The 212,152-nt window shown below is 43.8% G+C and overlaps 5 protein-coding genes across 20 annotated transcripts; 4 read left to right on the plus strand and 1 right to left on the minus strand.

The window, feature by feature from the left end:
* Window positions 1-564: 564 nt before the first annotated feature.
* On the minus strand, window positions 565-26,635 carry rnf207a (ring finger protein 207a). 3 transcript variants are annotated; one of them, XM_030420720.1, is made up of 20 exons: window positions 26,228-26,321; window positions 25,235-25,340; window positions 25,064-25,092; window positions 24,673-24,863; window positions 17,949-18,081; window positions 17,468-17,612; window positions 17,113-17,194; window positions 16,945-17,020; window positions 16,351-16,476; window positions 14,066-14,112; window positions 12,237-12,309; window positions 11,167-11,235; window positions 10,748-10,816; window positions 9,145-9,248; window positions 6,038-6,215; window positions 4,531-4,716; window positions 3,942-3,993; window positions 3,739-3,856; window positions 2,868-2,960; window positions 565-1,855 (listed from the first exon to the last, which is right to left on the minus strand). In XM_030420720.1, exons 4-20 carry the CDS (start codon window positions 24,861-24,863, stop codon window positions 1,702-1,704), a joined length of 1,896 nt encoding a protein of 631 aa, XP_030276580.1. In that variant the 5' UTR covers window positions 25,064-25,092; window positions 25,235-25,340; window positions 26,228-26,321; the 3' UTR covers window positions 565-1,701. The 3 variants fall into 3 exon arrangements, with proteins under 3 accessions (XP_030276580.1, XP_030276582.1, XP_030276581.1); XM_030420722.1 differs by lacking the exon at window positions 2,868-2,960 and having other exon boundaries at window positions 26,228-26,635; XM_030420721.1 differs by lacking the exons at window positions 25,235-25,340; window positions 26,228-26,321 and having other exon boundaries at window positions 25,064-25,214.
* On the plus strand, window positions 18,751-20,895 carry zpr1 (ZPR1 zinc finger). The gene has a single exon (XM_030420723.1). It carries the CDS (start codon window positions 18,937-18,939, stop codon window positions 20,272-20,274), a length of 1,338 nt encoding a protein of 445 aa, XP_030276583.1. The 5' UTR covers window positions 18,751-18,936; the 3' UTR covers window positions 20,275-20,895.
* rpl22 (ribosomal protein L22) lies at window positions 26,332-29,686 on the plus strand. 2 transcript variants are annotated; one of them, XM_030420725.1, is made up of 4 exons: window positions 26,332-26,433; window positions 26,875-26,985; window positions 27,292-27,416; window positions 29,507-29,686. In XM_030420725.1, exons 1-4 carry the CDS (start codon window positions 26,422-26,424, stop codon window positions 29,646-29,648), a joined length of 390 nt encoding a protein of 129 aa, XP_030276585.1. In that variant the 5' UTR covers window positions 26,332-26,421; the 3' UTR covers window positions 29,649-29,686. The 2 variants fall into 2 exon arrangements, with proteins under 2 accessions (XP_030276585.1, XP_030276586.1); XM_030420726.1 differs by having other exon boundaries at window positions 26,402-26,433; window positions 26,878-26,985.
* Window positions 29,687-30,645: 959 nt separating this feature from the next.
* Window positions 30,646-79,579, plus strand: chd5 (chromodomain helicase DNA binding protein 5). 10 transcript variants are annotated; one of them, XM_030419656.1, is made up of 41 exons: window positions 30,646-31,323; window positions 41,772-41,920; window positions 49,053-49,271; window positions 49,913-50,031; window positions 50,569-50,810; window positions 50,902-51,014; window positions 51,200-51,326; window positions 51,665-51,831; window positions 53,864-54,082; window positions 54,245-54,451; window positions 54,959-55,170; window positions 56,442-56,573; window positions 56,774-56,882; window positions 57,017-57,208; window positions 57,309-57,509; window positions 57,708-57,845; window positions 58,084-58,205; window positions 58,349-58,522; window positions 59,438-59,579; window positions 59,783-59,914; window positions 60,167-60,284; window positions 60,402-60,526; window positions 60,617-60,863; window positions 61,209-61,435; window positions 62,764-62,938; window positions 65,068-65,154; window positions 65,729-65,817; window positions 66,611-66,744; window positions 67,948-68,092; window positions 68,884-69,043; window positions 69,148-69,227; window positions 69,447-69,642; window positions 69,734-69,823; window positions 69,921-70,064; window positions 71,348-71,456; window positions 71,688-71,820; window positions 71,981-72,176; window positions 73,744-73,934; window positions 75,559-75,685; window positions 75,860-75,958; window positions 76,638-79,579. In XM_030419656.1, exons 1-41 carry the CDS (start codon window positions 31,257-31,259, stop codon window positions 76,763-76,765), a joined length of 6,183 nt encoding a protein of 2,060 aa, XP_030275516.1. In that variant the 5' UTR covers window positions 30,646-31,256; the 3' UTR covers window positions 76,766-79,579. The 10 variants fall into 10 exon arrangements, with proteins under 10 accessions (XP_030275516.1, XP_030275517.1, XP_030275520.1 ...); XM_030419657.1 differs by having other exon boundaries at window positions 75,863-75,958; XM_030419660.1 differs by having other exon boundaries at window positions 30,647-31,323; window positions 73,744-73,907.
* A 4,290-nt stretch (window positions 79,580-83,869) lies between these two features.
* On the plus strand, window positions 83,870-209,716 carry arhgef10la (Rho guanine nucleotide exchange factor (GEF) 10-like a). Of its 4 annotated transcripts, none has more exons than XM_030420240.1 (27): window positions 83,870-84,334; window positions 94,270-94,545; window positions 96,270-96,297; window positions 106,618-106,790; window positions 108,974-109,069; window positions 109,162-109,301; window positions 110,606-110,701; window positions 111,449-111,557; window positions 112,693-112,793; window positions 114,782-114,859; window positions 116,258-116,437; window positions 117,617-117,733; window positions 124,899-124,991; window positions 125,906-126,076; window positions 128,176-128,321; window positions 129,276-129,448; window positions 132,555-132,670; window positions 133,880-134,007; window positions 150,745-150,845; window positions 163,567-163,688; window positions 184,943-185,029; window positions 189,941-190,155; window positions 191,074-191,231; window positions 193,522-193,664; window positions 203,658-203,829; window positions 207,785-207,907; window positions 208,366-209,716. In XM_030420240.1, exons 2-27 carry the CDS (start codon window positions 94,275-94,277, stop codon window positions 208,914-208,916), a joined length of 3,888 nt encoding a protein of 1,295 aa, XP_030276100.1. In that variant the 5' UTR covers window positions 83,870-84,334; window positions 94,270-94,274; the 3' UTR covers window positions 208,917-209,716. The 4 variants fall into 4 exon arrangements, with proteins under 4 accessions (XP_030276100.1, XP_030276101.1, XP_030276102.1 ...); XM_030420241.1 differs by having other exon boundaries at window positions 109,162-109,289; XM_030420242.1 differs by lacking the exon at window positions 110,606-110,701.
* Window positions 209,717-212,152: the final 2,436 nt, after the last annotated feature.

A 212,152-nucleotide genomic window follows, 5' to 3' on the forward strand; every position in this document is an offset into this window, starting at 1 on the left:
ATATGGTCAGAATATGAAGGTATCTACAAAAAACAGCTGCTCTCTGCTCGCCACCCTTGGCTGTAGCTAGCTACTGTTAGCTAATTGGCCAATTCTTACATATGGCACCTTTTTATATGTGTTTATTTACTCATCTCTTGTTGTATTTTGCAGGATAAAACATAAATAAATATATAAATACAAGAATTATTCATTAATAAAACGGTGACATACAGAAGCAAGCTGAAACAGAAATATTAGTTCATGTTACATTTAAAAGAAAATAATATCTACATTTATTATTAATATCGCTTCTGGTTCATTTAATGATAATTATTTTTGATTTTGGCAGTTTTAATCCTCCATACCAAACCAGAAGTGAGTATGGAAAGGCAAAACAAGAAGATGATGGGTTGAGTTTTTCGTTTAAGTTGAGTTTGAGTGAAGTTTGTTTTACGACGAGTCAACAAGGCAGTCAAGTTCGTCTTAGTTCGGTTGGGGGACAAAAAGGGGCCTTGGCTAGCTGGTTAGCATGCTAACTTCTGTAGACGTCTCCGTAAGACAGCACAAAGATATCTTTGACAAAACACTTTTTCACACTTTATTGATACTTGTAGTTTTTTTTTTTATGTTTTAATTCTGGCCATATCTTACAAAATGCCCCTTCAACATGACACCTGCATATATACATGAGTAAATAAAAAGAATATATATATGACGCAGTAAAGGAGACAGTGGAAGTAAGTGAGAGGGAAAGTTACCTGTGGATTTCCTGCAGGGCAAATGCCTTAAAGCATGCTGCTGACACTGACATGCCACGAAGTCAAGATGGCAAAACCGAGAGGAATATATTTCCGACCGCACCTCGGTCGGCTGAGATATCGAGGATGAGTGTGGAGTCGGGAAAAAAAAAAAAACTAGCGGGAGATGGAGGTTAAGCCGAGGCCAGTTACAGTCACACACCTCTGTAATTCACTTTTTGCACGGAGATGTGGAAACTGCAGGGAGGGAGAAGAAGAAAACTAAAATCCCCACCGCAGACAGGAAAAGTCTGCCTCATTTTAGAGGAGACTGATGCATGAGACGCTGCACATGACACACACATCGACATGTGACCTCGATGACACCCAGAATGACACACACATCATTGCATTTGCTGTGCTCCATCTGTGCTGTCATACCGGTTCAACAATCTTCTGTTGGGTGGGGAGGGGATCGGACCCGGGCAGTCATCCATTATCAGCTCCCAGAAAAAAAGAAAATGTTTTATGCAGAGAATGGATACTAAAAAAAAAAAGCAATTCCACAAAAAAAAAAAAAGACACTCTCAGCATACTTATCGCTTTAACAGCCAAAGAACAGACAACAACGGACGGTACAAATCCTGAAAAGTAACATACCATTCGCTCTGTTTTCTCACTGAAGCCGTCCGTGACACTTAAACGAAACAAATTCATTACGATGATGTTGTTGTTGCATGTCCTTTCCCCGGCCCTGACTGATAGCAGTGAGTCCTCCATGTCTGTGCAGCCGCTGTCTATCAGAGGGGGCTCACCTTGAAGCAGCTGACAGCTCCTCGCCGCTGAGAAAAACGTTATGTACAGTTTCTAGACAGATGAAGCCACACACCATCCTGGGGGCTTGTTATGGTTGATTTAAGGCGAAGAGAGTGGACAGGAGGGAGAGGGGGGACAGGGGGGTGGGAATCAAACGACATGGTGTTCATGAAGGCATCTCATTGTGGCTGGACGTCGTGTCTGTGGGAACCCTCTGCCTGCCCGGGCGGCCGGTCCTGACAGAGCTCTCCCCCGAGTCGAGGATCAGCGGGCGGTTGTTCTTGTCTCTGTCCTGGTCTGTCACACAGGGCTGGTTGTTACTGCCGAGACAAAATAAATGAGGTGCTTCACTCAAGAATTCGACACGGGAAAGCATGTTTAATAAATGTTTTCTATTTGAATGGCAGCTACAACAGGACCTCGGCCTGTTATGTTGGAAACATCCAGGCTTTTCATCATCATACATTTTAGATGACTGGGCGACGTTTTTGACTGATTCTTTTTTTTGTGTATTTCACATAAAAATATCCATCACATGAAACATAAATTCTGGCCTCCGTGCATTGACTTTCCATTGATTATCACATTGATTTTTTAAAATTTTTTTTACATCTTATTAATCACCTTCAAGGCTTTCCGTGACCAGGCACTTAATTATATCAGGAAACAGCTAACGACTTATGATCCTTGACTCCCTCTAAGATCCGCTGATGTTGGTTTTCTCATCTTTCCCAGAGACCGACTGGTGACTGAGGGTATCAATACTGATATCAGGAAGTAAAACAACATTTCAATATTGATAGATTGGTTGATATTCACATATTTTTGGCAACGATTTGTGACAAAGATGTGTACCAGGGGAAAGATATTTTACAGTTAAACATAAACTTGTTTCAGTAAGATGAAGATGAAGTTTTGATGTCGGCCCACATTGGACAACATTTAAGCCAATCAACTTCGATATGTCAGTCGCTAAATCTACCACTGCTTTTAAATCTTCGTCTTCATTATCATCATCATCATATCGCCTGGTCCTGAGCTCTTCTTGTGTCTACCTGTGGCTTCCCGAGCTCCTAATGTCTCCTTAGTTTATTTACTTTTTCACTCACTGCTTTAAGTTTTTATTGCCTCAGTTTTGGCCGACTTGCCTCTCTGGATTTCTGGATTTAGTATTTAGTATTTTCAGTTCTCACAAAAGCTCTCCCGCCTCCGTATCTGAATTCGTGTCCTCACCGTTTTGCAACTGTGACATCCGTGACTGAACAGTTAACGTAAGACTTTTTATATATACGTATAAAAACGACAGCTGTATGTGACAGTATGTGTCAATACCTGTCTTGAGTGTCTTTAGCGATTGTGCTGTCTTCATAGATTTTCAGCATTGTCTCTGTGCGGTCGTCTTTGTGCTCTTTGGGCTCCTGAAACCTAGAAAATGCAGTTTTGGATGTTATTCTGTATTTTTTTTCTTTCTAGAAAACAAATCTCACACAGAGAACAAAGCCAACAACGTGTTAGTCGATCTCTCAGTAATTATCTTCTCCACAATCTTTTGCACTCAGCTCCAAACCAACTGGTTCCTACTGAAGATGTCAGCTTTTGAAATTGGGTCATGAATATTTAGTTTTATTTGTAGAAAAAATCTTAAAACAGCCTCTCACTGTAGATGTTGTTGGGGACTACTTTCAGCTGCGGATTAATACAAATTTGCTGCTCCAGTGAGTATTTACTGCAGCAGAACGGCGTTTGTGGAGCTGAGTTAAGATAAATCACAGTGCCCGTGTTCATGTTAATGAAGGAACGCATCCTCCAGTGCAACAATGAGGCTCACGGATGTGTTTTATCGTAATAGTTTTTTGACACAAGGGAATAAACACAGAGAATACTAAATAAATAACTGTTGGTCTTCGTCTCTTTATGGCGTTTGTTGACTGAAGGCTTTGAAAATAATCCGATGGATCCTTTCTCTCTAGTTTGGTCAGGTTAAGAAAACAAAGCCGAACTAACTTTGTTTCGTGAAGCTGCACATCTGCAAAAATTCACTAAATGATTAAAATAACAGTTTTGTTGTCTCTCTCAGGACCATACATACACTCCCACGCTTCATTAAGTGGTACTTCATGTCAAAGCTACTTCAGACAACAAGAGCTCCATTTCAACCAATATGGCAGCATATGGACAACATGTGCAGAGCTGATTACAACACCTGGGCTCAAGCCTCTCTTTGACTTTGGCTATGGACAGGATGTAGGGGCTGATCTGTCGGGCGATCGTGGTGAGGTAAGAGTTCTCCTGCTTCAGCTGCATCAGATCATGGAGCTGAGCTGGAATCCGGAATCAGAGAAAATGAGACCAGAATAAGAACGAGACAAATGTTTGAGAAAGAAAATTATGGATTACTGTCGTTACCTTCGTAGATCTCCTGCTCATTAGTGACCCTCTGAAACGTCTCGTCCCAGACCTGCGAGGAAAAGATGATCTCATTAAATAATAACGCTACAAGAACCAGAACAATCGCCACGATAAAATATTGGTTTCTGCTAACTACTGATGCGCTCACATTTGTGCATGTCATAAATACCATGTTGACATTTCTACAAAGCCTGTTAACCACGTTCACTCTTTCATGTTGGGTGCTGGAGGGGATGCTAATGGAGTTACGGGCAAGAAGGCTGACAAAAACCAATGACCACAGTTCAAAACTGTGTTTCAACATTTGTAAATATTAAACTGCTAGATTTTTTAAGGAGAACTCAGAACATTTTCCTGCCATGTTTCTGGCGACCACAAAAGGTATTTTAAACCAAAAAATATATATGATACCATGTGATCTGCTTGGATTCCTCGCAGTCTAAATGGCTGAAATCCAGCTTGTTAAGTCTGCAGCTAGAGTTGCTGACTGAGGCCAAATGTGAAAACTTTTTTTTATCAGAACCTTCCTGTCAGAGGCAGGTACACACTAAATGTCAAACCATCAAGGTAGTATCATTTGACACACCTCTTCAAACATGACTCTCATAGTTTCCACGGTGGAGTATTGAGCGGCTATCTGGCTGTCGATGTGCAGCGACCTGTCCAGGATCTCTCCCATTTTATCTGTGTTGATGATGGAGTGGTGCTTGGTCAGATCTCGGTGCAGCTCCTGGACCTGGTCCTTCAGATTCTGAATCTCTGTCTGGAAAGACTACAAACACACACACACACACGCATATACAGATACAACACGAGGAGCTGTTGGATGTCTTTAAAACAGCGGCAATTTGACGGGTTTGCAGATGCCAGGTGAAGCGCATCTGAGCGTGAAAACCTTGCTGCCTACCAGACAGGTCGAGGAGGAATTCTCAGAGGAAATCACGCAGCTGAGCTGTCTTTACATTGTTTGAGGATCAGAGGTGGTGTCAGCTCCACAGAGTTCGACATGAACTGAGCTCAGCGCCTCTTTATCACACATACTGAAACTGCTTCTCTGTGTGCTCGTGTGGCATCATTCCAATGCAAAATAGCCATAAAGTGGCAAAAAGCTGAAGAGTGCTGGAGGTAATTGTTTGAAGGAAATACAAAGATACAACTATGGCTCAGAAATTTCTCCTCAATGTGTGTGAATTAAGTTTGGAAGTTCACACAAAGTATGTATGAAACAGAGACTGTAAATCAAAATGGTGACGAAATCTGTTTAGGCATGTTTTGATTAAAAAAACATCCAGTAAGAATTCTAATTTGTCCAGTAGGTTGTTTAGTCAGACATCACGACTGCCTGTTAGCATCGTCACTGTGAGAATGCTAGCACGCGGATGTTAGCTCAGGTTGTGGTTTGTCCGAGACTGTCCCGGTTTCAAGCTTGTTTATTTTATGTTAAACCCTAAAATGTGGACATTCACGTCCAAATTGTTCCTGTTTTTACCTCGATTAAAATAAAAAAGACTATTTTACGTATTTTCTGTGTTTATATGGACTTATGTGATGTTCTGTCTCAGTCATTATGACCTAACCCATTTCAGAAATATAAACAATGCACCACCTGTCTGAAAACAACGCTGATTTGTCTGTGAATCAGTCAGTGTGTTATTGTCAAAGCTGTCACTGGCCTATGAGTCCTGGGGAAACTGATATGCTATGTGGCTCTTTCTTATATGTATATATATATATTTTTTTCAAATGTTTGCCTTTGCATGGCTTTATTTGATAGTATAACTGAAGAGAGATGGGACATGGGGTAGTAGAGAGTGTTTGGGTAATAGACAGAACTACAGAACCTTTCAGTATGCTAACAGTTAGCTGCTAACGGTGTTGAGAGGCATGTTCCGTAGGTGTGCCAGCTCAAAATAATTGTAATAATAATTGTTGGGTTAATAATTGTAACCCTAACCCCTAACCCTAACCCTCCACTTATTTATGTGGTGCAACTGTGTGTGTGCAACAGACCTGCTAACATCACCGGAGACTCTGCTAAGTCTTGTTTAAAAGTTGTTCTGTTGAACTATAAATCTACATCATTAGTCACTCACCCTGTAGGTGTTCTCATAGTTGCGGCAGTGCTCGGTGAACGGTGTTTCCGCCCCCTCAGCCAGGAGGACCTTGGTGCAGATGTTGCGGTGACAGGTGGGCCTTCGCCCGAACACTGAGCCCTGAGGCATCTCGCTGAGAGACGGGGAGCGGCAGCACACGGAGAGGGGCGACTGGTGCCTGTGGCGACGAGAGAAAAGAAGTCACTGCCTTTTGTCTCTCGTTAATAACTGAGCCTAATGAAATCATTCTCCAACAAAACTGAATGTCCAGATAACACCTGCCGCCTGAACCACGGGGGGATTGAAGCCTCATATGAGATAAACTGAGAATAATGCTGATCCATAACAGCCAGCTCTGCACTGTCTGTGTAGATATTATAATGTAGTACGTGTGCAGCATGTTCAAAACTCCCAGAACCCGATGCAATATTCTCAGAATTTTAAATCTGTTTTTTTTCCCACCAGCTTCTCGCTGACAGAGCGCTCTGTCATTGTAATCAGCTGGGAATCGTGGGCTTAGTTTATGCATAACATCCCCATTATTAGAACCTCGTCACTACTTTTACGTTGTAATCCATTAAGGTATTAACTGCTTTGCATACTTTCACTATTCTTTATTCAATCTAGAAGTCCATATTCCTGCTTTCACAGTCATTTTATTGTGTTTTGTGTTGTTTTGTGAGCTCCTAAACCAGTGAACTGGTTCTCCACACATGAGCGTCTGGTTCAGTCTCAGCACAGCCACTTGTGCTGCTCCAGTGGAGGTAAGTGCTCCACTCAAGCGCACCTCGATGGTAGTTTCCATCTCTCTGTTAGAGTGTGAGTAAGGAGGTCAAATGTTGGCACAAATCTTTCTTTCAAATAAAATGGACACTTAGAGGCTTTCACCCGCCCGACGTTTATCTCCCTCAGTTTCTTTTTGAACACAACTTTTCTGGAAAATGTTGGACAAAGCTGCAGCTCCTGGCAGTCTGACTTCATCTCCACCGTAAATTTTTAAAGGTTGACCGTAAGAAGTCAGAAAAAAGTAGACTAGACTATTGACTTTAAGTTGTGCGAGCTAAATCGTTTTAGCAACTTAAAATTATGAGTCGACTTGGTAATTTTAAGGTAAAAACACTTTTTGAAGTAAAACAATTTTAAAGATTTAAAGTTTTTGTTTCATTTTTATATGTAACCACATGAGGCTTTTTGAGAGAAACTAATTATTACGAACAAACACATGTGAGTTTATTCGGCTGCTCTTAAATTTGTTTTTTTCCTGCGTATGTTTCTTTTCTTTCCTCCGCTCTCTCTTGACATCTTGATCTCAACGAGATGTGCCTGACGTGATTCAGCACACTTGCTGTCACTCCAAACACTCACATCTCCTCACCAACACCTTCAGCCAGCGTGTGACGGTATGTATGTACAGCACATAGCCACATGACAAGATAAACATACATTTATCTGGGCTCTGGGGGGAACCGCAGTCTTGGCTTCATGCCTCGCACAGCATAACTGCCCTGAAGCCGTTCTCCACTTGCCTGTGTGCGACTACATCGACCTCACGTTTTCATACGAACGTGGTCCTGTGGGGATCCACGCTGCATCCCAACACAGCCAATTAACAGAAAACAACCAGCGCTAAAGTACTTCTAAACAACATGGCTGCACAACTTCACTTCTGTTCTGTGAAATTATGGTTAACGAACTTCCGGCCAGCTGGCCGTCCACCAATTCTTGCTCGATTTGTGGCTAACAAGTGGGGGAAGGAGCTTTCAGACAGCAATTGAGGATTTATCAGACACAACAACAGATCCAGTCGCTCCGAGTAGCAGACTGCACCATGTGGGCTGCATTCTGAACTACCATACGGTGAGTCAAAGCCCATTTCCTCCCCCGTCTGTGAACTGAAGGATCCAGTGGACTTTTACAAATTGTGGAGTCGAGCACCTTGTGTAACGACGGTGTCCGAGGCATCAGCAGAAAGTCAGTAAAGGGAGCAGAAAGCCAGCGTATAACTGATCCCTGACAATTCAGCCTGAAGAACACACTCAACTAAAAGTAAATCAACTGTAGGTTCACACTGCACTTATGTTGTCATGACATTCTATGCAAGACAGTAAACTGCAATGAGTTGAAATAAAATACAGATAAATTTACCTGGAGTCTGGTCGGCTCTTACTCCTGCCTTCTGGCCCAGAGTTGATGCAACAGAGGACGTGTCTACAACATGAACCCCTCTCTCTCTCTGCCACACACATGTCATCCTCGGCACACCCGGCTTTCTGTCCTCCCGTCACCAAACGCCAATTAAAGACCGTGCCCGTGCTAAAGCTGTGACATCAGCGGCCTGGAACAAAGCGGCCCGACCTACCGCTCCCGCATGCCAACTTCCAGATGAATCCTGGAGAGTTCTGTGAAATTACGATAAAAATAGTGCCAGCCGGCCGACCACCAATCCCTGCCCACTTTGCATCTTGCACTGGCAGGAGCGCTGAGCAAGTTTGGAAAAGAGAGTTGTCAGTATGTTGGCATTAGTGGGTGGGCTTAAGGACCTGTGAACAGTTGGGAGACTCTGATGTGGAAACAAATCGGTCAGGACGAAACTCTTTGTACCGAGCAGCAACGGGTGCTTAGATAAAGGTTGTGTTTACGGCTGGTCGATGTAGTTCTCAAAGACTATACGGCAAACACATTAAATGTTGCACTCGTTACTCATCATGTTATCTGCTGTGTTCCTGGCCCGGGCCACAACAAAAGCAGAGCTTTCTAAAAACAGGATCGACAGCCTCCTTCCCAGCCCCTCATGCGACAAGGTGAGTTACGTAAACATATCAGTGCTCGGAGCTCACAGTGCGGACAGAATAACTGCCATAGTGCGACTCAGCTCGGCGCCTCCTTTCCTCGTACTGCAGTCATCGCTGTCTGCCATCTGTACTCGCAAACCATTTGGGGATTTTGAGTTTGGATCCTTTGCAAGTGTGAAATTTTCTGCCCAGACTTTTTTTTCTTTTTCCTTTTTTGATTCGTTGGGAAGAATCCGAATAATGGCATGGCGATGTTCGGGCGGTGAACGGCGATGTAAAAATAAAACTTTTAAACATTCAGAGAGATGATCTCACCTCGTTGCGACGCTCGAACCGGAAACAGACGGCGGGCAGCGCGGGCCGAGCAGCAGTAAGGGCTCCAGACAGCGAGCGAACTCACTCCTGTAGTCGGTGTTGATCTGATGGAGGAAAGTCACTTACTGTCAGTCGTGTCATCGTATGAAAAACAGGTTCAATAATGTGCTTGTGTCTGCTGTCTTATTCTTATTGTTTCAATGACAAACAGAAAAAAAAGGCACTTTAAACGAGAAAAGATAGAGAGAGAGAAAAAAAGTGAGTTTCATTTTTTGAAACAGTCATTTTTGTAAATACATTCAGGCAAAATGAGGCATCAAGAAAAATGGGAAAACGACTGTTTTGACTAGTTTTTAAGTGTCTGGTTGGAGCACGAGTGCTATTGAAATATAAATATGATGTGAAAATGGAACATTTGCAGAAGGTCGTACTTTTCTCTTTGAAGGGCTCAGAAATCACTTGATGTGATATTCTAATTGAATTTAATATTTGTGTTTTTCTGTCGGGTTTTTCGCTTTGCACTGTAGAATCTGAGCGTCTATGTTGGAGACTATTACAGGTGGAGGGAGAGTCTGTAACCACAGGTGTAACGACAAGCGCACAAAAAGAACAACTGCACTCAATGACACGTGAAAAGGCAACGAGATGGACGCAACTTCTGCTGGATTACTCACAGCACATTATCACGTGTGTGTTATGAACCTTGTATTGAATATTTCATTTTTTAATATCATGGTTAGTGTGAATATCATGATACCACAAAACCCCTGATGGGAACATAAAAATATAATAACAAACAGCCTTTAATATTGTCATCATTTAAAACAAAAAGAACACCACTATTCCACGGTTACATTTATAATATTCTATGAGTTAATGGATAGTGAAAAAGGGATGAGAATACAGAAGTGTTTAAGATTTTATGCTCCTTTTTCAATATCTAATAACTAATTTGTGAAAATGTAAATTCACTGAGTTTGTTTGTTTTACGTTCATTTCATTTTATTTCATTTTATTCTTGTTTTGTTTGAGAATGAGAGTTTTCTCTTATTTTACATGCTCAACATTTTTTTTTTATATTAATCAAGTTTCAGCTTTTTATGAGCATATTCTAACTAGATCTGCCACATTTTTGTCGTTTGCTGCAAAACTGAAAATAAAGCCAAACTAAATGAGCAGAGAAACATCAACAAAACTTAAAAAAGATTTGCTGTACATTATTTGTTTGGCCTTCAGGTCACAATGTTCTATAATATGTTTTGTGTCCTTAAATTTAAGCTACATCCTCCTGTATATGCTCTAGATGTTGTTTCGTCTCCTTTCTGCATATATTGTGTCCTGTAATGTCAAACACCACCCTGCAGGAACACGTTTACATCATATTACCGTTAACTAATATGTGACCTCTCTTAATAAAGCTCTTTATTAGACGGCACTGAACTCCACTTTCTCACAAGAGAAATTAGTTCTGGGCTTCAGGGGCCACCGGAGAGAAACCGGCGGAACAGCACTGGGAACAAGTGAGACCACTCGTCGGTACTGCGGTGGATTACATTCTCACTGTAACCTTTTCCAGCTCTGCATGAAGGCTGCTTCTACTCACTTTGCTGCTCTGCACCGGCCTCAGTCGATGAGGGAGCTTCACAATCCTCTTCAGCCTCTCCATGAGTTGCTGTGTAAGCAAGAACATCCGGGCTGTGATTCAGTGACCTGCTTTCACCTCGCTGAGACATTATGGACAGGCTCCGTCGAAAAGGCCAACGCAGTTCAGCTAACACTGTTAACTTAGTTCTTGCCAAGAAAACTTCTGCAGAGCAAACTTTGTTCTTAGCGAGAGGGCAGGGTGCCGTTACAATCACTGATTAAGTGTCAGTCGGTACATCACACACATGAATCATCCGTTTATCTCCGTTTTGTCTGTTAATGTCTTCTCTGATCCCTCGCTCTTTCTTACACACACATGTCGTATTATCCCAAAAATACAGGACTCAAACACTTCAGAGTTTACGAGGCTGTACTCACGTAGCCCATGTCCAAAAACTCAAACTTGTTGGCTGAGCTGAGGAAGGCCGAACAGGTGACGAGGTGTACCTAAAAGCATCAGAGATTAAAAGGTCAGATTTCAAACAAAGCGGCGCGGAACATGAGACACCGACAGACGGAAATTGAGATTAAATGGTATTAGAAACATCCCACAACTAACAGCCAAGTCCTTTGTAGTGTATTCACAAACGTGCAGAATTACAGGCTGAGGTAGAAAGTGGTTTTACTCTAGCGTTTTTATTTTGTGCTAAATTATACCTCATTTTATAGACAGTAATGTACTTTTTACTCCACTACGTCTGTCAGATTAGGTACTTCAGATAAAGAATCTGTATAAAAAAACACACATTAACCTCAGATAACACAATTCAAGGGTTCAGATTAAAGCAGCTGTTCCCAACATTACTGGCTAATTGTTTTGTTTTTAGATGTCTGGAGAGTTGGTCACAGTTTTTTTCACCTTTATTTATTATTATTTATCATTTATTTTATTATTTCACCTTTAAACTAAAACGTGTCTTAAAACTACCAGATCATTGTTTTATATTTTTGCTGAATTGGTTACTTTCGCAAATGTTTCCAACCGGAGAAATCTGAATTTTTTATTCAAGGTAACGGTGTGTTTGGCCAAAGACTAAATTCCTAACTGCACATAAAGTAGTTAAAATTAACTTACATAGACATTGTTTGTATATTTATTTATCTCAGTTACATTTGACTAATACTTTACAGGATACTGTAAAGAGGCGCTAGTTAACAATTTGTAGCTATTTATATCTACTAATCACTTTTTTATTGGCCACATGTAACGTGACGTGATAAATTAGACCTTACTCATCTGTCCTTGGTTCCACAGAGCCTCTTTAAGTACATTTTATGTTGATAATACTTTTGTACTTTTACTAAAGAGTCGTCCTGAATGAAGGTGTTTTGCTTCAATAAAGGATCTGTGTATTTCCTGAAGGTATTATGAGCAGAGTATGTCAGCAGAGGTGTTTTTTTTCTCGCTGGTTATTGTGATTTATTATCAGGTCTTTACTTCACTCTACCTGGAGGGTTGGCAGGAGGGCGGTAAGGTGTGAGAGCTGCTCCTTCAGCGCTTTCTCCTTCTCCTCGTGTTGACTGCAAACACACACACACACACGGGCAAACACACAAACATGTAACGCTACGCTTTTCGCATCCCCGCATGCCGAAATACTCAGAGGATTCAGCTCGGGGAGGTGCAACCACAAACAACATACTCCATATTTCCAGAAGCTAATCTATCTGTCTTCTGTGTTTGTAACAAACACACAGACGCAGGTCCGGACACACAAAGCCCCGACATAAATAGCCTTTAACACCCTTCCGGGAACCCAGCCGCTGGACGGCTTCCAGGCAGAGAGAGAGGGAGAGAGATGGAGGGAGAGAGAGAGATGGAGGGAGAGAGATGGAGGACAGTGGGCACCAAAAAATCTCATTAAAGATCCCCACAGAGTGCAACTCGATACACTCAGTCACATGCACAGAATTGTTCTCATTCAATCACGAAAACGCACACATGGAGAGCACACTTACAACACCAACGGTCATACAGAGCGCTCGCTGTTTTGGAAATGGTAGTTTCGCAGGTTCACAGAAAAAGCAGAGGCCGAGCTAAAACACATTTTATTTCTGTTTATGTTCAAGTGCCATATATTAGTCATTAATCTTCAGTAAAAATGTAATTGATGTGCAATAATTTGATTATGGAGACTAATTAGCTGCAGACCTTGGATGGCATTAAATCAAACTTTAATGATTGCTGAGGGGATGTAATATTTTTAATCATTCAGGATTCTTGTGAGTTAATGCTGAATTAATGGTTATCCTGGTTTTTGCAAAGTAACCTCTTACATTTTTTTTTTTTTAATCACTTTACTGTCTTGTTTCTGCACAACCGAGCAGCCACTAAAGTATCCGGGCAGGCCGCCACTAGAGCTGCACAGAATAATCGATAAGTTGTCGACTATTCAATTAATTGCCATCAATTGTGGTGGTCAAGTGATCAATTTCAGTCATTTTGAAAGCAGGTCAAAAATTCTCAGAATCCAGCTTCTTAAATGTGAATAGTTCCTGGTTTCTTTACTCCTCTGTGACAGTAAACTGAAAGTCTTTGGGACATTTGAGGACGTCGTCTTAGGCTTTGGGATTCACTGATCGATATTTCTCAGCATCTTCGGACATCTTATAGACCGACGGCTAATCTATAAATAAAAATGTAATCCTGTGATTAGTCGACAAGGAAAATTATCCGAGCCTTGACGTCCCAAATAGAAAAAAATAAAAGTTTGCTGTGTTCAAAATGGCTCAAAACCACACAAGTTGCTCCTTTTTCAATAGTTCTCATAGCAGGTTCTAAGGGTGCTATCGGTGCTCTGGTTTTATTTAAATTGGAGGACATCTACCGACTGCACCATGTTTCCCTGCGTCTGTTAATGTCGTCGATACTAAGGACTTGAGAACTGTCTGTCATTTGCATCCTGTATATTCGTCTTATTAATATTTCCTCTTGGCTTCCTTTCCATTGATCGGCTCCAGGCACAAGCTGCAACCACTGGCTTGAAATCTTAATCCTACTGAAGCGGTTTTAATTCAGCGCCATGCTTTGTTGAAAAAGAAAACCACCCAAGAAAATGTGTTTAGCGAGAAGTGAGATTATTCCAGAGCAAAACAGGGTGCTGCTATTCATCACCCCGAGCACAATGCAGCATGATAACACGGGAAAACCATCAAGTGACCTGGTGACAGCAGGATAATAGCGTTCAATGTGGTAAATATTGTGACACAAGCTTTTGTGGCAACAAAAGAGCATTTTCACATAATCACTGTTAATCTTTTATATATTCAATTTTACCTCTGAGCTGCTTTCAGCAGAATCTTCTTCCTCTCTGCTAGTTTTTCCTGTCAGAGGAGAACAGAGAAAACATCAGCCTTTTATTCCTCACACTGCTGTGAAAATGGCCTTGAGCTCTCTAATGTCTAATGAATTTTCAAGATTGTGGGGAGAGAAAAAAAAAAGCTGGTGTGAGTTCCACAGTGTGGTGTCTGCTCGGTTCGATTGTTCATTATGCAAACAAAGTCCGCTCTCGTCTCACATTTAGGTTCACAGAGACATCCAGTGGACAAACAGTGCAAATGGTTCTGAAACTGTGATTTAAGAATGAGAGGTCAGGACTAGATGTACTTCAGAGAGATGTTTCACAGACATTTTAACTTACCCCTCATAAACAAACCTGGTGTAGTAAATCTAATCATTTGGTCGGTACAGTCAGATAAAAGTCCAGAATGTATTTGGAGATGTTTCTTTGCTTGCTGTTTGAAAGGATGATGGTAATTCTGACTCCACAAACCACAAATGTATTAAAATGGACAATATTTCAATCCCTTTCATATCTTCCTCAAAAGAAAAATCCCCTTCAACCATGTTTGAGCCCCGAGATGAGAAAAAAACATGAATTTTTGGTATCATTATTAAACCTTTATTGGACCAGAAGGAGAGTTTTTACGTGTTTACACTTCAAAGTCCAGCGACAAGACGTCTGAATTACATGAGACAGAGATATATTTGGGGAACAGCTTGCAGTCGGTAGCTGTGTGAAGTCACAGTACATGTGTGTTACTGGATGTTACCACAAGAATATGATGCATATTTTAAGGTGGAATGCGTTTTTTTTATGCTTTTCTTTCTTTTTTTTAAAAATTAAATATTTATGATACACTTGTATATTTGATGTGCCGTCTCTTTTCTCCAGGTCTTCGGGTTGATTTACATTTAACTTTGGTTTTCATTATGCCGACTGCTACTTATATTTTCGGGTGGCTTGAGATATTCACCACCCTCGGCTGTTTGGGAATTACCTGTTCAACTGATTTTTCTCTTCTTCGCCTCATAAATGGTCGTTTGAACATGTGGAAGTCAAACGCCAGATGTATAATTTATAGTTGAAACAGTTTTGGCCCCTAGAAGAAGAATATTAAATCAATCCAGATTTTAATGAAGTTGACGTCCTCACAGTGTCGCATGACAGAGGATTATGCGTTTTTAATAACCTCTGATTTTGAATTCTTCCAGTCCAGAAGTACGTAGAGGACCTGCTCTCATTATTGAACCACAACGATTCAACTGGGCTCTAAATATTTTAGGAACCTGCTTGTCTTTGGTCCCTCTGCAGATTGGATATTGGTTTGAAGTGTGATTTCTCAGTTCATACACTCAGTTTAAACTCTGTAATTCCAACAGTTCTAACCCGAGACAAACTTCTGTCTCCGTTGTGTGTCAGTGTTTTAAATGTGAATCATGAATCGTGTATTGTTGAGCCTTGTCAAAGGATAATTGCAGATTTGAAGATTTAAGATGCCAACTTGCCTCCTACTGAGCGAAACCCATCAAAAAGATGTCAATTTGACATCTTTGTTAAATGTTCAACATCAAAAGACGTCCACTTTGGAGCCAGAGATTTAGCGCAGTCTTTTTAAAAACACATTTCTAGCATCCTCTACTGACTCGTGACATCCTCACGGGATTGAAAACAAACGTTTTAAAGACGGCATTGCAGACATCTTTCCCGTATGTTACAGTTGTCCAAGGGACAGACTCTTGTGGTCTCACTTCAGGTGTGGACCTGTTGCACCCAGATTTTAAGATATGCAACAAAAGCCACAAGGGTGGAATTGAGGTTTTAATCTGAATACCTGGGGTGCACAACCTACCAGGTGAGCTAAGAGGGCACCCTGTAATGATGTCGGTGGTGAACGTGAAAAAGACTTTTGCACGATGCAAAAAGTTTTACTCTGGCTCTTCAGTGGACGCCATTTGAACGTTTGTCAAAGACGTTAAATTGACGTGTTTTGGATGTGTTCTGCTCAGTGGGCAGTTAATTCCAGCTTGTTATCAACATTTTCTTTACACTTGACACTGAACTGGAGCCTCTTCTTATCTAAATCTGTGTGTCCAAATGATTTTAACGATGACTGAACATTTCTCATATTCTTCTTTAAGTGTTACAGTACTCAAGGGTATTCGTCTCCTTCTATTTAGATAAATGTGTGGTTTCAAGTCGGCATCCGAGAGTTATTCTTTTAATTAAGTGAAAAACAACAGTTGTGAAAAAATACATGATATCAGGATTGTTATATAACCTGCAAGCTGTTGAACAGAGTACAGATTGCACTCTCTTCTTCCTCCACATTCAGGCACACTTCTCCTATCATCGCTCTCAGCAGAACGATTGCCTCTCGAGCTGAAGTCTGCAGCTCCTTCACCACCTACAGATGGAGGAGGAGGAGGAGGAGGAGGAGGTTCACTGTCAATTAAAAGCCACGTAGTCGACGGCACTGCTGCACATTTGTCATCAGAACAATAATCAGAACTTCAAGCCAAAACAGGCAAGCAGAGTTAAAGCTATTCTGCTGGTCAGATCTACAAATTAAAGATCAACTTAAGCTTCAGGAAGAGAACCCGAAGCCGAACTATAACACATGCATATGTAGTAAAACAAAAACGAGCAGTGAAATTAAACTAACTATTTGTATTTGACTTCAGTTGATTGAGCAGCGATCAAAACACTGTTAAAAACACTCCTCATTTATGTGTTTGTTTACACAGATCGCGGGTGAGGAGCTGCGCAAATTCAAAGCGCACCTGCACCACATCTCACAATATCATCACCACCGCTGAGTGCCTGAATTATTCATGGAGCCAAATGTGTAGATGAACAGACATGACTCTCTCACCAGCACAGCCTGATCCAGCATCTCGCAGCCCTGCATGTAAGCTGTTTCAATATCAATGCAGTGAGTCCGACTCTCCCTGTGGTAAAAGAAACGGCTTATTTAACACGTAGAGGAGGAGAGAGGAGAACCTCCGACAGTCGTAGAATTCTGTGTTGAGTGTTCACTCACACTTGCATGTCTCTGAAGCACTTGATGCAAAGCATAGACTGATTCTCTGTCGAGAACAGGATGTAGGGCTCCTCGTGGAGAGCTGCGGAGACAGAGGCGCCTTTTAACTTCAATCCACACGAGTGTGAGATTTAAAGAACTCTGTGTTTTCAATGAGTGGGTTGCAAAAAAAAAGTTAATACAAGAGGTTTCAGAATACAAACAGAGGATGACTGATATTCGTTCACCGCCAAATGTTGACGCTGCGCCTTTTATACCACTACACACATACCTTAAAAAAAAAAGCTAAAGACGGACTACACCTGCCATGCGCAACATGCTTTTACACCTGGAGTGAATCACAGGCGGCACTCACAGCAATTCCTGTGTTTAGCTTTGGTGCGTTTGGCCAGGGATACAATCTCGTGGTGGGAAAACATTCTGGCCTTGTGAGTCAGCTCCCTGCAGGCGGCGCACAGTGGCTGGCTACAAGTGTTACAGAAGTACATCACCCCTGTGTCCTGTGTGAGAGAAAGAAAAGCATAAACAACGCAACTGGAAGACAGCGTGTGAAGACAGTTCTGTTGTTTCATGTTGTTTAAAGCTACACGTGGTAATATTTGATTAATTTGATCAATGCACCAATGTCCACCAGGACTGTCTCACTTATTTAAGATACCATCACAACTAACAAGTTACAAAATCTAGTTGCAGAAGTGAGTGTGAGCTACATACACTACTGGGAGCATATCAATGTTCCCTTGTCCTATTTTTTCTGGATCCTACGTTCCCAGGACTATAAGTTCCTGCCTTCTGAATGTGAATTGATGTGGGACTGTCTGTCTGTCAGTTTGTACCTTGTTATTACTTTCTTGGTCACAGTTGGCACACTGCACCGTCTCCTCAGCTTCTCCATTGTTGTCCACCAGGAACTTCAGCAGACGGTCCTCTGGAGGGAGGGTGCTATTCCCTTTCACTACGGATGGGACCCTGTGGCAAAGACACACATTCAGAGAGCCTGAGTGCTTGTTCAGTAACACTAACACAGTAACAGTATTAGTTATACTGGCGCTATTCTTCTTGTTCACCCACTGACGGAATACTGTTTCCCTATGCTCACCTTAAATGTGAGTTTAAGGTGTGTACATGCAAGCAGAAATGGTTGGCATCACTTTCCGTGGGGTTGCTATCTATCATATTAGTGTCGTTAAAAATATATACAGTATATTTCATTTTCATGTCATAATATCTTATGAAATTACATTACAAATAAATTATTTTACTGACTAAAAAACTCAAATTTTTCACTTCTTGCAGGGTCACTTTGACTAATAATAATCATCATCATAATAAGTAAGACCATTTACTATGATATCTTGATGCTGTGATATTTTCTGACATCATCGTCGCACAGTGGAAGTCTCATACTGTTTCAACCCTAAGCACAAAATGTAAATGAAATGCAAAGGCGATATATAAATAGAAGAAGCAAAAAATCAACAAATAAATAAAGTTGAGGTTTATCTCCAGTGGAGTGGGATTATCGAGTAAAAAACTTCCAAATTAGGTTAAATTAGACTGACTGCCCTGTCTGCTGAAGTGACTAAACTGCAGTACCGCGGAGAACCTGAGGGGGGCAGCAGAGACGCCCATGACACGCCCACCGTAGAAGAAGAAGAAGCGGAAGGCGGAAGTGGCTGTGAAGCACGACAGGACAAACGTGTGTGAAGTGGCTGAACGAGCTGTCATCTGGAAAGTTCCGGCAGAACAAACCTCTGAGCGAGAAGCGAGAGCTCATTACAGAGTTTGTCCACCGAGGGGAAGAAAACACTTTGGACGTCCAACATGTCTGTTATCTCCGAGGACAGCGTCCGCGGCGGGAGCCTGTTCAGGGACCTGAGCGCCGATAACGACGACTGGGAGCCCACTGAGATCGAGAGCCTGTGTATGAACTGCTACAAGAACGGTACGACACGTTTACTTCTCACCAAAATCCCCTTCTTTAAAGAGATCATCGTCAGCTCGTTCAGCTGCCCTCACTGCTGCTGGTCCAACACGGAGATCCAGTCCGCAGGCCGGATCCAGGACCAGGGCATCTGTTACACCCTGAAAGTCAAAACAAAAAAGGACCTGAACCGGGAGGTCGTGAAGGCAGACAGCGCGACCACCAGGATCCCTGAATTGGAGTTTGAAATCCCTCCCTTCACTCAGAAAGGTGCGCTGTCCACCATTGAGGGTCTCTTGGACCGGGCGGTTGCAGGGTTGGAGCAGGAGCAGCCGGTCCGGCGAGCCACTCACCCCGAGGTGGCTGACAAGATAGATGAATTCGTCCAGAAGCTCAAGAAGTTAAAAGAGGTCGAAAGCGAGTTCACGCTTGTGATTGAGGATCCGTCCGGCAACAGTTTCGTGGAAAATCCAGTGGCCCCTCAAAAAGACGAGGCTCTCACCGTGTCCAGGTTCAAGCGGACGGTGGAGCAGGACATCCAGCTGGGACTGAGGGCGGAGGATGACCCGGGCGAGGACGAGGAGCCCGCCAGCGATGAGCTGGATGCCATGAGAAATGAGGTTTTGGTCTTCGACACCAACTGCCCGAATTGCAACGCGCCAGCCTCCACCAACATGAAGCTCGTCCAGATCCCTCACTTCAAGGAGGTCATCATCATGGCCACAAACTGCGACAGCTGCGGCCACAGGACCAATGAGGTGAAATCAGGTGGGGCCACAGAGGAGCAGGGGACCAAGATCACCCTGCACGTCACCGACCCCTCAGACATGACCCGGGACGTGCTCAAGTCCGAGACGTGCTCCGTCTTGATCCCGGAGCTGGAGTTCGAGCTGGGGATGGCAGCCGTGGGCGGGAAGTTCACCACCCTGGAGGGGCTGCTGAAGGACATCAAAGATCTGATCGTCTCCAAAAACCCTTTCATCTGCGGTGACAGCGGCGCTTCAGATCAGATGCAGAAGCTGCAAGAGTTTGGGGAGAAGATAGACAAAATCATAGCCGGAGAAATGGATGTGCACGTCGTCCTGGACGACCCGGCGGGGAACAGCTACCTACAGAATGTGTACGCCCCGGAGGAAGATCCCGAGATAACCACGGAGAAGTACACCCGCACGTTTGAGCAGAACGAAGACCTCGGCCTGAATGACATGAAGACTGAGGGATATGGGGAGGAAAAGTGAGCCGCTCACACCGGCTGAAAGGACTGAATGCGTCGATATGTCGACGATGTCTTGTCAGAAACCCAGTCTAATTATATTGCTCCATATTTTGTCATATTTTCCGACATTTTAAGTTAAAAACTGGGTGTTTCCATCAGTATATTATTGGTGAGGGGGACTGTTTAAGTTGTTTAAATGTAGACTGAAAATAAACTACATATGAGTATCTTTGATTTGTACACATTGACGCTGAATCCATATTGTTGCATTCTTGCAACTTCCCAGAAGATGGCGCCCTGTTATCTCTGATTAAAAGGATTCTTGTCTCTCAGAGGACCACATGCTGTGTGACAAATTAATCTTTTTATACACCTGTTAGCACAACATCATCTCAGTGAAGTGTTATCTTTGGTAGTTTAGCTCTGCTCTTTTGAACCGGCAGATGTTGAAAGAGTGAACGTTAATGTTTAATGTTGTGTTTTAGATTCATTTCAGATGGCAATTTTCTGCTGTGTCTTTGTAATTAACTTGAGGAAATACCAGAATTTATTGAACAAAGACTTATTAGGATTCTTCAAAAGTGCAGGATCATCTTTATATAATTATATATTTGGGATGAAATAAACTAATTATTTCCTTTTATCAGTTGATCATTTTGTTGTCAGAAAGTAGTGGAAAAAACTCCTCAGATGTCTTGTTTTGTCCACAATCTGAGGATATTTGTTTTAATGTCATGTAGAAACCAGAAAATATTCACATTTACGAAGCTGGAATCAGAGAATTTTTACTTTTATTCCTCAGAAAATACCTCAGACTGATTAATTGATTATCAGAATCGCTGGCAACTAATTAAATTGTTGAAACTTATAAATCAGTCGTTCCAGCTTTAGTGTGAAGCACCAGAGCTCAAGGTGACATATTCAAATTCAGAATCAGAATTATTATATCGATCCTTGTGGGTCAGTTGCTCCTTCCGTTATAGAAATATTACACTGTAGATATGAACACCATTTAAATAGAGAAAGATGATGTGAAAATTTTTTTTTAGTAAACTAAAAATATGTATGCAAAACTATAATATTGTCAACTTTGTATATATTATATATGCACATGCTGAAGGAGAAGTAGTAATGGAAATACAGACAGGTATCATCATTTGAGGAGCTAAACCAGAGAACAGAAGCTGTATGCTTCACTGAAAAATAAATAAGTTAAAGTAGTTGCTTATTAACTTTCTCTCAATCCATTAATCAACTAATTGTTTGTGAGACAAAAGTTTAACCAGGTCTAGATGTTGATAAGCCAGTTCTTAATAACCCAAAGAGGTGAAACTCTCTCACGATGTCCATTAAACCTCAGCTAGAAACGAACGCCGGCAGCTGCCAGGTCCAGTTTCTGTCACGTTGCCCTCGTTGACACAGGCCTGTTTGGTTTAAACATAAAGCTGTTTGCCTCATTCTGATTCAGCCGCAGTGACACAAACGTTCCGCTCTCCCGTCTGCTGTGAGTGTTTCTATCTGGTTTTCATAGCAACGAGGATCTATTGTGTTCTACTAATAGCAGAGTAGTGGATTCCTAGATTACATGGTTCTTGAGCGAGCAGCTGCTAGCTGCTGCCGCTGCTGCTGCAGATGGAAATAGTAGCAGCGGGCCCCTGTAGCCTGAGCCCAGACAGCCGAGCACCGTGGCTCCGTGCCCACAGGGTTGTTTCAGTAGAAAACCTGTGATTTCCTGGGTTTCCCCGCCTCATTTCTCAGCACCTTGTATCACGAATAAAAGCACTGCCGTTGGTTTTACTTTGATTTACGCAGCTATCCGTGATCTACCTCTGCATAGGTTAATATCAAATAGCTATAAGGCAGATGAATGTGGAAGTCGCCTGAGGTTCAGCCAGTTTGTCTCCAATTTGATTATATTTAATGCACAATAATTAGCTCACAGTGTATTTAATCTGAGTTAAATATGAATTCACACATACACGGCTCAGCAGAAACACTGTTTTAAGAAGACGCCGAATCAGAACCCAGGAGCTGCTCTTCAGGAGTGACTGAGAGTTTACTTTCAGCACACAGACCTTCATCAGGTTGTTTATCACCTCAGATATCATCCAGTTCTGTTCTGACGTCTGAATATTCTTGAGGGTTACAAGTTAACTGCACTTGCGACAGGCTGTGCGAGCATTATTAAACTAAACACGAGCAGAAACGCTGACCCTATTTGAGCCTGTGCGCTGACACAGATCCTCATGTGGGGCCCTTCAGGTCGTTTCAGAGTCGAGCCGATAATCTAAAGGTGACTGTGTTTTGCCTTCAGTACATCTTCAGCTTTGGAACAACCAACCTGCAGAGATAAGGCACTGAGAATCAATAATTTCTTTTAAATCCGCTTGTAAAACTTTTACAGGCTTGCTTTTATGTGTGAAGTCGTATTTTTTAATTTCTTTTAAAACTTTCTATCCTTTTATTCTCCTCGCTGTTCCCGTTCTTCTTGTCTCTGGTGCCTCTTAAGTGCTGTTTTCTTTTTATCGTCCATTTACTGGTTTGCATTTTTTTTGTTTTGCATCCTTTTTTCAACTTCTCTTTAACCAGGTCTTCTTTCTTTTTAACTGTTCAGCGTTTATTCCGAAATATTGTCTTCTAGAGTTTCCTGGTTTTGCTTTACTTGGTAAACTCTATTATGGGACAATATATCATCCAACAGAAGTAATTATCATGACAGGCTTATCAATCAATCACTGAAACTACGCTGTTTACATCTGCGTTTAGGGCATTTAGCAGACGCTTTTGTCCAACACGACTTACAAGAAGTAAATATTATAACGCAGTGATGCTGAAACTCAGCATGACTGTTTGACTTTCTTTATCCACACACAAGAGGAATCTGGGTCAAGTTGTTTCTGACCCAGAAGAAAAGTTCCCCGGTGAAATCAACTTGCATTAGACATCCTGTTCTTCACTGTACATCCCTGTGTGCTTTGATGGGGGGGAAAGTTAACACTGCAGACTTGAAGGTGACTGACACCACGTGTCATTCCTTAATAGGGGATGAAATGGATTGGTATCATGTGACTGCTTTTGATTGCCCTAAGCTGCTGGCACCGCTGCCAAATACCAGTATGCTTTGTTTGCTGTGTGACTGGTCTTAGAGGAACTTTGCCGGCCCCGCTGAGCGCCGGGGCCAAGGACTAAATCAGAGACCGGGATGACCCTGCAGCTGCTGCAGCCACTCAGGCCTGCCCTGCCCACACCAGGCCAGCAACGGGTCACTCACTGAGCAGCACCCTCAAACCAAAACAGACAAGACTTGATGCTCTCTGAAACCAATGGGATTCCCCCTCAAATCTCCTGCATGAACCAAACCAATCTACTAATCAACTTATGTGGAACGAATCCCTTTGAGCAATGCTGCCCAAAACTGAGGCCTGTGGGAAAAATGTGGCTTTTCACATAAAACGTCTGACCCTCCACAGAGGCTCAGGGAGCAATATTATATTTTGCTCTTGGAAATGAAACAGCTTAATCATGCTTGAGACACCGGGGATCACCTGATCATTACATCAATACATTATATCGTAACACAAGCCATGTGAGGTTGTAATCCAAACTAGGTAGGACACCAAAACAGGCAGTCCTTCACCTTTGGCCTCGATACTTCACTAGCCGCGTTTACATGAACCCTCATATCCCACCAATAATCAAAATAAATGTCCAATCAGAATAAAAATGCCTCATGTAAGCACCTCAATCAGAAGAGATCCGTCCCGATCTGAATGTATTTTCAGTCATATCGAAGCTGGTGGTCGAAACCTTTGATAACCCGTTCAAAGGTCTATACCACTCTGTGCATGTCACAAAAGTTATATTCTGATGAAATGCTGTGGGGTTAAGCGACCACAACCACTGTGTTCAACGTCCATTTCTAGCATGGCTGAACAATAAAACCAAGAAATCCTCTCGTGATCATTTTGACAGATTTTATTTCTAATTTTTGCATTTCATTTTCACTGAAGAAAATATTAAAGTGATGATAATTACATGATTTTTGCCGGGTTCTGGACCCCACAAGATCGTTCCATTGTGTCTGGAGAAACATGAAATGTAGGCCGGGGCATCTCTGTCGCATCACAGTGCTGCATTAATGATCGTATGCTGTTGCAGCTCCTGCGATTTGGATGTTGTACTTGGCCATATTGATTAATTATTCAGTCCTGATTTTCTTGCCCAGGAACTTTATTGAAACCTTTCCATTCCATTATTGTTAATATAGAGTTAAAGGTAAAGTTAAAGTAAATTAAAAAAGTAAGCCTCTGTTTAAATGCAATCTTAGTGTGGAGAATAAGAACACACAGACTTTTCATTGTTTTCACGATTGATCATCTACATTGACTCTGCTCAACGTCACAGTGCTCACGTCTCTTACCCACAGAGGGGGCAGCTGAGACGGCTGTCATTGGTCCGGCCGCTTAGACAGCGAGCACAGAAGATGTGGTAGCAGTCCAACAAACAGGGCGTCTGGTACTGCTCGTGGCACAGGTGACACACCAGGGGGTGGACGTTACTGCAATCCAAATTAAAAAGGTTGTCCAAGTTTGTGAAGATTCCTCCTGCCATCTGCAAACAGAGCGCATGAGCAATGAAAAACTGTGAGAGTGTCACTTGACTCATAAAAAGTCACATCACCACATCACTAAAAAGTAACATTTCAGTTTGTGTTATTGTCAAAATATCACAGTTATTGTGAGAGAGGCTAAGCTGACTATGATATGAAAGACTTGATATGAAAGACAGAGTTTTTTCTTCCTCTCTCTTACCTTCTCAGATGTGGGATGACGGTCCCTGGCTTCAGTGGCAACAGGCAATCAAAACATGGCAAATGAATATCATCAAAGACATTGTCAACACCAACGTTATATCCAGCTTACAAATCCTACTGTAAATGCCGTGGGCTGGTCTGCAGACAGCACAGAGAGCCACTGTCTTACCTCTCAGTGCTGCTATCAGCTACCCACGGCAGGAATGACAGCAATGCAGAAACTCTTCAATAGTAGGCCGATGGGGTCCCTCCGCCAGGCAGCTGACAGCACACACCTCATGCCAGCCCCCAAGTGTTGCCAAAGTGCAAAAGGGACATTTAATATTGCCGTTCCATGCAGATTAAAAATACAGTTGTCCTATTTCTAATGTCACACTGCTGGACTCTAAGGCAGGGTGAACAGCAGGCGAGGAGTGAATATTACAGCATTGCGAGTAACTCAATCTGGTGCAGCACTTAAAGAGGAGTACTTGTCACATAAAGCACTATTTTTATGCCTTCTAGGCACTTTGTAAACTTTGTTTTAGAAGGGTGCCACATACATGAAGCTTGACACTGTCATGTTCCAGTAACATCACTTTCTAAATACAAATTAGAGGCATCATCCACCTTAATTCAGGAGCAAAAAAGTGAACAGTGAATGCAATGAATCTGTAGTTGTGAATAAATATTGTTAATGTATTATTATTGTCTTCTTTATGTATTGCTTGTCTTTATCTGGTTTGTAAAATGCCCATGGATGACTAAATAAAATCAATTATTATTATTATTGTTAAATAATTTATTGAAATTTCCAACTTATTTCCTTGAAAGCTCACTTTATAAAATATTAAAGTTTGTATTAAATATAAATAGATGAAAGAAGAAATGCCTGCTGTGCTGGGTTATGAAAAATTAAATGATGGGATCACACAAAAACACTTCTACCCCCCCCCCCCCCAAAAACCCAGCAGACTTTAGATTAATTAATCTTTATTCTGTTTACAGATCAGCTAACTAAGCTAGGCTAATTTTGGGGGGAAATAGCTCAATGTTACACGAAAAACTAAATGGTCAGTAGTTGGCAAGTAAATAAATCTTGTCTGAGCTTTTTCAACAGTTGGTACCTTATTTATATTTTGTGTAAGACATATTAACAATATTTATTATTCAAAATACATACCTGGCTCTTCATATTTGGCATGAATGTAGCTGTGGCATTAAGCTAGCTTGGCTCACAATCATATTTACAGCACAAATGTGGAACCTAAACTTTTCTTAATCAATCCCAGATAAATCGATGCGATCGATTGTGCGGCCGGGTGTTTATACTTCCTGCGCAGCCTTTGCTCCTTCCTTTTGCTGAATGTGTCAGCCATGGCCCCGATAGTGAGTAGTAAAATGATCAAATAAACTGCACACAGACGATGTATTTTAGTTCGTCTTTTGCAGTCGCGGACTTGTATGTAATCCGTGCGTCGCAATATGGCTGCCACGGATGTTTTAGCCTGTTTTTTCTCAGCTTTGTTTACTGTTCAGGCTAAAACCACGTTGGGCTAACTGATAACGGCAATGCTAACGAGAGCTAGCACTAGCTTACGGGACGCATCAGAAGCTACTGGTAGTAGGAAATATGAGGGTTTTTACTTAAGTGGTTTAACATGCAGCCTTGGAATGACTACAGCTAATCACTTGTGATATTTCGACACTATCTGTATTATAAGTTGTATAGTTTAGAGACTTGTTTTTGCTGTTTTAAAGTAACATATGCTATGATGGTTGTGTGTGTGTGAGTTTGAGTAACCCTGTGTAACTTTATGTCTGTGCTAGAAGAAGCAGGTGGTCAGGAAGCAGGGTGGGAAGAGGAAGAAGCAGATCCTGAAGTTCACTCTGGACTGCACTCACCCTGTAGAGGATGGCATCATGGATGCTGCCAACTTTGTGAGTGGACAAGTTCAGACATTTTGTGTGCAGCGTCTGTCAGAAACGACCCCCGAGTGTCAAACACTGCTGATCAAATCCCCAATATAATGTTCAGAGTCACTTCAGAATATTGACACAGAATCCAGTGAGGTTTTAATGGAAACTAACCAAGATGTCGACCACAACATGTCACCTGTCAGTGCTCATAGTGAGCTCTTTACCTGTACATATGCTCCACTGTTTGTTATGCAATCTTGAGATCTTTACGTTCTGTTCAGGGTGACACTTGCTGTGTGTGACTTGCTGTGTCCTCTGCACCTACAGGAGCAGTTTCTGCAGGAGCGCATTAAGGTGAACGGTAAAGCCGGCAACCTGGGCGGAGGTGTGGTGTCCATTGAGAGGAGCAAGAGTAAGATTGCAGTCAACTCTGAGGTTCCCTTCTCAAAGAGGTGAGAAACACAGTGCATCTCCTAGCTGTCAGGAAATATCAGGTGATAGAAAGGTGTGTTTTTTTTCTCAGCTATTTTCTTGATCGGCATGCACAACTATGGGAGAAGTCGAGAACTGAGCTTGAAATGTATGATTTAACATCCCTATATTCCAGATTTACCTTCACCACAGATGTGATAAAGATCATAGAACCTGATTAGACGTTGTGGCTTCATGTGGAGTTCAGCTTGGGTTAAGACTGACCAGTAAGGTTGCAGCCACAACCAGTAGTAAAGGTGTGTGTGTGTGTGTGTGCGCACCAGCAGATGAAGTCCCTCACCTGCATTCACACGTGTGACCGTACCTTAAAGGGTTTTCCATTTATACATTTAGCAACTACTTTGAACAATATTGTGTCTGTAGTAATTGAATCAATGAGGTTTTGACTGAAGCTTTGTGGGAGTAAAAATGCTAAGTCAATATTGAGGTAATGAAAGTACTGAGGAGAGCGTTTGTGAATGGATTGATGGACTGACACGAATTATTAATGGCCCGGTGTGGTCAACTGTATGGATCTCCTTTACCAGGGTTTTATTTTTATTTAAAGAGTTTTTAATCAATTTTTATAGACGTAAATAACACCGACTATTTTTGAGCTTCCCTTCGCAGCGGTGTCCAGCCATACAGTTGATTTTGTTTTTATTTGAAGATGTTTTCCGAGATCTTTGCTGCGTAAGATACAGTGGAAGTGGAATTTTGTTTTTGTTGCCCAAGCTTCGAAGGATGTTCATCAAAAACAACTTGATATTGAAGGAATAGTCAAAGGTGGTGAATATACACAGGCCTTTTCTCACATTGACATTTCGACTTGTCATAGTGGGAAAAGCACAGGTGTCGTTAATAAATCGCTGATGGCTCTTTTTTTAATTCAGATGTACCAGTAAGCTATGACCGTGTACAAGTATATCAGCATGCACAAAATCAGGACCGTGGCGCCAAAGCAGCAAAATGAAATTCACAACTTGTATTTTTTTACACTTGTATTTTCCTGCAGTTGCATGTTAAATATGTCTTCTTTGAAAAAGGATTGTTCCAAACACAGTCTGTGGATTATCTGGAGTTTCTGGGGCTTTTTTTTTTTTTTTTTTCTCGAGTTAAGTTGGAAAACAGGACAAAAATAAACGTCATACTTTGTTTAACACACCACAGACAATTATATGCCAGCTTTCCAATGAACAATGAACTGGGTACATTAAAAAAATATATTTGATTATTCAACATTTCCCCAAACTAATTTAAAGTAAACACATGAACATTAACACTGCATGATGTCATAAAAACATATTTCAGTCTGAGCTTGGGACAACATGACCAGCAGAGGGGGACGCCACCACTTTAAATCTTTAACTCAGCACCTGATGTTAAGACTGATAAAGTCACTGGGAGATGTTGCCTTTAGTATGTAATATATGTGTGTGCATAACCTCTGTGTTACATAGATCTGTCATGCCATTCTCAGATTGATTTAAATTAGAGCAGGACAATATATCTATTATATCACTTTCATGTTATGAGCCTGTAAATTGTCTTAGATTTTGAATAATATATTGTGATATGGCAGTGTTGCCTTGTCCTTGTTTTAGATGTTGTATTACAGTACTGTGATGTAACTTTCTGAACTTACCACACTGTTTTATTTGTTCTTATACATGTCTTTATCCAGGTAGTCATTATATCCACATTACTGATGATTATTGAAAACACATTGGGTTAATATTTTGTGAAAGCACAAATATTCATCCCGACCACAGTGTCACAATGTCAATATCAAGTTATTTGGTAAAAAATATTGCAATGGGCTGTTTGCACGTAATGATCCAAAATATTAATTCAAAGCACTTGGCTTCTCTTGAGTTTTGTAGTTATAATGTCTTGTATTCAGCCTATTAGAAGCTTATCAGACTTAACTGTCACAAAGTTTCGTCCAAGGACATCAAAGGAGTTTGGACCTGCAAACTCTCTGCTCCAGGTCCAAAGTCAATACGAATAAGCTATAATAGATACAAGCTAAGCACTGATGTTTTTCCCCGTCATCCTCCATCTCATTCAGGTATCTGAAATATCTTACCAAGAAGTATCTGAAGAAGAACAACCTCAGGGACTGGTTGCGGGTGGTGGCTAACACCAAGGAGAGCTACGAGCTGCGCTACTTCCAGATCAACCAGGACGAAGAGGAGGAGGAGGAAGATTAAATCTGACACCACTTTTTAATAAAAGTTCAAAGAGAGAAGAACGTCTGTGTTGTGTTTTTGGTGTTTAAACCAGAACAATGAATATAGGACAGTGTGCTTTGTTTTGATGTAAACGTGTTTAAATCATAATGTTTTAGATGCATAATTTAAATAATCTAAATGTAGAGTTCATCCAGTGGTGCATTTTAAGGTCCTACTCGTTAAGGTTGATTGATTTTTGAGTTCCGGCTCCTCAAATACTGACGCTTTGGGATAACAGCCGGTCCGACCTACGATCCCAGTGGGTCGGTATTTGACAGGTTAGGAATGAAACAAAACAAAAAAAATCTTAAAAAATAGCACCTTTTAAACCAGCCATTTGAAGGATATTTTAATTTGGGGGTATTTTTATTTTGAATGCCTGCTTTGGTGCTCTGTGTGCAGAAATCAGTGCCAGCAAAGCTAATTACATGAACATAACATTTAAAAAGATAATTGAATAATATTTAAAAGAGAGAAAGAGGGAGGGAGAGAAAAGGGGGGGGGGGGCTACAATAAATAAGCAGCTTCTAATTATTTTTATTAGATCAAATGTGAAGAATTGGGGGGAGAAAAAAAAAAAAAAAAAAGATCCCCTGCGGCATTCATGTGCAGTCGGGACACTTGAGCTCTTGATATGTGTATTTTGATAACACTGAGTGAACTCGTGTTCTCTCTGTTGGGGCCATCCTGTGTTACAGCTGCGGTAACCTTGACAACAGTGAGACCACTGGCAAGTCAGCGTGCAGTCGTCAGGGTGCACACTTGCGTATTTTTTTAAAAAAATGTTGCGCTTGGGGAAGAAAAGTGGAAGTTTGGGAAAATAAGATAAATATTGTGCGTTTCTTACATCAAGCTCTGAACGTTAAAAAAAACCAAACCTAGAGATATTTTTTTCCCCCATCAGAAGGAATATTGTCTTCCCTTCAAGCCCGGCTCCATATTTAGAGTAAAGGTTGTGGGTGAACAGTGGGAGCAGCTGTGCCTGAAAGCAGCAGAAGTTTCGGTCTCCATTCTCCGGACTCGCAGGAGGAAATGTTCAGGCGACGGCGCGCGGGAGAGTATCCGCCTGTTTTAGCGGCACATGGCGTTGCCCGCGCGGTGTGTTGCGTGTGTGTGCGTGAGTGTGTGTGCGTTTCTCCTTTTTTTGTCTCTCTCTCTCTCTCTCCTCACTACTAGTTAAAGTGGTAACTAGGAGAGCATGACTAACTAGTTGTGGGTGAAATTATGGGATGCATCGTCATGGCAACAGACCAGACGTCACAATCTGGGCATGTGTGTTCCATTTTTGTCTTTCTTATTTTTCAGACTGGAAGACCTGGATAGAGATCAGTGGAAATAATAATAATAATAATAATAATAAAAGATAAATGTTTTTATTATATTTTTGGTGTAAACTCCTGGAGAGGAAAAGCCAGAGTCGCTGCTTACAATTTTTTTTTAATTTTTTTTTTTTTTTTTTTTTAATTTCACCACAGCGACGAATACATTTCTTTTTGGGTGAAGAAAGAGACTGGGCTGCGGCGTCTGGAGGGTTAACTTTCAGTATTCTCAGCCTAAAAGGGGTGTTTGGGGGGCTATGAGATAAAGATGCCGGGGTCGCTGAGTAATGAAGACGAGGGACAAGACGACATGGATTTTGAAGACGATATGCCAGGTGAGGGAAAAGGGGGGGAGGCGGGGTGTCCTTCAGATTATTTTTGCGCCGCTACGCCTTGAATGCGGGGAAAAGGGCTTGTCCTGCGTTCCTGAGACCAGAGAGGAGGCGGAGGAGGAGGGGTGGGGTGCAATAAGCAGAGTCATGCTATTATTTTTTGCACGACCTAGTGTCTTAAAGGTGGGAACGGGCTTTTTTTTATTTATTTTTTTGGATGTGCCTCCGGCTCTCCTCACATCCAGCCTGGTGTGTTTTTTTTAGGTGTGGGGGGTGCATGATGAAAACCCTGCTGCATGATTCTCCAGGCTGGTGGTGTGTGTGTATGTATGTGTGTTTTTTTTTTTGTCTTTCACAGGCTTGCATGCGTGTACAAGTGAACGGCTGAAGTGTTACACAAAAAACCCAACTTCGGTGTTTTTAATAAGGTGACAGTGTGGTCGGTGGTGCGTTTGCGTGCGCTGCGATAACCGTGTGCATATGCTTTTAAGTAGAAATGGGCTACAGTGACAACATCCGTGTTGTGTTTTTTCTCGAGGATGATGCTGCTGCTGCTGGTGGTGCTGGTGGTGCTGGTTCCACTTGCGATCAGGAGGCTGCTGCTCCAACTTGAAATGTTTTTGTGTCTCTGCATGGCCGCAGAGGTGTGAAAGCCACGTGTAGGCTACAGTAAACAGTGATTATCAAGTGTGTCCTGGTGCCTTCTGCTTTTTTTGGGAGGGAGGGAGTGAGGGGGGGTCTCTGCTGGTGAGGACCTCTGTCAGGTCACCAACAACCCCCCCTTCAGCTGTGGGTCGTGCACTAACTCAAATTAACAGTAACCCACATTTCCCTGACATGCAGCCTATGCTTCTCATGGAGGCTCCACACAAGCCAAAATCTGTGTAATATTTCTTTCCCTGGCTGTGAAAAAAATGAATCTGTCAGCCAGTCTGGCAGCGAACCAGAGGTACTATAAATTACATTTTCTGCTTCTTAAAACTTGTTAAGGGCTAATCAAGGCACACAGGGGGGTGTAAAGATCCTGCTAATTAATGACCTGCAAATGATGGTCATTTTGTTTTCTCGTGGCGGTCGGGTCTGTCCCTGCACCCTGTGATTTGCTGGACTTAAAAGCTGTGATGGTGAAGCAGATAAGGCACCTGATTAGTTTGGGAAATCCCGAGTAGCGGTGTCACAACGTGCTGGTATCGATGATAACCGAGATATTATAAAAATGTATATTGATTTGATGGTGATGATGCAAACATGACAGTATAGTGTGTTCTTCCTTGTGGTTCCTTTGTTCGTCAGTTTCATCACTATTTATTGAGTGTAATTGCTAACTTTGTGCTCAGGCTGGTACCAGATATTATCGAATATTGTGATATTTGCCGCCCTGTGCAATATTGTTCACAATAACCAATATGGAATAATCTGATTCTTCACCTCAGAGGGACTGCTCAGACTGTGTTTTAATTTTTAATTTGAATTTATTACAGTTTTGTTCCTCATCTGGCTCTTGAATTTAGAGGGAAAGGAACCAGCGACAGTAGCAGAGTAGCTGCATAGAACATTACAGGCTATTCTGATGTGTTTGCAGTTCATTCTTTGCACTATTTAACATTTTGTTATATAAAAGTGTTGTAGGGGAAAAGTAAAGAAGTGAATAGCATCTCAGTTCTCCCCCAGTCCTTGATTTGATCATACTTTACTGCTATTTAACATAAAAAGCAAAGTACTTTTATTATATATTGTAAAAAAAACAAAAACAAACCTGAAGCATTGAAATAATCTCACCCGCCCTTGACATTGATATCATCTATGGCGATATTTATGTGGAACAATAATGTAAAATAACATTTATGATATGGCCCAAGCCGACGCTGTACTCTCGCTCTACACCTCCCCACACTCTTATTTATTTGCCATAAAGCGGACAGTGAAAACACGCAGTAAACGATAAAGCTAAAGGTAGCAAAGGCTGAATTTCTGTTATCGTTACAGCCCTCATCACAACCCTGGTGATAAGTTTCCTTAAAATCATCTTTTGCTAGTGTAAGATAAATTTTTTTCTAGACTGGTGCATTGTGACTCCTGTTGCTCCGGTGTTGATCCGATAGATCAGCGGTGGTATTGGCTGTAGGGTATAGCTGCCATGCTCATAGTCGGAGGGGCCGACCTCGTCGAAATCTACATCTGTCTGAGTCAAGCCAGCTCTGAAAAAAGCACCCGGGATCTGTTTCCTGGTCCTGTGTCAGAGGCTGAGTTGATGAAAGGTCAGAGAGTAGCCAGACATCTGTATGCCGCCGTGTCTGTTTTGGCCAGCGCGGCCAAAAAAAAAGATTCATTTTTCTTTTCTTCTTCTGGCTTTGAGCATCAGATGATTTGACGGTTTGATGTCTGGGGCAGGACTTTAAAGATGCTGATTTGCCCTCGTCTTCCCTCTCACGTCACACTGAGGGGAAGTTTGAAGGTTCCAGCAGAAGATTGAGTGTGAAGGGAAAGTTGAGAGTGTAAAAATCCATTGTGTTGTTGTCTGTAGACATCGGCCTGCTCCTCATTAACTGCTAACGAGTGATGTAAGTGTTTTGGTCCAAATGAAGATACTTTCTGGTTTGAGAGAAGGTAAAAGCTGCAGTGATTAATCGATTAGTTGACAAATATTACATCAATCGGCAGGTATTTTAATAACTGATGGGTTTGAGCGCATTTGTAGGAAAAGAAAGAAAAAATTCTGTGATTCCAGCTTCTTAAAGGGGAATATTTTCTATTTCAACATGCACTGAGACCACTCCAAGTGTGTTTTTTAAGGGGGTAGAGGTTAAATTTACTGATGACCCCAATAATGTACTTCTCCCTTATTTTCACCAAATTTTCTGTGCATTGGTATCAGCCTGTATCTAAGCTAGAGCTGCAGTGATTAATCACCTAGTTGTTGATTAATCGGTTTGAGTGATTTTCTTAAGAAAAGACAGTTAAAATTCTCTGATTCCAGCTTTTTAAATATGAATATTTTCTGTTTCATTTACTCCTCTGTGACAGTAAAATGCATATCTTTGCGTCGTAGACAAAACAAGACACTGTGAGGACGTCGTCTTTGGGCTTTTGGGAAATGCTGATCACCATTTTCTGGCATTTCATAAACCAAACAACTAATCAGTTCATCAGGAAAGTAATCAACAAAGAACGTAATCAGCAGTTGCAGCCCTGAGCTGTCCTCTGAAAAGGTACAAGACATTTAGTGAGAAAACGATCAAAGTTAATGAATCATTTTCACACAACACCGTTGCCATGGTGCGGTTCTTTGTCATCTTTCATGCTTAAGGTCTTGGACCTCAGAAGCTGGTATATTTTTTATTTTTTTTGTCTGTTTTTATTTTTATTTTTTTTATTTCTTCTGTCACAACAAAGAATAGGTTGATTCCAGTATAGTTCACGTCATCGGCACATCATTATGTACCATTTCTAAGAAAATATGATTCCCCATCAAAGACAGGTTTCGTGTTGCCTTTTTTCTTCACAAATACGTGCCGAGCGCTGTGGAATGAGCAGCATTAATGACGACGCCGTGCATATAAACCAACGTTTCATCGTGTATATGCACTGTGTTTTTTCGATAAGCCAGACTTCTGCGAGCAGGCTTGCATTGGAAGGTTTGAACAGCAGGGAGAGAGAAAGGCAGACAGACAGAGGAGTGTGTCGAGCGGCTGAGGCATCATCTATGACTGCCAGCCATCGCCTGAGGGAGAACACGACCACTGATGTGTGTCCCCAATAACCCAGTCGTTGGTTAAACATGTAGGAGAAAGGGTGAGGTGCAATTGATTATGGCAGGTGAGTGAAGATGCTTGAGCCGTAATCCAGTCTGAAAAATCAAAACGTTTTTTTATGTGTCAGTCAAAATTACGCCACGTCTGACTACGATGTAATTGAGTGTTTTCATGTTGTTGTCTGTAAACAAATCAAAGGGACTGCACATTTGTGACTTATGGAGTCCCTTTGATACGACACACTGTGCCGAGAGGTGTTATCGTAGTGAAGGGTACATGTGTTGAAAATCAATTGATCTACCAACATAAAACACCATAATTTATAAGATAATCACGTCTTTGCTGTCTTTTCAAAATGTATCTCATATCACCGACGTTATAATCTTCTTTTATTGTCATGTAAACAACAAATACAAAGGAGCAGTCGCTGGAATTCTTAGATGTCAGGCTGCCTCCATCTGTGCTCTTACAGATATGTGATAATGGCACTCAGTAGAGCGTATACCTCCACCAAGGCCCAACAGTCCCCTTTGATTCAATCAAGCTTGATCCAATAGCAATTAAAATATATATATTGGATCTTTATTTTGATCAAATTGTACTCACTCATAGATAGCAGCCACCCAAATATAGGAGATTTTCATTATTCCTAGAGAAAATGTAATAAATATAGACATATGATGCTCATTTTTATGTTCATAATTGTATTTTGTGTTGCTACAAGATTATATTAACATGCTTCAATGCTAAAAAACACATCAGTTGTCTCATACTAGCCAGTGCTGCAGCATTGTATTCCCCCTCTGTCTAAAAGGCTCCTGTCTCTTTAAAAAAAATACCCAGTCTCCTCTGATTGGTCGGCTCACACATGCCTGAGCCAGCAACGCTAACAACAACAGAGCAGCTGTGCTAAATCAATTCTTACATGCCAAACTAGCCACTAGGCATAAATTTTACAATTGTACGACTCTGTGACGTAGTGTGATGTCACAAAGTCACGGAATTAAAGGCGGGACTACTGACGAGGCGTTTCAGAAGCAGTGTTTTCTGTGGGAGAGAGGAGCTTCTGTTGGTGCAGACTTGACCTTTTTACATTTTAAGATTGTTTTACATGCGTAAGAATCGATATAAAACATTGAGGGAAAGGAAATAACAAAAAGCATGATAGATCTCCTTTAAAGAAAGTGAGAAAAATATCCTAAATCTGTTCCTTTATCTAGAGCAGCACCTGAAGGTAATAGGATCTATTCTGTACCACGACCCATCCTCTGTCTAAATTTCGTGGAAATCCATCTAATGGTCTTTGCGTAACCCTGCTGACAAACCAACCAGCCAGGAACAAAACAGGAACAAAGAAAAATCGTACAAGTAAAACAAAATCTTGTTATAATCAAGACATTAAATAGTGCAGCAGCTAAAATACAGGAATATAATACAATAGAACACTAAAACAATAGAGTCAAATGGTAAAATGTATAACCAGGAGGTGCAGTGATGCAGTAAAATAATAAAAACAGGTTGTCTGCATGTAAACACGTGATCTGTTTGGATATTCTGAGACGTAGCCGTGATAGAGTCAAATCCTTTGTTTCGCCGCTGAAACAGGAAGCAGTTCTCAGACGGTTTACGACCTCCGTCAACGTGCGTCAAAGTGACAGACAAGGTCACAGGAATCAGATTTTTTTTTTTTTTCTTCCCCGGCATCAAGATGCTTCCATCTAATTAAAACGCAACAGTGTAGAAGCGTGTCCTGGGGGGACTTGGGACCCTGAAATGCTATCCTATCACAGCCTTTATTTGTTGTGGCACATAAAGTGTCCTAATTCCCTTTGTCTCACTGCGGGTGCTTACACTGTCACAGATTGTTCCATTGTGTTTTCTGTTTTAATTGTTTTTGTTCTTCCCTAAAATTGAAAGATTATCATGGGCTTTTGTGTGCCTACAAATGTTATCCCCAATTGGAAAGGGGTCTATTTTTGGATCTTTCACTGTGAAAGTTGACACCATTTTTTCCTGCTGCGCGTGCACGAAGCCTGCGCATGAAAGATGCTTTTTTTTTTTCTTTTTTATAAATGTGTGTTTGCAGATGAGCGCTGCAGTGTTCCGGTCGTTTTTTTCATATCTGCTTTATAGACTGCACACATTACAATCTGCTGCATATATCGTCTACAATAGATATGATTTTAATGATGCTATTTGGGCTTCATCCCTCTTCATCACTTTGATGATAACATTTCCTAATAATAGTCCGTGGATGTCTTTGTCTGAAGGCGTTTTGAGGCCTCAGTTATAAGCACTTAATCAATGGGGAGAGGAAACCTATGGCTCTGTTTCTCCTCCTCCGTGGCGAGCGATGCTGGGCAACATTAAGTGGGCATTTCCACACGGGGGCCAACAGAGAACGGGCTAATGTGCTTTCCAGTAAACTCGAGCCTCCTCACTGGGGAGTCGCTCGTGAATCTCCCTTCTAATGGGTCAGTCCGGCGGCCAAGCCCTTGCAGGAAGGTCAGGACTGTGTCTGTGCCATCCGTGCACACTTTACAGAGGGCTCGTTTGCCAAGAGGAGCTTTGGTCCTCTTTTCTGACAGAATCTGTTGCCAGACTTCCCTGTGCCACATGACTGAGCGACCTTCCCCCCCTTCCAACACCTGGCACAACCCGGTCCACTCAGCGAGCAGAAAGATTATCATTCCCCTGATGGGTTTCCCTCCGGGGACTTCACAGGCCATTTACTGTCGGCACTTCTCAGCTAAAACACTGACATCTTTCTTTTGGTCAATATATTCCATTGCAGGCACCAGTCTTCCTATAAAAGAGACACAAGACTGAGAGACTATTTGTGTATTATATACCCAATATTTGTGTCTGATTTTAAATAAGTCTATCGCACCTGTGAGGCTAGACTTAGAGCTCAGCAGTGCTTTGAGCTAAAGGCTAAAATCAGCATGCTAACACACAATGACACGCTCATGTTTAGCATCTGTTCCCCGTCTAGGTTTAGTGTGTTAGCATGAGGGATGGCGGAGTACTCCGTTACATGTATCTGTTCCACTGTATTCGCAGCTGTACTCAGAATGGGTGTGGCTTAAACGGACAGACACTCCCGCACACTGTTCACCTCACTTGCGATTAAGAATGAATTTTAAGAACGACATTTTGGTTTTGGCTTGATAGCGTACGCACGTTTTTGTCCTGATCTTGTCGGACGTTGGTCTTCACGCCTGTCGATCCACAGGTGTGCAAAAGTTTTACTCTGTGGAATGCCTGGATGAAATTGAGATGGATTGATCAGAATTTGCTTTTTTTGAACATTCATTTGAAAACTGTTTACAGAACAGCCTCACAGTTGACCTTCAGATCTTCTGATCAGAGTAATCAAGAGCCTATTGACGCGCTTCCACCAAAATTAGCAGGTTTAGACAGGTTGTTTTAACTCCATTCCCACTTCCAGCAGGCAAGACAAGCCTGTCTGTGATTTTTAGCTGAAGTGTTACTAATTATGGTGCTGAAGAAAAAAGTCAGAGTATCACCAAAGTAATTACAGCTTATCTTACAGGGGGCATGAATGTGTGTACCACATTTTTCAGGACAATCCGTTCAATATTTATTGTGATAATTTCACTCAGAGCTAATGTCAACTTCATGGCGGCCGTAGAGGAAAAGATACACGATCACCAACGTCAATCAGGATTCATCATCTGGGAAGTACGAATGTTTGTCTGACCTCACATGGTTTATTACACAGAACCATCTGTGTTGAATAGCAGCAGCTATGCTAACCTCACGAGGAACCGCTATTGTTGTATTCAAATGAACAGTCCCTTCATCTTCTGGTCGTCACAACTAAACCCCGGCCGTAGCTGCCAGTAGTTCCTCATAGGGCGCTCAAGGTTATGTTGTCCCAATCCATCCGATAGATGTTGACATATTTCACAGGATAAGTGAAAAATGTGACCAGCCGGTGATGCGGGACAGTCGAGAGAGTCATCAAAACCTGTACATGTCCTCTGGGGACCATGACAGCCTCATGGCAGTCCATCCGGCAGCTGCCCATCCTCATTCACTAGCATGACTCATGCGTATTATCAAGCCTACATCAGTAACACCACACCGCCACTGCCAGGATTCTGTGATTTATTGTACAGAAAGCAGATCAACGGGGACACACAGTCCGGCATCCTCTGCTGTATCTCATCAGTGATGTGTGGTCAGCCTGTCAGTCACAGTTCACTCGGAGAAAAGAAAAAGGGTAACCGAGTGACGGACCGCACGCCTTTCTGTGTAATCCAAGACGGTTTCAATCTGCGTCTGAGCCGTGTCATCATCTGCGAGTCTAAGAGAGAGAGATGCAAGGCTTTTGCTGTGTTGCCATCGCGATGACTTGCCTGGCAGGCGGCTAACGTACATCTGAGACACAAACCAGCTCCCCTGTTTGAGATCCTGGAGACACAAACTCAAGGCTTTATTTAGAAAGAGAAGAATAAAGCAGAGGGAGAACGTGAGTCTGTGTGTTTGCGTGAGGCGGAGAGGAAGAATGAGAAGACAAAGCAGAAAACAAAGAACACTCAGATAGATAGATAGATAGATAGATAGATAGATAGATAGATAGATAGATAGATAGATAGATAGATAGGCATTAGATTTTAATATAATCACAAACAGAGAAAATTGCCGTCAGCCTCTCTGTAAAAATATCGGGCACATAAATCACAAGTTACCCCCGATTAGCGCTTAAAAAAAGGGGGTGACACATTTCATTTGGTGGTCAAAGGAAACACAAAGAGCCTGACACTGACACTGATTAAATCTTTTTCAAAAAATCACTGGTGTGTATGTGCTGTGTGTGTGTGTGTGTGTGTGTGTGTGCCTGGGTTACCTCCTGCTAGCTTTGCTAAATAGAGGATAAGTGGTTGGTGAGGTTTGTGCGTCTACTACACAGGAATCCCTCCTCCCCAATCTCTCACTCCAGCTACCCAGGGGAGTGGTAGACTGCAGGGCTAGTGTCGGCTGATTGACTCTGATACATGTGCTGCATATTTCATGCCCTCCAGTCTGTCTGCATGAGAGCGAGGGGGGGGGGGGACACGCCGATAGATAGACTGTAAGAGACGGAGAGACGGCCGCAGACGCCGAGGGAGGGAACAGAACGAGATCAGATCGACCTTTTACAGGAGGGGTTGCGTCCCGTGTGTGTGTCGTCGTCCCCCCCTCCGTGTGTCTCTTTATTGTGATGTATTGTGTGGGACTGCCTCTCTTCCTTTACTTACTCCTCTGTGACCCACTGTGGCATCAGCGGAGTCTGCTGCGCTCAGCAGTCAGCACGTTTGTACACAGCAGCTCTGAGACAGTACAGCTGACAACCAGCAGCAGGTCGCTTTGGTCCCAGCACGCATTAAAGGCAGGAAGATATGCTCAGTATACCTCAGTGGTCCTCCGGGGAGTTCCCATTTGCCGGCAGGGCAGGCACTCCATCTATTTGCGCTTTGACGGGTAGAGTTGATCCACACTCAATGATGTGTGATTATGAGCTTTATTTTTGCCAAGTGCTCCTGTTGGTCTGGCACTGAATCATCGTTTTTATTTTCTCAAAACAGGCAGACGGACTTTTCAGCTTGCTGTCTTTTCTCATCTTAACAAGAGCTGCAACTGACGATTATGTTCACTGTCGGTTAATTGGTTGATTATTCTTCTCAATTAATCAGTTGTTTCAATAGTCAATAGTTGTTAGGCACATAACATGTCAGAAAATGGTGAAGCATGTCAATCAGTGTTTCCTAAAGACAGTGATGGAATGTAATCAAGTACATTTACTCATGTACAGTGCTGGTACTTTTCCCATTGTCTGCTGCTTTATACTTCCTCTCCACCACATTTGATGTCAAATATTGTAATCTTTACTCCACTACATTTACTTCATAATCTTAGTTACTGGTTACTTTGCAGGTAACACGCTGTATCAGAGCAAAAGTAGATTGTTGATTAGTGATTTTTTTTTTATTAATCTTTTTTTATTGATGATTGGACAAAGTAAACATGACAAAACTGATTCCAATAATCAGAAAAATGCTGAAAAATCATTTTTCATTCATTAATCATGAAGGTTATACATATATGTAAATATATGTATAATTTACTTTTACTTTTGATATTTTTTAAACATTTATTGCCAGGAATTGCTAAATTGCACGTCAGTCACAGTGTATTTGCCAATTAGCGCTGCAACTAATTATTATTTTCAGTTAATTATCAACTAATCTGAAGAGTATTTTCACGATCAATCAATTTAATGTTTCTTCAATGAAATGTTGAACAAATGTACACATAGCACAGTATGATAGGCCTGCAAGTAGCAATGATATACATTATCATTAACTCTACTGTTGATTTTCAGGATCGATTGATTGTTGAGTCTATAAAATAAGAAAAATAATTTCTTTTTTCAAAAATCCCCAAACTCTTCGTCTATTATCAGAAATAATGAAAACACAGACAACTCTGGAACCAGCAAATATTTGACATGTTTGCTTGAGATGGTGACTAAAGTGATTCATTGATAATCAAAATAGCTGTTTTTTATTGGACTAATTGACTCAGCGTTGCAGCTCTGTTGTCCATTGAACTGGAGCCGACACACTGATAAAAGTACAGTGCACAACTTTATGTTTCTGATCTGATGATGTTTCTGTTTTCTGCGTCTAGACGAGGACGATGAAGGTGAGCGCAACGCCGTTCCCCTCGCGCCCCTCGACAGCTTCTTCTCCGACGACTCCCTCAAACAACAAAAGAAGAAGAAGCCCAAAAAGATGAAAGAGGGGAAAATGCCCAAAGTTAAGAAGAGGAAAAAGGAGGTAAGCTGCATTTCACACTGAACGCCATCTGTCATGACCTCGGACACAACAGCTTGGCGGGCGTTTTGGCTCGAGCTGTGCCCCTGCATTCTCTGTTTTTTCGCAAACCATCGCTCTTTTGATGTCTCTGCGATTGGATCAAAGGTGTGTTTTGGCTGCCGGACGGCCCCTGTGATCTAAATGAGAGGCAGTGGACTGTCTCAGGCTTAGGGAGGTTTGGCAGCAGCGTCTCCGTCACTGCCAGTGTAAGCTGCGGGCAAGAAGGGCCAGTTTAGAGTGTAGATTTGTGCCTGTGGCGCCGGTGCTGATGGCCGAGACTGCAGGTCAGAAGTACAGTGATTGTGCCAGGCAGGCGGTGGGAGTCAGAGATGTGACGGAGCGACTCTGACAGTCGAGTTTCTCGAGCTTTTAGTCACCAACATTTAGACAACAGGTTTGAGCTGCTCTCAGCACTCGCTTCATTTAACCAGATCACTTACGCTGAGATCAGTCAGTACGTTTACATGCACAGCTTAGTCAGATTACAGCCATAGTTCGACTATGCTACTCAATCAGACAACTTCAATTATCCGAGTATACATGCCAGTGAGATAATCGGATTATTTGGGCGAAGCATATCATACCCCGGTACGATAGGTGGCGCTGTGCCCATTTCAACTAGTGTTAACGGGGCCACCTCCGGCTGACCTCTTTACGTCACCAGCTGCCTCGGCATTCAAGAAAGATGGCGTACGAAGAGCGAGACGAAGCTACATCTTTGTACACTTCGTATATGGTGTACATGATAATTACACAAACTAGGGGCACAATGGCGCTCTTTCTTGCGGTGGTTTAGGAGGAAAGACGCCGCCGCCACCGCCGCCGTCCGTCTACTTCCGGCTCACGGCCCCGGGGAAAAAATCTTGCGCCTGCGCAGGATGCAAAATCCAATCCGATCTGATGGAACGTATACATGCAGGAGTAATGTGACTATCAATCGAATAATCTGGGTGCTTTAATTCGACTATGAGAAATCCGATCCGGTCCGATTTTAGTCGGACTAAGGTGTATACATGCATCTTAAAGATCCGATCATAGTCAGACTAACCCAGTAATTCGGTTTTCTTGAGTGTCATGTAAACGCACTGACTGATAACTCAAATTAGCGACATTATCAACAGTGGACACTGAATAAAAGTGATTATTATGGATACATAGTCCCGCTTTAAAGCTACAAGTCTGACCTGTCATATCATCAGACTGTGGCGAACGTGTTAGCAAATGATTTTCACTTTGCAAGCAAACTCCTGCACACTGTCTGACGTGCACAAATACTTTATTGATATGTTTCTGTGCTCCATCGTAATCAGGCAGATGGTTTGGTACAACGAGAAGCCATCTTGAATAAGGAGTGGCTGCACATTCCCTACATCTGTTGCACACTTGCAGCCACTCCCTATTTAACATGACGCCTGATGAAGGTCAGGTACTGTGAACGTCACAACTATATCTGTTTTTGCAAGTTAGACAGTGTGCAGGAGTTTGCTTGCAACTTTTGGGTCCACTTGTCTGTCTCCCGTGCATCTGGTGCATGAAATACATGTGCAAGTTCTGTTTTAAATTCAGAAGACGGAAAGCTTCATTAGTAGTTTGAGTCAGAGTTGTGTGTTTTTTGGCCACCTAGCAAAACCAATGCTCACTTTGCTGTGGTCTTTTGGACTGCCCACGGTTCCAAAGGTCATTTGTTTTGAAACCGCACCGCTCGGAACACGTCCCATTAAACTAAGAGCCCATTATGTCGGGTGACCTTCATCGTCATGGTAACAGTAATAAACATGTGGCTGCAGGGTTCAACGTTAAAGGGATAGTTCGGGTGTTTTGAGGTGGGGCTGTATGAGGTCCTTCTCTCTAGTCTGTGTCTTACCTGCAGTAGGTGACCGTCAGCTCTCCACTGTCATGAAAATATTTCTCTGTTTTAAACATTTTTGTCCCTTTCATGTTGCCGTCAAGCTGTCTTTTCCTTTGGCACTACATTCCCTCGACCGCACAACGTTTGTATTCCTGCACACAAGCATGTCAATTCCAAAACAAGGACATGGCGTGTCATAGAGGACAGCTGACATCCTCGCGTATTGAACATTTTAACTCCTGTTCTCAGGATACTTGGAACTGTTCCGTTGCACTTCACTTCATCAGCATCTTTCCTCGCCCCCCATTTCCTCACGAGAACTGCGCACTGTGCAACTCTACAGGAGGAACCAAAATGGCTTCCTTTACTAATTTACCAGCTCAACGTTGCATTTTTACTTGCCCCAGGCAGTCGGGCAATCCCTGTTCTTGAGCCCTGGGTTAAGGTTGTGAAACGGTTGCAGTTTGGTTAGGTTAAGACACCAAAGCTGCCGGTTAGCTTCAGCAAAGATCATGGTTTGGGTTATATCAGTGAAGTTTGGGGCGTTTCCTGTTTGTTTTCAGGATAACAGGCTGACACGTGTTCTTTTGGTCCAGTGAAACTATAGAGAGCCGAAGTCACGCCCCTTCTAGTCGACGCTATTGGACCTTATTTCTGAAAAACTTTGCTCTACAGTATTAACTACCATACAAAGCTTTTCTGAAATAAGGTCCCATGGAGCAAAGTGTTTACAACTTTGTCTCCGTACCGTTTGGTGATGTTGAAGTAGCGTACAGCGGGCTGAACACAGCAACATCTCTAATGCGAGCAGGATTTGTAGACCGGCGTTACACCAAATTATGTGACAAATTTCCCCCAACCATCCCTCCAACTCATCTGAACTGAAGCGCCAACCCCGGGGCGGATCTGACTTTGTCACAAGACATCCCGTCAAGACAAAACTTCCTAATCAGGTCACAGAATTTGAGGAGTTGCAGAACTCGGTGTAACACCAGAAAAACCACCAGACAGTAAGCTGGGTGACGACTGTAAGTGGTGTTTACTGTTATGAACAACACCTTTTACCTTACACATGCCAATTTGACCCACTGTTTCCAGCTCTGAGGGTAATTTGCCGAACAAAGACGAAGGGAGGTCTCGTCCACCTCGACGTTTCCCTGACAATCAAAACCGTAAGAATATTTTTATCCAGTGATTACAGGAATTCACTGTATTCCCAGTGCGTTCCCGCCCGGGTTTGGCGATGGCTTTAACAGTGTCAGTGACATAGCCAGGATGTTTCCCTCTGCTGGCTGGAGATGCCAGCAGTGCTGTGAGGAGCTTGGCTGGCCAGGCTGCCACCCGGCCCTTTGGCTGCTTGTGGTAAACACTGAGCTCTGGGTCTCACTGAGCTAATGAGGGGGGGACTCCCTCTGACACACACACACACACACACACACACACACACACACACACACACACACACACACACTGCTCTGTATTCTCCTCTTTCTTCCCTCTCCTCTCGTCTCTCACACGCATCACCTCACTTTGCCTTGATTGTGATGCCACTGCTTTTGTTGCCGCCTTTGCATCACAGGAGCTGCAAATCTTTCTTTCTTTTTTTCTTTCTTTCTTTCTTTCTCTCTCTCTCTCTTCCTCTCTTTCTTTCCGTCTTCCCACCCAGCCTACTATTTATTTCTCCCTTGCCCTCCCACTGAGGAGTCGCCGCTGCTGTAATTCACTTCCAATCACTCCCCAAAGGCTGGTGTCAGACAGGGGCCAGAAGTCAATTGGGGTCAGAGACTGTCAGTGGCACATCCCGGGCTCAGGTCAGAGCCACTGGCGGGACAAATGGTCGCTCGAGAGAGACATACTTCCTTTCTCCCTCTCGTCTGCAGTGGAACAAATGAAGTATGTACACATGAAGAGAGGTTTTGTGTCCCTTTTACTGTAGAAAATCTGCTAAATCAATGGAATCTGAGTTTATAGACGGCAGTTAATTTTATTGGGAAAAGAAAAAAGGCTGCAGCTCGGCCACAATAAAAACCTCTGAGAAGCTGCGAGCGAGCTCTTACATCTCGCTGAAATACAGTCGGTTTCGAGATGAGCCTCCGTCTTGTTTTTATAAGTTCAGTATCCTCTCAGGGACTGTGAGTCAACAGAGAGCTGTTGCTGATTTCTCAGAAAGAAAAGGGCTGTTGTTTGGGAGCCGTAAAGTGTTTTTACAGCGGTATTTTTTATTGTAGAACTGGATTTTTATTGAATATCCGCGTCTCCGCCGCTCGTTTGATATTTTCCGTGGCATCCTCTGCGATCTCCCCGAGGCTCAGCCATTATGGGGAGGCATCTAATTTGATTACGTTATCAGCGCTTATCAGATTTTCTTCCCTCTGAAAGTAGAGACTCCCTCTTTAGCTGCTGCCAGTGTCCTCTTAGGTCCTGTGGTGTGTGTGTAACACTGAACTCTGGGCCACGGAGAGGTTGTTGCACAATTCCACCTTGTCTTTGCAGTTGCTCCGAACAGTGGTTCTGCTTCTTTGCTTTTTTTCCCTCCTCCATCTCCACCCCCACTCCCATCCCCCATCCACAATCTACAATTTACTCTCTCTCTCTCTCTCTCTCTCTCTCTCTTTCTCTCTCTCTCCCTCTCTCTCCTTCTTCTTATGCATAAATGAGATTTGTCTAGACGGGTGCTGGAGCACCAGCTCTGCAACCACAGGCCTCTGCATAACAAGCTCGTTATGCAAACGTGTCTGATTGGATGGCGGCGTTCCATTGGCTGCCACTGTGATAGAGTGTGTGTGTGTGTGTGTGCGTTGGGTGAGGGTGGTGGTGGTGGTGGTGGTGGTGGGGCGAGTGAGTGGCAGGATAGAAAGAAAGAGTGAGAGAGAAAAAGAAAGGGGGGAGCTGTTAAGAGAGAGAGAGAGAGAGAGGGAGAGTGAGAGAAAAATAATGAGGGAGGGGGGGCTGCGAGATGTGAAAGAGAGAAAGTGAGAGAAAGAGGAAGGCGTGCGGGGGGGGGGGTGAGCTATGAGGAAGAGAGCGAGAGGGAGAGAGGGAAAGAGCTAGAGCCAGACACTGCTCAAATGTGGTCGCCATGGCAACACAGCCAGGCTGCTGGTAGGGTTGGCGGGCTCTGCGGCAACGTGAGCCTTTCCACTGCGCTACAGAGCAAAACGCCTGTAAGTCTCTCCATGGAGCCACACAGGCCTGCTGAGCAACAGGCAGCGAGCAGAGCACAAAGCTGTTGTGCACTCGTTCACTCCGTAACACACACACACACACACACACACACCTTCGTACCGAGGATATACGTACAAACAAGCGTGACGGCACACGAACACAAAAAAAAGACAAACACATCCAGTCACGTGCACAGACATGGACGACAAAAAACGATTCTTTAGATCAGAGGAAGAGAAATATACGTGCTGCACACACACACACACACACATACACACACCCAAGTAATTAGGTAAGAGGTGCATACAGAGAGAAGCAGCAGATACTCTCCTCTCTCCTCTTACGAACACACACACACACGCACACATTCACTTTCACAAGCGCACCAGTGAGTTTGCTCATATGCAACACTCCTGATCACACAAACAACACCTGTTAACTGTTAAATCCATACAGCCCTCCAGATGTCTCATATTAAACAGGCAGGATCTCGGCTCTGGGTTTTTCGATTGGCTCTTCGGTTTTCCTTGTTCTCGTTCCTTGTTGTCGAAGCATCTGGAAAAAGGTGAACGTGCTCCTGACGTCGACTCCTCTCCGTAATGTCGTCGTTTGTGAATTTCATCACGGACGGAGAGAATCACAATTATTAGCACAGCAGTGACACTTTGGAATGATGTAATTTAATTTATGTAAATACCATCAAAAAGGAGCTTTTATCCAGAGTGCTTCGTCGTACACTGACAGCTCATTTTTGCAAGCGTGGGTGGCCTCTGTGGGAGCTCTAATCCCTCACCCCGGCTAAATTAATGCTGTGCTTGTTTGCCCCATCGCCGAGTTTCATATTTTAATTACGCTCCCTTTCCTATCACTAGATTTGAAATTCCATCTCGACCGGAGATTGATTTCCTTTGTCGTGCCAGTGGTGAAAATTCAGACCTTGAATTCAGCTGTGACTCAGGAATCTGGCGTTTGATGCCAGTTTCAGTCAGTCACGTCTTGAGGCTGAGAGCTGAAGCAAGATTCAAAGTCAGATTGAACCTGTTTACATTGATAAAAATAGCTGCGTGTGTGGCAGGAGGCTGTTTCAGAGAAACATGAAGGTGGCTTGGGTGATATTTCTCTCATGAACAGGGATGCTGGAAGTCGGTTACAGTTTAGGGTGCTGTGAGGTCGGTCTATATGAAGTCATAGTGAATGATGCATTCATCTGAATGATCAGGTGAACTTATATCTAATATTAATTAACATCTGTTTAAAATGATGACTGAAAACTTGAGCACCAACATGCTATACACATCAACAACAGCAAGGGGAAGAAAGGGGGAGACAAATTCCCCAGACTCCCTTATGAAATCGCTCAATTTTGTGAATTTTTGATTCAGGGGCGACTTTATCAACGTTGTAGAAGACTGTCTATGAAAAATTCTGAAGTATTCGGGCCTTGTTGTTAATTCGGCTTATGTCTTAAGTTCTTTCTTAAAAATAAGCTCTGGCCACAAATGGTTGGACCTGGAGCTGTCTACTTGGGAAGACGCATGCTAATAAACAGCTTCATAGTTTAGAGTAATGCAGCATGGTGAATATACAGACTAACATATATAACACCTGTTTGTCACTGTTAAAACAGGCTCCAATCTGCAGTGTAGTTCTTATACTTGACTGATAAACCACAGAATTGTAGGGTTACATTAGGCTTCATGAGTTTATCATATTGTTGTGGACTAATGTTGCGGATTAATATTCTCATGCTGCCTCTTTCTTTCTTTTTCTTCCACATTAGCACTCTCTGCATCTCTCTCTCTCTTTTTTTTTTTTTTTTTATCAATTAGTGGTTTTTAAAGCACTTTGTTTTAGTGCTGCAGCCCCCTCAGCACCCCTACAGTACCAGTACAGTACTTCCCATGTCCATGCTCAAGAATAAAAGTCCTCTGAAGTGGTAATGAGACACGTCTGTATCTGCTGGAGGATGAGAGGGATCAGTGAAGGCCACCTGAACCTGACTTTTCCCTCACGTTCTGCTATCGACCACCGCGTAACCTATATTTAACAACGTCCATGTGTCCGTGTCAAATGCCTCAGGGTGGAATCCAGCCGAGAGTGGAGAGCGACCTGGAGGAGACCTCCGAGGTGGAGGAGGAACGCGAGCGTCCGGAAATAGGCTCGGAGAGCGAGAGCAGCACGTATGGCCCGACCAAAAAGAAGAAGAAGAAGCCGAAGGAGAAGAAAGAGAAGAAGCCCAGGAAGAAGAAGAGAGACGAGGAAGACGATGACGACGACGATGACGATGGGAACTTGAAGGTGAGTCTGAGGCTGAGGTCCACGTGGTACTCTGCTGGATTCTGTGTTTTCCGCGAGGCTAATTGTCGACAGAAGGTTCTAAAGGCTCACTTTCAATTTATCATCTCTTGATATGATAATCTAATAATAATAATAATAATGACAAATTGGATTTGAAGTGCTTTTGCACATTCTCCAGGGATATCTGACAGAAGAACAGCTAGCAGAAAAATGAATAATGAGCCTGGCTCAAGGGAGACGTCTGAATCTAAAAACACAGATGGAATCACAAATCGAGGCAGGATGTGTGTTTTGTGGAGCCTCAAATGATCGTTTACTGAAGATCAAATTCTCGATTCCCGATCAAATGATTTAACCTTTCACAACACACGCCGTTTATCTGTGGTAGTCAGCAGTCATCCCCTTGTATAAAGTATCTACATTAAGGTCTACATCCAGTCTACGTTGTCTGGAGGGGGTCTACTTTCACCCCCCCTCCAAACTCATGTGTTTGTCTTGTCGGTGAAGGATCTCAGTCATTCTGGTCATGGTGATTTTAAATGCTGTATCGTAGGCAACTGGATGCTTCACCTCTTCTGAAGAAGCCTCTTAGAATAACTTGTTCGTCCAAAATGTATTCACTCTGATGTGTTCTTCCCCAGGAGCCCAAGTCGTCCAGCCAGCTGATGCAGGAGTGGGGTCTGGAAGACGTTCAGTATGGCTTTACTGAGGACGACTATAAAACCATCACCAACTACAAGGCTTTCAGCCAGTTCCTCAGGCAAGCATCTCATTTTGTTAACTGTTCTATTTCAGCGGGCCGTCGGAGACCCTCGCCGACACTTCCAACGAGAGCTCCGCGGTGAGACCGGAGCGAGACGTTACGAGCAAACACAGCTCTTTTTTTGTTTGAGCTAGAAAGCGCGGCTGTTGGTATAAAGAGTCTGTCTCACCTGGGGCTGTCTGGCTCGGCTAAGCCTCTGCTCCGACAAAGTGGAGCATGAGCTCCTGCGGTGCCCCCAGTGAGTAGTCAGCTGCTTGCTGGATGCCTGTGACAGCCGGGAGGCTCTGGGACTCGGCGCTCTGACCCACTATCGTTCACAGGCCAGCGTGCCAAACCTCAAGCTGTTGCCTGACAAATCATAAACATGACATACACACGGCAAAGCAGGGAGAGCAAAACTTAAGGGGCACCGGGGCCGTCAGCAAATCCAGACCCAGCTCCCTCCAGTGTCGAGGGAAGTAGGGATTACATCAACGGGAATGAAGAGTGACATAATAAAGCTGCCCGTTGTTGTCTTCTCTCTCTCCCCCTCAGGCCTCTCATTGCCAAGAAGAACCCGAAGATTCCCATGTCAAAGATGATGACAGTGTTAGGGGCCAAGTGGCGAGAGTTCAGTGCCAACAACCCGTTCAAAGGCGCATCTGCCACCGCTGTGGCCGCCGCTGTGGCCGCCGCAGTGGAAACGGTTACCGTGGCACAACCGACGTCTGTCAGCAGCAGCCAGCCGAGCTCTCAGCTGGGGCCAATCAAAAAAGCCAAAACCAAAGAGGGAAAGGGTAAGGGCCCCGGTGAACCATGGCAGAAAGCATATTTTTAGCAATGATAGCGAGAATAGCGCGTCTGATGTCTCGGCCCTGTGTGTCTCAGGACCCGGAGTCAGAAAGAGAAGCAAGGCTGTGAAGGAGGTGAAAAAGAAACCCAAGCCGAAGAAGACCAAATCAAAGTCGGGCCAAAGTGGGAAGAAGAAGAAAGCATCCTCGGTACGTCTGGTTCTGCTTATTCATCCTCTGAGCTTCTCCTCCACTCGATATTTTCAATGGCATCAAAGTGACCAGACTGTTTACTGTGCAGACTTTGAAAGCTGGTTTAGTTTAATTCTTTGCTCTGAGCTCTTTAGTTTGTGTGTTTGTGTGTGTGTGTGTGTGTGTGTGTGTGCTGTTTCCAGAGCGAGGAGGACTTCCTGGAGGAGTCGGACTTTGATGACATCAGCATCCACAGTGCCTCTGTGCTTTCTGATACCTCGGGGGCCGCCACCAAGAAAAAGGCGCGACGTGGGCGGAAAAAAAGGAAAAGTATGTTTGCCGTCTACACTCGCCATGCTCTGCGGTGTGTTTTCTTCTCCCTTCCAAAATCCCAGCGAAATCCCACAGAACCAGACTGTTTGATTATGGGTTACGAGGAAATTAAAATGTATTTTTCTTTAAGCTTTATTTGTTTTGGGAGTGTTTTTTCGGATGGCAGATGCTCTTTTCCTCGGCAGCTATTTCCCCTCACACTCGCGCAGTCTCGTGCAAACGAAGAGCCTGTTTACTGTGTTGTTGTTTTAAGTCTTATACGTTCGATAAATCTGAGTTCAGGTTTATTTGTGACCGTTGGACCCATGTTTTGCGTCCTCCTTCGCCTCCTCCAGAGGAAGATGGCGACGGTTACGAGACGGACCACCAGGACTACTGTGAGGTTTGCCAGCAGGGCGGAGAGATCATCCTGTGTGACACCTGTCCCAGAGCGTACCACCTGGTGTGTCTGGACCCTGAGCTGGAGAAGGCCCCCGAGGGCAAATGGAGCTGTCCACACTGTGTGAGTACATTCATTTGATATATAAATATACATATATATTTCTGGTAGTGATGGAATGTAACTGAGTAAATGTACCTAGGTATTGTAAAATTTTTAGGTGCTTCTACTCAACTATGTTTTGGAAGCAAATGTTGCACTTTTACTCCCTTACATTTATTTTAACTTTAGTCACTTTTTAGATTAGATGCTGCATTATCATCATTATTGAATCAGTAATCTGAGTAAAAACTACAGCAATTATCAGAATATTATTCTCAGAGAAATGCTCAATATCTGTAAATATCACATAATATTACTTTTACTTTTAATACCTAAAGTATGTAATATGTAGTTGTGGCAGAGTCAGAGGGAAGATGGGTCTGTATTCTACAGTAAAGTAAATAAAACTGTGCTCGAAGGAAAATTGGGTCAATTCAGATCGGGCCTGCAGTGTTGTTTACAACTACAGGCCTGTATTTCATTCAGTGCCTGAGAATACTTAATCTTGATTCATAATGACATGAAATATGAGACATAAGAAAATTAAAAGAATTGCATGTTAGTTGAAAGTTCTGCCGATGTTAATAAATCCTCCAATATGTACCTGTATAGTGCCCAAAAAATGAAAGTTGAAAATACAACAAATGAACACAGAACCTGAAGAGAAAATGACTTATAACTTGTGAAATGATTTGTTCATGCAACAAAAATTACTTGACACGAAAAATCAGTTTCCGCTGAGAAATGAATAGTCTCCGACAATCGTTTGAATGTGTGAATTAAGCAGCTCGTGCTGGTTTTCCAATCAAATTACTTGCGATCTAGTTTGCTTCAGCAACACTTATCGGTGAAATACACTGAATAATAACAAATAAGTCATCATTTATTCTACTTTTTGCTTTCTTCATTTTACCACGGAAAGCCAAGAACAAGAAAGAAAATCTCTAATTTAGGTCAAACACTCACTTGTAGTCTGATTATTCTGTTACATTTTTTTACAGAAAGAGAACAGTACATGTCTCTAATTGACCTTGTTGTACCAGTAAATCACTCAGTTTTAACTCTCCCTGACATGAAACACATTTTCAAGATCAATTTCAGAAAATACTTTAGATTCAGTGATAGAAATTTGAAAATTAATCTAATATTTTATTGAAATCTTGTCAGTCACAGTGCAGGTGTCATGTAAAGTAGACATAACCTTATTTTGAGATATTATGTTCAAATTGGGTTCAATACTTTATTTTTTTTTTTTTGCTTCTGACACCTTTGAATGAAGCAACACAACAGGTTTTCATACCTTTGCCTCTTTTGGATAAATTCAGCCAAGGAGCGCTTCTGCATGTCTCACGTTCTGTCACTGCAGCAATTAAAAGTATCAAAGGCCACATGGACGACTTCGCTCTTGAAACACAAGAGGAGCACTCACCCGTCATGTTTCATTTCTTTCAGTGTAAATTGAAATAAATAAAAAACGACGTCTTTATTTTTTTAAGAACAAAAAAACAAAACCGACGAAATTTGTAAATTTACAAATTTAGATGTAAATTTCTTTGATATACAGTAAAACACAAAACACAGTCTGAAATTTAATGATGCAATCTTTGCCAATGTAACTTCAATCTGATCACATAATCCAGAATACTTGTAATCCATTACCACCCCGGATTTGACAGACTGCCAACATTAACTTTCTCCTCGTCTCGTGACATCTTGGATTTATCTTGTTTGGCGGCTCGCTGTTCCCAGATTTCGCTGGACTAAGTGTCCTGTTCGTTTTTCAGTCTGGACTATCTGGTTATCAACAGTGCATATGTGGTCAGCGTTTGAAAGGTTCATGCTTTTCACAAACGCACTGTGCAGAGTTGATAACTAACTAACACGCAACAAAGCTGTGATCACGCATCCTTTTGTCTCCCAATATGTAAGTGTGGCTGTCTCTGTAAAAAGACACACACACACAAAAAAGCGTGCATTCTGTTTTCCGAACAACATGATGGGTGAAGTTAAATCAGCGGTATTCAACCCTTGTGTGACTCCGTGTGGCTCTCAGGAGAAAGAGGGCATCCAGTGGGAGGCCAAAGACGAGGAGGAGGAGGAGGAAGAGGCGCCGGGCGAGGAAGAGGACGACCACATGGAGTTCTGCAGAGTGTGTAAAGACGGAGGCGAGCTGCTGTGTTGTGACACCTGTCCGTCGTCCTACCACATCCACTGCCTCAACCCGCCTCTCCCCGAGATACCCAATGGGGAGTGGTTGTGTCCCCGCTGCATGGTGAGCTCACAGTTCTCATGGTGTCTCTGTTTCGCATGGCGTTGGATGATTTGTTGATATTTATTCAACTCATTTCAGCTGATTCGATACATACACCCTTAACAGTAATCGCTAGCTGCAGTCCTAATCACAGCACCTCTCTTTTCCTTTTTTTGTTCCCAGTGTCCTCCCCTCAAAGGTAAGGTCCAAAAGATTCTGCACTGGACATGGGGAGAGCCTCCGTTGCCGGCCGAACTGCCTGCAGGCCCCGACGGCAAGCCAAGTGATCCGCTGACCAAGCCTCCGCTCAAGGGGCACCCGGAGAGGGAGTTCTTTGTAAAGTGGGCTGGCCTTTCGTACTGGCACTGCTCCTGGGTCAGCGAGCTGCAGGTGAGATACCAGAAGTAGGTCCGGTGGTTTCTCTAATTAACATTCCTGCCCTCTCTTGCCCGCAGGAAGCGCTCACAGAACACACATGACGAGCCAGGAGAGTTTCCACTGTTGCAGTCCAATCTTAAATTGATGATGTCTGTTCCTCCGGCGTTAAAAGAAGAATGCGTATATGAGGACACATTGTTTCACGAGTCAGATCATCAAAACACAATGACTGAACAATCCGGAGCTCTCAAACCTGGCTGACGTTTGATTTAGTGTTTAATTGAACGTCGTAACGATTGCTTGGTTAGAAGCAAACACGACAGCGTTCTTAATTTATTTTGTATCAGTCTTCTCTCCATTAACTTGAAGTGGTTAATCACATTAGTCCCAATACCTCTGATGGATTATATGTTCCCAGTCTTGTCGAAGTGAAAGTCGTCGAAAGAGGTGGTGCCGAATGAAACTTTGCAGCGCTGATTGTTTTTTTTGTTTTTTTTTACTGTTCTGTTGCTCGCGCAGTTGGAGCTGTATCACACCGTCATGTATCGGAACTACCAGCGCAAGAACGACATGGACGAGCCGCCGCCGTACGACTACGGCTCCGGGGAGGAGGAGCTCAACAGCGAGAAGAGGAAGAGCAAAGACCCCCAGTACGCCGTGATGGAGGAGCGCTTCTACCGCTACGGCATTAAACCGGAGTGGATGGTTATCCACCGGATACTCAACCACAGGTGGCTGCTCACACTTACACCAAGTCTGACAGACTCAAGATTCTTGATATTAAGCCGGCACTTGTTTTGCTGCGTGGGTCCTGACATCTTCTTCTGTAATGTCGCTTTATCAACGGAGATTATTGTTCACAGCACTGCATGTTGCACAATATGGGATGGATGCTGGGTGTTTAAAGGGGCAACAAATACACACACACACATATATTTATCTCACCCTTTTTGGTTGTTTTTGGTGTGATGTTAGAGATATTGGCCATGAAGATGACTATCTTCTCTCCAGTGTAAAGGCCCTGAAACACCAAACTGGCGTCAAAGGCCGACTGTCGCCTCATGTCGCACGTGTCTCAGCCAATAAGCTGCACTTGATCGGACCAAAAAGACAACAGCTGATAAACCAACAAGCTTGTATGTTTTTGCCCCTGGCTTGAAAAGAAATACCTCTCTGCTGATATACAAACTGCTTTTATGATTAAGTATGGCTGCTCCTCCACATTATGTCTGATTAAATGTCGGGCGAAGGGGTGAAATATGGGTGAAATCATGGATACTACAGTGACAGGCTCAAAGGGCTTTCCATTTCTTTTTTCCGTTTCCCTGCACTGATTGGTTTACCCGGAAAGCCAATCAGATTGATTTCTCCCACCGATGAGCTGCGGCTGATTCTACGTGCCGAACTGGCCAAAAAGCCTCCAATAAGGCCCGTCTAGTGCCAGTGGTGTGGGACAAACCAAAACGACCACGACAATGCCCAACAGCCTGGTGCATCAGAGCTTTAAAACATACTGTATACTGTTCAAAAGGCTCTCTTTAAGTTACTCTCCATAAAGTAATGGAGGACACCATTAATGTTTACACCCCACGCCGGCGTCAGCGTCGGCCTCTTGTCTACGAGTGGATGCAGGTTTCTTTCAGTGCGGTGGTTCGGTTGAGGGGTGTAGTTCGGTAAAAAAGAAAATAGTTCCTACATGAAAGCGCTCACAACAAGGTCTGTGGATTATCTTGAGTTCATGATGTCTGAACTTTAAGCTGAGTGCCATCTAGTTCCATAATGTACATGAGAGGGCAGTCATCTCTACTGCTAATATCAGCGACTCACACCAAAACAGTCTTGATGAATGAATGAACGCGCTGCATATGTATTTTTTGATTTTGGGGTGAACTGCCACTTTAAAGTCATCGAAAATGACCCACCATCTTTATGCAGAAAGAACAATACGTGACTCTATATGTCATATGTGTCTATATGATTTATATATGTTTATTCTCTACAGTTTTGATAAGGATGGCGATGTGCATTACCTGATCAAGTGGAGGGACATCCCCTACGACCAGTGCACCTGGGAGGTGGATGACTTTGACGTCCCAGAATATGACGGTCACAAAGCCAACTACTGGGACCACAGGTTGGTGACCGGCGAGCTGCTCTGAGCCGCGGCTGTTGTTAATGTTACTGGAAAAATGATGTTGAGGATGACTAGAATGAATCTAGAGCGCTGATAGATAAACAAGGCCAATGCTGCCGTCTCCCCTCTGCCCTGCCCTCTATCTGTGATGCCCCTGTTGGAGCTGTTTGGCTCATCATACTGCTGCAATCACTTGCCAGGGAACAAATACTCGGGGAGGACCAGCGCCCTCTGGTGGTGAGGAAAGGGAAGAAGCTCAAAGACGACCATCCGAAGAGGGAGGTCCCTCCTGACGCTCCCATCATCGACGTAAGTTTGGAAATGTAGAAGTCCAAACAATTATCTGAGTCATGAAGCACAACAGTGTGTTATAATTTTGGTTTAAAGCCACTAACTTTCGTGATTTGGCATAATAAGCACATGCAATTTACTCCCATCGCCAGCCAACCATCAAGTTCGAGCACCAGCCGTGGTACATCAACGCCACCGGGGGAACCCTGCACCCGTACCAGCTGGAGGGCCTGAACTGGCTGAGGTTCTCCTGGGCTCAGGGCACTGACACCATCCTGGCCGACGAGATGGGCCTCGGGAAGACGGTGCAGACGATAGTGTTCCTCTACTCGCTCTACAAGGAGGTGAGGGTGGAGGAATGTCCGTCGTCTCCGAGACGCTTGGATGATAAAACCTGCAAGTGTGTCTTGTGACATGCTGATGAGTCTTTTCCTCCTCTCTCAGGGTCACTCTAAGGGTCCCTTCTTGGTGAGTGCGCCCCTCTCCACCATCATCAACTGGGAGAGGGAGTTTGAGATGTGGGCGCCAGACTTCTACGTGGTGACATACACTGGAGACAAGGACAGCCGGGCGATCATCAGGGAGAACGAGTTCACCTTCGAGGACAGCGCAGTGAAATCAGGACGCAAGGTGTTTCGCATGAAGGTACGCAAGCTGTCGGGACGGGAGTTGATAGCGTTGCCGTTATTGATTCATCTGATCAGTCAGATTTCTTTTCAGCAAGAACAGCAACATCTGGGGTTAGGGTTTTTCTGGTCCCTCAGTACATGTCCCTAGTAAGGTGAAGAGGCAAAGGTGAAAAACACACATTTTGTTGACATTCCTCCCTCCGTCCACTCGCAGAAAGACACCCCCATCAAGTTCCACGTGCTGCTGACGTCCTACGAGCTGATCACTATAGACCAAGCCATCCTGGGCTCCATCACGTGGGCCTGCCTGGTGGTCGACGAGGCTCACAGACTGAAGAACAACCAATCAAAGGTAAGACAGCATTTCTGGCGCAGACAGCAGATTGTTTTTAGAAGCAGGGACACAAAAAACAGGAAAGGAGCAGGAACACGGAGCGATATGAGGAGGAAATGTTTGTGCACGAACGTATCCGTGAAATAAAGTGAGTGAATTCGAAGGTGTGATCGCTGCGCCACATTCAGGAAGGTAAACAAGCGTCACTGCATTGTTTTCGGAGGCACGTGTGTCATATATCTTGTTCGATGTGCAGTTTTTCAGGATTCTCAACGGGTATAAGATCTACTACAAGCTGCTGCTCACTGGGACTCCTCTTCAGAACAACCTGGAGGAGCTGTTCCACCTGCTTAACTTCCTCACCCCAGAGCGCTTCAAGTAAGTCCTCCCTTTCTATGTTCCTCTGTTTTACCACTATCTGCCAGCCGGTGCATCAAACATCCTCCTCAGATTGATAAATGGACAGAGATTGTGCTGTTTGGATGCATCGTTTGAGTCAAAATATTTTGTGACCTGTGCAGCAACCTGGAAGGCTTCCTGGAGGAGTTTGCCGACATTTCCAAGGAGGACCAGATCAAGAAGCTCCACGACCTGCTCGGCCCTCACATGCTCAGGCGGCTGAAAGCTGACGTGTTCAAGAACATGCCTGCAAAGACAGAGTTGATTGTCAGAGTGGAGCTCAGCCCCATGCAGAAGTAAGCACCCGGGTTCAGAACAAAAGGGAAAGAAGTAGGAGTTCACACACCAGACTGACATCACACCAGTACAAAGTAAATGACATCAAACCAGCTGTGACAGAGAGACATGTCTCCTTTATCTCAGCCAGAAAGCTGCACTTGAACACACCACAAAGACTACAGCCGGCGGCCAACACGTTTGTACTTTCTGCTCCTGCGTGAAGCCTCTCTAAAAAGTTGCAAATGTTGCTGTCGAAGAGGAGAAAAATAAGGATAAACTCCCCGAAATGGGTGAAATCATGGGTGCTAAATCCACAGACTCAAGGGAGTTTTCCTTTCTTTTTCCATTTCTCTCTTCTGCTCTGTTCCGCTTACCTGAACAGCCAATCAGAGTTGATTTCTATCACCTACGAGCCAAAACCAATTCTACATACTGAGTCAGCCAAAAAGCCTCTGACAAGAGCCCCGGACACTAACTGTCTGCCCTGACAGCACCTGACAGCCGGCCCGGTGTTCAAAACATTCTGTATACTGTTCAAAAATGGAGGCTCTTCTTAATTTACTCTACATAAAGTAGATTTTCAAAATGTTGCAGCGATAAAACAGCATAAAGATGTCCAAATGATCTCGTAACTTAAAGAATAAACAAAGTCAACTATCTTTCTCCAGCAAGCAACACTTTGTTGCTTTAAAGTCTCAATGCAACGTCATTTTGGTTGAAACCTGCCTCACAGTCTCCACCTCGCAGTCGGAATATCGCCTGCACTGATGTGATAAATTATGGTGCGAATTAATTATTCAAGGCTTTTAATCACAGGATCAAGTTTCAAAGAGTGTGTTTGCCAAACGTGGCTTTTGAAGAGTGGCGGTAACTGATTGTGGTTTTCCGCTTTCATCTCCTCTCCTCTTCCTGTTTTTTTTTTTGTCCCGCAGGAAATATTACAAGTTCATTCTGACGCGAAACTTTGAGGCTCTGAACTCCAAAGGTGGAGGGAACCAAGTGTCCCTGCTCAACATTATGATGGACCTGAAGAAGTGCTGCAACCATCCCTACCTGTTCCCCGTGGCTGCTGTGGTGAGCCCGGCAATTTGAGCTGAAATGATAAAATCGAGTGATGATGGCGGCATGGAAAGAGTGCAGTGTGGGGAGATGGAACCACACCTGCATGCCACAAATTGTAGCTTTTGTAGTCCTGTGGCTTCAAACCACTAATCATACCCACCAAGTGTCCACGTAATTCTCCAGCTGACGTCTGGGTTTGATTCTTGCCTCTGCAGGAAGCTCCCGTGTTACCCAACGGCTCGTACGACGGCAACCTACTGGTGAAGTCCTCAGGAAAACTGACGCTGCTTCAGAAAATGCTGAAGAAACTCAAAGATGAAGGACACAGAGTTCTCATTTTCTCCCAGGTAACACTCGAGTGGATATTGCGTCTCGGCTCGTAGCCATCGTTTTTACTGATCGGTGGCCGTGAAGTGCTGAAAAAATCAGCCATCCATGTTTTTTTTGCCACTCCGGTTTGCAAGCTGTCGGTGGAAGTCAGCTCATATGTCACACACTCAATCAAAGACCGTTACTAAGTGAAAATTAAGACTCTTCTCAGTTTGAGCGAGTCCATTTGGTTTGATCTTAGCTGCGTCAATTTTTTTTTTCTGTCACAGATGACTAAGATGCTGGATCTGTTGGAGGATTTTCTGGAGTTCGAGGGTTATAAATATGAACGTATCGACGGAGGGATTACTGGAGGCCTGAGGCAGGAGGCCATCGACCGCTTCAATGGTGAGTTTGTCGATCCAGAATCTGTCCCGTCTGAGTTTCTATCGATGCACGTTTCCTGCTTCATGGTTTTTACTCATGCTCACACACAAACTTACCGACTCTACGCTTTCGTCGCAGCACCGGGCGCTCAGCAGTTCTGCTTCCTGCTTTCCACCCGAGCCGGAGGTCTCGGCATCAACCTGGCGAGCGCAGACACTGTCATCATCTACGACTCGGACTGGAATCCTCACAATGACATCCAGGTACAGATGCTTCTGAGACTTCGAATGCTGTCTTTGTAGCTTTTAAACCAGCGGATCTTTGGTGCAACGTTTCTGTTTCCATCTCCCCAGGCGTTCAGCAGAGCCCACCGTATAGGCCAGAACAGGAAGGTGATGATCTATCGCTTCGTGACGCGCGGCTCAGTGGAGGAGCGGATCACTCAGGTGGCGAAGAGGAAGATGATGCTGACCCACCTGGTGGTGCGGCCCGGCCTGGGCTCCAAAACCGGCTCCATGTCCAAACAAGAACTGGACGACATCCTCAAGTTCGGCACCGAGGAGCTTTTCAAGGATGAAATGGAGGCGGCGCGAACCATGGGTACGTGTCTGCAGCAGACTCCACTCTCGCTTTTTGTACTTAAGAACGAGAGCTATGACACAGTCGGAGGTTTTGTTATTTCTCCGCGCAAAGTTTCCGATTTATCCGGTTGACTTTCAAATGCAGAGATGGTGTTTCCTCTTGCTCTGTTTGTGCAGGAATAGGTGGGAGTATTGGTAGCATTTTCATGTCGGGGCCTTAAAATACTCCTGCAGATCCATATTTCCACAAAAGTCAGCCGCTCACAAAGTAAAACTCAGCGTGGAGACGAGTAGGGGTTTAAAAAGCGAGAGACGAAACGTCGAGAATCCGGTCTTGTCACTCAAAAGCTCTTTTTTTTTTAAGGTCAAATCCACGGCTGCTCAAGGAAGACGTTAACTCGGAGCTTCCCGTCGATGGGCGACAACAAAGACGGCGAAGAGGGCAACGTGATTCACTACGACGACGACGCCATCTCCAAGCTGCTGGACCGCAGCCAGGACGCCACCGAGGACACGGAGATCCAGAACATGAACGAGTACCTGAGCTCCTTCAAGGTGGCTCAGTATGTGGTGAAGGAAGAGGACGGAGAGGTGAGGAGGACGCAATAAAAAATGTTGTGCAGCGCGGCGCCCGCGGACGAGTCGGGTCAGCACAAACGGAGACCTCAGAGGAGAGATCTCATTAGACGGTTATTGGACTTCACACTTTAGATTCCGCTGCATAACTTCAGCTTAAAAGAGCAAAGATGACGGCCGTGTTTTAAAATGACTGTCTGGTGGTTTTGCCTGATAGTGGCGCTCGAAATGAATGTTTATCTTCGAGGTTCCTTGCATTGTTTGCACGTATTGCACACACACGACGAGCGCCTCTCTGTGTGGCTCTGATCTGCGCCGACCTCAGAGGGCCGGGACGGTTTTAAAAAGCATCGTTAGACGAATAAAAAAAACGACGAGCGTCGGGCAAACTTTCAAAAAACAGAGATCGCTGAATGTTTAATGATGTAGAAAAATGCTTTAAACATTTCTGTTGGGCCTCGGGGAAAGACGTGCGGTGTGCAAAGACAAGCGTTCACGGGGTACTTTTAAAAATTCACAGCGCGCTCCACCGGCCGACCAGAGCCTTGTAACCGAGTTTTGGTGCCTTGCAACATAATTACACAATAAAATATTGACACAAAAGGTGCAAAATAACGAGAGACACGGAGGCAGCGCGGAGAAATGCGACAAGCTTGATGTGCACTGAAAGACGAGCAGTTGTTTCACAGCTTCAGATGCACTGATTGGGAAATTCAGGGCCGACGCTGATACAGATGAGTTTTAGTTGTGGTTTATAATTCATCTGTTATTATCATTTTTCCACCCATTTATGCCCGATAAACAAAGAAATCCTCGTTGTGAGAAGTTTTGAAGTCATTCGGCCCTTCATTACACTATCCTTGAAAAAAAAAACTCAGATTTTTACAAATTCATGACTCGGCCTTCGATACAACCTTGTTTCACACGAAACAGATTATTCTTTTTGAGAAACATCAACTCCGGAGCCTTTCACAGGCCTCTACAGGACTGCATGCTCAACTGGAGGTCACCAGCCGGCAGCTCATGAATGTGCCAGCGCCACAAAATTGACGCGACGCAGCAGATAAACATCGGCCACTGCCATTGAACGCCATCTTACCTCATGAATCGTTGCATCCGCGTAGCCACCGATATGTAAAAAGCCACGAGTTTGATGCTTTTACGGAAAAACTAATCGCTGTGTGTTTGTGTAAAATAATAACGACCACAGCATGCAGGAAGTGGAAGGAATTCAGCTTTAGGTTTAATTGTTAACCCGTGAGTCTAGGATGTAAAGGCGGCGAGAAAAACCCCTACATGAAAGCACCGATCGCGATATTTGTATCAACTCTTCCCGCGTGCAGGAGGAGGTGGAGCGGGAGATCATCAAGCAGGAGGAGAACGTGGACCCGGACTACTGGGAGAAACTCCTCCGCCACCACTACGAGCAGCAGCAGGAGGATCTGGCCCGCAACCTCGGCAAAGGCAAACGCATCCGGAAGCAGGTCAACTACAACGACACGACCCAGGAGGACCAAGGTAGGCTCTTCCAACCTCCAGCGTCATCGTGATAAATTATTTCTCGGCTGCATCTCGGAAGCAACGGCCACGTTCTGTTATTACCACTCTTACTTTTTGCATGTTGGTGCCAGCAGAATGAGAGGTGAGCTTTTTTGCTCGTGGTCAGATGGCAGGCGAGTCCAGGGGCATATTTCTAAGAAAGAAGAGACGTTATTTTCCAGGATAAAAGCGCTCAGCGGGGCTCATGTTTGGGCTCCACTGGATAGATCTGTTTCTTGTCTCCTCCAAATGATTTTCCAGCAGTTTTGCGAGACAGTCGATACCTGAATGTCCTGAGTGGCATTCTGGGAGCCGTTGCCCCCGTTATGAAAACGGCGCGCATTATCTCGGCGATCACTGCTCGCGCTGAAGATTAGCACCGCGTTCGTTCTGCTTACTCTCACTCTGCTGCCATAATGAAGGCGCCTTGCGAGGGGTTTGAAGGTTTGTAGATGGACCCAAAAGTGGACGATCGGACAGGTGAAGGTTACGAGGTGATTTATTTGACAATCAGAGGGATGATAGTGCAGGAGTAGAACAGGGTAAACTCAGGTAGAGAGTACAAAGAAGCGCTAAGAAATTTCACTCAGAATTGGGCTAGAAAGTAACAAAGATATGGTGGACACAATCTGGCAACGAGTGCAGACTTGACTAAGGGAATTTAACCAAAGGGGGGATGAGGAGAATCGCTGCAGATGTTCAGTTGCAGCCCTCCAGGGAAACCACGTCTCCACCCTAAGACACACCTCTGAACAGCAGGTCGCCCCCCCTCGTGGCCCAGTTGTTGACAAGCGTGCGCTAAAGTGCCCTCCTTGGAGCCAAAACACGCACTAAAGTGCCCTCCTTGGAGCCAAAATGTGCGCTAAAGTGCCCTCTTGGGAGCCAAAAAAGTGTGCCAAAGTGCCCTCTTGGTTGGCAAAACACACTAAACTGCCCCCTTGGCTGGTTAAAACATGATAAACTGCCCTCCTTGGAGCCAAAATGTGCGCTAAAGTGCCATCTTGGGAGCCAAAAAAGTGTGCCAAAGTGCCCTCTTGGTTGGCAAAACACACTAAACTGCCCCCCCTTGGCTGGTTAAAACATGATAAACTGCCCTCTTGGGAGCCAAAACACGCGCTAAAGTGCAATCTTGGGAGCCAAAACATGCGCTAATGTGCCCTCTTGGGAGCCAAAACGCGTGCTAAAGTGCCCTACTTTTCACCCCTGCCCTTCAAGAAGTCTGTGCACGCTACTGCCTCTGAAACTCAAAAGCAGACTTTCCACCTGGAAAACAAATGACCCAACTCATCACACACCTTTGCCGAATCAAAATCATTAATAGCCAGTTTGCTGATGTGAGTGGCATCATGATGAAACAGCTGACATGTTTCTGTATTTAGCTCGTGATAATACGCTGCGTAGACCAGCGTCGCACCCTCTCCGCTGGCTTCGGTGCAGGTCAGCAGCTCTTGTTGCGACACACAAACACGGTGATGGACTAACAACCCCCCAACAAACAAGGCACGCTGCTCAAGCCACCGCCGGAGCTTCGCGTGCTCGGCTTCATTAGTGAGCTAACAAGGTGACATTATCTCAGCACAAGGATAATTTGGGTGTATCGGATCAGGCGAGAACGGCGCAGAAATTAATCACCGTGTTTATTAAAATCCTCTTAGGTCGCGCGTCTCGACAAGAGCCGCTGACCTCCATTAAATCTGCCTCAGAGTGTGTTACGCCGGCCTGAAGCTCTCACGTATCTCGTGCATGTACACGGTCGTCTCAGTGGGTTTTTGAAGCACTTCTTCTTAATAGTCCAACAGAGATATATATCCTGTGGATGTACTTTCACAAGAGTGGCCCCGAGGTCCCGACCGCCACGGTTCAACAGCAGTTGACTGCGGCAAGTGTAAAGATTTGGCGGCCCATCACAGCTTAGAGTACACTCTAAGTTTAAAGTGATTGTCTGGCAGAGTAGTCAACCCTCACCTCTCCTCTAGAGGACAGAAGTGCTACAATCTGTGCATGCCCTGCTGTAGTGGTCTGTAGTAATCTGCAGTGCCATGGCGCCCCCAGGTGGCCACCAACAGAAGCGAATGCAATGTACTGTTTCTCTTTGATGTGTGGCTCAGAATGGCAGGATGATCTTTCAGACAATCAGTCGGAGTACTCGGTGGGGTCCGAGGACGAGGACGAAGATTTCGAGGAGAGGCCAGAAGGTAAAAACATACAACTACTGAGCTCTTTAAGTCGTCCGCTGATAACATGTATGTTGAATGAGTATTTTCTTATGTGTATTTGAGAAATGTAATGTCATTTTATTCTCAAATAAGCCACAGTTCTATTCCCATATTCAAACTTGAAAAGAAAACTGTGCAGCAATTAGTCCAGTCACAGTCTTTGGCTTTCTCTTCTTCTATTTTGTGCTGTATCGCACTTTGCTGCACTGGTTTTTTTGTAACGTTGGACATCTTAGAAACATTTCCTTTCTCCACTGCACTTGTACATTATCGCTCTTGAAAAGGGCGTCTGATAAAGGCAAAGTCTTATTGTTATCTAAAAGAATCAGTGCTTCACAGAGTCTAACTGTTCACGTGCCCCAGCTGCACATCACATGACTGTTTCCTCACTTTGACTGACAGAAACTAGCCCTCAAGATCAGAAAATATTAGAATAGAATATAGATAATGATCTAAAAAAAAGAATTGTTGTGTTTTCTCTGGTAACTGCATCTATGCTCACACATTGTGAGGATCGCCCTCCTGACGTTGCATTTGTTTTTATGTCTCGTAGGTGGACGCCGACACTCTCGCCGGCAGCTGAAGAGTGAGAAAGACAAACCTCTGCCGCCCTTACTGGCACGAGTTGGGGGCAGTATTGAGGTATGAATTACAGTTTGTACTGTAAGTTGCTTCCTTAAAGGAACATTACGTGTCTTATTACACCATGAACAGCTTTAATGGTCCGTGCCAAGTCAGTGGAACACAATTATTCCAGAGGATATGCCCTTAGGAATACAGTATATACGGCCTTTATTAAATCAGGTTACTTCATTGGACTTGAGATCTGAAAGAGTGACCTGAGGAAAGCAGAGATCAAGGAAAACAAACACAGACAGACAGAGAAAAGGATTTATAGCATCAAAGACAATCGTTCGGTCGTACAGAGATGGTGTTTCCACATGTAAGACCAAAATCCTCTGCTGGTTTCCAACTGGGTTAAGATCTGCCGAGAATAAATTCACATCATTTTCATGCTCTTTCATAATCAGGGAGCTCTGGTGCACAGAAGCATTTGCATTTAATATGTTTCCCCACTCTTTTATTCAGGTTTTGACTTTAATTTGAATATATACACTGTTTGGAGCGACTGGTTACATTTTTGCAGCATAACTTCGATATCGAGGGGATCATTCTACTCTGTGAATTTTTACTCATTAAAAGAAAGTTTGGGGATGAGAGTGGGACCATAATGAACTCGAAAGAGTTTCTCTTTAATACCGACACGTCAGCAAGCATCTGATCCTGCAGCTGATCCGGCTGCCTTTGCTCACCGCTCTGTGGACCGGAGCCAGCGAGGACAGAATTAGAATCAAATCATGGTCAGGGTCACGATATAAGACGGACAGTGAGCTGCTTCACGTCCTGTATTTGTGTCTTGTCTTCTCATCACAAGGTCCTGGGATTCAACGCTCGCCAGAGGAAAGCCTTCCTCAATGCCATCATGCGCTGGGGCATGCCTCCTCAGGACGCCTTCAACTCCCATTGGCTGGTTCGAGACCTGAGAGGGAAGAGCGAGCGCGAGTTCAGGTAATTCTCCTAATACTGTTTTTACATTTAAACTGGGATAAGTGGTGCTTTTTTTCTTTTTTTTCACCAAACTAAGTGCTATTTGTCAAGGGCTGCTAGCTCTGGGCTATTTATTCACGGCTCACATTTTTCAGGGTTACTTCTCCTCCGAATGCACCGGACTCGTTTATTACATGTATGAATATTCAGAATGTGGCCAGCTCAGACTTGTGTTTTTAATCCTGGAGTAAAGCAACTGCAATCAGTAAATGCTGACAGTACCACCACCACCATTAACAGCTGCTATTGCTCTTATTATTACCATTAGTTCTAATATTACAAATACAAGTACTGGTGCTGCCTCTGCTGCAGCTGCCAGTACTACTAAAGCTGGGTTTATACTTCTTAAGTATTTTTCTATTGTCTTCTATTGCTATCAATTCTATTAACACTGTGTTCCTGCTATTATCTTGTTATTAATATGGCAACTAGTACTGTGACTACTCCATTAATGTATTAGTTAAAGGAGAACTTCGGTCGATTTAAACATGCAGCTTCATTGCTCAAGCTACCCTTGACTTGCCAGTACCGAAGACGCGAACACATTTGGTCCAACCATTACAGAGCTCCGTGAACGGAGACTTAGCATTGACAGCTAACAGCATGGGGTCAGAACTTTACACTGTGTTTTAAGCGTCTTAACATGCTCCACATCTCACACTGAATGTTATGCAACAACAGCAGACACCTTAGCACACAGCACTGTAGCGTGTATGACTCAAAATGAATAAAAAAAGTAGTTAAAATAGTGTGTTTGTGCAAGCAGCTACTTACCTGTTTGTTGACATCCGTGTGTTCCGGTAGCTAGACCAAACTAGTCAATCCGTCGAGTGTCGTGCCACCTCTACTACAGTTACTTCTCTTACTACAGTACAACAATCAGTTATCCCTCTTTCTACAACTACTTTGCCTCAACGACTAGTTTTTATTCCTCTGATTGAGATTACAAGATATATTTATCATGCACCGATAACTACTGTAACAAGACTTCTTCCTTTTGCGCGTAAAACAAAAGGAATAGCATCAATATTTACATTTATATACTGTCAAAGTCCTGTGCTAGTAGTACAAGTACTTCGAGTGCTAGTTAAGATATGGTGCTGGCAACCTCTGAGGAATATCTCTCGTCACATGTGCTGTAAAGTGTTTTATGTTTTCCATCAGGGCATACGTGTCTCTGTTCATGAGACATCTATGTGAGCCGGGGGCCGACGGAGCAGAGACCTTCGCCGACGGCGTCCCGCGAGAGGGGCTGTCTCGTCAGCATGTCCTCACCAGGATCGGAGTCATGTCCCTTGTCAGGAAAAAGGTACTGGTTTATTCAACCGGAGATCCCTTTTTTTTTCTTTTTTAAAGAAGAATACCAAGTGTTCAGCCGGAGCACTGCGAGATTAGAGAAAAGTAGGTCAAACCGTCCAGGCAGAGGCAAACGCAGACAAGATGAAGAGGGGGGCTCTGCGGGTACACGCATCACCCGACACCACAAATGTGTATGTTTTGTTAGCTTTGTTTGTCATGTATTCACCTGGGTGAAGACAGAAAAGTGAGAGGTGGTTTTTTGGAGTCCTTTTAAGTTCTTAGTGACAAATAGTTTCAAATAAATGATGTACTAAATTTGATTGCGCTGTTGAAATGTCAAAAATGTGTGAATCGGCTGCTGAGAGAACTCAGTGGCGCAGTCCAGTTAAAAACAGGAAGTCACAAGCAACGTTAGCAAAATTGCCAAGTAAAATACAAACCCAAAACATTTCAGGCGGCTCAGCGACTGTGAAACCTTACAATCGTAAATGTCGGCACGTAGGAAAGTTAGGAAACCTTGACTAATGGCTCACCTTCCTCACTGTATATCCTGTAAATTGGCCCCCTGACAAATACATTTAGAAAATTGAAAAATTCACATCGTAACTAGGCTAAATTTGAACTGAAGCCGGTGCAACCTGATACGGGAACACTTTACCTAAACTGCTGGTTCAGTACGCCGCATGCATTTTTACACTGGAGCTCTACCTAATCCCTTATTTGAGGAAAGTAAGCCGTCGTGACAGAGTCGGATTTTCATTTTATTGCAGTTGAACAACTCTCTGATTTTTTTTTCCGTAGGTGCAAGAGTTTGAGCATGTGAATGGAAAGCTGAGCTCTCCGGATCTGATTCCTATCGGCATGGAGCTGAAGAAGCTGACTGAGAGTTTATCTTCTGATCCCAACACGCCGGTGCCAGCCAGCCCCGTTGCCACGCAGCCCGGCACTCCCGTTCCTCCAGGTCTGCTCAAGTTTTGTTTTTGTCCCCCGACTGAAAGGTGAAGTTCGTGCTTAGAAGCAAAAAAAAAAGTTTTTGAGTTGTTGTTGTTGTTTTCTGACTTGTAGAGAAGACTGAGTCTCTCTTGGGCACCGCTGAGGACAAGGAGACCACAGAGCAAGATAACAAGAAACTGACAGAGCAGGAAGTGAGTCCTTTTATTCTGCCACCATCCATCACTTCCATTCGGCTCCCCTTTATTTTCTTGTCCATCTCCTCGCGGTTCATCACACTTTAACCGCACTCATCGCGCCATCCTCAGAAGACGCTTCTGTCAAACTTGGACACCTTTTAACTCGTCTCTCTGCCCTCTATCAACTTTCTTCTTTCTCCTCCGGCTGCCCTGTCTGTTATTCCCCCCCGGCAGACCTCCAGTGCGGAGCCGGCATCTGTACCTGAGAAGGCAGCTGACAGTGAGGAGAGCAAGGCCGGCTCAGAGGAGAAAACGGGAGATGAGAGGGACGGAACCGAGTCACCTTCCGCAAAAGCAGAACCATCTGCCAACCCGAAAGAGCCGGCTTTGAAACAGACAGAGCTGCCGTCTAGTCAAACCTCACCGCAAAGTGAGTGGAGTTTGAACCTCGGGCTGCAGATTTTAATTTCCCCGCGAGGTTTGTACTGCATTAAATTGGAGTCCCTGTTTGTAATCAACAGCGGAGCCCTGCAAAGAAACAGAGAAGTCCTCTGAAAAAGGAGATACTGAATCCCCTCAGGCGAAAACTGAAGACAAGGAAAACAAGCCAGGTACACAGCACATGCAATGACAAAGCCACATACGGTGCGACAACTGGAGTCCAATATACAGATGTTCATTTTACACAATTTATGTTTGCTGTTGCAGACGAGGTGAAGGGCGAGGAGGCACTGGAGGGTCGACTGAATGGAGACAAAGACACTTTGGATGAGCTGGATGAGAGCAGGAAGGAGGACAAAAACGGATACAAAGCCAAGTTCATGTTTAACATCGCCGATGGAGGTTTCACAGGTAAGAACAAGAGTGACTTTATTCACCTAAATCAGCCCGAATTAACCAAAGTGCAGTAGTAAGTCGCTGCAAACTGTTTTACATGTGTTAGAGGAAGGAAATATGGCTGTTGGAAAGTATATATATTGTCAAAATGTAAAGTGTATGAATGTATCTCTTAGGAGAGCGGGGGAGTTTTCAATTTTTTATTTATTTGCAACCCAAATCTGAATGCACATTATGTTCTGAGTCCATTAAAGACACACTTACATGGCTGCAGTGTGCGCATTTAGTCCCGCTGCGTTATACTCGTCAGCGGGACGCATTCGTCAGAAGACTTTAAACACTCGCATTACGAAGAAATCTGCAATTAAATGCCGCCGACTCATTTCCATAATATTGCTTTGTAATATTGTGAAAGCTCAGTCTTAATTTGTAAATTGGACCGAAGAAAAGAGAGAAGCAGCAGAGAAAGAAGGCTGTTGTTGGTGTTTTTTTTTTTATCTGGAGACGAATGAATACGCTGTGAATAATGAAACACAACTTGCCAGGACAGCATGAAATGGTTATATTTTCTGTGTCTGTGCTCGGAAGCTCTACATTTAAAAATGAAACAGTTTTGAAGTCGTCAGCTTACAGACGACTGGAAAAAACACTGAATAACATCTTGTAAAAAAGGGATGCTTGTTATATTCCGGATTAATCGATTAGCCGGTCTCTAAAATAGTGGAAAATGCTGATCAGTGTTTCCTGACGCCGAAGGTGACGTCCTGAAAAGTCTTATTTTTCCAAAGATGGTCAGTTTCCTGTCACAGACGAGCCAAGAAACCAGAAAATAGTGACATTTAAGAAGCTGGAATAAAATGTTTTTTGTATTTTTCTTCTTGAAGAGTCCCTCCGACCTGACTCGCCCCTGCAGCTCAGTTGATAGATCGTGTGCTCCGCGTTCAGAGGCCGTGTCCTCGTCATAACGTTGTTCAAGTCTAACCTTCGTTGCGTGTCATCCCCTCTCCTAACTCTTCAGCTATTCTGTCCAATAAAACCATAACAAAGGCGAAAAAACCCACTCTATTAATTGATTATTAACAGCTTATTAAACTAACTGTTGCAGCTCTGGTGCTTGTAGACTTTCCCGTCTTTCAACTTGTGTCTTGTTAAAGGTTGTTTATTTCTGGTGCCACTCGTGAAGTCCATTTGTTTTTTGCCGTGAAACTTGTTTGTGTGTTTTATGCGCTCTCACATCTTGAATATTAGTTTGTATTTTTTGTAAAGAACTGTTCTGAATGCGTGCTTCTCCCCATCAGAGCTGCACACCCTGTGGCAAACCGAGGAGCGAGCGGCGCTGTCTTCTGGAAAGATGCACGACATCTGGCACCGTCGCCATGACTACTGGCTGTTGGCTGGCATCGTAACGTATCCTTTCTTTTTTTTTTAAAACCCAGATGGAGCGAGAAGCTCTGGAAAAGTCATTTAACTACTTAAGACCGGCGGGAGCTGCAGTCGCAGGACTGATATTTACAAACTGTGGGGAGCGATATAAAACCACGCTCTCCGCGCAAACCTGTCTTCGGTTTTTTATTTGAAGTACTTTATGAGGTTCTGTGCTCACATTTGTTTTTATCCTTGACTGGGAATCCATCTCAGACATGGCTATGCGCGCTGGCAAGACATTCAGAACGACCCGCGCTACGCTATTCTGAACGAGCCCTTCAAGACGGAGATGCATAAGGGCAACTACCTGGAGATGAAGAACAAGTTCCTGGCTCGCCGCTTCAAGGCAATCTGAGTCATTTTGTTTTTTTAACTGAATCTACTAAAGGATTAAAGGATTTGTTATGTCTGGATGCAAACAGAAACAAACTGCCTCTCAGTTTTGTCTCTCTGTGCCTGTCACTCACTGTTTCCCTCCCTCCCTCCGTCTGTCTGTCCCTCTGTAGCTGTTGGAGCAGGCGCTGGTGATCGAGGAGCAGCTGAGGAGGGCAGCTTACCTGAACATGACCCAGGACCCCAGTCACCCGGCCATGGCTCTGAACACTCGCTTCACTGAGGTGGAATGCCTGGCAGAGTCCCACCAGCACCTGTCCAAAGAATCTCTGGCCGGGAACAAGCCTGCTAATGCCGTGCTGCACAAAGGTCTGCGGCCCAGTTTCCCGAAAATAACCACAGCCGCTATTGTCAGAATTTTTGTTTTGTTTTTTTTTTTTTGCGTCACCTTCCAAAAGGCCGGTGAAGTCGGAGAGACAATCCTGCACAAATGACTTTTACAGGGCAGGATTATTGACATGCATTTTTCATGAGACACTTGTCAGCCCACAGGCCATCTGTGCTGTGTGTGTGTGTGTGTGGGTGTGTGTGTGTGTGTGTGCAAAATCCGGTCGTTCATGAAACATTCATGAGAGATGGTGGTGCAAAAAACATTAAGTTTCACTTCTCTAAAACCGGCTCAGAATCAACCAAACGTTACTTTGACTGTGTTCAGAAAACACATTTTACCGGTGCCGGTTCGTACGCTGCACCATTAGAACGAGATAGACGAATGTTATCGTTTTCATCACAGCTGACCTGCCTCCCTCTTTATTTCGGATGGGATCAGGTCAATGCAGTTGTTCAGACAGTAAATGAAGTGTCATGGTTGTGTTATTCTCTGTTTTATTTTGTAGCTTTCTGTTGTGTTGTTCCCCTACACCTTTCTCACATTAGCTTCGTTAGCCCTGTCCTGTTCCCAGCGTCTCTCCACCTGAACCCCGTCCCCTCATTAGCTTAGCCTGCGTTGTTCCCTCACTATTTATTGGTTCGTCTGTTTCCTGTGTTCCTGATTTGTTCCCTGTGGTTTTGCGGATCGTCCTCAGTTTCTGTATTGCTATGGTGTTTTTTCTTTGCCTGCCTTTTTACGGTTCGCACCTTAGGATTTTGTGACATTCAGCTCATGCGAACAATAACGAACAATAACACAACAAGCAACAAAAAAGGCAGATAAAAGTAAAATCCAAGGTGATACAGAAACGGGGGAACAAAATAGGAACACAAGGAGCAAAGAGTGAGGGAACAACACGGCTTCAATGCGAAACTAAACTAGTGACGCTGGGAACAAGGCGGGGCTAATCAGGCTAATGTGAGACAGCTGTTGGGGTGAGAAGCACAGGAACACAGGAGGGAGGCAGAACACTGGGAACACGGGTGAGCAGGAAATAGAAACTAGACACAAGAGGACGTAACTACAAAATAAAACAGGAAACAACCAACCAAAACCCACAACCGTGACATGAACATGTAAAGCACCCAACTGCTGGATCCAGTTTGACACAGTGGCTTCGTTTCCTGTCTCAACATGCTCACACTAACGAGTAGGATGAAAGTTTGGGGAAAAGCCAGGCCCCCGAGACTGCATGACATTGATTTGATAAAATGTTATTGCTCCGAATGTTGTTCTCTGTGACCCTCATTGATTCGTCTGTCAATGAAATAATGTTATTTACTTCAGGGCAGCTGTTGATTTCAGGCCCGGGATCACGCAATTAATTTGCTTCATTGAACGATCCAAGGTCACACCCACGCTCTTTTTGAAGCCATTTTTGCCTCATTGATCTTTTTCCGCGCTAAATGATGCTACGCAAGCAGGCGTTATATTAGCGTTAATAAAAACCAAGCCCCTCTGTCTGCTAACGTGTGTTGTTGGCGCGTGTGTGTCGTGCTCTTACAGTGCTGAACCAGCTCGAGGAGCTTCTGAGTGACATGAAAGCCGATGTGACACGACTGCCCAACATGCTGTCCAGGATCCCGCCGGTGTCGGCCCGCCTGCAGATGTCCGAGAGGAGCATCCTGAGTCGCCTCACCAGCCGAGGGAGCGAGCCTCCACCACAGCAGGTGAGATGGGCTGCTGTGGTCGAGAAGGTCAGAGTGAATTCAGAAAAACTCTTTCTAACAAGTCATTCATTCATTCGTGCAAATGCAGTCAAATATAAGCCACGTCTGTTCGATTTCCCCGGGTCCTTGGAGTCCTTGAAGTTTGTGAAAAGTGTGCATCAATTTATATTTTTCTGCAAAAATAGACATTTTGATTTTTTTTCTTCTTAGCTTTACTTGATAGGCCACATCCCAATATGTCTGTCCTCTGCATTTATCTGCCATCACTGTGTTTTGACAGTAATCGACCTCGATCTTTGTCTCAAGCTTTGCCTTGTTGGGTCCTTGAATTTGAAAGAACAAGGCCTGAAAAGTCCTTGAATTTGATGTTTAACGAGGCGTGAGCTGCCGAGGACTCATTTGTTTTGAGATAGCGTTATAGGATGGAATTGTACTAATATAACACCTCACAAAACAAAGTCACAAAGTCTTTTAAAAGACAAAAAAAAACAGTAGATAGACAATGATACAAACAACTTAAAAACAGTTACACAAGTGAAATAAAACAATATAAAATGAGCAATTAAAGGTACTATAAAGAAGAGTAATTATGCCTAAAACGTTGACTTTAAGTATTTTAATTCCATGTACATTTCCCATTAAATTTCATTGCACAGGTCTTTCTATGAGTCAGTGTGGATAAATTAGATGAATCCAAAGTATACATGAACTTTTATTACATATACATTTAAGGAGAAATTCTACATTAACAAAATAAGAGTGATGTATTTTAAATTGTTTACGTCGCACCTCTAGTTATTTAACTCACACTGACTCAACATTATAGGAAAACTTTGCATTTAATGTGATATTTTCTAATAATAATGTAATAATATCATTGAGTTAGATGGAACATTTCAAGTTGTTTTCCATCAACTCGGATGAAAAACCCAGTGGAAGCACGCTGCGCCCGTCTTCTCGGCGAGGTCACAGCAGGAGTTAGTAGTTCAGACTTGGCTGGAATTATGCATCGGAAGGGAGAGGAAATAAGGCTCTCGCTAAAATGTGCAGTCGGGCTGAAAGAAATGAAAGAAATAAATTCCCGTGGCCCGAAAAAACTTTGAAGTACTCCGTAGTCACGACTCGGCGGCCACATTATTCCTTCAAAAACCTGTAGAGACTCAGACTTCCTATCCCCCACGGAAGAGTTTCCCCTGGTGTAATGTGGGAAAAAAAGACCCTCCCTTAAGTTGTTTACTTTCACCACTGAGCTCCACGTCTCCGTCCCGGAGGACTTAACAAAGGCTGTATTCTGTCTCATTACTTTCATCTGTCGTGCACCTGTTTACCACAGTCGACTGTGTGTGTGTGTGTGTGTGTGTGTTTTATTCTGTTATACAACAGACCATTTCAGCCAGGCAGCAGATTGGTCATGCGCTCTGAATGTTTTTTGGTCTTCTTGTCGTAACCAAGGAAACAGCCCACAATCTGACTTCCCCCTTTGTTTTTTTTTATGTCTATTTTTTTGTTTTATCTGCTCACTTCAGTTCCCTGCAGAGCTACTAAAACCTGCCAAATGTCGTGCAGAAGACATCATAAACAGCGTCGCTCTCCTGTTATTATTCGTTCATGTTAGGTCTTTATAACTCCTCTCTTGTGTTTTGTGTCTCAGCCTTTTAGTCAGGGGGGGTTTGGCTGCTCTCAGATGTACAGCAGCAGCTTTGGCGGAGGGTTTAGAGGACCCGGTGGACAGCCTATGGTCAACTACAGCCAGATGCCCCTGGGACCCTACGTCAGCGGTAAGGACCAACACCTACAGCAGGATGTTGTATCATAGGTGACATCTGGGACTGGAGGATTGTTCATGCAACTTATATCACACTTATTGAACTAACTGAAATGGTGGGTCCTATATGTACATGTTGTGGTGTCTAAATGATTCGTACTCATCTAAAGTTTTGGAATTGGTCCAGTAGATCACCTCAGCTGGCAGCCACGACATGGCTACAATGACTCCAACATAATCCTTTCCGAAGGAAAGGCGATCTACTGTACCAACTCCAACAGTTATGGTAAGTATGAACCATTTACATGCAAATATATGTAAGCAAAGGGCCAGGTTTAAGAAAAAAGATGATGAGAAGGAAACCATTGTGTTTTTTTTGAAGATGTTTCAATATTAACCAGATAACAGACTTAAAATTTGATGTTTTTTTTATAATATTTGGAAGACATTTCTATAAATTGCACCCAGTAACTATTTTTGAACTTAAACTTTCAGTGCACAGCTAATTTGTGTAATGGATGAGGCCCATTTGTTAGCTTTTTTTTAATCGTTGCTGCACTGATGCAATAAAATGAAATCATAATTCTGTTTTATTACATTTCTGTCATTCCTTTTTGTAACAGTGAGACTGTATTCACCAGGTTAGCTGCTGAGATCTGGAACATGTGCACCACTGTCTGTCAGTTTTCATATCTGTGTCACACCTTCAAATAGGTCAGATGGGGTTCATTCAGACAGTCATATATTTGGAAGAGAAAAGAAAAAAATTGAAGTTATTACACTTCGTTGTAAATCACATTGTGCATCACTTCCAGTTTTGATGAAGCTGCTGTGCTTGTTCTGTTTGATACCTACCGCTTCATTTCATGTTATAGCCCATAATTCTCACCCTAACAGCAAAAAACTGAAACATCACATTTCCAGTGAAAGTGAAGCATTAAAATCTGACCTCTCTTCCTCCTCAGTGTCCACGAACGGCCCTCCACCCCCTACAAGCCATCTGGACAAGAAGTCACTCGACTCCTTGAGAGACGTGGCTACGCCTGACCTCAAGTCGGGCAAACCTAGTGATGTCATCTGCATTGAGGACTAGACCGGCTCTGTAACGCTGACCTGAGGTCAGAAACCCCCAGGGATGGATTCTGTATGGATGACAGCTGCCCATCTCCTCCGCCACATCCTCCTCTTTTCTCCTGACTTCAACTCTACAAAAAGCGAGCTCTCTGTCTGCGGATAAGGCGATTAACTTTTTGATTAATGCAGATGTATCTATCTTAACGATTGCACTTTTAATCTTTCATGGACTCTATAGAAGTATTTCAATAGGTATTTGCTTTTGTTAACCTGTGCCGGAGAGCTGAGGACGAGGAGGGAAACGGGAAGCAGCTTTTTTTTCTGACAGAGGATCTTTTAGTTTTTGTCGCCCTGCACTACGAGGAGGAACTCAAGCAAGTTGGCATGACTGAGTCTCCGACGCTCTTGATTGGGGCTCGTTCTACTCTTGGAATGTGTGTTTTTTTTCTTCGTGCCAGCCTCGACTTTTTCATTCTGCGTGCCCGCCCCCCCCCCCTTGTTGCTTTTACCCATCTTGCCTATTCTCTGTACACTGTGACTGTGCCCCCCGCTGGAGCTTGTTTCCTGTGAACGAAGGAGTCGAGTCTTCAGTCTTTAGTTTGATAAGGAGGCTGTTTTACCCCGAGGGCCTATATTGTTACTTTAAATGAATATGTGTTTTTTGTCATTCACGTAGTAACCAGTGGATAAATTATTGATTTGAACGCATCAAAAAAACTATTCTCATGTATGCAGTAGCTGGACACAGTCTGTCTGAATCCTCTAAAGACTGCCACCCGCTGGTAATTTGGAGAAAGTAATCTCTGCCGAGCCTGCAGATACAGTTTACTGCAGCACCAGTATCCTGTGAGGGGTTGGCTTCTTGTACTGTACATACTCAGAGACTGCTGTTTATTTTACCTCACATAGGTCTAATCATAGTGAAAAATATGTATACAAACATGGATGAAATCAGAGGCCTGGCTTTGGCGTCGAGACACGAAGATCACGCAGAGAAGAAAAAAAAGCTGGCAAAAGTGGTTTTTAACACATTTCAGCAAAGACTGAGTATTTCTGTGTATGGTACGATATTTGTGATTCTTATTATATTTGAATGTTAGTAGTGGCTGTAGAGCTTAACCCTGGGGCCACGACCAGTGGGACTGCACTATAAACAGAAACTCATCTGGTCCACATCCACCGATGGGGGCTTTAATGTTGCCCCCGAGTGGAGAGTGGCTGCATTTTTTTTTCTCTCCTCTCTTCGGGACTTTCCCCAGTTCCCTGTCATTGTTAGAAACTGAATAAGAACATGTGTGCTTTTCGGCGCAGCGTCACCTCAAGTCTAGTATTTGTCGCAGGAAAAAATGCGCTTTTTGTTGGCTTCTCTTTACGTTAAGATTAAAAATAAGACGTATTTTGGTCACTCGGTGCCATTAAAGACGACGATCCCCGGTATGATTTGTTCTTTGATGCCGTGCGTTTCCTCCACCGAGGCGACGACCAAACCTAAACCTACATTTGAGGGGATTCTGTCTGTATATCGGCTTCTAAGGACCAATGTTGCACAGCGTTACATTACAGTAGATAATGTCTTCACTTCCAAGTTTTGTTTCGGTTCTTTTGGGAGTGTATCTTGCTGCCTATTGCTTTACCTGGTGTGAGGACACGTTAGCATGGTATAGCTACATATCTTGTCCATTCCCTCTCCTACTATGATGTGCTGAAGTGACCAGTGTCCACTGAGTGAAACAATCTTTTATAAATTCAAGCGTGCTACATTTCCTTTTTCTATGAAGGCATTGCTCGAATGTTTCGATTCAAAGTGCAAATTGTTACTGACATGTTTCCTTTGTTTTATTTTCTTTTTCCAAAGACCAGTGGCATTACTTGTGTGTATTATTATTATTATTATTATTATTAACTGACATTGCCACAGCACTTATTCGACATTGTCGGGATGCCGACCGTGATTGGACTAATCTAAACGAGAGAGGAGGCGGTGTACAGAGTTGGTGAGTGTATTTTCTTACTGCGGCCTCCTCGCCCATCATTCCTCAGACGACTCGCTTTGACTTCCGACCGAAAATTTAAAAAAAAAAACATCCGTGCGAAAAACCTCGACGGTGCATCAGTTTTTTCCCGCGCTCTTCTTCGTCAGTGTTTTATCAGTGCCGTTTCGTTCGCCGTGTTTCCGTTTTTTCAGGCCATCGGTTACTTGACCATGACATGTATTAGGTTGCTCGACAGATAGAACCTCAGAAACATGTAAATATACTTGAAGGATTTTTCAGAGATAAATCCATCTCACACAGATTTATGTATCAAACTGGAAAAAAAAAAAAGATGAATGTCTGCTGGATGGTGTTGCCATAGAACTGCAGTGTGCAAAATCATGTCCCCCCCCCCCCCCTTTTTTCCCCCTTTCTGGAGTGACGACCACGAGACGACGTCAAAAACACAAAGTACTCCAGTGAAATGCAATCAAACTGAAGTCAGTATGAATGTAATGTCTGTTAGAAAAAAAAGGCTTCAGTCTAATATTATAAATATGTTAACAATGTATGTACATGCTTATTAACATGGCTTCAAAAGCTACCAAAAGACCCTGATAAAAGGCACCTTTGTTGCAGTGAATGCACAGCATGTGAAGCGTTTGATATGACGGTTCACTTTGGGGAGGAAGGCGGTAGTGTATCTAGCATTTACAGACAATGAGCTCCAAGCAGTGTTATGGTACTGATTATTTGTGCTGTATAGCAATTGAATGAAAAAAAAAGTGAATTGTCATCTTTTTATTTGTATTCTGTGTATTTGTTCAATGTGTTTTAATAAATCTTCTGGACAACAGTAACGTCCGTGTGAGTGTTTTTTTTCCTTCTTCCTGTTGTAATTAGCCCCGCAGACGAGCGAGGAGGGCGCGCATGTGAATAATTGAGCTTGGCTGAGCAGGACTTCAGATTTAATTAACTTAAATTGACTTTCTTGACCTCACACGTCGCCCTGTTGTTCGGGCGGTGTCTTCCGGCGCTGCGCGTCACAATCTGCATGAGCCTGCGGTACTCTAAATGTGATTAGAGGCAGGAATAGACACAGTGTTGTAGTCAGGAGGGGACGAAAATAAGCAGACTAAAGCCAATCACAAAGTAGTCCCAGTGCGATGCTGACATATTAAAACTAAAAACATGCTTACACTATGACTGAAACTCTCATTCTGCCCTGTCTGACCGGGTACGTATGAATAAATGTGAATGTGAGTTTATATTTTTCTATCATTCTTTCTTTTTTAAGTTAGTTTCCAGATTAAAAATGTATTTAGGTCAGTTACAGCGCTAGGTAGAGACGTTGTAAACTTAGAATTTCATTGCATTGACACTACTTATATCTCTGCATTCGACAATAAACCCTTTGAATCCCTGAATCCTCAGATCTGATGAAGCCACCGTGCTGTCATCATCATTTGTTTCAGTAACTGTTAATGTAAGCCTCTATACAGCCACTTATGTTGCGCTCTTCTTATCTTACTGACCACTAAAAGCACTTAACAACTCAGGTCAGCATTCTCCCTTTCACACACACACACACACTCATACACTCGTGGCAGAGGCTATCCTGCAAGATGCCACCTGCTCATCAGGAGCAATAACCATTCATACCCACGCTTAACCCACACGCATCGATGAAAGAACCACCAGCATGAATTTGGGATTGACTGCGGGAGTCGGCAATTGAACCACTAACATGTACATTTAGCCTATCGGTACTTATTTGTAATATATTTTATTATGTTTTATTGTCAAGTCGCTGTTTTGTGTTTTACCTGGATATGAGATGGTGAAGTTAAAGAAAACTGAAGTTCATAGGCAGCTGTTTGTGTCATCAAGGATAAAGATATTATACATTATATATTGTTTCTGACTAAAGCTGCTGTAAGTGATTTTTAAAAAATTAAAATAAGTGTTAAATAGCTCTGTATTCAAACAGTAACCCATGCTATAGATTGTTTGATCAGTCATCAATGTCTCTCCTCGTCCTGCTCATGTGGTAAAAGAGAAGATACATTTCCTGGTATCCCTCCCCACTTTATCCAATCAGGACAGAGAACTCCACAAAGAGGCGGTGCTGGATCCTCCTGTTTGCCGTCTTGCGGTTATGATGACGACAACGGTGAGGGCAGCTTTAAGGTAACTGCTGCTTTGAAGCAGGAGTCACAATAAAGGAACACATGTAAACATGAGCCTGAGATAAACCAACAGAGCAAAGTAGTCATGAAGCCATTCACACTGTTAGAACAAAGATTTGAAGGCATTCTTCCCAGAATCTGCACATTTTGATAGATGTTTAAAGGGAAACAAAAACTTTTATACGATAAAGTGTGTTCACAGTTTTAAGGTGCACTACTGCATATGTGAAAAAATTGTGTAAATAATTTGTGGCTCCAGAGAAAGCTGCACGTAATCTGATAAAAAACCTCCATTGATGTCACTCATGAGTTGCATTGTGGGTAATGTAGGCAACAGGTTTTAAAAAACGGAAGAATGTGTGGAAGAAAAAAAAGATTTCTATGTTTCTGCTGTATTTCCTGACCAACTGGCCACTTTCCAAAAACAACTGGTGCCTACATTACCCACAATGCAGCTCAGCCACTGAGTGACATTGTAATTACATGCAGCTTCCTCTGGAGCCACGAAAGCCTTGATACTGCTTCCTGCGCGTCCTCTATGCAGCAGCACTCCCCCTGTAAAGACAATTTAATTAAAACATTATTAATTAATGTGCAAAATTGGTGGAGTTGCCCTTTAAGTGATGGATGGAGTCTGTAGCTTGCTGTTCTGTCCTCGCAGATGTCTCCCATTAATAAGTTTGTCTGACAGAGGGAGCGAAGGAACCAAATAAGCGACTCGGTGAGGAAAACTCACAGGCGAGCAGCGGCTGATGAAATAATACCATGAAAATAATTAATACATTTGCAAATGTGCGGCCCGAAGCAATAAAACAAGCCTGAAGTGGAGGCAGAGTTAAACCGACAAACAGAACGTTCCTCCTGCCTCAGCATCTTTCAGCCAGCGAGGGATTCTTTCTCTGCTTTTATTGCTATTTTTGCATCGGTGAAACCTGCAATTTAAGATAATGTAATCCTGTCATTATATTTCTTTTCAAGCCGGATATACCAGAGTGCTTATTTAATGTTTTTCGGCACAATGTCGGCTCATTTACAGATAAAACTAAAGACACACAGTCACCAAGAAGAGGAACGCATAAAGTTTGAGCTGTTTTTCTCCGTTCAGCATAATTATTCCGTACTCTTCGGTTTCTTTCATTACACTCAGGCTTGGATTGCATTTTCTCAGAGTTCTCAACAGTCGTATTATTTCCTGAGCAATATGAAACATTATGCAGCATGTGTGTGTTGAACAAACTAATCAATGTTGTTGTCTTCTAAAGCCCCCTGTGCAATGATCCTGTCATTTCTGTCTCCTTCTATTGGTGTTTATGTGTTTCCTGTTGTCGTTTGCTCCCTCTCCTTCCTGTGTTGTTGACTTCCTGAGCTCCTCCCCGGCCCACTCTGCCTCCACACCTGTCTTGCATCAGCTGTTGTTGGCCCTGCCCTTCTGAGTGATCCTCCCAGCCCGTTAGCTAGCTCCCCGCTCTTTTGTCTGGCCCTAGTCATCAGTTCAGCCTTTGTTGAGTCATCTGTTAAGTTAACCTCTCCCCTCTGCTTGCAGGTCCACCTTCGAATCGTCTCAGTCATTTTTTTTTCAGGCAGTAAAACCAAACATTTGCTCACTCCAGATTCCTAAATTTGACGGATCACTGCTTTTCTTTGCGCGTCTTTGGGTTTTGGGCTGTTGATTGGACAAAATAATTAATTTGAAGACGTCTCTTTGGGCTTTTTTGGGAAACTGTGATTAGGATTTTTCACATTCTTTTGACATTCTGTAGACTAAACAGTCACTCAATTAGTCATGAAAGTAATCGGATGATCTCAATTGAAAATAATCGTTACTTGCAGCAGTATCACGTCTGTATCGCTGTCATCTTCAGAGATTTAAATAAAGATTGAATTAAAACTAAAAGCTTCAAAAACTCTAACCTCCTGACTACCAGTAGTTCAAATTTGTCCTCTATGGAGGACATCTCTAAACCTGAATATCTCCCACCCACTGCATACTACTAAATGAACTCCTTTTGCTATCTACAGAGGACATTTAGGGCTCTTCAATGATACCAAATGTGAAGGGGTGGGGCTTTGGTACCTTTCTCTTCCTCATTTAGGAAAATGGCAAGCACATTTTATGGGAAGAGGAAAAGTAAGCACATAATACTTTTTATTGAGCAAATTTTGTCTTGAAATGTTGTTGGCATATTTTATATAAGTCTCTTAACAACACATTAAAACATTGTCTGAATTTTTAACTGTATTTTAGCATAGTATTTAAGTGTTTTAAAATGTCCTCTGTAGTGGACATTTGTTGTTATTTCCTCCATTTTGTTCTGTTTTTTCAAATGAAAAGAAAGGGAGTAATTCTCAGAGGCACCTAAGTTGCCATCAAGGTTCAGTTTCAGATGTATGGCATTCCGATGTCCACTGTAGTGGACTGTTACTAGAGGGTCGTGACATGGACATACGATATCTTAAAAATAAAAGCTTTTTTTCCCCAAAAAATGTTTTCAGTATTCTAATTACCTTATAAAAGATTGGGGAATTAAAAAAAAATTGTGACTGGACAATATCTTTTTTCCTGGTAGTCAGGAGGCTCATGCTGCCAAGGTGTTTCTCACACACTGACAAACATTTTCATTAAAGCTGAATCGCTTTTTCTTTTTTTGTCTTTTGTCATACAAAATACTTAACGTCTTATCAGATGTATCACGTGTATTGCTCAGTTTGGTTTGGCTCCTTTCTGTAAAATAACCACAAATCTCAGCCTACGATGAGAAATCCACACATCTGACAGTTTGAACAGACTTCAGCCTCACACGGAAGTACTCCGACAGCACTGCCCCTAATTCCTTCTGTCCAGCCCACTTGTGCTGAAAAACCTCCCCTGATTGGTGCAAGCGCAAACCCCCGAGCTTCTCATTGGCCGCTTGCTTGACTCTGTCGCTCTGCTATTGGCCAGCTGCGTGTGAGAGCCTTCAGCCTGCTTTGTGCTGCTTGTCTGGGCAGCAGCAGGGGTCTTGATAGTGGGAGGAGGGAGGAAAGCAAAGAAAGGACAAAATGAGACCGGAGGGGCTGAGGGGGTGAAAGGACCCATCCAAAAAAAGAGAGGGACAGAGAGGGGAGATAGCGGGAGGAACACGACCAGAGAGCCGAGAGAGAGAGAGAGAAAGAGAGGAAAGGGGAGGGAGCAAGGGAGGGTTACCTCATCTAGAGCTGCTAGTGAACACGGTGCAGGGGGAGAAGTTGTGGGAAAGTAAACAGCAGAGGAGAATTCCAATCTGCTCGCAGCCACTTGCAGCCCTCGCAGGAGACCACAGAGATGAGTGTGCCGGACCCGGCAGTGTGGTAAAGAAACTGTGAGTGTATGGGAGGTTACCAGGATTAAAGGTTCACCAGGGAGTGCCTGAAGCTTCTCGGAGGACACATCACTGAGAGGACAAGGAGGTGAGAGGCATACATATTACTGGAAACACTCTTTTCTTCCTTCATTCTGTCTCTCCTCTTTCCTCCCTCCTCGCTCTCGGCATGGTTAGCATGTTGCAAAGACAGCAGCTTTGTCCAGAGAGGGGTGGGGGGACCACTGATGGAGTGGAGATGGGGGTGGGTGTGCTGGTTTGTGCCTCTCCGTCTCAGTCTATAGGGCAGCCGAAAGGACAAGCGAAAGGTGGTGGAGGAGGAGGAGGAGGAGGAGGAGAGGATGGGAACGGCAGATACCCGTGTGGCTCTTTGGCAGAGTACACACCATCACGGACGATTAAACCTGCTTCAGAGAGCCGGCCGGGGCTACAGCGCATGAGGCCTTGTTATGATAGCAGCGGTTCCTGAGACAGACACCAGGAAGGATGAGTGAGAGATTGGCGGCCCACACCTCTGGCTGGCTGTTATTCAGCAGCACTGCCCTGCTCTTCCACAGCCTCGGGCTACAAGAAGAGATTCCCTGGCCCGGGCCCGGCCTCAACCATTCCAGTTTGACGGTTGCTTCCCGGAGTACAATAGCCCCTCCCTGGATGGATTTCACGCTGCCTCTGTACCCTGAACAGAACAGAGAGGGGAGACAGGGAGGAAAGGGGTGAGGAGGGGGGGTGGGGGTGCAAAGGGGACCTCTGACCAAGTAATTTGCATTTTGGGCTAGGGCACTGTTTCAGCCCCACTTGCCGGATGTCCAAGTGCCTTTTTTTTTTCTCAAAGGAACTCCATGGACTCACTGTATCAGATTCTTTTCTCCTCAGTCACAGTCCAGCACTTCCAGCAGACATTAACAACCCATGCATGCAGGCCTGAAGCCACCACAAAGACCTCGCTGTCAATGGGAACTTTCTCCTTCTGCCACACACTCACCCATGAAAACTTCTCGGCACTCACGCAATCATGTGTACATGTACGCCTGCACAATCAGTCACTTGATAGCGGCGACACGCCTGTCAGATGTTTCCTGGTACTGTATTACTCACTGACTTCATCCCTGTGGGATAATCAGATAATTGATAGGATGGATGACCTCAGAGACATCTGCAAGTTGAGACTTACCTGTTGTACGTTGTTGTGACGCTCGTAACTCGTCGCCAACACATGACTTGTCGTATTTCTTTGAAACCCTTTCAGCCCGTGACAACACAACACGCAACTGGTTAGAGGGGTGACTCAGAAGGCACCACCTAACATCTTGAGCTCACATTTGAAAGTTTAATAGGCCAATATTGAAAGCGGTGTATGTGCTTCATGTGCCCAAACACATCTACTTATGGGGAGGTCACCAGTGCAGAACGTTTGACAAGGTGGTCAACAACGTGCTCAACATTTCTTCATCAAAACTCCACGACCTCTGAACTTTGCTGTATTCAGCCGATGCTGTGTCAGAGGTTTGGAATTTCCAAGTTTATTTTAATCTCCAACGTGTGACCTCAAAGTCACAAAAGTTAACCAAAAAGTTGACGGCGACAAAATTACGTCTCTTTGGCAAGTGAGCCCTCAGCAGTGCAGCCTCCTTACATATATTAACCAAACAGAGGAGGGAAAACAACACACGAGGCGACAGACATCTTTATACGTTTTCTGTCACGGCACTTTAACACTTGAAATGTATCTAAATATTCCATAAACTAGCTTCATAGAAATATCTCCTAGCATCTCCCCATGGGCGCTGCCATAGTTGTGTGACGTCAGACAACTTCTCCCTTGCGAGTTTACAGTCACGGGTTCTGGTGTTCCATTGTTCTCATCCTAGTAGGAGGTTATACATATTTAAGTTCTGAGTTGTCTGAAATGCAGCATTTGAGTCCTGCTTCACTCACACGCCCAGTGGACTGAACTTACCAACTAATGCTACGAACATTTATACACTGCTGCTGTTTTTAAGCTGCTCCTTGAAATCTGCTACACGACACAGATGCAGCTGCACAGCGAGAAAGTTATTGTCAGTTCAATAAAAGTCACCTGGTCAGCTGACTGATTGCAAACACCACGTCAAACATTAAACTCTCTTTCCCCCTCTGTCATCTGTACCCTTCTGCTGACGGTGAAATACAGTAAACCGAGCTTTACAGCCTGTTTCTACAGGTCTGTCTTGGCTAACTGCCTGTTTTCTAGCAATCTTCTTACTTTATAACTCTCAATAACAAATGACATCACCTACAAGACACAGCAGAATGCTATTAAAACAGCTGTAAGTGTGATTTTCTTATTAAAATAAGTGTTAAATAGCTCTATATGCGAACAGTAGTCCCTGTTATAGAGTGTTTCGTCAGTAACTCAGGCCTCTCCCTCTCCCCGCTCAGGCAGTAAAAGAGAAAAGAATCTCTCTGGTATCCCTGCCCACTTTGTCCAATCAGGACAGAGGACTCTGAATGTGCAGAGAGCAGGATCCTCCTCCACACCGGCAATGTTGGAACAGGGGAGGTTACCTGATTCCGGCGCCCCCGGTGAAGGCTTACACTACCAAACAGGCGAGGTGATGAAAAATGCTTGAAGAAAAGAAAGAGGCAAAGAGAGCTGCTTTGAAAAACAGAAAGGAATCGTGCAAGTGTGTTGATGTAGAGAGGAGGGACGGGATTGGTTTAACTGCGCAACAAACAGGAAGTTTCACTCGAAGCAGTTTTAACAGAACTGAAGAAGCAGCACTGAGGCCAGTTTACGATAACTAAACATTTCAGGGACGTAACTAAATCAAAACAGCCACTAGTGCTAAGTGTTCACACTCATTGCACTGGGAATCACCTAAGCTAATCGGTAATGCTAACTGCTAGCGTGATTCAGTTGTAGTTCCGGCACGTACACACTTTCCCGTCCCCTCGTGTACATTCCCGTTGCGTCCAACCCAAAACCAGTGTCATTAAGACAGTTCGTACCTCTGGACTTTACCTGGCCACCGTGAAAGCGATGCATGTTGACAGCTAACCTCAGAGCGCCCCTCTTTTTTTATGTATTAGGCTGCTGTCCTAGCACTACCAACTGACCATTATATTAATTAATTCATTGTTACCTTGATTAATCAATTAGCTCTTTGGTCTATACAATTCCAGTAAATGATGAAAAATGTCTGTAAGTTTGTCTTCAGTTGTCTTGTTTTGACTACAAAGCGAAGATGTTCAGTTTATCTTCAAATAAGAATAAATAAACCAGAACATATTCACATTTAGAGAGCTGGAATAAGAAAGTTTTGACTTTTTTCCAGAAATTACTCAAACTGATTAATAGATTATCAGAATAGCTGGATGTTAATTCACTAGTTGACAGCTAATAGATTCATCATTGCAGCTCTGTCTGTGTCTACAAACACATACAATAGTCTTTATTTGCAGTGTCTGTTCTGAAACGCTTTAATGTTTTTGCTCAGTATCCTGTTGAAACCCCTCGTGGACCACACGGCCCTTCCTGAAAGAATAACTGAACACTTTGATTCAGGAGTGTATTTTCATTTGTGAGATCTGATTTGACTGACACATCAAAAGTTAACCCCACGAAATGATGCCAAAGGCAACAACCGAATGCGGGAATTCCAAAGTGTTTGGTTTCCGAAAAACTGAGTTGTAAGAATGTTTACAAGAGACATTTTAGATCTAGTTCAAATAACTATCGGTGTTGTGCACTCTGTGGTCTCAGGTGTAGTTCGTGTTGTGATATTGTTGTAAATATAGTACAGAACAAGCTGGATTTTGTAGAGGAGGAAGCTGAAGTCTTCTCAGCGCTCAAAACAGCCTCCATCCTGGAGCTCTTCAGTTGGAAAGGGACAAAGATTCACCCCAACGCAAACTTTCATCCTAATCTTTACTATTTCTACCCTGCACAAGCAACAACTCTATAGTACAGAATCACCACAAAAACTACAGTCAATACTCCTGAAGTGAATGTCGGCAAAATATTCTGTCTTACTGGTGAAATCTTCCATTTACTGAGCCATGAGGACACACTGGAGTCTGTGAAAGTGAGGCCGTCTATTAAAAGATTCTTGATGGAAATGATAAAATGTATGTAAACAAACAATTGGCAGAAAAAAACCCAAACATCATCTGTATCCGGAATGTTGCTGATTTTTACACGTAAAGCTGACCTCATGTATTATGAGGACAGCTCAGCCTGTGGAAAGAGCTGCGTCGAGCCCCGTGTAGCTCTGGAGAAGCTGTGTCATGTCTGAGAAAATAACCACAATGACAATCTTGGAAATGTGGGGTTTGAAAAGGCACAGGCAGGAAGTGTCTCACTACAGGCCTGAGGTTTTTAAAGTCTGACATCCCCCAGATAAAATCAAGATCCCCCAGCATCCCTCGGGATCTGCGACATACTGCGGGCTACGACTTTTTTTTTTTTTAGCCCACATTTTTGTTGACATTTTAGTAAATTGGCACCATTGGGACCGTGTTAAACACTCCTGATGAAGGTCCAGAGGGGACGCTGTGAAGCTGAGCAGAAGCAGTGTGGGGCCTTCTTTTCTTAACATTGCTGCGATTGAAAGTCTGACAAATGAGCCAACAGCAGTTCTTGCTATGAGAAATATCAACCCAAACACGATAATGAATGTTGGGAAAAAAAAATACAGTTGTGCAAAACCATGCATATGTTGAAACTTTGAGTTTGTTTATGTTGCAGTATAACTTTCTTTATGGTTATGTGCTTAAAGTGGTTACGTTTCGGCACAAAGAAAACTTGGTTATGGTTAGAAAAGATCAAGTTTTGGTTTAAAATACCATAACTGGAAATTGTCCCGATGTCTCCTTAATAGTATCCACGGTCCCTTCTCTAACGTATCCCTTGGTTTCACACAAATGTTGAAATGCAGTCTTGAACTCCAGTCACTTGCTGGGTGACCTTTTCCCCTGTAACTCCGCCGCCTTCCCCTCCGTCTCCTGATGAAAACGTCAGATCACAAACATAAAATGTATATTGTAACCGTGAATTGACATGTTTTCTATAAATGTGAACATATCAGCCTGTTCCTATCCAGCACCTAGGCTGCAGCGATCACTCGATTACTTCGATGGTGAAGAAAACTTGAAAGAGTGATGAGATCAAGATGGCGCCCGGCAGCTGGCAGCTTGTTGCAGCGTCAACTGAATTGCCTCCGCAGGGCATCAATCACGGTTTATCTTATTCCATTCTCGAGGCGAGTTGGGCGGCAAATCCAGAAACTCTGAGACACTGACAACAAAGAAGTAATTATCGAGAAGTCGGCATTGATCAGCTTCCCAGTCAAGCCTCTGCAAATGCGGCAGTCACTTTGTGTTACAGGATTATTTAGTTATCTTGAGTTCGTCATAGGCTGTAACGTGTCAAACGTACTCAAAAAAAAAAGACTTTGTACCGACTAATCTGGGCATATATTTATTTCATCGGTTTCCAAATCTGTTCCTTAATCAAATACAGCATTGTCCTGTCAGGACATTCAGGACATTCTTATCTCTGTTCGGTATTTGTACACGGGCAGAAAAACACACACAGAAGTCCAGTGCGCTATTGTGCTGGGAGGACAAATGCCAGATGGGAGGTGGTGGTTACTCTCACTGTGTCCTTGAATTATGTGACACCACCAGCACATCACTGCGGTCGTGAAACCACATTACTGGCGCTGATCTCTGCAGCAGAGGGCATGTGAAGGCCAGACGGGCTCCCGAACGAATATCATCCCTGAACGTCTCAGCAGTGGCGACGTGACGGCAAAACCCGGGAGGGGGGAAAGGCAGGAAGAGACTACCTCAAACACGCATAGATAACCCTCTTATCGCGTTGTGTTTACAGTGTGATGTGATATTCCACGTGGCCTTTGGCGCACAGTCGTCAGAAAATTCCTTTTAAGTGAAATTTAAAATATTCATAATGCTCAGGATATATAATGCAGCAGGCTCGGATTCCTCTGCGCTGTGAAATCACTGGTAGGGCAACGTAACGTTTCAGCGAATCCATGAAATCCGCAAATGTCTGTGAACAGCCTCCCACTCAGATTGTTATGTCTTTTGACAGCCAGAGAAAGACATATCCCGTCTGTTCTCAAGGAGCTGTTTGCAGTTCCTAAATTGGCAGAGTCACATTCGTATCTCTTGATAGGAAGTCCTCAGGGAAGCTGGGAGACGGAAGGAGCGCCAGAGGCAGAATCGTCTCCGCCTGGCACTGTTTGTTGTTGTCAATGGACCGCTGGTCTCTCATTGTCTGCTGAGTGTTTGTGTGCCATTTTTCTGCTCAAGGAAAAGCTTTAAGTAGCGGCGCCCTCGGTGACTTTCTGTTGCGTTTGCTGTTGATTCAGCCGTCACCAGCTGCTGTTTACTGCAATTGTCTATTGATATACCCGACTGCAACTGACCAATGGCTGTCCACAGCCGGTCAAACACGGCGCTCTGTGAGAACTTAATATGCAGCGGCTGAATCTTTGAATAGACTTACTGATTAGAAAACTCCTGCCTTCTGTATTTCACTCCTCAAAGCAGATTCCACATCACTACCGCTTTAGGGAAATGACGTGCATAACTGTACAATAAGGGAGCGTGGAGGCCGAATCATCCGCTCTATTTAAAACAACACGTGATATAACTTTGAAGCTTCTGAGTCCGAACAAAACACCGCAAATGAGTGACCCGGTGCGACGACCGCGGATCACCCATGAAAGTGTACACGTACCTCGCTTTTCCTCACAGAACATCCGTCTGCTCATTACCACATTTGGTACACAGCGGGAGAGTTTGCAGAGCTCTATGTAGGTCAGGGACAGGGTGTGTAGGAGTCGGTTTCATCTCTATTCTGTGATGTATCTTATTTTCCCCTCAAGAATAGCTTTCACACAGTAACACTCCCGAGGCTCTTTATTTTTCTAAGCTGGAGTTTGTTTGATGGCTTGTCCAAATGCCTCCCCTCAAAGAAAGTTGCTCAGCATACCTGTCATTCTGATTCTGAGGAGAGCCTTTCAAGAGACAATCTTTGGGGGTTTTTTGTCTCAGCGCTCGCAAGCTAAACTTTTTATTCGAGGCGCCAGCCGTTAATTGCAAGAATGTGAAAATATCGATTGTATCGCAGAGATCTCAGGGCGCTTTTATGCTCGCACTCCAGCGAATGGTCATGAATAGCAGTTCAGTCGGCGTGGCTTTCATCCGTGGCGGTATTGCGGCGATAACTTTCAATTCAGTCGTACACTTTCTATAACTTATATTCAAAGGATGCTGCTTTCTTTAGACAAAATCCTCCATTTATTCGCAAGTTGCACAAGCCATACCATAGACTGCACAGCCATGGCCTAATGACCTGTGAGCTAATCAGTACTGCAGTGACGAGTGAAGAAACAATGCTCTCTCAGACTCAACAGAAGTTTTTCCCCTCCACAAAGGAGTCTTTGTTGATTTCACCAACGAGTGGGCCGACTGGAAAAACTGTGTTTGTGGCACAAAGGCTGCTGTGGCATATCGTACTTGTAAACATGCAGGGAGATGATCTCAGAAAGCCGCTTTTCCCTTCACATAACTTTTAAACTCGCTGTCATTTAAAGTCTGCTTTAGCTCGCACGGCGGTGACTTCCAATTCAAGGCTAACACGGTTCCTGAGCCACAGCGCTAACAAGCCTCACGTCAGCTGTCAGTGGGCTGTAGTAAAAGATAACGAGGACCATAACTGACATCGTGACAGCACTTGTGTCCAGGTTGAACAATAGGTGATGACAAAGCATTTTACAATCCGCAAGCAGCGTGTTTCAGGGCTGTATACCCCCCGCGGCTGGCCCACGTTCAGCCGCCTCCGCCCCATGCTGTCATTTTCTCAGAGGAGCCCGACAAACTGCCCCATCAGGCTCAAGAATGTTGGAAGCAGTTCTCTGCTCATCAAAATGCAAAGCAGATGCTGGGTTCAGGAACAGTGCACCAACATGTACAGAAACAGTGTGTACGTCATAGAAAATCCCCCGCTCGGTGAAATAATGAAACACTTACTGCATGCGGCAATTTAGTACCTTCAGGGCATGTTTGTCATGGAAAATGTACATCTTATTTTGACAATATGCTAACGACAAATCCAATTTCCATGATTACAGCTGACGAAGTACTGCGGGTCCAATATCACTGTAAAACACAATGTGTGTTTGCAAATGCTTTGTATATCGATAAACCTTCGTTAAAGTGTAACTTCAAATGTTAAGGTTGGTGTTTGCAGGTCTTGGGGAGTAGTACTGCCTGTGTGAAAGAAAAGAAGTGAAAGGCCTTTTATGGCTCCAGAGGAAGCTGCATGTAATCAGATAAATTGCCACCAATGATTTGACTCAGTTGCCTTGTGGGTAACTCAGTCGTAAACCTTAAGCTGCCCTGATAATATCAATCATGCTTGATATTTATGATTTAAATCTGGATGATTTCCGAGCCGGACCACAACAACCAGTGAGAGAGGAATCCCGGAGAAGCTGACAGTGCTGTCAAAAAACTCGATACTCTAGCCTATTAGCCCTTGAAGCTAACCTTAGCTAGCATGTTACTATTCACAAAAAACTTCGAACAAAAAGCCTTGTTGGCGGCATCTCCCTACTCATCTAGACCGGTTTAACTGGTGGCACCACGCTGATCTCATTTTTGTTTATGTCTGCTTACCCGTGAGATGAGCCCAGCCTCAGTCTGTAGATAAATGAAAGCCAGAGTGCTGAGGCTCCGGTTCACACTGGATGGTTTGCGTGTCGAAGTTGCACCAAATTTGTCACTGCGCTTCCGTAGGCCCATCGACAACAAGCCTGAAAAGTGTGAAGAACATCTGATGAACAGTTCTCGAGACATCTGAAGGACAGACAGACATTTGTTGCTTTATAGTCAGATGTAGGCGCCAGCTTTTGAAAATCATTCAGCTGCCCTCCATAACACCTTTTGACTCTTTATGGACAGACAAACAAATCATCAAAACCCATACATTAGAACCAGAGCCAGAACCAGAACCACAATGCAACTCTGCCGCCGTATGACATCACTGGAGGCAACTGTAGCCACAAAAGACTTGACACAATTTTTTTTTTTTTCCACATATGCAGTGGTACCTCCTAAGACTTGTAAACACACTTTAACTTTGTAAAATTGTCGGAGTCACTCCATTTAATTTCTAATTAATTCCTAAAATGTGTTGTCTGCCGTCGTAACTGTTTTCATTGATAAGACGAGATGAAATTAGCCTCTCAGATAATTGAGGTCTGTAATGTTGGGGAACATGTTTTTCATCAGTGGGTGTGTGGATATCTTAATTAATCTGCCACTAAGCCTCCCCAGACTCTTTGATTTAACTAACAGCCTTTCCAACGGCCATATGTCATGTTTACAGTGGAAGGATTACACTCTGTCTGTGCTCCACATATATGGAGCGTTTTGTGAGTGCACATTGCTCCGGTTGTATATCATGTATAGCATGCTTGAAAAAGTTGCCAAATTTAGGGTGTTTTTATACACAAAAAAACACATAATATACTGAGGTAGATGTGAACACGCTGCAGGGTTAAAAGTTCATCTCGGTCCGGCTCGCTGTTATTCAGTGCAGCACTGATTTTGATCGAGGTATTTTTCACGCGACTGTTTTTGCGAAGCGGCTTTAGCAATGTTTATAAAGACCGGAGAACATTCCAATCCAGAGTCCATTTACCTTTGTCCGCCCTCATCCAAATAATACCTATCATATAAACGGCCGTCTGGAAATAGCACATTAAGGTTCAAGCTGTAACTCACGAGTTCATATCAAGTGCGGCTTCTTATCAGATGCAGTAGTAAAGACTTCGATGTGGATTAGAGCAATATGTTCGAGGGCTGCGAATCCCTGGAGGAAGAATAAACATGATCTTAACTTCATTGTTTTTAAATGCATCATTAGAGGATAATTGTGAAACCGTATATTTTTCAAAGAACTAAAATCTGGGACAAAGTGTCTACAACTGAACTGTGTCTCTTTTTCAGGGATTATGTCGACTGTGATGTCTCAGCCACCGCCGAAGGAGGACGAAGAGGAGGAGGACGAAGAGCAAGGGGAAGAGTTTACATTCGAGGACACGGATGAGGAGAAACTTCAGGAGGACGGTAAAGGGATCGACTCTGGCGCTGTTGGATCCGTCCAGGTGTCGAAACAGGACGGCGGCGAGACGTTAAAAACAGACGCGGGCAGCGCACAGACATCGCCTCCTGCTGGACAGGAGGGAGCTGCCAATACGGATGTGGCTTCAGTTTCGACTGCAGGTAAACACATTTCCAGGTTGATTTTTTTGGGCGCTGAATCAATTGTTCTTGTTCACTTGCTGAGATTTCAGAGCTCTGGGTCAGCTGGGGCAGGGCAATCTAAAAGTAAAAAAGTTTGCACTGGTCTGCAGGCAGTGTTAAATAAACCAATCCCATATGGTTTAATTGTGAACTACTGGAGGTAAAACTACATGATTAACATCAGGATGTATTTTTAAAGAGCACTTACTCATAATATTTCACAAATTACTCATTACTTAGCCTGCTGATTGAAAAAAACAACAATAAGCCCAGTCGTCTCAACTGAACAGCAAATAACCTGTAGTAACTTTAGCAGGCGTCGACCAGAAGTAACATTAGCCATCCATTATGTAAGTCTTATATTATTACACGCATCATATTTGTTGTAATATTAGATCATGATTATCGATGATAAGTAACTAAAGTAAGATAAATGTTTCTCAAATTCTCTGGAGTAGAAGTGAGTTATGAAGTAGCATGGAACGGAAAAACTGGCAAAAGTACAAGAGAATATCCTCAAACTTTATTGTGGGTAATGATGAAAAATGTCAATACACATGCAATAAAATGTCTTAGGCTCATCTGGCAGCTTGGGAAATACTGTGCACCGGGAAACCAAATAAAAGTACAGTGAATGAGTAAAAAGTTATTCTCTAACGTTGCTGATGGGCGTGGACAGTTTGAGACTATCTGGCTTTAATTAATGTAACTTAAACCGTTTTGTTTATTGCTGAGTCACCGCACAGTGATGAAAGTTTCTGTACTTTGACCAAAACCCACTGACATCAAACTGTTCGCTGGGAGTATAACAACACATTGACTGTACAATAATCCATCCCTGATGACAACAGTTTGGCTCTAATTTGTACATTTTTATGTTTATCCTTTCGTAAAATGTAATCTGATCGGTTTTCTTAAAGCCTGGCGCCGCGTGAGTGACTTCAGTCAGTTGTGTTTGGTTTTTAATCTCTACTTAACAGGAGTTGGAATTCTGCCTCGGGCAGACAGGCATAAGAGAGCACAGTTAACTTTCCCCTTAATTGGATGAAGTTATGTAGATATAAGTATGATATATTTACTACCTGGCTAACGTCGCCAAACAGCCCTGGTAATTACACGCCCAGATAAAGAGGGAGATTTAGGTCTCGGAGAAGTTCTGTTGGACAAAGTGAGGCGATTAGTGTTTAATTAAAAAGCTTTCTCACCAAGTCTGTGTGTGGTAATCCGTTAAGTGGGCTGTGGGGATGCATAAGGGAATTCTGGGCGTTGATAATAGTGTGTGGTGGGGGTCTGTTACATAATCGAGGGTTGAGTGCTGCTGAGACTCGGATGCCTCCCTCGCCAGATGACAGGAGTTTACATGGCGGGATCCAAAGGAAAGTCAATCACGGCATTTGTTCACCAGCACCTTTGTTTGTTTTCACCTCTGCCGTGAAAACAAAAGCGCAACAGCGCACGTCAGTTTTAAGCTGTTTCACCATCTACCCAATTATCTCAGACTTGATGTGAGCAGGTATGATTCAGATCCAGAAGGTGACTTGTTAGTTTGTTTTGAGGAGAGAATAAGTTACCGCAGCACAAAGTCACACACTCCCTCAAAACTTGTCTTTTTCGAAAGTTGTCTTTGTCATTTCTCCAAGTAAGTTCTCTGTTTGCTTTGGAATAGTTTGTTTCATGGTTGCTGTTTTTCCTTCTTTTGACAGATGTTCCAGTTAATGAGTCACCCAGCTGGTAAGTTTCCTCCGATTCCTATCACTGTACGGGGGGGAAAATCACGAAAGGGCGGTGGAGGAAAATTTCGACATCGCAACGCATCAGTGTGTCGTTACGTCTGAGATAATGTCATGCTCACACTCCATCCAAGCACTACACCACAGTGGGTTTCAGATAGATGTGATGTCACGCCGCATCTATTTGTACAACTCGTAGGTGCCAGATGGCGTGTCACACACTTCGCACTGACAAGAGATAATGTCAAGTATAAAGTGATGTCGCTGATTCAACTCTAGAGGGAAATCAGAGGATTGACTAATTCATGACGATGCCTACGGTATGGTATCATTAGCTTTGTTTAGAGTTTGCTATGCAGCGTTAAGATGAATCTATTTCCCTTCAGCTTCCATTAGTTTAACTCACATTTTTCCATTAACCCTGGTGTGATGTAGCCGCGCAAACAATGTTGTATTTTTTGCTTAAAGTGACACCCCAAGATAAAATAAAAACATATTTCTCCTCCTCGTGCAGCGCTGTTTATCCGTCCAGACTGTTTTGGTGTGAGTCGCCGAGGAAGAGAGATGTGAGAGATCTGCCTTCTCTCTAATGTAATGGCGCTAGATGGCAGTCGGCCTGTGGTGCTCAAACCGCCCCGAAAAATACATTTCCAAAGCTCAACAGCAATGTCTCTGCCTTCTGTGTGGTGATGCGGTTTGCCAGGTAGAAAGAAAATAGTTTCAACAAGAAACCGCTCACAACAAGGTCTGTGGATTGTCTTGAGTAACTGGCTCATGAGTGCAATCTAGTTCCATTATATTCAAAGAAGGCAGACGTCTCTATTACTGGTATCTCCAAAACTCAGCAACTAACAACAAAACATCAAGATGGATGAATAATACAAAAAATATCTTTTGCTGCTAAACCAATACAGTGGAGGGGAACAGAAATCTTTCATCCTTACACAATTGTATCTAATAATATTGATGGCTTCAAGTGTCTGTGTATATGAGCCATTCCAGGATGCCAGCATGAAGTAGTGTTACTGTGACATGTGAAGATGTTCGTCTTCAAAAAGGCATGGAACTAATATCGGTCGCTGGGTCGAATCCCAGCTCCCCCTGAGCTGTCGAAGTGTCCTTGAGCAAGATACTGAACCCCAAATTGCTGCTGATGTGCAGATGGCCCCTTGCATGGCAGCCTCTGCCAGTGTATGCATGTGTGTGTGGATGGGTGAATGTGGCAAGTGTTGTAAAGCGCTTCGAGTGGTCAGTAGACTGAAAAATATAAATGTAAGTCCATTCACCAGGTCCAAATAGTCCAAATGTAAAATAATAACACTGATTTTAGAATGGATGACCATCTGGGACACTGTTTTTGAAAGGACATATCTTGAGAATTTCAAATGTCATCTGTCAGTGCTTTGGGTGGTAAAAATTTAATTTAGATTTATCTTATTAAATTTAAATTTGATAAGATTATATAAAACATAAATAAATATGATAATCGTACATGTAAAATATTCTTTTTATTGCCCCCGTCTCAACTTCTTTAAATGTGTTGCTGGCATCAAATTCAGGATAAGCACATATTTACAAAAATCAGTGAAGTTGATGTGGTAAAACATCATATGTGTATATAGAATATATATGTATATATATATATATAACTTTAATATATTCTATATATATATACATACATATATACATATATATATATTATATACATATATACATATATACATATATATACATGTTATATACATATATACATATATATACATATATATAAATATACATAAATTTATGTTTTACCACATCAACTTCACAGATTTTTGTAAAAACAAATCATAAAATCATCAGATTTTTGTAAATACATGCTTATACTGAATTTGCCAGCAACACGTTTAAAGAAGTTGAGATGGGGGCAATAAAAAGAAAGTTGTGGAAGCTCAACAAACACCTGTTTGGAAGCATTTCGCAGGTAAACAGGTTAATTGGGAACAGGTGATAAAGTCATGATTGGGGCATCCTCGAAAGGCTCAGTCGTTCTCAAGCAAGGATGAGACGAGGTGATGACTACATGATTGTATAAAGGGTATTACTACATGGACTCAGGGACACTTTGTAAAACTGCTGTCCGTGAACAAATTTTGTTTGCAAATGAGTGGTTGCATTCTGCTTTTATTTATGTAGCCGTTCTCTAGCGACTGTGTCGGCGTGTGTGACTGACAGCTCTCTCCCTCTCCTGTTGGCTTCGCTGCGCTTGTCAGGGTGGGACAAATTGCACCTTTATCATTGTGTATAGTGCATAAATGGAGTCTGGTGACCTCACGTAATTCTCAGTGCGGGTCCGCCTACCTGAGTCTAATCAGCAAGGATAAGTGAAAGTACCTGTGTGGGTGTTCAGAGCTTTAAGAGGCAGATATCTCAAAGACCTTGGCACATCAAACTGAAAACAGACTAAAGTGTATTTTATTGTCTTGTTGCCTCAGAGGGAAATAGCTTTTGAAACTTGTGGGACTTCTGAATGAGCGTTCCTATATTCCAGCTAATCATAATAGGCTTTATTATTCATAATGTGTGTTGAACTGCAGTCTCGGAATACTTTTGTCGGTGAGTAGGAGTACTGTATGAATGAAATGACCCCCAACCCTGCTGCAGTCGGGCTGCATCTCTCATACAATCAAAAGAAGGCAGTTTGCTTTAAGGCCTCAGCACAGTACATGATAATGTGAGTTTATTGATTCCTCTAAGGCAGCCGTCTTTTTGCCTGCCCGCCTCCGTTGGGAGGTTGGCAGTCAAAGTGACCTACAGAGCGGCGGCCCTGTAGCTGACAGGCAGAGTCAGACAGAGTTTTTCTGAAGGATACTTTAGCTCGCCATCAGTGAGTTTGAAAGACAGCCATCCTATTTAATGCCCGAAGCAATTTAAAGTCCCATCAGTCGATATAAATCAAGGTGAAATAAATACCGTAAAAAGCTTATACCACTTTTATACAGGGGTTCTATACTGTGTAAAAAAAAAAAAAAGAGCCAATTGGAGTAATTTATCAAAACCGTTTAACGCCTTGCAGCTGACGAGTATGTGTTTTTCAGGTTGAAAAAAAAAATGAAGATTGCTTTATTCTAATTATAACAACACCTCCATGCGCCTGATTTACTGAAGTGCTGATTTAATCACTATTTACAAACCAGTCAAAGCTTGTTTTAATTCAGCTGCAGAACTAGGAATGAAAACAGAGTCAGCCTCCTATTCTCTGCTCGGAAACAAGTTTAAAAAAAAAATGTTGGAACTGTGCTCCGCCTGTCTGTAGGCCTTTTTCTCCCTTAGTGCGATTAATGTACACCTCAGTATATGTTATAAACCCGTTGTCATGAACGCTTCTCCAAAGAAAGTGAATAAAGCCGCATCATTTCTCCAAAGAATCAGGTAGATATTTCTGAGCTTTTTGCATGAAGGTGTCAACCAGTCCCGCTCTGTGCCACGTCACAACTCAGGACAACGACGGGCGAGTTGCTTGTGATGTTTGTGTCATTATCCTTCATTATATGGAAGGAAAGGATGCAGAATTATAAACAAAATGTGACAAAGGTGAATTGAGATGAGTATCCTCGATCGTTCCCTGCACAGACACATATATGTGGGATTTACCTGCGCTCTCTTCAAATGCACCAGACTACTTTGATCAAAACAGTCATTTAAACGTGCAGAATATGTGAGTTGCCGGTCCACCGCTGCCTCGATGGCTTTGTTTGTTTCATAACCTTGGTGTTGCGATGGCGTGATTGGTTGATGCCATCATTCGTTTCGTGGTTCTGCAAGAAACTGTTGTTTTTTCACCGTTTTCAAGTGTTGTTGACAAAAATGAAATAAGCGGCCTTACATAAAATGCAAATGGTTATATTGTCATGAATCCCTTTTTTCACCATGTCTCGCCCTTCACATGTGAATAAATACAAAATATTAGAAATTAGTATTTAGTATCTCACATAAGTATAAACAAAGTCATGTAGAAAGTATGAATTAGTATCAAGAAAAAGGTTTCGTACCTTTTATAAGAGTTGACTCTCCAGCGATGATGTCATCGACCACTGTGATGTTTCACTGTTGACATAAACCAGCTCATTACATCGCCCAACCCTCACATACGCTCCGCTGTTTTTTGTTTCTTTTTACATTATCTGATTTCCTGTATTGTTCTCAGCTCAAAGCAAACATAAAACATCTTTTCAAACACTCTTTGGTCTGGATCTTGTCAGAACCATCCCTCTCCAGCCTCTCATGCAGCCCCCCCACCTGTGCCTCGATAGGAAGTGTGCTGAGAAACCTCTACTGAGGGTTTGGATTCCTGTGGGCTTTCCTGTGTTGAAAAGAGGTGCCTGTACTTTGTGTACAGGTATGAGATTGTGTATATGTGTGTTTGTCTGCTGTGCAAATGTGTCTGTGCATGAAAGACCCGCATATGTGTGTGTGTGTGTGTGTGTGTGTGTGTGTGCTTGGGTGCATTTGTGTGTGTGTGTGTGTGTGTGTGCTGCAGAGTCGCAGTGAGGTCTTGGCAATTTCTCATGCAGGGAGATTTCTGCTGAGTGCACATTTCCACTTGGGTTTAGTCAATAGTCGGCCCTTTTAAAAGAAGAGCTATCAATAGCATTTTCCGCCATCAAGGTGTTAAGACTGTCAGCACACATCCAGCACATCTGTCAGCACTTTTAGAATAATATTGCCAAAATGACTTTGCGATTGTTATTGCAAGAAATATGTGTTTTTTTTTCTTTGTAACAGCGCAATGACAGCACATCAGCGCGTTACAGCTATTAGGCTCAAGGCAGCATTTCTCTCCTGTGAGTGTGATGTGTGCTCCAGTGTGTTTGATGCCACCGCTTACTTCTGAGTTTCGCTTTACCACTTGACAGATAGTTTTCATTAAGTGCGTCGCCTGGAACCCCAGCAACGAAAAGATTGCCACAAAAGATACCATGACAACGTGGCTTGTGTGTGTCTTTGTGTTTTTTTTTTTTTTTATGTACACAGAACTCTAACCTCAGAGAATAAAACTTTACTTCAGCTGTTTGGATTGACTTCACCTTCTTTTTCGCCTCTTTGCAGCCTTGCAGAACTTCACACTTTTGACCTTGCGAGGAAAACTTACTTAATGTAGCCTCCAGAACACATTTATTTTTCACAGCCACTTTCTGACCCTCTCGCCCTGTTGTACTCGCCTCAGTTGGATGTGCTGTGAAAGCGCTAAGAAGGTGATATTGTAAAAAAAAGAAAACCCCATTAAAAACAAATTTGTGTGCGCAATTAAAACAAGAAGCCACGAGCCAAAAGCTTTGAGAGCTACCTAGCTGGAGTCGGTCACGTACGGAGCAACTTCGGCGGCTGTAACAACTGGTGCATCGTGGGAATGGTTCAACGTGAGGAGTGGGCAGTTGTTTGTGTGAGGAGATTTATGACCTGAGGACAAACAGAGCTCCATCAGTATGGTCGGCACAATGCTTGTGCAGTTATAAAGAACAGCTATGCTCGAGAGGGACCAGGGGGCAAAAACAGGGAGAGCTATCGCAGGTAGTGCTGCCCTGGCACAGTCGCTGAAGGGAATGAAAACAGATGGAAGTGCGAGATTTGCATTCAGGCTGCTTCCGCTTTAGGCTGTGCTCTGCCTCGGGGCTGTGTCATTTGCATTGAAAAATGATTCCTGCTTCTCTCCTTGAGCTGTATGACTCACTGGGGCTTATGGGCGCAGATAAGTTGCAAAGGGGTTATGCAAAGATACGCCTGGATCGATAGCTGCGCTGCTCCAATCACTCACAGCTGACACCGACGCATACGAGTCAGCAGGCAGAGGAGCCGCGTGCCGCCGTCGTTCTGCCGCCATTCCTTTTTCCCGCACAAACAATTCTAATGACTAGGGATCAGTTTATCGTAAGCAATGCGTTGACAAGCGGGGCTTTATTTTGTTTTCCACGTGGGCCGGGATCGTTTTTGTTTCTTTAGATTGAGACGAATGATTCAGCATCACGGAGAACGCGGCAGAGTGATATGTTGTAGACTTTTTGCAGCTTGACAACGCTGCGAAGCCAAATGGCGACTATCAGCAGCTCTGCGATATGAGGTGCTGGCAGAGCACTACTGTACATCTATTTCCAGATATGTGGTGGGCATTTACAGCACAACAAGGGAGAGCATGACACACACACACACACAAACACACACACAACCAGAAATAAGACAATGTTTATATAATGCGTTATATAATTTATTTACAATGCTGTACCTGCAATTGGATACAGTTGGTCTAGACTACACTCTTTATTTAATTTATTTACAGAGACCCAATATTTCCCCCATGAACTCACCGTCTATGGCGAGAAAATAAAACATATTTATAAGCGTTTAATCAACTAGTCGATTAAACTCTTCCCTTGCTAGTCGACAACAGACATACTAGTTGGTTAAACCTGTTATTATTGTGTTATTGAAGTACACATTTCAATTGCATATTGATGTAATATGCACTGAATGATCTTTCTAGTCAAAAGTTGCTTCATCTTCATTTTATGATACTGGTTAACTGTGGCATGGAAGATGTTACGCAGCCACCTGTCATTTTTCTAGGATAACGTGACGCTATGTTCAGAATGCACGGTGCAAAGTGACACACAAGTTAAGCAGCATTCGAAATTGGTTATTTCTTTATAGAAGAATATGATCAACAGTTTCAAATGGCTGACTATATTTATTCAATGTTATTTGGACTTTGTTTAATGTTGTTCGCTATTAAAAATGTTTTCTGGCAAGTCAACGATTGTGATTATAAACTTCTGTTTAAACATCAGGCGAATTAAGGGTTAGGAATTTTGGTACTTTGTGTCGAATTAGATAAAAACTACATTTGTGGTCTTTATTAGACAATAAGCAAATCCAGTGTTACCCTAATTATAAACCATGTATCTAAATCATAACCCAATTAATTATCCCCTTGTGAGACCAAAGATATGTCCCACTTAGACACTGTTACAACGAGTAAAACTTTAATTAGAAACCAAACAGGAGATCATAATACAGTATTATGCACTATTCTCTATGCAAGATCATGCAAAATCATTCGAAATCAAATACAATGCCATATCCGATCAGAGATAAATTGATTAGATGCTATTTAATGCTTACTACCAAATATGTTAATTCTTGCACGTTTTAGACCAGATTGTTAAGGTTTACTGAAATAGTTTGTAGAGTTGCTTTTATGATTGACGCTTTCTACATTATTCTCATGAATCTTGCGGATCACTACTCTGCGTACAGTTACACAGATGCCACAAACTGTCTGCTATCATCATGCTGTATCCATGTCTGCTCTGGACATGCGCTCCTCTGTTTCTGACTTGTAACCTAGAGTCCACCTGGCGCTGTGGCCTACAAGGGAAGATGATGGTTTCGGAGACTGTCAAATGCAGACGATTTTCTTTTCTTTGCCACTGTGGTTTCTGGGCTTCTCCTCTTTAAGGTGTCGGCGTGTAGTTTGATCATAAAAGGAGTCTGCGGAGTCAAGGCTGGATGGAGTGAAGAAGCAATCTTTATTAAAACAGAATCTAGCGCCTCGAGTCCGGTCAGAAGCGGCCGCGTTCTGATATTATCAAATCTGTGAACAAAACAATGCCAAAATGCTCTGCCCTATGCTCCCTCAAAACCTCAGCCTTTGCTCTTAGGAGGTTTTCCAAGTGCCACCCCCTCTTCCTTTCCTGCACCGGCCTTTAGAGCCCCTTTTCCAGTAACCACCCACTTCTTCTAATTGGTCATTTTGGCATATTATCCAATAGACTAAAAGAGGAGTTGACCTGTTTCCCTACTCTTCTCCCCTAACTCATCTGACCTGGCTGCGGTCAACTGTAGGTCTTGTCCCCAAAATGACCCAAATGGGTTCCCCATCCCTCTATGGGAACATAAAAGTTTGGGCATCTCCCACCATTTGGCGGGGGCCAACCTCAGGTTTTAGTACTTTATGATGGCCTGCCTTCTGCTAACCTTAAAAAACTACTTTAGGACCCCTAGAGCTGTGAGCCTCACTCTGCCTGCACTCCTTAACTCACATGAGGAGACACAATTAGTCATCATTCAATCTTCACTAAAAATCAGAATGTGTTGCCATCCAGATACCTCACCACTTTGTTGTAAAGTAAGAGTCCTGAAAGCCGGCTGCCTCCCGAGCAGCTCCAAATTACAGTATTTTGTGTGCATTATTTCCCTGCCTTGTCTTGTTTACCTACAACTTGGCCGTCACTCTGAGTGGCTGCTGTTGTTGCTGCTGCTGCTGCTGCTGCTGCTGTTGCTTGCTGGCTTTGTGAGTGTTGCTGAGGTGTTTAGCAGAGGGACAGATTTAATTAGTGTAGACGGGATTCTCCTACACGCTGTGTCCTGTCATATTATCAGTCATGTGGGGGAGGACAATCCCTAACTGGCAGCGTCAACACAGGCCATGTGATAACTGTGTCAACAAGATTTTCCCCTGTGATGTTAGAGTGAGTTTTTAATAGCTAGTTCAGCGCATGTTTTCACTCAAAAAGCCAGCGGTGATTTTGGTAAGCCTGCAGGCATGACAGATAATGATTTGACAGTGCTCAGGGGCAAGTTAAGTAACTCAAGTGACAAGTAGTGGGCGTATTTTTATATATATATATATATATTTTGAAACATGTGCAGCATTACAATAGGTGTTCTGAATACGGTGATCAACACAACTTCCTCATCAACACATCTTCACCTCACAAACAGCCAAACTGTCAATAGTTAGTCGTTGATAAATGTCAGGAATAATCACAGAAAATAATCCACTGTGTAATCCTGAATACTTTACTCCTTTCAGTGTTACTGAAGGTCCTGTGTGGGTGGAAAAGTGAAGTGTGCATACAAGAAAGTAAAGAGGAAAATAAAGAAAGCCCTCAAAAGAGCCTCTAATTCCACCAAGGCACCGATGTCTTTCATTTGGTGATGAAAATGTGTATTTATTTATAAAAGGTTCTGTCTGTATCTGTGCTCAGAACTTGTACCAAAGTAGATCTAGCAATACCACAGTGTGAAAATACTCTGTCAGACTTCAAACTCTTCAAAAGTACAAAATCATGTCATCGAATTATACTTATACTACCAAAAGTAATAGTATTCATTATCCAGAATGATGTGTTTCTGAATAATGTATGTTATATTGCTAATCATTGTATTGCTGGAGCAGGTGAAGGTGGTTTAACTGCTTTAGTTAGTAGTGTTTGAATTTCCCTCATGGGACTCGAATAAAGTTTTATCTTGATCTGTGCTGTTGAACACATCCCCACACAGAAGGACTGAACATGTTGATGACGGGTGACTGCCAAAAAGAAAAAAACCTCACCACTCCCAAAACAACATGAGCGTTGTTACCTGTAAAACACCTCTTACCTCTGGAACTTCTGTTACAAACACGACTTCTTTTTTCACACTAGACACCAACAGCATGTCCAATCATACCTCCTCCTTGTGTTTACTTTGTCGCTCTTTGTGCTACACGGTAATAGTTACCATGGCCACAGAGGTCGCCACCTAACATGAGGTGTGATATTGCCGGAAAAAAGCTGCTTTCGATTGCTTTTTAATTGTTTTCAATTATATATTATTATATAACATTTGTCCCTGAATTCTAGGGCAAAGTATAAAGTAGCAAAACAATGGAAATACTCATGTAAAGTTCCTTAAATGTACAAAGAAAGAGACCACTGACAGTATGTCAAATGAAAATGCTGAAAAAAGCCTTGGATCCATACTGTCATACTGTGAAAGGTGTTATTATGGCTTTACAATGACGTGAATGAGAGGCGGCACAAAGAAAACATGCTCGAAAAGACACGTTATTCAATACACAAAGACATCCATCTCAAATGACTTTCACTTCCGTGACGGGCCGAGGTTGTCATGGAAAAATCCCTTCCCTCCAAATGTCTTTGAAATCCGTTGTTGTGTTTATCTCTGCAGTCAAATGAACAGACGCACAAAGGAAGAGGAACCACAAGTGGTGGAAGTAAAAAAAAAAAAAAAAGGCACAGCTGCCCACAGGAAAAAAAAAAAAATAGAAAAATAGTGGTCATACTTCCTCAATAAATATCACCATCCTTTGACAGCAGCAGTGTGTGTTCTGTCAGCCTTAAGGGAGGATGCTTTTGAATGCTTGGATAGCACAGAACTATTTCCAACCCCCACCCACCTCCATCCACCCTGCCTCCCCTTCCTCTCACTGAAATTAACTTGTAATGAGGCACCAGGCACTCAGTGTTGGTTTTAACTGTGCTAACACTTTTGTACCTTGCAGGGCCACAGCAGCAGCAGCAGCAGCAGCAGAGCCCGGTAACTCAGCTCCTTGTGTGGGAAAGGAGCTCCGGGGGCTTCCTGCGGGCCCGTCAGCTGTGGAGACGCCGGCTAATTTGGGAGACCGCGGCACAGAAATCGTCAAGGAAAGCTCCGGCTCCAGGGAGATCTCTGAAGGTACAGAACTAAATTATATTGACAGGGAAGTGATGCACCTTATATTGTAGATCAAGGGGTTCAATTTCAGACCAAAAAGATTAAACCTGAGCTTGCCTTGGGATTCAGCCTCGTTCCACCTCCTGTATTATAGTGTTCACATCGCGGGCAGATCTGTTAGAAAACCAATTGGGCCTCCAGAGTTGCGTAAACACCCCGTGGACACACACCATAATGACACAGGCAATATAAATTGTGTACAAGTATTTTGTTAGTACTGCACATTGCATCTCTTGACCTTGATCAGGGGTGGCAAGAACGCCGTATTACAGGCCGACGGTCATCTTATGGTTCATTGATCTGTACGGTGAAAGAGGCCCAGACACACACACACACACATGTGTGCATGGACACGCGCACGAACGCATGCCGACACAATATGCACTGTCTCTCGCACACACATACACTCTGCCGTGATTTGATTTCCGCGCAGACATGACATGAATCCAATTAATTCAGGATGAGGATCAATAGAGAACCATTTCCATGAGGGAAAATTGCTTTTGGATTTCGACTCAGTCAGCAGCGCTGGCGTTATTTGAAGGTGGCTCAGAAATGAGAGATGCAAAGGAGCCCTGCTATGCTGCGCGCCATTTTTTTTTTATTTATTATTATTTTTTTTACATCCCGCCCTCTTGATGTGTTTTCTCACGCAGGCCTCTTCTATCATTTCAAACGTGTACAGTCAGTTTTGAACGGATTGAATAGTAAATTATACCAAATCTCTCTCCCAGTTATCTAAATCATAAAGCTAATTAAATGAATTCTACTGTTCGACCGGTTCTAATGAGAAGTCTTTTAAAATGCCGCATTTGTGTTTGTGCACTTGGTACTTTTTTTTTTCACTCTCCGTTCTCCAAACACCAGGACTCCAGGAAGTGATTTGCATATGCATGAACATGCTGTGAAGTGCATAAATGTTTATTTTGTAAACATGCTGTGTTTTCATTTGACCATGGGATAATTAGGAATAACTGCTTCCTGTTTGTCGAATGGAACATGTCCCGTCACTCCACGGTCGCGGTCTCGACACGCTGTGATTGGATCACCTGACACCGATTTGAAAAAATACCTTGCCACGATTCTTTTCTTTCACATTTTTAGCAACTAGGACATATTCATAACAACGGTGTGTTTTTTTTCTTCTTTTTTTGACTGCCTGCAGTGTCATTGTGTTGCTGTAGAGAAAAGTTAAATAAAAGTAAGAAAACACAGTGAGGAACTTCTGGTTTACCGCGTTTGAAATAACAAGGCATGCTCCCAAGAGGCCCAGCCACTTTGCAGATATGCTGATAGTCAGACTGATAGCCCAAATCCAGTTGTTTTCCTCTCTATCCTGAATCCTCTCTGAATGCACAAGCGCAGGAAACGCCAGCGAGACATAAAGAACATTTGTGTAGCTAATCCTCTTTTGTAGAGAAACAGTTGCTCTTTGTTCATCTCCTGGATCCTGTCCAAGGTTATTTCGAATTTTTTGAGACTGAACTCCGCTGAATAATCCATGCCAGAATACACATCTCCAATCAGATTAATTGAAAACAGTGATTGTTGCTGTTCGGGGGCTTAGAAGAAAATGTTGCAGACAAATCACAGTTTAAAACCAAATCAATAAAGCTCACTGAGCTAAATTAGGCTGAAACACTTTGAAAGCAGTTAATGACAAATCCTGCCAAGCGTGGAGATAGAGCGGGTCAATAGCTCAAACGAGCTGGATGCAATCGCGTTGCATCACGTGGACAAAGTAATGGCATCATGTACGAGTGACGTGCCAGATCCCCCCGAGGATGAAGACCTTTAAATGCAAATGATACAATAAGTATGTAAATATTCAAAGGCAGTGTACATTCTAGAAGGCTTTGAGATCCGGCGTCTTTTATCTATTCTGCATTGCCAACAAGGATCCGGGCGATGTAGTGTGGAGTCATGTGTGTGTGTGTGTGTGTGTGTGTGTGTGTCTTTGAGTGTATTATTTCTGGGGGGGGGGAGGAATGTAAATGAATGATTAAACAACAGGAGGTGCAACTATCACACAGAGAGGGAGAAAAAAGAGAAAAAGATAGAAGACAGGAAGCACTCTTTTCCCCTCTTTTTTTTTTTTTTTTTAAATCTAAATTTACTTTCATGTTTTTTTGTTTCTTTGCCAGCCGTGTGTGTGACTGAAGCCGAGCCTCAGGCGGCGGACGCCACAGAGGTGATCTACGATGACGTTCCAAGCGAGGACCCCCTCTCTCCCGATGACGGTCAGTAGCTGCGACGGGATCAGTCTGATCTCGGCGTCCGTCCGCTCTGCCGGAGTTCCTGATGTGTGATATTTCTCTTGTGTGTAAAGCAGATATGATATACGAGGACGTTCAGAGAGACAGCGGTCCGGTGGCAGCCGACAACGGATGGAGCTCCAGTGAGTTTGAAAGCTATGACGAGCATTCCGATAACGAGACCAAAGTACCAACGCGGAGTAAGGTACTTTTTGGGGTGTGTGTGTGTGTGTGTTTGTGTCAATGCATGCCTAACGTGTGTCTTTAGCTCACACAGAACATCCCCTCCATTCATGTTAAACGTCAGGCCCAGATTGTTTTGGTTGCCTTTCAAACACTTTAAAAAAAAAAATAATCAAGAAGAATATTTCATCCCTCCTGCTCTTCCGGCGCGGTCGTCTTTATTAATGTATAGAACTGGAAGGAAACTATAAAGAACATGAAAAGTGTGTAACAGGCTGTCGAGGCTTTATACTTTCATTGTGGGCTGAAAGTAAACACAGGGCTTTTTTTTTCTTCTTTTTTTTTTCTGTGTGAGAAGCCTCAGATCTCTTTGCCTCTTCTCTGCCAAGGATGCTGTTCATCAGCGTTGTGCTGCTTGGCTACACAGTGTCGGCCTTCCACATGATGGCACTGTGTGCACATTCACACCGTGCCGCTGCATTTCCTTAATGCTTCAGCAGCCTTTAGCGTGCATGCACCGTTATGCAGGTGTAAAGCAAACTTTGCCGCCGTACTAATAAATTAATAAAGTGTTCTGCCGAGTTGAATCATTATTAATGTATAGATTTATACCTACCTTTACATATATATATTTTGTACATATTGGAGGTGTTGTATGTTTGGATATAATTCCATTGTAATCATAGAAAATCTTGAGGTGAATCAAAGCTCTGAGAGAAAAAAAAAAAAAAAAAAAGGTTTGTATCGTCGGGAGTGAAAATTTGCCGCTCAGGTAATTACAGGAAGGTGCGGTGTGAAAAAATCCGCCACTCTTCCCGGGCCAGTGAATCCAGCCTCCACTGGTTGAGCGGTTAATGAAGAAACCTTGACTATTAGGGCTCGGTTACACTTTTCCGTTAGCGCAAGCCTTCATCACAAACACATTGTTTTTAATTAGTCTCGCCCGATTAATTTTTCGTACCTGAGGTTCACCCCTCCTCAGTTCACTGCTCGATTCAACAGCCTGGGGGAGCTGTGACAGACTTTGCTTCTTTAATATTTCGCCCGAACACTGCCTGCACCCCTTTCCCCCTCCATCTCCCTCTACGAATCAGCGTCCATTCATCTAATACAGCAATAACCCCTTTGACCAAAAGCAGTGCTTCACTCTCTATGCTTGTGATTAATTCCCGATGTTTCGTAACCTTGTTTTTGCCTTGATCACTTTGCCTCCGTTTCCCTTTGTTTCTATTTCCTCCCCCACCCCCCCCCACCCCCTACATTTACCTCCTCTTGTGTCTTAACGTGATGTGCCCGCCACCCTCCCCCCGCCGTGCCTTGCCTGTCCAACACCTGTAGCTCTCCCCTGAAGTGCGTCGGCTGAGGGATCGCTGCGCCAAGACCAAACGCGAGCTGGCCATGAGGCTTTCTGGCAAACACAACTATGACATCAAGGTACACCTCCAGCAGCGAGCGAACAACACAGCCACATCACACTGTTTCTCCGCAGAGCCTCAAATGACTCCGCTGGATGTTTCGCTATTAGAATTGATGATCACCCAGAGCTGAAATGTGCTGCGTTATAGTCTCAGCTGACTCACGGGCTTTACTGACTCCCTGCACCATCCTTCCCAGCTTTTTCCCTCTCAGACTCTGACTTTGCTTTGAGGCCGTCTGTCGGCCTTCTCTTTCCCCTCTCCCCTGCCTGGTTTAATATCAAGACGCATTTATGGGACGCATGAATTATTGAATAATATTCTGCGTATTTACTTCCATCCACACCAGTGCAACTCGCCCCCAATTAATGACCTACTTTCCTGAAGTAGCATCATTTAAAAATACTACCACCCTGGGTGTATTCTCGGTCTGTGGAGTCTGGTTGCAGCCCCCTCTGTGATGCTCAGGGTGGAGTTTGTGGTCAGCCGAATTCTCCCACACTGAGCTCTGCAAGCCCTTTTTGCTCTGATGTGGAGCTCACTCTGTTACCATAATCTCTCCATGATACGCTCATAGACTCTCTGATTAGAGGCTGCACAGCGGCCCACAGGGAGTCGCAGATGGTGAGATCCATGATGAGCACGCCGAGCGCCACTTTCCTTGCCTCTCCCGAGGAGCAACCGTAGGTTGTCGAATCTCCGCAGCATGGCACTTTCCTCGCGCTCTAACGCTCCTCCGTTGTGTCTGTGTGCTTCCTCCGACCAGGTGCAGCAGCTCATGAAGGCGGCGAGGAGCGGAACAAAGGATGGGCTCGAAAAGACCAAGATAGCCGTGATGCGAAAAGTTTCCTTCCTGCAGAGGAAAGATCAATTGGGTAAAAAGCAGAGGAGACCGAGAAGTTTGTAAATGTTGGTCAGCTTGCTTTTTTTTTTTGTTGAAAGATGAAAGTTACTCTGTTTTTAGATGCTGGTACTCTTTATGAAGTTTTGGTAACCCTTTGAATGATGGGCAGGTTCCTAAGCTAGCCAAGCCGAAGTAGTGTTTCAGGCAGATAGAGTCCGCAGTCTTACTTTTCCTTCATACAAATCCCTTCGGGGAGGAATGAAAGCACTGTGAAAAAAGAAAGATCTCGCTGATTGTAACTATGATGAATAAAACAGACGGGCTTTCTCAGATTTAAGACGGACGACGTGGTCGAGTAAAGTTTCCCGTGTGTGAAGAAAGAGAAGGATGAGGCGGCTCGCGTGGCGCCATGTGTAGGTTGAGTTGTAGGAACCCCCCCTTTGCCCGAACAATAGCGAGAGATTAGCATCCATTAATGGAGGATCGAGCGGCTCCATAAAGCGTGGATACCAGACCCGCGCCTCAAACAAATCTGCGAGCCATCACAAAGAGGTAAAGAGGACAGTGCTGCTATTTTTAGGTGTTGATCGAGGGAAATCTGCACCGGTATTATATTTCTTTTCCACCAATCCTCTGTTATCATTCCAAAGTCTTTAATTGGAACGGTGGAAGCTTCTGGTATCTTGTGTCTTTATGATTACAGCTGAAGTGGGGATTTCTTTTCTTTTTTTTTCTTTTTTTTGAGACTGTCGAATGTCTTTTGTGCCAATTCAGAGATGAGAATGTGTTGGATCGTGTTTTTCTGCCGACACACTTCCGTGTACCTCCTTTGCTCCTGCGGAGATACAGTATTGTTTTGAAAAAAAAAAATGTTGTTTTCTTCACCAAGGCCTCGCTGCTTCTCCCTCTTTCCGTCACTCCTTCCTCCATTGCGCTGCCTCTCTCTGTCTCTTTTTCGGGGTATAGAAGTCTTTTTCACATTTTGAGGTAATGTGCTTAGTGTGTCGCAGCGTGTCTCCAGCTGCAGTGAGATCTGAAGGCTGCCTTTCTGTTGTTCCCTTTCTATCTCTGTCATACACACACACACACACAAACACAGTCAGACACACACTCTCTATCGTTTTAACCTTTCTGTATCTTTCCCTCCCGTTTCTGTATGTCTGCAGAAGAGGAGGACGACGCGGGATACCTGGATGTGGCTGTGTCGGAAGACAAGCATCCTCCTCCACAGCTGAGCCCCATGCCAGAGGGGCTGACCAGCCACCAGGTGCCCCCCCTCCCCCGACAGTTTTTCTGTCAAACATTAGTTCTTCTTCCTGTTGTTCGCAAATGTAGAAACATGTACCGTAATTTCCGGACTATCCACCTTATTCCTGACTTCGTGAGTTTACCCATGGTTCAACGCGATATTCGGTTATGCTCTTCCGGTTGAGCTGGTTGACCTCGGTGTTTACACTAACGTAGCTGTCATGCTCGCTCTAAAAACCGGCTTTTTAACACAAAGAAAGCGACAGAATGGATAAAAATCAGCGGTGGATACACAGAACAGATCTTTTAATAAGTCGTGAGGACAGTTCTTACAGTGCCTCACCCGTCAGTTCTCACAGAGTGGGCAGATGACACGAACCATTAGCCCGGCATTAGCCCGACGTTAGCTACATCGACATAGCTAACGTCGGGCTAATGCTTATCTTATATTTTCTGAAGGTGTTGACGGTGGAGAATTACGCAGTTACAAAAGCACAGAAGCATACAACTACCTGCACAGTAACAACATAGGGAAAGTACTGTTGAAGAAACACAGCGAGTTATTTCCGAAGGCAGCAGTAGCACCTAGCCACAGCGTCAATCAAGCTAAATATACAGCGTGGATAATGCTAAAGGAAAGTGAAGTCGTGGAGACAGGCGGCTGCTCGGACATTGCCGGGTTAGGGAAGTCATGCAGTCATGCAGCAGTTATACTGTGGAAGACATTCAGAAACCCAAATATTTATTTTAGTGTGAAAGCCGCGAGCCGTGTTAGTCTCCGTTCCTCCTTCCTCAGCATGGCGTGTAGGGCGCAGGGCACGGACAAGTTTGACTAAGTTGTTGATGTACTACACGAGACGTTTCTGAAAAAAAATTCAATTTTCATTAATTGTTGTGGCAACCAACAACGGCACATGTTGTACCTGAGCTCATTTTAAAAACAATATAGCACTTATGACCTAACGCTTGTTGTTTAGGGCTAGCTTAGCGGCAGCGGCCATCATGCTGTTGCAAGGCAACCGGAAACAGAAAACCACCGGCGGAAGTAGTTATCTGTCATGGCAGCCCCCATAGGCTTCCGAGGAAACAGGTGGATAAGCTGCTACTTTTTTCCCACGCTTTGAACCATGCGGCCTATACAATGATGCGGCCATTCTATAGATTTCTACAGGCCAACGGCCTCCAGGGGGCGCTCTAGCAGGAAGCGCAAGAGCGAGACTGACAGGTGGAAGAGATACTGCGCCGAGGAAGACACTAGTTTGATTGTGTTTTGAGGGTTAGGGTTAGGGTTAGGGTGGGCAATCGATCTGGCTGTCGAAGAAGCAAATAGAGCTGCTGCACGTAAGCTTGGCATCGATGAACTGAGGGTGAGAGACGTTGGAGACGGCAGCGTGAAGAACTGACTCAATGCAAAAAGACGACAAAAGCTTTCAGAGGTAATAAAAGCAGATGGCCCGAACTTAAAAACGTTCTTGAAGACTGGGTGAACACACAGAGAGCAGACGTGGACACCTGCGGCTTAAGGACAAGTCCGGCCTATATATGTACACATTTTTTTCTTTTTTTTAAAATTAGTTGGTGCGGCTTATATTTAGGTGCGCTCAGTAGTCCGGAATTTACGGTACTGTACTTAAAGTCTTGCATTTAAGTGAACACATTCTGTACCAAATAGCCTTGAGATACGGCTCTAGGCTGTCATGTTAAGACTTCTTTTGTTATTTCAGCCGGTTTGTACGTCTCTCTGCTCCGAGAAGCAGTGTGTTTTATCACAGCTTGAACAGCGGCTTTCATGTCATAGGAAGCCCAATGACTCAGCACTCAGTTAGTGGCCTTGTTCAAACACACACACTCCTCTTTGAGTCTTTTTTTTTTACCTCCTGTGACAAACACATGATTATAGTGCAATCCATCAGCCCGCACCGTACTTAACTGAAGGCATACCGCACACTGCAGCCCCATCATGTCCTCTTAGTGCGAGATTTCCTGACTGGTCTGTTGTCTGCGCAGGTTGTCAGACGCCATATCCTCGGCTCCATCATTCAGAGCGAGCGGAGCTACCTGGAGTCTCTCAGGAGGATCCTGCAGGTGAGCTGGTTCGGTCCCCGCTGTCTCCCTTCTGCCACATGCAATATCTTCACCGTTTAGCTGCTATGAATCACGCTGGAAAGAGAAGCGGCGATATCCATCAAATTACCGCGGGGTGTCTGGGCATAAATAATCCCGATGAAACAGCCGTCCTCGTTTTTTTTTTTCCCCGCCGCATTGTGCCGGCGCTAAGAGGGAGGGACGTTCAGGCCGGTTGCAGGATGGGGGTGCGGCCTCTCCGCTTGAATGTCTCTTTAGTGGGGAAAAGGAGACTTGTTATCTCCTCATCACGGCAAAAATAAGAGGTGCGCCCACTGAAACGGAATCAGCAGCGATCAATGGCGGCGTTGCGACGCTGCGAGATCCCTCGCTGTCGAGATACAATGCGCCACCTTTGTTGGCGGGGCGAAATGATTGCGGGCGATACGTTGGGAGGTTTAGCCCTTTTGAAATCGCCTGTGGTATTCAGATAGTCCAGCCAAGTGGTAAATACAGTGTCTCCAGACAGATAACATTAAAAAAAAAAAAAAAAAAAAAAGATGAAAGGCCAAAATCACAATTAGGGTTTGAAGCTTTCATGATTGCTGTAAAGCAGATTTCACAGTTGTTCGTGTTTTGCTGCCCGGCTCGTGTTCCCTCTGTCGATGACTCATTTGCTGCAAGGGAAAAACGAACAAATAGATAAAATTACCTCCACTGTTGCACAGATTGATTATGTTAAAGATACTTTGTAGGCTTTTTTAATTAATTTTTTTGTCTTTATCCAAAAGAGTGAGGTGAAAAGGAAGACAGCGTCCTCCTCGTAAATATTTGGCTTATACACAACAACGTGTTCTTGGGGTTAGGGTTAGGTGAGCATTCAGACTCAAAGATGTCTTGTTTACTGGCTCCCTCAAAGAATATTGCCCACAAAGAATCCGTCAACTCATTTCTGTAGGATATGCTAATATCCCCATGAGTGCTGACTGAGGAATCAATCAACGCCTCTTTCACCTCGTTGTTCCTGCATCTCCAACTCTGCTGGGAGCTGGTTTTTTTTTGTGTGTTTTTTTTTCCTTTTTTTGTTGCTGTTATTATTCCGGCTTTCATGATCACAAGTCACCTTGCGTTTCTGAACATGTTTGCTCATGGCAGAACGCTGTTTTATGGGTGAATCCGTTGGCTTGGTGCGCTCCCAGGCATAATGACTACATTTTTTGTTTTTACTCGACTCGCAGGATATCCGTCTGCTTCCCCTCGGTTGTCTTTTTTTTTTTATGCCGCTGTGAAGAACAGAAGCTTAAGGAGGGTGGACCGCTGATTCATCTTAAGCACCCGCCCACGCACACATACATAAGCACGTATCAACAGCAATAAAAATAAATAAAACAACCCAATTTTCTCTCCCAATCTCACCAGGAATACCACAGACCACTGATGGAAGCTGATCCACGCATCCTGAGCCCAAGGAAGATCCGGCCTATATTCTACCGAATCAGGGAGATCACGCAGTGCCACTCCATGTTCCAGATTGCGCTGGCGTCGCGCGTGGCTGAATGGGACAGCAGCGAGAAAATCGGAGACTTGTTTGTCGCCTCGGTTAGTGTGCGTGCATGTGCATGATTTCGGGCCGGTTCTTCGTATTTTTGAAACAGAAATGTAAACTGGAGGATGATTTGATGCCTGATGCACGTGTGAGTGTTTGTGAGTGTGTGTGTGTGTGTGTGTGTGTGTGCATAGTTTGTTTGTTTCTGTCGCAACGAATTATAATACAATCAAAGGGTTGCATTCTGGGTAAACGCACTCGTACTTTTCCTTGGCATTTCTCTCTAAAAATTGCTTCATATGCCGTCGCTGCTACCCAGAATCTTAATGAGCTACAGGTTTTTTTGTTTTTTTTTAGCGCAAATGGGGATAGTTTACCCCAAACATGAAATCAATTACCTTTGTGATGAATATCTCCGCTGCATCCGCGGATCTGTAGGAGGCGTGTTTACACATTTTGGCCCCGAGAATAATAGTGTTCGCAGAGAGCGTTCTTTATGCCAGCCTCTGCCGTGTGCTCATCCATAAGGCCTGCTCATTATTTGCCTATTAGAGGGGCTTATTCGACCCTCTCCTCCTCTGCCGGCCATTAGAGTGTTGTTCTATTCATACCCTCAGACCTACCAGCAAATAAGGCCACGTTGGAAAAGGGAAAAAAAAAAAAGGGTTGGGACTGTGTACTCTCCGCCTGAGAGTGTATGTCTACCTGCGGGGCTTGTAGTAATATCTGAGAGGTGGCGTCCTGAAGGAGGCTGCGAGCAAGGAGGGTTAATACCTTCATGCCATGTGCTAATTCCCCACCGCTTCTCAGACCGCCACTGTCTGCTGCCCGGTGTGTGGATTTAATTGAGGAGAGAGAATAAATGTCTACCGCACAACAGACACACCCCCTCACGCGGACACACACACACACCGCCACCTCATCCCTATTTCCCAACCTCGTAAATGGCTCGTGAAGGGTGTTGCGGTAGCCGTGATAGTAAACAAACCAATTTTTTTAAGCACTATACTTAAATGGCCATTTTCTAGCCTCTCTTTACATTGAAATTACCCACGGGTCGCCCTGCAAAGTGGATGGTTAGGCCAGACGTTCGAGATGTCAAAAGAAATTACACAACAGTGTTTGCGGATGCCGTCGTGAAATGCGGAATAACAACCCGACGGAACGCTACACCTACACTTTTATCGTAGATCTGTTCAGATAATTCATATTCCCGTGTCTGTTTTCCACAGTTTTCCAAGTCCATGGTTCTGGATGTGTACAGTGATTACGTGAACAACTTCACCAACGCAATGGCTCTCATTAAAAAGGCATGCATGTCCAAGCCAGCTTTCCTGGAATTCTTAAAGGTGAGTTTCAGCCTATGAGTCCAATCAAGCCAATATTTCAGAATAAAGATACGCTAAAACATTTCTTTAGGTTTAATTTTGAATTTTTAATGTTCTGATGGTAAAATACCCAGTTTTGTCACCACAGACATGGCTGGAAATAGGAACCAATGTCTTATTTAAGATGTCGAATGGTTTCATGCTTCCAAATGTCGTTGAAGTGTCATCTTGAACAGTTGGAAACTCCTCTACATCCTGATGTAAGAGTCAGCTCACAGATATGTAACGTGAAAGTGATACGACGCATGTTGCACAAATGTTGGCATGATAGGTATGTGACTTGAACATATGTTATCATCCGTGGTTTGCAGAAACCAGAGATTTCTTTGATTCTGACGTCTGGACACAAAATATTTGTTTTCATAAGTGTTTTATTAATTCTCAAATAAAAGTTACTCATTTGTTTTAGCGCCTCTGTTTTGTTTGCGTCTGTCGTGTTCAGCAGATGGTGAATCTAGCAAAGCCCCGTAGCTTAAGGTTGTTTTTTTTCAATAACGCAGACTTCTCAGGTTTCAAAAGAGACAAAACATTTTTGTCAGGTGGTCATTTAGACAAAAAACAAAGTCATTTACATTGGGTTAATGGACGTTATGAAAGAGAGTCCTGATTTTGTGAAATTGCGTTGTCCACCATAAGTGTTATACACTTAAGACGGCAATTAGATTGAAGTGCCGAATAACCCACTGTGCTATTTTTAGTTCTGGAAATGTACCAGGTTGTCCAGATAATGACCATGTCCTATGTTCCTGTTGTTTTCACTCAGTTATTCTCAGAAGTTGTTTTTCTATTTTCTCTATGCACTTGCGCAGCTCTTTTACGTGTGTCTTAATAAAAAAGCTCCTCTGAGACTTGAAATGAAACAAGGAGAAATCTGCAAATTAATGAAAACCTCAACGAGAATAACAACTGTTTTGCAGCAAAAAGGGAAACGGAAATAACGAAACATCTGTGAGAAAAAAGCTGGAAAATGGACAAGTTACTGCAACCTGACAATCAAGATGTGTTCCTCTTCTCACTTAATCTTTCTGATATTAATTTGGGATCATGGACGAGGAAAAATAGTGCCAGTGTGCATGGAGGGTGCCAAGCAATTATTTAAATGTGCTGAGTTTAACAATTCCCCGCGCGCCCGGCAGTCATGCATGAGCATGACCTGGATCATTGAGCTGTAATGCTGATTTACAGAACCAGATCACACAGCTGACAGCCCTGCATGTTACTCCAGATAACATGTGTCTCTTTCTCTTTGTTTAAAGGCTCCCCTCTCCGTTGAAGCTCTCACTGGCAATGTGAAGACAAACCAAATAATAAATTGGCTAGACACAGGCTGGAAAATACACTGAATCAATGACAGACTTCATTACGTTGCTTTTGAAATATTGGTCGGGTGCACTGACTGCATGCACATTTGCACGCCACAGAATTTTACAGGTAGGGACTTTGTAATTCAGAGAGGGGGGGGGGGACACAGTTTGCAGATGTTAAGATGTAAAATGAGGTTCAGCATTTGTAGAGGAGCATCTGAGTGAGTTCAGTGTAAATCAGCTGTTTTTACTGATGTATTGGAATTTTTAAAGGTTAGAAGATTGATTCTCGTTTTCTGGATAAATGCCTACAAGTGTACAAGCAGCATTTGTTAATTACATACAGAAAATGTTAAAGACGTGGGATTTCAGAATGATTGTCTACAGTTATGTTATTATAATTGAGACCAATAGTAGTGTTATAGGTATATACGTCCAGTCTAGTGCAGTGGAGCATTATCCAGCTCGCCTCACGCAGAAGCAGCTTGGATGACAGGACTTACTGTTGGACTTGCTGGAGGCGTCATCGGGCCTTTTCTATGGTAATTCACTTCGGCCGTGAGGGGAAATGTCCACTTGACAGGTCCAATGACATATAAAGTCTGGTCCCTTTTCCCCCTTTTTCTTGACATCAAACCTACGTGTCAAGTATTTTAACCCAAAATTAGCATAAGGGCTCCATCAGCTCCAGAATGCCGGTAAAAGGCTGAGGCCTCTTGCTATGCAGTTAACGTTGCCTGGCAACAAATGCAGGTCCTCTCGGTTGGGTCGGTGACACTGCTGGAAATGTATTATAAGGAGCGAAGTGAAGTGTTCCTGATTCGGTATATGACACCTCGGTGTATGACTTCTGCATCGTACAGTGAGAATTGATCACAAGCCCTGTACGTATAGGAGAACAGTGACTGACAAAGCCACTGTGTGCTGTGTTCAGAAAAGAAAAGAAAAAAAAGTAAGAAAGAAAGAAAGAGAGAAAGAATAACTCACAGCCCGCTCCGTTACACACAGGCTTCGACCACTAATGGGATCCTAAAGCTCAACCACTTTCCTCCGCAGAGCAGCAGACTGAAATTTGCAGTGACCTGCTCAGCCAGTCAGGTCTGATCTTTTCCAACGGTACTAGAATCCACTTTCATTAAGTAACTAAAAGGAAAACATGACATTGAGACAACTTTCTTGGTGGTGAAGGAGAACCACCTCTCCAACTTGTGCATTTTCGGGTGCTGCCCCACCTGCTGAGGTGTTGCTGATCCTCATTCATGGAAGACTGCAGCCTGCCCACCCCTACGCTCAGAGGACAGCTGTTCGGACGAGAGGTTTACCAATGATTCATCTTTAAAAACTGTAATAATACAGATTGGAGTTTAAAAAGGGGAGCAACCAATGAATTTGCAGATATCTGCAATCTTTGAGTAATGAGCTGAACATCTAAGTCATGGTGATGAATGTCTAAATGAAGATCAGGGTTTACCTCGGTCTTCATCAGTGCATTTACAGGAGGAAGGTAGTAACAGAGAACGGAAGGGGAAGAAGGAGGGCAGATCGGTCAGTGGATGGCGCCGTTCTCTCAGATGGATTTAAAGAATAAGAGTCTAAATTTACTTGGGTTTATTAACAGCTGCCCAAGTAAAAAACATATGTGTTGGAAGCGATTGTGATGTTTCCAGTCACAATGCTTTTGATTGCTTCTCTGTCAAAGCTGATGAGAACTTTACACTGGAGTTGAACCTTCTTAAAGGAGAACTTCGTTCGATTTAAACATGCAGCTTCATTGATCAAGCTACCCTTGACTTGCCAGTACCGAAGACGCGAACACATTTGGTCCAACCATTACAGAGCTCCGTGAACGGAGACTTAGCATTGACAGCTAACAGCATGGGGTCAGAACTTTACACTGTGTTTTAAGCGTCTTAACATGCTCCACATCTCACACCAAAAGTTATGCAACATCAGCAGACACCTTAGCACACAGCACTGTAGCGTGTATGACTCAAAATGAATAAAAAAGTAGTTAAAACAGTGTGTTTGTGCAAGCAGCTACTTACCTGTTTGTTGACATCCGTGTCCTCCGGTAGCTAGACCAAACTAGTCAATCCGTCAAGCGTGCATTTACTCCCTCACTGGCGGAGACGGAAACGTAATCCAGCATTTTCGTGTTTATGTTCATAATGTACATGTCCATGTTACAGCCTGTCATGAGCCATGAGCCTTACAATAGCCTGTTAAGCCTGTTAAGTGCACACTCGATGGATATACTAATTTGGTCTAGCTACCGGAACACACGGATGTCAACAAACAGGTAAGTAGCTCCTTGCACAAACACACTATTTTAACAACTTTTTTAGTCAGTTTGAGTCATACACGCTACAGTGCTGTGTGCTAAGGTGTCTGCTGATGTTGCATAACATTCGGTGTGAGATGTGGAGCATGTTAAGATGCTTAAAACACAGTGTAAAGTTCTGACCCCATGCTGTTAGCTGTCAATGCTAAGTCTCCGTTCACGGAGCTCTGTAATGGTTGGACCAAATGTGTTCGCGTCTTCGGTACTGGCAAGTCAAGGGTAGCTTGAGCAATGAAGCTGCATGTTTAAATCGACTGAAGTTCTCCTTTAAGTGTCCTGAAGGGTCTTTTTTTTTTTTTTTTTTTACACCAGGCTGGGGATATGTGAAGACCGTGACAGGCTGTCAGGCTTGATTCCCAGAGGCCCAACACTGTTCACCTGCTCCATACATAAATAAATCTGGATAAATAGACATCAAATTCAAAGTTACACACAAATAAATCGGGGATGTTGGTCCCAGCGTGACTGGGGGAAGCCGCACAGCGATTGGCCACTATTGGAACAAAGAGTACTGATAGTTTCTAAAACAATCTATAGCCCCTAATGAAGATAACAATGGTGCAGACATCCCTGCATCCATTTGTGTTTCTTTAAACCAGCAAACTCAAGCACACTCTCCAGAATACAGCGAAGAACAAGATATCACCCCTCTCTCGACAGAAGAGGTGTTCACGTGTCCGAAACTTTTTGTCTGAACCTGAAACGGACACTTGGGAAGAAAAACCCGGCATGCGTAGAAAAAGACACCGAGTCTGGCATCGGCTTGCTCGATCTCCCACCAGTGAACGAGCAGCTGCGGTTGAAAAAAAAACAGAAGGAGCGTCATTTTTCCTGAGCGCCGAAATTCACTTATGCGTCTTGCCTCAAGAAACTCATTTTTCTCTCCCTTGATGATCATAACAAACCATGAGTTGATAGATAGTCCGCTCTGATCCATTCTGGTATCAGACTCAAAGATCCGAGAACCTGTGGCGATACAACAGGACTCCACCTAACCTGATTACAATGAGTATAATTTGGACATACCCTGACTCAGGGTTTGACTGCTAAGAACTGAGTGCACCCCTGAAGAACAGTAATTTGTCCTTCTTCAGAGTTTCCTCAGCTCTCATGTGAGCACCCTCGCTGGTCTGTGGCACCTGAACGTATTCGATTTTAACCCCAGGCTGCTGGCTGGTTATTTCAGATAACCTGCCACTCCACTTCGACATACTGGCAGCTTGGAGTTTCCGATACGTGCCGCTGGTGACTTTCTCTACATGGTGGGAGTCCGACATCACCACCACCACCGCCTTCGAAAAGACGAGCGATCCCTCTGTTGGTCGAGGCTCAAGTGTCTGATGGAAGCATGGCTGAGCTTGGTGATTATGACAGACAAGAGCTCTCTATCAACTGAGAAATCAAAAATTCAGGTCATGTCCTGAGAGATCAGTCAGGTGAAGTACAGCTGCGTTCATATCATCTCCGGTAGTGTTACGGCCTTAGACACCATCTGTGTTCGATTTGACTGAACATGACTGCCCTCCAACAAAAACGGGGCAGAGAACTTCTCCTTAAAACCCATCCCACCGATAAATGCCTCTCTACCTGACACCACTCAGGCAGGAAATCTCCATCTCCACTGACCGGGTCAGGTGTGGTAAAAAGATTTTACTTTGTGCTCCTCGGGCTTTTGATAGCATCCACTCAGGGGTCACCTTTGGTTTCCAAGGTTGGCTGTAAAAGTTATGCACTGCGTCCGTCCAGTCGCTGAACACTTTATCTTCCGGATTAGAGTATCATCTTTGAGATTACCGCCTTCCTGCCCTCACCTGTGATTTGACGGTTAGGTGGCTGCTGAGTGCTGAGCACCGGTGTCTCCTTTTAATTGCTGCGTACACGATGTCTCCCGCTTGATGTCGGTGTTTGCACTGTACTTAGCGAGGCTGACACTTTGTGATCTTGGGCTGACCCAGACCAAAGAGAGATGGGTGAACTCTTGGGTTGTCAATCAAAAAAAAAAACACAGTTCTTTGATCATACTGTAGGACAAATCCTTAAAATTACTGGCATAAAGCTTTAGCCACCGAAGACAAGCTGTGTCGGAAATGTAGGGCTCTGACACACCGAGCTAGCTGTCTGTTGTGACCGATGTCGGGGCCATCAGTGAGCGTCTGTGGCCTAGTTTTTGGACTGTGTCCCACACCATTGACACTAGTTGGCCCTTGTCATCAGCTTTTCGGCCGACTGAGCATATTGAATCGGTGGCGGAGCCCGTGGGTGAGAGAAATCACTCTGATTGACTGTTCAGCTGAGCACATACATGCAGGAGAGGAGCCTGTGGCTGCACTCTTTGTGGTGTGTTAACGTTTTTGTCCGAGACCAAGGTGACGGGAGGTGACACGACAATTCTTTGATGTCACGGTGTTGTGGACAAAAGATCCACAATGGTTCTGCTGTGACCAAGTTGGAATAGAGCAAAGAACGATGCAGAATTCGGTAAAAGTCTAGTGTTATCCTGCTAATTCTGCTCTCAAGACTTTCTGTGGATTGATTTTTGTTAATTCTGTTCACTGAAGAACAGAATTAAAAGACTGTCTCTGGTCAGTTTGGGCGTGGCGGACCGGCTTTTTCCCAGTGACGGTTTCGCCTGCCGGTGTGTCGAGCTGTTCCACAGAGCTCCGAGCAGGTTTTCATTTTGTGACATTTCCTTTTCCTTGCCTTGATCTCATTTGATAATATTCTATATATGATGACCAGGGACTAATAATCTCTAATACTGTGAAAGACTCCTTTTTATTCATTTCACTCAGCTGGAAACATCAGATATTGAGATATTCTCAGATGATTATGATTTTAATTTCAATATTAAAGGCGGGGAAGAAAAGAAAAAAATAGTCTGGACCATCATATTACAATAACCAATCTTTATGCTAATCTCAGTCAATCAATATCAATTGAATTGACATCTTTGTGTTATTGTACATATGAAGTAATTGATATTCAGTTGTCTAGTGTACATGTATCATCTGAGAAGTGGGAATGGAAACACGCATTATTAGAGTAAAGAGGCTGCAGATTATATGTTACTACTACGTGCACTTCAGTCTCAGCAACCCATTTTCTCTGTTTCTTATTTCTGTCTGACAGATCTCACATCAACCATCACACCATCTATTAAGTGTGGCCAGTGCCTTGCCTTTTTCTACTGATGCAGACTTGACACGGCCCTGTAAAAACGACATCTTCTCCTGACCTACGCCCACAGCGATACATTAGGCATAACACACTCAAACAATCTCCTCTTTCATCCTCTCATATGACGAAGAGACCCTGATTTTCATACCTTATTCTCCCACTCGCACGCCTACGCGCGGTCTATAGAGACTTCTGACAAGCTGCATTTAAAGCAGGAATCGCATAGTTTCCTCTTAGTAGTCGTTTTGTGCAAGAATATTTCTCCAGCTTCCAACTTAATCTATTTTTCTCTCTGCGTTTCCAGAAGAAGCAGGCGTCTAGTGTCGACCGGATCACCCTGTACGGCCTGATGGTTAAGCCCATCCAGCGATTCCCGCAGTTCATTTTGCTCCTGCAGGTATGAGATGTTGTTTGCAAAGCGCTCATTTCATTTGTTTTAATTGATTTCCATCCATGTCAAACCGGCTAAAAACACCTCCAATATGAGAAACTGGAGTCGCATTAAAGATTCAGCAACACAGACTCGAATAAAGATCCAAAGCTTCAAGGACACACAATTGATTATGGATTTAAACTACAGCACAAGTTCTACTTGTACACTGCGGTTAGCCAGAGCTTGAAAAAAAAAAATGTAGCTAGCCACATCAGTTTTTCAGACTGCTGGCATCACATCCCGACTTCCACTTTCTATTCCGAGCAAAGATTTGGATTTGAGCTTGACTTGCTGGATCTGCAGTATCTCATTTCATCCCTCAGTAGGCATTGATTATCCATGAATTCAAAAAGAGAAGTTATGAATGTGAATCAGGCATTTTCTTCCAGCCTAAACTCGCTATTCCAAAGAGGAAGTGTATGTTTTAAATCATACATTACAGAGAGCCAGAGCTCAAGGCGCTGGGGTACATCTGAGATGCATATCAAGACAGCACCGAGCTTTCACTTGGTCAGAGATGCCGGGCAAATATAGACATACAAGCAAGCCTGCAAGTAGACGGGCTCTGATTATTTGGCTGCAGTGTAAGTCAATGAGCTTTACCAAGTTTACATAACCCGTGAAAAGTCAGTGTGCTCGCAGTCACCAAAATCCTCTGAAATCTGTGACAGCGACACACACCTGAACGCAAAGAGAGTATTTGACCCAGATTTGAACTTTTCAAAGCGAAGACAACTCTCCCAACCAGAGCGCATTAAGCTGTTACAATTCAGTGTACGGCAGGAAACGGAGGAAAAGTTTTAAATCCTACCCAGAGAGTGGCTTTTTTAACTTCCAGTGCCTTTACCCAGAAAACTTTTCCTTGTGACCTTTTCTAGGACATGCTCAAGAATACACCGAAGGGCCACGTGGACCGTCTGCCCCTGCAGCTAGCTCTGACAGAGCTGGAGATGCTGGCTGAGAAGCTGAATGAACAGAAACGAGTAGCTGACCAGATTGCAGAGACTCAACAACTCGCCCGCAGCGTCAGTGATCGCCTGCTCAGTAAGGTGACTGGATGCACACGCACTCCCCCCCGTGCACACGTGCGCGCCCTCGCACGCGCACACATGCCCCAATCAAGTCAGCTGCGAGCCGGCCTCTGAGCCCTCTGTGTCGTTATCGCCGTGTGCCAAACACCTATAAATTAAACTAGTATACGGCAATCGCTTATATCACTTTCCCACACATTAATCTGGGGAGGCATTTTTATTTAGGGAAATTATCTCCTAGAAATGATGCCCATTATCATCCCCAAACAGTACCAAATGCAATGGCAGAGGCGTTGCCTCTCCATTACCACACTGAAATTACAGTCCTGCCGCTGCAAATCTGAACAAATGCTGCTCTGAATAAGAAGAATTAGGGGGTAAATGAGACATTTAATTGGAAGCTGTAAGAGAGCTATCTCTTTCACCCTGTCGCTCTTCCTCCCTCTCTCCACTCTACCTCCCGTCTGCTCCCCTCTTGCACTCCCTTGCTTACTCTCTTACTCCACTTATACACTCTTCTTCTCTTTCTCTACTGTGACCGCATCTTCCTCCGTCTTTTCTCTCTCTCTCTCTCTCTCTCCCCCCCCCTCTTTATTTCTCTCTATCAGCCGTTGCTTTCCAGGACTGTGAGATGAGCTGATTCGGCCAATCTCCTCCACTCCACACAGAATTCCATTTGCAGCGGTGACACTGCAGAATTCCAATAGGAAATGGTCTCCTCTATTGCCCCCATAACCATCCAATGAAATATTCATTCTTTGTCTCAAAGTATCTAAGTCGCCGGAATAGGACAGATAACAATGTGAGTGAGAATGGGATTCGTACACATTCACACACACACACACACACACACACGCACACACAGATGCAGGCGTGGATGGCGCAGTGCCCTCTGTGCCTACTGATGCTTGAAGACTTTAAGGGTGTAGTCTTATGGCAGCCCACCTCTTGAGGGAGCTGTACGGTTTTGTGGCCATCAAAAGGCGGCCTCACTCGGACTAATGACTCATTTTGTGTGCTATCTGTGCCTCAGCCGAAAAGCAGCTACAGATTGCCCGCAGATAGGACATCCTGCTCTCTGAAATATGGTCAGATCTGTTGTGTGCGCGGCGTGCGGTGTGCGTGTCGCATAATGGACACAGCAGAGAGAGAGAGAGATCTATTATTCGCTAAAAAATCGTGTGCCTTTTTCCACAGCCACAAACATCAAAGTATCGGGACGCGAACTCCATGTTTGGACTGAGACGGCAGCTTGCGGTATAGTGGCTTGACTGTAATTGCAGTGTGTGCCTGGCTTAGATTGGCGCAGTATGCATAAAACTAAAAGTATTGATTTAGCAGTCATAAAAGAAGCTGGACCAGAGTGATAAAAAAAAAAGGGGGGGAAAAAAAGAAGCTTTCTGGTGCTATTTCCCTTTGCCAAACATATGGATGACTGGAAAGAGCAGCGTGTGCCAACATACTGGAGCATAAATTGCATCTGTTATTGGATTCTTTGACTGTGTCTGTCTGTCTCTGTGTGTGTGTGTGTGTGCGTGTGTGTGCGCGTGCATGTGTGTGCAAAGGTGTTCACGCAGCAGACTGTTTATGCGCGTTACTGTATATCCGTGTGTAGTTCCCTAGTTGTGGCGGAGAGGATTGTGTGCCCCGGCGCTCAGAAGCCAGTTTGGACTCTGCGCCAGTGTAGCGGTGCGGTGGATAGCTATGGAACAGACAAAAAAAAGAGACAGAACGATCTGAAGCATGTGTTGGATTATTTATTCTAAAAAAAAGAAGAAGAAGTTTCTGGAGGCTCCTGCAGCATCGGCACGTTGACGAGAGGCTCCTCTCGTCATCGTAAACATGTGCTCAAGACAAATGTGTATTCCCCTGCCACTGAGTTTGCTGCATGAACAGTCTTTAGACGTGTGTGTGTGTGTGTTTGTGTGCGTGTGTGTGTATACGTATACCCACATTAAGCGACCTTCAGCGGCATGAATGTGTTGCTAATCCCTGATGAGACATCTGTTCCTCCAAGCCTGACTTCTGTGTCCTCCAGGCGCCGAACTCTGGAGGACTGGCCCCCTTTGTGGTGCCGTCTCCTCCTGCCTCTGATCTGATTACTGTGTCCCTTTTAGCAACTCAACTCGGAGCAGGGGTCACTGGTCCTTTGTGAGACGCTTATTGAGACCGTGTATGGCGAGCGGGGACAAGTCCTGAAGTCGAAGGAGAGAAAGGTCTTCCTCTTTGATGATGTGCTCATCTGTGCCAACATAAATGTCAAGTAAGTCCCCCCGAATGTAGAACAAGTCGAAACCCGGAGTGCCCTTGCGTTTTCGGAAATACTTTGCTAATGCGTTCATAATTTGCAGCTCTACAGCGTGAAGTTCTGTGCAAGTTTTGAAAAGGAGAGTCTGCTAAACTGCACGGTGCGGAGAAATAGCTATTAGGTGGCGCAGGGGCTCTAATGTGATGCCCTAGGTTTCGCAAGGATATTTTGGCAAACTGCATAGGGAAGAGAAATAGCTGCTAGGGGTTTCTGAGCACTATCTGGAGTCGCAGGAGCTTTATCAGCTTTAAACAAATGGTAGAATGCCTAACTACAGCTACAGGAGTCCTAGATTACTGACATAAAACATTTTTTGGTTTCTTTCCAATTTATCTTATGTGACAGCACCATTGATCACATCTCTCTCTCTCTCACTCTCTCCTTGCTCCTCTTCCCTCTCCTCCTCTTCCTCCTCCCCTCTCTCTCTCTCGCTCCTCTCTGTCGAGAAGTAAAACGGGAAAAGGGATTTTGCGCATTTTTGCAAAGCTCCTGTCAAAGATGTCGCTTAAAGCCCTCTTCTTCAGCCTTCAAAGTAATTATCACTCTACGTCTCATTCAACTCAAGTGTCCCGAAGTTGACTTTGTCTGCCCTCCAGGATCTTGACAAACCGATCACAATGTTGATTGTCTGCGTGATTACAGGAATACATGAATAGCAATGAACTCCTCCTCACAGCCAGGGGTGCCGTTTTGGCGAGGGAACATGGGTGATCATACAGATTCTGATTCCCGCTCTCCGAGTCTTCGCCGTGACATTTCAAAGAGCGTCCCCTCCTCTGGAGTGCAGGGCGCAGTGCTGTTCGCAGGATGCGGAAAAAAAAGGGAGGGAATTTCTCTCCGGTTGTTTTCCTTCTAAACTCTCAGATCTCTTTTTTTTTTTTTTTTCCTTCTCCTTCTCATCTCCACCAGAGGGCCTCCGGATATCAGCAGCCTGGTCCCTGTCGGCCCCAAGTACACCATGAAGTGGAGCGCCCCCTTGCAGCAGGTGCAAGTGGTGGAGGTGGGGCAGGAGGGCTCTCAGGGCAAAGACACCCTCTTCCAACAGAGCGGAGCCAAGCGGCCGGGTAGTGTCTGCGCGTCAGGTAAGAAAACAAAACAAATGTGAACCAGTCCTATCTCGTTCCTACTCCTCCCATGTGTCATCCTCTAGTTAATCTCATCACTTCGGCTGACTTTTAGTCCCAGCCCCTCACCCCGACTCGGCGAGGCTAATCTGTTTCTGTTCCTCGAGTGTCCCGCAGAGGGCTGGAGATGCATCTGCGCTGCTTGTCACCCTGATTGAGGATGTGTTTGTGAGGAGGATAGTGATGACGGTCACTTGTTCCCATCTGCCTAGGGTGTTTTATCTCGGAGAGAGATGTGGGGGCAGAGAGCCCCCTGCCGCAGCATCCCTATAGTCTCATTTCACTCTCTGATAGACCACAAACACATCTAGAGTGGAGTCATCAATCTGCAAAGATTATTCCCTCCCTTTCTAGGCCCAATTAGAGAGCCAGTAGCAGTAGATAGCGATCTGTGGTTGAAACACTAGTTCTCCCACCACCCCTCGCTAAACTCCGGTGTATACAGAGCTTGATGAGATCCCTGATAAATGCACCCTGGGAAAAGGGAGATACAAAGCCTTATCAGGATGTAATGGTACAGGCTTTTTTTTTTTTTTTTTTAAGTTGCAGCTCCATGACTTAAATGTTAATGGCGCTGTCTTCAGAGCTTCCCGCGTCATGCTTGGCAAGCATCTACTGTTTTCCAGAGCTGGTTTGGATTCTCACTGGATTAAGTTTTCACTTTTGGTTCAGGTGGTGTACGCTCGCAACTTTGCCGTCAGGATTTGGGATCATTTAAGGTTAGCTCTCGGTGCGGCTTTCTTTTCCTTGTTTTCTCGTGCCCCAACTGTGGAGGCTGGATTCTGCTGCTGGCATTGTCTCTTTTCTTTTTTTTTTTGTAGCCGTTGCGACACGGTGCGGTCACCTTAATCACGTCTACCCAGAAACCTCCCGGAACATCTGCGGGGCCGATCCCCACATTTTCATTCAGACAGGCTGTCCCATCTATTTATAGCTTCATCCCCTGTGATGTCATTCGGTGGTGTCTAGTCTGAATCCAGTGCTCCCTCAACATGGCTCAAAATGGAGTCATTTTTCATCTTCTGCAGACCCTGGCGCACCTCTTTATTGAAGAAAGTTGGCCTTTAGGGAAATGCCCGTCTTTCTTACTCTCCCCCTTTGTCTCTTCTTATGTCTCTATCGGGCTGCCTCCCTCCCAGTCGGATCAGCACACAGAAGTCCCACCGATGTATCTGCGTTGTTTTTCTTCAATGCAGTGTTCCAGTTGTTTAGACTCACGCCGTCTCACCTCCTCCTGCCCCCGTCACACATCCCTTATTGCTGCTTGTCTTTTGACCTGCTGCCAGGAGAGCAGTTTTTTTTTTTTTTCCGTCAGAAGTGTACCGGTGGGGTTTTGGCTGCAGATCAGACAGGGGTTTTGATGCAGGTGCGGAAGCTGCATTGTCTTTAAATCCACTGGCTGGCGTCGCTGGCATGGCAGCTGAGTGCTAGATCGCTGACTTATTCCATAGAAAGCAGGGATGGACCCCTCTGGGCTCTGGCCTTCCACACCGGTGAGCTACGTGCCTGGCGGCCGGTGTGGATGGCCGTGTCTGAGTGTGAAAACCATATCCTGCCTCACCAACGGGATTACGCTGGATTACAACTCAGCACATTCACCTCTCGGGCTGTAGCCAACAGCAGGCCCCGGAGGACTCAACGGACCTGTACGGGGGTCTAGGCAATCCCTCTGGAGAGGACAGGAAGACATTGTTCTTGCAGCTTGCAGCCCTTTTATATTCAGATGTCTCACCTATTGATTTCCTCGCACAGATGACAGATGTCAGTGGCTGCCTGTGACAAAGATCCCATTAAACCCCAGAAGCTACAATGGAGCTCTTTAAATGAACAATCCCAGCCCACCCCTCTCTTCTCCCCGCTCCCTGTCCTCTTATGGGCTTCACTCTCACTCCGTTTAGGCACGTGGAAAGACGAAAGGGCGCCGGGTCTCCTCGGAGCAGCACGCCTCACTAAGCCCGCCTACTTGCGGAAGCTCTTCTGCTCCTTTTCTGTGCTACAGTGCAGGACAGCTCTGTAGCAAAATCTACCTGCAGAAATTTAATTAGGCGGTAGTTCTCATAGAGCCCACTGCTGGGAAGATGTGGGCCAGGGGAGCTAGGACGGAGGATGGCAGACAGGAGGAGACACAGCTATCGATTGGCGGCAGTAGGAGAGAGAGAGACTTTGAAGGTAGCGGGGCCTCAAATCGATGCTGAATTTTGCGTCTAATGAGACACCTGCATTCCTTTTGGCCAGCGAAAGGGCATCATAGCTCCAAATAACAGTTTCTCCATCTGATTGTTTTTACTCATAAATTCGCTCGCTGTAGTTCAACAAATAATGACGATCGATCCATCTACACATCGAGCCTCTTTTATTAGTGCCACTAGAGTTCCAGCAAAAGCAACTTTTTCTCTCCGCGCGTTCACTTCGTCTCGGAGTCAAGGTCAAGCTCGGATAGCACTGTCTACGTCAGGATAGTTGGCCCATATGCCATGTACCGTATGTTTATGTCACAGGACATATGCTTTCGTTGAATTCTGTTATCTGTATTTTATTATTGTGTCTTTGAGGACCTCTGTTGTCGGTGCACTATAACGGTCTCATCAGCTACGCATTGTTTTGAGTTGATTGCAGCCGTATGCAGAACTTCAACCCAAGCAAAAATGTCCCTCACAGTATATCGTATCGTATCGTATCGTATCGTATCGAATCGAATCGTATCGAATCGTATCTTGTCTTATCTTATCTTGTCTTGTCTTGTTCATTGTTAAGATTGTATCCATTACATGATTAGCTGGTTGACAGAAAATTAATTGCCAATCAATCGAGTCTCTTATGAAGTAAAGATGTCAAACGTTCACTTCTCAAAAAATTAGGATCCTCAAATTTTTCCCAATGTGTATTGAATATCTCTGGGTTTTGGCGTGTTGGTCATAGAAAATAAGCAATTAAAAAATGGGCCTTGAGCTTTTCATCCTGTTTTCCATTCTTCTTCGACACTTCAGAGACTAGTAGTATTAATTTTGCATGGGGTTATGCAATATTTTGCTGACAAACCCTTTGCGTGTCGCCCACCTCTTAGGTAAAGCGATCCTGGGGCCTCCACGGCTCTACCAGGAGCTGCAGGAGCTCCAACATGACCTTTCCGTCGTGGAAGAAGTCACTCTCCTCGTGGGCACGCTGCAGGGGATGTACCAGGTACATGTCGCTTCACGTTACACTTTCGCTGTGGCCGCATTGTCTCGCGGGGAAAATGTGTATCACACAACATATATAATGCAACAAAGTCAGCCAACAGGCATAGGTTTTCTCAGTCCAGCTGAGTCTACAGCCCAAACCACTGGAGTCACAGTTTGTTACATTTATCCCACCACTCTCAGGGTTTTCTTGAAATGCCTTAGTTCAGATTGGCCACGGACTGACCTTCAAACACGGTATTCTCTCCTCCAAAGACAGCATCACAGATTATTCATAAGCCAGTCTTCTCAAGATACAATATGTGCATTTATAATGTATGAAATGTGGAATGTATTCTGTAAACTGCGGCTTACCTTACAATAGCCCTTAAACCCTGAGAACACTCCAAAGACTCGCAGAGGCAGCAGGAACAAAACTGAAATATGTACAGTCAGTTTAAACGACTGGTTTCTGTGCAAACTAAGAGATCAAGTTCGGATTGGAACAAGCTTTATCATTCGGGGAAATCGCTTTCTGCTATTCCTTCTGTAAAAGCATAAAGTCTCCCATCTATCTCCTCATCAACTGTGCCACAATGGAGGGTATGAGATGTTCCCTCTGATATACCAGACGGAAGTGTCAGATTTTCCTCTGTTGCAAAAGAAAACAGCAGCACCCCTCCTGTAGCGTTAGAAATCAGGACACTTCCCAGTAGTCTGCCACTAACACATTAAAAGTACCATACACTGCATAACACAGTCAGGGAGGTATACTCCAGCAATCACCGAAGAGCCTCTCAGGCTAATGGTGGCACCTTTGCCTCCCTGCACTTAATGAGCACAATGTCCTCAGGAGGAGCGATATTAGGCTGGCAGTAAATGACTTATTTTCACTTTCCGCCCAGTTATAATATTGTCCACCGAACAAATAGACGAAATACTTCTGCACAGCTCATTGACTTCGGAAAATTGATTTGATTCTATTTGACTTGAGGGACTAGAGTTTACAGTAAAACGGATGCCGGTGTTGAAGTAAATTCACTGTTACATTTTAGGGGATACAACGCCGTAAACAAGTGGCTTCAAAAATGATGTACTGCGGTTTTCCCGCGGATGGATGTGTGGAGGAATATCAATGCTTTCAGCCCAGCTACAGTTTAACTCTGGTCAGTATGCATTCAGTGCTACAGCTGAGAAACAAGTTTTTAACTCTGCCTTTTTTCCATCAAAGAATCTGAACACCACTGTGGCGCAGGACTGGTGTCTGGCTTTGCAGAGGCTTATTCGCATCAAAGAAGAACAGATCCAGAGTGCGAACAAATGTCGCTTACGCCTGCAGGTGCCTGGCAGGCCGGACAAGTGAGTACTATCTCCCCTATAAGTGTGCTCTAAGTGAAATGTGAAATGGCCGCAAATGCAACAGGAGAGACTAGAAATACAAACACAGGCAGACCCAGGCTGTCATATACGCCACTAAAACAAAGCTCTCAAATGCAGTTTACCTTTTTTATTTATTCATTTTTTTATTCATTTAAAAAAAAAGATTTTAAATTTTTTTTCTGGTGCTCTATTTTCTAAATTCCAATTATTTTATTTCATGTGTGAAACAGGGCGACACGGTTTTTGTTTTCGTGTGTCGAGCCGAGTGAAAACAAACTTTTTTCGCTCAGCTCGACTCATTAAAACATTTTTTTAGAGCCTAAAAAATGGAGCAACAGAAAAAAAATGTTTTTCACACGTCAAACTTTTTTTTTCACTCTGTTTCACAAATTAAAAAAACATTTTGAAAAAAAATTTGGTTTGATATGTTTGTCTGGTATCAGTTATGAAAAAACTAGTGGCCCAATTTTCATGAAATTTGGGGGAAGGGTGCAGGAAATTAAAATCCAACAAATGGTTGTAAAGCTAGCTTAAAGTTGTGACAAAACATATCTAACTGTTGGGAAACGATGACTCAACATCACGTGTCACATACATTCATCACAAGCAATTATGACATTCAGGGAAATCCGACACGTGTAGATGCTCAAACTCAAAACTCAAACACAAAGGGTTATGGAGAATTCAGGATCGGTGGTTTCATGGGAGAACTAGAACAATTGTAACGACAGTATTGTCTCAACCTAAGATGTGGCTACAGACACCAAATAAGGTTTGTTTCTAAACGCAAATGTAATTCTGACTCTTAATTTCTTAAAATGTCTTTCTGGTAAACATGCAGTTTTGCATAACAACTGTTCCTATAAGCTGTCTGCATGTGAAGTATGTGAAACTATATTTTGACCTTATTCCAATACTTAAATGAAAATGAATCCAGCAGTGTTGTCTTAATAGTAGAGTTTATAACTTTGATACAATACCTCGAAAAATATATTAAACCATTTCTGATACCACAAGGAAAAAATCTGGCACAGCATTGTGGGCATAAATCCTTCAGATGTTTATAACGAGGCTGTAACGTGACAATGAGATACGACTTTTCTTTCCTAAGCCAGCAGGAGAGAACACCATAAAGCCATTAAATGCCAAACATTATGATGTTTTAAATGAACTTTTACTATATGAAAACAAAGCGCTTGTGGAAGGCCCCCTAGTGGCCGGGAGAGATATTTGTTTACATGACCCTGTTTAAATCAATCTAAAATGAAAAAAACAAACAAACATACAATAACCAGCGCATTCATTTGAGTAATCAAGTATTACAATTAACTCAAATATTCAGAATCGCAAGTACACCGCTACCTCTGTCTGTTGAACTAACTAGATTTCATTCAGGAACACTCTTGTCACTGATTAAACCATTTATTGCAACAAATGATATACAGTTGGGGTTATTGCTGAAGGCTCCGCTCCAAAAGCTCCCCGGATTCGACAGTCAGCATGCTAAGTCACTCCGGGGAGCAGCAGCAGTGTTGTGCGCGCAGCAGTGTTGAAGGAGAGATCAGTGGATGACGGCTTAGGTTTAAATTGACCGCCTAATTTAGAAGAGTGGGTGTGGTTGGTCAGCGACTGATGCTGATCTGATCAGCTGGCTGTCAGCTGACTACAGCTGGGTCTTATGACTTCCCTGTCCTGCATGAATTTTCGCTATGCTTCATTATTTGGATCGATACCTGTACTTGGTTTGGGTGGGGTCTGTGGGTGGGGCTTCATTCTGAAGTGGGAGGGGTTCACTAGAAATGATGATTTGCCTGAAATAGCGATATGGGTTGAGCAGAAGCTGCTACTGTATATTTTTTTATCATGTAAAGAGAAAGCTATTTACAGAACGGCCGCAGGAGAGAACTTCAGCTCAATGTTTTTGATGACAACAACAAGAGGACTATTTGCAGAAGAAGCTTTTTATAAACTCGAATAAATAGACTTCAGTCAGTCACCCGATGAGGATTTTCCTTCATCACGAGTACAGCTGTTGACACGTCGTTGTTGGGCGTCGCTGGTTCTTGTAGAGAAGAGAGTCTGTGCCGGATACTCAAATCAATCGAGAACTCGCTCAACCAGCACTCGCAGCTTTGCTGATCTGAGGAGGGTGGACCATTAGACCTGGCAGAGGTATGTGCTCTCTGGGAAACCTTCGAGCAGTTTCCCTCTTTAGATAGTCGACTAAATGAGTAACCCCGGTTGTGGTTACATATATGCACTTAGATCCCCTGGCCAACTGGACACCCTGACTTTTTTGCCCGTTAGAGGCGAGAGCAGTTTATTCCGTCGCGAGTGGGTAATTACCTGACTGAAATTATTCATTTCCTTCACTGCTCGGATGGAATAATGAGTAGCCTCCACAAGAAATATTCCGTTAGTGCGATTTAATCAAAACACTTTCTGCTTCATCCTTTACCTAACGCTGGACCTTTGTGCATGTCTGCACTGTCTGTGCAAAAAAAATAAAAAATAAAAGCCAGATCTTAAGCATTTGGCACAATGGCATATGCTTTTACACTGGAGCTATAATCCATCTCCTTCTAGCTGTGGAAATGTTTTTATTACATCAGTCCAAACACAAAACAGCAGTTCTGTTGCTGAGCAGGTATTTAATCACAGCAGGTTAGCTTGTTATACTAAAGATGTTAAAAAGTGGTTTTCTTAACATGTCAGAGTGGATCCTGTTGGGTGGAGTGACTGCTCAATGGCTCAAACGCCTACTCAGGGAAGAACAAAGATGGCAAGGAGAGAGCATATGAGTAGCTTAGAGTACTGCACAGGAACTGGGAATAGCAAATAATGGCAGATTAGAATGGATCCCATTCCGTGGCTTCTGCTGGGGATAGGATGAGAAAGAGGCAGGAGGGGAGGGGGGGAGAAAAAAATGAAAGATTGCGATAAAGAAGACAGAGCCCTGCTGAGAGACACTAAGCAGGAGAAGGAGAGGAAGAAAGAAAGAGTGAGAGTGATGATCGACCTCCCCCATGAAAGACTTGGCTCGGTGCCGGCAGGGCAGCGGCAGTCAGAAGAGTGGGTCTAATGCTTCAGAGCCAGGGAGAATCTAACTGTGCCAAGCCAAGCTAAAGTGACAGCTTGAGCAGCGGAGTTGTGCAGATCAGTTCTCCCACATCTCCCAGCTTCCTCGTCGGCTGTCACACCAGGCCTGCAGGGCCAATCTGCTTACTCAGATGTTTGGTGGAGCCAGATGTCATGCTTACACGAGAGTCCCCGAATTCCCCTTCAAGGGGTACCCTATTTGCTGAGTTCTTGTGATAACGTCATTAGCAACCACACTGACAAGGAGATTTCCCACCCCTACATATGTCCAAACTGTAGATTTGTATTTAAAAGTTCAATAATTTAGGGCAGGACCCGCACTGAGGGAGTGCTTGGAGATGGCCGCAGAGTTTTTTATGGAGGGATAAACTGAGAGAAAAAAGAGCCAATCCTGGTTGTGTGATAGCAATCTAATTGAGGCTGGGCCTCGATGTCAGGTGGCTGGACCGGCATGAGCCTTAGGGCTGGGGTGACAGGTGGCACAGCGGGTGCCCAAACCATTCTGACACTACCCAGGGTGCAGCAGTGGCAGATTGCAGGGGAGGGCAGCGGGCAAACTGGCTTTGTGTCTCTCACAAACACAAACACATCCGCGCAATCGCACACACACAAACGCATTGGTTTTCCCCAGTTGCTCTTTTTCTATTTTGTCACTGAAGTCTACAGGACAAAATGGTGCTTCCGAAGTCTGCGTGTGCACGGTACGTTTACTCACATGTGCTTTTCCCACAAACGCGCCAGCGCATAAGCAAGCACGCGTCGCAGACAAAGTGACGCACACATACAGGGGCAGAAACACACACATGCACACACACACCGGCGCGCAGAGCTGAGCCTTTGCTCTGCTGGTGAGTGAGCGAGCGAGTGCAGCAGGGACCCCTTGTACTGAGTTGGTCCCCTCCTGTCTGGCCGCGAGCGACTCTCTGCAGTCAGGCAGCACATCACAGCCTCCACACTGCAAACAGACTGAGTACGTGGAGAGAATCCTGACTGCTGCCTCAAAGGCACCAGCCTACGTGTGACAGCAGTTCATTAACATCCTTTTTTACTGCGTCTGCCGGAGCAACCACAGGCATAGATACAGGAGCCATACTGGCAAGCGACAGATATAGAGTTCAAATTTCATGCTTTAACCAAATGTGTTTGTTGCTTCATTCTCCATCCCCTCTAGTGTACATGAAGGGAAAGTATTGTAAGCCCGAAGCCTCTTTTTTATGGAACCTTTCATGGTGGGGGTGCAGGCTACCTGCAAGGCGAATGGCAAACCTTACATTCTCAGTCCAATGACTGATTGAGGCTCAATCTGTCGTTCATCGCTGGCTGAGAGTCGTGTCCAAACAAATGTGATCCAAGACAGGCTCTGGAGAGGCCTTTTGACCTCATCGGACAGCAGAGGGAGTTCTCTGATTGTTCCATGCAGAAGGAGAGTTGTGCTGCAGATAGATGCATGATGGAGTCCCAACTGAACGGTTGTTTAACCAAATTACAGAAAAAGATCATTTCGTTCTTCCCTTTCGTGGCATCTTGCCTCATAATTTTATTTGTATTTTTCCAGACTTGGGAGAGAGGCTACCACCACATTAAAATTTAATGGAATTTAATTTGAGGTGCTCACACAGCACTGAAAACAATTCAGCAGCAACTCATCTTTTCAGAATCAGCATCCTTTTTTTCTTTTTTGTATTTGAGGGGACACCGACACTTTTGACTCGGACGGCTCTCACAGAGATGGACCCATCTAATCAAACTTCTGCAGAGGGCAGAGTGTTCCTACAGTATAGCATCTGTCTCATCCTGTGTTTCCAGACTTATTTATCCGTCTTTCTTGTATCTTTCTTCTTATCTTCACATTCACACATGTAGACACATTCTCGCCTGGAAGCGACCAAGAATAACCACAGCCCTCCGTTTTTAGCCGATTGCTGGGTGCGGTGCGTCTGGAGCTGAAGGACACTTTGGGCACATTTTTGATCAACTTAAGTGAAAAAGTTCATGGAGCTGCTGGAGTGGTCAAGACAAATTGGGGAAATGTGCTCCCTAGCTCATAACTGAGGAGGTATTTTATCTAATCTCCAAGCACTGTTTGCATTAGATCCATTTTAATATAAACTCAGCTCGCACCCTTTGTACTTAATGAGATTTCAGATCAAACCTGAATCTTCGTGCCGTGGTGATGCAAGTCTTTGATGCCGCATATTTAAGATGATTTTTTATTCAAAAGCTGTCCAAATCAAATAAATCCGAAGCGCTAAATTCTGCAAAATCCACCTTATTGTAACTGGAACCATACGTAGACATCTGCTGTCAGTTCTGCTCGACTCAGTCGTTGGACGGGATAAAAGTGAAGCGCTGCATTAACTTTTCTTAATGTGAGCAGAAAAAGAAGAAATATCTTGCCAACGGCAGGTCGAGGCGCACTGGTAGCCACCTTTAGTATAAACACTGCAGCGAGCACTTAAAACGGCACATAAATTGAGCGGAGACGTGTACGTTACAAAAGGTGCAGACCTTGGTCTCCTGTAAACGGTGACAACCAGCTATTTTCTCTCGCAAACATCAGCATGAAAGGTCAAACTGGACTGAGTATGTGTTCATTATCTTGAGTCACATACAGTAATAATGTGTTTAACCGCTATTAGTGACTCCTTCAATGGCAGCATGTGGCAGCATGTAGTTAGATATCTGGAGGGGGCGATGACTGGATACAAATGTCTAATGTCACAGTGTTGAGTCACAGTGCGACTATGCAGGACACAGTAAATTCCATTCAATTCCTTTTTAACCTCACTTTACTTCCACAAACAACCAGTGTGCTGACTGTGACTGTGTGTATGTGTTCATGTGCTCGGACTGCACGGATTGATCACATATTCACAGAAACTCCAGATGTTTTTGCAATCTTAAGGCTAATTTTGTACCTCCGGCAGAGAATCCTGTGTCTCTTTGTATCCACTGTCTGACATATAAAGTGACTACTCCTGATCAAAGTGAACTCAATGCAGACGTGCCTTAATCCTGCATTCTTTTCAGTAGCCAGCGGGGGGCGACTCCACGGGCTTCAAAATGAAAAAAAAAAAGACGAGGAGAAAATGGCTCTACTTCCCCCTTGATTTATTACCTCGGTAAACAGTTTCCAAATGAGTCTACGGTCTCAATCGATGGTTTCAAGGTAAATTAAGGTCCCATTTAGAGTAAATAGATTATCACGCAGGATAGGCTGTAGAGCGTGGCTACTTTGTGACTGACATCTTGCTACCATAGCACATCCCTGGAAACACAGTCAGATCCAACGGTATACAGAGTCCCTCCCCTTCCAGTGGACCACCATGGGACCTTATTCCAGAAGAAAATATGTACAGTAGTTAAGGTTTAGTTTGTCATAAAGACTGTGAAAATATGTGATAAGGAAGACTACACACCGTCCCCATCAATAGCCTTAACCGAAACCTTCTAGATTCATTCCTGCAATTCGTCAAAACGGACAGACTTCTTGTGATTTTCACTCTTTGTTAATAGTTACCTGTGCCTAAGTGGCGGCCATGTTGGTGTTGGTGTCATACATAGTGTGAGACGATGTAGCTCACCGTGTGGTGTCGCACAAAACTAAATGGTACTTTCCTAAAACTATGATTTTCTTGATTTGCTAAATATTCTCTCAGTTTGATCAACATAATTAATGGCCCAATTCAAATGAACCACCGTGCATGTTTTCTGAAAAAAAGGACCCTTTGGCGAGACGAGACATGGAAAGGCAGCACCTCCCTAAGGATGGTCACTAGCAACTGGGTGACGTCTTGGTGGGTTTACATTTGGTCTGAACCCACTTTACGTCCATTTCTTTTCAGATTTTCCTGTGACAGATTGTCAAGTCCGTCCAGAACTAACAACACAGTCTTGTAGCGCCTCTGAACCATGTCCTTTGACTTGTCTTGCTATTTGCAGAGCAGACTTAAGTCTCTGACTGTTTATTTCTCTGGAGGGTGGAGAGTGGAGGTGAACTGAAGGATGGGTGCATGACAGGTTGCCACTCAGCACTCACTCCTACATCTGTCCCGTCCTTGTGCATTAGTGTCACACGTGTGCTTCGGCACTGACCTGCCCCCATAAATCAGCCGGGCCGGCTCCTCGCTTCGCTCTCTCGCCCCTTCTCTGCCCTCTCTCCTCTCCCCTCCCTTTTTTTTTGACTCTCCTTACCTCTCAGCTCTCCTCATCTCTCTCCTCTGCCAGCATACCCTAGTCTAGTTCTCCATTCTGGCAGTGCACCACACCTGCACTGCGGCTGTCAATCAGCGGGCGGGGGGGGGGGGGGAAATCGGAGACCGCGCTCAGTTTAGCATGTTTGAGGCCGTGTGGGCACGAAGTGTTGCCTGAGGAATCCAACCAAGGGAGTAGTTGTATTCTCGTCACACTCCGTCTCCTCCTCTGTCTTCGGCAAATTGCCCCTGCTATATTTAAGCAGCGAATGGTATGAATTACACCTCCTTGTGAAAGCTCTACTTTTTCAACATGTCAAGGAAGTTTGAGGTCTTACTTACTTTATTCTGTTCCTGTCTAGAAATCTCCCTCTCTCTCTCTCTCTCTTTCTTTCTCTTTGTGTGTGTCTGTGTCTCTCTGCCGCTCTCTTCCCTCCTCCATGACTGAAAATGAATTGGCGGGCAGCGGCAGGTATGACAGAAGCTGCGCGCTGTTCTCCACTCTATTACCTTCTAATGATGTCTGAATGTGAAATTGTCTTCCTTGCGCGTGCCCCCCCCCCCTCCATCCATCCCCCCTTGTCTTCTCTCATGCTCTCTTGCCAGTCCTTTTCTATCTTTCATCGCCTCAGAATCACTGTGAAATAATTGTGCAGGTGACTGAAGCGGGGCCATTATTTTGGGAAGCTGCTTAGTGCCTTAAAAAGATGTCTCATCCTTGGCCAGACAGCTTTCTTGTGGTTCCAATAAAGGCTGATCAATCCAGACAACAGAGCGCCCCTGTCAATGGGTGGACACCGGCTGAGTCATTGCAAACTCAGGGCTGATGCTGCCAGTCTGACTTTTAGACACTTCAGCATTAACAAGGTCTTTTATTTTAGTTGACAGGAGAGGAGGCCAATATGTAAACACAGGCGTGGCTCGTGGTTTAACAAGCTGACAGAAACTTGACTGAATAGTCAAGACTTGGGTGGGAATTCGCAACTGGGAGAAGAGTTTGTATGTTTCTGGACCTTGCATGTTGCACAGGAGTACGTATAAAGTACAATTACTAAATAGTCATTTGACGGTTTTAAGGTTCATTGACTGTATGTGACTCATCTCCACTGGACAATCGCTGCACAAAACACTCAAGATCGGGGCGTTCACATCTCGCGCTGGTGATGCCAGACTCTGGAAAGCTGTGATTGGATGTTGGAGCTGTTGGTACTGAAGTCCTGCCTAAAACATTTGCAAGCAGGGCTCAGCTGTCCAGTCTGATGTCTCACCCCTTTATAGCGTCAAATAACTAAATAATAACAAAACATCAGCGTGACAAGAAAACGACAGAAAGCACCACAGGGGCGGCCGGTGAAGTAGGCTTGATGAGGCCAAGCCTACCTTAAATGTACGGCTCTAGACTATTGTTCATATAAAGTGATGTGCTTTTTGTAAAATAGCATTCTGATTATTAGCGAATGGGATGTTGGTGGGTAAAATAATACATATTTGATGCGGAAAATATCAATTGCATTACCAGCAGCAATCCCCAGCAGCAGAATTGATAAGATGCATCCCATGTGCGCATTTACGAATTAACGAGCCACAGAAGATTAACTTCATTGATTGTTGACATCCCCTGACGGACTGGCAGGATCAGTCAGAACCTGATGTTAATTAATGTTCTTCTACACATCTGAGAAGTCGTACACATAGTCCAGATTAATAAAATCCTCCTGATAGATCTGGAGCGCTGAGCGTATGTGTATCAGGAGATAAAGGTTTTATTCTGTTTCCTCTGAAGACTGTCTTGTGTCCTGTCAATATAATAGCTAAAGTATTGAGTTTTGCTGCTTAAATGTGGTACGATATTTGCTGCAGTCGCCCTGAGGCTGCTTTCACACCAAATCCGGTGGTGTGGGAGTGTCATTTAATTAACGGACCATTGACCACGGTGTAGTTGGGATTTTTAGCCCGCCCCCAATCCAGAAAGGTGGCGGTATTGTTCCGGAAAGCTATTTGGCCAATGCCAGAACAGCAAAGTTTAACAGAAAATGCCACAAAGCTAAGTGGTAAACAAAGGTTTAGTCTTTTGCAAGATGGCCCTTTTACCTGATTGGTTACCGAATCGTGACGTTGGGTTTTCCCCAAAAGTTCAGTCAGAATTTGACTATTCTGCTGCACAAATGGGAAAACCTGCATTTCTGATCCAATGCGAAGGCAGCCTAAGGGTTTAATGTGTAGTTACAGTGCTGTCCATAGCACCGAGATGGCGGAGGAGATCCGATGATAAAGAGATGGAAAAACTAACATCACCTTGTTCAGTTTCTTAGCCTGCTTGCATTAAATGGTTTTAAATATAGCTTTGGGCATGGTGTTAATCCACAGACAGACAGTAAATTACAGGAAAGTAAAGGCATCGTCAGAGAGAGAGCGAGAAAGAGAGACATAAAGAGATTACTGCAAACTGTAAAAAGCCGTTTCTACACTCCTCCCCAGTTGATTTTGAGTGGTTATTGCAAATGCTCTGACTAACAACAAATTAACAGCTTGCCCATGATGACAGTTTAGTCACGAACATTATACTAACATAATAGGTCCTTGGTTGTTGAAACAAGTGTGATCAATTGCCAATTATTTACGTGTAGTTTATGACCTATACTGCAGCCAGCCACCAATCAGGATGTCTTAGCTTTGGCTTTGTCGTCCATTTCTGTACACAGCCAGCGATCACAAGCTATGGTTCTCAGTTGAGCCAAGAAGGAGATAATCCAAATGAAAAGTTTTTCCTTGGGAGAGGGAACTCGCTTTTCTGAGCCCATTTCGGTATTGACATTGGCATTGACTTAAAGAGTGTTTTTAATTAGCTGAAGAAACTCCCTCAAATCACTCTTGTTAGAACCACCCACTGTTACCTCTTGGTCGTTTCCACTTCCTGATTCCCTTGGGATGTTAAGGTGACTTGCAAAGATGCTATGATGGAATCCTACCCATTGTGTTTCATAGCATGTTTTTTTTAATGCTATATGTGACATTCAGCAGCACGTCTGTCTTTGGACAGCTTCCTGCTTCACCGAATACAAACACTGCAGCTTGAATGATCAGATGGCAGAGTGGTAAACGTTACATGGTAGATGTGTCAACCAGGAAAACATCACAGGAGCACTTTTTTTGCGATCTCAATACTGGATGAGAAACTTGAATCTGATTCCGACACATTGGCACACATGCTGAGATACATGAAAAGAATAATCTTTTTTGGGCTATCTTGTAGAAAAACACTGTTTAGCTCATAATGTGCTCACAGATCTCAGCTCACAGCATGAATCATGACACGGCTCCAGCGCATGTTTGGCACTGTGAAGCGAGACGTGATCCAACGTGATCAAAATCTGTCTCAAACACTTGAGTGTCTAAGTTTGGACCGTCATGAGCAATCTGCCTCAAAAAAAAAACACTGTTTGACTGACTTGTATTTGTTCTCCCTGCGCTGCCTCTTGCTTTGTAGTCCAGTTCTAGCTAGATACACATCAGCTCATGAAGGGAACGACCTGAGGGGAAAAAGGAAATACAGTCAGTTAAAAGGGAAGTTTGTTGTCTTCACATGTGTGTCTTAATAACACAGATTTGATGTTAAGTACCCAACCGATAAAAACCCAATTTAAAATAATATCAGAATAACAATCAGTTCAATGGTAACCCATCATTCACTCAGATTTGAAATAATTGCCTTGACAGATCTGGAGATGCTGTATATGAAGTAGTCACACTCGCACGGACTAGCTTTCGCCTCTTCTTTGGAGGAGGTTGGTCGTAGCCCAGATAGCGCTCCGGATCAGGGTGCAGTTCCGTGGGCTTTTTATCGACGAAGGGAAGAAGCAAACATACTCTCTCTTTGGAGGATATTTTAGTCTCGAAGTTGCGAGCCACGCTAGTCTCCGTTCCTCCTTCCTCGGCATGGCGTGCAGGGATTAGGGCGCAGGTCACGGACATGTTTGTCGAAATTATTGATGCTCTACACACAAAGTTTCTGAAAAAAACCTTCAATTTACTTGAATTTTTGTGGCAACCAACAACGGCACATGTTGTACCTGAGCTCAATTTAGCATTTACGACATGACGCTAGTTGTTTTGGACTAGCTTGGCGACGGCAGTCAGTCAACAGAAAACCGCTGGTGGAAGTAGTTATCTGTCATGGCAGCACCCATATGCTTCTGAAGAAACGGGTGGATATGACACGCTCTAGTGCAGCTGTTATTGTTTTCGCCTTTTCTGTCCGTCTCTCTGTTTGTCTACGAATAGCTTTTTGTCAGCACGATAGCGCCACTGCTATGCAAGATGCAATCGCGTCACTTTACAGGAGTGTAGTGGAGATACAAAATAAAGAGCACAATCTTATGGGTCTGAACCATAAGTCCTCATGTGATAGTGTCTTAATGACTTCCGACTGAGTATCATGAGTGAACATGTTTACTGGTGTGGCGGCTGGTGTGATCCCATCACAAGATGCTCATCCATTTTCTGTTTCAACAGCTCAATAACAGAAGATAAAACATTTTAATGTAGGTGCTTAAATAAAGTCTCTACTGGCACCGATTTCGTGCCCAAAAAAAGGTTCACACTTTGCTGTAAGGCACAAAAAGACACACTCTGATCAAACATTTAAACGGATCAAGAAGCCGGGACAGAATCAGTCTAATTCACATACTGTTCAAAAGATTTGCTCCAATGAGATCATGTAGTCCGCTTACAGTGTTAGTGAATCATGGCTGCAAGAAGAAAGTAGTTCTCTCTCAATGAAAAATGTAATCTCCTCCAAGCGTATAACTGTCAAATACAAGCCAGCAAGATGCAGCGGTGAAAACTCGTGGTCCTCAGGCTGCCCTGTGTAGTTTACTCAAACAACGAGAACAAGTCAAAGTCCATGTAGACAGAAACGAAGAACTACAGTAATATTTTATGTTCAGGACTGTAGAGTCATATAGTTTGTTTGGATTACGCACAGGACAGTAATTTAATTCGAGCAGTGATTTGAAAAGTATTTGAAGCAGCTGTTTTGTGTTTTGTAACAGTCATAAATTTCAGTAAGAGGCGCAGCTGTCCGTTTCATTGCGTTGTTTCCATGCAGTAAATATACAAATGTCAATTAGATGCTTATCTGCATGAGGAATGAAAATAAAGAAGAAAAAAAAAAGCTCATTATAATCATCTGTTCATAGCGATCAGTTTGACCCAGCTTCCATCGCTTTTTCATCACCATCTGCAATCTCGTTTTAGTCCCAAGCAAATTAAACTAATTCTTTTGTTTTATTTTGATGAAAGTGTCTGTAGCTGTGCCTCGTGTTATTCTGCACAGGAATCACAAAGACATGATGCACTTTTTCACACCTGTGAGAAAATGACAACATATGAACCACTTATCAAAATCTCCTAAATTAGCATATGGGGGATGCAGGCAAAAATGCAAATTCCAGTAAAAAAAGATGTGTGATCCGACATGTTTCAAAGCCTTAAGCGAACTGAATTCACATGATTTACATCGAAGAGGGAGAAAGGTCATTTGTCAGCTTTGTTTGGCTTTAAATTATGCGTTAATAATGGAAATACATGCATAGATCAGCAGACACAGCATCTGTCTCTTGAGAACTTTTGGTAAATGATTCTGTTTTCATTTATTAAACTTTTTGCATTCGTGAACAGTAAACAACATTTTTTTTCCCCTTCTTGGTTTACTGGGTTGTATGTGTATTTGGAAGGTTAAAGGAGTGTTTCACCCAAAAAAGCCACATTTTGAATATCAAAAGCTCAGCCCCCACCTACCCCTCCTGCAGGCTTGGAAGGTGCCTGTGAAAAAGTCTGACGCTCCTTTGCGGAGGTGGGCAGGTGTAGTCAGCTGGAAATCATGACTTTTACAATGGATAACAATGGTGACCCAGTTTCAAGGTGAAAAAGTGTGCCCTTTTCTACCTGTTGTCAAAAGGCTTATAAGATGAAAGGTTTTTCAAGAAAATGTATATAGGCTACACAAAACCCAGCATAAAGAATGTCAAGTTAAAATGGACCAATGTTTTTCTATTTAACTACATTTGTCAAGTAATGGATTGGGTACTACACAGCTTCCATACTTCACTTCCATTCTAAGGCTGGCTTTTGAAGTATTTTTTTTTTTTAAAAGTACTGTAGATCCAATCATTTCAACAGTTGCATAACTCTACAAAGTTCAACCAGACACTCAGCCCTGAGCGGGTCAGCCATTATGACACACGGCTGCGAAGGACATGGCTTGTAAAATCCAGATGTAGCCGGATGTAGAAGGTTTTCTCTTGTGACATAACGTGTCCCACACATACCTATCACCTGTTCCTTTCTCCCTCTGCCTCTCTCTCTCTCTCACACACTTACACACATCTAAGACCTGGTCTCCACTCGACTGTTTTTTCAAGCTTGATTTGGCACCAAGAAAACCCCCCCCCCCCCCCCCCCCGCTGATTAGAGCCTGTACTGGTCGGGGTCGGATCCCTGCCGATCCCACACATTAGCGGCGTTTTGAGCGTCAGGGCTCACCTAGAAGCAATTTACTGTGACTGGGGCTGTGTGGTCATTGCGACCTGCCCTGGATGCCGCCGTGCAGGCTGAAATCATAAAGCCGCGGCTTACAGGACTGAACCGCTGTAAAACTACAAGCAGGCGAGCAGCTGTTCTGACAGGAAAAAAAAAAAAATCTTGATGTATTAAACTTAAAGTCCCATGAAATGAAAAATTTCTCTTCCTTGTTGGCTTGTTGCTGCCCTGTTCCCTCTGCTGCATTGTTCTGCTTTCTTTTTTTATATAGCACATCTACAGTATGTCGAAAATGTTTCTTTATACCAAAATCCTACACTTTTCACGCTATTTTGTGATGTCAATCGCCTTCTAGTAAACCCGGCCTGATGTTCGGGATAAAGTAAGAGGCGATGGATAAGTTGGGTCCAAGTCCTCATCCATGGATACCGCCAGCGTACATTTGGCATTTTTACAGCCTACATTTGATCTATGATGGACAAAAAAGTTTTAGTTTTTGGTTTTAGTTTTATAACTGCTTGTTGTGGTGGCACTGGAAGAGAATCAACCTGCGTGCAGCACTCTTTTGCGTTTGGAGGTCGACGTATGGAATGCCCATCTGCTGTCTTTTTTGGAATGCAGGTTTGAAGTATTTGTACCAACTTTTATTTTAGTACAAGTAAATAATTTGAAGAAAAAGCACAGAACTATGATAATTGTATTTCAAGGATGCTCTTGGATCCGTAGCTACGACCTTTAAGGTTTCATATTCTCCACCAATTCTATTATTGCCCTCCTCGAGCACTGCAGGATTTATTGATTGACTGTTTTTAAAAGGGGCTTAAAATCCAAACTGCAGAGCCAGAGAAATAGTCTTTTTTCAAAACATGCCGTCTAAATTACCCACAATGCAACTCGACCTCTGAGAGTTCAGCTTCTTCTTTGCGGATGTGCCCATGTTGCCTGAAGTGACATCGCATCAGGCAACTGTGTGCAGCTCCCTCTGGAGCAACAAAAGGCTTCGTGCAACTTGTTTTAAAATATGCAGTAGTACTCCTGCAGACCTGTAAATAAACTTTGATGTGTAGGATATCCTTTTGCAAAGTGAAGGCGAATGTGGCTCTGTTTCATTGCATGTGTATAAGTCATAGTTTACAACAGCACGTGTTTGGAAGGAAACGTTTTCCCTGTTGGATTAAATTACACTTAAACAAAATGAAATCATGTCACATATTTGTTGTTATTTGATTTTCAAATTATTGTTAATTATAGTCAAATGCATCTGCAACATGTTTATTAACAACTAACTTCTGTCATTTGTTTTTCCAACAAAATACCCAGTCTCGTTTCAATACTCTATCTGCTTGTACAACATTGCTGTTATAATTGTTTTTGCCATGAACCGGCTGAGGTTGTTATTCAGTCTGACAACATTACAGAGTGATTCCCGTAGAGACGGACCTGTTCTGTTAAATAAGAAGATCCTTTTTTGTAACCAGAACCACAAGTCTCGCTCAAGGAGAAGCCTCGCTCTGAAAACCTAAAACGTGTGTCAGGGTTGGAGAGAGGAATTTGGAGTTGACCAAGAAGAACTGCCAGCAAGAATTTAATTCCAAACTCACGGCTGAACTATTTAACTGATATTGACAATCTAGACGAGGCAACAATTGTAACAGCTCGTCTCCTGAGATGCCAGAGCGTGACTTGTGTTTCTGGTTGTATAAAGGATTTCTAGACTTTGACAAATGGCCGGTCGGAGTTGCCCCAAAGGATTTCATCGCGGCCGTTGCAGCTGCGTTGGGGCGGCCAGCTGATGTGATCTACTGTCCCGAGTCCAAAACTTTTGCTAAGCATGAAATATTTCCAACCCCAAACATGGAAATATAGAGCTTAAGTTTAAAAAAGTTTAAGGAAAGATGGTGGTGATTAAAATCAACGGTGACTTGAGCATGATCAACCTTTTTTCCCCAAAACCATGATGACTTCCTTCCCTCAACTAAAGGTGCCTTTTGTTGCCAAACGTAACCACAGGATGTGAACTCTGCTCTCCACTCTGACCACCTCCTTAAAACCAGAACATTGTACATAGATGAAGCACTACAGCCTGACCAATGCGCGATTTTGGGGGCTGGTGTCGACACCATTATAAGGCTGTAAAAAAAATCTGATATCTACAGATATCCGCCCAATTTACACTTTTAATTTATCAATTTTTTGCAGTGATTCCTGAACTGTAGTTGTCATACTTGTGACAAAGATATATGATGGAGGCATGGATGTCTTACGGATTAACAATAAACTTTCATTGTCTAAAGTGACATGAGTGCGCTGAAATAGTAAAGAAAAAGTGAAATTGAATCATTTTAAATCACCCCAAGCATGTTTTTCTGCATTATGTTTGGTTTTCATATCGGGCAGCGTACAGGCCGATACCAGTACATCTGTGATCGGCCGACAACATCGCCGTACTGATGCATCAGTCGGGCTCTATCCAGTACATTGAAATAAGATTGTCTGCGAACATATTCAAAGTAGCAACTACATTTTCGGAAAACATAAAAGGGAAAGCACTGCTGTGATTCACTGTTTTAAGGTAATTTGTCGGAGCCAGGGTTGTAAAACGACACCTGCACACATGCTGGGTTCCTGTGGGTTTTCTCTTTTTCTAGTAAAGAGATCGCATTTTTGGTTTTATTTCAAAAGCTTTACTAATTCTAATTCAGTCTTTACACAATACAGTGTGAGTGTCAAATCCTAGTGAATAACAGGATCGCAATTCCACAGACTTAGCAAAGTAAACACACCTATCGAATGATTATGTGAAGTGAAGCAAGACCGAACCGGGCTGTAGTCTTTATAAATCTGTGTTGCTCACCGAAGACTTTGTGCTTGTCCTTCTCTCCAGGTCAGGGCGTCCTGTCAGCTTCATGGTGGTCCTCAACACTCCAAACCCCCTTAGTAAGATCTCCTGGGTGAACCGTCTGCACTTGGCCAAGATTGCACTACGTAAGCACAAACACACACACACACAAACACACACACACGGACTTACACCGGACGCACACACACTGGCACACACAGGCATGCAGACACAGAAAGGATTACTATGTCATTTTTTATTTAAACAGGGTGATGTAATGCAATGAAATGTAATAACAATGTTTTAAGTCAGCGGCACAGACGCACCAACGGTGTTTGCTTCACTTTCTGTCAGCTAAGCGCACAACTGGTGTTACCACTTATATAACCGGAGAGAGAGAGAGAAAAAAAAAAACGATACGCTCAACTGGGTCATCACAAGTTTACCTGCTGAGGATCGAGGCAAACTGTTTGAGCAGCGTTGAATTAATAACCTCTGTTCTAAAATACCGTCAATTCATTGTGAAAACAAACATTCAGGGGGGATTATGGCGCCGTATGAGGACTTCAGTTACCTACCAGGTCTTGGAAAAGTATTTGAATTCTTTTAATTAAACTGTCAGTTACCAGCCATTTTTAAAGCTAAGTCCCCCTCTTTCAAATTCCGGATGTCTGGTCGGCTGTGGAGGCTGAGCAGTGGTCAGTGATCATGAAGGAAAAGAACGGCCAGACCCTCCCCAGCAGGGAGCAGCACAGTTCTTTTTTTATCTTCCTAACCTCTTTCCTCCAACCCCTCGCCTCGCCTCTGCCCGGGCCTAAGCCTACTATGCAGTCCGACCGAGCTGTCGCATAGGAGGTCTTCCTCTCGGGGCTTCATCAATGCGTGCTGTCATCCAGTGGCAAAAAACACAGAGACGGGACTACTGAGGACAGTAATCTGCTTATTTGGCCATGATGGCACGCATATTCAACCCACTCACCACCCCAGTCCTCTTTACCCATCCTTTCCTACTCCCTGCGTCGCCTTGAGCGCTCTTCCTTGTCACACACACTTTATTTCTGGGCTCGTTGTGCATGCAGTATGTCTTCTCAACGCTGCACTTGTGTGTTGCTCCAATCATATTGTTGAGGCTTGTTCAAGGCTTCCCAGGAGTTTATTGGAAGGTAAAATGACACTACATTGAGCCTCTTGTACAGATGAGTGGGCTGAGATACGGCTAATGACTGAAATATATTTTTCAATGTTTTAAAGCCTAAGCATAACCTTGAGACGATCAGTAACACAGGTCTGGTGCGGGTCGAGAGTTTTTTTCCTTTCGCAGACGTTTCCCTGCGATTTTATTTTCTGCATCTTGAGGTTCTTCATCTTTGCACATTAGAGAAAAAAGAAAGAAGAGGCAAGGACACGCTGGATTCTTCTCCTGCGCTGCTGGTCTACCTTTCAAAAGTGGGGGTGTGGGGGGGTGCACCAGCCACACAGTACATCTGTAGACTCTCGAGTAGAGCTTGCAGTATATATGGTCTGTGTCAGAGCGGCATCACAAACATCGGGCTGAGCGCGAAGGATGCTGTGGCGGCAGTGAAGCGCGGCATCCCCAGCCTCCCCCTTGTTGCTCGCACCTTTATCAGCAACACAGCAGGCGTACTGATGAGGACAGTGGCGTGGTTATGGCATGCAGCTCTCCTCCCCCTGTGGCTGCTGTGCGGACATGGGTGATATTCAAAGCCAAATCATGCAAGTTATCCATAGCTGTCACACGGAGCGGGAGCTGCCAAGCTGCAGTAATGTTTACGGAGACCATGAATTTCAAGTACGAGCCGAGGAGGATAAAAAACGAACAGTGGAGAGTCGAAAAGTGTGTTATTCTAATTTACCCGGCACTCACTTTGAGAGAAAACATCGAATAAACACTTATTGAAATTTTTTCCCCCGCCCTTTTAAGATCTTACACCTGCAGAAAACACGCCCTTAAGACAAGGGACAAAATGCTATCAAAATGTAAATACACTCATGTTGACTGACTCTGTAACGGCATCACTGTCAGCACCCACCTGTCTTTGTCATGCTATCCTACTACCTCGTAGCCCCGAGCGCTCGTCGCGGACATGATGCTCCTCCGTGTTAAACCTCCGACTTTCCCTAAGAGAGAAGTTTTCAGATCCATCCACCAATCAGGGGGAATTGACACATCTAAAGGCTGCGAGGTTTTAGGCCTTCAGCCAAGGCTGCCGTCCAGAGGGAGTAACAATGAGACCAACAGTAAAATAAGCTTCGATTCCTTCCATCAGCAGCATGACAAGCAGCCAAGAGTGTAAGGAGTACAAGCTTCGAGGTGCAAGGAAAAGTAATAAAATAGCGGAGCAAAGACATGAAATGAAATAAGAACCGGAGAGACGCACAGAACACGGATCTTAGGGCAAGCGGAATAGAGGGGGAGGAGATAGATTACAGAGAAACCCCCGCTGCAGTCAAGACATTAAACAATTAGATGGTTTCTGTATATCAAGCTCGAGACTCAGATTTGTGCGGCGAAGCTGCACAGAGACCATCTTTCAAATAGAAGAGAGCGTTTTAATCGGATGCTCGTCCGTCATCGAAACGATGGACTGCAAGTGTTTATGCAATTTTACGGCGCTTTCTTTACACCAGATCTTTTCTTTTTTTTTTTTTTTTTACAAACAACAGAATTTCTAGTAAGCTTTGTATGTTTCTTGCACACTGATATACACACGAGACTTCAAACTTCTTGACAGCGTTCTGCTATTCAGGCGACGATTTGACACCTCTTTCATATTACGTGTCATTGGCGGAAAGCCGCGCTGATTCACAAAGAAAGAAAGAAAGAGAAGGTTGTACTCTTTTTTTTTTTTTTACTCAAGGCAATCGTCAAGGGCCCTTTCACTTTTACCTTCCTCATGAATGGCTCACATAGGTGTATCCGCGTATTCATTTGTTGACAGCCCACGCGATGTCTGTCAGTCCTCTGCTGCGATCTCATGTTAGTCTCACGAAATGAGGTAAGTGCAAATGTTGATCACGGATGCTAATAGTAGCGGGGAGGATATAAACACACAAAAAAAGCAGGGATCAACAACAACAAAACCGTCTGTACAACGTTCATCTATCTAGCCAGTGGGGTGGAAGCAGGAAGTATATGTGTATATGTTTGATTTGTATAACCGGCTGAATGGTTCATAGAATTTACTCAAGGTGAGGACACTTGGTGAGAACTGCATGTTACATTTTATGCTGAGGAAAGTTGTTATGTGTGTATAAAAAAACCCCTCTGATGTAAAAGAAGCTGGAACTGAATGCAGGCTGTCAGGAACATTCACCATGTTTCTATGCCTTTACCTTTCTGCCTTGGAACCAGACACATTTGCGAGCTCATGTTTCACTTGCTCTGGCAGATGCTTCTGGACACCCCGATTCATACAGTTCTCCCTCTGCCCTGATTTGTGCCGGGCTAAACACAGCCATTTAAAGCGAAACTCTCACCAAAATGCAACCTAGGCTTTTTTTGTGAATGTATATGAGTCAAACCTTTGTTTAAAAGCATAATTACGATGAAAGAGGCACTTTTAAGATTTACCGTATTTTCGTTTTTGGGTCAAACTAATTTTCAATGGGGGTGCTACAGGCTAATTAGCGATAGCATCAAAATCAATACAGTGTGAGTGTCATCAAAATTAAAAATGTGATCAAAATCACATTTTTAATACACAAAGAAGGCTCGACACAACATGAAACATTGCTCGTAGTATCACCAGGGTCTCTGCACACGAACAACGGCTTTGAGAACATTGTTTGTGTACACAGTTACTAAAAAGAGGTTTTTCAACAACTCACATTAGCAGTTGCTTGTTCCACTAGCCGCCGTCATGGCAGTGAGAAGTGTCGATTTCCGAATGTGACGTAACATGGAGGACAGTTAAGGTGGAACGCTCCTAAAGCTTAGTTCCATATAAATGCATGGATAATTTGTTGTTTTGTCATAGTGAAAAAACAATATTGACCTTGAAGTTGAAAAAGGAGCCTCGTATAAGAAACAACACTAAAATCAAAAGCCGGAAAAGTTACGTGAGATATCGCCTGGCATTGTTGCCGGAAGACAGAGCATTCCACCTTAACTGTCCTCCAGGTTACGTCGCATTCTGAGATGGACACTTCTCCACTGGCAGGACGGCGGCTAGCGGAACAAGCTACTGCTAATGTGAGTAGTTCAAAAACCTTTTTTTTAGTAAACTCTGTGTACACAAACAATGTTCTCAAAGCTCGTGTTCATGTGCAGAGACCCTGGTGATACTACGAGCAAAGTTTCATGTCGTGTCGAGCCTTCTTAGTGTTTTAAAAATAGCCATTTTGATGCTATCGCTAATTTGCCCTTAGCACTCCCATTGAAAATGAGTTTGACCCGAATACAAAAATACGGTTAATCTTTAAAGTGCCTCTTTCTTCGTAATTATGCTTTTACACGAAGGTTTGACTCATATACATTCACAAAAAAAGCCTAGGTAGCATTTTGGCGAGAGTCTCGCTTAAACTTATATAGAGCGCGTTTGATGTGATGACTGCGTGGGGTAGCATCACAGATTTGAACCTTCCCACGTCACAATTTGGCCTCTGTGGTTGGTTGCAGGTTTGTCCAATCAGCGCCATGCATTAGTTTGACGAAACTTAGATCAAACTGTTAAACTGGGAAGTGCTGGTCAATGTTTTTGTTTTGTCTTTATTTGAAAGAGAAATCTACAAATGAGCAGTCACACCAGTTAAGACAGTTCAAACAAAAACAGAGAGAGAATATGAAATAAATATCATAAAATACTAACTTTGTTCACAGAAGACTCTGGACGTTGTTTGTTACAAGTTTAACAGACCTGAAGTAATAATCACTAACTTCAATGATGAGGTTGAATTTAAACATTTAGCTTTCTGAATATGAAATTTCCCCTAGCCCCTAAATTGTTATCAGCACCTTCAAAATAAGTGACAAGATTTCTCCCCTCGATGGTACCCTGATGTTGCTTTTTATACTTATATAGAATGAGCAATGCAGTGCTGTCAAATGAAACAGAAACAGATTCTCATATTCTATTTAGCTGTAATTTGAGAACGTTTTCTGACCAGGCCGCTAATTTTATTCCCGCTAGAAGAGCGACCGAGACCCCCCCGAGCTTCCGTGTGTCGCTCAGCGCTTTGTCACACGTCGTTGATCTGATTGTTTTTGTTCTATCAAATTGGAGCCGGAGGCATTTTGGTCCGCAGAAAGTTGATAACGCCTCTCGGAAAATCGAAAATTGAGAGGTTTGAGAGTAATATACATTTGGCTTTACCTTTTCCAACTTTTTTAATGTGAAAATACAGCTATGTCATTGTTTTTAATGACCTACACATTTTGAGTTACAGATTTCGAATCAGCTGCATGATAAATGTAATAATTTTTGCGCTGTCGGTCACAGTCTAGTCTCAAGATTAATCATTTTGTAAGTTCTCACATATTTAAAATCTAACCCCGATATGAATGAAAATGAAAAGTACAGGGACATTAACATATTAGAATATATAAATAATTGAGCTCTGATTTTAACAAAGACAAAGATCTTCATAATCCCAAGTTACATGCTGCTGCGTCTACAGTCGATCCAGTGTGAAAGTCAGGACCACACATGCACAGCGGCTCCGTGACGCGCCGCTACTCACCGAATCGCTCGTTTAAAAATAAATGGTGGCGGTGAGGGCGGGGTGATGGATTTCATCGGATCCCATGGGGGAATAGATCAGCACCAACCTGGTCAGGATGACAATTACATGTTAATTGTATTACACCCACACTTTGCCTTCCCATTTAACCAAATGTAATTACAATAAGTGAGTTGTTGATTTAATTTCACGGATGGCGTATTGTCACCGAGGCTTCCTCGTCATTGCGGGCGGAGGCAGGCCTGCCCTGTGCTCAGGGGAGAACCTACAGTTGAATCAGCATTTCAAACGCGACGAACCGTGGGCTTGTTTAGTTTGGAATGGGTGCCGCGCTCTGAAATGTCCCTGAATGGTGGACACCACAAACAGCTAATGTTCTCATGCATGATTTAGTGAGTGATTAGACATCACAAAACCCATTTTCCCCAGACCTATCTTCACACCAGTGTTTATCCTGTTACCTCCATTTAGATGAAGCACAGCCATATCCCGCCGCTGTAGCCTCGCCCGTGCCACGTGTGAATATCAGTGGCTTCTGGAGACGATCCTGCATGCGGTATTAAATCAGCCTTAAATCAGTATTGCCTATTAACAACGCCTTGTTAACGCTACGATGTGTTCTCCGCACCGGTTTGGACTCTGAGCATTTCCGTAACAAGCTACAAGTTAAACTGGAGAAGGTCGCGGTCCAGCAGGATGTTGCAGCTGCTCTGGTGGCCGGGCTATACGTGATATAATATGGCAGCCCAGGCTCAATAAGACACATTTCCGCTAAATAGCGCTTGTCACTCTATGCATGTGGTGTAGTTATGTGGCCTTGAGATAGAAAAAGGGAGAATTACCCCACAGTGGTGCTTCGCCAGGAGCCCCGGGGTCCATTAATAACCTGGTGTTCCACTGCATCTTTTATGCCTCTCCGAGTGGCCCCACTGTTTCTGAAGGGTCTTCGTGAAATAGCCAGAAGCATTGCCTAATTAATGGACTTTCTCGCTGCAGAATTAATTGCTTCCCACCGTGCGGTCCCAGCCCTTTCAGACAGGGTTAAGGCTGCAGACTTTGATGGCCCTCACAAGAAGAACAGGAAAACGTCAAATCATGAGAGATTGCTGCTGAGGCTACGGAGGCAGAAGCAGAGGGATGAATGTGGGCAAAGAGAGGAAGATGTTGAGGGTGTGTGGTGTGGGAGTGTGTGTTTATGTGTGCGTGTAAAGGGGGAGAACGGGAGGGGGGGAGGGGGGGGTGAAAGGATGATTGAGACAAGCAATCAGTCCCACTGCAGGGAACAGAGGGCAGGCAGGGGGCTGATGCCTGTGGTTACACTGCTAAGTGCGCCGGTCTTTCGCTTTTTCCCCCTCGCACGCGGATCAATAGATGAGTGGAGTGCGGCTCGGGAGGTTCTGGCACACACTCTGACACGCCTTCTTAATCCACTGTGTGATAACCTGTGCCATGCCGATGTATACCGCGCGGGAGATGAGCGACGGGAGAATGCAAAATTCACCCCGCTGCACAGGCTCCGGGGCAGGCTGCGAGGGCTTTACTTTCATTAGCCCGGGGATTCAGATTGCTTGGTTGCCGTGGTAACGGATTTCTTTGCATCTGCTCGCAGAACACGAGCCATACCGCATGTGTTACTGTTGAGCTTTTGTTCAGCGCCGCGAACGCACGTCTGTTCAACAAAAAAAGCGATAACACTTTTTTTTTTTTTTTAATGCAAACATTCGATCGGGAGCCTCCCTCCCTCGGAGAAAGACGTTCGCTCCGTATACGCTGGAGGGAATTTTCCCCTCTGCCCCAAAATTAATCTGTCAAACAGCTGAGATTATCGCCCTATCTCTCCGCGCTCAAACATGGGAAATGTTTATGATAAGTAAACATTATCACAGATTTAATTAACAGATCCTACACTTGCATTGATCCATGGGAAATATCAATTGCACTGGTGTATTTAATTAGTTTATATCTTTGCCCTTTGTGTCACCGGGGTTGATAGAGCGCCATGCTCTGCAAATTAATCTCCATCAGCAGAAGACTTGAAACAAAAGCATGATCGGAATAAAGAAACCTAGAAACTAAACCTCCCCGCTCGGTATTCCGACCCGACGCCTTCGCAGACGATGTTGTTGTATTCAGTTATTGTACAGTAGCTGAGCCCGCGTACACAGTAGGTGGAACTGACTTTAACCTTTTAGCTTGTGGAATGTCATCATTGATAGAGATTGGCTCTAATTTACACTGCAGGTGAATAAATTGCAGCAAAGTGGAACTCCCGATCATTTTGTTGTGAAAACATTAAGAGCGGTGTTGCCACATTTCTAAATATGACAATAAAGAGCTTTTTGGTGTCATAAATGTTAAACTGTTGCCAAAAACTGGAACTCTGACTGTAAGAATAACTTATGCTCTGGTGGACACTGATGCAGAACTTGACACGGACAAGTAGCAACTGGACTTGCTGTATGTTCAGATGAGTTGCAATACTATCACAGGGGACCCAAACGAAGCCCTAGTCCACACATACGCAGGTGTTTTTGGAAACAGAGTTTAACAGGAAACATTCGTCCATACAACGCGCCGTATTCCGGTCAGATACATTAGGCGTGTGTGTGTGTGTGTGTGTGCCATTATAAATAGTAAGCAGACTGTAAGCTCTGGTCAGCTGCCTAGCTACGGGAAATAACAGGAAGGAGGCAGTGAATTGTGACTGCTCCTCACAGAATCCTCAAGGATAACCTGTCAGCAAAACACTGTAAGCACCCCCTGTGTTTGTCTGTTGTATTATCAATGTCTGTTTGTGTCTTTCTAAATATAACGTCACAAAACATACCATCCATTCCGTCACCGTACAATTGTGTGTCTGAGTCATTGTTTCTAAAAAAAAATAAAAAAATAAAAAAATCTCCAGTTTCTGCCCCTCCAGACGTAAAACGACAGAGATTCTGAATGTGTTCGGCCTGGAAGGAATTTCTTTATTTCGAAAAGTCTGTTTTCAGCCGCCTGAAATGATTCCTATACGCGTAGGGAAGACCAAAAAACACAGAAATAGCTTGAAGGAGTGCCTGTGTACGTGTGGAGAGGGCTTAAGAAATGTGTTGTCAATACCTTTAGAATGAATTTTGCACAGCCATGTTCCTGCAGCAGACCAGAATGGACAAACTAACGGGGGGCCTTTCTCTTTTTTTAGTCGCTGCCCTTGGAAGCGGAAGGCGAGATGAGATGTATTCAGATTGAATCCTGCACGCCGCGGTCGCTCCCACACGCAGACTTGAGTTGGGCTGGTCACCGACGTATATCAACCGCGGCAAAAGTATATTTCTCAGACCCCGTTTTTTTTTCAGCATTGTTTTACTCCTCTTTATTTGTCAGTCTGAGAGAACGACGCCATCTGCAATCAGTTATCTGGTGGACAAGAAAACAAGTCACCTAATGAGAGAACTCCGTGCATACAGACAGAACTGTTACATCCAGCCAAGTTTAGTTCAATATGTTCCTCGGCACGTCTGTTCCATCAGGCTCGTTTTTTTCTAACAGTGTGAAACTTCCCAGGTGAGCTCATGGTCCAGCCAAGATGGTGTGTGTGTGTGTGTGTGTGTGTGTGTGAGAGAGAGCGTTTGACCTTCAACAGTTAAATGACATTTCTGACTCCTGCACGTTTCCTGTGACTCTCTTCAGGTGTTTGCAGCACAGTGCCTGTAGAGGATAGTATGATAAGGTTGTCTCCAGGGCTACAGGGGACTCAGGTGATGACCGTGAGTCCTGTTTCCTGGTACAGCTCACTGATATAAATGTTAAAAAATGTGGGAACCGGACTTCTTCGTCGCCTTATGATTCCCGTTCGGCAGTTTGTTAGTTTATTGTCAGCTAAATGCCGTACGAACAGCTCGTAGATTGCTTCAGTGATGATACAGTTACCCGCCACCTTTGACTGAAGCAGTATTAAGAACAGACACTTGTGGCAAAACGTTTTTTTTTTAAGTCAGTGAAATCTGAATATTGCGCTCGTGATCGTCTCCTGACGGCGTTTTTGTGCGAGGATGAAGAGAAGTGGAGAATACATTATCCGCGTTGTTGTTCTGTTTTTCAGGGATTCTACTCAGTCAAAACGTCTCAGCAAGTGTTCAGATTTAATTTTCTCCAGCTCTTCTGTCACGAAGCTCCATCACGTTCGTCTCTTTTATCCGTTAAAGATGTTTATCTGCGCGCTGAAGATACGTGCAAATTATGCATTTTGCTTTTGCTGTTTTCCTGCAGGCGGACTTTGTGTTGAAACAGGTGCTTATGAAGAATGAAATTAGGACTATATATGCCACACTGCAGGGAGTGAAGACTGTTATGTGTGTGTGTGTGTGTGTGTGTGTGCTTTCTTAGCAGAAAAAGGCCTTTTTGTAGTCCTCTGAATGTGGAAGTTCATACTCCATATGCCTTTTACATTTGGCTAATTTACGGCCGACGTGCAGAATAACCAGTTTGTTGTATTGCTAGAAATATAACGTATGGTTTTGATTTTTTATTACATCCGACTGCCGGCATTAGTGGCTGGGCCGCAGCTTGCTGCCTGTTTTGACAAACTTCCGCTTTTTGACACTAATTGGTATATATTGGGAGCCACAGTAAATCCCATGTCCCAGGCCCCTACTTGTAATTACCATTAGGAGGCTGACATGAAGCTTTTTTTTTTTTTTTTTTCTCTCGATCTTTTAGTCAGTAAGTCCTATTTATGGTAAATCCAATATGATGCGAGTAGGCAGAAATCAGAGGACAGTGTAAGAGGATGAACAAAGAATAAAACATGTTCAGTTTTCTCTCTCATCTTTTATTTTCTAAAATTTAAGACTGATGTGTTCAGGGAGTAGTGACTTTCAGGCAGAGACTTGGCTAAATGATATAAATGTTAAGATATATATATATATTTTTTTATCAATGTGTGACCAACCAGGCAAAAACAAACAAAACGAACCGAGGGGGGAATGCAGTGTGGGAGTGTTGTGTTTTCGTGTGTCTAGGTTGGAATGATTTTGCAAATGAAGAAGTCGAGCTGCGTGTGTAGTCGCACGTGTGTGTGCATGTTAGTGATGTGTGTGCCCGTCGAGTTGAGCGGCCTCCGCGTCCGTTTTTTTGGTGCCGTTTTCAATTTGAGCCCGTGCTTGTCATCTGTTCACCGTTATTCATCATCATTACGCCGTGGCAAAGACTGAAGGTTAAGGCTAATTTGTGTTCTCTCACATTCGCGTTCTCTCTCTCTGTCCTTCTGTGCGTGTCCCGGTCCGTCTCTCTCGTCTCTTAAATCACTATCCAGATTCATTTTTTTTTTACTGGCTGACGAATTCAGCACGGAGAAGCCGGCGCACCAAGACGGAACATTATTTATGCTAATCTAATAATTAGCTGAAGAAAGTTGATGATTACTCTGGGCTAGAGGAAAACCACTGGACCTGCTGCCCCACCCCGCGGCAGTCTGCCCTCAATTAAAGTCTTTTTAATAAGTGACCTCACACCTCTTTGTGTCCTGGCAGGGGCTCGCTGAGGGATAGACAGCCTGCAGACTAACTGCCCCCCCCCCCCCCCTGAAAAAATGAATTATTAAAGAACACTCTACACCTTGAGATGACTGTAAATATAAACGACTGAATGATTTAAACTCTAATTATAATTATCTCGCCCATTCTTCACAGTCACCTTGTTCGAAGCAGTCACTTTGGATGTGCAAGAGGTCAGAATTATACAAAAAAAATGAGCAACATCCTGTTTCTTTTACATAAAGCATCATCAGATTAGATGTTTCCCTAAATAATGAATTGTAATAAGGTAAACTGACAGTTTATATTGTCTTATATACACATGAAGCGTAATTTAAAACATGTAATTTAACATCTATTGTCAGTTGAAAGTTTGTCCACTACAACCCATTTATGTTTATTAAAGTCTCGACTCTGGAGATGTGCATCCGTGCAGATTGGACCCTGGTGAGAATACAATGTATGTGAATGAAACTCTTGTCGCAGTGCTCAAAAGATCGACTTATGACAAACCGACACTGATGCGGTGCGAAAGCCAGCGATTTCTGTAAAGACCCAGCGCACTCCAGCGCTTTTCATTCCTGTCCTTCATCAATTTCACAGCATCTTGCTCTGTATAAACATGTTTGTTTATTCTAAACATTTCATTCAGATGCATTCAGGCTCCAGCGTGTCAAAGGTTGCACTTCAGACTAAAGTCTATGTATTTCTTTTAAAACACAAGGTGTTACCTTTTTTTCCATTTCTCTTTAGAAGGGGTGAGTATTTAATGGGAAAAAAAGGTTAATAACAGGCATCAGTGGAATATCTGTGTGGCCAAAACATACGGATAAAACACATTTTGCAATCTTGCTGCCGTGTGTCAGTGCAAGCTCATATAACTGGGCCTTAATTGCACCCGTCCTAGTTTCCAACGGAAAGAGGGAGCGAACAATACTCTGACCGAACAACCTCTTCAGTCCACTTTTTCCTCCAGCGCGTCACTCTAATGTGTCTTTTGGAAAAAAAAACTGCTCGTATGAAGTATTGCTTATTCCGAGGCAACATATGCAAACAAACCAGGGAGCAAATTTTAGCAAGCTGTTAAATTTCATGCGCAATTTGGTTTCTGTAAATTGAAATTTATGATTACAAAATTGCATAATGGGAGCACTTTGGCAGATTTGCCCGGCGCCTTGTCAGAGGTGCACCTGTTGTAAGGCTCAGAGCTGTGAGTGCCGAGATGGCGCGTGCACCAGGCAAATCCATTATTATAACTCCAGCATTTTTTTCCTGCTGGGACTGACTCTCACTGCTGATTAAGTGCGGGTTTAATCACTGTTGAGACCCTGTGTTGGCAGTAGGCTACCTGGCCTCCCCCTCCTACAACGGGGAATAAGCCTCTGGCTGATTATAGCATTCTCATGCTAATAACACCATTCATATTACATACCTGAGGTGGTGAAATGTATTTCTGATTAACTTGCGTGGTTTTGACATAGCTTGAAGGAGAGTTTACAGCCGGGCTCAACTGTGGGGGCGGGCCGCATGCTGTCAATAAGCACAACAGAAAAACAGGGTGATAAACCACAACAGGATTAGGTCAGCACCCACCTTTGAGAACAACACTCAAACAAGTCTCTCTTTTTTTATATATATATATGTATTTCAGGAGAGGAGAATTCACCAGGATGGTTATATGGAGAGGACGAAGGGAAGACGATGGCCCCGCTTTGGTGTCCGCTGCTCGCCAGTCACATGCCCGTCTTTGCCACAAAGTCACCCGAGAGAAAGGTAAAAAAAAAAAAAAAAAAAACCCCACCCTTTACATGAGCTTTCTTAAAGTGCAACATGTCTGCAGTTTCAAATAATCTGAGTAAGACGGAGTCTCACACAGTCAGCACGTTTTAAATGGGAAGTCATTCTGTCATTTGAATTTCATCGTCTCCACATTTGCAAGTTATGTGTGTAAATGAAGTCAATGCAATACCTAGCTTCTTTTTGAAAAACATACAAGAAATGGTATTGAGTGTAACAACTCCTCACACAGAAGAAGTGAGGCGTTAAAGGACTCACTCACTACTGATGATCAATGCTAAACAAATAGTATTGTATACCGTGTATGTCAATAAACACCAGAGGACTATACCTGGGCCTAGGGCTAATAGAAAATACAGTGACCTTTCAACTTACCTGCAAAAAACTAAATCCTTTATTGAACTAATGAACATGCCTTGATGAAGGATTTTTAACTATATCAGAGTGCCTCAGATTGTCCAGGTAACGTGGACTGTTCTCTTGGTTTTTGTCTTTTTCACCTTAATTCAAAAATCATGTGCATTTGTTATAGTAAAAAGCAATCCTGCTCATTAATTTGTAAGACATGTTAGGGGTGCATATCTCACCGTAACTGGTATATGGCAAAACCTCTTATACACTCTAAAATCTGATAAAGTAACTTAAAAAATCTTAAAACATATGATCTCAAATTTGCCCAGTAGACTAATTGAGTTGTTAAAACTTTTCAGTTCGTACAACTTGAACTTAACAGTCGACTTTACTTGGTCATTTTAAAGTAATCAGATTCCTGACCTTTTTGAAGAAAGGTACATTTTCAGAAATGTACAGTGTAGTTGGCAGGTTCATAACTCAGCTTAGAAGAAAACATCCATGTAATAAAGTGAATGCAAAACCAAACACTGACTGCTAATACTCAAGATAAATATATATATTTATAAAAAATTTTAATATAAAATAATCTAGATGTTGACTCGTGGCCTTTCAGTGTTGAAGCAGCTATCATTCAGTTTAACTGTTTGAAGCAATTCTGCCATTCAGTTTCACTATGTTCTGTGTTGTCTAGGACATTTTCAAAATGAGGTCTTGTGTTCCCACATTTCCCTTCAATTTAATGGTTAGGGTTAGGGGTTAAGGAAACCCTAACCCTAAGGAAATGTGGGAACATAGGCACGCTCCCCTCTTGCTGTGATCAGTGTCCTTTAAATGTCTGCACAACAGTAAAACTAATAAATCACTAACGAAAACGGGTGAAGTATTTAAGAATAAACAAATAGGTGACATTTTCAATTGGATCATCTTCCCGTTGCTGTCAGTTTAAGGTTTCAGATAATTGCGTCTCACCGAGCTCATTATTTGTACTCAAACTGCTCAGATTTGACGTGTTCATTGTTTCTAAACTGGCAAGTGTTTATACTCGGGAGGCAGAGTGCCTCCTTTTGGATTAATCTGTCAAAGCAATTTGACTTTCACTGACGCTAACTTCCCCTCTGAAGGGGCCATTAGTCCATAGTGGAGGTGAAATCTTTATTTTAACGACGGTTTTGTTGAAAGGGATCAAAGTGCCATTTAACACAGTCGTTTCCCATTCAGAGCTATCAAAGCCCACTTGCCTCGCCCTAACAGCTAAAAATACATTGTCTCGGTGATGATCTCACTCAAAAAATACCCACACCGGTGGAATTACAAGGTGACACGAGAGCAACCCCTCAAGATGCTGGCTGAAGACTTTCGATCAATACAAGCTGTTAAGACCTAGAAGCCTCCAATAGATCAAGTGGTCAGCACAGGTGAGAGATAGACTAAAAGGGTTTCAGAAGTCAGCGGAAATGGTATGAAATCAATTCGAAAGTGGCTGAAAGATGATATTTCCGACCACATTTTCTATCGCCGTAATGCGGTTACGGGTCTTACAGAGCAAGGTGTGTGATGGGGGGAGCCAAATTACCACGGCCACCAGGGGAGGGTGTTATAAAGTGATCATGCAATTATCTTAATGGGTGTAGGACACCCAAGCATAAATCAATGTTCCAACATTAGATTAAGACCCATACACCAACCCATTGACTGCTAGCCACGCGGTCGAGAGAGGAAGGTGAGTCGGAAAAAATGAAAAAAAAACAACAGCTGGCAGTGAGGAAAGTGTAGCTCTGACATGGCGGGCAGGGCCGGCGGCGGCGGCGGCGGGGGGAAAGAGCGGGCGGGGTATTTCCCAAAAGATTTCGCAGACGTTCTGGAGTATTCTGCAAAAAGTGTGTTACACCTGGCTGGAAGTGGAGCCAAGTCAATTAATATATTTTGAGCCAGTGGGACCTTGCAGTCTCTGAGGGTCTCCTCATATTCTCCAAACAAATGAAGCACCTGAGCTCGCCAGTGAAGGGCACGGTGGTTTACCGGGAAATCATTCTGCTTTTTTTTTTGTTTTTTTTCCTCTGAAAACTGATCATGTGACTTTGCTGTAAAGAGCTGCGATAGTCGCTCTTGTTGTTATGGTCCAACGTGAGACTGCTGCGAGGGAAATGTTTAGCTTGCATTGCTCTGTGTGTGTGTGTGTGTGTGTGTGTGTGAGTGCACGTCCATTTGTGTTGATGTATGTGCTTCGGTTGCACATCCTCTCCGTATTTGTTTGACTATATACTGCAGCTGTGCATTTCTGTGCATCACAAGAATGGGTTATTTGATAGGAATGGGGGGGCCTGGGTATCAGAAAGCTGAAGAGGTAAGCAGTAGTATTTCTTTCCCTTTTTTGACTAAAGAGAAGGTAGCATTAAATAGAGTGACTTTAAGTCCTTCATGCAGAGCAGACTGTGATTAGGGGCTTAGCTCAGCAGCAGCCCCCCTCTCCCTCTCTGTGTCTCCATCTTCGCCTCAGCCACTGCCTTTGGGACACACACGCCTCTCTGTGCCAAAGCTCCGCAGCATCTCTTTCTCCTGCTCTCGCAGCTTCTCTTGGCAGTCTGAGTTACAGTGAGTAGAAAGGATGAAGAAAAGGAGGCAAAGAAAAAGAAATCCCAGATTAAAAGAGATGTGGCCGAAGGGGCCGAAGCCATTTCCTGCAGAAAATAAAGTTCTAAAGCAGCGTAGCATGAACAACACGCACGGGTCACCTAAGGGAGCTCAACCCACCGCTGGCTGCGTGCCGCTCTGTGCGCCCCGGTCCACTCGGTAGGAGCTGTGGAGGGCTACTGGGCGAACTCGTTAGGCACCGGAGATAAACCTTATCACAAGTCTGCTGAGTGAGAACAGCGGGGGCAGACTGAGCCCTCTCAATTTATCTCTTTCAGTTTCTCCCCCGCTCTGTCTTTCTCAAGCTCTCTCTCTCTCTCTCTGCCACACACACACACACACACACACACACACACACACACACACACACTCACACACATACACAGAATCAGGTGCTATCTTGGTGAATAGACAAACCACATTCTGATGGTCCTTGTGTTTAAAGAGTCGATGCACGCTCCCTGACGCTGCCCTCTCTGCCGTCCTGAAAGATGAAACAGAGCGGGTTTGGCAGGTGGCCCAAAGGGAGGGTGTGAGGTAGTTGGGTTAAGGGATTAATAGGGGATACTATAGCAGAAACAGCAGGTAGCAGCTGAACCGTATCTCTATACAGTAAAGTCAGCTGTGAAATGGAATGATAAATACCATGTTCGGCACAAGTGGCATGTTGGTGCCGCATGACGTTGATGTGAACCGGACCGATGCCTTTGATTATTTAAATATCTTCTCAGAATTTGACTGAATCATTGACTGAAAGTGCTTCCATTTGGACCATTTTGACCACTTACAAAAACATTTCACACCAACATTAACTCCACATACCTTTGATTTACTGGGTTATAAGAATTCAAATGAATACGTTTGGGTTGTGTCACCTTTGTTTCTGCTCATCTGTGATGTTATATAAACTAGGGTTGCAGCGGTATACCAGTTTTGAGGTATACTGTGTTATAAAACCGGATGTTATCATACTGTGTTCCTTTGCTTATATATGGTTTTGATTCTGCCATATTGAAAAATATATTTATTTAAAGATTCAAGCAAGTTTCCTATCTGTTAGTACCTGGTGTCTTGTGAAATTTCAACCAAAAAAACCCTTCTGGTTTGACTCCATTAAGGGCCATTGTAACTCCTACTCCGACTATTACTTCTAATCATCATCATCATCATCATCATCATCATCATAATTGACATTTTCTGAGGTGGCTGTACCGTAAAAGTCTAACGCCGTTGTCAACCCTGCTAACTTAATTTTGGCTTTGCACATTACTGCTCCCCACCGATATGTTGACACTTTGAGGTTCTTCATGTTTCTTCATTTTCGTTTCCATATGGTGACGACTCCAGTTGTGCGGTCTGGTTAGACTTCTGCACAAAGCCCGTAAGTGAGTGTGAGGAAAAGGAAATCTTGAATCTTGATCTTGAGGGAGACCTGAGGGGCGAAACATTATCGAAGTCGAACAGAAATGATCATCTTATCATCTTATATACGAAGCGCTAAAACTTGAACATATCCCTGGTTAGCAGGAACTTATATATGAGTCCTGAGTTGCAGATCTAAAATAGGCATCTTGTATTTTGTATGTCAACTCACCGTCCACAGTAGAAAAACAGAAGATTAATATTTACTTTTTCCACTAAAAGCTCCAGGCCTTTCGTCGTCTTGGGGTTGAAACTGCAGGCGATACAGTTATCCAGAACTCAACAACATGCGCCGCTCCTTTCATCTCCCTGTTTGACTGTACGAGCCTCGCAGAGTCCCAGCTGTTCCTCTCAGCTCTGTGGCTGCGTTAGTCGGAAGCCTGGAGACCAGTAATGGATGTATTTATGAAACCCAATAACCTGACAGCTGAGCAAGCTGTAAAACAACATTTGATGGCGTCACCCAGTGCATTGGGAAGCGAAGGGGCTGAAATTATGTGCCTCTCTCTCTCTCCGACTAGGACACATATTTTTTTCCCAGCGTGCCATATTTCTTTTAAAAGTGTTCGTTCAGCAAAACTCTGACGAAGATCAATGCCGGGTTTTTCCGTCCCGATCCGAACAGTCTCAGAGAGGTGCGTGTGCGCGTACTGTACGTGCTGTATTTTACAGTGGGGGGGGGGGGACAGGAATCCCTCGGTCGCATAATGATTCACAAACGCCTCGTGTCTCCTCCAGTGAAGGAAAGCACCCCTTCCTCTGCAAACCCTAAAAGGTTCTTAAACATCCGAGGCTACAAAGACTTCTGAAATAGTAAGGGAACATGTTTCCAGACTCCAGTTTATGAGGCATTAGGCCAGGACAGGGTTGAGGATGGCTGCTATGCCAGAGCTCTTATAATACCTTGGGGGATTTCATCATGTATGCTTTGAAGTGCGGAATGACAAACTGGAAAAGGGTTTGGGCTGCATCAGGGTTAGCTTCCTTTCTCTTTTTCTGAGAGGATTAGCTTCTGTGTCTCAGCTCAGAAAAACGGCAGAGCCCGGCCACATCTGAGCCTAATACGCTCCAGAAGTTTACACAGATCACACAGATCACCATAATTATTTATTTATGTATTTAGGGACGTCTTTTTCTTTCCTTTTCTCTTTTCGGAGCGGCTGCTTATTCGCTCTTCAAAAAAATCCACGTCACAGGTCGTCTCTGTCTTTGTCGTCCGGTGAAAATCACTCCGGGGTCGGCGCTCGTTTTACCGGAGTGGCGGCGGGCTTTTGCGGGGCCGCGTTGTGCATGTCCCGCTCGTTCGCTGCGTCATCCATCTTCCCCGCTGATGGAGCGATGAGAGAACCTGACTGCGTTCATTCAGCTGGCACACGAAAGTGAGTGCATGTACAGAAAATTAGCCGGTCGGAGCGCCAAACGCCGCATTCACGGTCGTCCGCCGAGTGACTGATTTACGGACATAACGACTCGAAGCTCTCACAGCAAAAAGATGAAGGAAGGGCAACAATACAGATGAGATATATCTGATGAAATATGGATTAAATGGTAAAAGGACAGCGTGAAAAGGTGGCCTTCCCTTGATGCAACACCTTTCCTGATGATTTATTTCCTCTCCCTCCTCTCGCCAGTACTTTTATTCTAATTTTTTTTTTTCCGAGGCAAAGTCATCAAGTATACACCTTACGCAATGCCTCTCCCTTTGTTTTCCTTGAAGGTCGTCCGCTACCTTTTCAGAGTAGCAGATATCAGCCGCCCCTCTGATTTGTCGAGAAGAGACGCAATAGCATGGATTAAAAAGCTCGTTCTCGCCGCAGATCCACCGGGGTGTAGCGGCTCCCCTCTCTAACTCTGCAGTAATATCCTTCTGGCAAACAGAAAAACACAAACAGCGGGACGGTGCGTGTGCTCGAGACTGTTTGGAGAGGGAACACGCGGTTCTCTTCTCAGACCCCGTCCTCATCAAGATTAGTTTTCTTTGCTCACGAGAGAGTTTGGATAATCTGCAGCATGAAGGCTTTTCTGTGACTTATCGGGTTCAAATGAGTCGTGATGATGACCGGCACTGCCGCCTGTGCTACGCTCTGTTTTCTACCATTTGGCTGTTTTTAGCGCCATCATCATTTCCGCAAATGATGCTCGAATCTTTTGCAAGTGCGCCATTAGGGGCTACCCACCGGCTCCGTAATTTAGGAGACATGTTTTTTTTTGTTTTTTTTCCCCCTACTTTGCTTCCATTTAAACCCACAAAGTGCAAAGTGTTTCTGCACGATGGTGGATTTCTGTTGCACGGCTGGGATTTTAGATTTTGGAGACTTCCTTTCATGGTAATAGATGCTCATCAGGCATCGGATTCTGAAGGTTTTCAGGGATAGAGGCGGAATCTGACGTGACGTCCAGGGCTGAGTATCGTTTCAGTATCAGTACCTTGACTTCAGATCTGGTCGCCGAACTATATTTTTTCCGACACCAATTTTAGGAAATCCATTTTTACAAAAGATTTCATAACCCATAAACATGTCGAGCCCAGTCTCTGGCCTGTAACTCCGGCGTGCATCAGGACAGCCAGTCAGCTGCACTATTACATCTTTGGCCCAACAAGCATGCTGGATGTCTATGCGCTCACTGATGCTCATGAGATTACATTTCTGTGCTTGATAGTATGTGCCATGAAAGTATTGCATTTCAATACCCAGCCACAGTGGCATCCTCTACTTAAATCAACAGGCGCCGTCTCCCATATAAAACCACTAATACTTATACATACTAACACGTTGCCATGTCCTTAGTTTCTCTGCAGAGATGTATTTACTATGGAATTCAGCCGAACATCCATCATGATTGATTTCCAACTACCTGTGTTAGTCGAACCTCGCTGAGGATTGCACCTCAGACAAAAGTAACTAACCTCACATCTAGTTGTCAGGTTATGGAGCCATTCCAAGAAGCTTTTCAGACATCTTCTCCGGCGCTCTCCCCCTGCAGCTCATCCTCCGAGTTCAGAGGGGGCGGACGAGCTTTTGGCATGCAGAATTCGAGAATGCAGGAGGAGGTGTCAATCTCATTTCTGCGCGTGAAGCTGGATCACAGCAGACCTGTCGCCGGGGCCGATACGGCTTGGCCCTGCTGGTCAGCGCGGCTCAGCTCGGGGAAAAAACCAAACTCCAGACACACCGAACCTGTCACTGTCACAAACACGGGGCGCACTGACAGCACACAAGCTCTGACTGCTTAACACTCCCGATCAAAGAGGACCTCTCGCCGAGGTCGGGGCAGAAGTCAAACTTTGGCATTCGCCGAGAACAACTCTGAGGGAGTTGTGACAGTTTCCAACATCTCGGCTAATGTAGCAGGAGTGAGCAGAGGTCAGGCTTTCTTCTTTGTAGATCTGGATCTGTGCTGTGTGCCCCCGCCAGGGCAAAGCAGCATCAGCAGCCAGGTTTATTGAACTCAAGTAATAGTTAGATGTTTTTTTTTTTTTTAAAGCAAAAAGCAGCAACTGTTAGCTGCGCCGCCTCCCTTTGCAATAAATGTAAGCCCTTCGTCATCCACAGACAAAATTGCACCAACTGCGTTCTTAAGCAAGACCAGAAAATTCACACCGAGATACAAATTGTTCCGATCTTTTTAGATATGTTTTTTTGTCAATACTAGTTGATGTCGTACATGACAGCGCAAGAGTTATGGCCGCCGTGCTTGCCAACGATACAGTCCTTTTCTCTTTCAGGACTTATTGGCTAGGACAGCGATACTGATTGTTCTGGCAGCACAGTAGGCGGCGAAGTTGCTGCTGTGTGCGCGCTGAAATGCCGAGAGTTGAGCTGAAATAAATGCTGCAGACGCCCAGGAGGCTGCCTTAGCATCAGCATGCTAATATAGTCGTGCCATCATTACATCCTGTGTACCTAAGCTTTTAATTAGTTTACTAAAAAGCTGGGCTGGGGACGGCGGAAAGGATTTGCCGCTGTAATGACAGGATCAAGGTGGGTTTTACAACTGCCGGGTCTGGTTTTCACAGTCAAGTGTACTAAACACATCAATTTACTGGATGCGAGTTCGGTCTTCTGGTTGTAATTCACATGGTAATTACATAGTAGTTACATGCTCACACATGAGCCTGGCACCCGCACTGTGCAGTTCCTTTTTTTCCCTCATTACTCTCCTTACCAAAAGAGGGCAGTGCAATGCCTATATATATATATATATCTATATATATATATAGATATAGATATATTTATTTGAACATGGTAGACACACCCACCTCTTGACAGTGAGGTCATTCGCGAAGGGCCTGAACTGTAGCTGTGACAGTTAACATACTAATTACAGGGAATCATAGACACTCTAGCAACGCCTCAGAGTGGAGTCCTCCTCCTCTGGCCCTGGGTGTCTGTTCACTCTGTACTCGTCAAGATAGCATGCAGGAACAAATTATGTACCCAGAAGGGAAATCCTGCAGATCTGCTAAATGTGCTAATTCGGTCACAATTCTTCCTCCGTGATTATACATCAGCGCGTAGAGGACGATACAGGCAAATACTGCATCAATTCCAAAAAGGGAAAGGGAAGAAAAGCCCCCCTCGCTCGTCTTTGATTTCCCATTGTGCCGAAGCAATCCTGTGTGCCGCAGCGATACGTTCTCTCCGTGTTCTCTCTCTTCTGCTAATTAGTCTTCCTGCTACTGGCTTTTCAAGACGTGGACGGCCACCGCTCTGTGAGTTCACCGTTGTTGATAAGACGATAAGAGATTTAAGGTCAGGTTGTTGTTAGCTTGCGCTGTCAGTTTCATGTGATTGAAGTGTTTTTCAAACAAATCGCTGAATGTTGGAACTCGTAGGCTGACTTCATCGTTTGCTTTATTTTTTCGGCTCTTAAACCGTGGCTGGAAAATAAAACATGTGGTTTTCACGTATCGCAGTAGCGGCCTGGAACGGAGGGCCTAAAGTGCGGATGTTGAACAACCAGATTAGTATTTGTAAAACAGTTGTTTGTTGCTTCTGTGTCTGTCTTATGTCATGCCAAGCAGGCCACCATAGAATTTGGATCCAAGCATTGCAAGGGGCAGATTCATATTTGGGAGATGCTCCTTGATGTGCAGAGCTTCCTTGGCAAAAGTAGCTGCACCCACCACATGGCTCAGACTGAGCTGGCACCGCGGCTCCCTTTGTTCTGCGTCTCCTGCCATCTGATATTAAGGATTATAGAAAGCCCTGTCCACTCTCGTGCCCGCAGTTTCATCTAGGACCCCGCGTTGACAAACAGTTGTGTCAGTTTGTGTCTTTGAGGTGGGTAAAGATCCGCCCTGTGCGGATGTCTCCTGTCCCTGGCAAAAAGGGAAGGGAAGATGGAGGAAGTGATTGACTACACAGAGAAGTTTTGGCCCGGAGTCCTCTTTTGAACCCATTAATGCAGGGGCAGTAACACTGCTTTCATCCAGAGTTGGAACTGCCATGGCCGCGGGAGTCAGCGGTGTGTGGATCTGTGCATGCGTGTGTGTGTGTGTGTGTGTGTGCGTGTGTGTGTGCGTGTGTGTGTGAAGCGGGGGGCATAGCGACACAGCGAATTTGCATCACATTTGTTGGGCGTGTTGCAATCGTTCAGCTAGGAGCGGTGAAGGACACGAGGAAGAAAATCTCGGTCGAGTCATGAATATGAGTTTGTGATGTCCTACCAATGTCAGGCTGTGGCTCTGAGCGGCGATATGCAAAACCGCTCTCCAACTTCATTCCACTTATTGCTGATATGATCTGTGGCACGGCCGGAGGAGACAGGGAATCGTTACTGTACAGACAGTGGTTATTAAATTGAGGGGAAATGTCCTGAGCCGGTTTTAATAATAAGCTGACAGCCATACGGTTTCGCCGCCAGTCTCGGACACCTCCACGGGACCTGGAACGGGGCCCCGTCAAGAGTTAAAAATCGGACCGTCGACTCAGCCCTCCTGCGCAGATGGTTTAATCTTATTGTCTTCAAATGACTTTGGATATTCCGAGCGTAGCGCGGGCCTGCGAGCACAGCAGGTGGTTGGCCCTTTGATCTCCGCTCGTAGATGCCGGTGGAATTTAAATCGCGGGGTGACATCCGGCTCATGAAATCATAACATGAACAGCGAGTCTCAACTTTGATCTGGTTGTCATTTTGTATTTGGTTCATTAGAGAGGATGATGTATTGGAAAACAGATAATGAGCAAACAACATTTTGCTGCTGCCCGTATGGCAGCGTGAGAGCGCGCGTGCACGCAAACAATGTGTGTATACGGGCTTATGTAGCGTACTTTAGTCCCTATACACGCTCGTTCTCCAGCTGCAGGATCATTTGCCAGGATGTGTTGATGCACTGCATTATACAGGCAGGTGTTTCTGGGGCTCAGTGTGCCCTCATCTGGGGCTTTTGCACACACGTGCTGGCCTGCTGTGAGATCTGCACATCGGCCCATTGTGGCGGGGATCTGCATGTCCATTACAACAGGCCAACCCGGTCGAATGTGTCCCCTTAACTAATGACGAGCTTGTCTTGAGAGGTTTTAAAGCATCAGACTCATCCATAACTGATTAATGAACAAAGGTGCATCCGTCAATACTCGCACTTGCATTATTAGCTTAAGAAAATAGCCGCTGACAAAGCGCTGCAAATCCGACGATAAACCCATTTAATTTGCTGTAAATTCCTTATTTAAAGGCTCGTGTTAGGTTTTTCATCAGCAGAAACTTAAAACAGCTCCTGCGGAGCCAGAAGCGAAGATGATGAAACGGTAAAATAAAGCAGATGTCTGAAAGTACAAACAGGGACGCAGGAGAGAAACTACACTTCAAACCGCAGAGATTCAGTTAGACGCTACAAAAGTACTGAGAGCTGAACACACAGAGACTTTCATAAAACTCTCTCTGTCTCTCTTTGGTCTCCTGTGCACACATAAGTTGAGTCTTGCAACACATGCTTGTTTAAGGGAGAGAAGGAAGGGAGCCAATAAGGCCACGGTCGCGAGGTGTCACCCCGTCCCTCTTGGTGTTGGGTTGGGTGCATTTGGTCCGGCGTGGTTTGACTTTGAAAATTGCCGATCAAACACCTCAAGTGATAAACAGGATGGAAGAAATAAGCACCTACCACCAGCTCCACACTGACCATAATCAGCCTCTGAGTTATAACCGGGATCTATTTTTCTATTTCCCTTATATAAAAAAAAAAAAAAACACATTCTCACTCCCACTCAGTCAAATACGGTGTGGCAGCTTGGTCAGCAGCCTTGGGCTTCAGACTAAGATGATCTACCTAGTGAGCTCTGCGGTCAAGTTTGCAATAATACGTAAAACACAGTGTCTTGTTAGGCTTTCAAAATAAAGCTTGCAGACAACCGGTTCACATATTATGACACATTATGACTTCTGAACTGTTAATAACGTTGTCGAACAGTCACGGTTTGGTTAGGGTGAGGCACAAAAACTAGGTTTTTAAAAAAAAAAGAGACAATTATCTGCGTTAAAAATTGCTGTGTTCAGTCGATGCAAGCTACGTAAGTTATGCAACGTAAATTGCATCATGCACGTATGTTAACTTTCTTACGTAACATAAACTTAAAACCAAATGGCCTCTGGTTCTTGGTCTCAAACTGAACGCAAATCCCTCTGAGGGGATCCGACCTCCCCAACCCAGTATGTGTTCGTCAGTGGCAAAAACTAATCCGATTAATTAAAACCCTAAGAGTGCCCTAATTGTCCAAAGTGTATACATTTGTGTTGTAGCCTCAGGAAATTCCCTCCTTACAAAAAACACTTTTGCATGTTCGCCGCTTCTTGTTTAACAAAAAAAAAAAAAAACCTTAATTGAACGTGCTGCCTTTGATAGACGACAGAAATTACCTTTCGAGCGCACTACACCTGTCAGTCACGGTGCAAAGTACTGATGATGCAAGTGTGTGAAACCCTAATTTATTACTTAATGTAGAGCAATCACTCCCCGTCCTTTTTTTCCTTTTTTCCTTTTTTTCCCACATGTGAGCACTTAAAAAACCTCAGCCTTGAAATTGAGAAAGATTCAGGTCGGGAAGGGCTTCTAGGTGTGTCGTTGAAGCGCAGTTTAGTCCGCTGCTCGGGTCTCATTTTAGGGCACTTAGCTTTTATTTCAGAGTCAGGAGTATTAACTCCGTAATCCTGGCAAAACTGTTGTATGCTTTTACCTTAAGCAGATGAAAACTTGTGTCCCTGGTGCTCCTCCTCCTCCTCCTCCTCCTCCGCAGTTAATCTGGTCTGTCATCCTAATTGAACTGATGCTAAATGTCACCTTTCTTCTTTTGTTCCTTTCAGATCTCACCGACCGCTTTTCCAGTTTTTACATAAATCTTTTTGTGGTCCGGGTGCATTGATTTTTTTTCTTGACATTTCATTGCCTTTATGACAATGTACAGAAATGATTTCTTCAGTTAGAATTTCTAAGTGGTGGTGGTTGTGGTGGTGCCGGTGGTGGTGGGGGGGGGGGGGACCCATATGAAATTAAAAGAGGAAACATAGTAATAAGATCTTGTATGATCACATTTTAAGAAGTCACTCGCTCAAATAGCTCCACAGCGGACGGACCTGAATGAGATACGCAACCTTTGTTGACATGAAAGGTCAAATCAACCGAGCGTGATTAGCGAACTCCGAATCCATTTGTGTTTTAGCGACGAGGAAAACGCCACTCTCCATCAGAGCTCGCCTCCTTGATAAACTGAGCAGCGACTGAGGGAAAATCTCTCATGTTAGCACCTTGTTTAGTGTGCACTACCTGTAGCAGTGCACTGCATGTAAGTAATTTCAGGTTGACTGGCAATTCACTCGGTGGGCCATCCTGCCTGTAGCCTCAGACGGAAGGGGCTGCAGTGGGGGAGGGAGCGCCAGCACCAGTCAATTACCAGTTAATAAACAGTGGAAGTTTTCTATTAGTGCTTGTTAGTGCGTGTAAAAGATTGTGGGTATGTGGAATTGGGGGAAGGCACTGTGACTATGGAATTTAAAAAAAAAAATACAGCCATATTTTCCCTCCCTGGGTCTTATATACATCACCCGGCTCTCTGTGCGCAGTCCGTTTAAGGAGATAATATTTGTGATTTGATTTTCAGCAGGCTATACAGTGCAAGATATAGCATTTGCAAACTCATTTTTTTCTTTTGAACACACCAGAAATGTGTGTGCTCAGGAGTTTCACCTAATGCAGTTCTTCATAAGTGGCTACAGCGCAGTTCTTCCAATAAAGAGTATCCATTACATAAGCATGGTGGAAGCCAAACAATGCAACGCTGGCTGCACTGTGTCTTGTCACTGATAACATTATAGGCCTCTGGTGGATGTGATGCATGGACCCTCTTTGGATAGCGGGTTGTCACAAATCGGATGCGCAGTAAATCCCCCATATATATGAATAAATATATATATATATATATATATATATATATCTGAGCGCAGATTTCACAGTGCTTACGGAGGAATATTGCTGTAAGGGAAACACGGTGCACCTGAGTAGCCTTGGGAAGTAAAACAACATTAATTGGATTTGGGGGAAGTCATCTTTACCAAGGGGACACCGCTCTGACAGCCTGACAGCAAAGAGCATGAATCATTAAAACCCAACTCTGTCATAGTGTTCTGCTACCAAGAACCGCCGCTCCGTACATTTGTTGACACACAGAGCCAGGAGCTGTGTGTAACTAGGCAAGGAATGTTCACAGTCACAATAAATGGTCCCATCCATCCTATCCTGCAGGAATGGCTGTAATTACACACAGTTTACATTTGTCATGCAGAAAAGCGATGGATGCTCCTCTACTAACTATTGCCACCTGGAACCAACATATGGGCTGGCGCCCTCTTGGGGTAATGGGTGGGGCGGACTCTCTGTCGACCATTGGGTCATTGGTAACCAGCAGCTGGGAGGCCGCCCTCTCATCACATCAACAAATCTCGCTTTAATTAGCTCACCTGCCCGTTTCCTCCCGTTTCCTCCCCGCGCTCCCCAAAGTCCTCCCGTCAACCCCCCCGCTCAGCCGGCTCGCCGACTCACCTTCCTCTCTCATCCTGCCTCAACCACCTGGGAATAGCTTCCGCCTCTCAACTTCATACCTACAGCTCTGCAAACACCCACACACACACACGTGCACACATACACTGTGCTATAAACGAGACTGACAATTGACTTCGAGAAACCTCGGATCTCATTGATTTTTAAATGGGGCCTCACTGATACGTTATTAGCATTGGGATCCCCACTGATATGGTCATTCGTGAAGACCCACGTGTCTTTTGTGCCTGTCGATATTATTTGCACATTCACAGGTGGAGATGATCTCACAAGCTTTGTTGTTACGCTCACCCGGGCTCTTTCCATTGGCTGTTTTAAGAAGTTCAATAAGTGGACCAGTGGTTTACTATATTGATCATAGTCACCGTCTGCACTTTAATGGGAACACAATCCATCCTGGCGTCTGTATCCCTGTACGCTCCCAGCCCTGTGAGCCTTTCTCATATAAGATGTTTTTTCCACAAATTGGCGATATGCCTCATTGTAATTATTGCATGATTGTGTGGATTTAAATGATTATCCTATACAGAAAGTGCTTGTTAATGTTTGAGGCATAATAGGGTGTCGTTAGCAAACAGCTAATTACTCAAAAAAATATTCCGAAATAAGATTTCCTCTCAACAGCAGTCATTTTACAGAACCTGGCTTCAATTTTTTTTTCAAATGGCAGATATCTCATTAAGGAACACGCCTCTCCATTTACACATCAGCTCTCGCTCTGAATGATCCCGGCGCACGTTCCTGCCTTTGAATACCTTGTGAAGCCGTGATGCGACTATTCTGATAGAGTGGATGGATCCCGCTAGTATTGCGAGACCGACTCTGGAGAGTGCTAACATACAAAGCAATCTAGGCCTTGAAGATTGGCCCGCGATGCTCGCCAGTCTCAGGTGGCTGATAAAATCCAACCACCATCGAACAACCAGCAAGGACCGTTATAGCGCTCCGCTCCCTCCGGCCCGCCGCCACTCTCTCTCTCTCTCTCCTAACCACGAGGCTTCCATATGGACACCTATTATGGCTGCCACTTAATTACCCATCAAAAAACATTTCACTGCGCTTGGACGGAGGGAGGGCCGGAAGGAGTGGAGAGGTAGGAAAAAAGGACGGAGGGAAAAACACAGGCATGAAAAAAAAAAGAGTGAAAGGTTGATTGAGTGAGGATGAGCCGTGCATCTGCGTAGTGGATTCGAATGCATGGGGGACAGACACGGTGGGGGGGGAGTGGGGGAGTAGCCTCACGGTGCGGATGGGGTGAGCGCTGATCTGGCCCGCATCCTGTTTTTTTTTTTTTTGGTCCCGTGTTTACAAACACACACAACAAGCGAGAAAAAGGGGGAGGGTCCAGGCCAGGGGAGGCTATAAATTACCTGTGATTGATGCTCACCGCCGCGGAGGACGACAGTTAAAGACGCGCGGCGCTCATCGCTGACCCTCTCCTCACCCCCTCCTCCCCTTCTCTCACCCACTCCCACCTCAACAACTCACAATTAGCCGTTCCGTCCGTCACATGGCCCTCCCTTAGCGGTCACACACCGAAATAATAATGATTTTCTACCAGACGGAGTGCTGGTTAGAAGAGCGGCGCTCACCGCGCGGGGGGGGGGGTTGATGCATTGGCCACAGGCTCTGTGCTGTAAATGTCACTCTCCATCACTCCCTGTCAGGCAAACAAATCTGCTCTTTTTTTTATTTTTTTTATTGATAATAAAAAGTCCGACTTAGTCCGCCTCGGTTCAGGACTTCAATCTTCTGGACTCTCGTGAGCGGACAGCACGTTAACTAAAAATAAGCAGAAGTGAAGGTTGCTCCGAACCTCGGCACATAAACAGATCTAATTACGTGTTGAGCCAAATGAAACTAGGCCAAAACCCGAACGCTTGCCTCCAGTAATAACTGAAACATCAGACATTATTTTTAGGGTTTGTCTTTTGATCTTGGCATTGGTAATGATGAAAAAAAAAAAGTTCATAATCCAACACTGGCAGGTTAGATACTAATATGAGCGGTCTGTCGTTGTCATTCTTTAACATTTGACGTACACATTTCTGCCAAAACAAGAAAAATCCTCATTTGTTCCAGATGCTCTGAGAAAAGAACGTATTCTTGATTTAAATCGAAGTACCTAGGTGATGAGTATGATTATAGTGATCCATTGTGGAAGCAGATCAATTGGTAGCATCACAGAAAAGACGTGCACACATACAAACAACCCAGATCCCCAAAAAACCCCTTGGGACCTTGTGGTTCTCGTCACTTTGCGTGTCGCCGAAATCAAGTGAAGAACGAGTATATAGTTACGAGGAGCGATCAAGTTTATCAGTTTACACGTAAAATTTTATTTATTTATTTATTTATTTATTTATTTAGCACAATTAAAAAAATACACAAATACTGACAAAGAATACAAATAACATACAGTGCAGGAAGAGGCAGAAAACCCAGTGGGCTTATTTGAAGCCTCCACCTAAATAATGTTAAAATTTCACAATATTATAAGGAAACACAAAATTAACATAGACAAAACAAAGAATAAAAACTACATAAAGTAATAACAAGTTAATAGTAACAAATTATATGTAATAACAAAAAATAATAACATCAATATAAAAGCAGAGAAAGTGAGTATATAATATGTAAATGGACAATGTGTAAAAAATGAACAACAATACATGAAAAAAAAAGCAATTACAAAACAACCATTAAGTGATCTTTTAAGTTTCTTTTATAGCATTTTATGGAAGAACAGTTCTTTGCCAGATGGGAAAAGCCATTCCATAATTTGGTACCCCAAAATCTTATTGAAAATTGACCTCTACTAGTAAGAAATTTAGGAGGATGAAGATCTGAAGATTGACGAGTTGAGCGGGAATGGACCTGTGAATTTGTTTTAAAGTAAGTCTTGAAATGCTCAGGAATATTCCCTTCACTTGAATGGATCTTATAAATACAAACACATATTTGAGAAATATTGAGGTCGTAAATAGTAAGAATTTGTGGTTTTTGAAATAAAGGAGTCGATGGGATGTGAGACTCTGATCGAGTTGCAGTTCCAACAAAACATCTCGTCTTTGTCCTGTGTTCAGTTGAACATAGGCCGAAAGTGTTTTTTCAGCGTTTATTTATACGATACACAGATTGGTAATTATTTTGGAATCGTGGTTGGAACATTACAGCCACAGAAGACAATATTCAAGGCCTGTTAACGTACATCTGATCTGGGACATTTAATTTTAGGATTCACCGTTTTTTCTTTCTTTCTTCTACTGCCTCAGTCTTACCTTATTAAATGGTGTTTCTCCAGTTTGATGGCAACAGTCTGTATTCCGTGTCGAGAGCACGGTTGGCATCAGACACGACGCCGTTGGCCAGCTTTAATATGTTATCACGGCAGACTGATTCATAGAATCTCTCAAGGGGTTGGCCTTCAATCTTTGAGCAGGTTTTCATTTGTCGGAGCAGTTTTTCGACAAAGCGGACAAACACTCGCTCCATGTAGTGTTACAACACTGTAGAGCACTCGTCATGGCAGGAGTAGCAGACAAAAGAATGTGTCCACTCGCCCCAAATGACCAAAGGCAGCGCGGAGATAACTTCTTTGTTTTGTGTTTTTGCAGACAAATTCAGTCTTTCCAGGGTAACAGACAGTCCGTCATCACACCCCGGGATTTGCATGAAACTACCTGCTTGTTTTATTTCATTATGGGCAACGATGGGAACTTCCCGAGAGACGGATTGTGAAACAAATAAACATTTAGGAAAAGAGCATTATTACTGTTGCTCTGCTCGACCACTTCGGTGCAGCCCGTGGTTTCCTTACTGAAACACACAACATGTCACTTCTGCTCCAAGGGCTCTTTCAATCAAAACGCAAGAAGCTGTGAAGTAGTGTGGGATCGTGGGAGCCGTCGTGTTTATTGTCACTGATGATGATGATGATTAACTGAAAGTTTTATCGTATTACATTAAGTCACGTTCGCTAACTTCCTCCATCTCTGAATTATTGTCTGATGTTTCCCCAGCAGTTGCCAGGCAACCTAATGAAACACACGGTCGGATGATAAAATGACGGAGTTCTCTGAGTTTAAAGATTGTTGGGTGAAATTTGGAATAAAGTAAGTGCACTTCTTGACAAAAAATAGCACAAAGGTCCTCATTTTACTGTGGAAATGTTACGCAAGAGTACAACAGAGATATTAGAGGGAGAAAAGAGAAAAGAAGACTAATGAACCAAACGGGGATTCAGTTCCCACCGGACCATTTCTGACACCAAAATGTCTGCTGTAGTGTTTTAAAGCCAATGAAAAATCTTACAGGGGGCCGTGCATAGGTGCTGGGTTTGTCTAAATCTTCGAGATCTTTTGTTTTGTTGTACTGAACACAATATTGGGCCGATTACCTTCCAGTGATTTCTGATTGTTCTGACTGATCTATAACCCGTATGTTCTATTGGACATGAACGGTTTTATGTGCAGAGTTTGTATGAGATGAAGCCTGAAAGGTTGTTTGCCATACTTTAGATTGAAACGCGCTGCATTCACCAGCCCAGCAGCCTTCTTGATATTTGTACATGGAAATGTTCTCCTTACATCTTCACAGAAGTTTCCAGTCATTCAGATCTCGTGAAGAAAGCGTTTAGATTGTTGGCAAAACGAAATTCATAACGTTGAATGGTCACAATAGGATGAGGTGAATACACTCCCGTCAGAGTTCTCATGGGCTCTCACACATATTGGAGGTTGCTGCTCGCTATTGATTTTTGATTTGTCGGGGTCAGAACCAAACAAACATGTTCGCTTATACCTAAAGAGCAAGACTCGTACAATGCTGTTTTGTCACACATTTAACCTTTATCAAACCATGCAGCTGTATGTTGGACATCGCACTCGCCCATTTTACCATTTGATAGTATTTCGATGGATCTTGCCGCCCTAACTTTGAAGGCATCGTCCAGAATTCTGTCCGTGTGCCAGTTTTGCTTCCGTCATTCTGAATTTCATCTGTTTCCGTCTAAGTGATCCAGAATCTTCTTTTCTTGGAGCCGCTGTCCTTGCATTTATAACTTTGTTATGTCGCTTGTCGCGCATGATTTATTATTTGAACGTATTCTAATCTCCGTTGTGGCGACAGTCAGCGTTACACAAAAAAGCTAATGGAAGCTTTTGCGACAGCAGTCATTTCATCCAGTGAACCCCTTTTTTGTGCGTTTATTTATTTTTTTTTTTATCCCGCTGACATTTGTCTTTATTTTCATGGTTTACTTCACTTGAGTGTTGTCTCATATACGAGGATCATGTGCACTTACTTAAATTGGTAAACGCCGTATGCTGCTCCACTGCAAATACACTGTGTTATTTGCCAAGTACTTTTGTGGCAAATAAATAACTGGACATATGCAGCTGCTGTACGTATTCTGTATTTATTGGTTTGCTCTGGCCGGCTGTCCCACATCAGCCTGCAGCATGTTGACTACTGCCCTCCTCCTCCTCCTCCTCCTCCTCCTCCTCTACACAGCTCTCTTCATCACTAACAGCTATCCATTCCTGAGCTGCTGCCTCAGTTGCCACAACAGCGCTGGTTGAAGCCCGGAATTATTTGAAACAAACTAATTGGATAGGTAATCACGCCGGTTGGACCGTTCTCTTGTTTTCTTGCCGTTCTGTTCTGCTAATACTTCGGCTGCAGACAGTCCTTGTGCCCTTTTGAGTCTTGAAAAAACTAACTACAGAATGAAATGAAATGAATAGATATGTTTTGGTGGTCAGGGTTGAAATTGTGGCAGGCAGCTTGCAGGTGACATCAATGTAGGGGGAAACGCTGGGCATCTTTACAGAGCACTTGTCCAGGATATTATTTTTGTTGTGGCTCTGGACAAACTGTTTGAAACCCAGGTAACAAAGTCCAGAGGGGAGCTGGTTCAAGGCCACCTGGGACGCTAACGGCCTTCCCTGGTTTCCCCCGTGTCTGCATCACTGTCCGCCTACACAAGGTTGAATCCAGGGACTTCAAAAAGAAAAACAAAAAGGGTCGGCCATCGTAGATTGTAGCCAGCTTTCTGTGAAGCATTACAAAGATGCCGTACCAAATCTGCGACGGTACCTCATGTACGTCTGTGTAATACCCACTTTGTTGCTAAATGAGCCCACGTTTGTAAGAACAATGGATGGAAGGGACGGCTGATTGAATCTTTGCCGCAGGCGCTTCCGAACGCTCCCCTCCGTCCCACTTCCTTTCTCCTGCTAGCTCTGATCAGCTCCTGGGGGACGCTATCCGGCATCCGACGGTAGAAGTGGCCAAACATCATCTCATGAGTCAGCTCGGGTTGTGGCTTCGGCCAAGTCACTTGCCGTGACTCCTCGCCGCGCCTGTCCACGTTTCCACTCAGCCGTGCTGCCGGAAGTCGCTCTGACAGACGCGGCCCGCAGAGGCCAATCATTTACAGAATCATCAGACGCAGTTTTCAGGACACTCATCCTATCCTTACAAATACGAACGAAAGACACGCAAACGGGCGGATGTAACGTGCGAGCAGCCGATGCTTCAAATCCCCGTTTTCATACGCTTACATTTACAGTGTGTGGCGATGCAGTGCCTGCAGATGGGCGAGGCCAGGCATTCTACTGTTTGCACCAATTTTCATTTGATTTGTATCCTTGTGAAAAGGGACCAGCCGGGGCTAAGGAGATATATTTTTGAGACTACATCAAAAGAATAAGGTTACAGTATTGAGCCGTGATGCATCTAAAATCAATATTCATTTTGTCTCTTGTAGCTGGAAGCTGCCCTCCACAATCCCGTTCACTGTGCATTGTTGGGCTTCTCTGCGGCGAGCACCTCCTTACCTCAAGGCTACCTCTGGGTGAGTGATCTGTTGTTTACACACACACACAAGCACGCACGCACACACACACACACACACAACTGCATGCATTCATATCCTGTACACGCAACCCACACACACTCAATTGAACGACAAGGCAAAAATAATGCGTATTTTACAGTCGCCGGTAATTTTTTGCTTTTAACACAATTACCATGGCCGTTTAAATGTCCCTCCTACCAAACGCTCTCATTCATTCGAAAAAAATAAAATAAAAAAAATGTATCTCAGGGCTACAAATGGGACACGCACCATTTCTCTCTGCAAAATGTCGCCAGGAAACTGTGAATTAATACAGTGAAAAGGCTCGTGGTAGGTAACCGCCGCGGAGTGTTTCATGATGAGTGGGGGCAAATTGTGCCGCCAGACCAGATACGGCACGTCGCAATTCCCCGGACTTGTGGGAGTTCAGTTGGATCTGGAGAGGGGAGGGCGGGATTCAGAGGAAAGGGGGGAAAAAAAAAAAGATGCAAAGAATCTGCTAGTAATCTTTAAGTTTCAATTTTTGTTCCCCCGTCCTTTTTTTTTTTTTGGAGATGGTGGGCAATTTATCAGGTAATCCTCTTTAAGCCCGAAAGGTGCCTAAATCAAGTGTAGGCGCTTCAAGACACAGAGTGCGGCTCAGAGACTCAGACTTAATTGCTTGTGTGATGCTATTCTAAAGAGGACTGGGTGCTCGCTCAGATGGGGACAAAGGAGATATCGTGGAGCTGGCATTAAGACCTCTGAGATATCAGTGTTTGACCCTGAGTTTCCCTTGCAGCACATGCTATTACAGACGACTTCAATGTCCCTGACCTTGGCCTCCCACACCATTTGGAGGAATAAAGGTAGCTCCTCCACACGCTGCGTGGTTAACTGCTACAGAATAAGTGTAGCGTAGTTACCGAACACAAGACTCAAGTGCCGCATTAGAAGGTTTGAGTCCCTCACGCCCGCATGCATTCGTGCACAATAAGCCATTAAAGGCAGCTTCTGCGGCTATCTGTAGCGGTGGAGTTCATTCATTTTTAAAGCGTATAACAGCCAGGCATGCGGCTGAGACCTCAGACCGAGTCAAGTCTCGCGTCGTTCAAGACAAATTCAAGTCACGTCTTGGGTCAAGTCTCCCCGTTCAGGGGAGGAAATCACACGGCTCACTGTAAATTGTCAAGATCAAGTCTTTCTGGTCTCTGAATGCTGACGATTCCAATAACATGGCTTCTAAACATGTTCACATCCTTTCGACTAAGGGATAAGTGCACCCAAAAATGAAAAATGATTTGTAGTTCGCAAAATGCTTCTGGAGCTTCACTGTAAACAGCTTTGCAGCATTCTCCTAAACAACTGAAGTAGATGGGGACTCAAAAAATGGCAAAACTCCTCTGGTGTAATCCGAAGCCGAGGGAGGCCACATAGATTTGTAAAGACATTGTTAGCACCCTTTTTAAGTTGATATGTCCACTGCAGCTGCTAAGCTAAAAGGGTTACCCCATCTGAAGTGGGTGCCCACGCTCGGCCACGCATCTAGGTCTACGTCTTATCCTTTAATATGCCTTAGAATCAAATCCATTACGTACGTGACCATCTGAGCCTTTCTTATTGTATTTACTTTTGTTCCAGGATCATGCCAGGTGAAAACTTTCATATCAAAAAGTCAAATCTTGAGGGAGTCGAGTCTTAAGCACGTCAAGCTGAAGTTAAGTTTCAAGTCACATTTTTGTGACATGCCTGACTTCAGTCCGAGTGATGTTTCCTTGGCAGTAATTTTCAAGAAATAGGTTTGCCTCAAAAGGAAAAAGAAAGAGCTTGGATCTGAATCTTTGGGACAGAAAATGTCAGACGTTTCACTGTGATGGAGCATTGCTCAGTAAACAATGAAAATTCACCTCTTGATTGAATTATAATTGCATTTTTGGATCTGGAGGCAGTCACAGTGGATATTTGGAATAAACTTTGGCACACGGATTGCATTTCAATGACTTGGAGATGTCTGCCTGTAGAAACCAGAGGGGCTGTTGCTCATTTACGGTAAATTCCGTATATGAGGAAGTCTTCAAAGGTATCCAGCGAAGAGGTCTCTCACTTAAAGGTCACATTTGTAGGATTGATTGCGGTGATGTCGAAGATTGCAACCAATTGGAAAAACAGCCACTGCCTCTCCGACGGGGGCTGCTAAAAATGAGAAAGGCCCTCTCTAGACCCAGTGTTTGATTTGTCCCTTCTGGGCTTCTGTATTTAACATGGCAGTTCAACATGGCACCCTTCCCTCTGCAGATAAGAAAGGCCAATCCGAAAGTAACAAAAATACAACAATTCTCAGTTTGAGGCGATAATACACTAATGATGTGATTATGATTATCAAAATGTCAGCAACCTTTTTTCATTACGAGTGGAATCAAATTCAAGAGAGTGAGTTTTCTTGGCAGCGCCGGCCGAATCTGAAATTCCGGACCGACCTCACTAACAGAACAGGGGGGCACCTTGAGTACGGAGCTCATCTGACCTTCCTCCAGCAGAGTCGGTGTTACAAACTGTACAACACAACATGTCAACAAAGCAAAAACAAACTGGTATCCGCTGGAAGAAAAATAATAGTGAAGGCCCGCGGATCCGGCAAGAATAATTAGTGGCTGAGCGTTCCCGCCCCCGGTTGGTTCTACCTCCCTGGCAGGCTTGTCAAATAAGGGATGACACTAATCATGTTAAAGTGAGATGGGCTATGGGGATTTCTGTGTGCTTTGATCAGAGTAATGACATTGTGTCTAATCAGCCTGATACCCCAGTGTTTCCCTGTTTGCCTTCACCTTCTTTGTCCCACTTTTCTAACGCTGCCGTCGCGTGTCTCCACTCAGACGCTTATTCAGGAGGGTTAGAAATTCACAGCAAATGTCAGGGACGGTGAAATTTTAAAATGCAGCCGTTTTAGAGTACATCAACAATCTGGTGACCCGTGGTTCTGGCTGCCTAATGTGGCGAATGCAATTGAGCAGAGTGTGCTATCATGACCACTCTCCCATGCTTCCTCGCCGCATCCAGAGCAATCTAATTATTGCTGGCAGAGCATTTACTGTTTGGGAAGTTTTTGTTTCTCCCGAGCTGAGCGGAGGAATCTGTCCAGGGCACGACTCCAGATATCTATTTCTCTAAATAAGTAGTGATGACTTTGTCGGGGCACTGTATTTGCACTGGATATCAGGCAGAGAGAGAGAGAGAATGAGAGAGAGAGAGAGAGAGAGAGAGGGAGGGACTGGGTGTAATTGAAAAGAGGAAGGGAATGTATTCATTGATGTGGATCGCGGTGATGGCGGTGTGTGTAGTTGTTTGTTAGGTGCTGATGGACATGTGAATCTATAAATTATAAAGGAGTCTGGGCGAGGTGAGGGGGGCCTTGCCTCCGGTACTGGTTACACAGGTTCACTTGAAGCCTTTTTTTTTTTTTTTTTTTTCCGCGCTCCTCGCTGCAAGATAAGTCCCTGTTCTTTTTTTTTTTTTTTTTTTTTTTCCCAACCCTGTGCAACAGACCATTATTTGTTCTGGCTCATTCTCGAGAGCCCACAGGATCGCTCCTGTCCAGATTCTGCACGCTGATACAAATCAAACAAATGATTGCATGCAAATAAGGGTGAGTGTGGAGGAGAAGAGCTAAAGACTATATTTAGCTCGTGTCACATTCGCACGATGCGATTCATACGGAGAATAAATCTCCCGTGTCTGCCGGCGAGCGGCCGTGCTTCTTTTTTCAAGAGGGACGTTTGTGTGTTGTCCGGACATCCACCGAGGCCTCACACAGGAGTAATGAATGAAATTGTGCTGAAAACCTACAGCGACACTTTAATTGTTTGGGAATGGAGGCAATGCCACCTTAATTGGAATTGCATCTGAGATAGGTTGGAGGGGCTCCTGCTGTCTTCGTTTACTCGGCATTGGCTTTGACGGGCTTGCATAAAGGCCGACGTGAATATGCTGCAGAGGAAATGAAGACACTCAGACTTCGGGGTGGGAAGCTTGTTACGACTGGTGAACCTTTGTTGATAGCATCTAAGGTCGGTTTCTTGTTTGTTACTGTGTTTTTTTCTTTTTAATGATTCGTGTTCTCTGCGAAAAGGAACAGACCACGAACACTGAATTGTAGAAAACTTCCAATCAATTCAAATTGAGCAACCGAAAGCTCCCCGGATTTTCAAAGTCTCTGTTCGAAAGCTTGCGTTCAAGTCTTTGTTTGCGCCAGCTTAAAAGTTCTCAGTGTGACCTTGGACACGTTAACGTCAGATGTCAGCGTAATGAATTGAAAAATTATTTCATTTCCATTTTTTTTTTTTTTTTTTTTAATCGTGAACTGACTTCTCCAATAGACAGGTCACTTGATCTGGTAAACTCATGATTAAAACCCTCCTCATTGTCAGGCAATGCGGAGTCTGTCGGAGACCTGCGAGAGCCTCTCTGTTCTTTCGGCGATGAAAAGATGGCAGCGGTTTAAGATTTGTTTGATGGTCTCGAGATGACATTGTGAATCCATTACATAGTGTGTTTAAAATTCCAAGTGATATTCCCCCCCCAAAAAGAGAGAGAGAGAGAGAGAGAGAGAGAGAGAGGGCTACAAACGACGAGGTCTGAAAGGATAATTGATTTGAACTTTTTTTTAAAAACCTAAATTGCTGACAGGTAGAGCATGTTTAACTGAAGGCACATCATCACCGGCCTCCGCAATTTGATTGAGACGCTGAACGCATTGCAGGCGCGATTTAAGGGACGCCGGCGTGGTTCTGCTCCCTGCTCTTCCTATCTTTTTTCTCGTTTCAGCAGAATAGTTTATTACCTATGGCATTACGATTCCGTCCGTTGGTGCAGCTTAACATGGGGTCTCGACCTTTTCTCAACCGTGGTTTTTTTCTTCTTCCCCCCCGACAGGTGGCTGGTGGAGGAGAAGGCTCTCAGGGGCAGATAGAGATATTTTCCCTCAACAGGCCCATGCCAAGAGCTGTAAAGAGCCTGCAGGTCGGCGCCGCTGTCCGGTGTCTGGAGTATGTGCCAGAACCCTCTCCGAGTGAAGAAGAGGATGCCGGAGGTCACAGGGCCCCCTCAGGGATCGGCGCCAACATTTGTGTCGGATCAGACGACGGGCGGTGAGAGACTGATATCACAGAAAAAGCGGAGGAGAGCTACAAACACGCCTCTGTGCTGAAATAGAATGATGTAGAATTGTGAAATTAGATTGAACACAGGTACGAACAGAATGCTCGTCCTCCCTAGTGAAATAATATCCTGTATTATCCTCTGTTACGGTCCCCTGAGAGCTCTCGCGGTATAGATTTGCTTGTCAATATTTCATCAAAGCAGGAAATCAGAGTTGATACCCTAACGCAGCATCAATACTGCTACTGCTGCAAAGATCACTGTTTCATTTTCAAATCCAATAAACCTCCTGATCCCCACTGTGTGTAACAGAGGATAGGTCTAATCTCAGTCTGCTGCCATAGTTCAGTGAATACGTTCTTTTGTTTGATTGTTTTTTTTTTTCTTCCTCCAAACTGAAAATATTCTCGTTTTTTTAGATCCAGCCTTATGTTACCGCTGTTCTGTAATTTTCATTTACGGCAGCGTTTAGTCATTGCTAGAAAAACCAGAATCATGTGTCAGCAGTTTTTTTTTTTTTTTAGTTTTTTTTTTTTTATGCTGACTCATTCCCTTGTGGTGTTCATGTCTGTCCAGGGAAATGGAAAAAAAAGAGAGAAAAACGTAGAGTAAAATAAAAAAAAAAAACAACAATTTCAGCATTTCAGCACACTCGAAGGACTGCTGTCAGCCTCTCCTCAAACGGAGGGAAAACAAACAGCGAGGTGCATTTGTCATTCTGAAGAAGACAATAAGATGCAGCAAAGTTCAGATGGCATTTCAGACATGAGAAAGATAGAGTGGCTGCATGTACACAATGCTCTGCTCCAAAGTGCACTGTTAAATCAAACTGCATGAAAACGAGGCACTCTGTCATTTCAAATGACGCTCATTTATCATGCCGGCTTGTGCTGCTTTTGTTCTTCCAGCGTCCTGGTCTACGGCAGCGTGGACACCGCGGCACAATGCCTATTGACCCTCCACAACCCAGAGGGCTGCCCTGTGCTGTGCCTCAAGCACTCCGCTCGCTTCCTGTTTGCAGGCCTGCGGAACGGAACCATGATGGTTTATGGAAGAAGTAGCAGGGGTAAGGTCCCTCCAAGGTTGCTTTGTCTCCGGACCGCTGGCTGTAGCTTCTGTTGCAGCTCTCAGTGTGAGGTCTGTCGGGTGGGAAGTGAAATGTACCATCGTCCCCCGGTGCTTTTTTTCTTTCTTTTAAATCTTGCGTTAGAAGAATGTGGCAAAACATGACAGAGGATGAAGTCGCGGCTAATTCAAAAAGGCAAAAACGTATTTGTGACGACATTCTCTAAATACTATTTTCGCAAACGTGTAGTTACAGTAAATGATTCATGTCTTTGCTATTGTGTGCGAATTCCAGCCTTTACACTGCGTTCCTACCAATTCAGTACAACCACAATTAGACAAGCAGGCTGTAATCATGTCACAATAACATAGATTTCTAATGCTGACATGAGACTAATCCAATGTCTCCTTCCATTTGACTTTTGCTGATAGAAACCTGCATGTCAGCTACTAATGAGATGTTATGTTAAATGGACTGAGACATATTTTATCGTTAATTTCTAATGGCTGTTGTTAATCAACAAAATATATCTTTCCCTACAGTGAAATGATTAGTACGAACGAGCTTTGCTGTGTTCATGCATTATACGTCTCTAAAACAGCTCTGAGGTAAACATCTTTTTTTTTTTCCCTGTTCAATATTAGCGCTAAGTGTTGTTTGAGACACGTTTTTTCCAGGAAAACACATTTTCGCAACAAGAGTATTTTGCAAGAATCAATTAATTTCTGGCTGCCTTTCAAACCGCTGCCTTCGAATCACTTTCCCTTTATGCTATACCTTCCCGTTCCCACTGATTTTCTCATCCGCCCGTAAGTATGAAAATAACACTTCGCCATGTGGTAGATGGCATGCCATGTTTAGTCAGGCGAACCCGCAAAGCCGGGGGGGACTTAACATCATCGCAGCAGTCGTATGCAGTCTTCACAGCCAGCGGGAGCACAATAGCTCTATCACCAGGCTCCTCTTACCTGGCCACAGTATGTCAGCGTGCTTGCCTTCCTCCTGTGCTCCCCTCTCCTCCCAAGCAGAAAGGATGATTAATTACACCAAGCTGCTGCATGCCGATTAAATATTACTATTCATGCTTTGTATATATATATAAAAAAATTTAAAAAAAAGGACAGGAGAAAAAGCTCTGGAGGGTGCCGGGGAATGTTTGTGGATTCGGCACATCTGTTAAAGATTTATGCCCTTGACTAGCGTGCCGCTGTCTAAAAAACAAGTCTGCAGCAGCCAGAAAATGCCAAGGCTTCAGTCGAGACTTGTATCAAAAAAGCGTATAAATGCTCCAAACACGCTGTTGCTCTGTGAGTAACGTGCTCAAGCCGTCCTCACCGAGATATGCGCATCATGTCAGCTCACGATGAAAATATCCTGCACAATGAGGCAGTCGGTTTGGTGTGACGAGCCCGGGGGGGGGGCCCGGTGGGACATTTACAAGAGTGAATTTTGAAAAGGTGGAAAAATGACCTTTATAACATGCCAAGCAATTAACCTGTGGAAGGCAGAAGGCATTGTAAAGCCATTCCGCTATGAAAGCCAGAAATAAACAACTCGAAATGTTAATTAAATGGCTGGGTGCACTCCCTTCCCTAATTTTGCTTCATTAACGCATAGCAAAGGAAATGCTTATGCAATTCACTTTATTATGTGCTTCTGTGGTAGCTGCAACGTGTGCCCCGTGATTAAAGCTCAGAGAATAAAGGTCTGCTTCATTTTCACACTGATGAAGCAAGAAGGGAGTGCAAGACAGAGAGAGAGAGAGAGAACTGATGATAAAGTAGTTGGAAAGTGGATTAAAGTGTACACCGTTTATTAGCATGTGGGAGGCAGGGATGAAAACATCGCGCCGCACAGTGTGTGACGATTCAAATGGAAGTTCACAGTCGTTATCTAGTCAACCTGTGGTACATATTCTCTCACATGGCTGTTTTTTTTTTTTTTTATTATTATTAGAGCCAAAGAGAATGAGCCTGCACTGTGAGCCTTCTTCACTGATGCTTAGTAATTGCTCAGTGGCGTTAGATAGCTTTAAGAGTACTTTTAAAGTAAACACCAGGCTAACTTGCTGCGGTACGAGTGGGAAGAATTGAATTTAATTGCCTCGCTCTATGTGCCGGCGTTCAAATCAAAGCAGGGTATGCGTTCAGAGATTATTAATGTAACTGTAGGCTTGCTGTGATAATAACCATTGATTTGAAGGGTTTTCTTATATCATTTTGATTTCTTGCTTGTAGTCTTGAGCAGTGCCTTTTTGTTCACAGTTATTTTTTTCCCCCCCTCCCACCAGATGACCTCTGGGACCCTGACTCGCGCAGATGTGTGAGCCTGGGCTCAGAACCAGTGCGGACACTGTTGGTGTTAGATGACTCAGTGTGGGCGAGCTGCGGGAACTCGGTCACAGTCATGGACATCTCCAGCCTCACCACTCAGGTGAATAACTAAGTCATTGCTGGGCACATAATGTTGCACTTTACCTTGTTTCTACTTTTCATGAAATCATCAAACGGCTACCATGTGGCAAAAATCTGAACACCACTGTGCACTATTTATCCCAGTGTTCCTTCTTAAACCTTTGTACTCTGCAATAGAAATAATCCTGCCCAGTGCTTACATTGGTATTTTTGATTATTGTCATTTCTTCTTTAAATGCGTCACAGCCCTGAAAACTACACAACCTAAGCTAAAGGGTTATGTAAGTAAATTAAAGTGAAACTCTCGCCAGAATGCAACTTAGGCTTTTTTGTGTGAATGTATATGAGTCAAACTTTTGTGCAAAAGCATAATTGGGACGAAAGAGGCACTTTTAAGATTTACCATATTTTGTTTTCGGGTCAAACTCATTTCCAATGGGAGTGCTAAGGGCACTTTAGTGATAGCATCAAAATTGCTATTTTTAAAACACTAAAACACTACTTTGCTCGTAGTATCACCAGGGTCTCTACACATGAACGCGAGCATTGAGAACATTGTTTGTGTACACAGAGTTTGCTAAAAAGAAAGTCTTTGGACCACTCACGCTAGCAGTAGCTTGTTCTCCTAGCCGCTGTCATGGCAGCTGAGAAGTAAGTGCGACGTAACATGGAGGACAGTTAAGGTGGAACTACTGTCTTCCGGCAACAACTATCCATGCGATATCTCACGTGATTTTTCCGGCTTTTGATTTTAGTATTGTTTCTCATATGAGGCTCCTTTTTCAACTTCAAGGTCAATACTGTTTTTCGCTAACGACAAAACAATGAATTATCTGTGCATTTATATGGAACTAAGCTTTAGGAGCGTTCAACCTTAACTGTCCTCCAGGTTACGTCGCATTCGGAGATTGTGAGTTGTCCAAAAATGATCCAAAAAAGGATCATGTGAACAACATTTGCTGTGGCCACTTTCAGGCGAAGTTTTTTCGCCCACAACCATTTTTTCACCATATCTCAAGTGTCGTGGTGATGTCATCATGCACAAACAGCGTGATTACGTGGAAGGTGAAAGTCTAAGCTGCCTGTTGGAAAAAGGAATGAATGCTCAAGCTATCACGGCTTCTATTTTAAACCCATTTAAACAGGACTGTGTAAATAACAGTCTTCTGTGGCCGGCATCTGGCTGCCCGCGGGAGGTCCGTTTATTTAATGGGGGATGGATGTAGAATAAATAAGCAAAACTTGAGGTCAGGGTTTTTACACAGATAGTTCATAGATAGATGTTGTTGCTCCACCAATTCAAGACACTGTAGCGCAGAAAGAGTGAAGTGCACTATTGAGATGTTCTAACCTTATATATGCTTTTTGGATTATAATAATGGTGGATAGTCGCCCTTTTCAGCATCTTTATCCTCAAGGCTGACAGGGACAAATGTAGTTTGATTGTGTATGAATATGAATATTGCTTATCCAGTCTAATAACAACCCTTTGTTATGTTTACTGTCTGTTTATTTGGATTTTTGCATGGTTTGGATTCTTTGTCTCTACACTAGATTATGGGAGATGTTTGTTTTCTGTTTGTGTACCTAGTTTTTTTTTTTTTTTTTTTTTTTTTCAAAGAAAAGATAGTTGTTTATGTGGTCATGTCATGATTGTATGGCAAATGGCATTCATTGCGAAATGTCATGTTACAAAATATTACATCCAAGCATCCATCCATCCATTTTCTGGGTCAGGGCAGCAGACAAAGAAAAAGGAAGCAATTTTGAAGTCCCCAGACTGGACACTCTGATCCTCGTGGCTGAGCCTTGAGATCCTATCTACGAAGATCATAAACAGACTGTGACAAGGGACAACCCCGGCAGAGCCCAACACCCGTAAAACGTTTTTGATATCCTGCCGAGAACACTGTTTCACTCTGGTTATATAAGGACTGCATGGCCTGCAGCAAGGGCTTGAGTACCTCATACTACTACTGTACCCCCCACATTTGCCTATGTAGCCCCTGGGCCCTTGGGTGACATAAGCAAACAAAACACATGTAGACTTGACGGGCATAAACTCCTTTGACTCCTACAATAACTCTGCATGGAGAAAGAGCTGGTTCGCTGTTCCATGACCCGGATGGAATCTGCATTGCTTTTCCAGAGAGGCTTAAAACTGTCCCCTACTTCTACAGCCTTGAAAAGCTTGTCACCCACGTCTGGCGCCTTGCCTCCGAGGAGCATCTTAACTACCATGGAGACCTCTGTCCAAGGTTATGGGTACGGTTTCGTCTTCAAACTCTGCCTCCTCCTCAGACGACATGTTGGGAGTTCCTCAGAGTGCCCTTTCCACTGTTCAGTTCCTCCCATGCTGAACAGAGCCTTAGTCAACCCAGCTTTCCCTGTATGACTCACTCGTTTGCCAGAACTTCCTTGAGGCCAAACGGAAGTCTTTCCCCATGGCTTCACTGAACTCCGGGTTTTTGCTTCGGTGACCACTGACAACTCCTAGCAGCCACATCCACAATGGAGGCTTTCGAACATGGCACTATTGGATTCCATGTCCTCGACCTCTCTGGAGGGGAGTGTTAAAGACCTCGTGGACATGGAAGTCAGCCATACATTCCCAGTTCCCCCTCACTGCACGTCTGGCTTTACAAGGCAATGCCGTCAGTCCTCCCTGCCATCTGAACCGACAGCTCTGCTCCTCTCTCCGCCAGAGTGTCCAAGACATGCAGCCACCGATGTGACGATCATGAGCCTTTGGCCTAAAGTGTTCCGTTACCAAGTACAATTATGAATCACTCTACGCACGATCACGGTGTTTGCTATAACCAATCCATGACAATGCACCTTACCACAATACCTTTCCTTGCTTAGCAACTCCATGAAGGTCTGTCAGGCTTTGGCTCCGAGAGAGGGCCTCAGTTTTCAGAGATAATACAGCGTAGGTTAACTACAATGTCCTTACCTTTAAATAGTTGTTATAGAGCAAGCAATTCTCGAATGACTCTCAGTTGTGCACACACCTCAAGCCATACCAAGGCCTAACAGCCACCTTTAATTTAATCAAGCCTGAACCAATATCACAGTGTGTAGTCCTGCATGACCCAAAGTTTAAAACCACTCATTATTGCTTAACCATTATTAAAGCTCAGCAGATGAAAGGATCCACATCAGATAACATTCACGATTAGATACCAGCCAACTTAATAGGGCAGATTTCTTTCATCAATATCCATGAACTATTCCCTGAGAAATTAACAAAAATAAAGTGAGAAAAAGTTCTCGGTCCGTACCTCAAGTTACTGGGTTCTTGTTCTAGGCCGAGACACATCCTCCATCCAAGTTGTGTGTGAATCTGTTCGGTAGTTTTTGTGTAATCATGCTGACAAACCAACAAACAAACAAACTGACACGGCTGAAAACATGACCTCCTTGGCGGAGGTAATAATGCAATTCAAAAGATCTTGTTTGAAAGGATTGTATGACCCGTTAAAGAATGAGCCTCAAGGATGTTGGTTTTGTTATGTGTCACTACTTGCAAGGTGAACTCCACCCACCTCGCCAGCTGAAATTTATTTTCAGTATTCACTAAAACATGGTTGGAAAACCAAAATGGATGGCTTCATAAGTGAAAGTGCTCGACAAGGTGATTTTTTTTTTTATTTCTTCTGTTGCTTTTTGCAGCATTTGAGGAAATGTTCCTCTCCTTTCAATTTCTGAAAAGATTTATGCACACAGCCTTAGAGAGCCGGCTTTCTAATCTGTGATGTCATCAAGATTTACTGCCTGGAGCTGCTGCGCGGACAACGAATCAAAGCCTGTGTAGTCACACAATATTTGTTGGAGCTCTCCCACACAAATAAGCTTCATTTTGCCGTAGCGCTCTGAGTTATGGTACAGGAATTTTCACTGTTATCTCCATGAAAATCATCCTGGGTGTCGTCTCTGTCACGCTCTCCATTTTTTTGTGTCCTCATCCTCCAAGGTGTTCATCTATACAGTGAGTCATTAGAGGTGTACGGGGGGGGCACTTCTCCGGCTGTGGTAGACAATAATGAATGACACAAAACAAACTCTTCTGGGTAATGTTAATATGGTATTCAGATGCCGAACTGCACACCATTACCATTTAATTATAGCTCCCAGATGGGAGTGTGCGTCGCTGTGTAAATGGGTAGAGGGGTTTGTTTTTGTAGAAAAGGAGCATGTGTGCGAGGCAGTCCTTCCCTGGATGCATAAAAGTTGGTGACATATAAAAATACGATTCTGAATTCTGAACAGCCGCACAAACTTAAAACACCAACGATAAACAAAATGCACGTGACATCGCCCAAATTGTATAAATTTGTTTTTCGTTTTCACAGTAAATGAGCTCCGTTTATAGAAAGACCTGAATTTAAGAAAGTCTAAACTCTTTATTTAAGCACTTATTCCATTTGCAATTACAAATGCTTTGGTTGACCTCGTGTTAAATATGATATGAATATAAACATGCACAGTAGCCCAAAAAACCCCCAAAAAACAAACTTAAATCAAGTACAAATTGAATATGCACATGCATTTACATTTTCTGCTCTTAAAAGTTTTAGCAAATTAAAAGCGGCAGCTGACAAATCTGGACGATCAATACAGAGACAGCTGCTTATTGAGTCTGCCTCAAGACCCTCATAATCAGGTGCGAGCTGAGCCAGGGATGTCTCCTTTTATTCCTTCACCTATTTTCCATTGCCCGTTCCTCTGGAGATGCAAGCTTAATCAGCTGAATGGCCACGCAGCGGAGGCACAGTTCTGGTTCACTGTATCTCCCACAGAGCTTAACAGGTCAGCTCTGGTTACTTCTTCGCTAACCTTGTCTTCCTCGCTAATGTGTACTCAAGAGGGCTGACTTCACAGGGGCTGTGATGCATATCTGGGATCTGAAGAAGCAGAGCTTGGCACCTGTAGCATGAAATATGACTTGGAGCAGAGACGGAGGGCCAGGGACTGTTATTCACTTCACTTCTTTCCGTTGTTTTCCCCAGCGGATGTTGCCGAATTTGCTGCACTTTTAAATCATTTATCCGTAAGTCTGCTGGACACTGTAGCCTGTCTCGTTTGACACCGGTCATCCTTGCACCCTACTGCTCGGTTGGGTCTCTTTTTAAATGTTCACGGTCGGTGACTTACTGACAGAGCATTATTTGAATACAACCTTTTCACACCATTTTTGTGTAAACATGGCTGTGCACTTAGTCCAGGGCTAGAAATCCTCTCCGACAGAAACCCAAAGGATCTTCGACACTTAAAAACGGCGTGTATGCTCTCAGCTTTGTACAGTTTGATTATTTACACCCCACCCCCGGGGGGATACATTAAAAAAAGTGCTCAGCAATAGAACAGCTACAAGGGAAGAGAGAGACAAATATGGCTGAAGGAATTTTTTGGAAAGTCTGAGGATTTAGAAAGCTACATGCGTCATCATCGATGATATGTTTCATATTTACATTTTTATATTACCACAGAGGTTTAAGCAAAGAAAATAACTTAGATTCAAGATCGAGATGAGAGATTACAGTAACAATAGCAGCTGTAACTGTTTTACTCAGGACCAAAGTGGCGGAGCTATTAGTTTGGCTAGAAAAGTAGCTCTGAGGTCCCGTCTCATAGAATGGCTGCATGCATTATCATTTTCGGTATAGCGTAAAAAAAAAGAAAAAAAAAAAAGAAGCACCCTGGCCTTTTTGTATTCTTCGGCACAGGAAAGCCCAGCGATGGTCTTTTAAAATAGTGTCTGGGGCGAGACTTGAAAACAGCTAATTCTTTGCCAAAGAAAAGATAAGGTCTTTTCTCTTCACGCAGCTCGGAGGTTGTTTTTTTTTCACACAGTTTCTGGTCTTCTCTGAAAATGGTAACACCCAGATAGACGGAGGACGGGAAACCTTTGAATGAAGCTCTAGCGAACATTCAGACAGGAGGGCTGCTCTTTCACATGCCCGGTCTTTGTTTTTGGTTTCTGATACCATCCTTTCATTTACTCCTCTCACACACGCTCACTCTTAACGGCCCGTCATTATCTGGGGCTGTCAATTGTTATCAGCTGCCCACATCAGCTCGGCACATCTATCCAGCAGCACAGCAACACGGCCTCACTGCTTCATCTCGCTCCTGTCTTTTTCAATATGACTGTCTCCCTGCCTGTTGTTCATTCTTTTGTCGTCGGTCCAATGGGCAGTCGTACACCAACGGGCTTATGCCAGTGAGTCAGACGAGGTGAGGCAAGTCAGCTAGGCCCGGTGGCCAAAGAAGGCACTGCAACACGACTCACCCCAAAAATCCAAAACCCAAAGAGCAAGTTCCTCGTCTGTCACTCCTTTTATGTCCTGAGCTCTCCTCCCCGTTTACAGCAAACACGTGTTCAGCGGCGTCCCCATTAAAGAGTGAACCACTGTCTGACGTGTGACGCCCTGCAAAAATCAGTGCAAATCAACTTCAAACAAAAGATTCTCTGGATACATCGGTAAAATTATTTAAAAAAATGAAAAAAACCCGTTCACATTCCCACCAGGCCAGCACAGAGGGGCTCAGTAGCAGCGGGGGTCGCGGCACACACTGGAAATTTGAAACAACTTAATTGGGGAGAAAATTAGGAAAACCTCAGTCGGCCAAATTAAATTTCAGATAATCACACAGTAGGGGATGATTTGACTCTGATGATAATACAGTTCGTACTTTGTTTGATTACTACACAAATGTCATTTTGTTTCAAACCTGCTAACGTCTGCGTCGTGATTTCAGACAGTTCTCAGTTTTGTTTTTTTTTCGCGTTTTCTTAAGGGCCAATCTCGGCCGGTATTTCAGAAACCCACAAACCTCAGCACTTCGTAGAGGTGACTCTCTCCCGTGTAACCAACCCTTAACAAAGTAGGACATGCCTGGACATACGGGCTTTGATCAATACTGACTGGCAGGCCTTGTTCCTTCCTCGTCCCATTACTGTTCCTTTTTCTACCTGCTTTCTCCCATCACTCACATGTCCGCTCGACTCCCCCGCCATAGCTCAGAGTGATATGTGGAGTTAGTGCTCAGCAAAGGACAAAGACACCTTGTCACCTAGTGTAATGAAGGACTAATGAGCTGTTCAGACCAGCTGTAGTGTTTGTGGCTCAAGCTCGGCTGTTATTTCCCACCGCTGGTGGAGTGCTATAGGAGGGATGTTGCTGTTAGTGTGACTCTGCCGATTTGAGTGGAAAGGGCACATTACTACTGTCAAGCTTCACTGACCGCCGCATCTCTGTAAGCAAGGCTGGATTCAGCAGACTAATGCCTGGCTGCAGGTTGGAGGCAACAGTTGCGGCTCTTACTTATCCTGTATTTGACACGGTGCAATGGGCCATCAACCTGTCTGGTCTTTATTCCGTGACAAAGTATTGTGAGTAAACTTCAATTATTGGCTTAAAATGTGAATTGATATTTGTGTAAATGTGTGATTGTCTCACAAGTGTTAAATCGATGATTTAATCACATTTTCAGGCAGTTCTTTGGGTTCCCCGTGTGTCCCTGCTGAGGCTATTGAATACATGTTGTTTCCCAGAATGCCTTCCAGGTGGTTTTGAACATATGGTAAGCAAGATGGCGTCCAGCAATTACAGCGTGTCAGCCATCGATTAGCTGGACGTCCCTTTTAGAGCCGCCACGCCTGATAATGATTTATGCGATAATTATTCGACACACACGCACGCACACACACACACACACACACACCGCAGTGGGGCTGTGTTTTTGTCTTTTTGCAAACCTGTCGACTCATTTGAATTGCAACGGGTTATTGAAGGTGAAATGTGCCTTTTTATTATGGATATCAATTTTTTCTTTTTTTCTTTTTTTTTTGATGGTTGCACTTGAAAAACCAAGAGATGCACTGCGTATCCCTTCCCAAGCAGAGCAGGCACCCACTGCTGAGGAGTCAATTAAAAGAAGAAAAAAAAAAAACACATCAAAGTCTTCTTTTTCTTCTTCCATAATTTCAAACAAAGGAGGACCCACTGGCAAGGGCACATAAACAGGTGGTAATCCCTGTCCGCCGGTGCACTCTGGGTTGGGATGGGTGGGGGTGCGTGCTCATCTTCAGTCAGTCGCTCACACTGACTAATTGCCTGGCCTCATGCAGCTCATGCATTGACAGCGATACGAGTTCCAAGATGATGCCCAAACCAACCCTTGTCACGCCTCGGACCGCGGGGGCTGCATGTGTTGCTATGATAAGGCTCATTGCATTTATTTCGAGCTACTCATTAAGACTGTGTGCCTAAAACTCTCTTTTCCCATTGTGCTCTTAAAAAGATACAAGCCAGGGGAATGATGCAAAAATATGCCCCGTGTGTCAGGGACTCTGCAAATGACAAAATTAGGAGCCACACTTAGAGTTTATTTACAGAAAAAAAAGCAAGTTGTTGAGCAGCAACCGGATGTAAGGTTCAGGGAGGGGGGGGCTCCGACTGAGTGCTTCGTGTCACGGTTACATCATGACAGTGGTCTTGTATTGTTTCGATCTAACGAGCACTCTAGTAAATCAGCTTTGAAATGAACGCCACAATAATTGGCGTACCAGTTAAAAGCGTTCTCATTATCAAAGTGTGCTATGATGAAGTCAGCACAGTCAAGACTTCTCTTTGTTGCTTTCATTTGTGTGTTTAACATTTATCACGTCAAAGCAAGAAATGTCCTTCTCTCCCTCGTTCTTGTACATTGTCGTTTGTGGACTCTGTTGTTAGCAAAATAATTAACGAGTGTCCAAAGAATGAAGGAGAAGTGCAAATCAGTTGTGATGTTGCTCAACTCCGCACGGGTTTAAAAGAGGCATTCTCCGCCACTTGGAAAAGATGGACCTTGCTCGCTGTGGTATTCCTATTTGCTCAGAAAGCAGAGAACTTGAATGCACTGCGCCACATCGGACCAATGAACAGTCCCACTGACTGGTGACGCGAAGAGTCAGCCATTGTTTGTCTTTTGCTTGTCGTCCGTTTTGAATCAGGAAGCGGTAAGGCGGCCAGCTGGAAACAAACAAAATGTTTAACATCGAAACGACACACTGAAATGTGTTTCTGAAAACACTTTATGAGAAATACGTAGATCATGAACCAGAAGGTGGATCATCTTTGAGCAGCACTTAATCAGAGTTTTGTCAGGAACAGGAAAAATATGGCGCCCACTTCCAGTTCACAAACTCTCGCTGTTAAAGCTAAACATGATGCTAGAATCTCTTCCTGAAAACATTTACGGCGAGAAAACAGGCAGTTTTGTAACAGAATCTTAATTTATAGTTTATCAGAACTGCCCAGTTTAGATGTTCAAGAAGCTCCTCAGTCGATCCAAGACTCTAGTCTTTGTGCACGTGGATGCGGAACAATCTATAGTTGATACAAAAAGCCTCAAATCTGACTGTGTTTTGCGTCATTTGGTAGATTTTTGCGTGCTGAAATGTTAACGATTGTTCATTTGCCTGTTGTTATGACCCTGGCTGAGGGGAAGCAACTTGAAGAAAATGTACACTGTTACAAAGGAAATTTCAGAAACAAATATTGAACAAAGTGGTGCGGGAAGACTGGTAGTGTTCAGTACAGCTGAGAGAGAGCGGTGTGGAAGATGGAGGAAGGGCTTTTTGTCGGTGAATCAGGCGCCACTGATTGGATGGGAGGAGTTAATTGATTGGGGCCTCGTGAAGCAGAACACAGGCCAATCATACGAAAATGACAGAAGTCGTAACAATAACTAACTACGTTGTGATACAAAGCTGGTTGAAAAGTTGCTGTTAAAATGATAAGGACCAGAACAATTTCTGAAAACCTGCACTGAGGCTACAGTGTTAGAAATTCATAGACTATATGGAGGAAAATCCCTCTAAAATGTCTCTTTGGTTTTAAAGACCGGACTAAGATTCCAGGGAGATCTAACTATAATGTGCTTTGTCTGACGGTGTGGGTGATTGCGTTTTCTCCACATGTTGCCTTGACTCACAACAGTACCATTCTTGTCCCCATTGCAGAAGTTTGAAGTCCATCCAGACCCGATGGTCAGCGTGGCGCACATGGCGCGCGCCGGTGGAGGCGTGTGGATGGCGTTCTCCGAGGGCTCCTCCATTCGTCTCTTCCATACCGAAACGCTGGAGCTCCTGCAGGAAATCAACATCTCAACACGCTCGACGCTGCTGAACACCGGTACGCGCTCACCGCACGTCACACTAGGCCATCACCTTCACATGCAGAGGTCAAGCTGGAACTGAAACTAACAAACATACAGCTGCTTAGCTTAGCTTAGCTGTGACGTTCCATTTGTACTCGTCCCATTTTCATCTTTCTTCTACTCGAGCAAGCAGATGGCATTAGTTTGACACTGTCGACGCTCTCCTCCCCGCAATCGGATTCTTGTCTTGTTCAAGTTGCTCCTCGGGTCTTGCACTCCGGGGGCTGACCTGAATAAGTACCCATCTCAGGCCTTCACAAAGCCGTAATGGAGCTATGGGTTGAAAGATGGGGATTAATAAAGAAAAAAAAAAAAAAGAAAGAAATAAAGTCGATGAGGAGTAGTAAAGTGGCAGCCTTAAAGATTTTCATACAGAGGGTTCCCATGGAAACGCTCTTGTCTGTCTCAAAGCGTCCGTGCTTCCCCGTGGCATCGCGCCCGTTCTACCTCTTTTCCTCTACACCTACCTCCCCTACTTTTACTCCCTTCTGAGTTAATATTTTCCTTCATTCTTGTCCCACTTTCTCCCCCTCGCGCTGTGTTTCATCTCATCCGCTCTGCTTTAAAATCCTCTCACCCCCCGTTTCACTCCTCGCTGCAGTCCGTTTAGGATGCCACAGATAGCCCATTACTTCCTGTGTGCCTTCTTTCATGATGGATGAAATATTTATCAGCCGGTGTGGGTGTTTTTTTCGCTTTTTATTTTTTTCTTATGTGAAGAACTATGGTAAACAAATTAGATAGCAATGAAGCATACCTAAAGCTGTCTCGTGGTGATATCCACAGTTTGTGTGACTTAGTGCCAGCTTGGCTCAAACATGTTTCAGGCTGTCACATGTGGGCCATTAGCTCATTCAGCACATGTGGAGATCATTTTGAGCTTCGCAAGTGGTATGAATCCATCTGGATTTGGAAAGTGTTCGTTGAGTCACACCAGCCTGTGATTGATGTATTTAGAGCAATATTCAAATAGTAATAAAAAAAAAAAAAAAAAAAAAGGTTTTCTCTTGTGGGATAGAAAGAAACAAGGAAAAAGAAAGAAAGAGCGAGGGATAAAAGCACAAAATGTGCTTCAGAAACCAAACTTTTTTCTTCGATCAGAGTTCCTGTTTTTTTCCTTGTTTGAGAGTAGGATTTAATGGGAACAGACTCCTATGGCCATAGTATCAGGGGGGGAATCCGGTGACCCAGAGGTCATTTTCACCCAGCGCCGGTGCTTCCGCTTGAAATATGCAGCACATTGGATGGAGCGCGGCAGCCTCGAGGCACGGCCCTGGGGGAAGTTAGAGGGTGAAAAGAAACAGAGTTGATCGGCTCATGTCTTCAGGGTCCACGGAAGGAAGAGGATCTTTGACTTAAGTTGTGATTTGTTGAGCTCACAAGAGAAAAGAGGATTCCCCAGACGCTCTACAACCAAAGATACTGCACATGAAATGCTGATAGTTCCTCTCCATCAATGGGGTCTCTGCTCCCCTAGGTTTCTCCTTGACTTATGCTAGGACATACAGTAATGATATACCCCCTAATCCTTTCCCCTTAATGTGATTTATACTCAACAGGGAATTCCGGTTGCGGTAAACAACAGAGAAGTTTCACAGGCAGAGGAAACTGCTGATCTCTCCTCCACTAATGCCTTTAATAGTTCTATCCTTGGGGTGAAAAAACAATATACCAAAATAAAGTCCTCAGTGACATATCGTGGGGAAACATTTATCTTTGGAGACATCTCCCTTTTTTTTTTAAAGGCAAACACCGGCTCCGCGCGATAAACCCACTTCCCACTGCAGAGTGTGTGCATTGCTGCAAAAAACGGAGGTGCAAGATTGCTCGAGGTTAAGCTATACCTTCTTAATCTCGAGTGCCTTTGTCATTATCCCCCTTTATCACTGTTCTTAAAGACAATGCCTGGGCCAACATCTCGCGACTGACTTCAGGTTTCATGGTAGCCTGCGAGTGGGTGTTCAGGAGTGTCTCTCTCTTTCACTTAGGCTCTCTAACCAAAGTACAAATAGACTCTGAGGCAATGTGAGCAGGTGGCAGACAGTTTCCAGATAAAGGCCATTTTTTTTTTTTTTGCCCGAGCCTAACTCACTGCCGCAGCCCTCCAAGGTCTCCGCCTACAGGCTGCTGCTCTCTGTTTGCTCAGTTTCCTCATCAATGCGCCGCGGCATATTTCTTACATGGGATGATTCATCTCCGCGCAATAAAAAAACCAAACAAACTAATCAATGGCACTGTCGGGCCACTCGGGCAAATCATCCGAGCACGACGCAGAACAAACACGTAAATACAGCTACACATGTAAATCGGCGCTGGTGCTGGTGTAATTCAATTATCATCGCCATGGATATTATGGTAAATTGTTCCATAGATAACTAGGCCACAACGGGAGCCAAGAGCTGAGGGACCACAGAAGGAAAATGCAAAAATAAATCCACAACAAACGATGTTCTTCACCCCTTTGTTAAGTGGAAACAAAGGGTGCGCATGTATAATAAGAGCGTGCAATTATTCCTTCTCTGATGCAGTGCTACAGGAGCAGCACTGCAATGAAGAACCTCAAAACTGAAAACATGTGTTGACTCTTGCATCGTGCTCCATTACTGTACGTTTAAAAGTTACCTTTATGCGGAGATAATCGCTGCTTAATGTCGCCCTCGGGGTTAACAACCAACGTATAACAGGGAACAACAATAACGACCCGAACCAGCTCGCGACATCTCATCAGATCTGATTAGCTACAGACAAGTCAGTGAACGCAGCGTTGCTTTCGTCTGCATGTTATTCACAGCCTTTTGGTCATTTTGATATTTTCTGAAGACGGAATATATCAAAATATGTTAATATGATTATGTAAGTAATATATCTGACTTTGATTGTTTGAATAACAAGTCATTGTCAAAGCCTCTGCTGCTTACAGCCACTTACAGCAGTGCTTTGTCTGGAAGATGATCATAGACTGACCGATGTTCAGCTGCAGGGCTGCGTGATATGGCCCTAAACTAATATTGTGAGGTAGAAGCTACGTATGTTACAATAAAAACTATATCTTGATATTTTGCAGTCTCCTCAAAAGCCCCTTGATATTTAGTGTTCACTTAGGACACTAAACTAGAACACATGAAGGAATACCGAGGCCGCACTTTGCTCTGCTGTCACAGTTGCAGTGAAAATAACAGAAGGGTCTGGAAATCAGAAAGAGCCTTTACATGCCCACACACGCCTGTGATTGAAACGTCTCCGTGGGTGCACACTGAGCATGGCCTTGCTTATTTGTAAGGATTATGGAGTCTGCACTTAAAGTACCTTTTAGGATGTTTGTCTTTTTACCAATAAAAGAGAACTTCCCCGCATATCAGCGCGGCTTTCTGTGCAGCAGGAGGTGAAAACTCTGACGCTCGATATTTCAAACCCACTCAGATCTCAAACAGGGACGTAAGATATCAAGCTCACAGTCTTGTTACCTACTTTGTGCTTTTATGAGAGTTTTTCTTTCAACTGGGTCAGATGCGAGTAGACAAATCCAATTTCTCTTAATCTTATGTAACCCAGAGCCCTAGGTGGCTGTGCTGTGCGTGTGTTAAGCTTGTCATGTACAGATTGATCACAGAGCTTAAACTTTACCTCAAGCTAACACTGATAACCAACAATGAAAGAAGCTTTTTTCATCATGCTAGGACTGAACTCTTCATTTAGTGCGGCCATTTTGGAAAAAAAAAAACACAACTCTGGTAATAATAAAATCAATGGAGATTCATAATTCACTGTCCGAGAGACAGACCACCCAGCTGTTACCATTTTGTTAACACTCAGTTATCTACGATTCTTCAAAATGGCCCCATAATCTGTTATAGTTTCGAGCTATCTGTCTTTCTGTAGGTGGCGAAGAAAACTCAATTCAGTTGCCTGACATTGTTTTCTATATTGCAGGTCAGAAGAGCATACGAGTCACGAGTCTCCTGATTTGCCAGGGACTGTTATGGGTGGGCACAGCCCAAGGCTTAATTATCACTCTTCCCGTCCCCAAACTGGAGGGCATCCCCAAAATAACAGGTATGGATCAGAGGGAGGCGGCTGACTGTGATTGAGCAGCCTCTCGAGAGGTCAAAAGAGAAGCGGCGAGGTTTTTTCTGATGTTGGAAAATTACTCTGCACTGCCTATTATTGAGGTCACACTCCACATTTTTCTTGCTCCGGAAATCGGCGCAGATATAACAGGAAGGAAAAACACAAATCATATATATATATATATATATTGGAAGACAGTTTATTTAATACTGCGTACCCACAAAACAAACTACAGTCAAGAGTGTGACTGGTTAAGCAGCAGAAGTATGATAAATGAATATAGTTAATATAGTATACTATTTGACACACAGTATGATCCCGGGTTGTTGAGTTCAAGTCATTTTCTTTACATAATAAGTGATGCAACCTCAGCCCAGTGTAGGAGCAGTGTTTATCATCTCTCTGGATGACACTTAAACATTGCGTCTGCCGTTCTCCTGCAGGAAAGGGAATGGTCTCTCTGAATGCACACTGTGGGCCTGTGGACTTCCTGGTAGCCACCACCAGCACTCTGTCCCCTGAGCTGCTGAAGAGGGATTCTGTGGTGGACGGCCCAGACTCGGCTTGTGGAGGCGAGGACCGCAGCGACACCTCCTCTCAGGAATCCCTGCAACAGTCCGGCTCCTACCACAGCGAGGGCAGAGGCAAAGGACGCGGCGTCCTGCTGCAGTACAAGCTGCGCTCCACGTCAGGACTACCTGGACGGCCGTTAACGGCGCTGGCCGACGAGGCGTCGGACTCCTCCCTGGAGTCTTTGGAGCACAGTGTGGAAGATGGATCTATCTATGAGCTGAGCGATGACCCAGAAATGTGGGTTCGGGGACGTCCTTGTGAGAGGGACGGGGGACGCAGGGACAGAGTGATCTCTGCAGCGGTTATCTCTGGAGGCAAGGGCTTCCGTAGACTGAAGGAGGGAGCAGCAGTAGGTACGAGGACAAGTGGGGAGGGTTTAGAGAATATTCTAATGGTATGGCAGCTCCCGCTCACAGTGTGACATGGAAAATATACGGCAAGGTGGTGTGTATTTATAGATGTCTCCCCATCTTAGCCTTGAACCACTTGTTCCATAAATCCAAGGCATTTAAATATCTGATGAGAGGGTGTTACAGAGCTTATGATTTAGCCTGTGGAATGAGGAGGCTAAGACACGCTGTTTATTCGAGGTACTGTCATCCCATAGGTCGCTTTGAATGTTCAGGATTGTGCATCATCATCTTCCCCGCAGTGGCATCAGCTGCCACAGATTAGTTCCGTGTGATTGTTTTGAACTGGTTCCTCTTACTGCCTTAGTTAAGATTGATATGCCTCAATTTAACCTCATCGCTGCTGCGTGCGCTCTGCTACATTTATTTCCTGCGAGGGACTTCTGTGTGAGCACCCATGGACAGCACGCCTTTAAGAGGCAGCTTTTGTTGAATCTGCCATGCTCTGCAGCGTTCGAAATGGACATCTTTTATCTGATCCTGTGGGAAAGATCCCATCTGTTTAGAGCTCAAAGCCGGGGACTTCCACCGCATCACAAAGCACATTAGCATCACTTTATTAGCTCCGCCAGCTTTTCTGTCATCCCTTACAATGTGAATGTACCATACCTTCTATTGTGTCTATAAATTGAATCTGTGCTCTCGTTAAAAGAGGGAGAACTTCATTTTTTTTCCTGTTTTGCTGCAGCTGTTGCAAAAACGATTCTTTTTTTTTTTTTGGGTTCCAGGAAAAAAAAAAAAAAGGAGTCGCTTCCCAGAGCTCAGCATGACTTTGTTGAGGAGGGTCATGTTTGCACAGACTGGCTGGGGGGAAAAAAAACAACAAAAAAAAACCGTTTGAGACTCGAAGATGTTATCGTGCTACATCATACAATCTATATTTGCACTGTAGAAATCCTATAATTATTACAGGTTTATTTGAGGAGGCGGAACTTCTCGGTGCCACATTTGAAAGTATTATCTCGCCCGAGCGCTGTAAATGCCAGGTATCTATTTCATTATCAACTTTCATCTACCAGCTAGATAAAAAAGAAATGTGCACGCAGGGTGAGCAATAACTAAGTTACACATCAAAAGCTAAACTCTGTAGGCGAATGATGAAATAAAAAAAAGCGCTGCGGCATCTCAAACTGCTGTCAGGTACGTCTCATCAGAGGGGAACCTGCTTAACACAGACAACTGTTAGTACCTTTCAATAATATACAATTCAAATCCTATTAAGATGGTGTTTACAATGTGTAGCATGAGCCTGTATTACAATTACCAGACACTGATGTATATTATCTGTTGTATTAGCCAGGAACACTAAGTCATGTAAATCTCGCCCCCCTCCCTTCTAGTTCTCATGCTAGTATCCACTCAATATTGTGACTTCACCGCTAATGTTAATATTTCATGATCAGGCTACATGTCAACAAGCAGACATCCGCGCTGGGTGGAAACCCTCACATCTCAGTTTCTGGTGGTTATCGCGTCTTCAGATCAGTCGGAAGATTACACGGCCCGTCTTTAACCTGATAGGGATAATGAAATCCTTTTAACCGCATTGAATGATATATATATATATATATATATATATATATATATATATATATATATATATATATATATATATATATATATATATATATAAAAGATCATTGTCAGAAGGATGTGTACAAGCTGTTCTCTTTTATTCACTTGTAAAAAAAAAAAAAAAAAAAAAAAGAGATTTTTGGAAGTAAACCGCTTTTATTCAACAACAGCGAGCTGGCATGAGGAGCACTCGGTGGTACTGCCTGTGTAATATTGTGGTGTTTTTTGCTCCGTGACTTCAAAGTTAAAGTTGCATTGGCGGGCTTGTAAACGCGGAGCATTGACACGGGCAGATATTTTGCAGAAAAAAGTAAGAAGTGTATACTTGACAGTGCACATTTGCCACGGTGTGTTGACAAAGGTTGAGGCCACGATCACCACACAGCTTTGTGGATTTTGAAGGAACCATGTGATGGTGAAGGTAACAGTTTATCGCTTTTTCTCCACCGGTATTTCGACTCTGCCTTTCCAGCACACGTGGCTCCTCGTCTTATCCATTCATCACGGACGAAGCGTACAGTTCACGTTTAGTATTTCCTTGAGGCACATTGCGGTTTATTTTCCCCCTTACTTCCTCCTCACAAAAGCAATTCAGACGCATCTTAAACATCCTGCTTTCAGACGGAATCTTCAAAAAAATGAAAAAATACGACGACGTAAACTGTCCTCTGATGCTGTCATCTAAATGTAAATCTCAATGTCATGTCAGAAACGTATACTCTAATTCATGTGAGACGCAATGCTGCTGCAGCCACGACGCCATAATGGTCACCATAGAGGTTGTTCGTTCAACCTCAACCGGAGGATGAGTGTATTTTCCTGCTTGAGCAGCCTGATGAAATAAACATGATTCCTTCACAAAAGCTGCCGCAGAGTTGGCACCGTTGAACTGTTTTGCAAAAACTGTTGTCCGCTAACAACTGAGATTTAATCTCGAAAGTATAGCGACCTTTGATGGTGATGATATTGACTCGTACATTTCATTTGCTTACACAACATGTGTACAGGAGCTATACATGCACTGAATATTAATACTCTTGAATGAACGTACTGTACTACTAATTAGAACTGTTACTGTACTAATTAAACCTGTATTCCCTTTTGTAAAGAGGACTCTGCAACAGTGTTGATGTTTTTGATGAGACTGTATAAGGCACAATTTATTTTCCTGTGGTGTTTAAGGGTAAGTCTGGTGAATTACTGGTTTGATCTTAATTTTTAGGTTTGGCCGTTGTTTTTCTGAACCAACTCGCAAATGTAAATTAGTCTGTCAACCCCTCATTTCATTTATGATTTCCAAGGGCATTATCAACAGGCGCGGACCACAATGCCCTCTGGATACAGATGAGTCATAAAACCCGGAGATAATTTAGCATTTTTTGCACTTCAGATTCACTCGCCTTGAAGTCAGTGTTTTTTTTTTTTTAATGGGTATCCAGTTAAATGCCTGAAATAAGGTTGGTGGTTCACAGGAAATGAATAAAATGTCATTTTTTGTCCTAAGACATAAAATACATCAGTTGACACTAATGTCGGGGACATTAGACATCATCATGGTGAAAACGTTAACTCATTACTCATTAGTTAGTCTCTTATACAATCTATTCTAACTGTAAATTTAAAAAACATGTAGCTTGATCAGTTTACAGTAAAGTGTGTATAGTATAGTGTA

The sequence above is a fragment of the Sparus aurata genome, chromosome 6, assembly GCF_900880675.1.
Source record: "Sparus aurata chromosome 6, fSpaAur1.1, whole genome shotgun sequence".
In the NCBI taxonomy this organism is placed as follows: Eukaryota; Metazoa; Chordata; class Actinopteri; order Spariformes; family Sparidae; genus Sparus; species Sparus aurata.

What these genes read in the sequence shown, in the direction of transcription:
- arhgef10la (XM_030420240.1), top strand. Translation starts at nt 94,275, where the DNA reads ATGTCGACTGTGATGTCTCAGCCACCGCCGAAGGAGGACGAAGAGGAG. An exon ending in CGCTGCAGGGGATGTACCAG is followed by an intron (nt 132,671 to 133,879) that starts GTACATGTCGCT and finishes TTTCCATCAAAG; the next exon opens with AATCTGAACACCACTGTGGC. An exon ending in TACCTCAAGGCTACCTCTGG is followed by an intron (nt 185,030 to 189,940) that starts GTGAGTGATCTG and finishes CCCCCCCGACAG; the next exon opens with GTGGCTGGTGGAGGAGAAGG.
- rnf207a (XM_030420720.1), bottom strand. Translation starts at nt 24,863, where the DNA reads ATGGCAGGAGGAATCTTCACAAACTTGGACAACCTTTTTAATTTGGAT. An exon ending in TGCTTCAGAGACATGCAAGT is followed by an intron (nt 17,021 to 17,112) that starts GTGAGTGAACAC and finishes CTTTTACCACAG; the next exon opens with GGAGAGTCGGACTCACTGCA. An exon ending in TGCTGGATCAGGCTGTGCTG is followed by an intron (nt 16,477 to 16,944) that starts GTGAGAGAGTCA and finishes CTCCATCTGTAG; the next exon opens with GTGGTGAAGGAGCTGCAGAC.
- rpl22 (XM_030420725.1), top strand. An exon ending in TCATGGATGCTGCCAACTTT is followed by an intron (nt 26,986 to 27,291) that starts GTGAGTGGACAA and finishes CTGCACCTACAG; the next exon opens with GAGCAGTTTCTGCAGGAGCG. An exon ending in GAGGTTCCCTTCTCAAAGAG is followed by an intron (nt 27,417 to 29,506) that starts GTGAGAAACACA and finishes CATCTCATTCAG; the next exon opens with GTATCTGAAATATCTTACCA.
- zpr1 (XM_030420723.1), top strand. Translation starts at nt 18,937, where the DNA reads ATGTCTGTTATCTCCGAGGACAGCGTCCGCGGCGGGAGCCTGTTCAGG.
- chd5 (XM_030419656.1), top strand. Translation starts at nt 31,257, where the DNA reads ATGCCGGGGTCGCTGAGTAATGAAGACGAGGGACAAGACGACATGGAT. An exon ending in AGAAGAAGAAAGCATCCTCG is followed by an intron (nt 51,015 to 51,199) that starts GTACGTCTGGTT and finishes TGCTGTTTCCAG; the next exon opens with AGCGAGGAGGACTTCCTGGA. An exon ending in TGAAGAACAACCAATCAAAG is followed by an intron (nt 57,846 to 58,083) that starts GTAAGACAGCAT and finishes TTCGATGTGCAG; the next exon opens with TTTTTCAGGATTCTCAACGG.